Genomic DNA, 288,358 nt, shown 5'->3' with positions numbered 1-288,358 from the left:
GCTAGGAAATTTTGGAGTTGGTGAGGAAATTCTAGAGAATTCACTTTTTTTTATGACAGACATAGAGAGAGGCAGAGACACAGGCAGAGGGAGAAGCCTCCATACAGGGATCCCAACGTGGGGCCGGATCCTGGGTCTCCAGCATCACACCCTGGGCCGATGGTGGCACCAACCCTTGGTCCACCGGGGCTGCCCGAGAACTCACTTTTTAGATACCTTGAGTTTATTTCTACTGAAACAGATTAGATCACAGCTGCTCCACAAAGAATACTGAGAGCAAATGGAGTGCTAGACTTGGGATAAAACATAGCCACCATTCATCTTCCTCAAATCTATTGGACCTCAAAGATATATGTTGCTTCGATATTCATTATTCAAATGAGACTAATTTGAATATGGAAGCATGGGTGTTCTTTTTTTCAGATAGCTCATTTTGGGGGATGATAGCTGTTTCAAAGAAACCTTTTCAAGACTGACATAGTCTACCAAATCAAACTAATTTTGGAAAATAAAGAAATCATAGGGTCCATTCCTTAAATGCTAAAATTGTTACTATCAATAATATGACACTGATTTTGAAATACAAAAGATTTTTAGTATCTAAAAATTCGGTGGCAATTAAATTGATTTTTTTTTCAGTTTGGTAGTCATGGTTCCATATTGAAAGCTTATTATACATTATTTCTTAGATGTGTTTTATATACCTTCTTGCGTGCATGGGTCAAGAAATGTTAACATGGCTAAACTAGAGGATACAAGAAATGTAGGCATACCAGTGGCCCACATGGGTATAGACAAAAACGAATACTTTTATTGACTATTATCCTACAAGTATATCCAGGCTGATCAATTCATAACACTGTTTTTGGTGACAAATAAATTACGCATTCAATAAATTATGCATTCATCATAACTGCGTACTGCCTAAATTACGGGACAAATTGAAGAACATGGCAAATACTTGTAGTAGAATGGTATCGATGATTCTGCTGTACTGCAATCAGGATGTGCTGTTGCCTTCAGCTTTCACGTTTATCCTCTCAGAGTCCTCATTTGTTCCTCTGATTAAAGATTGCTTTTCTCCCCCATCAATCAGCATGTTCACGTTGGTATATGTGCAACATTTAGTGATTTCTGTTTTAGTTATTTCATTTGAAACATCATCTTACTTTTGGAATCCTAACTGCATGTTATGTTGAACATATATTTCTATTTTTTATAGTATTTATAATGGGTTCCTATTTCTGTCTTGTTGCTGTCTTAATCCACCTTCCTGTCTCTAGAATCAAGACCAAAGCCTAATGTAATCACTTTCAAAGCCAAGCATGAGGATTCAGCTTAATCCTAACTGCATGAATGTATAGTTGGCTTTCATATTTACGTATAATTAACTACATGTCCCTTTTGTGTTTTAGATTCTCCTGGAAAAGATCTTCTTCACTGGGAGGTAAAGCTTTTGTATTTTTATTTTGAATTTTTAACTACAGATTGTATGAAATGCACATTGTTTTAATCATATTGTTTCAATACCCATCCAGTCTACCACTAAAGTGAAAGATTCTGTTCCTAATGAAGCAGTCGCAACGAGTGATAAACAAACACCCAGATCAGGTAAATTTTACAGTACAAATATACCTGTGGAAAGATGTGCACTAAACTGTTGAAATGCCCATCGTCTTCTTATACCAAATTCTTCTTTGTGTGTGTGTGTGTGTGTGTGTGTGTGTGTGTATGTGAGACAAATTTAATCGAAGGATGTGACATAAATAAGGTAGATGTCATTGCTGATATCCACGTTTGAACAAAAGATATTTACAAGCATAAGAAAAAGAGATTTTAAAAATGTAAGCTTTAGTTCAGTTTCTACTTTTAAGTTTTGAAATCCTAATGTCCCTGGTTTGGAATTCCTTTACTTCTAAGGGGTTCCCAGAAGTTAATTATTAGACTCTAAGATTTTTCTGGTGTTCACCATACTTATTTGAATTCTGACTTTTACCCAGAGTAAAGCTTCACTTGCTAACATGTCAGTTGTGTTAAATGAAGTTAAAACTTCATTTCATCTTTGTGTTGTTATATTGATCATTTTAAGCCAAACACTTGTTCTGATTGTGTGTGTGTGTGTGTGGTGACTTTGATTATTAGAAATGTGGGACGGAATTAGTTGTATCTTAATATTTGGTAGACACAATCTTTTAAAAAAGTAATTCTGAACCCTTTCGGCCTAGGGTCCTTTTTACTATTTAAAAATTATTGAGCATTCCAAAGAACGTCTGCTTAAGTGGGTTATATCTGTTGATATTTACAATCTTAGAAATTAAAACATTTTTAGGCTAACAGACATCTGACCTTGAAACTGATCTGCTTCATCATGCACTGAAAAAAGGTTTAATGTCCGTCCCCATCTTCTTTTGTGAGATCATTGTTGAGTAGAATAGGCATGGTCACTAGTCCCACATGTTAGGATGACTTACTCTTTTCTTTTAGAATCATTTCCTCCAATGTCAACCCTTCATTCTATAATAACACTTGGTCATTCGTCATTTCCATTTTCAGGGGGTTGTTTTGGGGAAAATACCTCCATCTTTCATTACAATAATGGAAATCATAGGTCTTCCTTGTATTATCCATGTTTTCAATTGCTTTTTGTTCGCTTATCAAGAGGAGGGAATGAGATAATAATCTTTCTAAAACACTCCAGAATGAAACCCAATCGCACTGTAGCTACGGACAAATGACGACGCCATTCAATTATTAATAACACCATAATGGTGGTGGTAACAGAGCTCAGTTGCTGTTGTGACGCAGGAGAATGTAAGCTCAGGAAATATAAAGAACTGGCATAAGTGTTCAGAACAGATCAAGTTATAGTGACAACCTGTTATTAATCATTCTTTCTTTTTGGGTAAAAGTACGATTTGACTCATTCCGCCTTTAATACTGGTGATATTTTTTAGCTTCTAATGTCCTCTGCTGTCTCAATGATATGTCGGATTTGGACAAATTCGCTCATCCTGGTAGAGTGCTGTAGGTAGATGAGGAGTGTGAGCCCCCGAGCAGTAGACCCTCTTCCCCCTTTCCTGCCCACGCGCCCTCGGCGCAATTCATGACCTTTCTGATTCCTAGTTTTTTCTGTTTTTCTTTTCTAAATCCTACATGCAAATCTTTTTGATTGTTGACTTCCCAAACCTCTTGGTAATGGGCATTGTTTGATCCTTTTACCTTCTTGTCTAGTTCTCTTATCAATGTCATTAAGGATGCGGGGGGGTTCAATGATCTCTGATCTTAAAAGTGTATTGTGTTTAATGAGTATAATTATTATGTGTTTGGGTAAAACTTTTCTAAAATACCTTGTATTTATTTGAGAGAGATGAGCGAGAGAGAGAGAGAGCAAAGCCAGATGGGTGGGTGGACCAAAGGGGAAGAGGGACCATCAAACCCCTCACTGACGTGGAGCTCAACCAGGGCTTGATCTCATGACCTACTGAGAATCACGACCTGATCAGAAAACCAAGAGTCAGACATTAAACCAACAGAGCCACATGGGTGGCCCCATATTTTGGTGAATGTCCAAATTATGCTATTAAAATCGATGGCCATAACCGTTGTTACTTGAGCTCTTTGTTTTTTGTTCCTGTAGAATTAACTAATCGTTTTTGCAACTGTAGCTTTGAATATCTCTTGTTTTTTTTAGGCTCATTTAGTTTGAGTATTACTATGTTCTGGACACTAAACTTAGCCCTGGGGATGAACCAAAGTGACTTGTTTCTGCTCTCTCACCTTATAGCATGAAGCTATAGTCTCTTTTCAGCTGCCCTCTCACAATTCAGTTTGAAGTCTTTTGATAGGTCAGTGTTTCATTTGCAGGCACATTTCTTCTTGACCTCACCATATTGGCATAAATAGTATTGTTTTCTTTCCAAAAAATCTCCTTTTCTCTTCTTCCAGTATTAATAAACTGCAAACACCCGGGACTGGGGCCCCAGAACCAAAACCTGCTCTTCCTCCACATCCTCCCTGGAGCGGTCATTTATTCCTCAACTGCTTTGCTTTTGCTGAAGTTTACAGGCCTTTCACTGGTGGGACAATGAAATATGTTTCCCTGTGCCCGTTTTAGCGGTTCAATCACCATATCTTACCAGGATTTCACCTTCTCAAGTTCAGTGGGGCTTGATATTGGTTGGCCCTTCAGTCAGCTTATAACTTTAGTCGTGTCATCATCCCTTAGCAATGGACCAACCTGCACCGACCTTTAAGAAATCTCACACCTGAAAGACATTATTCCAAAAGCTTTACTTTTAGAGAAAACACACATTTTGTATACAACACACATCACTGGTCAGCCCTGAATCTTCATGTTCTTTCTTCCTTTTCCTCTTCTATTTATTGAATACCATTCTGTGTACCTTACTATGTAGTTCTTCCTAGTGAGTTTACTATGAAGTTTACTGACTGCTGGAAGAACAGTGGGAAGCCTGGTAAAAGTCTACCTTTCTTATCCTCCTATTGCTGCTGTAACACATTTTCAACATACTTAGGGACTTAAAATAATGCAGATTTCATTTCCTTAGGGTTCCATGGAGGTGAAAAGACTAAAATAAGTGTGTAGGGTTAAATCAAGGCGTTGGCATGGCTGTGTTCCTTCTGGGGGCTGAAGAAGATCCATTCCTGTCTTTCTCCACTTCCTCCTGGAGGCCACCTAACATCCATATAGCTTCTATCTGGCTCTGTGTTTACTCTGAACACTGTTTTCCAGTGTCACGTTGGCTTTCTCTGACTTGAACCCTCCTGCACATTTCAGAATAGTCTTTTCCCCTCATCTCAGCTCAAGATCCTTAACTTATCTCTGCTGGTCTCTCTTTTTGCCATGTAAATAAGGCTTTGTGGGCCTCGGGTGTTAGGAATTGGACATCCGTGGTCAAGCCACTAGTCCGCTCCATGACTCTATCTTTCTTCCTTTTCTAGTGAAATGCGTGCTGGTAGTACATCTGAATCTTAGTCTGTCAGGTTTACTTTGTCCTGATGCTGGCAATACACCACACTGTTTTATCTGCCTTCAATTTCACATATGTTAGATCTCAGGTCTTAAGAGGGAGAGCAGGTTTCCAGGGATATCCATATCTAGCTTAATAAAAACCTAGGTAAGCTTAGTTAATGTTGTACGTGGTAGAATCTATAGAAATATCACTGCCGTAAAACCATCTTACTATTTCTTAAATGCTGACCTACCAAAACATATTAAAATGGGCAGAAAGACAATCTAGAGACCCAAGAACTTTTCTATCAGAAAAGTGGCCGCTTTAGAAAAAACTCGGGCTTATGTATGCTAAAGGGGGAGTAACCAAATTAGGGGGTTTTGGAGTGGGACAACATCCACATAGGGAACCTAGTTTGTCTCCTCTCTCTCTTCTCTGTTTTTATAGCTTTTTGTTCCTAAACACAGAGTAGCCCAAGAAGATTTCTAACCCTAATTCTGTGGTGTAAAACTTTAAATAAAATACTTTAGACAATCCCCCCAAAACATGAATGGTCCTGTAGAACCAGTGTTTTTTTAAAGTTGTCCAACACAATTGTTAGAAAACAAAACCAAAAACTGTGATTGAGTTTCATCGTAAGTTTCAAGACTGGCGTAAAATGTTCTTCCTGGGTATACATGTGCTAACTATGGTTGCTAATAAGCCTGGACTTAGGATCTGAGTGTGGACCAAATGAGGAAAAGACATGAGCTCTTTTAACAAAATTACTTATATTTTTGGTTGTTTTATAATGAGCCAGAGGGATGATTTGCAAAATGTCTTATGTTTAACTTCACTAGCATCCAGGTAACCTTAAGATTTTATTTTTTATTTATCTATTTTTATTTCCTAGTGAAACAACATCAAGTCAGAAGAAGTTGTATAAGGATGGGCACCTTTGCTGTTTCTTCTCCTGTGCCATCCATTAAGATCAGAGCTTGGGGCAGCTGTCACGTTTTGCTGCTTATTGCTCAAAGACAGAAAGCTGAAGGAGCACAAAGGCTTGTTATCAAGGTGATGATTTATGCTCCAGTCTCTACTTGACTTTTAGAAACATAATCATGGGGGAAGGGGAGTTGCAGTCCTCTTGTAAAAAAGTTCCGTGACCTACAAGGAAAAGTCCTATGTTCGACTTGTAAAAATGTCATTCATTTTTCTTGGCTGAAGTCATGCTCATAATCAGTTTCTGCTACTTTAAACTGAAAGGCCTAATACTTTACGTCACTAGAAGCTTCTACTAATTCTAATTTTAGCATGTTGGTTTTAACGAGAGGCTCTCCTCACTTCTGGACAGCCAGAGGCCTGTATCCTCTAAGGTCTACACAGGATAGAAGAAGATTAGTGGGCCTGCACCAAACTCCACCCTCTACCCTCAGGCCTGCTGTGACGGATGCTCTCGGTTTCCTCTAAATGGTATGCAGCAAAGAGAGCCCATAGTATCTCACTTCACTTTCCATTGGTCTTCAGTAATGTTTCCTTGTAGTTGCTAGCTTTGTGGAGGTTTACATTCACGCAATGGGAACGTTTTCCTCTTTTTTTTTTTTTTTTCCATTAAGGAGGTAGATTTTCATTATTGGTCTAAGCATCTAACATGCGTAAAAGAATGTGCCAATTTCCCTGGAGCCATTTTTTTCCTTTCTGAATTTTTCTTATGAGTAGAAATACCCTAACAGTACATAATGGTGTCATATACATGTTTGCCTGTTTGGAATCATTGCTAAGAAGGACTCAAGCATGAGGTGTCCTGGTCTTGCCTCGAATCATTCTTTGCTGTGTCTACTCTATGACGTGGTGAAATGACCTTTAAAAAAATATCTTTAGGATGTAAATCTTATGAGATGTCTGGGTGTCTCACGGTTTAAGCGTCTGCCTTCGCCCAGGGTGTGATCTTGGAGACCCGGGATCAGAAGTCCACATCGGGCTCCTTGCCCTGCAGCCTCCTTCTGCCCTCTCCTCTGCCTGTGTCCGCCTCTCTCTCTCCCTATGACTCTAAATGAATGAGTACATAAATAAAAAATATTTTTTTAAACAAAGATGTGAACCTTAGGACAGCAGCCTTTTCTTATCTCTTCTACTCTTCATTATTAGGCTATCTATCTATCCTAGACCCTAGCTACCCTGCTGATGAGGAATGAAATCTTTATGATAAGTTGAATTCAAGAGGTTTGTAATAGCATTATTTTCAACTTAGATGCATGACCTTAATACATAGACTGTGCTGCATATATCTAGTGTTTTTTTGGCTAAATGTGTATTCCCCCTTTGTTTTGTTTGCTGCATTTTTGTGCCTTTCTGTAAGAGCTCTAGGTACAACCCTTAGTTTTGGGTCCAGATTCCATGGTGCCAGGGCAATTTGGGGGGCAGGTTTGTTCTTTCCCCAGAATTCATATAATACCTTTTTCCATGAGTCCATTAATTAGATGACTGCTGTAAAGGATGATTTGAGATGCTCAAAAGTAGATGATTCCCTAGATCCTTTTCCCCTCCCCCTCCCCTTTGTGTTTTTTTCTAAGAAATCCCCTAAGCCTTTTCTGCTTTTCCTGGGGCCAGAGTCCATCTTCTCCCCGGCAGAGTTAATAATGCCATCACTGTGCTTCTCTCATTCAATCAGGTGGGCTTGCTGAACTAGTCAATGGGCCTCCTTGTTCAAATACATATATATTTCACATCTTAATTTAAATTCCTCCTTTCCAAATAGGCTGTTGCCCTCTTCTTCCTCACTGCACTACATGGTTCTTTGGCTTTCACCAAATTCTTTTTAACCATCTCCAGAGTTTTAACCATCTCTAGATCTACTTTCACCCTTGGCAGGTCCTTGATCATGAATTAGTATTGTAGTTTTTTTCACTGTAAACTTTGGTTGTTTGTGAGTACTGGCCAATTTGTTTTTTCCAACTTGAACATAAAAAGGCATTGAAAATATAATCATTGGGATCCCTGGGTGGCGCAACGGTTTTAAGCAGGCCGCCTTTTGCCCGGGCGCGACCTGGAGACCCGGGATCGAATCCCACGTCGGGCTCCCGGTGCGTGTAGCCTGCTTCTTTCTCCCTCTGCTATGTCTCTTCTGCCTCTCTCCTCTCTCACTGTGTGTCCTATCATAAATACATAATCAATAAATTAATTAAATAAATAACTAAAAATAAATCTTAAAAAAAGAATATTTCTTAAAAAAAGAAAATATAACATTTTTGAGGGACTCCCTGGGTGGCGCAGCGGTTTGGCACCTGCTTTGGGCCCAGGCGGCGATCCTGGGACACAGGATCGAATCCCCGTCGGGCTCCCGGTGCATGGATCTGCTTCTTCCCTCTGCCTGTGTCTTTCTCTGCCTCTCTCATCTCTCTCTCTCTCTCTTTCATCATCCACTGTGTGCCTATCATAAATAAATTTAAAAACATTTAAAAAAAAGGAAAGAAAATATAGCACTTTGAACAGGTGAAAAGACGGTGGTAGATCTTTAGACCTGGAAAACCATGCTGTTTTGGAAAGAAAGCATTTGTTGAACACTAAGCCTCATGGTTACATACAATACACACACACACACGTACACACACCAGTTCTGTGATGATTCTTCTAGGAGACCCAGTATTTCTCTATCTTCAATCAATTCTGGATACACGAATATGAAGACCATGTGGACAAGCGCCCTACCGTCATTAAATTAAACAAAAGAAAAAAAAAAGAATGTCTTGTTTTCTTTGTCCTTTATTTAAAGATCTGATATAGAGAGCTGATACTGGCAGTACAAGGTAGAGAATCTCAAGGAGTACACAACGTTCCATAAATGCCAGTAGATCTGAGAAGTTGAGATAATTCAAATTTGGGTCCATGATAGCAAGCTTAATGAGGAAGCACTTTGGGTGGGCTTCAGAGGACTTTGTAGTCATTATTTTCTTACAACAGAAGACAAGAGAATCATTGTTTATTTTTTACTTGTTTGATCAGCTAACAGAGATCCTGAACAAAATCCTGGGTTTGGGGAATTCTAACACGTGAAAGACAAGACACATCCACAGTAAATATTCTTGATAAAAGTACCAAAGATGAAGATCCTGAGAGTGATATAAAGAGGAAGGTTGGCATGCTGCTTAAGCCAACTGGTCTGCACCTACTGAATCAGATTCTCAAAACGTATTTCATTGTGGTCTTTTAGAAAAAAGAAACCTCTAACAGTTAGATTAAAAAATGCTTTCAATTTTTTAAACATACACAAATTATAGGAGTTGTTATTGATTTAACAGTATTTTTAAGGTTATTGCAATGGATATTCTAATTCTAAATGTAAAGATTTACTGTTAGCTTTGCTCGAGCTTTCTTTCTTGCTCTTTTTTTTTTTAACATATTTTATAGTGTTATTTATTTAGGATAGTCACAGAGAGATAGAGAGAGAGGCAGAGGACAAACGGCAGAGGGATAAGCGGCCTCCATGCACCGGGAGCCCGACGTGGGATTCGATCCCCGTGGTCTCCAGGATCTGCTCCCTGTGCCAAAGGCAGGCGCCAAACCGCTGTGCCACCCAGGGATCCCTTGCTAGACTTTCTATGGGTTTTCCTCACCTGATTCTGAGGACAGACGTGACCTTGTTTATTTTCACTCAGTCCTCAGCCTTAACTAGATGGTTAAATAGTAATGCAATATCATGTAGAACCTTGTAAGGTTTTAAAACTTGTTCATTTTGTAGTTTTTTTCTAATATTATGCTATTACCACTAAAATGAAAATGAATTTTTAAACAGTTTATTTAATGTTGCTTACATATGAATCAATCACTGGTTTCTTGATTCTTGACATGTTGTAAAGGCTATAGACACCGCTAAAACTGCAACATTTTTGTATGTTGTATTTTTGACATACATTTTTAATTATAAAAGTGAATTCCCTCCTCCCACCCAGCCCGCCCCCGCCCCCTTGCTAAAATGGGTAATATTTCATCTGTTTTTCTGGAGATTCTCTTTTGAGTGTTTAAAATGCATTTCTTTATCATTCATTTCCGACAATCTGTTTTAAACCCAACAACTGTTTAAGAGCACGATATAGACTGCTGAAACATTTCTCAGGAAAATGAGAACAACTGTCTTGGAATCTATTGACTATACTTCACGGTTTCTATTATTCTCAGATTTGCTTTGTGTTATCGTAATAATTATTATTCGCAAATGCTCAATAGCTACATTAGATTGATAGTTGAAAAAAACTGTATCATATTATATTTCTTTTTAAGATCATATTTTATTTTTCAGAGCTCTTTTAATTGATCAATAATTTGTTTCAGAGTATGAATTTTTCAAATGGATTTGTAGCCCCACAACCTTGGAGACAAATTTATGAGACATTTGTTTTACGTGCTGATAAAACCCCAATGTGTTGAAACGCTGTGTGTTACATTGTAGTAAGAAGGAGTATTTTTAAATGGCGTAGTAATTTTTTAAGAACCATGTTGACTATTGGTGCTTGCTCCATCTCTGTAAATGCAGGCTGTCCCAGACTGAAATGCTGGATGGCCACATAAAAATGCGATTCTGTTCTGTTGGGTGAAAGCAAGATCCCTTTGCTCTGGTTTGCTGAGCAAACCAAAACCATTTCAGAATGAGCCTCGTGTGTCCCCATTGGCAGGTCATTAAATCCAGTCTATCTAAGAAATGACCGTCAAAGGAATCCCCCTCCACTTTTATAAAATGAAACCTCTGTAACGATCAGTTTCACTGATTGATATGAATAATTAATTAATAATTATAGCACGTAGTCGGGCAAATAAGAGGCGGCTGAGGTAACCAGAGCGTAAACTCATAGCATTTTGCCCTAAGCGTTGAGAAGACAAAGGGAAGGAATTAAAATGTGGGACTTGGAGGAAGCACCCACAAGAAGCTGTGACCAGTTGTCTGGGGAGGACACCACCATGCTGTGGCTTGGTTCCTTATGGTCCTCAGAAGATGTCCTTGCAGAGCTGGGATTTAGGACCCTCTGAGGAGGGACCCTGCTTACAGTGGTATGGTCCTTGGGAGTTCAGAGGGGGACTCCACAGAGCTGGGATCCGATATCTCTGCGGAATGGTCGCTCCAGCTAATGCGGGGCACAGGGGTCTCATGAACTGGCACCCTTGAAGGGAGCGCCGGAAAGCAATTCTTTGCCTAGGTATTACACTCCCAGTAGCTTTTACCGACATCAAGGAGCTACAGAGGAGAGGATCTTTGCAGAACCAGCAGCGCTGAGACCCTATACCTTGACGAGGGAGACCTGGTTGGGTTTTAATGGGATTCTAAGGAGTTTGTAATTAGCCAGGTTCTGGGCACATAGGGACTAAAACCCTGGAACTGGAACCACTGTTGTACTGGAACAGCTGCCACTGCCCAGGGTTCACTGCTGGGACAGGTACCAGGAGGGTGGGAGCAGTCCCTTGTCTCCTTCCTCCAGCTTTTAACAGTCTTTCCTTTTACTTGCTGCTAACTGAAGCTGACTGAAGCTGACAGGGAGAAACACAGCATTCCAGATTCCCACCCCTGAGCACTAAGCAGGTGGTGGCCTTCTAATCTTCCACATGAACCCTTTTATTTTTTGTCTCATACCTGTTCACTAACTTACTAGTGGTCAGCTTTCCCTTGGCAACCCTGCCTTGGTGTCTTCAATGTAAATGTGGGGCCTCACAGTGCACTATCTGCAGGGGAACCTAAATCCTTATGGGGTTCCTCATCACCGGGGACTGTGGGAGAATTGCTACCATTTGTTTGGATGGCTTCATCAAAAATGTCAGTGCCACTTTCTTGATGACCAGCAAGCATCTCATCTGACTTGCCTTATGGTGCCTTTCTTCTCAGCATTATCTTCTCGATTATAATCTGACACAGAGGGGGTAGATGACAAATATGACTTAGCCCTTTGGTTTGTTTTGATACTCTAAGAAAGTGAATTTCCATATCAGAAAATAAAGACTTGACCTCTAGAGTGGGGCAAGAACACTATTGTTTTCTATCAAGAGCTACTATCTCATATACCATTATTGATATGGAAATATCTAGTGTTCCTCTCAATTTCCAAGAATGAAGATAAGGAACATGATTCATAATTACGACAAAATGCATGGCAAGCGCCTGAGTTATAGGTTGTATATGATGTTTGTGTAGTGTGTTGGTTACGTATTATAAAAAGCACCTTATGGTTTTGAAGCTATACATTTGGTTAAGGAGAGCCAAATCTTTTCTATTATATAGGTGAGGAAAGGAAGAGACAAAAATAAAGAGGGTTTGGAGACAAAGGTTGGAGTGTCAATAGTGCTTACATGGGGTTGTAACTCTAGAAAATTTGTCCCATAGGCAACCTCTTTACACCCGAACAGAGAACAGAGTGTGACAAATGGAAACACGCTTTTCTAATGTGGCATTCTAATCTTTGGGACCTTTTATGACTTCACATCAGATTTCTCTTGAAGTCATAATGGTTTTTTTGTGTGTGTGATGTTTTGTTTTTTTTTTGGTCTTGAGGAGTGGTGCAGCTGGAAGAGCTCTCCATTCTATTGCTAACTAGCAAAATGCCCTACATCATATAGGAGGTCTCAGTAAAAGCATAATGGATGATGATGTATTGTGGATGAGTGGATGGCGGACAAATGGATAACTTTAAGAGAAGAATTCGGCCCATATTTTTGATGTATAAAAAACTGCCACATGGATCCTGAGAGAGAAAACAATTTTGGCCTTGGGTTGTGATGTATTGATCAGGTTCAAATGCTAAAACTACATTAATAATTTGCAGACACCAACTTTTTCTTCCAAATGGCAAACGAAGATGAGGGGGAAATTAATTATGAGAGGAAAAGTGAATGTATAAATACTTGCCACATTTTTTAATAGAAAAATCGGCAAAATTTTAGAAAATATTGTCTAAACAGGTAAGTTTACAAATCTTGAAATATCATAGCATAGTGTTACTTGACACCTGTTACCTTCTGTGAGAATAATTCTATTTTGGACCCTGTTTTATAATTTTTAGAGAGAGTTTTATCAACAATAATTACGTAAGAAATATTATAAGTGGAGTACTTCAAGGAAGTTTCTGAACCTCTTTAGGTAATAGGTGTAATATGTTCAGATTGCTTCTAAAAATCACTTTTCCATCTTTTCCTTTTTGAATTTATATGCTCAGAACAAAGCATTCATCCCTAGTTATGAAGCCCTAGATGTTTTGATTATTTTTAAATCTTTTCTGGCATCCCATGATTAACTACTAGTTGGATTGTCTCATAGTGTGTCAACTGCAATATGCATAAGAACTGTACTCTTCCTCTTGTCTTGCATGGTTTTTGAAAAGTTTTTGAGTGGACAAAGAATCAGTTAATACGTTATTAAATCTTGATGAGCTGATGTGGGTAAGAAGCAATATGCCAAGAAATACTAAAGTGATACACTTAATCCCCAGGCTTGATTCCACGATGATGTCAATGTCCACAAATCCCTCATCATACAAGTTTTCAGATCTGTTATTTTCCTCTTCTGCCTTCTGACACAAACTGCCACTGGTCCATAGTCACTCTATTTTCTTACTATTCTACGCTGCTCTTGTCCGGAACGTCTCCCTGTCCATCATCCTGTGAGTTTTTTTTCCCCCTGGTGTTTGATCACCTATTGTCTGGACCTAGTTTTTCCTTTGTTTGTTGTTATAAAATAAACCTGTACAAAACATAAAATTTTGTCATTTTAACTACTTCGTAGTGTATCACTCTGAGTGGCATTAATTATGGCAGTCCATTAACTACTGTCCATTTCCGTGTCCAAATCTTTTTCAACATCTCAAACTAAACTCTTCCCATTACGCATAACCTCCTCATGCCTACTTCCCCAGCTCCCTAGGCACCTCTATCTACTTTTTGGTTTCCTCTCGATTTCTAATCAAATATAAATTTGCCTTTCCTAGTATTTCAGAGAAGTGGAAATCCCGTAAATTTTGTACTTTGTGCGTGGCTTCTTAATTTTAGCATAATAGGGTTCAAGGGGTCCCTCCCATGTTGTAGTCATGTGTTCGGAACTTCATTCCTTTTTGTGGTGATAATATTCCATTCGTGTATATAACCACCTTTTGTTTATCAGTAACTCTATGGTTGGACACTTGGGTGTTTCCACTTTTTGATTAATGGGGGTGAACAATGCGATAATATTGGCTTACAAGTAACTGATCCCTGTTTTAATTTTGGCGGTTACCCTAGGATTGGAATTTCGTGTCCATAATGGCCTAATTCTGTGATTTAATTTTAGAGGAGTACCAACTGTACCTAGATTGAACCATTTTATGCTCCTGTCGAAGGATTTCCATCTTCTCCAATTACCACCAATATGTTATTTGCTGTCTTTGCTGTGATTGTGTGTTTTTTTTATGATAGATATCCTAGTAGTATGAAGTATTGTATTCCATATAGTTTGGATTGCCATTTCCCTAATAGTAAATGTTTAGCATATTTCCATATTAATTGGGATTTGGATATTTATTTTAAAAATGTCTATTCAGTCCTTTGCCCATTAAAAATGGGTAGTCTTTGTTGTTGAGTTGTAGAAATTCCTTTATATATTGGGTTGACTATTAATCCCTATATCAGATAGAATATTTGCAGATATTTTCTCACCCATTCTTTGGGTTGTCTTCACTCATCTTGAATGTTCTTTATGCCCAACATTTTTAATTTTTGATAAAGTCCCCAAATACATTTTTTTCCTCTTGGCCTATATTTTTGGTATACGAAACCATTGCCAAATCCAGGTAAGAAGATTTGTTCCTGTTTTCGATCTAATCACTGTCATGGTGTTAGCGCTGTAAGTCTTTGATTCATTCTTGAGTTAAGTTTTTGTATAGGTGTACGTAAAGTATGTGCAATTTATTTCTTTTTTGCATGTGGATTCCGTTTTCGGTCACCATTTGTTGAAGAGGATTTTTTGGGGGTTTTTTCTTTCCTTCCCCATTGAAAGTTCTTTGTATCCTTTTGAAAATCAATTTGCCATAGATTTAGAGGTTTTATTTTTATGGACCTTTATTATTTTTGTTCTGCCCTTATACAAGTTCCATACTAGTTTGGATTACCTATCTTTGTGGTCGTTTTTGACATTGAGAATATGACTCCTCAAACTTTGTTCTTGTTTTTTAAAGACATGCTTTAGCTATTTTAGGTTCCCTTGACTTTTAGGTTTGGTTTTACCATTTTTTTCAACCAAAAACAAGCATTATGCTTTTTGGCTTGGGATTAACAATGTGAATTTATAGATCTTTGTATAACAATTGTTGTCTTAACAATATTATTTTCTTTCTTCCAATCCATGAACATGGTGTGCTTTCTTTTCCATTTGTTTTTGTTTCCTCCTATTAACTTTTTTTAAATCAGCAGTGTTTTAATAGTTTCAGTGTCTTCTTTTGCCTCCAATTGGTTAAATTTAAATTTCTAAGCATTATATTCTTTTTGGATGCTATTGAATGGAATGGTTTTCCTTAATTTCCTTTTTGATTGTTCACTGCTAATGGGAGAAATGGAACATGTGTTTTTTTTTTTTTTAGTGTTGAAATCAGATCTGGCTTTTGAATGTGAAATTCAAAATCACTCCTGCAACTTTACTGAATTCATTATTACCTCATTTTTTTTTAAATCTTTAGGTCTTTCTACATAAAGGGAATCATGTCATCTCTGCAAGGTGGGTTTTACTCTTTTCAATTTGTGTGTTTTTAATTTCTTTTCTTTTCTTTTTTTAAGATTTTATTTATTTAACAGAGAGAGAGAAAGACGAGCGAGCAGAAGCAGGGGGCGTGCAGGCAGAGGGAGAGGGAGAGGCAGGCTTTCCTAGCCTGCCTGGTGCCGCTTAGATTTCTTTTTCTTGTCTATTACTACTGGCTAGACCTTTTAGGTTTTGCACGAATAGAAGCAGTAACACATATCTCCATATGTAGTTCTGATATTGGGGAAAGCTTTCAGTCTTTCCACTGAATGTTGATATTTGCTGTAGCTTTTCATATATGGTTCTTTATTATGTGAAGTTCCCTTCCCATTTAGTTTTCCCCTTTTGTTGGTATAATCCCATCATTTTGGTTGGAAGCTCCTGAGTAAAGAGGCATATAACAGGGAAAAACTTGAGGGTTAGCATATGACAATACATCTTTATTTTTCTCTCTGTTTATTGTTTCTATAATGATATTCAAAAACGAATTTTACTTAGAATTTTTAGAGGCATTTTTTTTCCTATGTGGCCTGTTTTGCACTTTTCCCATCTAACACGGCCTTTAGGATCTCTTTGTATTCCAGATGTTCTGTAATTTTTTAATATGATATGGTTGGGCTGGTTTTGGTGTTGTTTTTTCATTAATGATGACAAAAATGTCCTTCAAAACTAGAAAAGAATACTTTTTTTGGTATCACATCTTTAATCATTCCTTCTTCTCTGTTCTCTTATAAACTTACTAGTTGGGTGTTGGGCTTCTGAGATTGATCCTCTGAATTTTCTTTGCATGTCACCCCCATGCAAATATTCTTTTATATTTTCAAAACATTGTACATATTCTTTAAAATTTTAAGGTCTCATATTTTTAAAACGTTTTATTTCCAGTGGTATATCATCCACCGATCTTGCTTTCATTGTCTCTTGTGGGGGGGTAAAATCTCGGAATAAACAGCAGATCCTATGGTGCAATGGCCTATGGTTTTTTTTTTCTATTCCTTTTTTAATATTCCTCTAGCTATTTGGGGTCTTTTCTGATTCCACCAGGATCACGATGATTTGTTCCAACTTCTGAAGAAAGTCCATAGTCTGTTAATAGGGATTGCATTAGGTGTGTAAATTGCCCTGGGTACCATTGCATTTTCCCAATATTCATTCATGCTATCCATGAGCATGGTATATTTTTCCATCTCTTGTGTCTTCTCAATTTCCTTCAAAGTGTTCGGGAGTTTTTGATGGGAAACCCTTTACCTCTTTGGGTTATGTAATTCCTTTGTTCCCTTATGCTTTTGGTGCATTGTAAATTGGACAATGACTCCTTCATTTCTCTTTCTTCAGTCTCATTTGTTAGTGTATAGAATGCCACTGTTTTCTGGGCATTGAGTTTGTATCCTCCACACGCCAAATGCTGTGAGTTCTAGCAGTCTTGGGGTTGGATTCTCTTGGGTTTTCTTCTAGCTGCATTATGATGTCATCTGCAAAGAGGGAAGTTTGACTTCCTCTTTGCCAGTTTGATGTCTTTATTTCTTTTTGTTGCCTGATTGCCGAGGCTAGACTTCTGGTACTGATGTTGCAATAGCAATGGTGAGAGTGGACCATCCCTGTCTTTTCCTGATCTAGGGAGCGCCGTCCCAGTGTTTCCCCATTGAGAACGATATTTTTTCGTGATGGCTTTTAAAGATGCTGAGGAATGTTCCCTCTATCCCTACACTCGAAGATTTTTAAGAATCAGGAATGGATGTTGTATTTTGTTCAAGCTTTCTCGCATCTAATTGGTGAGGATCATGTGGTTTCTTGGTTCTTTCTCTTGCTGATTAGGAATCACATTGATTTGCTTTAACAACGTGTTGAAGCAAGCCTTGCCTCCCGGGATAAATCCCACTGGGTCTGGTGAAAATCAGTCTTCTTAATGTATTGTCGGATCCTGTTGGCTAGTATCTTGTTGAGAATTTTTTTTTTTGTGTCCGTTTCATCAGGGTATTGGTCTATAAATTCTCCTTTTTGGTGGGTCTGTGTCCTGGTTTTGCAATTAAGTATGCTGGCCCTCATATAATGACTTTGGAAGTACTCCATCCCTTTCTATCGTTCATAACAGCTTTAGTGGAATAGGTATGGTTTGTTCTTTAAAAAACGTTTGATAGCATTCCCCTGGAAGCCATCTGGCCCCGGACTTTTGTGTCTTGGTAGGTTTTGATGACTGCTTCATGTTTTCGTCCCGGGTTATTGGCCGGTTCCAGGTTTTCTCTATGTCTTCCTGTTTGCGTTTTGTAGTTTGTGGTTTTCCGGAATGCACCCCTTTCTTCTTCGATTGCCTAATTTTATTGCGGAAGCTGCTCATAGCTAAGTGTTCACACAAATCGTTTGTTAATTCCTTGGTGTTGGTGGTGATCCCTCCTCTCTCTTTCATGATTTTCATTTGATTTTATTTTATGTTTTTTTTTAATTTATTTATTTACTTTGATAGAGAAGAGAGAGAGAGAGGAGAGAGAGAGAAGGAGGCAGAGACACAGGCAGAGGGAAAGCAGGCTCCATGACCTGGAGCCGGGGTGGGATTTATCAGTAAAGAACAGAGAAAGCTCTTAGGAGATGGGAGGGGTCCCAGCAGGGTTGCCCCTCAATGAATGTTCTTATTCTCCCTTCTGAAAGCTTACATACTTTTGAAGCATGTCATACCTATTCTCAAATCTTTTTGCTTTAATTTAACATAATTTCAGAAACGTTTTATCTAACCTACTCCTACTTTGGCATTTCATTCCAAACCATTTTTTCCTTTACCAATGAAATTTCCTCCAAGCGTTTGTTATCTAAATGAAGCAGCAGCTACCACAGTGTTCTTTTATACTCAACATGATACCTTCCCCCGAAGTTTCTATCATGCCAAGTATCTTATTTTAAGTCTAAAAAACTTCTCTGCCATTAGTGACGTTTAATTATAGCAAATGTAACTTATTAAAGATTTGATTTCATAGTATTACTGTCCTTTTAATCCTGGTTGGAACTACAAAGTAGCTAGTTTTAGGTGTCTTGTTATCTTCCTCTTGTTGAAATGTACATTATAAGTCAGCTCTTCCTTGTCTGTGCAAAATATATTACTCCTGGTCCTTTCCATGTTCAGTAGAGTTATGGCCAAAATGATTGAGATGCAAAAGTGCGACAATTTAATGAGAAGCACTAGATGAGTTTTTCAAATGTGTTGGTTATTCAATACAGGCTTTTCATTATTTGTATGTCTGATTGTGATTAAAGTAGAGCATTTAGATATATTTTCTTGAGAAAAGGCTTTGGAAAATCTCTATATGCAACTCATTGATTATGTTAATTTTAACAGAGTATTTCTCAAGTGCCTTCCAAAAGAAATGCTGTTGATTGTTTACCTGGAGCTGCATGATCTAACAGTGCAAGATATCAGTGAACAAGTAAGAAGTTGTAAGATTGTATTTTATAAAAGTCATTTGACAGAATGGTTGATGGCTTTTTAAAACAGGCATAATCTCATCGTATCCCTAATTTCCAAAGAAAGTCACCTATTTAAGCGTGCTATAGCAGGAGAAGATGAGAAACGGAAGAACGGGAGTTCTATATTTTATCAGGTGTCCAGCTGCAGATTAATTGAGAGTACGGCTAAAGGAGCTAAATTACTGGTTCCATTTCCAGGTTTCCAAGACCTAAGGAATGGCAGCTGGAAATAGTTGGAAACGAAGCCAAAGTAAAAGGGATATGATGAAATGAACTGTAGAGTACCGGGAGTAATGGAGGAAAATATGTGCAATGCTTTATAGTGAAAGGTGGCAAATGCAGAATTCTTTTTTAGGAGGAAGAGCAGGGTATCCCTGGGTAGTTATAGCTGGTTGGTGCCTGCCCTCATCCCCCTGGCATGATCCTGGAGTCCACGGGGATCAAGTCCACATCAGGTTCCCTGCATGGAGCCTCTTCTTCGTGTCTCCCTCTGCCTGTGTCTCTGCCTCTCTCTTTCTCTCTCTGTCTCTCTCCTCTCTCTTTGTGTCTCTCTGTGTCTCTCATGAATACATCAATAAAATCTTTAAAAAAATAAGATGGCAAATATTTGAAATGTGGGGGAATAATCAGGTGAGCTTCCAGTACTCAAACTATTGTCAGAGTAGTATAGAAACAACATTTTCACTCTTAGCAGTTTTTCTCGCTGTTGGGAAGACCTTATGGATTGACCAAAGCTTATTATGCCAGAGGCTATGTCCTAGTCACATAAATGTATGTATGTTAGGGGTGGCCTGGGTGGCTCAGTGGATTGAAGTCTGCTGTTACCTTGGGGCCAGAATCCCCGGGTCACCTGGGATTGAGCCGTGCTGAGCTGGGGATCCTGCCTTTTCGGCCTCGCCCTTTGTCCTGCTTGCTACTGCCTGCTTGTTGCACGCTCTCCTGGTGTCAAATAAATGAAACATTTCTTAAATAAATACTGTGTACCTCAATGTCAGACTAGAAATGGTGGTCTGTGGATCATATAAGTTAGTATTATTTCGTGCAAAAAAAAACAAGAATTGGAAGTAAAAGAGTGAGCAGGTCCGTTAGGTGGAGATCAAGGAAGCTTTATCCTGATAAAAAGTCCGTTAGAACTTTATGACTTTTTAATTGTCCTTCACTTTCAGAATTGATAGTGATGACTTGAGGCTTGAATCCTATAAGGTTAAGGTAAAGTATACAGCGGCAGCGTTTCAGTATGCACCCAGGTTTCTTCAAACTTGTAGGGAATCACACCCGAGACCTCAATTGTTAACAATGCAGGTCTGGAATCATCAGGTCTGGAATCTGCATTTTGACCTCTCATGTGATGCCAGTGTCTGTGTCCCTTGGGTCATGTGCTCATTAGCATGGTATCGACTTTCCGTAGAGGAACTCTGGAAGATCTGTTGGATGTAGTTCAAGACATAACAAGGTCAAGAAAAAGCATTATTTTGTTTTTATTTCTAACATGTTTATACCAGAGGGGAGCAGGAGGTCATGAAATAGAAGGGCATAGATTTGTAAAGATACTATTGCTAACCAAAGAGGAAAGAAGTGGTGGAGAAAATCCATAAACGGTTGTAAAAGCACAAAAATCAGACATAGATCTGATTAACTTTTTTAAAATATTATTTCTTTTATGTTGAGAGTGAGCGAGCAGGGAGGGGGCAAGGGAGAGGAGAGAGGTCCTTAAGCGGACTCCCGAGAGAGGGAAGATGAGCAGGGGCAGGGGCAGAGGGAGAAGCAGACTCCTGGCTGGGTAGGGAGCCAGCCAGACACTGAGCTCTATCCCAGGACCCTGAGATCATGACTTGAGCCAAAGGCAGACCCTTAACCGACTGAGCCACCCAGGCGCCCCTAATTATTTCTTTCTTTCTTTCTTTCTATCTATCTATCTATCTATCTATCTATCTATCTATCTATCTATCTATCTAGATTTTATTTATTCATGAGAGACACAGAGAGAGAGGCAGAGATACAGGCAGAGGGAGAAGCAGGCTCCCTACAGAGAGCCTGCTGTGAGACTCAATCCCAGGACCCTGGGATCATGACCTGAGCTGAAGGCAGATGCTCAACCACTGAGCCACCCCGGTGCCCTGGCACTCCTAATTTTTAAATTTTGATTTGAATTTCTTTTGATAGGGGATGCATTCTTGAGTTCACCACACTCCAACAATTGTTGTTGCTTTATGTTTGGGCTTTCCACTCATCTATACAACCCTACAGGTGTCAGTAGGCATTGGTTTTGTGACCTCTGCTATAGGCAAAATCCCTTCTGGTATTAAAATCTATTAATTCCTGGGGAGTGGTAAATTTCCCTCAATATATGGGAGAGGCTAATTAGCAATTAGCATTGTCCTGAAATGAGAACCTTCCAAATCTGAGATTTAAGAAAAACCTACCTCTACCTCAAACAGGGAGCTGTCAACTTAGCTCTAGAGAGCTTAGATAAAAATATATATGTATTTATATAAATGTAATCATAATTATATAGGAGTAATTGACATTTGCATATGTAAATCTTTTTTGTTGTTTTGGTCAGCTTCAGTTTATTTTCCACTTTCAGGCATCGGGATCCTCTTTTCTGCCACCGTGTTCCTCCTTAATTTTGCATATGAACTTTTAAAGTGTGACATTATCAAAGACAGGTCACTAATCAGTCAAATCTTCTTATAGATGCCTTTTCCACTTTTTCCCTTTGGGATTATTTGTGAGAATAAACTCTGAATTTCATTTTTAGTACTGAAAAACCTTTTTTGAACTGTATTTCAGGAGTGTTTGGTTCTGTTGTCATGCTCTACCTTCTCTCTGAATTTCCTGAAGCCTTTTTCTAAAATTGTATTTTATTTCTAACTCTGCCTATGGTCACTTCCTCCCAAAGTGCTTGTCATTATTCATTGCTCCCACTTAAGTTCAGTGTAGTGTCACATGTTGTTTTTTCTAACCTTTGAAAGATGAACTCATCTGCAAAACCATATAGTTCAAAAACATATGAACTACTTAGTACAGAGATGGATTTAAAGCAGATGTCATAAGAGTATCAAGAGCGTCATTGTATCTTACCTCTATTTATTTTGTGTTCCAAGGACAAACATGACCACATCTGCAACCTACTTAGGTGGGCTGTTACACATACCTCAATCATATCACTGTTTCTCTTTCTTTATCCTTATCCAATTGCTTTTTGCTCTATTTCCATTCTTATACCTCTGTATACAGTCTTTTTTTTTTTTCATACAGTCTTTATGCATAGAGGTCCCTCTTAAGCAGGAAGTCTCAACATTTTGGCACATATATGTTTTGAACCAACTACCTCTTGATTGTCTTCCTTCTGTCAAATTTACTGGACACCTTTTCCTTGGGCCAGTTTTTCTATCCATTATTCTTATTTCTGACTTTTATTGGTGATATCTTTGATGTCGGAAGGGAAAAGAGGGTCTGAAAGTAGCATTTGTTGTAGTTGAAGGAAACCATGCCATTGTGGCTGGATGAAAACCAGGTGGGTACTGATAGTCCTGAAGAAGGCAAAGGATACAGCTGAGATTTTGGTAGTTATGGAAAATTCTAAATGTTTACACATCCAAGTCTTGACCACTCCCCTTGCTCTACCCCCCACCCCCCCCCAAACCAAAGAACTGTCAGCAACCCATAGCCACTTGGTATGCTGTGTCCACCAACATAACAAAAGTGATATAGACCAGAGATGCCCTCAATGGCTGGAAGAACGTACCATTAAAAGAGTCCCGGCTACCTCATTCTTTGCCCTTTTGTACACATGCACTGTTCTTGCTTAGGCTGCTGGCCCTTAGGACACCTTTTATTCATTTATTTAAAGGGTGGAGGGTCAACTGCTGTCCTTTCAGATAGGATTCAGCTCTGTAAGTCCACATAAATATGGATACCTAAGTCATCATAAAGGCTTTGAGTTTGGAGCCTCTGGATGCATTTCTACCAAACCACAATATTATTGGATGTTTTAGGATATTTCTTCTTCCTCTTGGGACTATATGTTCTCTCAGCCTTTTGTTCCAAAACAAGTCAGTTTTATTTACATGGAAAGTCTGTTGAAGTAAGTAAGCTACCCTCTTTTGTTGATCTCTTTTATATTCGCACTTGAGGCCTCATTTCTCATTTGATGTTGCACATCTCCAAATGTACTCTTTGCGGCAGTCCTTAAAAAATTGATCAGCCTTCTTCTGAATTAGGCTAACAGACATCTGACATTGAAACTGATCTGCTCATCATGTCGTCACCCATCTTCTTTTGTGCAGATCATTGTTGAGTAGATAGGCATGGCACTGTCCACATGTTAGATGACTTACTCTTTTCTTTTAGAATCATTTCCAATGTACAACCCTTCATTCTATAATAACACTGGTCATCGTCTTTCCATGTTCATTGTTTTGGGGAAAATAACTCCACTTTCATTCTAATGGAAATCATAGGTCTCCTTGTATTACCATTTTCAATTGCTTTTGTTCTTATCAGACAGAATGAGATAACTAATCTTTCTAAAACACTCCAGAATGAAACCCAAGTCCACTGTAAGCTAAGGACAAATGACACCCTTCAATGATTAACACCATATGGTGGTGGTATACAGAGCTCAGTTGCTTTGACTCATTAGAATGTAGCTCAGGAAATATAAAGACTGGATAAGTGTTCAGAATCACTTAGTGACAATGTTATTATCAGTTCTTTTCTTTTTTGGTAAAATTACGATTTTGACTCATGTCAGCTTTAATACTGTGATATTTTAGCTTCTAATGTCTCTCTGCTGTCTCAATGATATGTCTGAGTTGGGACAAAATTCTCTCCTGGTAGGAGTGCTGTGTAGATGAGGAGTTGAGCCCCGAGCAGTGACCCTCTTCCCCCTGTCCTGCCCACCGCCCTCACAATTCATACCTTTCTGATTCCTAGTTTTCTTTTTTCTTTTGTAAATCTCTACAGGCATCTTTTTTATTGTTGACTTCCCAATACTCCTTGGTAATGGGCATTGTTTGATCCTTTTACCTTCTTGTTCTAGTTCTCTTATCAATGTCATGAAGGATCAGTTACATGATCTCTGATCTTAAAATTGTATTGTTTTATGAGATGATAATTATTATGTTTTGGTAAAACTTTTCTAAAAGATTTTATTTATTTGAGAGAGAGAGAGAAGAGAGAGAGCAAGCAGATGGGGGGGTGGAACAAAGGGAGAGGGACAAGCAGACGCCTCACTGACTGTGGAGCTCAACCAGGGCTTGATCTCATGACCCTGAGATCACGACCTGATCAGAAACCAAGAGTCAGACACTTAACCAACAGAGCCACATGGGTGCCCCATATTTTGGTGAAATGTCCAAGTTATGCTATTAAAATCGATGGCCATAACGTTTGTTACTTGAGCTCTTTGTTTTTTGTTCCTGAGAATTACTAACTAGTTTTGCAACTGTAGCTTTATATCTCTTGTTATTTTTTAGGCTCATTTATTGAGTAATTACTATGTTCTGGACACTAAACTAGACACTGGGGATGAAATAAATGTGACATTTTTCTGCTCTCTCACCTTATAGCATAAAGCTATAGTATTTTCAGCTGCCCTCCACAATTACAGTTTGAAAGTCTTTTGATCAGGTCAGTGGATTTCATTTGCAGCACATTTATCTTGACCTCACAAGATGGGCATAGTATTTTTTCTTTCCAAAATCTCTTTCTTCCAGTATTAGAAACTGCAAACCCCGAAACAAACCTGCTCTTCCACATCCTCCCTGGAGCTGGCATTTAGTTCCTACTGCTTTGCTGAGTTACAGGCTTCAACTGGTGGGAGCAATGAAATATGTGTCCTGTGCCCTTGACTTCTCCCATATCTTACCAGGAGTTTCACCTTCTCAAGTTCAGTGGCTTGATATTGTTGGCATTCAGTCAGCTTATAACTTAGTCTTGTCATCATCCACTTAGCACATGTGACCAACCTGGCACAGACCTTTAAGAAATCTCAAACCTGAAGACATTATTCCAAAAGCTTTATTTTAGAGAAAACACACATTTTGTATACAACACACATCACTGGTCAGCCTAGAAATCTTCTGTTCGTTTATTCCTCTTCTATTTATTGAGTACCTTCTGTGTACAATTACTATGTAAGTTACTTCCTATGTGAGTATTACTATGAAATTACTGCTGGAAGAACAGTGGGAAAGCCTGGTAAAAGTCCTGTATTAGCCTCCTATTGCTGCTGTAACAAAATTTCACATACTTAGTGACTTAAAATAATGCAGATTTAATTTCTTAGGGTTTCTGGAGGTGAAAAGACTAAAATAAGTGTGTAGGGTTAAAATCACAGGCGTTGGCAGGGCTGTGTTCCCTTCTGGGGGCTGAAGGAAGATCCATTCTTGTCTTCTCCAGCTTCTGGAGGCCACCTACATTCCATAGCTTCTGGCTCTGTGTTACTCTGAACCCTGTTTCCATGTCACGTTGGCTTTTCTGACTTGACCCTCCTGCACATTTCAGAATAGTCTTCCCATCTCAAGATCCTTAACTTAATCCATCTGCATGGTCTCTCTGCCATGTAAGATAAGGCATTTGTGGGCCTCGGGTGTTTAGGATGTGGACAATCCGTGGCAAGCCACTAGTCTGCTTCCATGATCTCTATCTTCTTCCTTTTCTAGTGAAATCGTGCTGGTAGTACATCTGAATCTGAGGTCTGTCAGGTTTACTTTTTCTGATGAACTGGCAATACACCACATCTGTTTATCTGCCTTACAATTTAAAATATGTTAGATCAGGTCTTAAGAGGAGAGCAGTTTTTCCAGGGATATCCATATCTAATAAAAACCTAGGTAGCTTAGTTAATGTTGTACGTGGTAGAAATCTATAGAAATATCACTGCCGTAAAACATCTTAATATTTCTTAAATGCTGACCTAAAAAAAATAATTAAAATGGGCAGAAAGACAAATCTAGGAGACCCAGAAATTTTCTGATCAGGAAAAGTCCATTTAGAAAAACTGCTTATTATCCTAAAGTAAACCAAATTAGGGGGTTTGGAGTGGGAAAACATCCACAGAGGGAACCTAGTTTGTCTCTCTCTCTTTCTCTTTTTTATAGCTTTTTGTTCATAAACACAGAGTAGCCAAGAAGATTTCTAACAACTAATTACTGTGGTGTAAACTTTATAAATAAAATAACTTTAGAAATCCCCAAAACATGAATGGTCCTGTAAACCAGTGATTTTTTTAAAGTTGTCCAACACATTGTTAGAAAAAACAAAACCAAAAACTGTGATTGAGTTCATGTAAGTATTCAAGACATGGCTTAAAATGTTCTTCCTGGGTATATTCATGTTGCTAACTATGGTTGCTAATAAGCCTGGGAACTTAGGGATCTGAGTGTGGACAAATGAGGAAAAGACATGAGCTTTTAACAAGAAGTACTTATATTTTGTGTTTTTATAATGAGCCAGAGGGATGATTTGTCAAAATGTCTTATGTTTTAACTTCACTAGCATCCAGGTAACCTTAAGATTTTATTTATTTATTTATTTATTTTTATTTCCTAGTGAAACAACAGTCAAGTCAGAAGAAGTTGATAAAGATGGGCAGCCTTTGCTGTTTCTCTCTGTGCCACCATTAAGATCAGGAGCTTGGGGCAGCTGTCACGTTTGCTGCTTATTGCCAAAGACAAGAAAGCTGAAGGAAGCACAGGCTTGTATCAAAGGTGATATTTATGCTCCAGTCTATGACTTGAACTTTTAGAAACATAATCATGGGGGAGGGGGAGTTGCAGTCTCTTGAAAAAAGTTCCGTGACCTAAAAGGCAAAAAGTCCTATGTTCGACTTTGTAAAAAATGTCATTCATTTTTCTTGGCTGAATGTCATGCTCATATCAAGTTTCCTACTTTAAACTGAAGGCCTAATACTTTACCACTAGCAAGCTTCTAGATTTCTAATTTTAGCATGTGGTTTAAAGAGAGGCTTCCTCACTTCTGGAAAGACCAGAGGCCTGTATCCTCTAAGGTCTACACAGGAGAGAAGACAGATTAGTGGGGCCTGCACCAAACTCCACCCTCTACCCTCAGGCCTGCTGTGACGGATGATGCTCGGTTTCCTCTAAAATGTATGCAGCAAAGATAGCCCAGAGTAATCTCACTTTCCATTGGTCTCAGTAATGTTCCTTTGTAGGTTGCATAGCTTTGTGGAGGGTAGTTACATTCACTCAATGGGAAACGTTTTCCTCTTCATTAAGGATGTAGATTTTCATTATTGTCTAAGCATCTAACATGGCGTAAAAGAATGTGACCAATTGCCTGGAGCAATTGTTTTCTGAATTTTTCTTATGAGTAGAAATACCTAACAGTACATATGGTGTCATATACAGGTTTTGCCTGTTGGAATCATGTGACTAGAAGGACTCAAGCATGAGGTGCCTGGTCTTGCCTCTAAATCATTCTTTGCTGTGTCTACTGCTATGACGTGGGAAGATGAACCTTTAAAAAAAATATTCTTTAGGATGTAAATCTTATGAGATGTCTGGGTGTCTCAGCGGTTAAGCGTCTGCCTTCAGCCCAGGGTGTGATCTTGGAGACCCGGGATCAGAGTCCCACATCGGGCTCCTTGCCTGCAGCCTCCTTCTCCCTCTGCCTCTGCCTGTGTCTCTGCCTCTCTCCCTATGACTCTAATGAATGAGTAAATAATAAAATATTTTTTAAAAAAAGATGTGAACCTTAGGACAGCAGCCTTTTCTTATCTCTTGCCTACTCTTCATTATTAGGCTATCTATCTATCTATACCTCATAGCTACCCTGCTGAGGAGGAATGAAATCTTAAGAGTAAAGTTGAATTCAAGGAGGTTGGTAATAGCATTAATTTCAACTTAGTGCATGAACTTAATACATAGACTGGCTGCTATATATCTAGGTTGGCTAAATGTGTATCCTTTGCTGCATTTTGTCCTTTCTGTAAGAGCTCTAGGTACAACTCTTAGTTTTGGGTCCAGATTCCATGGTGCAGGGCAATTTGGGGGGCAGGTTTGTGTCTTTCCCCAGAATTCATATATACCTTTTTCCATGAGTCTTAATGAGATGACTGCTGTAAGGATGATTGAGATGCTCAAAAAGTAGATGATTCCTAGATCTCTTTTCCCTGCCCCTCCCCTTGTGTGTTTTTTTCTAAGAAGCCCTAAGCCTTTTCTGCTATTTCCTGGTGCCAGAGTCCATCTCCCACTGCAGAGTTAATGCCATCACTGTGCTTCTCTCATTTCAATCAGGTGGAGCTTTCTGAACTAGTCCCATGGGCCTCCTTGTTCAAATACATATATATTTCATCTTATTTAAATTCCTCCTTTCCAAATATGGCTTTGCCCTCTTCTTCCTCACTTGCAACTACATGGTTCTTTGGCTTTCACCAAATTCTTTTAACCATCTCTAGAGTTTTAACCATCTCTAGAGTCTACTTTCACACCTATGTCAGCCTTGATCATGAATTAGTATTGGAGTTTTTCACTGTAACTTTGGTATGTGTGTGAGTACTGGCCAGATTTGTTTTTCCAACTTGAACATAAAAAGGCATTGAAAATATAAGCATTGGGATCCCTGGGTGGCGCAACGGTTTAGCGCCTGCCTTTGGCCCAGGGCGCGATCCTGGAGACCCGGGATCGAATCCCACGTCGGGCTCCCGGTGCGTGGAGCCTGCTTCTCCCTCTGCCTATGTCTCTGCCTCTCTCTCTCTCACTGTGTGTCTATCATAAATAAATAAATAAATAAATTAATTAAATAAATAAATAAATAAATATTAAAAAAAAGAATATTTCTTAAAAAAAGAAAATATAAGCATTTTGAGGGATCCCTGGGTGGCGCAGCGGTTTGGCACCTGCCTTTGGCCCAGGGCGCGATCCTGGAGACACAGGATCGAATCCCACGTCGGGCTCCCGGTGCATGGAGCCTGCTTCTCCCTCTGCCTGTGTCTCTGCCTCTCTCTCTCTCTCTCTCTCTCTCTTTCACTGTGTGCCTATCATAAATAAATTTAAAAAAATTTAAAAAAAGGAAAGAAAATATAAGCACTTTGAACAGGTGGAAAAGACTGGTGGTAGATCTTTAGACTGAGAAAACCATGCTGTTTTGGAAAGAAAGCATTTGTGAACACTAAGCCTCAGTGGTTACATACACACACACACACGTACACACACACAGTTCTAGTGATGATTCTTCTAAGGAGACCAGTATTTCTCTATCTTCAAATCAATTCTGGATACACTAATTGAATGACCATGCTGGACAATGCCCTACAGTCAATTAAAAAAAAAGAAAAAAAAAAAGAATGTCTTGTTCTTTGTCTTATTAGAGATATGATATAGATAGATGATACTGCAGTACAAGGTAGAGAATCTCAAGGAGTACAAGAAAGTTCCTAAATGCAGTAGAATCTGAGAAGTTGAGATTAATTCAAATTGGGTCCATGAGAGAAAGCTTAATGAAGGAAGCACATTTGGGTGGGCTTCAGAGGACTTGTTAGTCATTATTTTTCTTACAACAGAAGACAAGAGAATCATTTTTATTTATTTACTTGTTTGATCAGCTAACAGAGATCCTGTAACAAAAATCCTGGGTTTGGATTATAACACGGTGAAAGAAGACACATCCACAGTAAATATTCTTGATAAAATTACCAAAGATGAAGATCCTGAGAGTGAGATAAAGATGAAGGTTGGCATGCTGCTTAAGCAACTGGATCTGCACCTACTGAATCATTCTCTAAAACGTATTTCATTGTGAGTCTTTTAGAAAAAAGAAACCTCTAAAAGTTAGTTACAAAAAATGCTTTCAGAATTTTTTTAAACATACACAAATTATAGGAGTTGTTATTGATTTAACAGTAGATTTTAGGGTATTGCATGGATATTTCTAATTCTAAAATGTAAAGATTTACTGTTAGCTTTGCTAGAGCTTTCTTTCTTCTTTTTTTTTTTAAATATTTTATTTATTTATTTAGGATAGTCACAGAGAGAGAGAGAGAGAGGCAGAGACACAGGCAGAGGGAGAAGCAGGCTCCATGCACCGGGAGCCCGACGTGGGATTCGATCCCGGGTCTCCAGGATCGCGCCCTGGGCCAAAGGCAGGCGCCAAACCGCTGTGCCACCCAGGGATCCCTTGCTAGAGCTTTCTATGGGGTTTCACCTGATTCTGAGGACATGAAGTGACCTTGTTATTTTCACTCTCCTCAGACAATTAAATAGATGGTTAAATAGTAATGCAAATATCATGTAGACTTTGTAAGGTTTAAAACTTGTTCATTTTTGTAGTTTTTTTTCTAATATTATGCTATTACCACTAAGAAATGAAATGAATTTTTAAACGAGTTTATTTAATGTTGCATTAAATATGAATCACTGGTTTCTTGATGTCTTGACAGTGTTGTAAGGCTATAACACAGCTAAAACTGCAACATTTTTGTTGTTGTATAATTTGACTACAATTTTAATTATAAAAAGTGATATTCCTCCTCCCACCAGCCCCCCCCCCTTGCTAAAATGGTATATTTTCATCTGTTTTCTGGAGATTCTCTTTTAGAGTGTTAAAATGCATTTCTTATCATTCATTTCAGACAAATCTGTTTAAACCCAACAACTGTTAAGAACGATATAGAACTGCTGAAACATTTCTCAGGAAAAGGAGAACAAACTGTCTTGGAATCTATTGACTATACTTCAGGTTTCTATTATTCTCAGATTTGCTTTGTGTTATGTAAAATAATTATTATTTCCAAATGCTTCAATAGCTACATTAGGATTGAGTATTTGAAAAAAACTGTAATCATATTTATTTCTTTTTAAAGATAACATATTTTATTTTTCAGAGCTCCTTTTAATTGATCAATAATTGGTTTCAGATTATGAATTTTCAAATGGATGTCGAGCCCCACCTTGGAGACAAATTTATGGAGAAATTTGTTACGTGCTGATAAAACCCCATGATGTTGAAACTCTGTGTGTTACTTGTAGTACAGAAGGAGTATTTTTAAATGGCGTAAGTAATTTTTTAAGAACCATGTTGACTTTGGTGCTTGGCTCCATCTCTGTAAATGCAGGCATGTCTCCAGGACTGAATGCTGATGGCCACAGAAAATGCGATTCTGTTCTGTTGGGTTGAAGCAGATCCCTTTGCTATGTGTTTGCTGAGCAAATCCAAAACCATTTCAGAATGAGCCTCGGTGTTCCCCATTGCAGGTCATTAAATCAGTCTTCTAAGAAATGACCGTCAAAGGAACCCACGCCACTTTATAAAATGAAAACCTCTGTAACGATCAGTTCACTGATTGATTAATTAATTAATTAATTAATTAATTATACAAGTATTCGGGCAAATAAGAGGCGGCTGAGGTAACACAGAAGCAGTAACTATAGCTTTTGCCCTAAGCGTTGAGAGGACAAAGGGAAGGAATTAAAATGTGGGAGCTTGGAGGAAGCACCCCCAAGAAGCTGGGACCCATGTGTCTGGGGAGGGAGCACCACCAGGCTGTGCTGGTTCCTTAGGGTCTCAGAAGATGTCCTTGCAGAGCTGGGATTTAGACCTCTGAGGAGGGGACCCTGCTTACATTGGTTATGGTCCCTTGGGAGTTCAGAGGGGGGACTCCCACAGAGCTGGGATCCATATCTCTGAGGAATGGTCGCTTCCAGGCTATGCTGGAGCACAGGGGGTCTCATGAAACTGGCACCCAGATGTCAGAGGAGTACAATGCCCAGGAGCTGGTACCTCAGGAGCTCAGAGGAGAGGATCTTTGCAGAACCAGCAGAGCTGAGACCCAGACCTTGGAAGAGGGAGACCTGGTTGGTTTGTAATGGGATTCTAAGGAGTTGTAATGAGCCAGGTTCTGGGAACATAGGGAAAAAACCCTGGGAACTGGAACCAACTGTTGCTACTGGAAGCAGCTGCCACTGCCAGGGTTCACTGCTGGGGACAGGGGACCAGGAGCTGGGAGCAGTCCCTTTCTCCCTCCTCCAGCTTTACAGTCTTCCTTTTACTTGCTGCTAACTGAAGCTGACTGAAGCTGACAAGGGAGAAACACAGCATTCCAGATTCCCACCCCTGAGCACTAAGCAGGGTGGTGGCCTTCTGAATCTTCCACATGAACACATTTTATTTTTTGTCTCATACCTGTTCACTGAACTTACTAGGTGGTCAGCTTTCCCCTTGGCAACCCTGCCCTTGGTGTCTTCAATGTAATGTGGGGCCTCACAGGCAATATCTGCAGGGAGAACCTAAATCCTTAGTGGGGATTCCTCATCACAGGGGACTGTTGGGAGAATTGCTACCTCTTGGTTTGGATTGGCTTCAAAATGTAAGTGCCACTTTCTTGATGACCAGCAAGCATCTCATCTGACTTGCCTTATGGTGCATTTCTTCTCAGCATGATCTTCTCAGATTATATCTGCACAGAGGGGGGAGATGAGCTAAATATGACTTAGCCTTTGGTTTGTTTTGATACTCTAAGAAAGTGAAATTTCCAATCAGAAAATAAGAGACTTTGACCTTCTAGAGTGGGGCAAGGACACTTTGTTTCTATCAAGAGCTACTAATCTACATATACCTTTATTTGATATGGAAATATCTAAGTGTTCCTCTCAATTTCAAGAATGAAAGATAAGGAACATGATTCAATAATTACGACAAAATGCATGGCACGCCTGAGTTATATGGGTGTATATGATGTTTTGTGTATGTGTGTGGTTACGTATATATAAAAAGCACACTATGGGTTTTTATATATACATTTGGTTAAGGCAGAGCCAAATCTTTTCTATTAGGATAGGTGAGGAAAGGAAAGAGACAAAAAGAAAGAGGTATGGAGACAAAGGTTGGAGTGTCAGGTGCTTACATGGAGGTTGTAACTCTAGAAAATAATCCCATAGCAACCTCTTTACACACAGAACAAGAACAGAGTGTGACAAATGGAAACAAGCTTTTCTATGGTGGCATTCTAATCTTGGGACCTTTTATGACTTCATCAGATTCTCTTGAAGTCATAATGTTTTTTTGTGTGTGTGTGTTTTGTTTTTTTTGCATTAGAGGAGTGCAGAGGGAAGGAAGCTCTCCATTCTTTGCTAACTAGCAAAATGCCCTACATGCATATAGGAGGTACTCAGTAAAAGCATAATGGATGGATGATGGATGGGTGGATGAGTGGATGGACGGACAAATGGATAACTTTAAGAAGGAAGAATTCTGCCCATATTTTTGATGTATAAAAACTGCCACATGGATCCTCGAGAGAAGAAAACAATATGTGGCCTTGGGTTGTGATGTATTGATCAGGTTCAAATGCTACTACATTAATAATTGCACCAAACTTTTTCTTCCAAAGGGCAAAACAGAAGATGAGGGGGAAATTAATTATGAGAGAAAAAGTGAAATGTATAAAGACCTTGTCACATTTTTAAAAGAAAAATCGGCAAAATTTTCAGAAAATATGTCTAAACAGGTAAGTTTACAGAATCTTGAAATATCATAGCATAGTGTTACTTGACATGTTACCTTCTGTTGAGAATAATTCTATTTTTGGACCCTGTTTATAATTTTTAGAGAGTTTTTCACAATATATTACGTAAGAAATATTATAAGTGGAGTACTTCAAGGAAGTTTCTGAACCTCTTTAGGTAATAGGTGTAAAATATGTCAGATTGCTTTCTAAAAAAGCACTTTTCATCTTTCCTTTTGAATTTATAATGCTAAGAACAAAGCAGTCATCCCTGTTAATGAAGCCTAGATGTTTTGATTATTTTTATCTTTTCTGGGCATCCCATGATTACTAACTAGTTGGATTGTCTCAGTAAGTGTGTCAACTGCATATGCATAAGAACTGTACTTCCTCTGTGTCTTGCATGGTTTTTGAAATAGTTTTTGAGGTGGACAAAGGAATCAGTTAATACAGTTATTAAATCTTGATTGAAGCTGATGTGGGTAAGAAGCAATATGCAAGAAATACTAAAGTGATACACTTAAGCCCCAGGCTGATTCTCAAGATGATGTCAATTCCACAAATCCTACATCAGACAGTTTATCAGATCTGTTATTTTCCTTCTGACACTGCCACTTCCAGAGCACTCTATTTTCTTACTATTCTACTGCTGCTCTTGTCCTGAAACGTCTCTCTGTCATCATCCTGTGAGTTTTTTTCCCCTGGTGTTTGATCACCTATTTCCTGGACTCTAGTTTTTCCTTTGTTGTTGTTATAAAATACCTGTACAAAACATAAAATTTGTCATTTTAACTACTTCGAGTGTATCACTGAGTGGCATTAATTATGTGCAGCCATTACTACTGTCCATTTCCAAATCTTTTTCATCATCTCAAACTAAAACTCTTCCCATTAAGCAGTAACCTCCTCATGCCTACTTCCCCAGCTCCTAGGAACCTCTAATCTACTTTTTGGTTTCTCGATTTCTAATCAAATATAAATTTGCCTTTCCTAGGTATTTCAGAGAAGTGGAATCGTAAATTTGTACTTTGGTGCGTGGCTTATTACATTTAGCATAATATGTTCAAGGTCCATCCATGTTGTAGCATGTGTCGGAACTTCATTCCTTTTTGTGGCTGAATAATATTCCATTCGTGTATATAACCACATTTTGTTTATCAGTAAATCTATTGTTGGACACTTGGGTTGTTTCCACTTTTTGATTATGGTGAAAAATGCTATAAATATTGGCTTACAAGTAACTGAGTCCCTGTTTTAATTTTGGAGGTTACCTAGGAGTGGAATTTCTGTGTCATATGCTAATTCTGTATTTAACTTTTAGAGGAAGTACCAAACTGTACCTAGATTGAACCATTTTATGCTCCTGTAGAAGGATTCCAGCTTCTCCACATTACCACCAATACTTGTTATTTTCTGTGTGTGATTGTGTGTTTTTTTATGATAGATATCCTAGTAAGTATGAAGTATGGTATTCCATTATAGTTTGGATTTCCATTTCCCTAATAGTAATGTTTAGCATATTTCCATATTATTGGGAATTTGTATATTTATTTTAAGAAATGTCTATTCAAGTCCTTTGCCCATTAAAAAATGGGTAGTCTTTTGTTGTTGAGTTGTAGGAATTCTTTATATATTGTGACTATTAATCCCTTATCAGATAGAATATTTGCAGATATTTTCTCCCATTCTGTGGGTTGTCTTCACTCATCTTGATAGTGTTCTTTAATGCACAAACATTTTTAATTTTGATAAAGTCCAACAAATACATTTTTTCTTGCCTATATTTTTGGTATAAGAAACCATTGCCAAAGCCAAGGTAATGAAGATTTGTCCTGTTTTCATCTAATAATGTCATGGTGTTATCTCTGTAAGTCTTTGATTCATTTTGAGTTAAGTTTTGTATAGGGTGTAAGTAAAGTAATGTGCAATTTAATTCTTTTTGCATGTGGATATCCGGTTTTCCGGGCACCATTTGTTGAAGAGATTGTTCTTTCCCCATTGAAAGTTCTTGGTATCCTTGTTGAAAATCAATTTGCCATAGATGTAGAGGTTTATTTTTTGGACTCTTTATTATTTTTTGTCTGCCCTTATACAAGTTCCATACTATTTTGATTACTCTATCTTTGTGGTAGTTTTGAAATTGAGAAGTATGACTCCTCAAACTTTGTTCTTGTTTTTTAAAGACTGCTTTAGCTATTTAGGTTCCCTTGACTTTTAGGTTTGGTTTTACCATTTTTGCAAAAAAACAGCATTAGGCTTTTGATTGGGATTACATTGAATTTATAGATTGCTTTGTATAACATTGTTGTCTTAACAATATTATTTCTTCCAATCCATGAACATGGGGTGTCTTTCCATTTGTTTTTGTTTCCTTTAACTTTTTTTATCAGCAGTGTTTTAATAGTTTTCAGTGTCTTCTTTTGCCTCCTTGGTTAAATTTATTTCTAAGCATTATATTCTTTTGGATGCTATTGAATGGAATTGTTTCCTTAATTTCCTTTTTGATTGTTCACTGCTAATGAGGAGAAATGGAACTGTTTTTTTTTTTTTAGTGTTGAAATCAGATCTGGCTTTTGAATGTGAAATTCAAAATCACATCCTGCAACTTTACTGAATTCATTTATTAACTCATTTTTTTTTAATCTTTAGGTCTTTCTACATAAAAGATCATGTCATCTGCAAATAGTTTTACTTCTTTTCAATTTGTGTGTTTTTAAATTTCTTTTTCTTTTCTTTTTTTAAGATTTTATTTATTTAACAGAGAGAGAGAAAGAGCGAGCGAGCAGAAGCAGGGGGAGTAGCAGGCAGAGGGAGAGGGAGAGGCAGGCTTCCTAGCCTGCCTGGTGCCGCTTAGATTTCTTTTTCTTGTCTAATTACTATGGCTAGACCTTTTAGGATTTTGCACTGAATAGAAGCAGTGAACACTATCTCCATATTTATTCCTGATATTGGGGGAAAGCTTTCAGGCTTTCACCACTGAATGTGATATTTGCTGTAGGCTTTTCATATATGGTCTTTATTATGTTGAAGTTCCCTTCCATTTAGTTTTCCTTTTGTTGGTATATCCCATCATTTTGGTGGAGCTTCCTGAGTAAAAGAGGCATATAACAGGGAAAAAATTGAGGGTTAGCATATGAAAATATCTTTATTTTTCTCTCTGTTATTGTTTCTATAATGATAGTTCAAAAACAATTTTTACTTAGAATTTTAGAGGCATTTTTTTCCTATGTGGCCTGTTTTGACTTTTCCCATCTAACAAAGCCTTTAGGATCTCTTATTCCAGATGTTCTGTAATTTTAATGATGATATGGTTGGTGCTGGTTTTGTTTGTTTTTCATTAATGATGACATATGTCCTTCAAAACTAGAAAAATACTTTTTTTGGTATCACATCTTTAATCATTCCTTCTTCTCTGTTCTCTTTAGAAACTTACTAGTTGGGTGTTGGGCTTCTGAGATTGATCCTCTGATTTTCTTTTCTGTCACCCACCTGCAAATATTCTTTTATTTTCAAAACATTGTACATATCTTTAAAATTTAAGGTCTCATATTTTTAACGTTTTATTTCCAGGTGTATATCTCCACCGATCATATGCTTTCATTTCTCTTGGGGTAAAATCTAGGAATAAACAGCAAGATCATATGGTTGCATGGCTATGGTTTTCTTTTTTAATATTCCTCTAGCTATTTGGGGTCTTTTCTGATTCCACAGAGATCTTAAGATGATTTGTTCCAACTTTCTGAAGAAAGTCCATAGTATGTTGATAGGGATTGCATTAAGTGTGTAAATTGCCCTGGGTACCATTGACATTTTCCCAATATTCATTCTGCTAATCCATGAGCATGGTATATGTTTCCATCTCTTTGTGTCTTCCTCAATTTCCTTCAGAAGTGTTCTGTAGTTTTGAGGGTGGAAACCCTTTACCTCTTTGGTTATGTATATTCCTTGTTACCTTATGCTTTTGGGTGCAATTGTAATTGGGATTGACTCCTTCATTTCTCTTTCTTCAGTCTCATTGTTAGTGTATAGAAATGCCACTGTTTTCTGGGCATTGATTTTGTATCCTGCCACACTGCCAAATGGCTGTGAGTTCTAGCAGTCTTGGGGTGGAGTCTCTTGGGTTTTCTAGCTGCATTATGATGTCATCTGCAAAGAGGGAGAGTTTGACTTCCTCTTTGCCAGTTTGAATGTCTTTTATTTCTTTTTGTTGCCTGATTGCCGAGGCTAGGACTTCTGGTACTATGTTGAATAGCAATGGTGAGAGTGGACATCCCTGTCTTGTTCCTGATCTTAGGGGATAGGCTCCCAGTGTTTCCCCATTGAGAACGATATTTTCGTAGATGGCTTTTAAGATGCTGAGGAATGTTCCCTCTATCCCTACACTCTGAAGAGTTTTGATCAGGAATGGATGTTGTATTTTGTCAAATGCTTTCTCTGCATCTATTGGGAGGATCATGTGGTTCTTGGTTCTTTCTCTTGCTGATATGATGAATCACATTGATTGCTTTACAAGTGTTGAAGCAGCCTTGCATCCCGGGGATAAATCCCACTGGGTCATGGTGAATCATCTTCTTAATGTATTGTCGGATCCTGTTGGCTAGTATCTTGTTGAGAATTTTTGTGTCCGTGTTCATCAGGGTATTGGTCTATAATTCTCCTTTTTGGTGGGGTCTGTGTCTGGTTTTGCAATTAAGGTGATGCTGGCCTCATAGAATGACTTTGGAAGTACTCCATCCCTTTCTATCTTTCATAACAGCTTTAGTGGAATAGGTATGGTTTGTTCTTTAAACGTTTGATAGAATTCCCCTGGGAAGCCATCTGGCCCCGGACTTTTGTGTCTTGGTAGGTTTTTGATGACTGCTTCAGTTTCGTCCCTGGTTATTGGCCTGTTCAGGTTTTCTATGTCTTCCTGTTGCAGTTTTGTAGTTTGTGGTTTTCCAGGAATGCACCCATTTCTTCTCGATTGCCTAATTTATTGGCGTAAAGCTGCTCATACTAAGTTTTCAAAATCGTTTGTATTTCCTTGGTGTTGGTGGTGATCCCTCCTCTCTCTTTCATGATTTCATTTTATTTTATTTTATTTTATTTTTTAATTTTTATTTATTTACTTATGATAGAGAGAGAGAGAGAGAGAGAGAGAGAGAGAGAGAGAGGCAGAGACACAGGCAGAGGGAGAAGCAGGCTCCATGCACCTGGAGCCGGAGGTGGGATTTATTCAGTAAAGATACAGAGAAAGCTCTTAGGAGTGGGAGGGGTCCCAGCAGGGTTGCCCTCAATGAATGTTCTTATTCTTCCCTTCTGAAAGCTTACTATACTTTTTGAAGCATTTCATACCTATATCTAAAATCTTTTGCTATTATTTAAACATAATTTCAAGAAAAGTTTTTCTACCTACTTTGCCATTTCATTCAACCATTTTTTCCTACCAATGAAATTTCCAAGCGTTTGTTATCTAAATGAAGCAGCAGCTACCACAGTGTTCTGTTTATACTCAACATGATGTACCCCGAAGTTTCTTATCATGCCAAGTATCTTATTTTAAGTCTAAAAAACTTTCTGCCATTAGTTACAGTTTAAATGTATAGCAAATGTACTTATTAAAGAATTTGTTTCAATAGTTTTACTGTCCTTTTATCCTGGTGGAAATACAAAGTAGAGTTAGGTGTTTTGTTATTTCCTTGTTGAAATGTACTTATAAGTCAGTCTTCTTGTCTGTGAAAATATTTACTCTGGCCTTCCATGTTCAGTTAGAGTTAATGGCCAAATGAAGATGAAAAGGTGCACTTAATTGAGATAGCATAGATGAGGTTTTTAAATGTGTTGGTTTTCAATACAGGCTTTTCTTATTTGTATGTCTGATTGTGATTAAAGTAGAGCATTTGAATATTTTCTTAGAAAAGGATTTGGAAATCTTTATGCAACTCATTATTATGTTAATTTTAACAGAGTATTTCTGCAAGACTTCCAAAGAAATCTGTTGATTGTTTACCTGGAGCTGCAGATCAACAAGGGCAAAGTATATTCAGTGAACAAGTAGAAGGTAAGAATTGTATTTTATAAAAAGTCATTTGACAGAATGTTGATTTAAAACAGAAATTCTCATGTATCCTAATTTCCAAAGAAAATCACCTATTACATGCATAGAAAGGAGAAAGATGAGAAAAGGAGGGGAGTTCTATATTTTATCAGGTGTCAGCTGCAGATTAAATTGAGAGTACGGCTAAAGGAGCTAAATTACTGGTTCCATTTCCAGGTATTCCAAGACCTAAGGAATGCCTGGAAATAGTTGGAAAAGAGCAAAGAGGGAATGATGAGAATGACTGAGAGTACAGGGAGTAAATGGAGGAAAATAAGCAATGCTTTATAGTGGAAGGTGGTCAAATGAAAGAATTTTTTTAGGAGGAAGAGCAGGGTATCCCTGGGTAGTTTAGTGGTTTGGTGCCTGCCTTCATCCCAGGGCATGATCCTGGAGTCCCGGGATCAAGTCCCACATCAGGTTCCCTGCATGGAGCCTGCTTCTCCCTCTGCCTGTGTCTCTGCCTCTCTCTGTCTCTCTCTGTCTCTCTCTCTCTCTCTGTGTGTCTCTCTGTGTCTCTCATGAATAAATAAATAAAATCTTTAAAAAAATAAGAGGAGCAAATTATTTGAAATGTGGGGATATCAGGTGAGCTTCCAGTACCAAAACTTGTCAGAGTAGTATACCAAAATTTTCCCACTCTTAACAGTTTTTCTCGCTGTTGGGAAGACATTATGGATTGACCAAGCTGATTATGCAGAGCTATGTCCTAGTCAGCTATAAATGTATGTATGTTAGGGGTGCCTGGGTGGCTCAGTGAATTGAAGGTCTGCTTTTACCTTGGGCCATGATCCCCGGGACCTGGGATGGAGCTGTGCTGAGCTGGGAGCCTGCTTTTCCCTCTCCCTTTGTCTGCTGCTCTGCCTGCTTGTGCACGCTCTCTCTGTGTCAAATAAATGAAAACATCTTTTAAATAAATAAATGTGTACCTCAATGTCATATAAAATGGTGGTACTTCATAAGTTAGTATTATTTCGTGCAAAAAAAAAAAAGAATTGGAAGGAAAAAGAGAGCAGGGTCAGTTAGGTGGAGATCAAGGAAGCTTTATCCCTGATAAAAAGTCCGTTAGAACATTTATGACTTTTAATATGTCTTCACTTTCAGAATTGATAGTGATGAACTTGAGGCTTGATCCTAGAAGGTTAAGGTAAAGTAATACAGCGGCAGCGTTCAGTATGACCCAGGATTTCTCAAATTGTAGGGAATCACCCGAGACCTTGTTAAAAATGCAAGGTCTGGAACATCAGGTCTGGAATCTGCATTTTGACCTCTCAGGTGATGCCAGTGTCTGTGGTCCTTGGGTCATGTGCTCAGTAGCATGGGTATAGACTTTCCTGTAGAGAAATCTGGAAGAGCTGTTGGATAGTAGTTCAAGACATAACAAGGTCAAGAAAAAGCATTATTTTGTTTTTATTTCTGAACATGTTTATAACCAGAGGGGAGCAGGAGGTACAGAAATAGAAGGCATAGATGTAAGATACTATTGCTAAACAAAGAGGAAAGAAGTGGTGGAGAAAATCCATAAAACGGTTGTAAAAGCAAAAAAAAATCAAGACCATAGATCATGAATTACTTTTTAAAAAGATTTATTTATTTATGTTAGAGAGTGAGCGAGCAGGGAGGGGGCAAAGGGAGAGGGAGAGAGAGTCCTTAAGCAGACTCCCTGCTGAGTGAGGAGCCCACCATGGGACTTAATCCCAGGACACTGAGATCATAACCTGAGCTGAAATCAAGAGCTAGACTCACAACTGACTGCGGCCACCCAGGTGCCCCCAGAAATTACTTTTGAAGACAGGGGATAGTGAAGGGAAAGAGGGAAAAATGAAAGAAGTCTTAGCTAGGAAATTTTGGAGTTGGTGAGGAAATTCTAGAGAATTCACTTTTTTTTATGACAGACATAGAGAGAGGCAGAGACACAGGCAGAGGGAGAAGCAGGCTCCATACAGGGATCCCAACGTGGGGCCGGATCCTGGGTCTCCAGCATCACACCCTGGGCCGATGGTGGCACCAACCCTTGGTCCACCGGGGCTGCCCGAGAACTCACTTTTTAGATACCTTGAGTTTATTTCTACTGAAACAGATTAGATCACAGCTGCTCCACAAAGAATACTGAGAGCAAATGGAGTGCTAGACTTGGGATAAAACATAGCCACCATTCATCTTCCTCAAATCTATTGGACCTCAAAGATATATGTTGCTTCGATATTCATTATTCAAATGAGACTAATTTGAATATGGAAGCATGGGTGTTCTTTTTTTCAGATAGCTCATTTTGGGGGATGATAGCTGTTTGAAAGAAACCTTTTCAAGACTGACATAGTCTACCAAATCAAACTAATTTTGGAAAATAAAGAAATCATAGGGTCCATTCCTTAAATGCTAAAATTGTTACTATCAATAAATATGACACTGATTTTGAAATACAAAAGATTTTTAGTATCTAAAAATTCGGTGGCAATTAAATTGATTTTTTTTTTCAGTTTGGTAGTCATGGTTCCATATTGAAAGCTTATTATACATTATTTCTTAGATGTGTTTTATATACCTTCTTGCGTGCATGGGTCAAGAAATGTTAACATGGCTAAACTAGAGGATACAAGAAATGTAGGCATACCAGTGGCCCACATGGGTATAGACAAAAACGAATACTTTTATTGACTATTATCCTACAAGTATATCCAGGCTGATCAATTCATAACACTGTTTTTGGTGACAAATAAATTACGCATTCAATAAATTATGCATTCATCATAACTGCGTACTGCCTAAATTACGGGACAAATTGAAGAACATGGCAAATACTTGTAGTAGAATGGTATCGATGATTCTGCTGTGCTGCAATCAGGATGTGCTGTTGCCTTCAGCTTTCACGTTTATCCTCTCAGAGTCCTCATTTGTTCCTCTGATTAAAGATTGCTTTTCTCCCCCATCAATCAGCATGTTCACGTTGGTATATGTGCAACATTTAGTGATTTCTGTTTTAGTTATTTCATTTGAAACATCATCTTACTTTTGGAATCCTAACTGCATGTTATGTTGAACATATATTTCTATTTTTTATAGTATTTATAATGGGTTCCTATTTCTGTCTTGTTGCTGTCTTAATCCACCTTCCTGTCTCTAGAATCAAGACCAAAGCCTAATGTAATCACTTTCAAAGCCAAGCATGAGGATTCAGCTTAATCCTAACTGCATGAATGTATAGTTGGCTTTCATATTTACGTATAATTAACTACATGTCCCTTTTGTGTTTTAGATTCTCCTGGAAAAGATCTTCTTCACTGGGAGGTATAGCTTTTGTATTTTTATTTTGAATTTTTAACTACAGATTGTATGAAATGCACATTGTTTTAATCATATTGTTTCAATACCCATCCAGTCTACCACTAAAGTGAAAGATTCTGTTCCTAATGAAGCAGTCACAACGAGTGATAAACAAACACCCAGATCAGGTAAATTTTACAGTACAAATATACCTGTGGAAAGATGTGCACTAAACTGTTGAAATGCCCATCGTCTTCTTATACCAAATTCTTCTTTGTGTGTGTGTGTGTGTGTGTGTGTGTGTGTGTGTATGTGAGACAAATTTAATCGAAGGATGTGACATAAATAAGGTAGATGTCATTGCTGATATCCACGTTTGAACAAAAGATATTTACAAGCATAAGAAAAAGAGATTTTAAAAATGTAAGCTTTAGTTCAGGTTTCTACTTTTAAGTTTTGAAATCCTAATGTCCCTGGTTTGGAATTCCTTTACTTGTAAGGGGTTCCCAGAAGTTAATTATTAGACTCTAAGATTTTTCTGGTGTTCACCATACTTATTTGAATTCTGACTTTTACCCAGAGTAAAGCTTCACTTGCTAACATGTCAGTTGTGTTAAATGAAGTTAAAACTTCATTTCATCTTTGTGTTGTTATATTGATCATTTTAAGCCAAACACTTGTTCTGATTGTGTGTGTGTGTGTGTGGTGACTTTGATTATTAGAAATGTGGGACGGAATTAGTTGTATCTTAATATTTGGTAGACACAATCTTTTAAAAAAGTAATTCTGAACCCTTTCGGCCTAGGGTCCTTTTTTACTATTTAAAAATTATTGAGCATTCCAAAGAACGTCTGCTTAAGTGGGTTATATCTGTTGATATTTACAATCTTAGAAATTAAAACATTTAAAACACAAGGATACACAATCTCATGTTGTTAGCCATTAGAGCTGTGATCCACTGATCATGCGAGTTGCGATGCTATCACATATTTTATCTTTAGAAAACTTTATTGTACACTTAATAAGAAAATGAGAGTGAAAATGTCAAATAGCATTTAGTATGCTTGTGAAGATAGTTTTCACCTCTTGGATTTCGTGAATCGATGGATCTTGGGACTCTGGGGATTCTCAGATGACATGGGAGAACTGATTTAAACCATGTACAGGGTTCATGGATGCAAAATGATAAAGGGGCCCTTGTGATGAAATGGGCATTAAAGTTTCATTTCTGCATTTCTTGCTTTTTTGTTTCCCTTGTCTTAAAAGGTTTAAATCAGACCAATCTTGTTTACAAAGGGACAATAGTTTTGTTATATATTCATTTTCTGTTTCATGGCTGTTTCATGGCATTTTCTGTTTCTGTTTTTGGATCTCAGTGTGGACTGAGACTTATTTTGTTTTTACATGGAAAGGATTATATTACCCAAGTCTTTGATTTCTCATATAAATATGATATTTGTCCAAAAATTAAATTCTGAGGATGTTGGTGCATTGAGGAGAGACCATCTCATTATTATTAAAGTAGTACCATTCATCACAAGTTTTTTAAATCTCACGTCTTTAGAACACAAAATGCATATTTAAACATAAAATAAATGATTAGACATCAGTTTTGTTACTAAAAACATTCAGACCTTGAAGACTCTTAATTATTAATGGACAGAGCTTTTATGGAATATAGAATATGTAATAGAGCTTGGTGAGTGAATTAAACTGTGTAATAACAGAGAATAAAAAAGAAAATGAGAGAGAGTTAAATTCATCTGTGTGAATGCCAAGTATAGGACATATAAAATATAATTAGCTACGAATGAGTAGTAAGTAGTGTGTCTGGGAGAAGAGCAGGCCTTGTGGCTGTTTCTCTAACAAAAGAATTTGTACAGATTTGTTAAGTTTGTATTGTTGTTTACATTCTAATAAAGGAAACTTTGTTTTCAGATTTTTCTGATTGTGATTCTAGTTTGTCCCTCAGTAATGAGACTTGTCAAAGAACTGGGGATTTGAAAGTTGATAATAAATGCCCATTTGTATCACAACCAATGATCAAAAATGAGTCAGCATCCACAGAATTTGGACAGATGACCTTAATAGATAAAATATTAATATTGGAGCTATGTTTCAGTTAGAGAATTCTATGCTCCATGGCCTGTGTGAATCACTGCTACTAGAAAACAGAGCAAAAAAGGTAAAGAATCAGAGAGAGTTCAGTGTCCTCATGATTTCACCATAGTTCTGATTTTTCAAAAATAATTTTGTGGTAAAATTTACTTTGTGTTTACTCCTTTCATGCAACCTACCACCAAACAGAGCATCTTTCAGCAAGACATTTTTGCATTCTTCCTCTAACCAAAGCCACATATAAATAAGAAAGAGAATTAGGAGGAAATAATTTCTTTTAGGCTCGTATTCAGCTTTCACTTGAGAGTGGGTAGCGGGATTAGATTTAGAATTTGGGGACCAGTTGGGAAAACTAGGTAGAGATGTAAAGATTGTTTACTCACGACGTAGTTTCTTAGCTTTATTTTTATAGCTCTAAATTCATAAGTATTGGTCACACTATATTCACTGTAACAAACAAAAGCACCTTCCCAAACAGAATATTAAGATATTTCCTATATTCTCTATGACTTTATTTTGGAGTTGACTTTCCCAGCAGTAATTGGAATCATTGAGAATTTACTACATAGTGTCCTCTTCTCAGCTGTGTAGGCATAGTCCATCTCCTTGTTTGATTATTTTTATTTTACTTTTTTAGAGAGTGTCAGAAAGTAAGGAGGGAGGGATGGGCAGAAGGAGAAAGAGAATCCCAAGCAGGATCCACACTCAGCACGGAGCCCACTGCGGGACTCAGTCTCTCACAACCCTGAGATCATGACCCAAGCTGAAATCAAGAGTTGGATACTTAACTGGCTGAACAACCCAGGTGCTGTTTTATTATTTTAAATGAGTAAAGAGTTCCCAAGGAATATTGGTTTTAAGTATCAAATATCATTTAAAAAGAATATATGGAAAGTCAGTTCTAATTCTACTAAGATTTTCAGTTGATTAACCACATCTAACATGTGTTCTACTTAATGTATCAGTTAATCCAGTGTCCTTTATCAGTCATATGATCACGTCTGTACTAACATATCGTATAATATTTTTTCACCCCTGTAGTTTTGTTATTTTCTTTCTTCTAGAATTAACTCATTTTCTAAAGATTTTCAGTTATCTCCAGGAGTAGTGAGTATAGGCTGTAAATCCAAGTGTATTGATCTATACAAGTGATTTGTTTGCTGTTACTTCTTTGTGAGCTTGGTAGATCCAAGAAACAGGACTTTAAAAAGAAAACGCCTATAGGCTCCTGTACCGCAGGAAAATGTGAAACAAAAACGATTACAAAATACATGCAAGCAACATAAAACAGTTCATGTAAAATATATCTCTTTTCCCTTGATGCCAAGATTGTTGTTGATTCACTTAATACAGATTTATTCTGTACTGAGCCCTGATGATTTTATATTCTGAATATTTCTGGAACCATTCTGTCAGTTCAGGTGTGTATCATCTTTGTTTTGCATTACACTTTCTAATTCATCTCCTGTCTTTGATCACAGTACCCCTCACACTCATCCCTCCCCACAGTTTTTAGAGTGATCTGTCTCAAATGCATATACGACTGTGAACCACTGTTGAAAACATATTTATGTCCAGGCATCTTAAAATTACATACAAAGCTTTCATAATCTTGACTTCTGCCTAAGTCTTCATCTTTAGCCCTTTATACCGTCTGCCCTTATCTCTGGTATCCTGAACTGCTAGTGATGTCTTCCTCTGTAATCTCTCTATTTTAGACAAATATTTACCCTGTTGTGTGCTTCTCTCCCTTGTCTTACTACAGCCTTGCATGCTCTCCCCATTTTCTGTAGATACGTGCTTCTTTAAACCCGGTCCCGTATCTATCACTTAGTGGGAACTCAGTAAGTAGTACTAAGTAACATAAAGACTGTTTACTTTTATAAGTAACATGAAGTTACTTTTATAAGTAACATGAAGACTGAAAGATGATTTAAGAGATTGTCCCCTACAGGGATGCCTGGGCGGTTCATTCGGTTGAGTCTCCAACTCTTGATTTCAGTTCCAGTCATATCTCAGACTTGTGAGATGGAGCCCCAGGTGGAGCTCAGCACTGGGGGTGGAGCCCGCTCAAGATTCTCTCTCTCTCTCTCTCTCTCTCTCTCTCTCTCTCTCTCATCGAGATTGTCCCCTACAGTGTAGGAGCAAAAGAACTAGACACATAAAGAAGTAGTTTACAGTTCAGGTGGTGAAGGTGCACTAGAAAAAGCTGTAAGGTATTAAGGTAACCCCAAAGAAAGAGATGCATTTTTATCTGAGAAAGGATAGCCATAATCAAGGATGACTTTACACAGCAGTCTGAGTCCTAAAAGATGCAAGGAAATTTGTCAAGTAGTAGAGGAAAATAATTTCAGAAACGTTTACTTATTGGGCACATACACCCATAGGATGTATGTCCAGTGTATCCCAGAGGATATACACTGATAAAGACATGAAAAGTACTAATAATTTTGGAAATGATGAATAACGTTGTGGTTGAAGCTTCAGGTGTTGTTTAAGAGGTACTGTTACAAAGTAGAGAATAATCTCTTGTGATTTTATATGTTTCTACTGGATTTTAAACTTTTGTTTCTGATTGTTTTGTTCATGGATGTTAGTGGATGAATTTGTGAATGAATCTTGGAGATGTTTGTGTGCCTTTAACCTGGTGACGTTTAGTATTTCTCAAATGGTTTGTTGAAATTTTAGATAATTAGAAGTATTTCTTAAATATTCAGCTAAAGATGAATTTAAACTCTTCAGTGATAAATGATATTTTCTATTTTTATAGAGGTAATAGCTTTTATCTAACCATTCTAAGTAGTCCATTTTAACTAAATATATAGATTTGTCATCAGAACCAGACTTAGAAGTGGCATCACAGCAAAAGCAAGAGCAAGAAAGGCCTGATAAAAGTGAAAATAACCACCCCCAGGTATGTAAAGCTTTAAATTTAAATTTCTGGTTTTATATTGTTTTCCCTGCTTTTCTAATATTACATGTTTCAAGTGAAACTCTTTGAGTCGATATATTGAAGTCAATAGAGTGTAATTTAATATTTAGTTTTTATAAAATTTTACGAGTTACAAAACTTAAAATGCTATGATTTCTAGTAACTAAGTTTAGCTAAACTTCATCCTTGGAATTTAGGCAAAAAAAAATCTTTTGAGACAAAAATAATTCTAAATATTCTTTGCTTCTTCTATTTTTGTAACTTCTTTACATGATAAAGAAGGTAGCATCAAATATTGAGTCATGTTTAAGCAGTTGAGATTATGAGCAGTATAACAATGATGACTACTGACTTAGACTCATGTACAAGGAGTGATTATTCTCAGTGGTTCAAAGTGTCTAGTTCTCTATTTCCAGTTACAAATGCCAAGATTAAAGATTTATTCTGCTTTGTGATCTCTGTGTAGTTGACTTGAGAGAATGGGGTCGTGAAATCAGCACGATCGCCTATGTAGAATCACACCTTCCAGGATGGGACCTTTGTAGCTGGATTATAAACAATAACTCTTTCAGTTATTTCAGCACAGGAAATCCATATTATTAATATTTTTCTTATCCACTCTCAGTGGACATTACCATATATTAGAGCTGGATACAAGCAGATAATCTATAGCGATGTCTAACACTATCATAGTATATAATTTAAATTAAAATATAGGAATTTATTTTTCTTTGATGTTAATTGATATTTGCCCCCCAAAAATGTAGTTTGCCTATTATCTAGGTTTCAAACTTGTAAAAACTCCTGAAATGCATTGTCGGGGCTCACTCTTTAAGATACAAGGGAATAAAGTGTTTTTAAGTTTGTAACATTAAAAATCATCTGATTCATTTTTTGGTAGATGTAACTGTATTGAATTGTTTAGTTAAGAAAAACCTGACAAAATATAAGTGAATGGATTTATGCTTTTCTTCTGTCCTCACTTCTTAGTTATAATCCAGTGACTTAGGAACAGCTAATAACTAAATTTTAATTATTTTCTATTTTTCTTTGTCCGTATTTGATTACCTAAGGATAAAGTTATTTTACAAACATGTATCCTGGCTGAAAAGACATCTGAAAGCCAAACCAATCAAATTAACATTCCACTTGTGCAACTGCAAAATATGGCTCGAGAACCAGAAATGAATATGGAATGTGATAGACAGGGTGATAGATCTGTACATTCAGAACATCCTCGTGTGCACAAGAAGTATGAGGAGATACAGATGAAACAAGGCAAATTAGATTGGAAAAATAATGTGAAACGCATGAGCAGAGAGTTAAAGAAGAAGATTGGTAAAACTTGTGAAAAGTACCAAATTATTACTCATCCTAAGTTAGAACCACTACGTGGTAATTCTAAAGAAGCAGACGTAAAGGAAATACCTCCTAATGTGACAAAAGTTACACTTGATTGTGAGGAAAAGGATGAATTGGGAGTGTCTGTCTCTGTAGTACCTCAGGCCTTTCCTGAACAAAAAGAGCCTAGTCTCGAAAATGCTATTCTCTCTCATTCATACTCTGGGTCCCCAGACTATGCTTGCCAGTCATCTTCTAAGCTTTCTTCCCATGAAAATGATAACAAACCAGGTGAGCATGTTTTTAACAAAAATGAGAGTCTTGATAGCGATCCAGAAAATAAAAAAGTAAGGAACCCACTAGTTACATTTGAAGTGAAAGAAGACCAAGAGTTTGACATGCAGATGGCCAAAAGTTTGAACCAAAATACCACCAATAGTAAATTAGACACTGGATATATCCCTCCGTATAGTGACCCAGAAAGCCTTTTTGATTTGCGGCTTGCCCACTCCAATGTGGCGAAACAAATGATTCAGAAGAAAAGGCATGATACTTCTGCTATTACGAACACTTACAAGAAAACAAAACCAATACAAGACTCTTTCCAGAAGCCATTAGATGCAGATAATGACAGTACTAATAACTATAAAAGTACGGAACCTGCATTAGAAAATGTGAGTTCTTCACCACGTCCTTTCAGAACATCAAAAGTATATCAAAAAGAAGAATTACAGCAAGATATGCAAAATCTGCAAAGGTTTAAGAATGAGAAAGGCATGTTACAAGTAGAACTCCTGGCTTTGGAAAAAGAGAAAGTTGAACTTCAAAAAGAGGTAGAGAGATTCACTTTGCTGCTGCTCTTTTGATTTTTTTGTCTTTGTCATATCTGAGCCATTTTGATTTTCCACTTAAGAAAAAAGCTCATGTATAAAATGGGGTCATCTGAATATATAATTGTGTTCAGAAATAATATTATTTCTGCTATCTAAATGATAGGAATGCAGGAAAACATAAGATTTGTGTTCCTTAAGTTTCTTTCAGTTTCCCAAGTGGCGTGTGAACTGGGAAGCTCTTTTCGCTATGACCCTGTGACCTCATGAACCAGAGTAACCGTAGAGAAAATTGCTTTAAAAATGCGATTATCTTGGGGTGCCTGGGGGGCACGGTCAGTTGAGAGTCCTAGTCTTGTTTTGGGCTTGGGTTGTGATGTCAGGGTTGTGAAGAGGAGCCCCACGTCAGGCTCTGTGCTCAGCATGGAGTCTGCTTGAGTTTCTCTCTCCCGCTGTGCCTCTCTCATGCTATCAGTCTTGTTCTCTAAAATACATAGATCTTTAAAAAATATATCATAATATCTAGGATTTTTATCTATTGGCTTAAATATAAGTTGCACTTCTATAAACAATAAAATGGAAAAGAAGTTGGGATGCCTGGGTGGGTGGCTCACCTGTTGAGTGTCTGCCTTTGGCTCAGGGTATGATCCCGGGATCTGGGATTGAGTCCCACATCGGGTTCCCTGCATGGAGCCTGCTTCCCCCTCTGCCCGTGTCTCTGCTTCTCTGTGTGTGTGTCCCTGATGAATAAATAAATAAAATCTTTAAAATAAATGAATACATAACATGGAAAAGAAGCAATAGCTAAGGGAAGGGATATAAACAAACATTTCATCTAAACCAATCTATTTATTGCTTCTGTTTATTGCTTCAGTATGTATAGTCTTCTCTGCTTTCCTCAAACTCTTGGAACTTCAAATTCCAACACGACCACTTTTTGAGATATTTTTAAGAACAAATATTTGCATTATCACCAGTTTTTTTCTCCCATGTTTTTAAAAACAGACTCCTTTTTTCTTTTAGGATTTATTTATTTACTTACTTACTTATTTATTTACTTATTTATTTGAGTGTGTGAGCAGGGTGAAGGGGGTAGAGGGAGAGAGAAAGGGAGAGAAGCAAACTCCCCAATGAGCGTGGAGCCTGAAGCGGAGCTCAATCCCATGACCAGGAGATCATGACCTGAACTGCAATCAAGAGCTGGAGGCCCAACTAACTGTGCCACTCAGGCATCTCCTCTACATTAAAAAAAAAAAAAAATTTTTTTTTTTTTTTTTTTTTTTTTTTTAGATTTTATTTGACACTGAGAGAGAGAACACAAATGGGAGCAGGTGTAGGAGGGAAAGGGAGAAGCACGCTCCTGGCGGAGCAGGAAGCCTGATGCACGGGTCTTGATCCTAGATCCCGGGGATCATGACCTGAGCCAAAGGCAGATGTTTAACTGACTGAGCCACCCAGGTGTCCACGTGTGTGTGTGTGTGTGTGTGTATACACATATATGTGTTTGTTTAATCATCATTCTCAGGTGTTTTTGTTGAATCAAACCTTTACATTTTGTTTAATAAAGTATGATATATTTTGACACATACGACTTTTATCATGTAGGTAGCATAGATTTTCAGCAAACCTTCAGTATTTGACTCTAAGGGAGAAAACTGATGTTTGAGGTGAAAAATAAAATCTAGAGATATCCTCCTTTAAAATAAAAATTAGCTAAGTGCCTCATCCCCAATTAAGGTATTAAATTACTGTGCCAAAGTCACACTTTTAGCATAGCTGATTAATAAACTTGTTGGGTCATTTATTTGATTCAGCATCAAGGAATTGTATCATCTCTTTGATGCTAGGTAATGCCACTTTAGGAACTTTGGACAAATCATGTAACCTTTTTTGGTTTTATTCCCATTATCAATAGAAAATGGGATTAAAGTTGATAATTATTTTTATACCCTCTAGCTATAAAATTTTATGGTTATGGAATGTGAAATTTGGGGAGCATTACTCATTTCCCAAAATTCGACACTAATATCAGTTTTGCACCTTTTATGTTGTGGTGAACTTTGGTTCACATATTTTAATGAACACAGTGACTTTTTTGATAGCTCTGGGATCCAAATGAAAAAAGAATTATAAAAGGCAGTTGGGGAAAGAATAGCTCAGTGCAGAAATGGAAAGCTTCCTCTTTGTTCCTGGAGCATCACAATGTCACATCCTTTGAATCTGTCGGTGTAAGCAAAATCCAGATGGTAAAGACGGAAGAGGACAGATTTTTGTGTCTTTTTATTTCTTTGTATCTGCTGGTCAGATGGGGTGAAGTTGGGAATGTTAGGTAACAAAGTGTAGATATGAACACAAAATTAAGAAAGTCCTTTTTGGAATTCTGGAAAATTATGTTCTATTCCAACAGAAATGAAGCAGAATTTCCAAAAATTACAATTACAGGTAATGATAAAGTTCAGTGCAAGATAGTTTTATTGATTAAAATTACATTAAAGAGTCAAATGATACAATTAATGAAAAAAGTTCTTTTTAATGAATGAAGTTGTAACTATCAAATTTCCATTCAAGACTGGAAAAGAAAGGAAGCAGCACACGAGTAATAAAATGGAAGGAGCAGAAAACATATATGATGATGCTGCTGCTGCTGCTGCTGCTCCTGCTCTTGGTACTGCTCTTGCTGTTGCTGCTGCTGCTGCTGCTGCTGCTGCTCCTGCTCCTGCTGCTGGACTAATTCAACAAAGAAAGACTGGAAAAACTGATAACCACCTGTTTCCTACTACGCAGAATGAAGATTCTGATAGGTAAGCCTATAGCAATATTTAAACAGTAGATAATTATTATTTTTCTATAAAACAAATTCTGTTTGGAGCTAATGTTCATGTTTAACACATTTTATATTTTTAGTAGAGATATTCCACCCAGGGTGCTAAACAGAAAAAGGCAAAGACCGGTAAGGTATCAAATTGTTTTGCAGGCATAGTGATAAATATTTAACTAAAAAAAAATAACCTAGGTTAGCAAATGTAAGGAAAAAGTCATTCTCATACACTGTTGTTAGGTGAAAATTGTCAGATCCGTTGCACCTGAATGGCTAAGTGGTTGAACGTCTGCCTTTGGCTCAGGTTGTGATCTCGGGGTCGTGGGATCGAGTCCTGCATCAGGCTTCCCATGAGGAGCCTGCTTCTCCATCTGCCCATGTCTCTGCCTCACTCTGTGTCTCTCCTGAATAAATAAATAAAAATCTTTAAAAGCGAGAGAGAGGAAGAAAATTGACAAATCCTTTCTGAAGAGTGATGTAGCAGTGCATTTCAAATTTCATATATGCTGTCCCTATATCCCAACGGCTTCATTGCCAGGAGTAGATCCTATAGGAAAACATGACTTGTGTCAACACTTAGACACACATATTCTAAGAACATTTATTATATATTATTATATTTATAAAATATGACAGATATATTAAGAATACTTACATAAACATGTTACATATATATGTTAAGATGATCTATCAAAAACTTGGAGGGAGTCTAACTCTCCATCCATAAGGAAGTAAGTTTTCACACCTATAAAATAATGCAGCATGTAACTATCTGAGAAAATGAATTTAGGTCTGCAGGGTTTTGATTGTTTAACAAATTTAAAATTTTTAATTTTATTTTTATTTATTCATGAGAGACAGAGAGAGAGAGAGAGAGAGAGAGAGAGACAGGCAGAGACACAGGCAGAGGGAGAAGCAGGCTCCATGCAGGGAGCCTGATGTGGGACTCGATCCCGGGACTCCAGGATCACACCCTGGGCTGGAGGCGGGCGCTAAACTGCTGAGCCACCCAGGGATCCCCCAAAGTATATTTAAAGTGTTTGGTTTGATGTCTTACAATAACTTTAGAATACTTTTAATATCTGCTGAGTTGCAAAGGGAAGTTACCTGCTACACTGGCACTCTACCTTATTACCAACAAAACTGCTAATTATTAGGTTTTTGGTTTTGGTTCCCAATGCACGAGTGCTCAAATGTTGGACTCTCAAATTGATCTGAATATTATTACGAAGAGATTTCACATGGCAACTTGTCCCATATTCTGTATAAACATTTGATCCCTATGCTATAAACCAAGAGGTTGTTAATGCAGTGAATCTTCTTTTTCAGGCACTTTGCATACAGGCTATTATTTTTCCTTTAAAAATGTTTTTAAGATTATTTATTTGAGAGAGAGAGTGTGTGAGTGCAGGGAGCGGCAGAGGCAGAGGGAGAAGCGGGGAGCCTGAAGTGGGGCTGATCCCGGGACTCCAGGGTCATGATCTGAGCCGAAGGCAGACGCTTTACCGACTGAGCCAACCAGGCGCCCCTTATTCTTCCATTTTAAAGAGCATATATTTCAACATGCACCACATCAAATTTTTCAATAGTGACTTCATATTATATAATCTTTGAAAATTCACTTTCCATTAATTCTAAACACAGTGGATCTATTAAAACATAAGTCAGATTATGTCCTCCTCTGCTCAAAACCTAATGGCCTCCCATTCACTCAAGTTCTTTCTAATAGCTACAAGGCCTTATGTGACTTGTTCATCTCGGGTCCCTCCCTATCCTTTCCTCCCTCTGTCTCTCTGATTTGAACTACTTTCTATCCCTTTCCTTCTGTTCAGCCACACTTGAATTTCTCACTATTCTTACCCCCCACCCTCATTATAAACACTTCAGGCATACCTCTGTACTTGCTATAAACTCTCTGGGGAGTGCTTTTCTCTCAGGTATCCTCATGGCTTACTCCTTGCTCCCTCTTTTTCTCCCTGGTTTTTGCTTCAAGGTCACTTTCTCAGCAAGGCCCTTCTTGGTTTATCCTGACTAGTATTTCGACCACCCCTTTTGCTACAACACATTGAAATTTGATTTCTCTGCTTTAGTTTTTCTCCTCTCATACTGTGTAGTTTATTGTTACTATGTTTACTATCCTCGTGAGTAGGGTTTTTTCTGTTTATGGCCGTGTCCTCAGTGCTTAGAGAACATTCTAGCATATATAGTGCTATTCAATAAATGTTTGTTGAGTGAATGGAGTTTAACTAAACCATGTGTATTGTTTTTAACATAATACCAATTCTCACTTAAACAGAAAGAACGGTTGGCATGGGTCCATTTTGACAATTTAACCTGTCCGTTATCTGCATTTTGTGGATTATTTGGGCCTAATCTTGTGGTTACTTGCTACTTATTCTTTTACTGGTATTTATGTTAGTTTTAATTATAGTAGAATGGAACAAAGGAAGAGCAAACTTCATTTATGTTTCATTAAGGAAAATGAAATATGGTGGTAAATTATTATAGGACTTTAAACATTTTTGCCAGAGGATATGAGCCCTCAATATCTGAAATATAAAGGTGAAGTCGGAATTTACTGCTGACTAATAAGAGGGAGCTATGCTGGCCACTTACAGTCTTTTCTGACAGAGTAGTCTTCGCTTTCTATATACAGTTTCAGGAAAAGTGGAGTTTAAGACTTGGGAGACTTTCAGAGAATTAAGTGGTTTGTCATCATCTGAAGCCACCATGGTAATTTGGGTAAGACTGTTGTTGATTGGTTGGCACTCAAGGCATGCGTATTGGAGTGATTTTGTCCCACATTGGCTATACTTCATGAGGGAGAAGCTGACATTGGTTGGCTAGTGAGTGAGGACAGATGGCATTGATCATTACAAACATTTAAAACTGGTTCTGATGGGTTCTCGTTACCATGGCTGCATGTTAGCATTCCCCCGCCAACATAACTTTGAGGTGTCTTTAACCAGTTGTTTTCTATTTAAAAGTTGCTTCTATTAACTGTTTTCAAAATGAAAGCTATTTCGTATCCATAATTACAGATTTACTTCTGAAATTTGGGTCGAGAAGAATTGTTTAATAATTGCTTTCAGGAAGATCCATCTTTTTTGGATGTTTAATTTAACTAGAAGAGTTATCTGTATGGCAGTTTTAAAACAGTAATTGCTGGTTTTGTTTTTGTTTTCAGTGCCCTAAAGTTATTCAACCGATAATCTCCTATGGGAAAATTCAGTCTTTTTGTAAATTTACATAGCTATATGCTCATAATATTTTCTTGCATGCATTTAGTCCATGAAAAAATATATATAATTTTCTGTTGGTAAATCTAGCTTTTTGTATTAGGATTAGATACTAGGCTAAAAGTATGCACAAGTTACCAAAACATTTTCTTTTTCTTTGTCCCTTTAAAATTATTTTTAAAAATGTATTTATTTGAGAGAGAGAGAGAGAGAGAAAGAAAGAAAAAGAAAGAAAGAAAGAAAGAAAGAGCGAGCAAGTGGGGAGAGAGAGAAAGAGATGGAGAGAGGATCTCAAGCAGACCTGGGGGTGATTCCACGACCTTGAGATCATGACCTGAGCCAAAACCAAGTCAGACACTTAAACTGACTAAGCCCTTCCAGCTATTCATTAAACTTCTCATTTTGTTTATGTAGTGTATTCCTCATTTTATTGAATTAACTGTTTTTTAAAGATTTTATTCATTTATTTTAGCGAGAGAAAGTGTGTGAGCTAGGGGGGAATAGCAGAGGGAGAGGGACACTGTGCTGAGTGTAAGCCTGATGCAGGGCTCAATCTCATGACCCTGAGATCATAGCCTGAGATGAAATCAAGCGTCAGACACTTAATTGCCTGACCCACCCAGGCACCCCTGAATTGGCTTTTTGTGTTTTCTGGTAGCTCCTTGAATTTCCTTAAGACTGAGATTTTGAAATCTTTCTTGGATAAATTACAGATCTCCACGTGTCTGAGATTGATTACAGGAAGATTATTGTAATCCTTTGTTGGTGTCATATTTCCTTGATTTTGTCATATCCTTTTGCATTGCTGTCTTTGCCTTTGAAGTAGCAGTCACCTCCTCCAGTCTTTAATGACTACCGCTCCCATGTGTCCAAACCTGATTGTTTTGCTCTGGTGATGTGCTAGAACTTCTCTACAGGAAAGCTGGTTTTCCACGAAGACTCTCTACCCCCATGGGTGATTATCTAAGTGTTTTCCAGGGGCTCCCAGATGGTGGCTGTGAGGGTGAGGGTGGCGCCAATTTATGGGCTTTTGCCGGATCCACAGCTGGGTGTGTAGTGCGTATGCCTGTTACCCGATGCATGGGCAGATGAGACTTTTCCCCCGTGCCTTGGTGAATGGCACTTGATTCCACAGGTCCTACACAGGCAGTTTTGTCCCCACAAATGACATTGTATCATAATTGTATATGTGTATTTCCTTGCATATGGTTGCACTTCATAACTGTTCTATGAATTAATAAATGAATTCAGATGGGTAACAGATGTTTACAAAAATTTTTTTTTATTCCTTACCAGTAAAATTATTAGAAAATATTGGCTTTCTAATGGATATTTTAACTGGATTTTTGTTTTAAGTAATGATCCTGGTTTGTCTATCATGGAAATAAAGAAAGATAAAAATGTAAAGTGGGCATCAAAAGCATCTGTGATTACACCAGGCTTTGAGGAGGCCGATTCCCTAACTGGTAGTCTACTACGAGTGAGTAATGACAACAGTCTAAGTAAAATGGATCAGGATGAAAGAAGGTAAAATCCCATAAATTCTTTATTTCCCTCTGAAGGAACGTTAACTATGATTATTATATAAGTAAAACACTGTAATATAGTGTCGTACAGGCTGAGGGAAGAAATACTCAAGTATATCAAAAACACCACTTGAAAGGTTAGGATGAGGAGGAGTGACTTTTTTTTTTAAGATTTCATGTATTTATTTGTGAGAGACAGAGAGAGAGAGAGAGGCAGAGACATAGGCAGAGGGAGAAGCAGGTTCCCTGTGGGGAGCCCAAAGCAGAACTCGATCCCAGGACCCCCAGATTAGGATATGAGTTTTGTGGTAAGAGGTTGTTTATTTAGAATCAGTTCCACCGTGCAGTATTCTCATATAATTGAATATTCAGATACTATCCTTCATCGATTGAAAAAAAAATATATATATATATATAATAGTAAATATACAGACACATAGGCGATTCTGAATAGAACTAATCATTTCTTGATAGGTTTTAAGGTATTCAGTACCTTTGACAGTATCATGAATAGCTATGATTTTGTGAGGGGCTTTGGAGTATCTGATTATATTAAGTTAATATTTGTTTAGGTTCTGGGGAAAGGGGAATGGTTTTGTTTATTTACAATATGTTTATTTACGGGATCCCTGGGTGGCGCAGCAGTTTGGCGCCTGCCTTTGGCCCAGGGCGCGATCCTGGAGACCCTGGATCGAATCCCACATCAGGCTCCCGGTGCATGGAGCCTGCTTCTCCCTCTGCCTATGTCTCTGCCTCTCTCTCTTTCTATGTGACTATCATAAATAAATAAAATTAAAAAAAAAAACAATATGTTTATTTACAATTGAAAAACTATTCATCTATCATAGATTATTACTTTTGGATTATAAAGTTCTAAATTACAAGAGCCACGGTTACTGTACCAGCAGCGTCATTGACACATATTGTGTGCTTCATGAGTAATTGTTGAATCCATGAATGAACATTTGAATGAGTAAAGGAATGCCCATTAATGAACTTCTTTAGACGAATTAAATCTTTAGTTTATTGAAAGTAGATTTTCAATACTGCCTAGGTATGAAGTGTTTTAATTAAAAAAATGTGTGTGGGATGCCGGGGTCGCACAGCAGTTGAGTGTCTTGCCTTGGGCTCAGGGCGTGATCCTGGGGTCCGACACCAGGCTCCTTGTGGGGGAGCCTGTTTCTCCCTCTGTATGTCTCTGCCTGTCTCTCTCTGTGTGTCACTCTAGTGAAGGAATAAATAAATAAAATCTTTTAAAAAAATAAAAAATTAAAAAGGTATGTAAGATTCAGAAATTATTTCTAGAATAATTATAGCTAGAAATGGAATAATACTATAGATTCAATTGGTATCACATTACTTAGAAATACTTAACTTACTTTTACCACATATTTTAAAACACATGTTTGGAAGGGACATTTCCTGGACTTGAGTTCTGGGTGGTCTGCTCCTACCAGGTGTATGGGCTTGGGGAGGTTCCTTAGAATTTCTGTGCCTCATTTGCTTCCTGTGAAAAGATACCCAGTATAATTGCCTGCTTCATACGGTTTGTGTAAGGCCTAAAAACCCTTTAGGATATGTAAACTGTCCCAAATAATGCATAGTAGTTGCACAGTAAAACTTCAAAACACTAATATCACGATTATTTAAAAAGGGCTTATGTCATTAAAAAAACAGTTTGCACTTTCCAAATTGATTTAGTGAAAACTTGTTTTTATTGAAAATGACAACAAAAAATGTGGTATATTTACCCCTATCAAATAATGTAAGTAACATTATGATTTTCCTTTACTTTTGCAATTTTGATCTAAATTTAATACTTTGTTAATATTGCTATTAATATTGCTTAGATATGCTTTAAATATTCTTTGTATTTTAAGTATTTAATATTTTCCTGAAAAGAATCCTTCCTCTTTTTAGACCTGCAAAGAAAACATCTAAGGAAAAGAACAAGGTAGACAAACAAACAAAATATATAATTCTATTTCATTTATGATATATTTTTATTATATTATAATTCTATTTCATTCATGATATATTTTTATTATATTATTTTGATATTTCATATTTATCAGAAACATTATTCCGTGGTAAAAAAAATTACTTTATGAAACGCATAGTGAAAAAATGAAAATTTTCCTTTGTTGTATAGACATCTGCTGTGAAAAAATTATTCAGAAACACCAATTATTGATAAAGGTCTTTTTGATAAAAATCAGTTCTTTTAAAAAGTACCTATTTTTTTGCTTTTATAAAAAGATGGATATTTATCATCTTTCTACACTTAGTATATTTTATAAATATTTGGATGACATTTTGAAATAGTATTATTTATTTGTAGGTCAAAAAGCAAGTGAATTCTGCGGAGCATCTTGATGACGAGCATCTTGATGACTTAACTCAGTCATCTGAAGCAGCTTCAGAGGATTGCAAGTTGCAATACTCTGATTATAAGAGTTCCCTGTTGCTCATTGAACTTGGCATGGATTGTAAAGGTAGGGCCGTCGTATAAATATAAAGCCTTTTTCTGTATATATGGTTGTAGTAATATGTGCACATCTCGTCTAGTGCTGCGCCACACAACACTGAGGAGTTATAGAGCTACTCATCTCAGAAGTATGTTTTATATTAAAATAGAGAACTATTGAATACTCTCAGCCAAAGAACTATAATTTCCATTGTGGTTGTCCACGTGGGAATGGCACACTTGATGTGTTTGTGAACTCTGCTTCTCTTCTGTGTCTTCACCCAAGGTCAGGTTACCATTATTTTTCTCCTAGATTACTGAGCTAACCTCAGGACTGTTTTCCCTGCCATTCCACCTCTCGGGATCTTGGTGTACACTGCAACCATAATTACTATACATTTTTAAAAATTTACATTTCATCACGTTACCCCCTTGCTTAAAGCTTAGCTATTACTACTTAATGCTATGAGGTGAAAGACCATAGGCCACTAGCTTCATCTTGTATGGTTTCATATCCATCTTTCCATCCATGTCTCAGCCACTGTCTTAGATGATTTTTCATATAATAGAGGCTTTCTTTCTCCAACAGCCCTAGTTAGGTAAACTGCACGTGTATGAAGTATACAATTTGATAGTTTTGTCATATATATACACATGTGAAACCATAACTGTAATTTAGACAGTTAACATATCCATCACTCTTAAGTCTCCTGTCTCTTCATATTGCCTTATTATGAAACTGCCAAATTGTTTTCTAAAGTCATTGTACTATTTTCTAAACCCACCAGCAGTGTGTGAGGGTTTCTAACTCCTCCATCTATATTTATCAGTACTTAGTATGATCAGTTTTTTAATCGTAGCCATGGATGGGTATGGTGTATATATGTATACACACACACACACACACACACATAAATACATATATATGTGTATAAATATATACATTTATGGTTGTAATATACATTTCCCTAATAACTGATAATGTTGAGCTTATTTAACATCTGTATATCTTCATTGAGCTGTCAAAATTTTTGTCATTTAAAAAGTTAGGTTTATTTCTCATTTGTCAAGTGTTGATAAATCTTTGTTTTTGTTTTTGATATCTTATTATTTTTTAAATTGGAGTTCAATTTGCCAACAGATAGCATAACACCCAGTGCTCATCCCATCAAGTGCCCCCCCTCAGTGCCCATCACCCAGTCACCCCAACCCCTCGCCCACCTCCCTTTCCACCATGCCGTGTTTGTTTCCGAGAATTAGGAGTCTCTCGTGTTCTGTCACCGTCCCTGATATTTTCACTCATTTTCTCTCCTTTCCACTTTATTCCCTTTCACTATTTTTTATATTCCCCAAATGAATAAGACCATATAATGTTTGTCCTTCTCCGATTGACTTACTTCACTCAGCATAATACCCTGCAGTTCCATCCATGTCGAAGTAAATGGTAGGTATTTGTCATTTCTAGTGGCTGAGTAATAATCCATCATATACATAGACCACATCTTCTTTATCCTTTCATCTTTCGAAGGACACCAAGGCTCTTTCCACAGTTTGGCTACTATACATTGCTGCTATAAACATTGGGGTACAGGTGTCCCGGCGTTTCACTGCATCTGTATCTTTGGGGTAAATCCCCAGCAGTGCAACTGCTGGGTCATAGGGTAGATCTATTTTTAAGTCTTAGAGGAATCTTCACACAGTTCTCCAGAGTGGCTGCACCAGTTCACATTCCCACCAACAGTGTAAGAGGGTTCCCTTTTCTCCGCATCCTCTCCAACATTTGTTGTTTCCTGCCTTGTTAATTTTCCCCATTCTTACTGGTGTGAGGTGGTATCTCATTGTGGTTGTTGTTTCTTTTTCCCTGATGGCCAGTGATTCGGAGCATTTCCTCATGTGCTTGTTGGCCGTGTCTATGTCTTCCTCTGTGAAAATTCTGTTCATGTCTTTTGCCCATTTCATGATTGGATTGTTTGTTTCTTTGCTGTTGAATTTACTAAGTTCTTTATAGATCTTGGATACTAGCCCTTTATCTGATAGGTCATTTGCCAATATCTTCTCCATTCTGGAGGCTGTCTTTTAGTTTTGTTGACTGTTTATTTTGCTGTTCATTTTTGCTTTGGTTTCTCTTGCCTTCATGGATGTATCTTGCAAGAAGTTGCTGTGGCCAAGTTCAAAAAGGGTGTTGCCTGTGTTCTCCTCTAGGATTCTGATGGATTCCTGTCTCACATTTAGATCTTTCATCCATTTTGAGTTTTTCTTTGTGTATAGTTTAAGAGAATGGTCTAGTTTCATTGTTATGCACGTGACTGTCCAGTTTTCCCAGCACCATTTATTGAAGAGACTGTCTTTTTTTCCAGTGGATAGTCTTTCCTGCTTTGTCGAATATAACTTGACCATAGAGTCGAGGGCCCATTTCTGGATTCTATTCTATTCATCTCTATTCTTTTTCATTTTCCTAGGTGTCTGTTTTTGTGCCAGTACCACACTGTCTTGATGATCACAGCTTTGTGGTACACCCTGAAATCTGGCACTTTGATGCCCCCAGCTCTGGTTTTCTTTTTTAATATTCCCCTGGCTATTCGGTGTCTTTTCTGATTCCATACAACTCTTCCGATGATTTGTTCCAACTCTCTGAAGAAAGTCCATGGTATTTTGATAGGGATTGCATTAAATGTATAAATTTCCCTGGGTACCATTGACATTTTCCCAATATTCATTCTTCCAATCCATGAGCATGGCATATTTTTCCATCTCTTTGTGTCTTCCTCAATTTCCTTCAGAAGTGTTCTATACTTTTGAGGGTAGAGATCCTTTACCTCTTTGGTTAGGTTTATTCCTAGGCATCTCATGGTTTTGGGTGCAGTTGTCAATTGGATTGACCCCTTAATTTCTTTCTTCAGTCTCATTGTTAGTGTATAGAAATGCCCCTGATTTCTGGACATTGATTTGGTATCCTGCCACACTGCTGAATTGCTGTATGAGTTCTAGCAGTCTTGGGGTGGAGTCTTTTGGGTTTTCTATGTACAGTATCATGTCAACCACAAAGAGGGAGCATTTGACTTCTTTGCCAGTGTGAATGCATTTTATTTCTTTTTGTTTTCTGATTGCTGAGGCTAGGACTTCTAGTACTCTGTTGAATAGCAGTGGTGAGAGTGGATATCCGTGTCTTGTTCCTGATCTTAGGGGTAAGGCTCCCAGTGCTTCCCCATTGAGAATAATATTTGCTGTGGGCTTTTCATAGATGGCTTTTAAGATGCTGAGGAATGTTCCCTCTATCCCTACACCCTGAAGAGGTTTGATCAGGAATGGATGCTGTAGTTTGTCAAATGCGTTCTCTGCCTCTATTGAGAGGGTCGTATGGTTCTTGTTTTTTCTCTTCTTGATATGATCAATCACATTGATTGCTTTACGAGTGGTGAACCAGCCTTGCATCCCGGGGATAAATCCTACTGGGTTATGGTGAATAATCTTCCTAATGTATTTTTGGATCCTATTGGCTACTATCTTGTTGAGCATTTTTGCATCTGTGTTCATCAGGCTTATTCTCTCTACCTCTCCTTTTTGGTGGGGTCTTGGGTTTTGGAATTAAGGGGATGCTGGCCTCATAGAATGAGTTTGGAAGTACTCCATCTCTTTCTATCTTTTGGAGCAGCTTTAGTAGACTAGGTATTGTTTCTTCTACAAATGTTTGATAGAATTCCCCTGGGAAGCCATCTGGCCCTGGACTTTTGTGTCTTGGGAGGTTTTTGATGATATCTTCAATTTCCTCCCTGGTGTTTGGCCTTTTTGGACTTTCTATTTCTTCTTGTTCCAGTTTTGCTAGTTTGTGGTTTTCCAGAAATGAGTCCCATTTCTTCTAGATTGCCTAATTTATTCGTGTATAGCTGCTCATACTAAGTGTTTAAAATCGTTTGTATTTCCGTGGTATTGGTGGTGATCTCTCCATTTTTATTTGTGACTAATTTGAGTCTTTTCTCTCTTGTTTTTAATAAGGCTGGCTAATGGGGATCCCTGGGTGGTGCAGTGGTTTAGCGCCTGCCTTTGGCCCAGGGCGCGATCCTGGAGACCCGGGATCGAATCCCAAGTCGCGCTCCTGGTGCATGGAGCCTGCTTCTCCCTCTGCCTATGTCTCTGCCTGTGTGTGTGTGTGTGTGTGTGTTTGTGTGTGTGTGTGTGTGTGTGACTATCATAAATAAATAAAAAATTTTTAAAAAATAAGGCTGGCTAATGGTTCGTGCATCTTATTCTTTCAAAGAACCAACTCCTGGTTTTGTTGATCTGTTTCACAGTTCTTCGACTCTCTATTTCATTGAGTTCTGCTCAAATCTTTATTAATTGTCTTTTTCTGCTGGGTGTAGGTTTTATTTGCTGTTCTTTCTCCAGCAACTTTAGATACAAGATTAGCTTTTACATATGGGTTCTTTCCAGTTTTTTGAGGGATGCTTATATTGCGATATATTTCCCCCTCAGGAGTGCTATTGCTGTATCCCAAGATTTTGAACAGTCGTATCTTCATTCTCATTAGTTTCCATGACTCTTTTTAATTCTTCCTGAATTTCCTGGTTGACCCTTTCATCTTTTACCAGGATGGTAGTTAACCTCCACATGTTTCCATTTCTTCTAATATTCTTCTTGTGATTTAGTCCTGTTTCAAAGCATTATGGTCTGAAAATATGCTGGGGACAATCTCAGATTTTTGTTATCAGTTGAGACCTGATTTGTGACCCAGTATGTGGTCTATTTTGGATAAAGTTCCTTGTGCACTTGAGAAGAACGTGTATTCAGTTGCATTTGTCTGTAAAGTTCTGTAAATATCTGTGAAATCCATCTGGTGCAGTGCATCATTGAAAGCTCTTGTTTCTTTGGAGATATTGGGCTTAGAAGATGTGTCATTTACAGAAAGCGACATGTTAAAATCTCCCCGTTTTAGTGTACTATTAGCTAAGTATGTCTTAATTTTGGTTACTAATTGACTGTTATACTTGGCAGCTCCCGCATTCGGGGCATAAATACTCATGATTGTTAGGTCCTCTTGTTGGAGAGATCCTTTAAGTATGATATAGTGTCCCTCTTCATCTCTCACTACAGTCTTTGGGATAAACTTTAATTTAGATGATATAAGGATAGGTATCCCTGGTTTCTTTTGAGGACCATTTGAATGGTAAAGGGTTCTCCAACCTTTTATTTTCAGGCTGTAGGTGTTCTTAGGTCTAAAATGAGTCTCTTATAGACAGCAAATAGATGGGTGTTGCTCTTTTTATCCAGTCTGAAACCCTGCGCCTTTTGATGGGGTCAATAAGCCCATTCATGTTCAGAGTTACTCTTGAAAGTTATGAATTTAGTGCCATCATGATACCTATTCAGTCCCTGTTTTTGTGGATTGTTTCCTTGGACTTCCTCTTTCTTTTACAGAGTCCCCCTTTATATTTCTTTCAGAACTGGTTTGGTGGTCACATATTCTTTCAGTTCCTGCCTGTCTTGGAAGTTCTTTCTCTCTCCTTTTATCGTGATTGAGAGCCTTGCTGGATAAAGTATTCTTGGCTGCAGGTTCTTCTCATTTAGGACCCTGACTATATCCTGCCAGCCCTTTCTGGCCTGCTAGGTCTCTGTGGAGAGGTCTGCTGTTATCCTAATACTTCTCTCCATAAAGGTTAGGAATCTCTTGTCTCTTGCTGCTTTAAGGATCTTTTCTTTATCTTTGGAATTTGCAAGTTTCACTGTTAACTATCAAGGTGTTGAGTGGTTTTTATTGATTTCAGGGGGCGATCTCTCTATCTCCTGGATCTGGTTGCCTGTTTCCCTTCCCACATTAGAGAGGTTCCCAGCTATGATTTGTTCAAATATGCTTTCTGGTCCTCTGTCTCTTTCGGTGGCCTCTGGAACCCCTATTAACCCTAAGTTAAACTAGATTTTTCCTTCTGAGGCTGTCATTTGTTTCCCTTAACCTTTCCTCATGACCCTTTAATTGTTTTTCTCTTTTTTTCCTCAGCTTCCTTCCTTGCCATCAACTTGTCTTCTATGTCACTCACTGGTTCTTCTACCTCTTTAACCCTCATTGTTAGGACCTCCAGTTTGGATTGCATCTTATTTAATTGATTTTTAATTTCTGCCTGAGGAGATCTAAATTCTGCAGTCATAAAGTCTCTTGAGTCCTTTATGCTTTTTTCTAGAGCCACCAGTAGCTTTGTAATTGTGTTTCTGAATTCGCTTTCTGACATTGAATTGTAATCCAGATTTTGTAACTCTGTGGGAGAGAGGACTGTTTCTGATTCTTTCTTTTGAGGTGAGTTTTTCCTTCTAGTCATTTTGTTCAATGCAGAGTGGCCAAAAAGAAGTTGTACTGGAAAAAGGAGAAAAAGAGAGGAAAGGGGGGCAAGGGGGAGGACAAACAGAAAACAAAAAGCAAGAGGAGGTATCCTCTGATTCTATATACTGTAAATCCCTTGACTTCCCCTGGGACTTTCCAGTGCTGCTTGGTCAATGCTTTTTCCCCTGTCCTTCCAGCTGGTTTTCTGGGGGAGGGGCCCGCTGTGGTGATTCTCAGGTGTGTGCACCTGGGGGAGCTGCCCAGCCCCTTGCCAGGTGCAGGGCTCAGTGCAAGCTGTTTATCCTGTGAAGCTCCTGTTCAGTCCCAGGTACAAGGTGACAGCAGGAGGAACAACAAGAGTGGCGGCAGCCAGCTCTCCATCTCTTGAGTCAGCTCCCGCAGTAACTACCACAGCTCCCAGTCCGCAGGGGCCTGGGTGGTCCGGGGGCAGGGGGCGTAGATTTGCACAGCTTGGGGCCGCGTGGCAGCAGGAGCGTCCTTGCTGCCCTGTGCCCTCCCAGCCTCTACCTGCCCCGGGGGGAGTGCCGGATCCTGGGCTGTGTCCCCGGTGCCCTGGGCTCTGGGGTCTGCACCGCTGGAATCACATTCCCGGGGCCGCACAGTGGCCACCACCTGAGCTGCTCCCGGGGCCCCACTGGGCGCGGCGTCCAGCCCTTTAGGGAGCTCAGCCCGTAGTGTGTGGAGGGATCTCCCCCAGAGTGCAGTTGCTCTTTTAGTGCCCCTGGAGCCTGAGGGCATCTGTACCCCTTCTGGGATCCTGCCCGAGCTCCCTGCAAGCGCCTTTCCTTCCAGGAAGATTGGTAAAGTTTCTGCTTCTCCAGGACTGGGCTTTCCTGTCCTGGGGGCACTAGCTGCGTGGCCTTTGCCTGGCTCCTCATGGGGGCTCCTCCCCCTTGGATGCTTTTTTATTTCTTTATGTTTTTCCGTCTTCCTACCTTGATAGAAGCGCGAACTCTTCTGACTGTAGCATTCCAGCTCTTCTCTCTTTAAATCTCAGGCCGAATTCATAGGTTTTCAGGATGATTTGAAAGTTATCTAGGTAAGTTGGTGGGGACTGGTGACTTCGGGACCCTACTTTTCTGCCATCTTGCCCCGCCTCCTTCTCTTTTTAATATATACCTCGGTGCTATAAATGGTGAGATGAGTGCTATTCTTGGAGGATTCCAGAAATTTTTAACATATTATGTTTTTATTTTCATTCAATATGTGACACTTTGTAATTTCTTTTTTCATTACTTCTTTATTCCAAGGGTTTTTAAAAGATTTCTATGTATTTGAAAGAGAAGGAGAGAGAGAGAAAGAGAGCGCATAGGCGAAGGGAGGTCCAGAGGGGTAAGCGTCCTTCCCTCTGAGTGGGAAGCCCAGCATGGGGCTCAATCCCAGGACCCGGAGATCATGACCTGAGCTAAAGGCAGACACTTAATCAATTGAGCCACCTAGGCACCCAGACCCAGGGGTTATTTAGATGTGCATTATTAATCAGTTTGCAAGTATTTGAGTATTTTCCAGAGGTAGGTTTGTTCTTCATTTCTAATTTGATCACTTTGTGGTCACAGAACACACTTTCATGACTTCAATCCTTTTGACTTAGCTCCCTTTATTAAGGTTTATTTTATGACCCAGAATATAATCTCTTTGGTAAATGCTCCATGGATACTTGAGAAAGATGGTGGTGGTCAAGTCTTCTATATCCTTGATGATTTTCTGCCTATTAAAATCTCAGACTAAAATTGTAAATTTGCCTGTTTCTCTTTGCAGTTCTGTTGATTTTTGCCTTAGGTATTTTGATGTTATTAATAGATTCATAAGCATTTAGGTTTGTTATGCTTATTTGTCGACCCTTTCATCATTAACAAATGACCTTATACATCACGAGAATATATATTGCTTTGAAATCTATTTTGCCTGGCATTAATATTGCTACTCAAGCTCAGCCTTCTTTTGTCAAGTGTGAGTGTGGTATATCCTTATTTTTGTCCTTTTCACAAATTTGTGTCTTTACATTTATTTATTTATTTATTTATTTATTTATTTATTTATTTTTATTTATTTGTGTGTGTGTGTCTTTACATATAAATTGAATTTTTTATAGGCAGCCTATGGTTGTCTCTTACATTTTTATCCATTCTGACAGTCTGCCTTTTAATCGAGGCTTTTAGACCATTTTCTTTCTTTCTTTTATTTTTTGACAATTTTCATTTACTCTGATTATTGATACAGTTGATATAAATCTCTCATCCTGTTTGCTTTCCGTTTGACCTGCTTTGTTCCCATTTTCTTTGCTTTCTGCTTTCTTTTAGATTAATAAACTAATTTTTACGAGTTCAATTTATACATATATATAAATATACACATATGTGTATGTATGGGCTTTGTTTATTACTATAACTCTTAAGATTTGCTATTTTAGTGATTGCTTTAGGGTTTAATGCATATGACTCAAGCATCACAGTCCACCTTCTTGTAGTGTTATACCACATTATATGTAGTTTAAGAAAATTCCAATAGGGAACACGTGAGTAGCTTAGTGGTTGAGCATCTACCTTTGGCTCAGGGTGTGATCCCCGGGTCCTTGTATCAAGTCCCACATCAGGCTATCTCAGGGAACCTGCTTCTCCCTCTGCCTGTGTCTCTGCCTCTCTCTCTCTCCATGTCTCTCATGAATAAATAAAATCTTTTTTTAAAATTACAATAGTTTACTTCCATTGCTTCTCTCCTAGCCAGATCCTTTGTGGGTCTGTGGGATTATAGTTTTCATTCAGTTTAGAAAGGTTTCAGTCATGTTTTCTTTTCTTTTTAAAAGATTTTAAAGTTCTATTGATAATAAGATTTTATTCATTTATTTGAGAGAGAGAACATGAGCAGGGAGAGAGGCAGAGGAAGAGGGAGAAGCAGACTCCCTACTAAGCAGGGAGCCCACCATGTGGCTTGATCCCAGGACACCAAGATCATGACCTGAGCCGAAGGCAGACACCCACCGATTGAGCCACCCAGGCACCTGGTATAATCTCTTTACATTGAAGTTACTCAATATTTGTTTCATGTATGAATGAGTTAATGTGAACATGCTCGGTCCCTTATATGCAAAAAATACTCATATTGTTTTATTTTACTTTTTAAAAGAACAAATTTGTGAGAGAGCATGAGCAGGAGATGGGGAGAGGAACAGAGAGGGAGGGAACGAGGGGGTAAAGAACCTTAAGCAGACTCTGTGCTGAGTGCAGCACCCAGTGCCAGGTTCAATCCCACAACTGTGAGGTCATGACCTCAGCCAAAACCAATAATTGGATGCTTTACCACCTGACCCACCCTGATGCCTCCTGTATTTTATTTCTGTTTTTGTTTTTCCTCTGGTGTAGATTCTGTTAGCGTATTGACAATCCAGAATGCAATTCTTAAATACAAAAGATCAATAGAATTAAAAAGAAAAGACTGTGAACAACTTACAAGAAAAATTTTACAAGTGGAATATAAGGTCAATGGACTAGAACAGTTGCTATCAGAAACAAAAGAAATGAAATCTCAGTTAGAGCATCAAAAAGTGGAATGGGAACGAGAACTCTACAGTTTAAGGTATGACATCTTGGTTTTAAGGAAATATTACAACTATTTACTTTTTTTTTTTTAATAGACTCCACACTCAGCGTGGGGCTTGAACTCACAACTATGAGATCAAGAGTCACATGCTCTGTCAACTGAGCCAGCCAGGAACCCCTTGAAATACTTACTTTTATGCTGCAGATGTGTAGGAGAAGTTTTGTAATTGCTAATTTGCCTTCTGGGATTTTATAGGGAAGGAAACTCCATTAGAAATGTGAAGTATCAGAAGACGAATGGGTAAAGAAGCAGTGGTCTATGTATATACAATGGAATATTCCTCAGCCATTAGAAACGACAGATACCCACCATTTGCTTCCACGTGGGTGGAACTGGAGGGTATTATGCTGAGTGAAATAAGTCCATCGGAGAAGGACAAACATTATATGGTCTCATTCATTTGGGGAATATAAAAATTAATGAAAGGGAATAAAGGGGAAAGGAGAGAAAATGAGAGGGAAATATCAGTGAGGGTGACAGAACATGAGAGACACGTAACTCTGGGAAACGAACAAGGTGTAGTGGAAAGGGAGGTGAGTGGAGGCTGGGGTGACTGGCTGATGGGCACTAACGGGGGGCACTTGACGGGGTGAGCACTGGGTGATATGCTGTATGTTGGCAAATTGAACTCCAATTTTTTTTTAAAAAAAAGTTGTAAAGTGTGAGATTCTTTGAAATAATACTGCAAGGTTTTAACAGTGAATACTTCTAATAATTTAATGTATATTCTAAAGCATAATTTTAATGACCATGTAGAAGTCCATCATATGTAAACCTCATTATTTAACAAATTGAATTTTGGTTGTTTTCCATTTTCCTATAGTTTAATTAATGCTATAAGGAATGTCTTTTATTTAATTCTGTTTCTACAGTCTTGGTTAATTGGAATAAATTCTTTAATATAGTATTGTGTTAATGTATAAAAATATTTAGTAGAGGTCTCTGATCCACATTTTTAAATTGTTCTCAGGAAATTTTATATTATATGCCCCCCAACAGAGTGTGAAATGGCCAATTTTTCTCAAGACAGAAAAATTGGTTTATTCTTAACATATGCAGGGGTTAAAAAGTAAAATGGAAAAATGATTAATGGTTAAGTTTTTTTTAACATTTCTCACATATATAAAGAAAATTAATTCAAAAGTCTATGCTGAAAGCACATCTTACTCTATTCTTTACTTAATTAATATGGACCCTGTGATGTTTTCAAAGGAGTTTTCAAATGATTTATAAAATACATAATGATCAACAAGGTTGAGAATATTACAGAATAAGAAACATAAAAAGCATGGGCAATAGATTTTAGGCTCCCTAGTCTAGTGCTGGATCAGAGTCATCTGCAGGTGTATGGTGTGTAAACGACATCTGCTGATGCTGTCTTACACTGAAGATCATTTTTAGAGGTACCTGTGATGTTTTGTGAAATAAAAATGTATTTCTAGTGAATTTATAAAGTTGTTGATAAACAGCAACTGCTCTTTTTAATTAGTAATGAAATGATTTGCCTTAATTGAAGTGTAATTATGACTTTGTGGAGAAAAATGACAATTTTGAACCCTTTCTTAAATAATTTCAGAATTCCTTTGCTTACAACATCTCCCAGAGTTATTACTGACTAAAACTTACTAAGTTGCAAAATGCTTTCTCATTGCTTCTTTTAAACTATATATCTTTTTGAAGATATTGAAGTGATAAATTGAAAAACATGAGCCCTAGAAAGGGAAAAAAATTGAGAACAGAAAAATTTCCTTTGGATAATGAACCAACATATGTGGAACCAGATCATAAAATAAAAGTTCTATTGCTAACAAAACAAATTTTAAAATGAACACATGCATTTGCAGATTGACCTTAAAACAAGAAAAAGAAAAAAGAAGAAGTGCTGAAATTTTATATATAAATATTAAGGAGCAATTAAGAAGTAAAGAAGAGCTGAGTGAAGTAAGTCAATCATAGACAGACAAACATCATATGGTTTCACTCTATGGGGACTATAAAAATACTGAAAAGGATTATAGGGGAAAGGAGAGAAAATCAGTGGGAAAAAGTAGAGAGGGTGACAACACATTAGAGACTCCTAACTCTGAGAAATGAACAACGGATAGTGGAAGGGGAGGTGGGCGGGGGGTGGGGAGACTGGGTGACGGGCACTGAGGGGGCATTTGACAGGTGAGCACTGGGTGTTATGCTGTATGTTGGCAAATCGAACTCCAATAACAAATATACAAAAAAAATAGTATTCCATCATGTAATACTCTGGGCATTCTGTTCTCACGAAAGCTGCCTCTGAACATCATTTTGCTCTTCTATAACCTAGAGACACATTTTCATTAGGATTTTGGATCTTATCATTAAAAAAAAAAAGTCAAAAGGCTTAAGAGAGCTTAAAAAAAAATGTTCAAGAGTGGCCTTTTTTATAACAAGGCTTTTCATCCTCAATGAATAATTCAAATTTTAAATTAAATGACAGCAAAATGTGCCATAGAGTAAAAATACAAGTAGACATAGTATTGTGAAATAAAATTTCTGTGTAAAACATTTAACTAGCTTCATCAGCATCTCAAGGAAATCTAGCTCATATTTCAACATTAAAAAATTCAAAACTGGGACACCTGGGGGCTCAGTGGGTTAAGTGTCCAACTCTTTTTATGGCTCAGGTCATGATCTCACGATCACGAGACTCCGAACCAGGTGAGGCTGGAGACTCAGATCATGAGACTCAGAACCAGAGTCTGCTGGAGATTCATTTCCCTCCCTCTCCCTCTACTCCTTTCCCCCCAACCCATGCTCTGTGTAAAAATAAATACAATTCCATAAATCAATAAATCAATATAACATTTATCTCATTTTACCTTCCATCCCTTCATTCAAAATATATACATAGGGCATATGTGAGAGGCCAAGAATTCCAATAAGGTAGTAATTGTGGCTACAAAGATCATGGTTGCTATTAGGTTAAAATGAAATGTTTAATCTATTTGAAGCCTAACAATATGTATTATATCAAAGGGATACTATAAATAATATTGATGGAAATATACAATTACTGCCAAAAATTTACCTGATTCAAATTATTTTTTACACCCTTCAATTCCAAGTTTCGTCTTCTAAGATTAAGTTGAAGTTGTTTGATTTCAACTTCTTTACTATATTGCTCTTCTTTACTTCTTGTTTTTTATAATAAATTTATTTTTTATTGGTGTTCAATTTACCAACATACAGACTAACACCCAGTGCTCATCCCGTCAAGTGCCCCCCTCAGTGCCCGTCACCCATTCACCCCCACCCCCTGCCCTCCTCCCCTTCCACCACCCCTAGTTTGTTCCATGCACATTGAAGTTCCGTGCACATTGAAGCAAATGCTGGTTATTTGTCATTTCTAGGGACTGAGTAATATTCCATTTTATATATAGACCACATCTTCTATATCCATTCATCATTTGATGGATACTCAGGCTGCATCCACCGTCTGGCTATTCTGGAAAATGCTGCTATAAACATTGGGGTGCAGGTGTCGCGGTTTTTCACTGCATCTCTATCTTTGGGGTAAATCCCGAGTGGTGCTATTGCTGGGTCATAGGGTAGCTCTATTTTTAACTCTTTGAGGAACCTCCACACAGTTTTCCATAGTGGCTGTACCAGTTCACATTCCCACCAACAGTACAAGAGGGTTCCCCTTTCTCCACCTCCTCTGCAACATTTGTTGTTTCCTGTCTTGTTAATTTTCCCCATTCTCACTGGTGTGACGTGGTATCTCATTGTGTTTTGATTTGTATTTGCCTGATGGCAACTGATGTGGAGTGTTTTCTCATGTGCTCGTTGGCCATTTGTATGTCTTTTTTGGTGAAATTTCTGCTCATGTCTTTTGCCCATTTCATGATTGGATTGTTTCTTTGCTGTTGAGTTTACTAAGTTCTTTATAGATCTTGGATACTAGCCCTTTACCTGATAGGTCATTTGCAAATAACTTCTCCCATTCTGTAGGTTATCTTTTAGTTTTGTTGACTGTTTCTTTTGCTGTGCAGAAGATTTTTATCTTGATGAGGTCCCAATGGTTTATTTTTGCTATTGTTTCCCTTTGCCTTCATAGATCTATCTTGCAAGAAGCTGCAGTGGCCGAGTTTACAAAGGCTGTTGCCTGTGTTCTCCTCTAGGATTCTTTTTTTTTCTTTTTTAATTTTTATTTATTTGTGATACTCACAGAGAGAGAGAGAGAGAATGAGGCAGAGACACAGGCAGAGGGAGAAGCAGGCTCCATGCACTGGGAGCCCGACGTGGGATTCGATCCTGGGTCTCCAGGATCGCGCCCTAGGCCAAAGGCAGGCAGCCAAACCACTGCGCCACCCAGGGATCCCTCCTCTAGGATTCTGATGGATTCCTGTCTCACGTTTAGATCTTTCCTCCATTTTGAGTTTATCTTTGCGTGTGGTGCAAGAGAGTGGTCTAGTCTCATTCTTCTGCACGTGGCTGTCCAGTTTTCCCAGCACCATTTATTTTATTTATTTATTTTATTATTATTATTATTTATTTATTTATGATAGTCACAGAGAGAGAGAGAGGGAGGCAAAGACATAGGCAGAGGGAGAAGCAGGCTCCACGCACCAGGGAGCCTGATGTGGGATTCAATCCCGGGTCTCCAGGATCATGCCCTCGGCCAAAGGCAGGCGCCAAACCACTGCGCCACCCAGGGATCCCCCCAGCACCATTTATTGAAGAGAGTGTCCTTTTTCCAGTGGATAGTCTTTGCTGCTTTGTCAAATATAACTTGACCATGGATTCGAGGGCCCATTTCTGGATTCTCTCTTCTGTTCTATTGATCTATTTGTCTGGTTTTGTGCCAGTACCACACTGTCTTGATGATCAAAGCTTTGTAAGACAACTTGAAATCCGGCATTGTGATGTCCCCAGCTCTGGTTTTCTTTTTCAATATTCCCCTAGCTGTTCGGGGTTTTTTCTGATTCCACACAAATCTTAAGATTATTTATTCCAGCTTTCTGAAGAAAGTGAAGAAAGTCCATGGTATGTGGATAGGAAAGCATTGAATGTAAATCGCCCTGGGTTAGCATAGACATTTTGACAATATTAATTCTTCCAATCCATGAGCATGGAATATTTTTCCATCTCTTTGTGTCTTCCTGGATTTCTTTCAGAAGTGTTCTGTAGTTGTTAGGGTATAAATCCTTTATCTCTTTGGTTAGGTTTTCCTTGGTATTGGTGGTGATCTCTCCTTTTTCATTCGTGATTTTATTAATTAGAGTCTTTTCTCCTTTGTTTTTTAAAAGGCTGGCTAATGGTTTACGTATCTTATTCTTCCTTTCAAAGAACCAACTCCTGGTTTTGTTGATCTGTTCCACAGTTCTTCTGGTCTCTATTTCATTGAGTTCTGCTCAAATCTTCACTCTCTCTGTTCTGCTTGGTGTAGGTTTTATTTACTGTTCTTTCTCCAATTCCTTTAGGTGCAAGGTTAGCTTGTGTCTTTGAGGTTTTTTTCCAATCTTTTGAGGGATGCTTGTATTGCAATGCATTTCCCGCTTAGGATTGCTTTGGCTGTATCCCAAGGATTTTGAATGGTTGTATCTTCATTTTCATTAGTTTCCATGAATCTTTTTATTTCTTCTCTAATTTTCTGGTTGACCCATTCATCTTTCAGCAGGATGGTCTTTCTCCTCCCTGTGTTTGAGTTTCTTCCAGATTTCTTCTTGTGATTGAGTTCTAGTTTCAAAGCATTGTGGTCTGAAAATATGCAGGGGACAGTCCCAATGTTTTGGTATCGGGTGGCCTATTCTGAGAAAGTTCCATGAGAAGACTGTGTATTCAGTTGCTTTTGGATGTAAAGTTCTGTAAATATCTGTGAAATCCATGTGGTGTAGTGTATCATTTAAAGCTCTTGTTTCTTTGGAGATGTTGTGCTTAGAAGATCTGTCATTTGCAGAATGTGCCGTGTTTAAGTCTCCTACTACTAGTGTATTATTATCTAAGTATGCCCCTACTTTGGTTATTAATTCATTGATAGACTTGGAAGCTCCCACATTAGAAGCATAAATATTCATGATTGTTAGATCTTCTTGTTGGATAGACCCTTCAAGTATGATATAGTGTCCCTCTTCATCTCTTAACTGCAGTCTTTGGGATAAACTTTAATTTATCTGATATAAGGATGGCTACCCCTGCTTTCTTTTGAAGACTGTGTGAGTGGTAAATGGTTCTCCAACTTTTTATTTTCATGCTGTAGGTGTCCTTATATCTAAAATGAGTCTCTTGTAGACAGCAAATAGATGGGTCTTGATTTTTTTATCCAGTCTGAAACCCTGCGTTTTTTGATGGGATCATTTAGCCCATTCACATTCAGAGTACCTATTGAAAGATGTTGATTTACTGTCATTGTAATGTCTATTCAGTCCCTGCTTTTGTGGATTATTTCTTTGGGCTTCCTCTTTCTTTTACAGGGTCCCCATTAATATTACTTGCAGAGCTGGTTTGGTGGTCACATATTCTTTCAGCTTCTGCCTATCTTAGAAGCTCTTTATCCTATTCTGAACCAAAGGCTCACTGGATAGAGTATTCTTGGCTGCATGTTCTTGTCATGTAGAACCCTGAATATTTCCTGCCAGCTGTTTCTGGCCTGCCAGATCTCTGTGGAGAGGTCTGCTGTTAATCTAATATTTCTCCCCATATAAGTTAGAAATCTGTTTCTTGCTGTTTTAAGGACTTTCTTTTTCTTTGGAATTTGCTTGTTTCATCATTAAATGTCGAGTTCTGCTTTTTTTCCCTTCCCCTTGGTGGGGGACCTCTCTATCTCCTGGACCTGAATGCCTTTTTCCCTCCCCAAAATTAGGGAAGTTCACAGGTATGATTTGTTCAAATATCCTTTCTGGCCCTCTGGCCCTCCTGTGGAACCCCAATTATGCGTATATTTTTTCCTTCTGAGGCTCTCGATTATTTCCCTTAACCTTTCCTCATGGTCTTTTAATTGTTTTTCTCTTTTCTCTTAAGCTTTCCTCTTTGCCATCAACTTGTCTTCTGTGGCACTCACTCTTTCCTCTAACTCATTAACCCTCATTGTTAGGACCTTCAGTTTGGATTGCATCTCATTTAATTAATTTTTAATTTTGGACTAAGTAGATCAAAATTCTGCAGTCATGAAGTTTCTTTAATACTCTCTGCTTTTTTACAGAGCCACCACTAGCTTTATAATTGTGCTTTTGAATTGGCTTTCTGACATCGAATTGTAATTCAAATTCTATAAGTCTGTGGAAGAGAGTACTGTTTCTGATTCTTTTGTGGTGAGATCTTCCTTCTAGTCATTTTGCTCACTGCAGAGTGGCTGTATGAACGGGCTGAGTCAAGAATATCAACCACAATCTAAGTCAATTTCACCTTAGATGATTGTTTTTAAACATTTCATTTATGTATTCATGAGAGACACCGAGAGAGGGGCAGAGACACAGGCAGAGGGAGAAGCAGGCTCCATGCAGGGAGCCTGATGTGGCACTTGATCCTGGGACTCCAGGATCATGCCTTGAGCTGAAGGCAGGCACTAAACCACTGAGCCACCCAAGGTTTCTTATCCTTCGATGATTCTGACAAGGTCCATGACATGAAATTGAAAACGAAGAGAAGAACAAAATAACACAAAATGACCACTAAAGTGAAAAACAAATTTTAAAACAAAGTAGTAGAAAATAAAAGGCCAAGAATGCCAAGGAAGAAAAAAAGAGAAAAAAAAGCAAGGGTAAAGAGGGGAAATAGAAAAAAAGAAGTAGAAAAATAAAATGTTGGGGGGGACTGGGACATGGTGGTGGTGATGAAGTTGTAGTGGAGGGAGAATGTAGTCTACCTGAGGGGTCCTAGGGGGTGATCCTCTTGGTCCTGGGTGTATTAAGTTCTGTATGTTAGAAGATACTGAGTCCCAAATTTCTATAAACCAGAAATACTTGTAGAGAGACCCAACATTGTTCCCCAAAACATAAATGAGATAAAAAGGGGGGCAGAATGGGAACGAAGAGAGAATAGAGTCTCACAGAATGAACCAGCACGGTATACCACTTGGTTCTGGGTGCATGCTCGTCCTGTTTTAGAAGGTATTGTGCCATTGTAGAACAAAATGAGGTAGAGAAAACAAAAAAGCACACAACACACACAAAACATATCTCGTCTAGCTCCCAAAATTAAGTTGAGTATGTTGAAGGGAATCTAGAAGTGGAAAATCTATCTAAGACGTGTAATTGTAAAAATATGAGTCAAAAAGGAAGAAACCTGAAAATGAAAAGGTGGCAAAATATTGTAGTTAAGGTGGGAAAAGAGAAAGAAAATTGGAAACTTACAGTCTGATATAAAAATGAGTTGTACTGGAACATGGGGGGGGGCGGGGAAGAGGGGTACCCTCTAGTTCTATATACTGTAGATCCCTCGACTTCCCCTGGAGCTTTCCAGCGCTGCTGGGTGGGGAACTTGCTCTTCCCCTGTCCTTCCAGCTGGTCTTCTGGGGGAGGGGCGGGCTGTGCCGATTCTCAGGTGTGTGCACCTTGGGGAGCTGCCCCGCCCCCTGCTGGGTGCAGGGTCACGGGGAGCCGACCTGACCTCCCGTGAGGCCCGTGTCCCCTGGCGGCCACGCCTCTCCCAGGCACCGGGTGACACCAGGAGGGACAACCACACCGGCGGCGGCCAGGTCTCCCTGGCCCTGGAGGGCGCCCCCTGCAGTGACTCCCGCCATCTCCCAGTCCACAGGGGCCTGGATGCTCCCGGGGCAGGAGGGGCAGGAGTGTCCTCGCTGTCCTGGGCCCTCTCCGCCTCGGCCTGTCCCGGGGGGAGCAGGATCCCGGCTGTGTCCCCTGGGGTCCGGGGCCTGCGCTGCTGGAGTCTGGCTCCCGGAGCCCCTCCCGACACACCGGCTTCTCCCCGAGGCCCCACGCAGCGCGCTCCAGCCCTTTACGGAGCTGGGCCGGTGTGGGGGGCACTCGACCCTGCACACTTCCTCTGTCAGTGACCCCGGAGACTGGAGGTCCCCACCCCCCACGTCCTGGCGGAGTTCCCAGCTGAGTGCCTTTCCATCCCGGAGGAATCCGGGGCGGATTTTAAAGCTCCCACTTGTCCGCTTCTCCGGGGCTGTGCTTTCCCGCCTGGGAGGCTTTCCCCGCTGCAGGCCTCAGCCCGGCTCCTCCGGTGCCCCTCCCCACCTGATTCTTTTTTATTTTTTTCCACCTCCCTACCTTGTTAGGAGCGAAAACCCTTCTCTCTGTAGCGTTCTGACTGTTCTCTCTTTAAATCTCAGTTTGGGGGGATCCCTGGGTGGCTCAGCGGTTTGGCGCCTGCCTTTGACCCAGGGCTGACCAGGGCTGAGTCCCGGGATCAAGTCCCACGTGGGGCTCCCAGCATGGAGCCTGCTTCTCCCTCCTCCTGTGTCTCTGCCTCTCTCTCTCTCTTTCTCTATCATAAATAAATAAATAAATCTTTAAAAAAAAAAATCTCAGGTCGGACACTTGCCGGGGGAGGGGGGGCACTTGACGGGATGAGCACTGGGTGTTATACTATATGTTGGCAAATCGAGCTCCAGTAAAAAAGTAAATAAAAATCAATCATCAATCAATCTCAGGTCGAATTCGTAGGTGTTCAGGATGATTTGAAAGTTATCAAGGGGGAACCCTGGGTGGCGCAGCGGTTTGGCGCCTGCCTTTTGCCCAGGGCGCGATCCTGGAGACCCGGGGCCGAATCCCATGTCGGGCTCCTGGTGCATGGAGCCTGCTTCTCCCTCTGCCTGTGTCTCTGCCTCTCTCTCTCTCTCCTCTGTGACTATCATGAATAAATAAATAAAATCTTAAAAAAAAAAAAAGTTATCAAGGTAAGTTGGTGGGGCCAGGTGCTTGAGGATCCCTACTCCTCCCTCACCTTGCCCCCATCCCACCCAAGATGGAATTCTAAACAATCACCTTTGCAAACGAAATGAGACAGAAATGTCTCATACTAAAATGAATTCTGAGGTATTTTCTTTAGTTATTTTGAAGTACGTGTGTATGTATTTGTACGTATGTATATTTTATTTTTTGGAATTATTATTTTTCTCCATGCATGTGTATATTTCTAAAAAACCAACCCTGTACATTATGGTAAGTACAGAGGATTTTAAAAGAATACATATATATTTGTGGGTGAGTGTGTGTGTATATATATACATATATACATACGTACATACATACACATACGGGTCTATATAGGGAGGAGTGAAGTTTGTAGTCCATTAATTAATTAATTAATTAATTAATTTATTTTTTTATTTTTTAAGTTTTAATTTAAATTCCAATTAGTTAACACAGTGTAATGTTAGTTTCAGGTGTACAATATAGTGGTTCAACAGTTCCATACAACACCAGGTGCTCGTCACAATAAGTGCACGCCTTAATCCCCATCATCTTTCACCCATCCCCCTATCTATTCCCCCCACCAAACCATTAGTTTCTTCTCTATAGTTGAGTCTGTTTCTTAATCTGCCTCTCTTTTCCCCTTTTGCTCATTTGTTTTGTTTCTTAAATTACACATGAGTGAAATCATATGGTATTTGTCCTTCTCTGATTTATTTCTCTTAGCATAATATTTCCTAGCTCCATCCATGTTGTCACAAATGGCAATATTTTATTCTTTTTGATGGCTGAGTAATTTTTTTTAATTTATTTTTTATTGGTGTTCAATTTACTAACATACAGAATAACCCCCAGTGCCCGTCACCCATTCACTCCCACCCCCCACCCTCCTCCCCTTCTACCACCCCTAGTTCGTTTCCCAGAGTTAGCAGTCTTTACGTTCTGTCTCCCTTTCTGATATTTCCCACACATTTCTTCTCCCTTCCCTTATATTCCCTTTCACTATTATTTATATTCCCCAAATGAATGAGAACATATAATGTTAGTCCTTCTCCGACTGACTTACTTCACTCAGCATAATACCCTCAAGTTCCATCCACATTGAAGCAAATGGTGGGTATTTGTCATTTCTAATAGCTGAGTAATATTCCATTGTATACATAAACCACATCTTCTTTATCCACTCATCTTTCGATGGACACCGAGGCTCCTTCCACAGTTTGGCTATCGTGGCCATTGCTGCTATAAACATCGGGGTGCAGGTGTCCCGGCGTTTCATTGCATTTGTATCTTTGGGGTAAATCCCCAGCAGTGCAATTGCTGGGTCGTAGGGCAGGTCTATTTTTAACTCTTTGAGGAACCTCCACACAGTTTTCCAGAGTGGCTGCACCACTTCACATTCCCACCAACAGTGTATGAGGGTTCCCTTTTCTCCGCATCCTCTCCAACATTTGTTGTTTTCTGCCTTGTTAATTTTCCCCATTCTCACTGGTGTGAGGTGGTATCTCCTTGTGGTTTTGATTTGTATTTCCCTGATGGCAAGTGATGCAGAGCATTTTCTCATGTGCATGTTGGCCATGTCTATGTCTTCCTCTGTGAGATTTCTGTTCATGTCTTTTGCCCATTTCATGATTGGATTGTTTGTTTCTTTGGTGTTGAGTTTAATAAGTTCTTTATAGATCTTGGAAACTAGCCCTTTATCTGATATGTCATTTGCAAATATCTTCTCCCATTCTGTAGGTTGTCTTTGAGTTTTGTTGACTGTATCCTTTGCTGTGCAAAAGCTTCTTATCTTGATGAAGTCCCAATAGTTCATTTTTGCTTTTGTTTCTTTTGCCTTCGTGGATGTATCTTGCAAGAAGTTACTATGGCCGAGTTCAAAAAGGGTGTTGCCTGTGGTCTTCTCCAGGATTTTGATGGACTCTTGTCTCACATTTAGATCTTTCATCCATTTTGAGTTTATCTTTGTGTATGGTGCAAGAGAGTGGTCTAGTTTCATTCTTCTGCATGTGGATGTCCAATTTTCCCAGCACCATTTATTGAAGAGACTGTCTTTCTTCCAATGGATAGTCTTTCCTCCTTTATCAAATATTAGTTGCCCATAAAGTTCAGGGTCCACTTCTGGATTCTCTATTCTGTTCCCCTGATCTATGTGTCTGTTTTTGTGCCAGTACCACACTGTCTTGATGACCACAGCTTTGTAGTACAAACTGAAATCTGGCATTGTGATGCCCCAGCTATGGTTTTCTTTTTTAAAATTCCCCTGGCTATTCGGGGTCTTTTCTGATTCCACACAAATCTTAAAATAATTTGTTCTAACTCTCTGAAGAAAGTCCATGGTATTTTGATAGGGATTGCATTAAACGTGTATATTGCCCTGGGTAACATTGACATTTTCACTATATTAATTCTGCCAATCCATGAGCATGGAATATTTTTCCATCTCTTTGTGTCTTCCTCAATTTCTTTCAGAAGTGTTCTATAGTTTTGAGGGTATAGATCCTTTACATCTTTGGTTAGGTTTATTCCTAGGTATCTTATGCTTTTGGGTGCAATTGTAAATGGGATTGACTCCTTAATTTCTCTTTCTTCAGTCTCATTGTTAGTGTATAGAAATGCCACTGACTTCCGGGCATTGATTTTGTATCCTGCCACGCTACCGAATTGCTGTATGAGTTCTAGCAATCTTGGGGTGGAGACTTTTGGGTTTTCTATGTAGAGTATCATGTCATCGGCGAAGAGGGAGAGTTTGACTTCTTTGCCAATTTGAATGCCTTTAATGTCTTTTTGTTGTCTGATTGCTGAGGCTAGGACTTCCAGTACTATGTTGAACAGCAGTGGTGAGAGTGGACATCCCTGTCTTGTTCCTGATCTTAGGGGAAAGGCTCCCAGTGCTTCCCCATTGAGAATGGTATTTGCTGTGGGCTTTTCATAGATGGCTTTTAAGATGTCGCATTCATTAATTTAAATGCATTTGTCTGCAGGTGTCAAATAGTGACATTCATAATGCCCTTATCTGAAGTAGAAGTTTTTATTATTTTGGAAAATAGTATGGAATTTATGAGCTTTCCATAAGCACAAAACTCTTGCTACTAACAACATATGTTTTAGTTTTTGGCAATTCCTTCACCACCTCTGTATTCATAGAGGGGTTAGTTTCACACTTCCACTGATGAACAGGAGGAAAAGTGTAGCCCGTTTTAAGACCTTACTTCAGATGTTAGTCTCCTACTTTTGAGATGAGTAACAATTTGCTCCAAGTAGTATCTGATTTCATTACAAGGAGCTTTTTTTTTTAAATTTTTTTATTTATTTATGATAGTCACAGAGAGAGAGAGGCAGAGACATAGGCAGAGGGAGAAGCAGGCTCCATGCACCAGGAGCCCGATGTGGGATTCGATCCCGGGTCTCGAGGATCGCGCCCTGGGCCAAAGGCAGGCGCCAAACCGCTGCGCCACCCAGGGTTCCCTACAAGGAGCTTTTGAAATAATCATATGCTGTAATATATACTTACTGATAATTTATTGATAAGTTCCTAGTAAAATAGCTCAGTGTTATTTTCCCCTCTTCTGCATTTATTGCCATTTTAAACATCTGAAGAGGAAATAAAATTAGTTGCAGCCACAAATAATCTCATGATTTTTCTAGGAGCTACATAAATTTTACCTTAGTTAGTATTGGTATTTTGAAATATAAGGCTTTTTTTTTTCTTTTTAAAAGACTTTATGGATTCATTTGACAGAGCACAAGCAGGGGGAGTGGAGGCAGAGGGAGAGAGAAAAGCAGGCTTTCTGTGGAGCAGGGAGCCTGACACGGGACTTGCTCTCAGGATCCGGGGACCATGACCTCAGCCGAAGGCAGAGGCTTAACTGACTGAGCCACCCAGCCACTCCTGAAATACAAGGCTTCTTTTGTATTTAAGATTCACACTAGAGAAGTAGCTGCAGTTTGGTGCCAGAATAGTGGTAGTGGGTACAAAGACCTGGGGAATGTCCTGCAGCTCACTTAGTATTTTTAACCTCTCCATTCTGGAATTGTGATAACTAAAAGAGATAATTAATGTGTGCAGACATGTTTGTAGTACAATGCCTAGATTTATTAGTTATCAGTAGATAAAATTCTTATAACTGAGTATAGAAATGTTAGAAAAGTCGAATACGTATGGAATATTCTCAGGACAAAGTGAGGTTAGGAAATTGAATCTGTCCAAATATATGCAGAGCTAAGGGTTTTCCTGTGGACTGTGTTAGACATGAGACTATAAACTCAATTTTAGTGTAGTCAGATGTATTAGTTTTTTTCTTTCAAGCCTTCTGAGTTTGTTGTAAACCAGAGAAAGACCTTTCCAATTCTGAGATTCTTAGGATTTTGTCATGATTTCTTTTTCCTTTCATGCATTCATTGCTTTCAATTAAACTTTTGAACTTTGGGGAATTTATGCTTGTATAAAAGTTTGAGCTTGGATCCAACTTTGTGTTTTTCCAGTTGGATATCCACTTAACTGCAACCCATTCCTTGTATAAACATAGGATATTCTTTGATTTCAGAGAAAATCATGATAATGTCATTTTATTGAGTTCCAGCTAAAAGACTCTTGTTTTACTTAGGTTTCTCCTCCTCATGAAAAAGAAAAAGGTCTGTTACATGAAAACCGCATGTTGCAAGATGAACTTGCCATGCTAAGACTGGAAATAGACACAATAAGGAATCAGAAGCAGGAAAAGAGGTATTGTGAAGACACTGAAACTGAAAAAGAAAAGAATGACAGTCTTCAAAACGCCATAAAACTGAATGAGGTAACATTAACAAATACAGTATTCCAATCTAGTGGGCAGCTGAATGTTGTGACAACTGAGAATACCATGCTGAACTCTAAATTGCAGGATGAAAAGCTAAACAGAGAAAGACTGGAAGCAAAACTTCAATCATACCGAGCTAGACTCGCTACAGCTATACAGGATCGTGATCAAAGTCAGGCATCAAAAAGAGACCTAGAACTTGCTTTCCAGAGAGCCAAAGATGAGTGGTGTCATTTACAGGACAAAATGAACTTTGAGATGTCTAACCTAAAAGATAACAATGAGGTGCTTTCTCAGCAACTTTCTGAAGTCGAAAGTAAATTTAATGCCCTAGAAATTGAGCTCCAGTATACAAGAGATGCTCTCAGAGAAAAGACGTTGGCTTTAGAACATTTACAAAGAAACCCAAAACAAACACAGGGTCAGAAGAAGGAAATTGAGCAGAAATCTCAAAACGAACAAGGAAGTGAATAAATACATGGGAAAGCATGAATCCTTAGAAGAGAAATTATCCAACTAAAAAGTGAAAATATGTTGCTCCGAGAGCAACTAGATGATGCCTACAGCAGAGTGGAATGTAAAGAAAAGACTATAATTGATCTCAAAGACCAGGTTCAGGTTATTGTAAGAATGGTTCGAGTTGCAGGTGAAAAACGAGCTCTTCTACTGCGAGAAAAAAATAAGGAGTTAATCAATAAATGTAAACAGATAATGGAAAGAGCATTTAGATATGAAGATGAGAAAGAAGAAAGAGAAGTAAGTATTCAGAAAGACAAATATTTTTCAAGCTTCCTATTAGAAAGTTCAAAGTAATGTTTGGTTATGGCTTATTAGTACTATTTTTTTTTTTTTGGAGAGAAATAGTGCACCTGCACCTAAATGGGAGTGGGGCAGATGGAGAGGGAGAGAGAATCCAAAGTGGGCTCTATGCCCAGTGCAGAGCTCCACTTCATGACCCCGAGATCACGACCTGAATGATTATGGGTCAGTTTTGAATCTGCATAACTTGTATCCAGCAAATAAAAATTAGACCTGAAAGGTGCTTTAATTTGAATAAAAATGCACGTCATCTATGAGAAACTTCAAGAGGTTAAGTTATACATTGTTAAAGAAAGGAGTCTGATATTAATAATTTATTGTTAGTACTACTAAAATAGTTTTAATTCTTGTCACCACGTTTTAATACCATGATGAACAGATAAGTGGAAATGCTCATACCTGAGTGTTTTGACCTTGAGGTTCAAATAAGTGGATTACCTTGACAACTAACTCCAGATTTGTCACATGAACTGAAGTGTAGGTGCTGTATCTCAGTACTTTTTTTTGATAGCTTTTTAAGCATTTTCAGTTAGCATACTTTTATTTTTATTTATGTAAATTTAAATGTTTAGTCTCAAATCATTTATTCTTGTGACCTTTTCACTCTTTGAAGGCATCTACTTTTCACTAAATCATAATTTGGGATAACTGGTGACTTAGCAAAGCTGTATTTGATTTCATCTTCCCACCACGGTTTATAATTTAAGCATTTTTCAAATAATTTGCTCATTTCAAAACTCCATTGGTAACTACCATTTGGGCTTAAAATTTTCCAATAGAATTGTATCTTTGTGATTTATTAATTTGGCACTGGATCTCCATTTTCAGGCTACTGAGGGAGGGATGGCAGGATTCTTGTATAGCAGGAGTGGAGTGAGCATGAACAGGGGAGGGATCTCTAGGAGCTGAGGCCAGGAGGAAGGCAGAAGCCAGGTTATGTAGGGGGCTTGAGGGCCATTAGTATGACTTCACATTTGTTCTGAGATAGTAACCTATTGGAAGGATTTGAGCAGAGGATTGAGTATGTGAAGAACTTGGAAGTTAATTTTAGCCTCTAATAAAAAAGAGAGAAAATATTTGATTAATGTAGAATTTACCACTGCTAGTCTCACCTATACAATACCCATTTCTTTTTGAGACTTCAGCAGGCTGGGAAGCTTTGCAAATTCATCAACAAGGAATGGAGAGTGGGGCTGAAATAATTATCTGTGTAACATAAAAAGGCTCCCTGCATGGAGCCTGCTTCTCCCTCTACCTGTGTCTCTGTCTCTGTCTCTCTCTCTCTCTCTCTCTCTCTCTCTCTCTGTGTGTGTCTAATGAATTAAATAAATAAAAAATCTTAAAAAAAAGTTGGTAGTATTTTGATAGAGATTGCATTGAATGTAGAGATTGCTCGAGCTTACATAGACATTTTAACAATATTTGTTCTTCCAATCCATGAACATGGAATGATTTCAGTTCTTTATGATTTCTCAATTTCTTTCCAGAATGTCCTGTCGTCTTCAGAGTACAGATCCTTGTCTCTTTGGGTGGGTTTATTCCGAGGTATCTTATGGTGTTTAGTGCAATGGTAAATGGAATTGACTCCTCAGTTTCTCTTTCTTCCATCTCATTGTTAGTGTATAGAAATGCAACTGATTTCTGTGCATGGATTTCCTATCCTGCTGCTTTGCTGAATTCAGGAAAAGGTCCTAACAATGTTGGCGTAGAGTCTTTTGGGTTTTCCACATAGGATATCATGTCCTCTGAGAAAAGTGAGAGTTTGAGTTCTTTTCTGATTCAGACGCCTTTTTATTTCTTTTTGTTGTCTAAATGCTGAGGCTATGTCGAACAACACTGGTTGTCCAGAGAGTGGACCTCCCTGTTGTGTTCCTGACCTCAGTGGCAAAGCTCTCAGTTTTTCCCCATTAAGAATGGCATCGGGTGTGGGCTTTTCATAGATGGCTTTTATGATATTGAGATATGCTCCCCTCCTCCCTGCACTGTGAAGAGTATTGATCCGGAAAGGGTGCTGCACTTTGTCAACTGCTTTTTCTGCATCTCTTGAGAGGATCCTATGGTTCTTATCCTTTCTTTTATTTCTGTAGTGTATCACATTGATTCATCTGCAGATGTCGAATCACCCTTGCAGCCCAGGCATAAAACCCACTTGGACATGGTGAATCATCCTTTAATGTACTGTTGAATCCTCCCAGCCAGTGTCTTGGTGCGAATTTTGTTTGTTTGTTTTTATTTTTTTAATTTTTATTTATTTATTTATGACAGTCACAGAGAGAGAGAGAGAGGCAGAGACACAGGCAGAGGGAGAAGCAGGCTCCATGCACCGGGAGCCCGACGTGGGATTCGATCCCGGGTCTCCAGGATCGCGCCCTGGGCCAAAGGCAGGCGCCAAACCGCTGCGCCACCCAGGGATCCCTTGGTGCGAATTTTGGCATCCGTGTTCATCAGGGATATTGGAGTGTAATTCTCCTTTTGGGTGGGGTCTTGCTCTGGTTTTGCGATCAGAGTAATGTTGGCCTCACAGAGAACACTGGAAGGTTTCCCTTCCATTACTAATTTTTATAAACAGCTCCGAAGAATAGATTAATTCTTCCTGGAATGTGTGGTAGAATTATCCTGGGAAGCCATGTGGTCCTGGACTCTTGGTTGTTGGCAGATATTTGATGACTGCTCCCATTTCCTTGCTGGTTATGGGTCTGTTCAGGTTTCCTGTGTCTTCCTGTTTTCAATTTTGATAGGAAGGGATCCATTTCTTCCAGATTGCTTACTTTGTTGGCATATAGTTGCTCAGAATGTGTTCTTATAGTTGTCTGTATTTCTCTGGTGCTGGTCGTGATCTGTCTTCTTTCATTCACGATCTTATTTCTTTGGGTCCGTTCTCTTTTTGATATGTCTGTCCAGGGGTTTATTGATCTTATTCTGTCAAAGAACCAGCTCCTGATTTCATTGATGTGTTCTACTGTTCCTTTGGTTTCTATTTCATTGATTTCTGCTCTGATCTTTATGAATTCTCTTCTCCTGCTGGTTTTAGGTTTTAATCTTCTGTTCTTTTCCAGCTCCTTTAGGTGTAAGGTTAGCTTGTGTACTTAGGACCTTTCTCATTTCTTGAGAAAGACTTGTATTGCTATATACTTCCTTCTTAGGATGACCTTTGCTACATCCCAGATGTTTTGAGCAGTTGTGTTTCCATTTTCGTTTGTTTCTATGAGGTTTTTAAAACTGTGCTTTTATTCCCTGGCTTGATTCTTTAACCTCCGTGTATTTGAATTCTTTCCAAATTTCCTCTTGTGATCAAGTTTCAGTTTCAAAGCATTGTGGTCTGAAAGTATGCAGGGAATGATCCCAATCTTTTGGTATCAGTTGAGACCTCATTTATGACCCAGTACGTGATCTAGTATGGAACATGTTCCATGTGCACCCGAGAAGAATGTGTATTCTGTTGCTGTAGGATGGAATGCTCTGAAGTTATCTGTGAAGTCCATTTTGTGCAGTGTGTCATTCAAAGCCCTTGTGCCCTTGTGGATCTTCTGCTTAGATGATCTGGCCGTTACAGTGAGTGGTGTGTTAAAGTGCCTATTATTATTGTATGACTATCAATGTGTTCCTTTAATTTTGATATTAATTGGTTCATAAGGGGGCCTGGGTGGCTCAGTCGGTTAAGCCCTTGCCTTTGGTCAGGTCATGTTCTCAGGGTCCTGGGATCAAGCCCTCATCAGGCTCCCTGTTCAGTGGGGAGTCTGCTTCTCCCTCTCCTGCTGCCCTTGCTTCTGTTCTCTCTCTGTGTCAAATAAATAAATAAATGAAATCTTAACAGAAAATCGGTTTATATAGTTGTCTGCTCCTACTTTAGAGGCATTAAAACTTATAATTGTTCAATTTTCTCTTTGGATAGACCCTTTAATTATGGCATAGTGTCTTTCTTCATCTCTTAATGCAGTCTTTGGTTTAAAATACAACTTGTCTGATATCAAGATTGCCACCTCAGTTTTTTTTTAATGTCCTTTAATATGATAAAATGGTTTTCCACCCCCTCACCTTCAATCTGGGGTTGTCTTTGTGTCTAAAAATGAGTCTCTTACAGATAGCATATCGATGGGTCTTGCTTTTTTTTTTTTTTTTTAATCGACTGGGATACCCTGTGTGTTTTGGTTGGGGCATTTGGCTTGTTTACATTCAGAGTAACGATTGAAAGATATGGATGTAGTGCCATTGTATTACGTGTCAAGTCCGTGTTTTGGTGTACTGTGTCTGTTCCTTTCTGGTCTGTGTTACTTTTGGGCTCTCTGTTTGCTTAAAGGTTCCCCTTTACCACTTCTTGCAGGGCTGTTTTAGGGATCACAAATTCTTTTAGTTTCTGTTTGTGCTGGAAGCTTTTTATCTCCCCTTGTATTTTGAATGAGAGCCTTGCTGGATAAAATTCTTAGCTGTAGATTCTTCTCATTGAGCACCCTGAGTATATCATGCCAGCTCTCTCTGGCCTGCTATCTCTTTGGATAGATCCGCTGCCAGTTGAATATTTCTCTCCTTCTTGGTTCAGGGCCTCGTGTTCCAAGCTGCTTTCAGGATTTTCTCTTTGTGTCTGAAATTTGCAAGCTTTGCTTGGAGATATTGACCTATTTTTTATTGATTTTGAGGAAGGTTCTCTGTGCCTCCTGGCACTTGAGTGCCTGTTTCTTTCCCCAGATGAGGGAAGATCTCTGCTATAATTTGCTCAAATATGCCTTCTGCCCCCTCCTTCCCCTCTTTTTCTGGGATCCCCATTATTCTAACATTGTTTTGCTGTGTGGTACGACTCATCTCTCAAATTCTCCTGTCATAGTCCAGTGGTTGTTTCTCTTGCTTTTCCTCAGCTTCTTTATTCTCCATTGTTTTGTCTTCTATATCACTACTTCTCTGTGAAGCCTCATTTATCCTAGCAGTTAGAACCTTCATTTTTTATTGCATCTCACTAAGATTAGCCTTTTTTATCTCAACTTGATTAGATATCAGTTGTTTTATTTCTCCAGAAAGGCATTCTCTAGTGTCCTCTGTGTGTCTTTTAAGCCCAGCTATTATCTTGATGGTCATTATTCTGAACTCTCGCTCCAGCCTCTTCCTTCTATCCATGCTGCTTAGGTTCTGGGCAGTCAGTACTACCTCTTGTTTTCTTTGTGGCGGTGAGTTTTTCCATCTTGTCATTCTGTCCAGAGAAGAAGAGATGAGTGAGAGAACAGAATAGAAAAATATCAAGAATGACCCCAGATAAATACATGCTAAACAAATCAGAAGAGACCCGAAGCCAATTTAAAGGTTAACAAAGGAGATAATAGAATTAGAGAGATCAAGAGAGCAGAGCAGTACACCGATACTATGTGAATTTTGGTCTTTTTGTTAGGAAATTGCATCCCCAAATGGTTAAGAGGAAACCTTGTATATATACAAAAATAAAATTAAATACAAGGAAAGTCTAGAATGTAAGTGTAAAAATGGAAATTAAAAGTCAAAATAAAAAGGATATTATCGGAGATCCCTGGGTGGCGCAGTGGTTTAGCGCCTGCCTTTGGCCCAGGGCGTGATCCTGGAGACCTGGGATCGAATCCCACGTCGGGCTCCCGGTGCATGGAGCCTGCTTCTCCCTCTGCCTATGTCTCTGCCTCTCTCTCTCTCTCTCTTTTTTCTCTCTCTCTCTGTGACTATCACGAATAAATTGTAAAAAAAGATATTATCACCCAGTTGAACAGAACTGAGCAATATACCATATCCTATGTCTTTTTGTTAGAGAAATATATCCCAAAGGAAAAACAAGCAGGACTTACATGTATATAGAAATAAAGTTAAGTACGGTGAAAGAATAGAATGTAACTCTGAAGGTGAAAGTTAACCAAGACTTGCAGAAAGTGGTCACTTTTCTATTTGTAGAAATGCTGCAATTCTTTCCTTAGATCTCTGGTTGATTTCACAGGTGTTCAGAATGATTTGAAAGCTCTCTGGCTGAATTTCTGGGATCAGACAAAACTATGTTCTCCTCTTGCTCTGCCATCTCTGACTCAAGTGGCTTACATTTTCTTCCTGCATTTTCTAGTTATAAAATATATCATTCATACAAAAATATATGTCTGACTTCATGAAGAATAAAATGAGCAATTTCACTACTCAGATTTTTAAAAAAGTCTTTCCGATGTCTCTGAAGCTCCCACCTGGCTTCCTTTCTGCTTATTTGCTGAGTATTTAAGTTTTGCTCTGATCCGCCAAAACTTTTCTGTCATTTAACTTTGTTTCTCTGAATTGTTTGGCATCCTTCACTTTCCTAAGAGTGTACTAGCCAAGGTATTAGATTTTTGTTTAAAACAGTCTCATAGGCCATCATCATACATTCCCTCTCTGCTGATTTCCTTTCTTCTACAGCTCTGCCTCTTCCTTCTTCCTCTGAATTCAAACTTTATAAATATTTTTCTTTCCTGTTTCTCTTTCTGTTTTGAATGATCTCCTTTGATGTTTTTTGTCTGTATTTTCTTTCCTTCTTTTAGACTGTGGTAGGTGGGTACCAAAATGTATTTTTGTGTCTTTATGAAACATTAATAGATGAGGATGCTTTTCTTCCTCACCGTGGATTACTAGCCTCTACTACCTAATAATAGATTAATTTTTATATTCACATACTGGAAATAGATATTAATAATAACTTACAAGAACTCTTAATATAGTTACCCTGTTAACTCTTTAACTGCCATATGTGTCATAAAGATCTTTTCCATATTTTTTTACTTAGCAATGTAAGTTAGTTGGTATTCTCTCAAACAATGAGAGATTGGAACAAATGAGATATCATAAGTATAGATTTGTTTATGTGATAGAACATATTATCTATTTAAATAAGTATTAAATATTTCTTCTTAAAGGACCTGACTTACTCATTCTATACCTTCTGCAGGCTTAAGAACCACTTAAACATGTTAAGAAGGATGTTAAGTAAATATGAAAATGGAGAGCTTCCTTTCTATGGGGATTTAAAAACCAGTCAAACGGAAATGGAAATTCAGATTAATATGCTAAGACAGAAGGTAATTTTTAATTAGTTTTGGGACTCTAAAATTATTGGGAAATAAATCCCTCTGTGCTTTGAGCAGTAAAATACAGATTTTCCTATTAATCTTACATACTTGATATATATTTTTGGTAATAACTTTATTGAGATATAATGAACATAAGATGCATATTCAAAGACTACCACAATCCATTTTAGAACATTTTGTCACCGTAAAAATAAACCCTATGCCCTTTAACTGGCACCTCATGCTAGTTTCCCCCTCCCTATTCTTCTTAGCCATAGGTAGTCACCGTTCTAGTCTCTGTCTCTATCGATTTGCTGCTGATTTTGGACAGGTCATCTCAATGGAATCACCAAATATTTGATCCTTTGTGACTGCCTTCTTTGGTTTAGCATGTTTTTAGATTTATTTTGTGCCATGTGTCAGAACTTTATTATTTTTTTATTTCTGAATACTATCCCACCATATGGACAGCCCACATTTTATTTATGTATTTATCATTTGGTGGACGTTTGAGCTGTTACACTTTTTGGCTGTTGTTAATAATGCTGTTGTGAATACGCATGTACAAGCTTTTGCGTGAACATTTCACTTCTCTTGGGAATATACTTATAAATGGAATTGTTAGTTCATATGTTAAAGGACCTTTAACATTTTTGGTTTAAACCTTTTGAGGAACTGCCAGACTATTTTCCAAACTGGCTGCACCATTTTACATTTATGTCACCAGTGTTTGAGGATTCTCATTTTCCCTGATTCTTGTCAATGTTTGTCATTATCTGTTGTTTTTGTTATAGCTATCCTATTGGGTGTAAAATGACACGTTGTAGGGGTATTTTCATTTGTTTCAAATTTTTATTTGAATTCTCGTTAGTTGACATATCATGTAATATTGGTGTCAGGAGTAGAATTTAGTGATTCCTCACTTAAATACCCAGGGCTCATCAGTACAAGTGCCTTCCTTAATACCCATCACTCATCTAGCCCCCCCTGCCCACTTCGACAGCAACACTTAGTTTATTCTCTATGGTTGAGAGTCTCTTATGGTTTGCCTCTCTTTCTCTCCTTTTTTTCCACCTTCCCCTATGTTCATCTGTTGTTGGTTTTTTTTTCTCTTAATTCCACATAGGAGTGAAATCATATGGTATTTGTCTTTCTCTGACTTATTTCACTTAGCATAATACACTTGTTGAGTTCCATCTGTCTTGCGGTTTTAATTTGCATATTTCTTAGAACTAGTGATGTTGAGCATCTCACCTTTATATGTGGTCATTATTCATTTCTATATCTTGCTTAAAGAACTAATCATTTATTTTGCCCATTTTTATATTGGACTGTCTTTTCATTATTGTAAGAGTTCTATCTATATCCTAACTACAGACCCCTTATCAGGGATATGATTTTCAAATATTTTATTCATCACCTTGCCTTTTCACTTTTGCTTGATGGTTACATTTGAAGCATAGAAGCTTTTATTTTTTAGATTTTGATGAAATCCTTAATCTGTTTCTGTCTTTTGATGCCATATTTAAGAAACTGTTGCCAAATGCAATCACGAACATACACACCTGTTTTTTCTATGAGTTTTATAATTTTAGCTCTTAATATTTCATGTTAAGTTTGTACATATGTTGTGAGGTAGAGGTCTAATTTTATTACTTTGTGGATATCCATTTGTCTCAGTACCATTTGTTAAAAAGACTATTCTTATTCCATTTTAGTGTCTCGACACCCTTGTTGAAAATCAATCCACCATAATTTGAGAGTTTATTTTTAGATTCTCAATTCTAATACATTGACCTATATGTCTATCCTTAGGCCACTACCAAATCAAATTTTATGAGAATTCTTTCCTAGTCCTCTTGCAAATTACCACTCATTTATATTACAATTATGTAATAAGTCAATGTAGTAGAACCTAACTTTACTCCTGTAGAGACTTATACTTTTTGAAGGAGCCTTTTGCCAGCTTATGTCTTGCTGACTACCTGACACAATGAGAAGCCAGGCTCAAAAAGATAGAGTCCCGTTTCTCTTCTCCAGTAATACCTGTAGTTTCTCACTCAGTGCCTCCCGCATCCATTTCCATCGTCTTGGTTGTAGGATCCACTGTCTACTATGTACTTCGTTGTGTTTTATTAACTTGTTATAATGCATAGACTCACCCATAGATTTCACCATCTAGGATATAAAGGATTAACTCTGGGTTATCAGCCTTCCTGTTTGGAAGTCTTGCTAATCCATCATCTTAAAGTTCACAATTAGATACTCTTTTGACCTGGTTCTTGTGCATACAAGACTGGCGCCGATCCCGTTCTTGGCACAGATCCTACATTCTTGGAAAACAGAGTTGCCTGTATCCATCTTCTTTTACTGAAATAGAAAGATATGCATAGCTGTACTTTGATAGGTCAATACATAATTAATAGAATAAACATTTCATTACATTATGTCAAGAATACACCTGTAAAATATCTTGTTGCATTTAATTGAATTATCAGGGAAGCCCGGGTCCTCAGTGGTTTAGCACTGCCTTCAGCCCAGGGCGTGATCCTGGAGACCCAGGATTGAGTCCCACGTCAGGCTCCTTTCATGGAGCCTACCTCTCTCGCTGCCTGTGTCTCTGCCTCTGTCTCTCTGTGTGTGTCTCTCATGAATAAATAAATTAAATATTTTTAAAAATAATCAAATTATCAGAGACAAATAGTAGGCGAGCAATTTGAATCACAAAAAAATTTCAAAGTGAACCTATATGATATGGAGAAGCATTCTAGTACATATAAAGATGAGATAGTCTTACTACCTCCCCTGAAAAATAAGCTTGCAGTAAGATAAAGGAGAAATTATATTTAATTTAAGTGTGCCAAAGACAATACATTTGTTTCGCTAATGAAAAGATTAGAAATTATTCCATAACGTTCTCCTTATTTCATCACTGATGAAGGGAGAATGAAGATTATTGATTTAAAAGCACTCAGTGCTGCCTCTTTCTTTTAGAATTGCAGTTACTTGAATTCAGATAAAAGGTTCCGTTTTGCTTATTAAACTTTTACTAGTTGTTCAGCTGTTATACTTCAAATCACATGTCTCTCTGCTTGCCAGTCGTTTTTCTCCCCTAACATGAGGGGAAATTTAAAAGAGGAGTTCTTGTCTAGTTTTAATAATTTGTAATTGAAGGGATTCTTTAGAAAAAATGTCTTAGAGAAAGGAAGATGGTGGCAGGGTAGGAGGAGCCTAGACTCACCTCATCCCACTAATACAACTAGATACCTATCAACTCATCCTACATACCCCAGAAATCTACCTGAATACTGACAGAACAAAGGTCACAACTAAAGAGAGAGGATAGGCCACTTTAAAGAAAGTCGGAAGTACAGAGATATAGTTTAGAAGAGAAAGAGATCCTATCTGCAGCAGATGGGAGGGAGTAGTGGTCCCAGCGAAGGGCAGGAGAGAACACCTGGGAATGCACGTAGCCACTGGCTTGGAAAAGGAGAGTGGCTGAATTTCCTGAGTTCTTGCAACTATGGAGGTCTTAAAGCCTGGAATTTTAAAGGTTATTGGGCTTGGCTACGGTAGAATGTGTAGGGCACTATACTTGGAGAGAGGCACACAGAACGGAACCAGCTGGCTGGTGCCATTTCCCTCCCCTGGCCCTGAGCACAAACACAGAGCCACCTGTGGGAATCAGTGCCACTCTGACACCAGCTGCCTAACTTGCTTACACCAGCCACCACCCGTTTGCACTCCAGGGGAACTGCCCTTTTCAATCATGCTTGCCTCAGTTCCAGCACAGCAAGCCCTTCCCCCAGAAGACCAGTACAAACCCCTGTGGACACCATGTGTCCCGACCAGAGTTTTGCAGGGTCTCAGTTCCAGTGGAGTGTGACAGGTCTCATTTCACAAGCTAGTTCAAACCTGCTAGATTCAGGCCAAGTACCAAACACTGCCCACAGCAGATACTGAGAGCCTATCTCTCAGATGACTGGCCTGAGGGATAGAGGAGCCAGAACCCAGTAGCAGAGTGCATGCCACACACCCTGGAGACCCTCCCTCAAGCACCAGGCCCTGGGCACTACGGGACCATTTTCAGTGGTCCATTACTTTCAGGAACAAGTGACATAACTGGCTTTTCTAACCCAGAGAAACTGTCAGAGACCTAGACAAAATGAGAAGACAGAGGAATTTATCTCAAATGAAAGAACAGGATAATGCCACAGGGCCAGAGATCTAAGTGAGAGAGAGAGAAATAACGTGCCTGGTGGAGGATTTAAAGCAGTGACCATAAGGATGTTCAGTGGACTTGAGTAAAGAATGGAAGACATCAAAAAAAAAAAAAAAAAAAAAAAAAAAAGAATGGAAGACATCAGTGAGACCCTTACAACAGAGATAGAAGAGTTTAAAAAGAATCTGAGATGAAGAGTGCAATAAATGAAATTAGAATACAGATATGGAATATTCTCTAGACTAGATCATACATTAGGCCACAAAACAGGCCTTAGGAAGTACAAAAAGATTGAAGTCCTACCATGCACCTTTCCTGACCACAATACTATGAAACTAGAAGTGGACTACAAAAAACTGTCTGAAAAGACCACAAATACATGGAGGTGAAATAACATCGTACTATCAATGTGTGGGCCAACCAGGAAATAAATGAAGAAATTTCAAAATACATGGAAACAAATGAAAATGAAAACACAATTGTCCAAAACCTTTGAGATGCAGCCAAAGTGATTCTAAGAGGGAAGTATATATAGCAATACAGGCCTACCTCAAGAAGCAAAAAAAAAAAAAAAAAAAATCTCAACACAAACTAACCTTACACCTAAAGAAGCTAGAAAAAGAACAACAAATGAAACCTAAAGCCAGCAGAAGGAAGGAGATAATAAAAATTAGAGGAAAAATGGGGGTCCTGGGTGGCTGAGTTGGTTAACTGACCAACTCTTTGATTTTGGCTAAGGTCACGTTCTCAGGGTCCTGGGATTGAAGCCTGCTTCAGCCTCCAACCTCAGTCTACTGGTGGATTCTCTCTCTCCCTTTTCCTCTGCCCCTCCCCCCGCCCCAATAAATAAATCTTTAAAAAAACATTAGAGTGGAAATAAATGATATAGAAACTAAACACAAATAAAAATAGAACAGATCAACAGTAGCTGGTTCTTTGAAAAATTTAATAAAATTGATAAGGCTCTAGCCATAGTTCTCAAAAAGAAAAGGGAAAGGACCCAAATAAAATCACACATGACAGAGGAGAATAACCAACACTGCAGAAATCCAAACAATTATAAGAGAATATTATGAAAAATATATGTCAACAAATTGGACAACCTAGAAGAAATGGATAAGTTCCGAGAAACATATAAATTGCCAAAACTGAAGCAGGAAGAAAGTAGAACAGAATGCTAACCAGCCAAGAAATTGAATCACTCATCCAAAAACTTGGAACAAACACAAGTCCAGGACCAGATGGCTTCAGAGGCAAATTCTACCAAGCATTTAAAGAAAGAGTTAGTATGCGTTCTTCTCAAACCGTCCCATAAAACAGAAGAGGAAGGAAAACTTCCAAATTCATTTGATGAGGCCAGCATTACCCTGACACCAAGACCAGATAAAGACACCACAAAGAGAATTACAGGCCAATTTTCTAGTGCAAAAATCCTTAACAAAATAGTAGCAAACTGAATCTAACAATACATTAAGAAAATCACCGCCATGATCAAATGGGATTTATTCCTGGGTTACACGGGTGATTCAGTATCTGCAAATCAATCAGTGTGATGCACCATATTAATAAAAGAAAGAAGAATCATCATCATTTCCATAGATGTAGGAAAAGCGTTTGATGAAGTACAATATCCATGCATGATAAAAACCCTCCACAAAGTAGGTTTAAGAGGGAACATACCTCAACATAATAAAGGGAATATATGAAAAAATGCACAGATAATGTCTTCCTAAATGGGGAAAAACCAAGAGAAAAAGTTCATGTCTGGTGTTGTTGATGCTGGCTGTTGCCTAGATTTATAGTTAGGGCAGGCAGCCAAAATGCTTACACTGGCACACCTGGACTCTCTTTGTGGCCTGAGCCTCCTCACAAGAGGAGGGGCTAAATTCCGAGTAAGCAGGCTGAGATACAGAACAGGGCAGAAGCTGTGTTGCCTTTTGTAGCCTAGCCTTGGAATACACACAACATCACATTGACCATATTCTGTTCGTTAGTAGCAAGTCACTAAGGTTAGCCCACAGTCTTTTTGTTTTGTTTAGTTTTAATGGAATACTGGAACACCTATGAACACATGAAGAACGCAATTTTTAGTGTAATTTACCCACTGGCCACAGTGTTCGATATTCCTTTCACATGAAAAATGCACTCACCTCCTCCCAGTACCTCCGACAAATCTCAGTTATCATGGCATCGGGTTCAGGATGGAGTCCAAGATCTTGCCATCTTAAACAGATGCAGCGGGGATAAGGTGCCAGGGTTTTGTTGTCTAAATTTTAGTCCCTGGAGTGCAGGTTCTCTCAATAGGAATGAAGACTTGAGAACTAAAGAGAACAGTTCTCTACTATTGAAAACACAACATTCTGGTTACTTGCTAAAGACTCTTCCATTCAGAAAGAAGATGGAAGTCACACTAGACCATACCAGGTTTGAAATGCAGCCTGATGCATGCTGTCCATTTTTCAGTCAGACTTAGTCTGAAACCATGGAAATTTTTCTCCATGGCTCTTTGCTGTCTATCCTCTCTGAGCTCTTGGTTCTGTCCAATGACCTGTGTTTGCAGTTGTGTTTTCAGCCTGCTGCCTCCCTGTGGGGACTTCTAAGACCCAAAGGCCTATTTTCAGTCCGTGCTATCTAGGTCTCTTTTAGTCCAAGCTCGCAAACAGTGGTTTTGATGCTATAATTTTCTTAACTTCTTGAGTTTTTCTGTGAGAATCAATGGATTGATTTTATGTCAGTAGAAAAGCCAGTCTCCCGGATCTTTTTGAGATAAACTTTTCAACTGGGCTCTCCTGTGAAGCTCATACTCTTAAGATCCTTAAAGAAATTTGAGGCATACCTGAAATCCTTCTGAGGTCTTAACAAAAGGTTTTATAATCTTGGCTTCATCCATAGGCCATGTTTTCCTGGATTTGCTCTTGACCCAGGATGCATTTCTTTATTTTAGCATTATTTGACATTTCAGCATATGGAAAGGCTATAAATGTGGAGAAAAGATTTGCACCCAGTTTGTCTGGGTCTTTCATACTGCATAGACCTTGTTTAGTTTATCTTTTGTGTCCCGTTTTACTTTCAAGTGGTTTGTGGCACGAGTTCCTTTTCCTCTAGTGTCATTTTCTTCACTTGCCTGGAACCTTTACTGTCAGCCTCTTCAAGGGCCATCAGGTTTCCATTAACAGTCTGTTGGAAGCCCTTTTGGTTTTCATTCTTACTCTTCCCTACATCCTTTCAGTTTCTACCTCCCTCTCGGTTCAAAGGAGGTTCAGGTTTAAATATTTTAATGTCAGCACCCCATGTTTAATATCAGTTTCTGTGCCAGTTATTTATTGCGGCATCATAAACCACCTGAAAACCTAGTTGCTCAAAACAGCATTTATTTGGTTCACAAGTATTTAGTTTAGGCAAAGCCGAGTAAGGCCAACTCATTTCTTCTTCATTTGGTGTCAGCTGAGATGACTGGAAGCTGGGGACTAGAATCATCTAAAATCATGTTCATGCAAATGTTTAGCTGTTGAGGCTGGCTTTTGGCAAGGACGTTAGCTGGGTCAGTCTCAGCTGAAATGTCTACATGAAGACACACCAGGTGGTCTGGGCTTCCCACAGCAGCTAGATTCTAAGGGTTAGTTTCCCTAGAAGAAGAATGTCAATGGAAGCTATATCACATTTTTTAACCTAGCCTTAAAAAAATCACACAGCAGTTCTGCCGAATTCTATTCACTGGAAACCAATTACTAAGGTCAGCACATTTTAAGGGGTGGGATTATCATGGGAGAAGTGTCAAAAAATTTATAAAACCACCACATCCACTTACCCTGTCTTATCAATCATATCCAGAAGAAAGAAGTTCTTCCCAACTCAGAATCACTGAAACCCTGTCAGGTTTTTCAGTGGTGGTTTTTGGTGCTTAGTATGTTCCCTTGTTTTGTGGGAGTAACAGAGGATTATAAGATAATACTATTCAATTAGGTGGTTTTTTTTTTGTCCGAAAGTATATGTTTCATCTCACTAAATTTTTATACTGAGAGGTGTGGTTTCTTAATCCTGAGAATCATTTCTCCTGGGAATGCAATTCAAATTAATGTAAGTCATTTGTAATTCAGAAAAAGGCTTGTGGCTTAGAATCAGTATTTATAGATTCAATAATTAGAGTCTTATTTTCAAGGTCTTCTCTTAGGAAGCATTTATTGGTTCAGACCTACATAAGTCAATATGATATTACTAAAACTTTTTAAAAATTAATGGGAGTATTCATTGGGACACTCGAGTGGCTCAGTGGTTTGTGTATCTGTCTTTGGTTCAGGGCATGATCCTAGGGCCTTGGGATCGAGTCCTTCATCGGGCTCCCTGTGGAGCTTGTCCCTCTGCCTATATCTCTGCCTCTCTCTATGTGTCTCATGAATAAATAATTTTTAAAAATTATGGTGTGTTAGGATGGGGGAAGGGGCCAGAGACTTTCTTTTCTTTTTTAAAATTTTATTTGAATTCAATTTGCCTATATAAGAGACTTTATACTAAGAGGTGACTGACAGTTATTTTATGGAGGAAATATCTGAAGCAGTCATAGAAAAATAAAAGCATAAAATGAAGTACAAATGTTGTGTGGCAAAGACAATGATAGCAGAGATCTTTTTTAATAACTCCTAGTGGTTTTAACACTGTTCTTAATTTTCTAAATGCTTCAGGGTTCCACATTCTAAGACTCTGCTACAATATAGATTATATTTTATTGCAAATGAATTTATTTTAAAATGGGAGCACCTGGCTGACTCAGTCAGTAGAGCATATGACTCTTGATCTTGACGTTATGAATTCGAGCCTACGGTTCAGTACAGAGACTTAAACATAAAATGTTTTTTAAAATGTTGGTTATAGTTTTGAGTTAAACTAATTTCATTCCATTTCCAAACTGTATTGTTCTATTCATGCAGATTGGTGATCTTAGAGCAAGATTGGAAACTGAATCTTCAAGATGTATAGACCTGGATGCAAAAAATCAAGTTCTTCAACAGGAGTTATTATCTATGAAAGCAACAGAGAGGGAATGTGAAAAACTAAAACAGATTAAAAAGAACTTGGAAGAAAAAGTAGTAAACCTCAGAAGTCATGCAGAAGTCAATGTGGTACAAGGCATTCAAGTAGAAAAGTATTATAAATGGGAGATTGACCAGAGAGTAAGATTGATTGTAGAAGAAAGATTAAAAGAAGTCAATCTATTTTTACAGATTAGTTTATTGGTCTGTGATACGCTTTCATTTATTTCATTACAAATTACACTTTGGTTATATGCATTGTGTAGGTTTCCTCTGCTTCCTTTACAGCAATCTGTTTGGTATATTTCTGGAGGCATTCGTTCCTCCCTGTAAAGATTTCAGTTTTCATCATTATTCTCACTAAATTGATCTTTCAGAATGATTTATGACCAGTATGTGTGAAACAAGACTATTTTTTTGAGATTTTATTTATGTGTTCAGGAGACACACAGAGAGAGGAAGAGAGAAGCAGAGACACAGGCAGAAGGAGAAGCAGGCTCCATGCCAGGATCACACCCTGGGCCGCAGGCAGGTGGTAAACCGCTGAGCCACCCAGGGATCCCCTGAAACAAGACTATTAAGAGGAAAAGAAAAAATTGTGATTTAAAACTTTTACCATGGGGAAAAAAATAAAATAAAATAAAACTTTTACCATGGAGATTCCTGGGTGGCCCAGTGGTTTTAGCACCTGCATTTGACCCAGGGCGTGATCCTAGAGTCCCAGGATCGAGTCCCACATCGGGCTCCCAGGGTGGAGCCTCCTTCTCAGCCCGTGTCTCTGCCCCCCTCTCTCTCTCTGGCTTTCATGAATAAATAAAATAAAATCTTTAAAAATAAATAAATTTAAAAAAATAAAACTTTTACCATGGAGTATCTGGGTGGCTCAGTTGGTTAAGCAGCAGACTCTTGATCTCAGCTCAGGTCTTGGTCTCAGGTTTGTGAAATCAAGCCCTGCATTGGGCTCCATGTTCCATTCCTAGGTTATTCTTCCTTTTTGAAGATTTCATTTATTTATTTATTTATTTCCTTATTTATTTATTGAACATGAGCAGGGGGATTGGCAGAGGGGGAGAGACAGAGAGACAGAATGAATCCTGGGTAGACTCCATACTGGGTGCGACACAGGGCTTGGCCTCAGGACCTCTGACTGAGAACATGCTCTGAGCAGAAATCAAGAAACAGGTTATTCTCAAGTTGTATTATGCACTTTTTAAAATTTTTAATTGATTCTCTTGTTCTTTGAAGTATCAGATTGCATGAGTACTAATATAAGAATGATTAAACTTTATTTTTATCATTCAGATTCAATTCAGGTGACATTGGTGATAAATATTTTACACTTCAGCTTTTTTTACACATTTAAAATTTCTCTCTGAATCATTGAGTCCCAACTGAAGGAAAGAAATATACTATAATTACTCAAGTTTTAGCTGTTTTAAAACTGTGCTTTTAATTTGCTTTAGAGACAAGCAGCATCTCAAGAAAACTTAGAGCAGTTAAGAGCAAGTCATGATGCTTCAATAAGAAGTCAAGTGGCACTCAGAATTAAAGAGCTGGAATCTGAACTTCAATCCCAAATAAGAAATTCTCAGGAACTTAAAATAGAATTGGAAAAGTACAGGCAACTCTACCTAGAAGAATCAGAAATGCGAATGTCATTGACAAAAAAAACTGAGCAAGTAAGTTAAAACAGAATCAATGAAAATAGATTTAGCTTATTGATTTGCCTCTAAAGCATAATTTTTATGGAGATGGGTTCATGAGATTAGTAGGAAGTGAAAGCCAACTGGATAGTATAATTTTGGAAAATAACGTTTGTAAATAAACTTACCATTTTATGTTCATCCAGGATAGTTTGCCTCTCTCCTCTTTCTGTGTGTGTGTGTGTGGGGGGGGTATATGATTTTACTTTTTCCCGTTAATATTTTCAGTTACTCTATCTTGTTGTCTTTACAAACTAATTGTTTAAAACTTTATAATTTAGACAGCATATTATTTTTTTAAAGTTGATATATTTTATTTAACACAATGCGTCAAAAAATATCCTTTCAACTTGTGATCAATATAAAATTATTACTGAGATATTTCATATTTTTTTCATTCGAAGTCTTAAAAATCCAGCATGTATTTTACAATTATGGTATATTTCAATTAGAACACTAAATTTTCATTGGGAATACGTGTCTATATTTAAACTTCATAAAATTTATAGTGGAAAGAGCAGATTCACATACCTGCATCTTTACAACCCTACTTAAAAGGTGTTTTGTTTTGTTTTGTTTTGTTTTTTTTGGAGTTCAATTTGCCAACATGTTGCATAACAATTTGCCAACATATGACATAACAACCAGTGCTCATCCCATCCAAGTGTCCCCCTCAGTACCCATCACCCAGTCACCCCAACCCCCTGCTCACCTCCCTTTCCACCATCCCTTGTTTGTTTCCCAGAGTTAGGTGTGTCTCGTGTTTTGTCACCGTCACTGATATTTTCACTCATTTTCTCTCCTTTCCCTTTATTCCCTTTCACTAATTTTTATATTCCCTAAATGAATGAGACCATATAATATTTGTCCTTTTCCGATTGATTTATTTCACTCAGCATAATACCCTCCCCTCCAGTTCCATCCACGTCGAAGCAAATAGTGGGTATTTAGACAGCATATTACTATAAAATTTTTTGTCAGAATTACGCTAAATAGAAATATTAATGAGTTCATTTTTGGAAGATTACCTTTAACCCAAAAGATCAGGTGCCAATACTATACATCCTGGCAGGTTGGTAAATTAACTTTCTTGATTGTGTCTTTGGTATTATTACTAGAGAGCCTGAGGGTGGGGGAAACCTTTGTAGGTTTTCTACTTTATATAAAAGTATACATGTGAAACAGAGAAAGATTCACACTGGGGTGAAAGGCAGTATAAATCCCAACATGGCTAAAAATAGCATCATGGTGGGCATGAGGGGGTGTGTGGAAGACAAAAAGGGCAGATTCTACTTCCAGGGCCTTGGTAAGTGTGTTATCAGCTAATTGCCTCTGGAGCTGTTTCGGTCCTTCTGATCACTGCTCTGCCGTCTACTTGGCCCCTAGAGGTTGTTGGTCTGAGGTATTCCTCGGTGCAAAACCCTCAATTTCTCTGAGGCAATGAGTAAAATGTACAAGAGTGGTGAAAGCACATCCTTGAAAATGTCTTTGAGGGATGGTTTATTTTTATGTTCTGAACTGGTTTACTAAATACAAATATGTGTAATGGCATTCTCCAGAATCTTGTAATTACAGCCATTCCAGAAGGTAGCAAGTATTACCTGTCAATCCATGTACATCACTGTCAGCCATTTCTTTCCCTCCCCTAATTTGAATTTCTTGTTAGTTAGTTATCCCTGGAATCATATATACTCCTTTGGAATAATTTTAAACCTATAAATATATATAGTAGCTCTGCTCTGTCACATTTTCAGTGTTAAAACACTGTTTACTGGCACATTCTGTTTGCTATTATGGAAACTTAAAAAAATGCAGGTCATGCAGGAATGATTTGGGTAGAAATAAAATACTAAGCACTTGTGTTGTGTAATCTTCACAGGACTAATGAGAGGCTGGCAGGTATCACTACCAAATATCTGGTGGAGAGACAGCAGAACAGACCTTTCCACAGCACTCTTACTATAGGACCAGTCTTGGAAGGGCCTTATGTTGGAAATTTGACTAGTAGTTTACTGCTGGATAGAAATGTTACTCCAAGAGAAAATGTAATGATTCCTACCTCAAGGCCGCAGACTTCAGTTAGCAGCATTGAAACTCACTTGATCAAGGTTAGTTATATTATCTTTCTTTTCTTGAGTTTCAGATTTCCAATAAAATTTTTGTTTTTAATTTGGTGAAATTCTGAGTTAACTGAATAATACTCACTAAGTAAAAGTTATACTGGTTTGTGCTAATAAGGAAATGGGACAGAAATTTTATGGTATTTTTTTTAAGCTCCTGGAGCTCTTATTGTCAAGAGATACCTATTATTAACTTTATTCAATAAATACAACTAAACTGACACATTTTATCTTCTTATTTTTTAAAGATTTTATGTATCTGAGAAAGAAGAGAGTGTGCCCACGAGTGGGGAGAGAGGTAGAGGGAGGGGGAGAATCTCAAGCAGGCTCCCCACTGAGTGTGGGGCCTGACTCAGGGCTTGATCCCATGACTCCGAGATGATGATCTGAGCTGGAATCAAGAGTTGGATGCTTAACCAACTGAGTTCCCAAGGCACCCCCAAACAGACCCATTTCCTTGAAAAGCTATGTTAAATTGGATTTTGGAAAGTAAATATTATTACCTACTAACCCAAAATACACTTAGATGCTTTGACTTATTCTCTGATTAGCAATAGTTTATAATATGTTTAAAGTTTGCTGTAAAAAAAATAAAATAAAATAAAATAAAGTTTGCTGTAACCCAATTTTCCACCCCTATGCATAAGTGAACGATTAGAATCCAAACACTTAACCATGTAGAGATATTTATTATTTTAACGATTCCACGGTAAGTCCTTTTTATGAATTAAATAAACTTGTAACACTAAATTGATAGTTCTATGTTTTGGGGGCACCCGTATGACTGAGTGGTTTAGCATGTATCTGCCTTTGGCTCAGGTCATGATCCAAGGGGTCCTGGGATTGAGTCACGCAACAGGATCCCCACAGGGAGCCTGCTTCTTCCTCTGCCTATGTCTGTGCTTCTCTCCCTGTACTTTTTATGAATGAATAAATAAAACAGTTTTAAAAATGTTGTAAGTTTTGGCATTTTCTTACATGAGAGCACATCCCTAATTGCTTTCTTATAACACCTTTTTTAACTTATATTACTTCTATTTCAATTTTTATAAAATGGCTTGCTGAGCAACTGTAGAGATTTTCTAAATAAGTAAGTCAAAGAAATATTTGATTTTTTTCTTTTTTTTTTTTTTTGAGAGAGAGAGAGAGAGAAAATGAAGGAAAGCAAGCAGGTGGTAAAGGGCAATGGGAAAGAGAGAAGAGAGACTCTTAGGCAGGCTCCATGCTCAAAGTGGAGCCGGATCTCATGACCCTAAGATCATGACCTGGGCCAAAATCAAGATTCTGACACTTAACTGACTGAGCCACCCAGGCACCCCACAAATAATTGGATATTTCAAATGAAATTCACATATATTTACCTTGATGCCATCACTTGAATGATTGATGACTAAGATGGCAGTGATAGGGAGCCTTTAATAACAACCCATTTCCATTGTGTATCATTGTTGTTAAAATACCCATTTCAATCAATGCACATAGGCTTATGATTTTGATAGTATATTCATGGTTTTATTAATGTAGAAAAATGTAGCATAGACTCATGTTAAATGAAGCCTTAGTCTTGTTCTTTCATTTGACTTCCTTGTTTTCTTGCTCTATTCTCTTCTGATTCGATGACTTTTAGTATTATGTTTGGATGCTTTTCTTCCTTTTGTGTATCTGTTATAAATATTTGGTTTGTGATTACCATGAAGTTCATATATAACATCCTGTGTATGTATAGCAATCTCTTTTAAGTTGATGGTTACTTCAGTTCAAACAGATTTTAAAAACACTGCATTTTTACACCCTGCCTTGTTTTATAAATTTTTTTAAATTTATTTTTTATTGGTGTTCAATTTACTAACATACAGAATAACCCCCAGTGCCCGTTACCCATTCACTCCCACCCCCCGCCCTCCTCCCCTTCTACCACCCCTAGTTCGTTTCCCAGAGTTAGCAGTCTTTACGTTCTGTCTCCCTTTCTGATATTTCCCACACATTTCTTCTCCCTTCCCTTATATTCCCTTTCACTATTATTTATATTCCCCAAATGAATGAGAACATATAATGTTTGTCCTTCTCCGACTGACTTACTTCACTCACCATAATACCCTCCAGTTCCATCCACCTGGAAGCAAATGGTGGGTATTTGTCATTTCTAATAGCTGAGTAATATTCCATTGTATACATAAACCACATCTTCTTTATCCATTCATCTTTCGTTGGACACCGAGGCTCCTTCCACGGTTTGGCTATCGTGGCCATTGCTGCTATAAACATCGGGGTGCAGGTGTCCCGGCGTTTCATTGCATTTGTATCTTTGGGGTAAATCCCCAACAGTGCAATTGCTGGGTCGTAGGGCAGGTCTATTTTTAACTCTTTGAGGAACCTCCACACAGTTTTCCAGAGTGGCTGCACCACTTCACATTCCCACCAACAGTGTAAGAGGGTTCCCTTTTCTCCACATCCTCTCCAACATTTGTTGTTTCCTGCCTTGTTAATTTGCCCCATTATCACTGGTGTGAGGTGGTATCTCATTGTGGTTTTGATTTGTATTTCCCTGATGGCAAGTGATGCGGAGCATTTTCTCATGTGCATGTTGGCCATGTCTATGTCTTCCTTCATCTTATAACCTTGAGATCATCCTGAGCCAAAACCAAAAGTTAGACATTAAACCAGCTGAGGCACCCAGGTGCCCCTAAGATAAGAAATTTAAAATTGAAGTATTAGGACTTAATCTCAACTGAAGCTTTTCCTTGGAACTTCCTGTCAAATGAAAACATTTCTGAAGATAGGAAATTGTAGAAGATAACCTTTACCTGCCTTTTTGAAATTTATAATAGTATTAAATATGAATATTTATAATTGGAAATACTTGATTTCTATAAATCTAAATATTTTCCATTAATTTAAATGTTTAATAAAATGAGCTGTCCCTGGTCATGAATCCTCAGTTTCTTTTGGCTTAAAGTTCTTTGAAAATCAAAATAAGAATTACTTTAAAAAAATTCTTTTGTTATTTTAGTCCTCTTTTCCCATTAAGCTTTCAAGAACTAGAACTTTTTTTAGTTCTTGAAAAATAAAATGCTGACCATATGACTAGAAGTGCAATAGACCTGTTGTATATGCCATTATTTCATTTAAGGCACCATAGATTGTATGATGCCCCACTACATTATGTACCAAGGAGAAATTTTTTAAAATACTGCCATTTATAGTTGTAAGACATTTTGAATTATAAATTGCATTGCAATGTCAGAGATATTAAAAGGTGACAAAATGAGCATCTTGGAATCATTGAAATATAGTATTCTTGCTCATCCTTAAAACACAGCTGCAAAGAAGGCATAATTGGATCACTTTACCTAATTGAATGTTGTCTTTGTAAGTTGTAGTAGTAGTTATAATATTTCTCCTAGGAAGTATTCTAAACGCTGTGCATAGTTCCCCATTTAAGGATCATGATGAGGTCTTGTGAGATAACTATGCTTTATTTTATTTATTATTATTGTTTAATAATGTCTATAACCAACATGGGGCTCGAACCCTCTGGCCCCTGAGATTGAGTCACATGCTCTTCATAGTGAGCCAAACAGGAGACTCAACATAAGTATTTCTATGCCCATTTTGTGGATGAGGAAATTGTGAAAAAGCTAAGTGATAACTATTAAGTGACAGAGTTCAAGTAGGAATCAAACCCAGGTTGAGCTGCCTCCTGAGGTCATGCTCTTCCTAATCAGATAGGCTGCTTTTTTAATAGAGTGGTGAATAATCACTAATAAATATTGTACTTTCTTCAAAAGAAAACTAAATCTTTGTTTTGAAGTCATAAGAAAAACATGCTATTTAACATTTACAATTACATTAATTAATTGCATGTTTTGAAATAGTACACTGTAATTTCCTGACAAGCCCTTTCACTTTCACAGGACTGCTCTCCACTTGGCCTGTGCCAATGGCCATGTAGATGTGGTGACTATCCTGGTAGAGAGGAAATGCCAGCTCAACCTCCGTGATGATGAAAGTAGGACAGCTCTAATGAAGGTATGTGGTCACAGCTAAGTCTGCCTGAGATAGATTAGATTTAATTACTTGGAATGAACATTTGTTGCATTTAAACATAAGTTGTTGGTAAACCTGTGGCATGTTTAATTTAAATTCCCCCAAATTATATTCTGTTTCTTGGTGTAATACTGACAGGCTGTACAATGCCAAGAAGAGGCATGTGCAACTATTCTGCTGGAACACGGTGCTGATCCAAATCTTAAGGACAACAAGGGTAACACCGCTCTCCATTATGCAGCCTTTGGTGACAATGTATCAATAGCAGAGAAGCTGCTTTTACAGAATGCAGATATAGAGGCAAAAAACAAGGTACAGATCAACTTTATTTACAAAGTATTTGACGCTATGAATATATTATATATTTAGCTGTAAAAGATTTTATTTTATATACACACACACACACACAAACATACACACACACATACACATATATATATGTACACACAGATGCTGAATTTAATACATCAGGTCCTGTCATCATGGAAACAACTCCAAAACCAAGGCAGGGAGGCCTAGAAAAAAGTGATGCATATGTAAAAGGCAAAGTTCCATCTCCCAGCCCCCCTTCTACCCCAGGAAGGAAATCTTCCCGTTAGGGCCTGGGAGTAGATGGTGCCCTCAGAGCCCAGGATTGAAGGCCTAGAGGGGAGTGAGGTGATGATGGAGGCTGAGTACTGTGCAGAGGCTTAGGAAATGGGTGCTTCTGGGGATGAGTAGGAGACCGTGACCCAGAGGAGTAGCTTGGGTGAGTGTAAATGCGAGGAGAAAGCAGCAGGTTGTAATAGGCCGTGGGCACTCTAGGCCCTGAGGTTCAGAAGATGAGAGCAAGGGAATCAGGTCATGACATCCTACAGGTGGTATCTACTTGTGCTGGTAGCCACTCTGCCAGCCATGTACCACGGTGAGGCCTCCCATTCCAGAGAGTAGCTCCTGCTCAGCCTATGTAGTTCCTCAGTTGGGTGGTAGGTGGCCATGGGGAGCTGGTGATGACCACACTTGCTAGTCTCCCTGTGTTTTCATTGACGTGCATTGCCTTCAGTGGCTGCCCTTGCGGAAACACTGTTGTGTGCCATAGATAGGGTCAATTTCTCATATTTGGAAGCTCAAGCATTTACTGAATGATAATATTTGGAAATAACTGTCTAGGGTTTCACTTTAAATAATGATACTTTTTATTTTAAAATATTTTATTTGAGAGAAAGAGAGCATGAGAGAGAGCAAACATGAGTAAGGAGGAAAGGCAGATGGAGGGAAGAAGAGGCCTTCCCACTGAGCAGGTAGCCTGAAGCACCGGGCTTGATCCCAGGATTAGGATTATGACCTAAGCCAAAGGTAGATGCTTAACCCTCTGAGCCACCCAGGCTCACAATGATCCTCATCCTTCCTTTTTTTTTCTTTTTAAAGATTTTATTTGTTTTAGAGGGAGTGAGTGGGGATATGCAAGCAGGAGGTGGTGAGGGAGAATCTGAAGTAGACTCTGCACTGAGCCTGACTCAGGGCTGGATCTTATGACTCAGATCATCACCTGAATCAAGACCAAGAATCATATACTTTTGGGTGCAATTGTAAATGGGACTGACTCCTTAGATTCTCTTTCTTCAGTCTCATTGTTAGTGTGTAAGAAATGCCACTGACTTCTGTGCATTGATTTTGTATCCTGCCACACTGCCAAATTGCTGTGTGAGTTCTAGCAATCTTGGGGTGGAGTCTTCTGGGTTTTCTATGTAGAGTATCATGTCATCAGTGAAGAGGGAGAGTTTGACTTCTTTGCCAATTTGAATGCCTTTTATTTCTTTTTGTTGCCTGATTGCTGAGGCTAGGACTTCTAGTACTATGTTGAACAGCAGTGGTGAGAGTGGACATCCCTGTCTTGTTCCTGATCTTAGGGGAAAGGCTTCCAGTGCTTCCCCATTGAGAATGATATTTGCTGTGGGCTTTTCATAGATGGCTTTTAAGATACATAGGAATAAACCTAACCAAAGAGGTAAAGGATCTATACCCTAAAAACTACAGAACACTTCTGTAGTTCTCATCCCGTTCTGTAGTGCTCATCCTGTCAAGTGCCCCCCTCGGTGCCTGTCACCCATTCACCCCCACCCCCCGCCCTCCTCCCCTTCCACCACCCCTAGTTCGTGTCCCAGAGTTAGGAGTCTTTATGTTCTGTCTCCCTTTCTGATATTTCCCACACATTTCTTCTCCTTTCCCTTATATTCCCTTTCACTATTATTTATATTCCCCAAATGAATGAGAACATACAATGTTTGTCCTTCTCTGATTGACTTACTTCATTCAGCATAATACCCTCCAGTTCCATCCACCTGGAAGCAAATGGTGGGTATTTGTCGTTTCTAATGGCTGAGTAATATTCCATTGGATACATAAACCACGTCTTCTTTATCCATTCATCTTTCGATGGACGCCGAAGCTCCTTCCACAGTTTGGCTATTGTGGACATTGTTGCTATAAACATCGGGGTGCAGGTGTCCCGGCGTTTTGTTGCATCTGTATCTTTGGGGTAAATCCCCAGCAGTGCAATTGCTGGGTCGTAGGGCAGGTCTATTTTTAACTCTTTGAGGAACCTCCACACAGTTTTCCAGAGTGGCTGCACCACTTCACATTCCCACCAACAGTGTAAGAGGGTTCCCTTTTCTCCACATCCTCTCCAACATTTCTGGTTTCCTGCCTTGTTACTTTTCCCCATTCTCACTGGTGTGAGGTGGTATCTCATTGTGGTTTTGATTTGTATTTCCCTGATGGCAAGTGATGCAGAGCATTTTCTCATGTGCATGTTGGCCATGTGTATGTCTTCCTCTGTGAGATTTCTGTTTATGTCTTTTGCCCATTTCATGATTGGATTGTTTGTTTCTTTGGTGTTGAGCTTAATAAGTTCTTTATAGATCTTGGAAACTAGCCCTTTATCTGATACGTCATTTGCCAATATCTTCTCCCATTCTGTAGGTTGTCTTTTAGTTTTGTTGACTGTATCCTTTGCTGTGCAAAAGCTTCTTATCTTGATGAAGTCCCAATAGTTCATTTTTGCTTTTGTTTCTCTTGTCTTCATGGATGTATCTTGCAAGAAGTTACTGTGGCCAAGTTCAAAAAGGGTGTTGCCTGTGTTCTCCTCTAGGATTTTGATGGAATCTTGTCTCACATTTAGATCTTTCATCCATTTTGAGTTTATCTTTGTGAATGGTGAAAGAGAGTGGTCTAGTTTCATTCTTCTGCATGTGGATGTGCCAATTTTCCCAGCACCATTTATTGAAGAGACTGTCTTCCAATGGATAGTCTTTCCTCCTTTATCAAATATTAGCTGACCATAAAGTTCAGGGTCTACTTCTGGGTTCTCTATTCTGTTCCATTGATCTATGTGTCTGTTTTTGTGCCAGTACCACACTGTCTTGATGACCACAGCTTTGTAGTACAACCTGAACTCTGGCATTGTGATGCCCCCAGATATGGTTTTCTTTTTTAAAATTCCCCTGGCTATTCGGGGTCTTTTATGATTCCACACAAATCTTAAAATAATTTGTTCTAACTCTCTGAAGAAAGTATTTTGATAGGGATTTCATTAAACGTGTAAATTGCCCTGGGTAACATTGACATTTTCACAATATTCATTCTTGCAATCCATGAGCATGGAATATTTTTCCATCTCTTTGTGTCTTCCTCAATTTCTTTCAGAAGTGTTCTATAGTGTTTAGGGTATAGATCCTTTACCTCTTTGGTTAGGTTTATTCCTAGGTATCTTATGCTTTTGGGTGCAATTGTAAATGGGATTGACTCCTTAATTTCTCTTTCTTCAGTCTCATTGTTCGTGTATAGAAATGCCATTGATTTCTGGGCATTGATTTTGTATCCTGCCATGCTACCAAATTGCTGTATGAGTTCTAGCAGTCTTGGGGTGGAGGCTTTTGGGTTTTCTATGTAGAGTATCATGTCATCGGCGAAGAGGGAGAGTTTGACTTCTTCTTTGCCAATTTGAATGCCTTTAATGTCTTTTTGTTGTCTGATTGCTGAGGCTAGGACTTCCAGTACTATGTTGAATAGCAGTGGTGAGAGTGGACATCCCTGTCTTGTTCCTGATCTTAGGGGAAAGGCTTCCAGTGCTTCCCCATTGAGAATGATATTTGCTGTGGGCTTTTCGTAGATGGCTTTTAAGATGTTGAGGAATATTCCCTCTATCCCTACACTCTGAAGAGTTTTGATCAGGAATGGATGCTGTATTTTGTCAAATGCTTTCTCTGCATCTAATGAGAGGATCATATGTTCTTGGTTTTTCTCTTGCTGATATGATGAATCACATTGATTGTTTTACAAGTGTTTGTTTATGGTATATGTTGATAAAGATTTCAAGATTTTCAGGATAATCCATATTAATTTATAATATATATTATGTATTTATGTTAATTTCTTAGAAATAGAATTTTCTTTTTCTTTTTCTTTTTTATTTCAATACTTTATTTATTTATTCATGAGCGACACAGAGAGAGGCAGAGACCTAGACAGGGAGGGGAAGCAGGCTCTCTGTGGGGACCCTGATGCAGGACTTGATCCCAAGACCCCAGGATCATGATATTCGACCACTGAGCCACCCAGGTCCCTCAGGAATGAATTTTCCAAATTAGACTTTATAAGTTGTTTTTTATATTCCTTTTGGAATATCTGCAAGCCATTTGTGGTTAATCCTGGTTCTAGTTGGCTAGATTATGCATATTGCAGATAGTATTATCTTCCTCCTTGGTATTATTCCCCCAAAATGCAAATAATTTAGTAGCTTTGATTATGCTAAAAATAATCTGTATAAATCAGTATTAGAATTTTTTGCTTTATTAAAATATTTTATTTAAATTCAATTTGCCAGTATATAAACACCCAGTGCTCATCCAGTATTAGAATTTTTATTGATTAAAAAAAAAGGAATTTTTATTGATAAGCCATTATATTTTTATTTCTGATTTACATTTTGCCTATAATATAAAATAATTATAAATAGCAATCATAGTGGAAACTAGAATACAAACAGGTTTTTTTTAGAAGTAGATATGCATTAGCGTCCCAGAATTATTATAATTGAGAATAAAATCTCATATCGACTTATTTTCCTTAGCGTAATATCCTAAGTCAGTCATAGAAAGACAATTATATAATCTCATTCACATGTGGAATTTAAGAAACAAAACAGGATCATAGAGGAAGAGATGAAAAAATAAAAAAGATGGAGTGAGGGACAAAGCATAAGAGACTCTTAATTATAGGAACCAAACTGAGGGTCACTGGAGGGAGTAGGGTGGGAAAATGGGTTAACCGGGTGATGGACATTCGGAGGACACATGATGGAAGGAGCACTGGGTGTTACATAAGACTGATGAATCACTGACCTCTACCTCTGAAACTAATAATACACTATATGTTATTAACTGAATTTAAATTAAAAAGGTAAAATTTTAAAATCTCATATTGAGCTTTATAACAGCTAAGATAAAAATTAATCATTTTATAATAGAAATTTCAGGGACTACTTATTTATGGATCTATTGATTTATTTTTAAAATTTTATTTAAATTCAATTTGCCAGGGGATCCCTGGATGGCTCAGCAGTTTAGTGCCTGCCTTTGGCCCAGGGCGCGATCGTGGAGTCCCTGGATCAAGTCCCACGTCAGGCTCCCAGCAAGGAGCCTGCTTCTCCCTCCTCCTGTGTCTCTGCGTCTCTCTGTCACTCTCTCTATGTCTATCATAAATAAATAAATAAATCTTTAAAAAAATAAATAATTTCAATTTGCCAACATAAAGTATAAAACCCAGTGCTCATCTCATCATGTGCCTTCCTTAACCAAGGATTATTTTATTTAGTATTAAGCAATCAAAGTTCATTTGAATCTTGTTTCTTTTATTTTTATTTATTTTTATTTTTAATTTTTACAAAGATTTATGTATTTCAGAGAGAGAGCGCACACATGCACAGTCTTGTGGGGGTGGAGGAGGGGCAGAGGGAGAGAGTATCTTAAACAAACCTGGTGCTGAGCACCCAGGGGAGCCCAGAACCCAATGCAGGGTTTGATCCCACGATCCTGAGATCACCACCTGAAACAAAACCAAGAGTCCCTCAATTAGCTGCGCCAACCAGGTGCCCTGAAACCTCTCTCTTTTCATTCAGAGTCCATCTCCTTAGTGACTTATTTGGAGCAGAAGTGATTTATGTTGACATCTGAGCTCCCCATACCACTGATAGAACAGAATCAAGCAAGTTTGTACAACCTGGAGAAAACCTTCACTTTTATTGGAAAGTTCTTAAAACTATACCCCTGGGAACTCAATATTTCTCAAATATTAAGGTTTGCTACAAAAAGGTATTGTCAAATGGGGATAAGCAAATTTAGGACTTCTTTTCTGCTAGATATATAGTGCAGTTTTGTAATATTTCTCAAACACAAATGATCACTGAATCTTTCTTTTGGGGCACAGTATGTACCTTCTTGCAAGTATATATTCTTTGGAATATAAGAAACACAACTCCAGAGATATTCATTAAAATCAATAAAATACTTTAAGTATTTACTACTATGTTTTAGAGATTGGGGATACAGAGATAAAAAAAAAATAACCCCTTCCTTTGAGAAGCTCTTGGTTAAATGGGGTGAAATAAAATAACTAGAGTATACCATGATCTATATTGTGATAGAAGCAAAGATTCTTGGAACCAGGCAACGTTTGAAGTGAGTTTGTAGAATGACTGCCGTTCATCTGTTGAAGAGGTAGAGGTCTATTTTATTTTTTTAATTTTACTTTTTAAAATTTTTATTTTTTTGAGAGAAAACGAGCGAGCAGAAGAGAGAGCACAAGTGGAGGGGAGGGACAGAGGGAGAGGGAGAAGCTGGCTCCTTGCTGCAGAGGGAGTCCAAGGTGGGGCTCCATCCTGAGACCCTGGGATCATGACCTGAGCTCATGAGCTGAAGGCAGACACTTGACCAACTGAGCCACCCAGGCTCCCTGAGAAAGGAGTGTTCTAAAAAGAAGGAGAAGCTAGCAAAATCACAGAGGGATGAGAAGGAAGGGGCTATTTTTATTTCTTTCTATATGTTTAAGTTTAGAGGATCATTTAGAAGTTTTACAATTCAGTATGCAAATATGTAATTTTGTAAATTATAAGTTGTTTTTGCACTTTTACAGGATGACCTGACACCACTTTTAGTTGCTGTAAATGAAAACAAAGAGCAAATGGTGAAATTTTTAGTAGGAAAAGGAGCAAATATACTTGCAGTTGATAAGGTTAAAAGGTACAGTATTTTTTGTTATGTTTTTTTCTTTAAACCTTAACAATTTCTCAAGTTGGAAAGGTTAGCTTGGTAGCAAGAGGATTAATTTATAATTATGTGGTAAAAATGTCGGCATGAGATCAGTTAGGTAGAAAGCAATTATTCTGACAGGCCAACATGAAGAACAGTGTATAGCAGAATTCAGAATCCTTTGTAAAATTGATCGATGTCATTTGCAGTAGTTTTTTTGCCCTATGATTTTATATTAGCTAAAAGGGTTTCATATTAATATTAGTTTTATAGTGTAGACTCCCAACTTTTAGTTATTTTATAACACAATTTTGGACCTCTTAACCCTTTTATTAATGTTAGGTTTCTACTTCGTACTTTTCCTTAAAAGATGCATATTAAGCATTAATAGGAGTTGTTTTGTTTCTTGGATGACTCTTTGCATTATTACTTTTTGTGGAAGAATACTGATGTTGTTAGATGATCCTGAAGTGGTTAATTACCATTACCAGCTACTATGGGTTCATCAGTTTTTATTTTTCATGTCCTGTATGTTTTATTATTTTCATTTTTAATTGGTATCAGTAGAAGGATGAAAGAGAACTTTATTTGAATAGACTTTTACTTTAATGAGGAGAAATCATAGTTGGGTGATAAAGAGAAAAGAGATGGGCTTTAGATTCACAGAAGACTAGGTTTAATTCCTAGCTTGCCTCCTTGCTGGATATGTGACCTTGGAAACATTATTTACCATCACCAGATGCATTCATTTCCAGATATGAAGAAGAGGATAATAATATATTCTTCAAGGCTGGTTGTGTATAAACAATATTTTATATATATAGCATTTAATTTAGTGCCTACTACATGCTTAACTTAGCATCATTAACTGCAACTATGACTGTTTTATTAGTAGTAGTATTAATATTATTGTTTTAAACCTGTAAATAGCTTTTACACTGACCTGGCCTCCAGGTGGCTTGGAGGTACACTGTATCAGTTTAAGGAAGAAATGGGGAATATTTTTAAAATGACTTTATTTATTTATTCATGAGAGACACACAGAGAGAGCTAGAGACACAGGCAGAGAGGGAGAAGCAGGCTCCATGCAGGGAGCTCGATGTGGGACTCAGGCCCTGAGCCAAAGGCAGAGACGCTCAACCTTTGAGCCACCTAGGTGTTGCAAAATGGAGAATTCTTTTTAAAAACCCTCACCTATTGAGACAAGTGATCTCAGCATAGTTTCTTGTTCATCAAAGGATTTTAAATTAGCAACTTCTAATATAATACTCATGTGGAACAATAGGCTTCTTTATTGTTCCTTCATCTTAGCCATGGGGGTAATTTTCAAAGATGAACACTTGAACATGTTAGTGGTCAATTCTGTAGCAACAAGTGAGATGTTACCCTGATAAAATATATCAAATTAGGTGCTTAAATACTCTGAGTTCTTAAGGATGAAGTTATCTTTCTGTTATTTTAGAACGGTCCTCAAGCTTGCTATAAAATATGATGTAAAAGATGAACCATGAAATATACTCAGGCTTCTCTTTAGAAAGGTTTCCTTAAGATGTATATGGATGGACTGCAGAAGAATATGCTATTATTAATAGTTTTAATATATAAGTGTTTACATTAAATGCTAGTCATTACTGTGCTACCTGCGTGGCTCAGCTGTTGAGCATCTGACTTGGACTCGGGGCGTGATCCCGGGGTCTGAGGATTGAGTCCCACATCTGGCTCCCTGCAAGGAGCCTGGTTCTCCCTCTGCCGATGTCTCTGCCTCCTCTCTCTCTGTAAGTCTGTCATGATTCAGTAAATAAAATTTTAAAATAAAGTGAAAATGACTTAAAAATGCTAGTTATTACTATACCAGGGTTTAAAATATGGTAAAATACTGTTACTTTCTATGTAACAGCTGAGAAGTTATAATTTGATTCAGGTAGTTTGGGGATGGCAGTGAGTTAGAGCCTATCATCACCCAGAAACAAAGCAAAAGGCTAGACTAGTTAGGAGTAGCAATGGGTGCAGGATTCTTTATGTCAGGACTCTTGAGACCTTTATCCTTAGGGATCCTCACTGTATCTGTTTCATTCCAACTATAACCCTTCTGCGTGGGGTACACATAATGTTACATCTGGGTGCTTTTAAAAAAGATTTTATTTATTTATTTGAGAGAGAGCACAAGTGAGGAGGTGCAGCGGAGAGAGAGGGAGAAGCCAACACTGCTGAGCTGGGAGCCTGACACAGGGCTAGATCCTGAGACCATGACCTGAGCCAAAGGCAGATGCTTAATCTACTGAGCCACCCAGGCACCTCATTATCTGTTTTTTCTAACTAGTTACCTGTGTCTTAAGATGTTCAGTTCAGTAGAAAACTCTATACTTTTCCTTGAGGGTTATGGCCTATACTTCCCCCCTTGAATTTTCCAAGAACATAAGGGCTTCCCTAATACCAGAGAGACATTCCTCCTTCATAAGCCATTTGGATGGAAAAAAGGACATGCTCATCATTCTGTGGTTTCCTTTGATTCTGTTCCTGCAGCATCACTATTGAAACTGGTTCTGCACTCTGATCATGATTGACTTTTACTCCCAGGATGCCCTTGCTGATCTTCATTCCTCAGTCCTCATGGTGATCCACACTTAGACTTCAAACTTACAACCTTTTTTAGTTTATTACATATGATTATGTGCTCCGCTGCTATTCCAAAGCACCGGCGTGCTGTTCTGGCAGCTGGGACTCCTGGCTTTAGCCCCATACACCCTTTCCTTCACACTCAAAAACCTTATGTGGAAACCATATGTTAGCCCAGACCTTCATGATGAATTATCCTTTGAGGATTTTGTTCGTCTTTTCTGCTAGCAGATTTTAGTTGTGACCATTCTAAGCTGTTAAAGACATTCAAATAATGCTACAGGAAGAGACTGGACTTTGCTTTCCCCCTTGTTCCTAGATCTATACCCCAAGCCTGCTTTAAATCCTGTGGAGTGCCTTTTCTTATTAGGTCATGGAAGGTCTCATATTGCCCTTCCCAGAGTAGTGGGCATCACCTTTCCTGAGAGGCCATGTTTTGGGTATAATATCTCATTAAATCCTCCTCTAACAACCTTGTAAACTAAGACAATAAGATTCCTATTTTAGAGGAAGACTTTGACTGGAAGAGAAGTGCCTGGTCCAAGAACAAATAGCTGTTGGTTATAGAGCTAGGACTTCAGGGTTTGAGACACTTTCCATTATGGCAAGCTCTTAGTTTACTGAGCTATAATGCCCTCAATTCATGACTAGTTGATCTTACTTTTGATTCTCCTTTAATTATAATTACATACTTAATAAAAGTTTTTAGAACTTATAAATTTTAAGTATCTATTGGGTAATTTAAGTTTTGATGTTAACTCTGATATTGTTTGAAATACTCAAGAATTTGGTACATTTGGTAAATGTCTTTCATATCAGTATTAAAAGAGTAACATTGTTTATCACTCTTTGTTATATGTAGCAGTCACCAACTAATTTCTGAACATAAAGAAGAAATGAAACCTGAAAATTCTTCACAAAGTCACAATCTAGGTATGACTTTTTAGAGTGAATTACATATGGTGGTCCTAACATAGATGAAGTCAGAGTAAGGAAGTTTTGATAATGAAAGAGCAATGAAAAAAAGAAAAGAAATCCAATGTGTAAATTGCATGGGTATTTTTTTCTTAATTTCTTTCTTAATAGTCTAGGATTCAGAATTATTTAAGAAGTTAATTGTAGGAAATATAAGATATGAGGCAATATTGTCTGAAAAAAATTCATTATTTTAGTTTTTTTAAAGATTTTATTGATTTATGCATAAGAGACACACAAAAAGAGGCAGAGACATAGGCAGAGGGAGAAGCAGGCTCCGTGCAGAAGCCCGATGTGGTACTCAATCCCAGAACCTTGGATCACAACTTGAGCCAAAGGCAGTTGCTCAACCACTGACCCACCCAGGTCCCTTATTATTAGTTTTGATACCTAAAATCCCACATAGTATCTTTGTGTAAATAAGGAAAAAAAGATTTTTAAGTTAGTATGTTTTATGTTTCCTCTATAAACATTATAAAAAATTATACTTCTTATAAAAATGGATCTTTTAATTTTTACAAGTAGATTTCACTTCGCAAATATTATTACATAGTGATTTGTCTCATTAAAAAGGAACTATCCTTAAAACTGGAACTCTGCAATACCCTGCTGGTACTTTATAGAAATGGCAAACAATAAGAACTGCAAAACTTAGTGTGCAGCAGTACCAATGAGGTTGTTTTTTTAAAATGTAACTATAGTACGGAAGCCTGTTGAGAAGTGAGAAGAGTACATTATTTTACATGTTATATCAACACAATCTCACTATTAGTAACTTCATTTCTCTTAAGTCAAAATGTGAATTGTTGACTTAATAAAGACAATGTTTTCTCCTGTTTGTTGAATAATACCATAATTTTGTAGGAATAAGATACTCTACTGCCATTAGTTAAAAGATTATCATCATAAATATTCAAATAGGGCAACTTGGGCTCAACAAATTATAATCAAAGCACAAAAATGGTTCCCAGTAACAAAGATGTTAACATTGCTTCCTAGATGTGGGGCCTAGTACATTGAATGGTTTGAAATGTGGGAAGAAACCTTTAAGTTAGTGGATCTCTATCACAGAAATTCTGTAGGTTGGCTTTGGTTTTGCGTGTTATAGGAAACAAAGATGAAATAGAGTTTTGGTCTTTAAAGGTGCTCATAATAGAATAGAGCTATCTTTGTGTTGTTGTTGGTTTTTTTTGTAAGATTTTTATTTATTTATTCATGAGGGAGAGAGAGAAAGAGGTAGAGACACAGGCAGAGGGAGAAGCAGGCTCCCGCAGGGACCCTGATGTGGGACTCAATCCCAGGATTATAGGATCATGCCCTAGGCCGAAGGCAGGTGCTAAACTGCTGAGCCACCCAGGGATCCCCTAGCAGGTGACTTCTAATAGTGACTATAATGGCGATACCTGGGTGGCTTAGTCAGTTAGGCATCAACCCTTGGTGGGTCAGGTATGATCTCATGAGATGAAGACACACATTGTGTTGGGCATTGGATTCTGTGCTCACTGGGGAGTTGGCTTGAAGATTCTCTTTCTTTGCCCCTCCCCTCCACTCTTATACCCTCACTTGCATGCATGCTATCACTAAAATAAATAAATAAATCTTTTTAAAAAAACCAAATAGGCACTAAAACAATAGGGACCAGAATTGTTTTGATGGTTCAGTGATGTCATCAGTATTCCAGTTGTATCCTTTTCAGCTTTCGGTTGGCAGTATTTTTTCTCTCCTTTCCTTTCCTTTTTTTTTTTTTTTTTGTTTTTTGTTTTTTGTTTTTTGTTTTTAGATTTTATTTATTTATTCATGAGGGACACAGAGAGAGAGAGGTAGAGACACAGGCAGAGGGAGAAGCAGGCTCCATGCAGGGAGCCTGATGTGGGACTCAATCCCGGGACTATAGGATCACGCCCTAGGCGGAAGGCAGGTGCTGAACCGCTGAGCCACCCAGGGATCCCCAAGAAAATATTTTAAAAATAGTTTTTTTATTTATTTGAGAGAGAGATAGACAGACAGCAGAAGTGAGGTGGGAGGGCAGAGGGAGAGAGAAAAGCAGACTCCCTGAGGGTCTCCACCCAGGACCCCAGGAGCATGGCCTCAGCTGAGCTGAACTTTGTGATGAGGTGTTTCATCCTGAACTTAACAGTCTCTACTGAAAAGCTGGAGAAGTTCCGCTGTGTTCCAGCCAAATATGTATAGTCTGTTTTAACTGCTCCTAGTAGTGGAAGTCCAGAAAACTCATACTGTTTAAGTTTGCCATTGTCACTTTATGATAATGACTCTGCTAATGATACCATTTCCTGTCAGTCTCATGGGGTTTGGTTACAATAATGGTCATTAGAAACATTCACTTGTAGGTATCACATTCTGATAACTAGAATTCTTTTCTTGAATTTGGTAAATATAGAGGAGAAAATGAGATTTCTTAATGCATTAACTGCCTACCAATAGTACAATTAATATCCACTGTGGTGTGGTTTCCAGGTATGGTCCAAAGGAATACTTTTCAACAAGTCATCATCGGTCTTACACTTTTAATATTCTGTATTTTTCTACTGTTGATTTAAAATGTTTTTTGCTGCTTTCTTTACTAGTGGATAAGAATTCTGAAGAAGACTCTTTAAGCAGGTAGGATTTTTATGGATTTTTTAAAATTATGTGTTAACTAAGGGAGTGCAGAGAAAAGCATTTGTTGAGTGTTCTCTTCTGGGCTAGACACTATATTATGTGCTTAATATGTGTTATATAGTCATTGCAATAGTTTCACCAAGTAGCTGTGCTGTTATAGCCTACTTTTTATTAACTAGTCAGCTGTGGTTCAGGGAGGTGGATTAATTGACCCAGGATTCCATAGTTAATGAGTAGCAGACCCATGATTTGACTGTTAGCCTGTGTGGCTCCCACATCCATTCCTTTGTCCTCAGCAGCACTGGAATTAGGATACAGATCTTAGATCAACTCAGAAAGTCGAATTTCACTATGTGTTAACTCTGATTTAGAGTTTTCCTAAGAACCAGGCTAGTCCAAGCATTTTCCTAATATATTGGACACAACTAGTAATAACTAGAGGTAATTATTGCAGTGGTAACTAGTTTCTTGTTTTTACTGTCAAAGATTTTGGAGTGGATCTCAGTTACCTATGGCCACAGTAAGCAAGCCCTTTTACATAAGCAAGCCCTAGTGTGGCGAGTTCTTAGATTTAGTGCCGTCTGCTCCCCTTGAGATGAATGATTTTTCTGAGAGTGAAGGATACGTAATCTAGGTATAGACCATGTTACATTAATTAAATGTATCATCTATTTAGCAGATATTTCTAAGCAATTGTCTATTTACTGACTTCTCAGTCTAATTTCCCCCTTTAGGCTGGCACATTTGATAAATTCTGTGAAGCTTTTTCTTTCTTTCTTTCTTTCTTTCTTTCTTTCTTTCTTTCTTTCTTTCTTTCTTTCTTTCTTTCTTTCTTTCTTTCTTTCTTTTTTTTGTAGAATTTTTTCTTTTTCTCCATGACTTTTCTATAGGCTTTACTTGATTTTTTTGTTAATTTTCTTCTCCAATTTTCTTGGTGTTTATTTTATTCCATTACTTTTTTCCATTTCTGCCAGCTAAGTATTCTGCATTTTTCTACAGACAAAAAGAAAAGCAGATAGAATTTCAGGGTTTTAAAGAATTTAGAGATGCGTTAATCAAAATACCCCCTGGCACAGTAACCCATGTTTAACATCCTTACCAAGTGGTTGTTGGAGTGGAAAATTTGAAACTCAAAAGGGATTAAAGTGACTTGCTTGGATTTGATACCGTGACAGAAATGAGGTTTAAGTTTAGATTTTTCCCCCTCTTTTTCTCATCTTGTAGGTGAATGTTTTAACCATAGAAAGATAGGGAGTGGGTCTACTGGGAATTAGCAGGGGAGGGCACGTTTCAAGAAGAACCACACTGGTTGAATAGGAATAAGAGTGTTAGAAAAGATGTCAGAATATTGGGGTTTATGACAAGATAGATACAGATGAATTACAAGAACGAAGGACACAAGATATTGGGTGTTGTTTAGAAAGGTATATTAAAATAGAGGGTTCCAGAGAGTCCTGAGCAGCTTTTTTATTTGTTGGTTTAATTGAAGGAACTAGCATACTTCAGGGTTTCTGTTGAGAAACATTAAAATCATTTGAGCCACTGGCAAGAGTGTTTACAGCAAATAGGAATGGGATATCACCGACTTCTACCCCAACTTACAGAAGGTGGCTTAGATCGTCTCAAATAATAGGGGAAAGGGAGATTCTGAAGTATATAGATGAATGGCCCAAGATAGTGGTCTTGTCATCGCTCCACCTCTTTTCCTAATTCTTGGTTGCCCATCCCATGTATGTGTAGGGTTTGGTGGAGTAGGACTGGCTGTCAGATCAATAACAGAGCTTCATCTGGGTAGTTGGTAAGATGCCTGCATTGAGATGACTGCTTGGATGACTCAGACTCCATTTAGCTGGTTCTCCAGGGGCAGGAGATAGCTCCTATTCTTGGTCATTTAGGCCTTTCCTTGTTTTGGGAGTCTGTGCCTTGGCAGGCTAAAGACTTAAACGTTGGAGAGTGCCACGGAGCCCTGCAGAGGAGTGTCCAGGAGTGGGAGCTCACAAAAAGAAAATATTAGGCATTGTGTAGCGAAATAGAGGCACAGCTATCAGGACTGTTTTTATAGCAGTTTCTCTTCCTGGGTATCTGAGTGCCCTTGACGATTTTTAACGTCTTGCTAGTTTATGTAAATAAACTATGTAAATAAAGCAGGACTTGTGGAGGGGAAAAAGTTGAATTTTATAATTTTTAATCTTTCAATCGCTCCGGGAGTAATATTCCCACTAATAACATATACATTTGTTCTTTAACATTTGTTTGTTTGTTTATTTAAAATTTAAGTATAGTTGACACAATGTTATGTTAGTTTCAGGTGTACAGCATAGTGATTCAGCAGGTCCATATTGTTACCCCATGCTTACCACAAGTGCAGTTACTATGTGTTACTGCATAATGCTATTACAATACTATTGACTATATTCCCTATGCTGTACTTTTATCCCTGTGACTTACTATAACTGGAATTCTGAACCTCCCACTTCCCTTCACCCATTTTGTCAGTCTCCCACCCACTTCCTTTCTGGCAATACAGAATTCTCTGTATTTATGGGTCTGTTTTTGCTTTTTGTTTGTTCATTTGTTCTGCTTTTTTGATTCTACATATAAGTGAAATCATATAGTATTGGTCTACTTCTGTCTGACTTATTTCATTTACCCTCCAGGTAATCCACATTGTTGCAAATGGCAAGATTTAATTCTTTTTATCACTTAGTAATACTCCTCTGTGTGTGTGTGTGTGTGTGTATGTGTGTGTGTGTTATACATCTGTTGATGGACACAGGTTGCTTTCGTATCTTGGCTGTTGTAAATAATGCTGCAATAAACATTGGGGTACATATATCTTTTCAAATTAGTGTTCTCTTTTTCCTTGGGTAAGTAAGTACCCAGCAGTAGAATTACTGGATCATGTGGTATTCCTATTTGTACTTCTTCAGGGAACTCCATGCCGTTTTTCACAGTGGCTTCACCAATTTCTATCCGCATCCCCAGCGCACGAGGGTTCCTTTTTCTCTGCATCTTCACCAACACTTGTTTTTTTGTGTTTTTGATTCTAGCCATTCTGACAGGTTTAAGGTGATAATTCACAGTGGTTAACTTTTGTATAATTAGCTTTCAAACATTTCAGAGAATTCTTTACCTGTCACACTTAGTTATGGGAACTAAGATATGGGGCCTTTACTGGATATTTCACAGGATAGGAGAGGTGAAAGCAAAATAGATAACTAAAACTTTTTTAAAAACAGAGGCCAAGGGGCACCTGGCTGGCTCAGCGGTTGAGCATCTGACTTTGGCTCAGGGCATGGTCCCGGGGTCCCAGGATCGAGTTCCACATTGGGCTCCCTCCATGGAGCCTGCTTCTCCCTCTATCTGTGTCTCTGTCTCTTTCTCTGTGTCTCTAATGAATACACAAGTAAAACCTAAAAAAACAAAAAACAAAAAACACTGAGGCCAAAGGGCGCCTGGCTGGCTCAGTCAGTTAAGTATCTGCCTTTGGCTTGGGTCATGATCTCAGGGTCCTGGGATGGAGCCCCACATCATGTGGCTCTCTGCTCAGTGGGGCACCTGCTTCTTTTTCTCCCTCTGCCTGCCTCTCTGCCTACTTGCACACTCTTTCTCTCTCTCTCTCCAATAAATAAATAAATAAATAAATAAAATCTTTTAAAAAATAACAAGCCAAATTTTGAGAGACCTGTACTCTGACAAACTATAAAACTTTGGTGAAAGAAATTGAAGATGACACAAAGAAGGGGAACGACATTCTATGCTCATGGATTGGAAGAACACCTATTGTTAAAATGTGTATAGTACCCACAGCAATCTACAAATTTAGTGCAATGCCTATTAAAATCCAACAACATGTTTCACATAACTAGGGCAAACAAGCCTAAAATTTCTATGGAACTAATGAATACCTTGAAGTAAAGCAAATAAAAATTTAAAGTTTTACTCATAAGGTCTGCACACTTACACTGCAGTGCTCATTTCCCAGGTCTCTGAGTGCATGATTAGAACTAATATGCATGGCAGTGGGAGTGACCCCCACATTACATATTTGACCTGTGTCATCAGAGCTATCATAGTATAAAAGTTTAAGCAGAGGGGCACCTGAGTAGCTCATTGACTGAGCGTCTGCCTTTGGCTCAGGGCATGATCCCAGAGCCAGGATTGAACCCTACATCAGGTTCCCCACAGGGTCCCTGCTTCTCCCCCTGCCTGTGTCTCTGCCTTTCTCTCTGTGTATGTCATGAATAAGGAAATAAAATATTTTTTCAAAAATTTAAAAAGTTCAAACAGAAACCTCTGAAACTGTCTCCAACCCTTCATTTGAAAGAGTAAACCAAAACAACCCTGAATGCTGGGAGAGATTCAAAGTGATAGTGCTAGGAGAGATGCAGTGGAATAGTGATAAAGGATGAAAGGCTGGTGAGCTCTATCACATTTCTGCTTGATTCACTAGTCTGGCCCATTCAGAGACTAGAGAGATTGTGGCAAGTATCTGTAGTTACTATAAACTTAATCAAATAGAAGTTCCAGTCATAGTTATCGTGCACCTCTTATCGCCACCAGAAAAGATTAATAAGACATCAGGTACATGGTATCTCACCATGGCAAATGCATTCTTTTCTATTCCGCTAGTGAATCAGAAATAGTTCATATTTTTGTAGAATAGACAGTGTCCGGTCATTTCATTTGTCTCAGGGCTATATTAACTCCTATAACTAGACCATTTGAACATCCCCAGAATATCTCATTGGCCTATCATATTGACACCATGCTAATTTGACATGATAAGTAGTAAGTAGCTATAATGCTTTGTGCTCTTGGCAAGACCACATGAATTGACATTTCAGGGAGGTTTTGAGGCATCTAGTGGGCATGCCAGGATATTCACACAGGAGTGAAAGAAAAATGGCCACATTTTGAATACCTTTTCACAAAGGCAGAAACTGGAAGACCTCTTTTGGTTCAGGAGGTAGCATATTTTACACCACTAATTTTCAATGAGTTGGGGGTGGGGTGGTGGTAGAATAATTCTACACCTCAGCGGGCATTTGGCAGTGTCTGGAGACGTTTTTTTGACATGTAGAAAACTGTACATATGTAATGTATAGAATTCAGTGAGTTTGTGGATAAGTATATACCTGTGTGAAACGACCACTACCTTAAGGCCATAGACCTACCCATCACCTCCCAAAGTTTCCTCCCACCCTTATTAATTAATTAATTGGTAATAACAATTAACATAAAGTCTACTAAGCAAATTTGAAGTATACAATGCATTATTATTAGCTATAGACACTATGCTAACAATAGATTCATCTGGAGACATTTTTGATCCTCACAACTGAGGATATTGCTGGCATCTAGTGGGTCAGTGTCAGGAGTGCTGCTAAATATACCCAAGAGAGGCCTCCACAACAATCCACCATGTCCATGGTACAAGGGTTTTTAACCTTGTCCTACACTGAGTACTCCTTTCATCCATACACCTTGGTGAAACTAAAGAATGCAAGACTTCAGTGGTCTCAGAGCAGATGAATTGTGCAGCAGGTGCAGGCTGTGCTTAAGGAGCGCCACTGTTTTGTCATAGGTTGCAGTAGACCCTATGATATCCATGGTGTCAGTGGTGGAGAAAAGTTTTACTGTGGATCTTAGGGCAAGTCCCTGTTGTAGAATCAGAGTGCAGGCCCTTGGAGTTTTCTGATATTGAGTCTCCATCAGAAACTTTCTTGTAGAGAAGCCCTATAGGAGACAGAAATGACTTGGTTTTAGTAAACCTTCTGTGCTCAGTCACTGGCTGGACACAGCCTAGCAGAGACACAAGGCCTTGGTGTGAGTGCTACAGTGAATATGAAAATGTAGCAGCTGTCTACTTTTTGACCTACAACTCAACTGTGCTCAGTATGTTAGATGCTCTTGAAGACAAATCTGAATAGTGCGACTCCCTGGCCTCTATATTAGTCTGGGTGCAATCAGAAGACAGATATAACATAGTATTTTAAACAGTAAAAGTTTTATACAAAAAATTAATAAATTATGATGAGATAGTAATTAAAAGATGGAAAGAGAAGTCTGAAGAGTGTACCACAAAAGTACTAACTGGAAGGAGGGTTCAAGTTGCTAAAGAAGTGATTATAGCAAAGCAAATGGCAGAGAATTTTGAGTCCTGCCTCTGTGCATCCAATTACCAACCTCAACTCATTTGTGTCCCAGAGGGTTGTTCCTGTTTGCCTGGAGATTGAGCACTGGCCCTGGCCCATGTTCTGGTTTGTTTCCCTTCTTCTTCATCTTTGTCTTCATCTTCATCTTTGTCTTCTTTGTCTTTCCTTCTCTTCCTCCTTTCCTTCTTCCCTTCTTCTCTTTCTCCTTCCCTTCTCCTCCTTCTTTTCCTCCTCCTCCTCCTCCTTCACCAGCATCAGAAGTACTCTTCCCAGCTGTGCACTCCAGAGCATGCAGTCCCTACTCCAGACAATGGCCCTCCTAAGAAGGATACCATGCCCCCAGCAAATGCTCTTGACACCCTACTCTCTCTCTGTGCCTCCAGTCCTTAGCCTTCACTCTGCTGTATCCCTAAGGGGTTTGTTGCATCCTTCTGCATGTGCATATGATACACTGGAGGCCTTGCACTGCTCTGGCGGTTGGTGGGATCATTGTGCCCTGACACTCTCTACACATCCATTTATCAGACGGGGCTCCCTGCACTCCTGAAGGATATTTTCTGCTTGCATGATGAGTAGCGTGGACCAGCTTTGGCCAAGGCAACTCAGTGGTTGCAGTTCAGACATCTCCTTCAAGGAGCTCTAAATCCCAGTCTTGGGAATCTCTCTTTTGGGTAATCTTTCTTGGGTAATCTTGCACCCTAGGATATTTGGATTTCTTTTCTCACCTTTATAGTTGATCCTGTTAAAGTTCATCATTTTTTGTGTTAAAGATTCCCTGTTCAAATTACTAAGTGGTTTGTCTCTTATTTGGACCCTCACTGATACACTATCCCTTCTTTTTGGAATGTGCTTCTCTCCCTCCCACTGGCTAACCCCTATTCATTCTTTAAGTTTTAGCTTTGATATTGCTTCTTCCTGTGCATCCATCCTTGACTCACTACCCTCATTTTTACATTACTCCATAGGCCCTTTGTGCTCACCTTAATGTGGCACTAAATCTCACCTCACTCCGTGAATACCGCAATGTCATGTTTGTTGTTCCCTCACTGACTCTCACAATGCCAGAATAAAGGTTTTCATTATGTGTTTCTGATTTAACTTTACAGACCCTTTGAGGTGGTTCACCCAGGTCAGGGATCTCCAGTATACAGTGGTCCAGGTCACCATCAGCACACTGGAGCCCTCATATTCACATCAAGGTTTAACTATGATATAGTTTCAGTTTTCCTAAGTAGATACAGTGGACTGCAAGGGAAGAGATGTCCAAAAGAATGAATAACCAGTTATGAAAAAGTGGGGTTTTTTTGTTTAAATATTTTCATTTATTTGAGAGTGAGGAACACAAGTGGGTGTGGGGACAGAGGGAGGGGGAGGAGTAGACTCCCCGCTGAGCAGGGAGCTCAAGGCAGGCAACCCCAAGGCCCCTGAGTCCTGACCTGAGCTAAAGAAGCCTTTTAACTGACTGAGCCATCCAGGTGCCCCTATGCAAAGTGTGTGGTGAATTTCTTGGCAACACTTAAAAGGAGAAAACATTCGTGACAGTCCTGAATTTGAATTGGAAAACCTGAGCTAAGGGATTTGTTAAGGCATTCATATCTCAGTTGTTTTGTCATAAAACAAATATTACTCTAACACTTTGTTATTTTCATTGGTATAACTACCAAATCAGTATGCAGCAAAGTTGAACCAGGGCATACATGAGACTTGGATGGGGATGGGAGTTCTAATCAAGAACTTTCCAGAGGATGTCTGTTCTAGATCTAAAATTATTTTCCACAGAAGTCTGGGAATGGATATCTTAGATTTCAGGTGATTGTGAGAAAGTCTTTGGGAGATCCACATAGCATTTGACCAAGGAGCACAGAATCTCAGAGTTGGACTACCATATTCCCTTTGAGTATCTCTGATCTATACAAAAACACTACAGTCAACCAAATTCTTCAACATACCTGGAGTCCTGGTGTGGAGTTCTTATCTCCTTATAGCCTGGTAATGTTGTTGCCTCTCATTGCAGGCTGCATTAGGAAATGTCAGAGTCTTCTATTCAATTGTCACTGCAGAGAGCCTTTACTGGTCTCATAAGTCACCCTGGGGAATTCTAAGGACAAAAAGATAATTTTCTAGCTGGCATCTGTAGGAGACCAATGCTTGATGATCATAGTTGAAATCACTCACACACACCAAAACCATTTGTTCCGGCTAAGCTGAATAGGTCCAAGAAATGTTGTTTCTTTGTTTTTGTTCATTGTTCTTCCACCAATGAAGACAACTGTCCTGGAACTAGCCACCTCCTAACCGGGACCCTAGTGCTCTCCAGAGTTCTGTAGGTCATTCCAGCAGCAATTTCTGAAGATGCCTACCCCCTTAGTTTCTAGGTTGCTCATTCCAAACAACTTATTGTCAAATCATGCAACCTATACACACAAAATGACATTAAATGGCCTCTAAAATAAGTGCCTACATTTATATCTATGCATTTGTCTTTCTGTAAAAATAGACAGTTCCCAATTTTGCTGGTGCATCTTATGCAACAGTAGTTGCCATTAGGTTTTTTGGTTAATTCCTTTAAAAAAAGAGTTTATTTATCTATTTGGGAGAGGAGAGAGAGAGAGAGAACAAGCATAGGGAGCAGCAATGGGAGAGGGAGAAGCAGGCTCCCACTGACCACTGACCACATAGCCTGACAAGGGGCTTGATCTCAGGAACGCTCAGATCATGATGTGAGCTGAAGGCAGATGCATAACCAACTGAGCCCCCACTTTCTCCCTTTTAAAAGTAGGCTCCCCACCCAACATGAGCCTTAAAATCACAACCCAAAGATCCAGAGTTGCATATTCTACTAACTGAGCCAGTCAGGGGCTCCTACTTTGGTTAATTCTTAAAGTCATTAAAAAATGTAGTAGGAATCTTGTGAGTTTGGAGGTAGGTTTTTTATTAACTGTTGTCATGGGTGTGCTCCTGCTTTTTTTCTATCTGTGTCACCCACAATGTCACCTATAGTCCCATTGTAATTAGAGGATCAATTACCAAATTAAAAGGAGATTCTGTAGACAGTCAGTATACAGCATATAAGTATACATGTATGCCACATACACGTATATATGAACAACCCATCCTGTTTGCATTTTACTTGATTTTGTGTCAACTGCATCATATGATTCTTCAATACTAGATCTTTCTGGTGAAATCTTTACCGTCCAATTTGTGCCTTCCTTAAGTACCTACCAAAATCTGCCAAATTCTATTAACAAATATGTAGCTTAAAAGTTCTTCACTTTTCGCCAAATAATTACACAGACATAAAAAGAATTACATTTACAAGTTATAATTGAAAAATATATCATTGCAGTAGAAAAATGAAAAAGCCCAGATATAAATACATCAAGAAGTATTCAGGATTTACATAGGGGAAAAACCTTCTGGAAGCTAAGGAGGGATGTCAAATAAGACTTGAACTCAAAGACACGACATGCATCTAAATACACTGATTCAAGGAGATTGATTCTGTTAATATTAATTCTTTTAATGTAGTTACAAATTCTCACCATGAATTCTTTAAATTTGGCATAGTGATTAAAAATTCATTTCAAATAACGTAGAGGTAAATATCGCCACGAGAATACAGGAAAAGAAGATTAAGAAGGGAACTATGCACCTGTAATGGATACTAAAACATATTCTATAAAGAAGTTAAAATAGTAGAGTACTGAGACAAGACGACTGGTCAATTGAACCCGATGTAAAACACAGAATCAGAAAAACATAGCAGAATTTATGATAAAGTGGCATTTTAAGCTAGGTGAGAAAAGATGTATTATTTAGAAGAAGCAAATAACTATTTTTTAAAAACAGTTCTTAAATGTTGGGGCACCTGTGTGTCTCAGTTGGTTAAGCCTCTGTTTATTTTTATTTTTTCAGCTCATATTCCTCTGTCTCTCTCTCTCTCTCTCCCACTCTCTCTCTCTCAAAAAGAAAAAAAAAAATCTTAAATGTTGCACCACACTCCAAACTAAAACTTGGATTGAAGTTAAAGATTAAATTGGCGAATTACAGCAAAAAAATAAAAATAAAATGTAAACGTAAAGCTGGGCCAAAAGGGCCAAATGGGAGGGTTATGAGGCATGCAGAAACGGGTTTTCATTTCATCTAGGGAATGTGAATTGTTCTCCCCTTGTGAGCTTGCGCTTGATGATACACATTGCCAAGTCTGACCATGAGAACAGTTTTCTGTTGGCTGCATCCGCTGCATTCCATGGAGACTGACAGGGGTCCCGAGGGATGTGGAAGAGGAATAAACTGAGGGAGAGCATTCGTTAGGGAAGTATTCTGGGGGAACGTGCTTTCATGCACTCTAGCCCTAGTCGTATATAAAGACTCCTTTTTTAAAAAAAAGATTTTATTTTATTTCCGTATTCACGAGAGAGACAGAGGCAGAAACACAAGCAGAGGGAGAAGCAGGCTCCCTGCAGGGAGCCTGAGGTGGGACTTGATCCCAGAATCCGGGCTCAGGGCACTCAAACCCCGAGCCACTCAGGGCCCGGAAGACTACTTTTCCACACCCCAGAGTCTTTTGTAAATGTCCCATAACGCTCAGCCGCCCTGGCAACGTCTGAAGGGAAGCCAGCTCAGCCCACGAGGAATCCGGGGATTTGAGAGCTTGGGCTTTGCACATGCGCTTTGGGCACCCTTGGCCACCGGCCCTCTGTGCGCAGGCGCAGTGACGCAGTTTCTGAGGCGCGCAGGCGCATTTGTGTTTAGTAGCGTTGCTGGGTTACATTTGTTCTGTGTAGGAAGATTCTAAATCCTTGAGCTCAGTTGTTGGGACGTTGCCGCGAGGCCGGCTTGCCTTATTTCTAGCGCTAAGTGTTGAGCTGTAGAAGCGGCTAAAACCTGTGTCTGTGAAGCCTGAAAGCTTTGCGATGAAGAAAATGTTTAGCTTCAGGGGTAAGAGGGGCGAGCTGCCCTTGGGCTTCAACATCAGCCCGCGGAGGGCCGGCTCGCGGCGCCTGAATGGTACCAAACTCGCCAACCCGGGCCCCGGGTACCACATCCGAGTCGGAGATCTCAGAAAGATCCACAAAGCTGCCAGTGGGGGCAACGCAGCGAAAGTGCAGCGGATTCTGTTGCTGGGGATAAATGACTTGAATGATAGAGACAAGATGAACAGGTAATAGGGACTTCGCAGCTGGCGGGGAGGAGGCAGGGCGGACGGGGAGAGGCGCTCACCTTGCTGGCCTGAGTCTGGAGAGCTGAGCCCTGGGTGACCACCCAGGGCGCTTGGCCGTCTTTCTTCTGGTGGCCCCGCAGCACGTACCTAGGTCGTGGAACCTTACCTGGGGTCTACTCCGGCCCACGGAGCAACAAAACGTCTTCAGCTGCCTTCGGACCCGTTCATAACTATTAAGTTATGATAACTATTAAGTGACAGAGTTCAAGTAGGAATCAAACCCAGGTTGAGCTGCCTCCGTAGGGAGCACGTTACAGACAGTTTTGCCATGATTTAACGGATTTTCATAGTAGTAGAAACAAAATTAAGGGGACACCTGGGTGGCTGTGTGGGTGAGCATCTGCCTTTGGTTCAGGTCGTGATCCTGGGTCCTGAGAACCCCAGTCGGGTTCCTAGCCTGCGTCTCCCTCTGCCTATGTCTCTGCCTCTCTCTCTCTGTCTCTCATGAATAAATAAAATCCTAAAAGAGAAAAGAAATGAAATTAACTGTATATAGTAATTTATTTTTAATGGACATCTTCTTATACCAATGTTATTAAAAAGTGCATGTTGAGAGAAGTAATTCCCAGAATTGCTCAACATATAGACTGAGAATTATTTGAATACAGGGCAATATCTGACTTATATCTGTATACAGTTCATACCTATATTATTTTATGAGAGACCTTGGAAGGAGATTTTGAATTGGGAAGATGGTTCTGTCCGTGAATAGGAAGACTCATTTTTCTGAAAATGTGTACTTTTCCCGTGTTTATCAGTATTCCACAATGCAATAAAAACGTTATGGTTTTAAATTTTGAGCTTATACATGCTGTCTCTCTTTTTTCATTGTGATCAAATTAAAAAATTTTGGAATTATTCACTGTATTGTACACCTGAACCTAATGTAACACAATATGTCAACGAACTGGAACTAAAAGAAAAACTTAAAAAGAGAAAAATTTTATAGAATAGACAGATTTTCCCTTCTAGATATTAAAAATGTAGCTTAAATTTCCACAAATTATTCGTTTACTAATAGCTGAAAAGCCGGATGAATGAATGGAACAGAATAGAAAATGCCAAACATCTAAATATATGTTAAGACTTTATAACTTGATGCTGGTGAAAAGGTGAATCATTCATAGTGTTGATGATATATCTGCTATTTGAAGAAAACTAGCTAGAATTTTATCTCATAAAAATAAGTTCCAGATGGAATGCAGATTAAAAATGTTAAATATGCAAAATAAAGTACAAAAGAAGAAAACACAAATTCTTATATGCCCATTTCTTATGTTGGTGAAGACCATCCTAAGAATGACTTTAAAAGCAAGAATTCTGGAGGTTGATTTAGCCACATAAAAAATTAAAACCCTCTGTATATCATAAAATAATACTAACAAAATAAATGTGAATGTACTTGCAAAATATTTACGACATATGTGTATCAGATAAAAAAATATATCTTCAGGGATGCCTGGGTGGTTCAGCGATTGAGCATCTGCCTACGGACCAGGGCGTGAACCTGAGGTCCTGGGATCAAGTCCCACATTGGGCTCCCTGCATGGAGCCTTCTTCCCTCTCTGCCTGTGTCTCTGCCTCTCTCTCTGTGTCTCTCATGAATAAATAAAACTATTAAAATACATATATATTTATATATATTCATTTTACAGGGAATATTAAAGGAATGAAATAGGGGCCCCTGGATGGCTCAGTCAGTTGGCTTCTTTTGACTTCTTATCAGGTCATGATTTCTGGGTCCTGGAATTTAGCCCTGGGTCAGGCTTCCTGCCCAGTGGGTGTCTGCTTTTCCCTCAGCCTCTCCCCTCTGCTGGTGTGCTCTCGCTCTCTCTCTCTTTCTCAAATAAATAAATAAAATCTAAAAAAAAAAAAAAAAAAAAGGAATAAAGTCCCATTTTCCATCTACAAGCTTTGTGAAGATAAAGAATGATGGTACTTATACTACTGTTTAAAGTTAAGTTGCCTTAACTTAAGCCATGACTTGAACCAATGGCAGATGCCTAACTGAGCCACTCAGGTGTCCCTCTTTCTAGTTAAAATTATTTGAGAGGTGGGGGAATGGTATTTTCTGACAACTTTTAGCCTCTTCGGGAGTAAGGGGAATGTTTTTATCTGTACCTGTAGATTTTATTATGCATACATTAAATATATCCACATGGTTTTTGTTATGTGCAGCTTTATAACATGTAATAAGTAAATGATAATTTTATTTTAGTTAAATCCTTATGCAAATAAAAACTAGTAAATATAAATGATATTGCAAAAGCTTATAGAATTTTAGTAGTATCCGTCTTCTGAAAAAATAAAAAATAGCAAATATAAATGATTATTCCTATTTCAAAATATTACTTTACTTTTAAAAGTTTTCTTTAAAAATATTGAACTCTCCTAGTGCCTGGTTGGCTCAATCAGTTGAACATCAATCAGACTCTTGATTTTGACTCTGGTCATGATCTCAGGTTTGTGGGGTTGAATCCCCTGTTGGGCTCCATGTTCAGTGGGAGACTGCTTGAGATTGTCTCCCTCTACCTCTGCCCTTCACCCCACTCATGCATTCTCTCTTTCTCAAATAGATAAATCTTTTAAAAATATTGAACTCCCCAAATGTTTGTATCTACCCTTTTAGTCCATCTATTTATCAAACAGAACCTAAACACAGGTTATGTAGCAGACATAATCTACTCAGATCTTTTCATTCTTAAAAAGACTTCATGTTGCCCAGTATGAGCAAGATGAGAAATTTTTTTTTTATTTTTTAAAAACTTTTATTTTTAAGTAATCTTTGTATAGAGAAATTAAGGACACATGCTCTACTGACTGAGACAGCCAGGCACTGCTAAGAGAAATTTTACTTTATTTTGTAACGTTTAAAGATTTATTTATTTTAAAAAGAGAGAGAGGGTCGTGGGAGAGTGGAGGGACAGAGAAGAGAGAGGATCTCAAGCAAACTCCACACTGAGCATGGAGCCTAATGTGGGACTCCATCTTATAACCTTGAGATCATCCTGAGCCAAAACCAAAGTTAGACATTAAACCAGCTGAGGCACCCAGGTGCCCCTAAGATAAGAAATTTAAAATTGAAGTATTAGGACTTAATCTCAACTGAAGCTTTTCCTTGGAACTTCCTGTCAAATGAAAACATTTCTGAAGATAGGAAATTGTAGAAGATAACCTTTACCTGCCTTTTTGAAATTTATAATAGTATTAAATATGAATATTTATAATTGGAAATACTTGATTTCTATAAATCTAAATATTTTCCATTAATTTAAATGTTTAATAAAATGAGCTGTCCCTGGTCATGAATCCTCAGTTTCTTTTGGCTTAAAGTTCTTTGAAAATCAAAATAAGAATTACTTTAAAAAAATTCTTAAAAAAAAAAAAATTCTTTTGTTATTTTAGTCCTCTTTTCCCATTAAGCTTTCAAGAACTAGAACTTTTTTTAGTTCTTGAAAAATAAAATGCTGACCATATGACTAGAAGTGCAATAGACCTGTTGTATATGCCATTATTTCATTTAAGGCACCATAGATTGTATGATGCCCCACTACATTATGTACCAAGGAGAAATTTTTTAAAATACTGCCATTTATAGTTGTAAGACATTTTGAATTATAAATTGCATTGCAACGTCAGAGATATTAAAAGGTGACAAAATGAGCATCTTGGAATCATTGAAATATAGTATTCTTGCTCATCCTTAAAACACAGCTGCAAAGAAGGCATAATTGGATCACTTTACCTAATTGAATGTTGTCTTTGTAAGTTGTAGTAGTAGTTATAATATTTCTCCTAGGAAGTATTCTAAACGCTGTGCATAGTTCCCCATTTAAGGATCATGATGAGGTCTTGTGAGATAACTATGCTTTATTTTATTTATTATTATTGTTTAATAATGTCTATAACCAACATGGGGCTCGAACCCCTGGCCCCTGAGATTGAGTCACATGCTCTTCATAGTGAGCCAAACAGGAGACTCAACATAAGTATTTCTATGCCCATTTTGTGGATGAGGAAATTGTGAAAAAGCTAAGTGATAACTATTAAGTGACAGAGTTCAAGTAGGAATCAAACCCAGGTTGAGCTGCCTCCTGAGGTCATGCTCTTCCTAATCAGATAGGCTGCTCTTTTAATAGAGTGGTGAATAATCACTAATAAATATTGTACTTTCTTCAAAAGAAAACTAAATCTTTGTTTTGAAGTCATAAGAAAAACATGCTATTTAACATTTACAATTACATTAATTAATTGCATGTTTTGAAATAGTACACTGTAATTTCCTGACAAGCCCTTTCACTTTCACAGGACTGCTCTCCACTTGGCCTGTGCCAATGGCCATGTTGATGTGGTGACTATCCTGGTAGAGAGGAAATGCCAGCTCAACCTCCGTGATGATGAAAGTAGGACAGCTCTAATGAAGGTATGTGGTCACAGCTAAGTCTGCCTGAGATAGATTAGATTTAATTACTTGGAATGAACATTTGTTGCATTTAAACATAAGTTGTTGGTAAACCTGTGGCATGTTTAATTTAAATTCCCCCAAATTATATTCTGTTTCTTGGTGTAATACTGACAGGCTGTACAATGCCAAGAAGAGGCATGTGCAACTATTCTGCTGGAACACGGTGCTGATCCAAATCTTAAGGACAACAAGGGTAACACCGCTCTCCATTATGCAGCCTTTGGTGACAATGTATCAATAGCAGAGAAGCTGCTTTTACAGAATGCAGATATAGAGGCAAAAAACAAGGTACAGATCAACTTTATTTACAAAGTATTTGACACTATGAATATATTATATATTTAGCTGTAAAAGATTTTATTTTATATACACACACACACACAAACATACACACACACATACACATATATATATGTACACACAGATGCTGAATTTAATACATCAGGTCCTGTCATCATGGAAACAACTCCAAAACCAAGGCAGGGAGGCCTAGAAAAAAGTGATGCATATGTAAAAGGCAAAGTTCCATCTCCCAGCCCCCCTTCTACCCCAGGAAGGAAATCTTCCCGTTAGGGCCTGGGAGTAGATGGTGCCCTCAGAGCCCAGGATTGAAGGCCTAGAGGGGAGTGAGGTGATGATGGAGGCTGAGTACTGTGCAGAGGCTTAGGAAATGGGTGCTTCTGGGGATGAGTAGGAGACCGTGACCCAGAGGAGTAGCTTGGGTGAGTGTAAATGCGAGGAGAAAGCAGCAGGTTGTAATAGGCCGTGGGCACTCTAGGCCCTGAGGTTCAGAAGATGAGAGCAAGGGAATCAGGTCATGACATCCTACAGGTGGTATCTACTTGTGCTGGTAGCCACTCTGCCAGCCATGTACCACGGTGAGGCCTCCCATTCCAGAGAGTAGCTCCTGCTCAGCCTATGTAGTTCCTCAGTTGGGTGGTAGGTGGCCATGGGGAGCTGGTGATGACCACACTTGCTAGTCTCCCTGTGTTTTCATTGACGTGCATTGCCTTCAGTGGCTGCCCTTGCGGAAACACTGTTGTGTGCCATAGATAGGGTCAATTTCTCATATTTGGAAGCTCAAGCATTTACTGAATGATAATATTTGGAAATAACTGTCTAGGGTTTCACTTTAAATAATGATACTTTTTATTTTAAAATATTTTATTTATTTGAGAGAAAGAGAGCATGAGAGAGAGCAAACATGAGTAAGGAGGAAAGGCAGATGGAGGGAAGAAGAGGCCTTCCCACTGAGCAGGTAGCCTGAAGCACCGGGCTTGATCCCAGGATTAGGATCATGACCTAAGCCAAAGGTAGATGCTTAACCCTCTGAGCCACCCAGGCTCACAATGATCCTCATCCTTCCTTTTTTTTTCTTTTTAAAGATTTTATTTGTTTTAGAGGGAGTGAGTGGGGATATGCAAGCAGGAGGTGGTGAGGGAGAATCTGAAGTAGACTCTGCACTGAGCCTGACTCAGGGCTGGATCTTATGACTCAGATCATCACCTGAATCAAGACCAAGAATCATATACTTTTGGGTGCAATTGTAAATGGGACTGACTCCTTAGATTCTCTTTCTTCAGTCTCATTGTTAGTGTGTAAGAAATGCCACTGACTTCTGTGCATTGATTTTGTATCCTGCCACACTGCCAAATTGCTGTGTGAGTTCTAGCAATCTTGGGGTGGAGTCTTCTGGGTTTTCTATGTAGAGTATCATGTCATCAGTGAAGAGGGAGAGTTTGACTTCTTTGCCAATTTGAATGCCTTTTATTTCTTTTTGTTGCCTGATTGCTGAGGCTAGGACTTCTAGTACTATGTTGAACAGCAGTGGTGAGAGTGGACATCCCTGTCTTGTTCCTGATCTTAGGGGAAAGGCTTCCAGTGCTTCCCCATTGAGAATGATATTTGCTGTGGGCTTTTCATAGATGGCTTTTAAGATACATAGGAATAAACCTAACCAAAGAGGTAAAGGATCTATACCCTAAAAACTACAGAACACTTCTGTAGTTCTCATCCCGTTCTGTAGTGCTCATCCTGTCAAGTGCCCCCCTCGGTGCCTGTCACCCATTCACCCCCACCCCCCGCCCTCCTCCCCTTCCACCACCCCTAGTTCGTGTCCCAGAGTTAGGAGTCTTTATGTTCTGTCTCCCTTTCTGATATTTCCCACACATTTCTTCTCCTTTCCCTTATATTCCCTTTCACTATTATTTATATTCCCCAAATGAATGAGAACATACAATGTTTGTCCTTCTCTGATTGACTTACTTCATTCAGCATAATACCCTCCAGTTCCATCCACCTGGAAGCAAATGGTGGGTATTTGTCGTTTCTAATGGCTGAGTAATATTCCATTGGATACATAAACCACGTCTTCTTTATCCATTCATCTTTCGATGGACGCCGAAGCTCCTTCCACAGTTTGGCTATTGTGGACATTGTTGCTATAAACATCGGGGTGCAGGTGTCCCGGCGTTTTGTTGCATCTGTATCTTTGGGGTAAATCCCCAGCAGTGCAATTGCTGGGTCGTAGGGCAGGTCTATTTTTAACTCTTTGAGGAACCTCCACACAGTTTTCCAGAGTGGCTGCACCACTTCACATTCCCACCAACAGTGTAAGAGGGTTCCCTTTTCTCCACATCCTCTCCAACATTTCTGGTTTCCTGCCTTGTTACTTTTCCCCATTCTCACTGGTGTGAGGTGGTATCTCATTGTGGTTTTGATTTGTATTTCCCTGATGGCAAGTGATGCAGAGCATTTTCTCATGTGCATGTTGGCCATGTGTATGTCTTCCTCTGTGAGATTTCTGTTTATGTCTTTTGCCCATTTCATGATTGGATTGTTTGTTTCTTTGGTGTTGAGCTTAATAAGTTCTTTATAGATCTTGGAAACTAGCCCTTTATCTGATACGTCATTTGCCAATATCTTCTCCCATTCTGTAGGTTGTCTTTTAGTTTTGTTGACTGTATCCTTTGCTGTGCAAAAGCTTCTTATCTTGATGAAGTCCCAATAGTTCATTTTTGCTTTTGTTTCTCTTGTCTTCATGGATGTATCTTGCAAGAAGTTACTGTGGCCAAGTTCAAAAAGGGTGTTGCCTGTGTTCTCCTCTAGGATTTTGATGGAATCTTGTCTCACATTTAGATCTTTCATCCATTTTGAGTTTATCTTTGTGAATGGTGAAAGAGAGTGGTCTAGTTTCATTCTTCTGCATGTGGATGTGCAATTTTCCCAGCACCATTTATTGAAGAGACTGTCTTCCAATGGATAGTCTTTCCTCCTTTATCAAATATTAGCTGACCATAAAGTTCAGGGTCTACTTCTGGGTTCTCTATTCTGTTCCATTGATCTATGTGTCTGTTTTTGTGCCAGTACCACACTGTCTTGATGACCACAGCTTTGTAGTACAACCTGAACTCTGGCATTGTGATGCCCCCAGATATGGTTTTCTTTTTTAAAATTCCCCTGGCTATTCGGGGTCTTTTATGATTCCACACAAATCTTAAAATAATTTGTTCTAACTCTCTGAAGAAAGTATTTTGATAGGGATTTCATTAAACGTGTAAATTGCCCTGGGTAACATTGACATTTTCACAATATTCATTCTTGCAATCCATGAGCATGGAATATTTTTCCATCTCTTTGTGTCTTCCTCAATTTCTTTCAGAAGTGTTCTATAGTGTTTAGGGTATAGATCCTTTACCTCTTTGGTTAGGTTTATTCCTAGGTATCTTATGCTTTTGGGTGCAATTGTAAATGGGATTGACTCCTTAATTTCTCTTTCTTCAGTCTCATTGTTCGTGTATAGAAATGCCATTGATTTCTGGGCATTGATTTTGTATCCTGCCATGCTACCAAATTGCTGTATGAGTTCTAGCAGTCTTGGGGTGGAGGCTTTTGGGTTTTCTATGTAGAGTATCATGTCATCGGCGAAGAGGGAGAGTTTGACTTCTTCTTTGCCAATTTGAATGCCTTTAATGTCTTTTTGTTGTCTGATTGCTGAGGCTAGGACTTCCAGTACTATGTTGAATAGCAGTGGTGAGAGTGGACATCCCTGTCTTGTTCCTGATCTTAGGGGAAAGGCTTCCAGTGCTTCCCCATTGAGAATGATATTTGCTGTGGGCTTTTCGTAGATGGCTTTTAAGATGTTGAGGAATATTCCCTCTATCCCTACACTCTGAAGAGTTTTGATCAGGAATGGATGCTGTATTTTGTCAAATGCTTTCTCTGCATCTAATGAGAGGATCATATGTTCTTGGTTTTTCTCTTGCTGATATGATGAATCACATTGATTGTTTTACAAGTGTTTGTTTATGGTATATGTTGATAAAGATTTCAAGATTTTCAGGATAATCCATATTAATTTATAATATATATTATGTATTTATGTTAATTTCTTAGAAATAGAATTTTCTTTTTCTTTTTTATTTCAATACTTTATTTATTTATTCATGAGTGACACAGAGAGAGGCAGAGACCTAGACAGGGAGGGGAAGCAGGCTCTCTGTGGGGACCCTGATGCAGGACTTGATCCCAAGACCCCAGGATCATGATATTCGACCACTGAGCCACCCAGGTCCCTCAGGAATGAATTTTCCAAATTAGACTTTATAAGTTGTTTTTTATATTCCTTTTGGAATATCTGCAAGCCATTTGTGGTTAATCCTGGTTCTAGTTGGCTAGATTATGCATATTGCAGATAGTATTATCTTCCTCCTTGGTATTATTCCCCCAAAATGCAAATAATTTAGTAGCTTTGATTATGCTAAAAATAATCTGTATAAATCAGTATTAGAATTTTTTGCTTTATTAAAATATTTTATTTAAATTCAATTTGCCAGTATATAAACACCCAGTGCTCATCCAGTATTAGAATTTTTATTGATTAAAAAAAAAGGAATTTTTATTGATAAGCCATTATATTTTTATTTCTGATTTACATTTTGCCTATAATATAAAATAATTATAAATAGCAATCATAGTGGAAACTAGAATACAAACAGGTTTTTTTTAGAAGTAGATATGCATTAGCGTCCCAGAATTATTATAATTGAGAATAAAATCTCATATCGACTTATTTTCCTTAGCGTAATATCCTAAGTCAGTCATAGAAAGACAATTATATAATCTCATTCACATGTGGAATTTAAGAAACAAAACAGGATCATAGAGGAAGAGATGAAAAAATAAAAAAAGATGGAGTGAGGGACAAAGCATAAGAGACTCTTAATTATAGGAACCAAACTGAGGGTCACTGGAGGGAGTAGGGTGGGAAAATGGGTTAACCGGGTGATGGACATTCGGAGGACACATGATGGAAGGAGCACTGGGTGTTACATAAGACTGATGAATCACTGACCTCTACCTCTGAAACTAATAATACACTATATGTTATTAACTGAATTTAAATTAAAAAGGTAAAATTTTAAAATCTCATATTGAGCTTTATAACAGCTAAGATAAAAATTAATCATTTTATAATAGAAATTTCAGGGACTACTTATTTATGGATCTATTGATTTATTTTTAAAATTTTATTTAAATTCAATTTGCCAGGGGATCCCTGGATGGCTCAGCAGTTTAGTGCCTGCCTTTGGCCCAGGGCGCGATCGTGGAGTCCCTGGATCAAGTCCCACGTCAGGCTCCCAGCAAGGAGCCTGCTTCTCCCTCCTCCTGTGTCTCTGCGTCTCTCTGTCACTCTCTCTATGTCTATCATAAATAAATAAATAAATCTTTAAAAAAATAAATAATTTCAATTTGCCAACATAAAGTATAAAACCCAGTGCTCATCTCATCATGTGCCTTCCTTAACCAAGGATTATTTTATTTAGTATTAAGCAATCAAAGTTCATTTGAATCTTGTTTCTTTTATTTTTATTTATTTTTATTTTTAATTTTTACAAAGATTTATGTATTTCAGAGAGAGAGCGCACACATGCACAGTCTTGTGGGGGTGGAGGAGGGGCAGAGGGAGAGAGTATCTTAAACAAACCTGGTGCTGAGCACCCAGGGGAGCCCAGAACCCAATGCAGGGTTTGATCCCACGATCCTGAGATCACCACCTGAAACAAAACCAAGAGTCCCTCAATTAGCTGCGCCAACCAGGTGCCCTGAAACCTCTCTCTTTTCATTCAGAGTCCATCTCCTTAGTGACTTATTTGGAGCAGAAGTGATTTATGTTGACATCTGAGCTCCCCATACCACTGATAGAACAGAATCAAGCAAGTTTGTACAACCTGGAGAAAACCTTCACTTTTATTGGAAAGTTCTTAAAACTATACCCCTGGGAACTCTTATTTCTCAAATATTAAGGTTTGCTACAAAAAGGTATTGTCAAATGGGGATAAGCAAATTTAGGACTTCTTTTCTGCTAGATATATAGTGCAGTTTTGTAATATTTCTCAAACACAAATGATCACTGAATCTTTCTTTTGGGGCACAGTATGTACCTTCTTGCAAGTATATATTCTTTGGAATATAAGAAACACAACTCCAGAGATATTCATTAAAATCAATAAAATACTTTAAGTATTTACTACTATGTTTTAGAGATTGGGGATACAGAGATAAAAAAAAAATAACCCCTTCCTTTGAGAAGCTCTTGGTTAAATGGGGTGAAATAAAATAACTAGAGTATACCATGATCTATATTGTGATAGAAGCAAAGATTCTTGGAACCAGGCAACGTTTGAAGTGAGTTTGTAGAATGACTGCCGTTCATCTGTTGAAGAGGTAGAGGTCTATTTTATTTTTTTAATTTTACTTTTTAAAATTTTTATTTTTTTGAGAGAAAACGAGCGAGCAGAAGAGAGAGCACAAGTGGAGGGGAGGGACAGAGGGAGAGGGAGAAGCTGGCTCCTTGCTGCAGAGGGAGTCCAAGGTGGGGCTCCATCCTGAGACCCTGGGATCATGACCTGAGCTCATGAGCTGAAGGCAGACACTTGACCAACTGAGCCACCCAGGCTCCCTGAGAAAGGAGTGTTCTAAAAAGAAGGAGAAGCTAGCAAAATCACAGAGGGATGAGAAGGAAGGGGCTATTTTTATTTCTTTCTATATGTTTAAGTTTAGAGGATCATTTAGAAGTTTTACAATTCAGTATGCAAATATGTAATTTTGTAAATTATAAGTTGTTTTTGCACTTTTACAGGATGACCTGACACCACTTTTAGTTGCTGTAAATGAAAACAAAGAGCAAATGGTGAAATTTTTAGTAGGAAAAGGAGCAAATATACTTGCAGTTGATAAGGTTAAAAGGTACAGTATTTTTTGTTATGTTTTTTTCTTTAAACCTTAACAATTTCTCAAGTTGGAAAGGTTAGCTTGGTAGCAAGAGGATTAATTTATAATTATGTGGTAAAAATGTCGGCATGAGATCAGTTAGGTAGAAAGCAATTATTCTGACAGGCCAACATGAAGAACAGTGTATAGCAGAATTCAGAATCCTTTGTAAAATTGATCGATGTCATTTGCAGTAGTTTTTTTGCCCTATGATTTTATATTAGCTAAAAGGGTTTCATATTAATATTAGTTTTATAGTGTAGACTCCCAACTTTTAGTTATTTTATAACACAATTTTGGACCTCTTAACCCTTTTATTAATGTTTTTTAAGTTCCTACTTCGTACTTTTCCTTAAAAGATGCATATTAAGCATTAATAGGAGTTGTTTTGTTTCTTGGATGACTCTTTGCATTATTACTTTTTGTGGAAGAATACTGATGTTGTTAGATGATCCTGAAGTGGTTAATTACCATTACCAGCTACTATGGGTTCATCAGTTTTTATTTTTCATGTCCTGTATGTTTTATTATTTTCATTTTTAATTGGTATCAGTAGAAGGATGAAAGAGAACTTTATTTGAATAGACTTTTACTTTAATGAGGAGAAATCATAGTTGGGTGATAAAGAGAAAAGAGATGGGCTTTAGATTCACAGAAGACTAGGTTTAATTCCTAGCTTGCCTCCTTGCTGGATATGTGACCTTGGAAACATTATTTACCATCACCAGATGCATTCATTTCCAGATATGAAGAAGAGGATAATAATATATTCTTCAAGGCTGGTTGTGTATAAATAATATTTTATATATATAGCATTTAATTTAGTGCCTACTACATGCTTAACTTAGCATCATTAACTGCAACTATGTCTGTTTTATTAGTAGTAGTATTAATATTATTGTTTTAAACCTGTAAATAGCTTTTACACTGACCTGGCCTCCAGGTGGCTTGGAGGTACACTGTATCAGTTTAAGGAAGAAATGGGGAATATTTTTAAAATGACTTTATTTATTTATTCATGAGAGACACACAGAGAGAGCTAGAGACACAGGCAGAGAGGGAGAAGCAGGCTCCATGCAGGGAGCTCGATGTGGGACTCAGGCCCTGAGCCAAAGGCAGAGATGCTCAACCTTTGAGCCACCTAGGTGTTGCAAAATGGAGAATTCTTTTTAAAAACCCTCACCTATTGAGACAAGTGATCTCAGCATAGTTTCTTGTTCATCAAAGGATTTTAAATTAGCAACTTCTAATATAATACTCATGTGGAACAATAGGCTTCTTTATTGTTCCTTCATTTTAGCCATGGGGGTAATTTTCAAAGATGAACACTTGAACATGTTAGTGGTCAATTCTGTAGCAACAAGTGAGATGTTACCCTGATAAAATATATCAAATTAGGTGCTTAAATACTCTGAGTTCTTAAGGATGAAGTTATCTTTCTGTTATTTTAGAACGGTCCTCAAGCTTGCTATAAAATATGATGTAAAAGATGAACCATGAAATATACTCAGGCTTCTCTTTAGAAAGGTTTCCTTAAGATGTATATGGATGGACTGCAGAAGAATATGCTATTATTAATAGTTTTAATATATAAGTGTTTTCATTAAATGCTAGTCATTACTGTGCTACCTGCGTGGCTCAGCTGTTGAGCATCTGACTTGGACTCGGGGTGTGATCCCGGGGTCTGAGGATTGAGTCCCACATCTGGCTCCCTGCAAGGAGCCTGGTTCTCCCTCTGCCGATGTCTCTGCCTCCTCTCTCTCTGTAAGTCTGTCATGATTCAGTAAATAAAATTTTAAAATAAAGTGAAAATGACTTAAAAATGCTAGTTATTACTATACCAGGGTTTAAAATATGGTAAAATACTGTTACTTTCTATGTAACAGCTGAGAAGTTATAATTTGATTCAGGTAGTTTGGGGATGGCAGTGAGTTAGAGCCTATCATCACCCAGAAACAAAGCAAAAGGCTAGACTAGTTAGGAGTAGCAATGGGTGCAGGATTCTTTATGTCAGGACTCTTGAGACCTTTATCCTTAGGGATCCTCACTGTATCTGTTTCATTCCAACTATAACCCTTCTGCGTGGGGTACACATAATGTTACATCTGGGTGCTTTTAAAAAAGATTTTATTTATTTATTTGAGAGAGAGCACAAGTGAGGAGGTGCAGCGGAGAGAGAGGGAGAAGCCAACACTGCTGAGCTGGGAGCCTGACACAGGGCTAGATCCTGAGACCATGACCTGAGCCAAAGGCAGATGCTTAATCTACTGAGCCACCCAGGCACCTCATTATCTGTTTTTTCTAACTAGTTACCTGTGTCTTAAGATGTTCAGTTCAGTAGAAAACTCTATACTTTTCCTTGAGGGTTATGGCCTATACTTCCCCCCTTGAATTTTCCAAGAACATAAGGGCTTCCCTAATACCAGAGAGACATTCCTCCTTCATAAGCCATTTGGATGGAAAAAAGGACATGCTCATCATTCTGTGGTTTCCTTTGATTCTGTTCCTGCAGCATCACTATTGAAACTGGTTCTGCACTCTGATCATGATTGACTTTTACTCCCAGGATGCCCTTGCTGATCTTCATTCCTCAGTCCTCATGGTGATCCACACTTAGACTTCAAACTTACAACCTTTTTTAGTTTATTACATATGATTATGTGCTCCGCTGCTATTCCAAAGCACCGGCGTGCTGTTCTGGCAGCTGGGACTCCTGGCTTTAGCCCCATACACCCTTTCCTTCACACTCAAAAACCTTATGTGGAAACCATATGTTAGCCCAGACCTTCATGATGAATTATCCTTTGAGGATTTTGTTCGTCTTTTCTGCTAGCAGATTTTAGTTGTGACCATTCTAAGCTGTTAAAGACATTCAAATAATGCTACAGGAAGAGACTGGACTTTGCTTTCCCCCTTGTTCCTAGATCTATACCCCAAGCCTGCTTTAAATCCTGTGGAGTGCCTTTTCTTATTAGGTCATGGAAGGTCTCATATTGCCCTTCCCAGAGTAGTGGGCATCACCTTTCCTGAGAGGCCATGTTTTGGGTATAATATCTCATTAAATCCTCCTCTAACAACCTTGTAAACTAAGACAATAAGATTCCTATTTTAGAGGAAGACTTTGACTGGAAGAGAAGTGCCTGGTCCAAGAACAAATAGCTGTTGGTTATAGAGCTAGGACTTCAGGGTTTGAGACACTTTCCATTATGGCAAGCTCTTAGTTTACTGAGCTATAATGCCCTCAATTCATGACTAGTTGATCTTACTTTTGATTCTCCTTTAATTATAATTACATACTTAATAAAAGTTTTTAGAACTTATAAATTTTAAGTATCTATTGGGTAATTTAAGTTTTGATGTTAACTCTGATATTGTTTGAAATACTCAAGAATTTGGTACATTTGGTAAATGTCTTTCATATCAGTATTAAAAGAGTAACATTGTTTATCACTCTTTGTTATATGTAGCAGTCACCAACTAATTTCTGAACATAAAGAAGAAATGAAACCTGAAAATTCTTCACAAAGTCACAATCTAGGTATGACTTTTTAGAGTGAATTACATATGGTGGTCCTAACATAGATGAAGTCAGAGTAAGGAAGTTTTGATAATGAAAGAGCAATGAAAAAAAGAAAAGAAATCCAATGTGTAAATTGCATGGGTATTTTTTTCTTAATTTCTTTCTTAATAGTCTAGGATTCAGAATTATTTAAGAAGTTAATTGTAGGAAATATAAGATATGAGGCAATATTGTCTGAAAAAAATTCATTATTTTAGTTTTTTTAAAGATTTTATTGATTTATGCATAAGAGACACACAAAAAGAGGCAGAGACATAGGCAGAGGGAGAAGCAGGCTCCGTGCAGAAGCCCGATGTGGTACTCAATCCCAGAACCTTGGATCACAACTTGAGCCAAAGGCAGTTGCTCAACCACTGACCCACCCAGGTCCCTTATTATTAGTTTTGATACCTAAAATCCCACATAGTATCTTTGTGTAAATAAGGAAAAAAAGATTTTTAAGTTAGTATGTTTTATGTTTCCTCTATAAACATTATAAAAAATTATACTTCTTATAAAAATGGATCTTTTAATTTTTACAAGTAGATTTCACTTCGCAAATATTATTACATAGTGATTTGTCTCATTAAAAAGGAACTATCCTTAAAACTGGAACTCTGCAATACCCTGCTGGTACTTTATAGAAATGGCAAACAATAAGAACTGCAAAACTTAGTGTGCAGCAGTACCAATGAGGTTGTTTTTTTAAAATGTAACTATAGTACGGAAGCCTGTTGAGAAGTGAGAAGAGTACATTATTTTACATGTTATATCAACACAATCTCACTATTAGTAACTTCATTTCTCTTAAGTCAAAATGTGAATTGTTGACTTAATAAAGACAATGTTTTCTCCTGTTTGTTGAATAATACCATAATTTTGTAGGAATAAGATACTCTACTGCCATTAGTTAAAAGATTATCATCATAAATATTCAAATAGGGCAACTTGGGCTCAACAAATTATAATCAAAGCACAAAAATGGTTCCCAGTAACAAAGATGTTAACATTGCTTCCTAGATGTGGGGCCTAGTACATTGAATGGTTTGAAATGTGGGAAGAAACCTTTAAGTTAGTGGATCTCTATCACAGAAATTCTGTAGGTTGGCTTTGGTTTTGCGTGTTATAGGAAACAAAGATGAAATAGAGTTTTGGTCTTTAAAGGTGCTCATAATAGAATAGAGCTATCTTTGTGTTGTTGTTGGTTTTTTTTGTAAGATTTTTATTTATTTATTCATGAGGGAGAGAGAGAAAGAGGTAGAGACACAGGCAGAGGGAGAAGCAGGCTCCCGCAGGGACCCTGATGTGGGACTCAATCCCAGGATTATAGGATCATGCCCTAGGCCGAAGGCAGGTGCTAAACTGCTGAGCCACCCAGGGATCCCCTAGCAGGTGACTTCTAATAGTGACTATAATGGCGATACCTGGGTGGCTTAGTCAGTTAGGCATCAACCCTTGGTGGGTCAGGTATGATCTCATGAGATGAAGACACACATTGTGTTGGGCATTGGATTCTGTGCTCACTGGGGAGTTGGCTTGAAGATTCTCTTTCTTTGCCCCTCCCCTCCACTCTTATACCCTCACTTGCATGCATGCTATCACTAAAATAAATAAATAAATCTTTTTAAAAAAACCAAATAGGCACTAAAACAATAGGGACCAGAATTGTTTTGATGGTTCAGTGATGTCATCAGTATTCCAGTTGTATCCTTTTCAGCTTTCGGTTGGCAGTATTTTTTCTCTCCTTTCCTTTCCTTTTTTTTTTTTTTTGTTTTTTGTTTTTTGTTTTTTGTTTTTAGATTTTATTTATTTATTCATGAGGGACACAGAGAGAGAGAGGTAGAGACACAGGCAGAGGGAGAAGCAGGCTCCATGCAGGGAGACTGATGTGGGACTCAATCCCGGGACTATAGGATCATGCCCTAGGCGGAAGGCAGGTGCTGAACCGCTGAGCCACCCAAGGATCCCCAAGAAAATATTTTAAAAATAGTTTTTTTATTTATTTGAGAGAGAGATAGACAGCAGAAGTGAGGTGGGAGGGCAGAGGGAGAGAGAAAAGCAGACTCCCTGAGGGTCTCCACCCAGGACCCCAGGAGCATGGCCTCAGCTGAGCTGAACTTTGTGATGAGGTGTTTCATCCTGAACTTAACAGTCTCTACTGAAAAGCTGGAGAAGTTCCGCTGTGTTCCAGCCAAATATGTATAGTCTGTTTTAACTGCTCCTAGTAGTGGAAGTCCAGAAAACTCATACTGTTTAAGTTTGCCATTGTCACTTTATGATAATGACTCTGCTAATGATACCATTTCCTGTCAGTCTCATGGGGTTTGGTTACAATAATGGTCATTAGAAACATTCACTTGTAGGTATCACATTCTGATAACTAGAATTCTTTTCTTGAATTTGGTAAATATAGAGGAGAAAATGAGATTTCTTAATGCATTAACTGCCTACCAATAGTACAATTAATATCCACTGTGGTGTGGTTTCCAGGTATGGTCCAAAGGAATACTTTTCAACAAGTCATCATCGGTCTTACACTTTTAATATTCTGTATTTTTCTACTGTTGATTTAAAATGTTTTTTGCTGCTTTCTTTACTAGTGGATAAGAATTCTGAAGAAGACTCTTTAAGCAGGTAGGATTTTTATGGATTTTTTAAAATTATGTGTTAACTAAGGGAGTGCAGAGAAAAGCATTTGTTGAGTGTTCTCTTCTGGGCTAGACACTATATTATGTGCTTAATATGTGTTATATAGTCATTGCAATAGTTTCACCAAGTAGCTGTGCTGTTATAGCCTACTTTTTATTAACTAGTCAGCTGTGGTTCAGGGAGGTGGATTAATTGACCCAGGATTCCATAGTTAATGAGTAGCAGACCCATGATTTGACTGTTAGCCTGTGTGGCTCCCACATCCATTCCTTTGTCCTCAGCAGCACTGGAATTAGGATACAGATCTTAGATCAACTCAGAAAGTCGAATTTCACTATGTGTTAACTCTGATTTAGAGTTTTCCTAAGAACCAGGCTAGTCCAAGCATTTTCCTAATATATTGGACACAACTAGTAATAACTAGAGGTAATTATTGCAGTGGTAACTAGTTTCTTGTTTTTACTGTCAAAGATTTTGGAGTGGATCTCAGTTACCTATGGCCACAGTAAGCAAGCCCTTTTACATAAGCAAGCCCTAGTGTGGCGAGTTCTTAGATTTAGTGCCGTCTGCTCCCCTTGAGATGAATGATTTTTCTGAGAGTGAAGGATACGTAATCTAGGTATAGACCATGTTACATTAATTAAATGTATCATCTATTTAGCAGATATTTCTAAGCAATTGTCTATTTACTGACTTCTCAGTCTAATTTCCCCCTTTAGGCTGGCACATTTGATAAATTCTGTGAAGCTTTTCTTTCTTTCTTTCTTTCTTTCTTTCTTTCTTTCTTTCTTTCTTTCTTTCTTCTTTCTTTCTTTCTTTCTTTCTTCTTTTTTTTTTTGTAGAATTTTTTCTTTTTCTCCATGACTTTTCTATAGGCTTTACTTGATTTTTTTGTTAATTTTCTTCTCCAATTTTCTTGGTGTTTATTTTATTCCATTACTTTTTTCCATTTCTGCCAGCTAAGTATTCTGCATTTTTCTACAGACAAAAAGAAAAGCAGATAGAATTTCAGGGTTTTAAAGAATTTAGAGATGCGTTAATCAAAATACCCCCTGGCACAGTAACCCATGTTTAACATCCTTACCAAGTGGTTGTTGGAGTGGAAAATTTGAAACTCAAAAGGGATTAAAGTGACTTGCTTGGATTTGATACCGTGACAGAAATGAGGTTTAAGTTTAGATTTTTCCCCCTCTTTTTCTCATCTTGTAGGTGAATGTTTTAACCATAGAAAGATAGGGAGTGGGTCTACTGGGAATTAGCAGGGGAGGGCACGTTTCAAGAAGAACCACACTGGTTGAATAGGAATAAGAGTGTTAGAAAAGATGTCAGAATATTGGGGTTTATGACAAGATAGATACAGATGAATTACAAGAACGAAGGACACAAGATATTGGGTGTTGTTTAGAAAGGTATATTAAAATAGAGGGTTCCAGAGAGTCCTGAGCAGCTTTTTTATTTGTTGGTTTAATTGAAGGAACTAGCATACTTCAGGGTTTCTGTTGAGAAACATTAAAATCATTTGAGCCACTGGCAAGAGTGTTTACAGCAAATAGGAATGGGATATCACCGACTTCTACCCCAACTTACAGAAGGTGGCTTAGATCCTCTCAAATAATAGGGGAAAGGGAGATTCTGAAGTATATAGATGAATGGCCCAAGATAGTGGTCTTGTCATCGCTCCACCTCTTTTCCTAATTCTTGGTTGCCCATCCCATGTATGTGTAGGGTTTGGTGGAGTAGGACTGGCTGTCAGATCAATAACAGAGCTTCATCTGGGTAGTTGGTAAGATGCCTGCATTGAGATGACTGCTTGGATGACTCAGACTCCATTTAGCTGGTTCTCCAGGGGCAGGAGATAGCTCCTATTCTTGGTCATTTAGGCCTTTCCTTGTTTTGGGAGTCTGTGCCTTGGCAGGCTAAAGACTTAAACGTTGGAGAGTGCCACGGAGCCCTGCAGAGGAGTGTCCAGGAGTGGGAGCTCACAAAAAAAAATATTAGGCATTGTGTAGCGAAATAGAGGCACAGCTATCAGGACTGTTTTTATAGCAGTTTCTCTTCCTGGGTATCTGAGTGCCCTTGACGATTTTTAACGTCTTGCTAGTTTATGTAAATAAACTATGTAAATAAAGCAGGACTTGTGGAGGGGAAAAAGTTGAATTTTATAATTTTTAATCTTTCAATCGCTCCGGGAGTAATATTCCCACTAATAACATATACATTTGTTCTTTAACATTTGTTTGTTTGTTTATTTAAAATTTAAGTATAGTTGACACAATGTTATGTTAGTTTCAGGTGTACAGCATAGTGATTCAGCAGGTCCATATTGTTACCCCATGCTTACCACAAGTGCAGTTACTATGTGTTACTGCATAATGCTATTACAATACTATTGACTATATTCCCTATGCTGTACTTTTATCCCTGTGACTTACTATAACTGGAATTCTGAACCTCCCACTTCCCTTCACCCATTTTGTCAGTCTCCCACCCACTTCCTTTCTGGCAATACAGAATTCTCTGTATTTATGGGTCTGTTTTTGCTTTTTGTTTGTTCATTTGTTCTGCTTTTTTGATTCTACATATAAGTGAAATCATATAGTATTGGTCTACTTCTGTCTGACTTATTTCATTTACCCTCCAGGTAATCCACATTGTTGCAAATGGCAAGATTTAATTCTTTTTATCACTTAGTAATACTCCTCTGTGTGTGTGTGTGTGTGTATGTGTGTGTGTGTTATACATCTGTTGATGGACACAGGTTGCTTTCGTATCTTGGCTGTTGTAAATAATGCTGCAATAAACATTGGGGTACATATATCTTTTCAAATTAGTGTTCTCTTTTTCCTTGGGTAAGTAAGTACCCAGCAGTAGAATTACTGGATCATGTGGTATTCCTATTTGTACTTCTTCAGGGAACTCCATGCCGTTTTTCACAGTGGCTGCACCAATTTCTATCCGCATCCCCAGCACACGAGGGTTCCTTTTTCTCTGCATCTTCACCAACACTTGTTTTTTTGTGTTTTTGATTCTAGCCATTCTGACAGGTTTAAGGTGATAATTCACAGTGGTTAACTTTTGTATAATTAGCTTTCAAACATTTCAGAGAATTCTTTACCTGTCACACTTAGTTATGGGAACTAAGATATGGGGCCTTTACTGGATATTTCACAGGATAGGAGAGGTGAAAGCAAAATAGATAACTAAAACTTTTTTAAAAACAGAGGCCAAGGGGCACCTGGCTGGCTCAGCGGTTGAACATCTGACTTTGGCTCAGGGCATGGTCCCGGGGTCCCAGGATCGAGTTCCACATTGAATGGCTCCCTCCATGGAGCCTGCTTCTCCCTCTATCTGTGTCTCTGTCTCTTTCTCTGTGTCTCTAATGAATACACAAGTAAAACCTAAAAAAAAACAAAAAACAAAAAACACTGAGGCCAAAGGGCGCCTGGCTGGCTCAGTCAGTTAAGTATCTGCCTTTGGCTTGGGTCATGATCTCAGGGTCCTGGGATGGAGCCCCACATCATGTGGCTCTCTGCTCAGTGGGGCACCTGCTTCTTTTTCTCCCTCTGCCTGCCTCTCTGCCTACTTGCACACTCTTTCTCTCTCTCTCTCCAATAAATAAATAAATAAATAAAATCTTTTAAAAAATAACAAGCCAAATTTTGAGAGACCTGTACTCTGACAAACTATAAAACTTTGGTGAAAGAAATTGAAGATGACACAAAGAAGGGGAACGACATTCTATGCTCATGGATTGGAAGAACACCTATTGTTAAAATGTGTATAGTACCCACAGCAATCTACAAATTTAGTGCAATGCCTATTAAAATCCAACAACATGTTTCACATAACTAGGGCAAACAAGCCTAAAATTTCTATGGAACCACTGAACACCTCAAATACCCAAAGCTATTTTGGAAAAAGAAAAAGATAACTGGAGGTCTCACTATGCTAGATTTCAAGTTATATTACAAACCTGTGGTAATATAAACACTATTGTATTGGCATAAAAATAGATGCAAAAATCAGTATAATAGTATAGAAAATCCAGAAATAAGCCCATAACTATGTCGTTAATCTTTGACAAAGCAGGAAAGAATATCCAGTGGTTTGAAGAGGCTGTGTCTTCAATAAATGATGCTGGGAAAACTGAATAGGTGTATGAAAAGAATGAAACAGGATCATTTTCTTTCACCATTTACAAAAATAAACTCACAATGGTTTAAAGATATAAATATGTCACATGAAACCATTTTATCCTTGAAGAGAGCACAGAGAATGATCTCTCTGGTATTAGCTTTAACAACATTTTTTTTGCTAAAAAAAATTTTTTTTTGGGGGGAGTTATGTCTCCTGAAGCAAGAGCAATAAAAGCAAAATAACTTTTGGGACCACATCAAAATCAAAAGCTTTTGCAGAGTGAAGGAATCAATCCACAAAACTAAAGGCAACCTACAGAATGGGAGAAGAAATTTGCATATGACATATCTGATAAAGGGTTAGTATAAGAATATAAAGAACTGATACATCTCAACACCCAAAACACAACCCAGATAATAAATGACCAGAAGACATTATACGTTTCCAAAGAAGATGTACAGTTGGCCAACAGACATATAAAAAGATCATCAGCATCACACATCATCAGGGAAATGCAAATTAAAACTACAGTGAGAGAGCACTGCACACCTGTCAGAATGGCTAAAATAAAAAACACAAGAAGTGTAGATGAGTATGTGGAGGAAAAAGGAACCCTGTTGCACTGTTGGTGGGAGTGCAAACTTGTACAGCCACTGTGGGAAACCATATGGAGGTTCCTCAAAAAGTTAAAAACAGAACTATCCTACAATCCAGTAATTGCACTACTGCATATTTACCCAAATGTGACAAACACACCAATTCAAAGGGATACATGCACCCCATGTTTTTACTACAGCATTATTTGCAATAAACCACCCAAGTGTGTGTGTTGATAGATTAGTGGATAAAGAAGTGGTATATATATACACAATGGAATATTGTTCAGCCATAGAAAAGAATGAAATCTTGTCATTTGTAATGACATGGTGGAGCTAGAGCGTATTATACTAAGTGAAATAAGTCAGAGAAAGACAAATAACATATGATTTCACTCCTAAGTAAAATGTAAGAAACAAAATTAAAATGAGTGAAGGAGAAAAAAACGACAGACAAGCCAAGAAGCAGACTACTGTAGAGAAGAAACTGATGGTTACCAGGGGGGGTTGGTAGGGGAATGGGTGAAATAGGAGATGGGAATTAAGGAATGCACTTGTCATGATGAGCACTGGGTGATATATGGAATTACTGAATCCTTATATTGTATATATGAAACTAATGTAACACTATATGTTAAGGATACTGGAATTAAAATAAAAGCTTAACAAAAGTGAGGCAAAATTTTAATTATATCAAGAAACTTCATTTAATTAACAGCTGAACTTTTACTTAATTTTTTTAAAAAAGAAATGAACTTGTATTTGTTTTATATTTTTGCTCTAAAGTCTTTCCAGTAAACCAGATACTGATGATTCGTGGCCTTCATCAGATGGAGACTTAAGTTTTGGTACCAAGGTAAAGTACTCTCTTGTAAAATTAATTTTGCTGCTCTGAATTTAGTGTTGCATATTATTTACTCTTAAAATATAACAGTGGCTTGCCTCTTGTCATTTTATGTTTGTAATGGAAGGTTGTTCAGAACATTTTAGAGAAATCTGGCAAGCTGAAAATTTTTCTTTTTTTTATTTTTGTAAATCGGTGAAAAAATATATGCTCGAAATGTATAATGACAGCAAACTATTATTGGGAAAAGCTTTCCCATAATGGCGGAAAAATGACATTTGGTCAAGGATCAGAATTCTTACTGTTGTGAGTTTTAAATTATACTAATATTTGTTTGTTTATTTATTTATTTATTTCTAACATTACTTTTATAATACTCATGCCTAACTGAAATCTTTAGTGGATCCAATTATTGTAGTTTTTTTTCTTGGATACCTTTTTTGTTGGATATTTTTTATCTTAGTAGCATATAATTTTACCAAAGAGGACTGATTTCTCTATTTCTATCCTTTGTGTTACATTTAGACTAAAATAATAGAAATTGTGGAAATTCAGAGATTGTTTCTCACTATTTATATTGCAAAAGTATTCCACTGTGTTTTTGAAATAATTCCATTAAGGGTGTTGTTAACACTCTTTATCTAAGTGAAGAGTACAAGTTTTGCCTAAAATAATAATCGGCTCTACAAGCAGAGGCTTTTTATAACCACATGTAAAATGTCCATTTTCAGAAATCTTTTATATTACAGTGTTAAAAATATCTACTCATAGTCCTTGTGTCAGATTTTAAAATTTCAGATGCTTTATACTTATTTACATATTCTAAAATGAATAAGCTCCTGCATCATTTTACAGTAATAGATTATATTAGGAAACATAATTGTGCATCTCCTGAAATACCTAGAATAAGATCTTGCTTGGAAGAAGCAATTTAATAATTTTTTAATGTGAGTAAGTTTGCAGACAGATGGAATTCTGCATAATAGGATGTTATAAGTATTATGCATACTAAGTCATAAATATATAAATTTAAAAATTGTAGCTCAAATTTATATTTCCTTTTCACATTTAGGATTTACAAGCTAAATGAATTATGTTGAGGAAATAAATAAATAATTAAGAAAGAAAGTTATGTATTTTAGTACCCTCCAATTGTCAGCTTGGAATTTTAGATAAAACTTCCTTACCTTTTTGTTTTTTTAACCCCATCTATATTCCATTAGATATAGGCTTTCAAGGTATACATTTCTTCTTAGAATTCTCACTACCAATTCTTTTTCCATGTGGAAAGTTGATGTGTTAGAAACATTTCTTTTTCAATTTTTTTTCTCTCTCTAGTGATAATTTGTAGCTTCCAGGTTGTGCTAGATGACCACTAATTGAAAAATTTACTCTATAGTTAAAAAACTAAGGTTTTTTTTTTTTTTAAGATTTTATTTTTTATTTGTGAAAGATACACACACACAGAAGCATAGACATAGGCAGAGAGAGAATCAGGCTCCATGCAGGGAGCCCGATGTGGCATTCTATCCTGGAACTCCAGGATCACACCCTGGGCTGAAGGCAGATGCACAACCACTGAGCCATCCAGGCATCCCAAAACTAAATTCTTTATTACAATATTTATAAACAAATAACTGTAGAGTGAGACAAGTCAGTATTATTAGGGATATAGTATATAGTATAAACAAAAGTCTCAAACTTTTTTCAATTACATGTTATAAATATGTATATTATATGTATGTTATATATAGAGGCTTTTCTTTATATTGTATATTTCTATATAGTGTATCCATTCATCTGTATTGTATATGTGTGTATATATATATACTGAAAAATACCTACATTTTTTCCACAGCCTTTTTTTTTTTCCCACAGGCCTTTTATTACTTATATTTTTCCTTGCCTTAAGCTCATGTTTGATTGAATGGTCGTGTCTTATGTTTTTCCTTTTTTCTTCTTCTCCCTCCACGTTTTTTTTTTTAATGATTTTCCCCTACCCTAATTTTTCCTTACAGAAAAAAATACCATTTCTTTAGTCTGTTCTTTCTGTCCATCTCTTTCTATGTCCATTGTCAATATTTTTGGTTATGGCTTTCTCTTGTCTGTGTGTGTCTGTGGTTTTCATTCCTGAATCATTACCCCACAAGGCTTATTTTTTTTTCTCTTTCCTGAAGGAGCTGACTTTAAACAGTCATTTTCCCTTAGCATTTTGACAAACAAAAGCAACGTAAACTGTTTGTAATTCCAACTTGCCTAAATAAAATAAAACTAAATTTTAATATTTTCTAAGAGATAGTCATGCAACTATAAATCATGTATTTTTAAAATATAATAAAATAATTAATTTAAAAAAAAAGATTTTATTTATCTATCCATGAGAGAGACAGAAAGAGACAGAGACAGAGGCAGAGGGAGGAGAAGCAAGCTCCATGCAGGGAGCCTGATGTGGGACTCTGGGATCACACCCTGAGCCAAAGGCAGATGTTCAACCACTGAGCCATACAGGCATCCCAATAATGACATTTCTTAATGTTAGTTTTTTTGAATTTCAATTACCTAGGGATAAATTTTTATTTTAGGTTATTTTTGTAAAGAAATTATTTTTAAAAATTTTAAATTCATTTTAATTAATAAATGGTGTATTATTAGTTTCAGAGGTAGAATTCAGTGATCCATCAGTTGCATACAACACCCAGTGCTTACTATTTCAAGTGCCCTGCTTAATGCCCATCACTTAATTACCCAATTGCTCCAACCCTCTCCCCTCCAAAACCCTCAGTTTATTTCCTATGATTAAGAGTCTCTTATGGTTTGTCTCTCTCTCTGATTTTTATCTTATTTTTCCTCCCTTCCCCTATGCACCTCTGTTTTGTTTCTTAAATTCCACATAGGATTGAAATCATATGGTATTTGTCTTTCTCTAACTAACATTTCACTTAGTATAATACTCTTTAGTCCCATCCATGTTGTTGCAAATGGCAAGATTTCATTCTTTTTGATGGCTGAGTAATATTCCATTGTATTTATACACACCGTATCTTCTTTATCCATTCATCTGTCAATGGGCATCTGGGCTTTTTTTGTAGTTTAGCTATTGTGGTCATTGCTGCTTTAAATGTTGGGGTGCTGGTGTCCTTTCAAATCACTATGTTTGTATCCTTTAGATAAATACTCAGTACTGCAATTGCTGGGTCATAGGATGGCTCTATTTTTAACTTTTTGAGGAAGACTTTGTATAATAATCAGTTGGGGTAAGAAAAGTAACATTTTGGGACTATTAAATCTCTTATAATCTTCACCCCATGAGAAAATGTAGGTTAGTAAATGGCACAACTGAGATTTGAATCTGTATTTGAATGATCTCCAAAACCTGTGTTCTTTTTGTAATGGTGTTCATTTGGTAATGGTGAATATTACAGTTATTTTTATGAAATGTGATACTTGTAATCCTGAAAACTATCAATTTTTTTCTAGGCTGTCCCGAAACCAAACTTAAGAGAGCTAATGGCTGCTTTTCTGCGAGCCAAGAGTAAGCTATTTGAAGATTTGTGTTATTCACTGAGTTTTGTCCATTTTTGTGTTATTTAGTAATTTGAAGTTACAGATACCTTCATGTACTCTTTACTTTGTTTTTCACTAAATAGGGGCAAAATGTGGCATTGTGAGCCTAGAAGATAGACCTTTATTTGCTGAGAACAATTTTGCAAGTGAAGATAAGACTGAAACTCTTTGGAAACCATCAGTCAATGTCTCTGACTATTCTCCTCTTGCTTTTGTATCACCTGGAACTCCTCAAACGTCTTTAGCAATGCTTGGTGTTACAAAGGTAAGTTGTTTTGAATTTTTCCCCCATGTTTTTTCACATACCATCCTCTTGATATCCTTATAATGAAAAGAATCTTAGGAAGAAATGGAAGCCCTCAAGAATATAAGAGAAAACAGTGTAATAACAACAGAGAAGTAAGTACTGGGTTGAGATTTGTAACAGTTGGTGGGAATAAACAAATCTTAGGTATGCCATTATGGAAAGAAAGAAAGAATTAGAAAGCAACTGGAAAGAATAGCTAGATGGATGTGAAGATGAAGGAGGGAGTGTGGGGGAAGAATTCATTTAAGAAGGACAAGATGAATGTAAAGATAGAATAATTTAGAGAGATTATTATAAAAAAAAAAAAACCAGCAGTAGTGAGGCTAAGGGAGAACAGATACTGTATATTATAAAATATGATAGAAACTATTTTAAATGCAAATTAAGAAAAGAAAGTCAGATAAAAAAAATGCTCAGACTCTTCTGAATGACAGCTGGTTTTTATGAAGAACTGAAAGGAAATTTTATCCTTTTAAGTTTAATAAAGTATGATAGCCTGTATTTAATTTAGCAAAACTTGAGTTTATAGATAATGCATAGTGAAATCTGTTTTAAGCTGTAATCAGATTTATTATGAATTTTGAGTTTTGGCCAGTGTCTTTCTTGTGGTTTCTAATGAAACTTACTGTGTAGTATAATCTTGGCTGATTTTAGATCTTTTGAGAATAAAGAGAGGACATAAATAAGCATTTTATTTAGTCTTTTTATTAATTAAAACTGAAATTTTTTCTTAGCTAAGTTAGGTTCTTAATCTCTATCCATTAAATGAAAAAAAAAATTTTAAGCTTCAAGACTCTTAAAACAAAACTAAAAGACAACCTACAGAATGGGAGAAGATATTTGCAAATGACGTATCAGATAAAGGGCTAGTTTCCAAGATCTATAAAGAACTTATTAAACTCAACACCAAAGAAACAAACAATCCAATCATGAAATGGGCAAGGACATGAACAGAAATCTCACAGAGGAAGACATACACATGACCAACACGCACATGAGAAAATGCTTCGCATCACTTGCCATCAGGGAAATACAAATCAAAACCACAATGAGATAGCACCTCACGCCAGTGAGAATGGGGCAAATTAAGGCAGGAAACCACAAATGTTGGAGAGGATGTGGATAAAGGGGAACCCTCCTGCACTGTTGGTGGGAATGTGAACTGGTGCAGCCACTCTGGAAAACTGTGTGGAGGTTCCTCAGAGTTAAAAATAGACCTGCCCTATGACCCAGCAATTGCACTGTTGGGGATTTACCCCAAAGATACAGATGCAGTGAAACGATGGGACACCTGCACACCGATGTTTATAGCAGCAATGTCGACAATAGCCAAACTGTGGAAGGAGGCTCTGTGTCCATCGAAAGATGAATGGATAAAGAAGATGTGGTTTATGTATCCAATGGAATATTAACTCAGCCATTAGAAACGACAAATACCCACCATTTGCTTTGATGTGGATGGAACTGGAGGGTGTTATGCTGTGGGAAATAAGTCAATCGGAGAAGGACAAACATTATATGTTCTCGTTCATTTGGGGAATATAAATAATAGTGAAAGGGAATAGAATGGAAGGGAGAAGAAATGGGTAGGAAATATCAGAAAGGGAGACAGAATATAAACACTCCTAACTCTGGGAAACGAACTAGGGGTGGTGGAAGGGGAGGAGGGTGGGGGGTGGGGATGAATGGGTGACAGGCTCTGAGGGGAGCACTTGATGGGATGAGCACTGGGTGTTATTCTGTATGTTGGCAAGTTGAACACCAATAAAAAAGAAATTTATTATTTAAAAAATGGTATTCGTTACAGAAATGAATACTTGTTCATATGTATATATACATATATATGTATATATGCATTTTTCTAAAGATTTATTTATTTAAGAAAGGGGAGAAGGGCAGAGAGAAGGAGAGAAGCAGACATCCTTCTCAGCGTGGAGCCTGATGTAAATAAAGCTCAGTGTCACAACCCTGACATCATAACCTAAGCTGAAATCAAGAGTTGAATGTTTAGCTAACTGAGCCATCCAGGTGCTCATTACTTGCCTATATTAATAAAAGTGTATTTTCTGTCCTAGAAAGTAATGTTGAAGTATATAATTGAAATATTGAATCCCATGGTTTTTCCCCCCTTCCTTTATTTTTATTTTGAAAATTTCAGAGTTTTGTGTAGGTTGACATTAATTATATCAGGTTAGTATATTTTATAGATAACTATCTTTTTAACATCATGTGGTTTTCCTTAGTATTGTCATTTTTTTCCTACTCCAAATGTATTTATCTAAAACTTACTTTGTAAGTCCCCTGGGTGCTTCAAATTTGGTGAAGTCCCAGACTGAAGATATTATTTCTGACCCTTTCCTTTTCCTGACTTTGTAATCTGCTTGTCCTTTGTTTTCGCCATCCTAGTATATAGCACCATTGGAATACTGAAGCAAAAAAAATCCTGCACTCCAAGCTTCCCTAAAATTAGGTGACATCACATCCAGGTGACTGGAGTGGCTCACTTGGTTAAGCATCTGACTCTTAATGGTGGCTCAGGTCATGATCTCAGGATCCTGGCATTGAGCCCTGTGTTGGGCTCTGTACTGAGTGGGGAGGCTGAATGGGAAGAGGATTTTCTCTCTTCCTCTTCCTCTGCCTCTCCCCCTGCATGGACACACACTCTCTCTTTCTCTCAAAAAATAAATAAATGAATAAATCTTTTTAAAAAATCACCACATCCAGTCACCCCACCACATTCAGTATCTTGTACCTGCTTATAATTTTTCACATCTTATTACTGTAATTCACTTTCTCACCTATAATTTTGAAATACTCTTCTCTTTTGGTTCCTTTATGTTCATCTTTACATTGATACTGGAGTTATATTTCTAAAATATATTTGTGATGATGTAACTCCTCTGCTTATTTAGTGGATTCCCCATTACCTGAAGGAGAAAGTTCATATCCTAACATGACCCCTGTCTTTTTTGGTTCAATCCTGATTTTCCAATTATATCTCTTTACCCCATTCCCAATAATTGTGTCCTAGTTTTGCCACATTCTGAGCTATTGTCACTTACTATGTTATTTCCTGCTTCTCCTTTTGATCATTCTACCTTTGCTAGAATGCCCTTCACACACTCCTTTATACTTTGTCTTTCAAGATACAGCCTTATCTTCGCAGCATTTCTTGATTTCCCATATGCATTTTTTTTCTCCTTGTGCCTTCACTGTACTTTATTCACTTCACTTGTAGAACTAGTGAATGATCCTCTTCTGTTCTTATTTGTTTTCATCCATCTGTACCCCTACTAGCCTATAGGGCAGACTCCATGATAGTGCCTATGACTTGACAGATATGGTATGTATTTGTCTTTCTGAGGAGTGAGTAAGTGAATTAATGTGATGTTTTTTGATGTTGGAGTGGTTTTTTTTGTTTTTTGTTTTGTTTTGTTTTGTTTTTGGTGGTGTTCATATAGGAAGGAGCAACGAAGCCAGCAATTGAAAAAAAGGACAATGGTATTGATATTATTGAAAGTGCTCCACAAAAGCAAACAGTTAATGACAATTTGACTTCTGCTGATAGAGCACACAAAAATAATACAAGTGGTAAGTCAGTGAAAATCTATGAGTTTTTTTCTATGCTTACATGCTTGTATAAAACAATATGAAAGTATGTAGATCCAAATATGTTATCCATTTCATTTCATTAAGTGAATTTTCTTTTGCTATCTTTCTAAGTATCCCAACTACTACCAACTTTTTCTTCCTGAAAATGCTTCCACCCTCTGAAAAATCTTATCTCCTAATACTTTTATTTTATTAAAATATTTGTGAATGGGGATAGGCTTGTATATGTGTTTAGAATTCATAGTAATACATGTTCTCATTAATGTATTTGTGACTATATTTTACAGATAGGATGTCAGCTTTAGAGCGAGAAGATAGTTCACCTTGGGATTCTGAGGTACTGTCTTCTTATTATTTTAAAATATAAGCATTGAGTGATGTTATAAAACCAATGCTTAGACTTTACACTCTCATCTCTGCATTTGCCAATAAAAACTAATTCCTTATACTTTTTACCTGTATTTGATAATTATGTGCTAAATATAATACTACAGTTCTGCTAATTTGCAAGCTTAACTTAGTGAAAGGTGTGTAGTAGTATTGCAGAAAACTGAGCTTAGAAGTGTTAAGGAATCGGGATGCCTGGGTGGCTCAGTGATTGAGCATCTGCCTTATGCTCTGGGCATGGTCCTGGAGTCCAGGGATTGAGTCCCACATCAGGGTCTCTGTGGTGAGCCTGCTTCTCCCTCCGCCTGTGTCTCTGCCTCTCTCTGTGTCTCTCATGAATAAATAAAATCTTTTTTAAAAATGTGTTAAGGAATCCTTTCTAAAAATATTCCATCCAGTTACTCATGAGAGACACACACACAGAGAGGTAGAGACACAGGCAGAGGGAGAAGCAATCTCCCCACAGGGAGCCCCATGGAGAACCCAATCCGGGGACTCTGGGATCACACCCCAAACTGAAGGGAGATGCTCAATCCCTGAGCCACCCAAGCATCCCAAGTTTGGGTTTTGAAGTTATCTAAAAAGCTAAAGAATTACTCTAGGTCAACCTATGGTGAAATGTATGATTCTGTGGTGTATATGGATGTGCAAAACTTCTAATGAGATCTAGAGAGAGTTTGGATTATAGTTTTATATAAATATATAAAAATATATATAATATACATTATGTTTATATATTAAATATATTATATTAATATATTTTTATATTTTATATAATTTCTATATCCTTTTATATAAGGCATATATATTTATATATAGTTTGTGTATTATGTGTAATATATATTATATCACATTTTATTTATCAAATATATATTTAAAGATTTATTTAAAGATTTATTTAAAGATTTTATGTATTTATTTATTTATTGAGAGAGAGTGAGCAAGTGGGAGGGAGAAGGAGACACAATCTGAAGCAGACACCACTCTGAGCACAGAGCCCATCACAGGGCTTGATTCCATGACCATGAGATTATGACCTGAGCTGATACCAAGGGTTGGATGCTCAACCAACTAAGCCATCCAGGCACCCTAAAAGTATTATATTTGGATTGTCAGGTAGATCTACAAGGAGCATTGGGAGTATAATAACAATGTGGTTTAGTGGTGCTTTATTCATTTATTTTTGTAAAGATTTTATTTATTTATTTATTTATTTGAGGGGGGGGTGAGCATGAGTGGGAAAAGGGGTAAAGGGAAAGGGAGAAGCAGGCTCCCCACTGAGCAGTGAGGCTGATGACTTGGGGCTTGATCCCAGAACTGACTCAGCCATCAAGCCCTCCCTGGTTTAGTGGTATTTTAAAAGGTAAAAACATTTTGGATAGTTAAAATAGCATGCACTTCATATCTTTGTGGCAGCCCTACTTAGAGTAACATAACTATAAAGTAATGATGACCTATTCTAAGGTGACAACTATGGAAGAAGGTAAAAAGGGCCTATCTATGTCTTAGTAGAGGCAGCTGCTCTACAGTGGCATGAGCACTGTATTTGAAGTCAAAAGATGTGCTACCATCTTGGTTCTGTTACTTATTAGCTGTAGGATCTCAGAAAAACTTGTTTAACCTGTTTGAATGTCAGTGACCTCATTCATAAAAATGGTACTAATACCTACCTCTCAGGTATGTGTCATAACCAAATGTGGTAACAAAGGTGAAAGCACTTTGTAAAGCTGTAAAGAATGCTCTAGAAATATAAGGCAAAAGTGATCACAGCAGTATTTTAGTGACTTACTAAATATAGAGGGCATGTTTTATAAATGTGAAATTTCTGAGGACAGTAAAATGGCAAGTGTTAAGAAAAGAATGGGAAAGTTAGAGTGGACAGGTGGATTTGTAATTTGGGGTATGTTAAGTTTCAATAGCCTGTGATTAGAGACGTTGAGTTGGCCCTTGAGCAAGATGGGCTTGAACTGTCTGTCCACTTACAGATGCTTTTCGATACAGTACTTTCTTAATGTAGCTTCCCTTCCTTATGATTTTCTTAATAACCTGTTCTTTAGTTTATATTTAAGAATACATTGTATAATACCTATCATATACAAAGTTTGTTCATTGACTTCATGTTATTGGTAAGGTCAACATTAATTTATAATTTACTTGACTTCCATGCTCAGTTTACAGTCAGTGGCCAAATGAGGGTTAAAAAGTAACTTAGATCTAGAGAACATATATATGAGTCTTTTATTTAAATGTTTTGGTTTTTCATATATACGTTTCCTATTTTTAAGTCTAATTGCTCTTAAAGTAGGAAATTCAATAGGAGATGAGTAGTTAAGTTTTTGGGGAATCAAGTCATTTGTGAATATTTGACTGTGTGGCCTTCAACACCCTCAGCCCTTGCATTCTTCAAGCATAGTGATTTGGTACTTAGACCTTCTCAGTGAGATGAGGATGATGATTATTTTTTAGAGAGAGAGAGAGAGCACATGTGTGAGCAGGTGGGGAGGGGGAGCAGAGGCAGAGGGAGAGGGAGAGAGAGAATCCTATGTTGGCTTCAAGCTCAACACAGAGCCCCAATGTGGGATTTGATCTCATGACCCTGAGACCATGACCTGAGTTGAAATCAAGATTTGGATGCTCAACTGACTGGCCACCCTGGCACCCCCTCAGTGACATGATTTTCACTGTTTCACAAATACATTTCTGTTACTGAATACTAACTATGACCAGGCTGTACAGGGTGTAGTGGTAGGAGCAGAAAAATTAGGAAACAATGATCCATTTTAAGTCACTATCAGTGTTTCATATAAAAAAATGGAAACGTTAGTTTAGGAATTTTGGAGGCGTTTGTATTTAGGATGGGGATGAGAATGGGAGTGGAATCTTGGTAGTCAGAAAAAAATCTCTCTGAGTATGGCCAGAGCTGCCAAGTGAAGGATGGGAAGGACCAGTCGCAAGAATGTCTTGGAGAAGGACATTCTGGACAGAGAGAACCATGGAGCACATCTGTTCATCATTTCACTCTAATGTCTTAGAATAACCAGGAAGCAGGAAGACCCACCCCGTTGTTATAACAATTGATATTTTTGAGTGTAGAAAAGAAAATGTGCATACTAAAACAAATGCCTGGTACCTTTTAGGTGATTAATCAATAAATGTTCTTTTTCTGTGTGTGAGTAAAATGAAAGAAGTTTATTAAGTAAAGATATAGAGAAAGCTCTTAGGAGTGAGAGGGGTCCCAACAGGTTTGGCCTCAATAAATGTTCTTATTCTTCCCTTCTGAAAGCTTACTATACTTTTTGAAACATTTCATACCTATATCTAAAATTTTTTGCTACTATTTAAACATAATTTCAAGAAAAGTTTTTCTTCCTACTTTGCCATTTCATTCAACCATTTTTCCTACCAATAAAAATTCCAAGCCTTTGTTTATCTAAATGAAGCACCAGCTTCCACAGTGTTCTATTTCTACTCAACATGGTGTACTCCAAGGTTTATTATCATGCCAAGTATCTTATTTTAACACTAAAAAACTTTCTGCCATTAGGAACAGTTTAGATTTATAGCAAATATACTTATTAAAGAATTTGTTTCAATACATAGTTTTACTGTCCTTTTGTTCTGGTGGAGAATGCAAAGTAGAGTCAGGTGTTTTGTTATTTCCTTGTTGAAATGTACGTATAAGTCAGTCTTCTTGTCTGTGAAAGTATTTACTCTGGCCTTCCATGTTCATTTTAGAGTTAATGGCCAAATGAAAACTAAAAGGCACACTTAATCTAGAGAGCATAGATGAGGTTTTTAAATGTGTTGGTTTTCAATACATGCTTTTCCTATTTGTAAGTCTGATTGCTATTAAAGCAGAGCATTCAAATATTTTCTTAGAAAAGGACTAGGAAATTTTTATGCAACTCATTATTGATGTTAATTTTAACAGAGTATTTCTGCAAGTCTTCCAAAGAAATCTGTTGATTGTTTACCTGGAGGTGCAGATCAACAAGGGCAAAGTATATTAAATGAACAAGTAGAAGGTAAGAATTGTATTTTATAAAAAGTCATTTGATAGAATGTTGATTCAAAACAGAAATTCTGATGTATCCTAATATCCAAAGAAAATCACCTATTAAATGTGTAGAAAGGAGAAAGATGTGAAAAGGAGGTAAGTTCTATATTTTATCAGGTGTCAGCTACAGATTAAATTGAGAGTACCACTAAAGGAGCTAAATTACTGGTTCCATTTCCAGGTATTCCAAGACCTAAGGAATGTCTGGAAATAGTTGGAAAAGAGCAAAGAGGGAATGATGAGAAAGGCTGAGTGTACAGGGAGTAAATGGATGAAAATAAGTAACACTTTATAATGGAAGGTGGTAAAATAAAAGAATTCTTTTAAAAGGAGAAGCAAACTATTTGAAATGTGGGGATAATATCAAGTGAGTTTCCAGTACCAAAACTTGTCAGAGTAGTAAACCAAAATTTTCCCACCCTTAACAGTTTTTCTCACTGTTGGGAAGACATTAAGGATTGACTTAGCTGATTATGCAGAGCTATGTCCTAGTCAACTATAAATGTATATATGTTAGGGGTGCCTGGGTGGCTTAGTCAGTTGAAGGTCTGCTTTTGGCTTGGGCCATGATCCCCGGGACCTGGGATGGAGCCGTGCTGAGCTGGGAGCCTGCTTTTCCCTCTCCCTTTGTCTGCTGCTCTGCCTGCTTGTGCATGCTCTCTCTGTGTCAAATAAATGAACACACCTTTCAAATAAATAATTATGTGTACCTTAATGTCATATAAAATGGTGGTACTTCATAAGTTAGTATCATTTAGTGCAAAAAAAGAGAATTGGAAGGAAAAAGAGAGCAGGGTCAATTAGGGGGAGATCAAGGAAGCTTTAGCCCTGATAAAAAGTCCATTAGAACATTTGTGACTTTTAATACATTTTCAGTTTTGGAGAATTGTTAGTGACGAACTTGAGGCTTGATATTTGAAGGTTAAGGTAAAGGAATGCGGCAGCAGATTCAGTGTGGACCAGAATTTTGCAAATTGTAGTGAATCACCTGAGACCTTGTTAAAAATGCACACCATGAACAGCAGGTCTGGAATTCTGTGTTTTGACCTCTCAGATGATGCCAGTGTCGGTGGTCCTTGGGTCATGTGCTCAGTAGCATGGAAGTAGACTTCCCTGTAGAGAAATCTGGAAAGGCTCTTGGATATTTCAAGACATAACAGGATCAAGGAAAAGCATTATTTTCTTTTTATTTCTCAACATGGAGATACAGAAATAGAAGGTATAAATGCAAGGTATTATTGCTAAACAAAGAGGAAAGAAGTGGTGGAGAATATCCATAAAAAGATAGTAAAAGCAAAAAGAATCAAGACCATAGACCAGAAATTACCTTTTAAAAAGATTTATTTATTTATGTTAGAGAGAGTCAACGAGCAGGGAGGGGGCAAAGGGAGATGGGGAGAGAGAGAGAGAGAGAATCCTTAAGCAGACCCCTGATGAGTGAGGAGCCTACCATGGGACTAAATCCCAGAACCCTGAGATCATGACCTGAGCTGAAATCAAGAGCTGGACACCCAACTGACTGGGCCACACAGGTGCCCCCAGAAATTACTTTTGAAGACAGGGGATAGTGAAGGGAAAGAGAGGAAAAAAGAAAGTTATGTTAGTTAGGGAGTTTTGAAGTTGGTGAGGAAACTCTAGAGCATTCATTTTAGATAGCTTGAGTTTATTTGTACTGAAACAGGTTAGATCACAGCTGCTCAACAAAGAATACTGAGAGCAAATGGAGCTAGACTTGGGATAAACATAGCCACCATTCATCTTTCTCAAATCTACTGGATCTCAAAGATATATGTTACATTGATAATCATTATTCAAGTGAGATTAATTTGAATATGGAAGCATGGGTGTTTTTTTAAGATAGCTAATTTTGGGGGGTGACAGCTGTTTCAAACAAACCTCTTCAAGACTGACATGGTCTACCAAATCAGACTGATTTTGGAAACACAAGAAATGATAGAGTCCATTCATTAAATGCTAAAATTGTTACTATCAGTAAATATGACACTGATTTTGAAATACAGATTTCTAGTATCTAAAAATTTGGTGGCAATTAAATTGATTTTTCTCATTTTGGTAGTCATAGTTCCATATTGAAAGCTTATTATACATTATTTCTTAATGTGTTTTATATACCTTCTTGCGTGCATGGGTCAAGAAACTTTAAGATGGCTAAATTAGAGGATACAAGAAATGTAGGCATACCAGTGGCCCACATGGGTATAGACAAAAATGAATACTTTTATTAACTATTATCCTACAAGTATATCCAGGCTGATCAATTCATAACACTTTCTCCAATGAAAAATAAATTATGCATTCAATTGAACTGTCATCATAACTGTGTACTGCTTAAATTATGGGACAAATTGAAGAACATGGCAAATACTTGTAGTAGAATGGTATCAATGATTCTGCCATACTGCAATCAGGATGTACTGTTGCATTCTACCATCAGCTTTCACATTTATCCTCTCAGTCATCATTTGTTCCTCTGATTAAAGATTGCTTTTCTCCCCCATCAATCAGCATGTTCACGTTGGTATATGTGCAACATTTAGTGATTTCATTTGAAACATCATCTTACTTTTGAAATCCTAACTGCATGTTATGTTGAACATATATTTCTGTTTTTTCCAATATTTATAATGGGTTCTTATTTCTTTCTTGTGCTGTCTTAACCCACTTTCCTATCTCTAGAAACAAAAGATCAAAACCAAATGTAATCACTTTCAAAGCCAAGCATGAGGATTCATTCACCTTAATATTAACTGCAGGAATGTATAGTTGCCTTTCATATTTACGTATAAACTACATGTCCCTTTTGCATTTTAGAATCTCCTGGAAAAGATCTTCATTGGAAGGTAAAGCTTATGTATTTTTATTTTGAATTTCTAACTACAGATTGTATGAAATATACATTGTCTTAATCATATTGTTTCAATACCCTTCCAGTCTACCACTGAAGTGAAAGATTCTGTTACTAATGAAGCAGTAGCAGGGAAAGATCAACAAATGTCCAGATCAGGTAAATTTTACAGTACAAATTTAACTGTGGGAAGAAGTACACTAAAATATTTGGAATGCCCATAATCTTCTTATACCAAATTCTTGTGTGTGTGTGTGTGGCAAATTTAATTGAAGGATTTGACATAAATAAGGTAGGTGTCATTGCTGATATCCATGTTTGAACAAAAGATATTTACAAACATAAGAGAAAGAGATTTTAAAAATGTAAGCTTTAGCTCAAGTTTCTACTTTTAAGTTTTGAAATCCTAATGTTCCCAGTTTGGAATTCCTTTACTTCTTTGGGATTCCCAGAAGTTAATTATTAGACTCTAAGACTTTTCCACTGTTCACCATACTTATTTGAATTCTATTACCTAAAGCAAAGCTTCACTTGCTAACATGTCAGTTGTGTTTGAACTTCATTTCATCTTTGTATTATATTAATCATTTTAAGTGAAACACTTGTTCTGATTAGCAGACTCTGTGTGTGTGTGTGCATGCACGTGCAGGTATGTATGCTGACTTTGATTATTAAAAATGTGGGAAAGAATTAGTTGTATCTTAATATTTGGTAGACACAATCTTAAAACAGTAATTCTGAACCTTTTTGGCCTAGAGTCCTTTTGTACTATTTAAAAATTATTGGGAGGGCAGCCTGGGTGGCTCAGTGGTGTAGCACCGCCTTCAGCTCAGGATGTGATCCTGGAGTCCCAAGATTGGGCTCCCTGCATGGAGCCTGCTTCTACCTCTGCCTGGGTCTCTGACTCTCTCTCTCTCTCTCTCTCTCTCTGTCTGTCATGAATAAATAAAAATCTTTAAAAAAATTATTGGGAATTCCAAAGAATGTCTGTTTAAGTGGATTGTATCTGTTGATATTTACAATCTTAGAAGTTAGACATTTAAAACACAAGCATGCACAATCTCATGTTGTTAGCCATTAGAGCTGTGATCCACTAATCATGCGAGTTGTGATGCTATCACACATTTTATCTTCAGAAAACTTTACTGTAAATAAGAGAATGAGAGTGAAAATGTCAAATAACATTTGGTATTATTATGAAGATAGTTTTGACCTCTTGGATTTTGTGAATTGATGGATCTTGGGACTTTGGGGATTTTCAGATGACATGGGAGAACTGATTTGGGAGAACCATGTACAGGGTTCATGGACCTAAAATGATAAAGGGGTCTTTGTGATGAAATGGGCATTAAAGTTTCATTTCTGCATTTCTTGATTTTTTCTTTCCCTTAAGAGGTTTAATTGTGTTTTTTTTTTAAATTTTATTTATTTATGATAGTCACAGAGAGAGAGAGAGAGAGAGAGAGAGGCAGAGACATAGGCAGAGGGAGAAGCAGGCTCCATGCACCGGGAGCCCGACGTGGGATTCGATCCCGGGTCTCCAGGATCGCGCCCTGGGCCAAAGGCAGGCGCCAAACCGCTGCATCACCCAGGGATCCCCTCCCTTAAGAGGTTTAAATCAGACCAATCTTGTTTAAAACAAGGACAGTAGTTTTGTTATATATTCATTTTCTGTTTCATGGCACTGTAGTTTTTGGATCTCAGTGTGGATTGAGACTTATTTTGTTTTTACATGGAAATGATTATATTACCCAAGACTTTCATTTCTCATATAAATATATTTGTCCAAAAATTAAATTCTGAGAATTTTGGTTCATCGAGGAAAGACCATCTCATTATAATTAAAGTAGTACCTTTCATTAAAAGTTTTTTAAAACTCATGTCTTGGGCAGCCCTGGTGGCTTGGCAGTTTAGCGCCACCTTCAGTCCAGGGCATGATCCTGGAGACCCAGGATCGAGTCCTGTGTGGGTCTCCCTGCATGGAGCCTGCTTCTCCCTTCTCCTATGTCTCTGCCTCTCTCTCTCTCTCTCTCTCTCTGTCTGTCTGTCATGGGTAAATAAATAAAATCTTTAAAAATAAATAAATAGAATAAATAAATAAATAAAACTGATAAATAAATAAATAAATAAATAAATAAATAAATAAATAAAACTCATGTCTTTAGAATGCAAAATGCCATACTTAAACATAAAATAAATGGTTAGACATCAGTTTGGAACTAAAAACATTCAGACCTTGAAGAATCCTAATTATCAATGCACAGAGCTTTTATGGAATATAGAGTATGTAATAGAGCTTGGTGAGTGAATTAAACTATGTAATACTAGAGAATAAAAAAGAAAAAATGAGAGTTAAATTCATCTGTGTGAATGCCAAGTATAGGACATGTAAAATATAATTAGCTGCGAATGAGTGGTAAGCAGTGTGTCTGGGAGAAGAGCAGGACTTGGGACTGTTTCTCTAAGAAAAGAATTTATACAAATTAGTTAAGTTTGTATTGTTATTTACATTCTAATAAATGAAACTTTGTTTTCAGATTTTTCCGATTGGGATTCTAGTTTATCCCTCGGTAATGAGACTTGTCAAAGAACTGGGGATTTGAAAGTTGATGATAAATGCCCATTTGTATCACAACCAATGACAAAAATTGAGTCCACATCCGGAGAATTTGGACAGACGACCTTAATGGATAAAGAAAATATTAATATTGGAGCTGTGTTTCTGTTAGAGAATTCTACACTCCATGACCTGTGTGAATCAGAGCTACCAGAAAACAGAGAGAGCAAAAAAGGTAAAGAATCATAGAGAATTCAGACTCTTCATGACTTTACCATAGTTCTGATTTTTCAAAACTAATTTTGTGGCAAAATTTACTTTGTGTTGACTCCTTTCATGCAACATACTACCAAAGAGAGCATCTTTTAGCAAGACATTTTGCATTCTTCCTCTAACCGAAGATACATATAAATAAGAAAGAGAATTAGAAGAAAATAATTTCTTTTAGGCTCGTATTCAGCTTTCACTTGAGAGTGGGTAGCAGGATTATATTTAGAATTTGGGGACCAGTTGGGAAAACTAGATAGAGATGTAAAGATTGTTTATGCAAAACAGTTTCTTAGTTTAGTTTTTTAGCTCTAAATTCATAAGTATTGGTCATACTATATTCACTGTAACAACAACAAAAAAAAGCACCTTCTCAAACAGAATATTAAAATATTTCCTATATTCTCTATGACTTTATTTTGGAGTTGACTTTCCCAGCAGTAACGGGAATTGTTGAGAATTTACTACATAGTATTCTCTTCTCAGCTATGTTGGTATAGTCCATCTCTTTGTTTGATTATTTTTATTTTACTTTTTTGAAAAGAATGAGAAAGTGAGGAGGAAGGGAGAAGCAGAAGGAGAGAGAGAATCCTAAGTAGGCTCCACACTCAGCATGGAGCCCACTGCGGGACTCAGTCTCACAACCATGAGATTGTGACCTGAGCTGAAATCAAGAGTTGGATACTTAACTGGCTGAGCCACCCAGGTGCTGTTTTATTATTTTAAATGAGTAAAGAGTTCACAAGGAATATTGGTTTTAAGGCACTGTATCATTCAAAAATAATATATAGAAAGTCAATTGTAATTCTACTAAGATTCTCAGTTGATTAACCACATCTAACATGTGTTCTAATTCTAATTATTGTACCAGTTAATCCAGTGTCCTTTATCAGTCATATGATCATGTCTGTACTAATAAGTCATACAATATTTTTTCACTCTTATAGTTTTATGTTATTTTCTTTCTTCTAGAATTAACTTATTTTCTAAAGATTTTCAATTATCTCCTAGAGTAGTGAGTATATGCTGTAAATCCAAAGTTGTTGACCTATACAAGTGACTTGTTTGCTGTTACTTCTTCATGAGCTTGGTAGATCCAAGAAGCAGGACTTTAAAAACAAAACACCTATAGGCTCCTGTACCACAAGAAAATGTGAAATAGAAAAATCACAAAATAAATACAAGCAATTTAAAACAGCTCATGTAAATTATTTCTTTTCACTTGATGCCTTTTATAAAGTCATGAACACAATTCCCCAGGGACCCAGGATTGTTGTTGATTCACTTAATAGAGGTTTATTCTGTACTGAGCCCTGATAATTTTATATTCTGAATATTTCTGGAACCATTCTGTCAGTTCAGGTGTGTATCATCTTTGTTTTGCATTCCTGCCTTCTAATTCATCTCCTGTCTTTTATTACAGTGCCCCTCAAATTCATCCCTCCCCACCGCATTTACAGTGATCTGTCTCAAATGTATATATGACCATGAACCACTGTTGAAAACATATTTGTGTCCAGGCATCTTAAAATTACATACAAAGCTTTCATAATCTTGACTTCTGCCTAACTCTCCATCTTTTGCCCTTTATACTGTCTGCCCTTATCTCTGACATCCTGAACTGCTAGTGATGTTTTCCTCTTTGATCCCTGTATTTTAGGCAAATGTTTACCCTGTTGTGTGCTTCTCTCCCTTGTCTTACTACAGCCTTGCATGCTCTCCCCATTTTCTGCCCTCTAATCCCTTTGAATCTGTCTGATGTCACTGTTGCAGTCTCAGTTTAGGCATTATCTCTAAAAAAGCTATTCCTGACACCTTATATATACATGCTTTTTTAAATCTGGTACCCTAGCACTTAGTGGGAACTCCGTAAATAATTACTAAGTAACATAAAGACTGTTTACACAAAGATGATTTAAGAGAATGTCCCCTACAGGGACACCTGGTTGGTTCAGTTGGTTGAGCGTCCAGCTCTTGATTTCAGTTCAGGTCATATCTCAGACTTGTGAGATGGAGCCCTACGTGGGGCTCAGCACTGGGAGTGGAACCCACTCAAAATTCTCTCTATTCTTCTGCTCCTCCCCTTCTCTCAGAGAGGTTGAGATTGTCCCATACAGTGTAGGAGCAAAAGAACTAGATACATAAAGAAGTAGTTTACAGTTCAGGTGATAAAGGTACACTAGAAAAATCTGTACAGTACTAAGGTAACCCCAAAGAAACAGAATCATTTTTATCTGGGGAAGGATACTCATAATCAAGGATGACTTTACATAGCAGTCTTAGTCCTAAAAGATGCAAATAAATTTGCTAAGTAGTAGAGGAAAACATTTCATAATGTTTGCTCCTCAGGGACATACACCCATAGGGACGAGGTACACTAATAAAGGCATGAAAAGTACTAGTAATTTTGGAAATGATGAATAATGCTGTGGTTGAAGCTTAGGGTGTTAAGAGTTACTGTTACAAAGTAGAAAATAATCTCTTGTGATTTTATATGTTTCTACTGTATTTTAAATTTTTGTTTTCTTTCTGATTGTTTTATTCATTGATGTTAAGTGGATGAATTTCTGAATGAATCTTGGAGATGTTTGTGTGCCTTTAACCTGGTGACATTTAGTATTTCTCAAATGGTTTGTTGAAATTTTAGATAATTAGAAGTATTTCTTAAAGTAAACTTTCAACTAAAGATTAATTTAAACTCTTAATTGATAAAATATTATTTTCTATTTTTATAGAGGTAAAACTTTTATCTAACCATTCTAAGTAGCCTGTTTTAATTAAATCTATAGATTTGTCAGCAGAACTAGATTTAGAAGTGGCATCAGAGGAAGAGCAAGAAAGACCCGATGAAAGTGAAAATAACCACCCACAGGTATGTAAAAATTTAAATTTAAATTTCTGATTTTATATTGTTTTCCCTGCTTTACTAATGTAACATGGTTCAAGTGAAATTATCTTTGAGCAGACATATTGAAATCAACATATTATAATTTAATATTTAGTTTTAATAAAACTTTACAAGTTACAAAACTTAAAATATTGTTGTAATTTTTAGTAACGGTTACCTAAACTTCATCCTTGGAATTGAGGCAAAAACATTTTTTTTGAGGCAAAAAAATTTCTAAATATTCTTAGCCTCTCTCATTTTTGTAACTTCTTTACATGATAAAGAAGGTAGCTTCAAATATTGAATCATATGTTTAAGCAGTTGAAATTATGAGCAGTATAACAGTGATGACTACGGACTTAGATTCATGTACAAGGAGTAATTCTCAGTAGTTCAAAGTGTGTTAGTTCTCTATTGCCAGTTACAAATGCCAAGATTAAAGATTTATTCTGCCTTGTGATCTCTGTGTAGTTGACTTCAGAGAATGGAGTCACAAAATCAACACAATTGCCTATTGTAGAATCACACCTTCCTGGATGGGACCTTTATAGTTGGATTATACACAATAACTTTTTCAGTTATTTTATTTCAGCATAGGAAATCAGTAAGTATTATTAATATTTTTCTTATCCACTCTCAGTGGACATTACAAGATATTAGAGCTGGATACAAGCACATAATGTATAGCAATGTTTAACACTCTCATAGTACATAATTTGAATTAAAATGTAGAAATTTACTTTTCTTTGATTGATGTTAATTGATGTTGGCTCCTAATAATTTAGTTTGCCTATTCTCTAGTCATTAATCTTTTTAAAAACCCTAAAATTGGATCCCTGGCTGGTGCAGTGGTTTAGCGCCTGCCTTTGGCCTGGGGCACGATCCTGGAGACCCAGGATCGAAGCCCACGTCGGGCTCCCTGCATGGAGCCTGCTTCTCCCTCTGCCTGTGTTTCTGCCTCTGTCTCTCTGCGACTATCATGAATAAATAAATAAAATCTTTAAAAAAACAAAAACAAAAACCCTAAAATGCATTGTAGGAGCTCACTGTTTAAGATATGATGAGATAAAATGTTTTTAAGTTTGTAACATTAAAAATCATCTAATTCATTTCTTGGTGGATGTAACATGTAATGAATTATTTAGTTAAAAAAAAAAACCTGAGAAAATTTAAGTGTATGGATTTGTGGTTTTCTTCTGTCTTCACTTCTTAGTTATAATCCAGTGACTTGGGAGCAGCAAATAACAAAATTTTAATTATTTTCTAATTTTCCTTTGTCCATACTTGATTACTTAAGGATAAAGTTATTTTACAAACATATATCCTGGCAGAAGAGACATCTGAAAGTCAAACCAAGCAAATTAGGATTCCATTTTTGCAACTGCAAAAAATGGCTCAAGAACCAGAAATGAATAAGGAATGTGATAGAGAGGATGATAGATCTGTACACTCAGAACATCCTTGTGTGTAAAAGTATGAGGAAATGTGGATGAAACAAGGGTAATTAGATTGGAAAAATAATGTAAAACTCATTAGCAGAGAGTTAAAGCAGAAGTTTGGTTTAAATTTGTGAAAAATAACAAATTACTACTTATCCTGAGGAAGAGCCACTACATGCTGACTCTAAAGTAGGAGCAGACTTAAAGGCAATACCATCTAATTTGTCAAATATTACACTTGATTGTGAGGAAAAAGATGAATTTGGAGTGTCTGTCTCTGTAGTATCTCAGGCCTTCCCTGAATAAAAAGAGTCTAGTCTCAAAAATGTCATTCTCTCTCATTCACTTTGGGTCCCTGCACTGTGCTTGCCAGTCATCTAAGCTTTCTTTACATGAAAATAAATCAGACTTTAAAAATGATAACAAACCAATTGAGCATGTTTGTAACAAAAATAAGAGTTTTTATAATGATACTGAAAATAAAAAAATAAGGAACCCACTAGTTACATGTGAAATGAAAGAAGACCAAGAGTTTGACATGCAGATGGCCGAAAATATGAACCAAAATACTACTATTTGTAAATTAGACACTGGGTATATCCCTCTGTATAGTGACCCAGAAAGCCTTTTTGATTTGTGGCTTGCTCACTCCAATGTGATGAAACAAATGATTCAAATGAAAAGGCATGATACTTCTGCTATTACAAACACAAGAAAACAAAACCAATACAAGACTTGTTCTAGAAGCCATTATATGCAGGCTATAAAACTATAAAAGTATGGAACCTGAATTAGAAAACATGAGTTCTTTACCTCATAGTTTCAGAACATCAGAAGTATATCTAAAAGAAGAATGACAGCAAGATATGCAAAGGTTTAAGAATGAGAAAAGCATGTTACAAGTAGAACTCCTGAAAGTTCAACTTCCAAAAGAGCTGCTGCTCTTTTGTTTTTTCCTCTTTATCAATTATCTGAGCCAATTTGATTTTCCACTTATGAAGAAAGCTCATGTATAAAATGGGTTGTCTCAATATATAATTGTGTTTGGAAATAGATTATTTCTGCTATCTAAATGATAGGAATGCAAGAAAATATATTTGTTTTCCTTAAGTTTCTTTCAGTTTCCCAAGTGGTGTATGAACTGGGAAGCTGATTTAGCTATGCACCCTGTGACTTCATGAACCAAAATAACCATAGAGAATATTGCTGTAAAAAATGTGATTATCTTGGGGTGCCTGGGGGGCACAGTCAGTCGAGAGTCCAAGTCTTGTTTTTGGCTTGGGTTGTGATCTCAGGGTTGTGAAATAGAGCCCCACATTGGACTCTGTGCTCAGCATGGAGTCTGCTGGAGTTTCTCTCTCCCTCTGTGCCTTTCTCATGCTATTGTTTTTGTTCTCTAAAATACATATATCTTTAAAAAATATATCACAATGTCTAGGGTTTTTATCTATTGGCTTAAATATAAATTGCATTTCCATAAACAATACAATGGAAAAGAAGCAATAACTAAGAGAAGGGATATAAACAAATATTTCAGCTAAACCAGTCTATTTATTGCTTCAGTATGTGCAATCCTCTCTGCTTTCCTCAAATCCTTTGAACGTAGAATTCCAACATGACTACTTTGAGATATTTTTAGTAACAAATATTTGCATTATCAACAGTTTTTTCTACGTGTCTTTAAAAACAGACTTTTTTCCTTACAGAATTTAATCAATTAATTAATTAATTAATTTGTTTATTTATTTATTTATTTATTTATTTATTTATTTATTTATTTATTTATTTATTTAGAGTGTGAGCAGGGTGAGGGGCAGCCAGAGAGAGAGCTAAAGAGAGAAGCAGGCTCCCCAGTGAGTGAGGAGCCTGAGGCTGGGCTCGATCCTATGACCACAAGATCATGACCTCAGTCAGCTCTGAGTCATCAAGAACTGGAGGCCCAACAGACTGAGCCACCCAGGCATCTCCTCCACATTTAAAAATATTTTTTTAAGGTTCACTTATTTGACAAAGAGAGAGAGAGAGCACAACTGGGTGGGGGGGGGGCACCTGTAGAAGGGAAAGGGAGAAGCAGGCTCCCAGCAGAGCAGGAAACCTGATGCATGGGGCTTGATCCCAGGACCTGGGGATCATGACCTGAGCCAAAGGCAGATGCTTAACCAACTGAGCCACCCAGATGCCCATATATATATGTTTATTTAATCACCATTCTCAGGTATTTCTGTTGAGTCAAACCTTTACATTATGTTTAATAAAGTATGGTATATTTTGGCATATATGATTTTTATCATGTAGGTAGCATAGATTTACAGCAAACCTTCAGTATTTGACTCTAATGGAGACAACTGACTTTAGAGGTAAAAATAAACAAAAATCTAGAGATATCCTCCTTTAAAATAAAAATTAGCTAAGTGCCTCATCCTCAAATAAGGTATTTAATAACTGTGCCAAAGTCACACTTTTAGTGTAGCTAATTAATTTAATGAATTTGTTTGGTAATTTATTTCATTCAGCATTAAGGAATTGTTTCATCTCTTTTGATGCTAGGTAATGCCACTTTAGGAACTTTGGACAAATCATGTAACCTTTTTTGGTTTTACTCCCATTATCAGTAGGAAATGGAATTAAAGTTGATAATTACTTTTAATACCCTCTAGCTATAAAATTTTATGGTTATCAAATATGAAATTTGGGGAGCATTACTCATTTCCCAAAATTCTACACTAATATCAGTTTTGCTCTGCTTTGTTTTATGGTGAACTTTGCTTCACATATTTTAATGAACAGTGACTTTTGATAGCCCTAGGATCCAAATGAAAAAAAGAATTATAAGAAGCAGTTGGGGAAAGAACAGCTCAATGCAAAAATGGAAACCTTTCTATTTGTTCCTGGAGCACCACAATGTCACATCCTTTAAATCTGTCTGTTTAGGCAAACCCAGGTGGTAAAGACAGAAGAGGACAAATTTTTGTGTCTTTGTCTTTTTATTTCTTTGAAATTTGCTGATCAGATGTGGTGAAGTTGGGAATATTAGGTGGCAAAGTATAGATATGAATATAAAATTAAGAATGCCCTTTTTGAAATTTTAGAAAATTCTGTTTTTATTCAAACAGGAATGAAGCAGAATTTACAAAAATTGCAATCACATGTAATGATGAAGTGCAAAATATTTTTATTGATTAAAATTATGATGAACTGAGTCAAATGATATAATTAATGAAGAAAATTCTTTTTAATGAATAAAGTAGTAACAATTATCCTTAGTATCAAATTTCCATTGAAGATTGAAAAAAAAAGGAAGAAGCAGAAGAGTAGTAAAATGGAAGGAGCAGAAAACATATATGCTGCTGCTGCTGCTGGACTAATTCAACAAAGAAAGAATGGCAAAACTGATAACCACCTGTTTCCTACTATGAAGAATGAAGATTCTGATGCGTAAGCCTATAGCAATATTAAAACAGTAGATAATTATCATTTTTCTACAAAGCAAATTCTAGTTGGATCTAATGTTCATAATTAACACATTTTATATTTTTAGTAGAGATATTCCACTCTGGGTGTTAGAAAAATGCGAAGACCAACAAGATACCATTTTTTTTTGCAGGCATAGTGATCAATATTTAATTAAAAAAATAATAACCTAGGTTAGCAAATGTGAGGAAAAAGTCATTCTCATACACTGTTGTTAAATGAAATTGGCAAATCTGGGGCACCTAAGTGGTCCAGTGGTTGAATGTCTGCCTTTGGCTCGGGTTGTGATCCTGGGGTCATGGGATCGAGTCTTGCATTAGATTTCCCATGGGGAGCCTGCTCCTCCCTCAGCCCATGTCTCTGCCTCTCTGTGTGTCTCTTGTGAATAAATAAACAAAAATCTTTAAAAAAAAGAAAAGAAATTGACAAATCCTTTCTGAAGGGCAATGTAGCAGTGCATTTCAAAATTTCAAATATGCTGTCCCTTTATCCCAACAGTTTCATTGCCAGGAGTAGATCCTAGAGGAAAACATGACTTGTGTCAACACTTAGACACTCACATTTTAAGCAAATTTATTATATATTAGTATATATATATAAAATATGACAGATATGTTAAGAATACTTACATAAACATGTTATATATGTATATATACATATATGTTAAGATTATTTATTACAGCATTCACTTATCAAAAAGTGGGAAGTACTCCAACTATCCATCCATAAGGAAGTAAATTTTCACACCTATAAAACTGCAGTATGTGATGATTTGAAAAAATGAATTTAGGTCTACAGGGTTTTGATTGTTTAACAAAATATATTTAAAGTGTTTAGTTTGATATCTTAACAGAAACTTTAGGATACTGTTAATATCTGCTGAGTTGCAAAAGGAAATTGCCTGCTAGCACTCTACCTTATTACCAACAAAATTGCTAATTATTAGGTTTTTGGTTTTGGTTCCCAATGCATGAGTGCTCAAATGTTGGACTCTCAAATTGATCTGAACATTCCCAAGAGATTTCACCTGGCAACTTGTCCCATATTCTATATAAACATTTGTTCCCTGCGCTATAAACCAAGAGGTTGCTAATGCAGTGAGTCTTCTTTTTAAGGTACCTTGCATACATGCTATTATTTTTCCTTTGAAAAATTTTTTAGGATTATTTATTTGAGAGAGAGAGAGTATGAGTGCAGAGAGCAGCAGAGGCAGAGGGAGAAGCAGGCTCCCTGTTAAGCAGGGAGCCTGAAGCAGGGCTTGATTCTGGGACTTCAGGATCATGACCTAAGCTGAAGGCAGATGCTTAACAGACTGAGCCACCCAGGTGCCCCTTATCCATCCTTTTAAAACAGAATATATTTCAACATGCACCACACCAAATTTTTCAATAGTGACTACATATTATATAATTTATGAAAATTCAGTTTACAAAATAGCAATACTTTCTGCATTCCAAACCCCTTATACTTATAGAATTTTAATATGACTAATTATTTTAGATAGTATAAGATAATTTAGAGTTAAATAATTTTTATCAAATGTATAATACTGCTATTGAAACTTAGTTTTTCCATAGTCTTTCTAAGCATGAGAAAAATGATAATCAGGTTATATACTCTTATATATCTAGAAAAGTTTTGAGGAGTGTTTTGGTTGTATAATTTTGTGAATTATTTGATGTCTTGGTCTGGCTTTTTTTTTCAAGATTTTATTTATTTATGTTAGGGAGGCATGGGGGTAACAAGCAAACTTGGCACTGAGAGCAGAGCACAATGCAAGACTTGATCCCACAACTGTGAGATCATATCCTGAGCCAAAATCAAGAGTTGGAGGCTTAACTGACTGAGCCATCCAGTTGTCCCTTGGTCTGGCATTAAGAAAAAAAATTAGTGCTACATGTATATAATTTTAAAAACTCCAAAATATTACAAAAATTCTACATCATTGTATAAGGATTGAAAACTACAGCTAAACAAGATAATTAAATCACCCATGCTTGTTCCACTTAGCTATGAAATCCTTAAAAGAATCATGTACTCAGTGATCCTCATTTCCCTCCCATCCATTCTTGAATTCACTCTATTAATTTTCACTCCCACTACTCCAGAATTGATTTTTCAGATTACCATTTGATTTTCATTTTAATAAAAAGGTTACCATTTGATTTTCACTTTAATAAAAAGGTTACCATTTGATTTTCACTTTAATAACTCTAGACATAATTTCTTAGATCTCATTTTATTGAATCTATCAGCAATATTTGCCCCAATAGAAAACTCTCTTCTCCAAAATTCTGTCTTCATTTTGCTTTCAGGATATCATTCACTCACCTGGATTCCTCCTGCCTTTCTAGTCTGTATATCTCATCCTGATTTGCTTCTTTCACCTCATCCCTCACCTCTTACACCTTGAAGTCTTAGGAATCAATCCTTGATCTTCTTTCTCTTGTTTTTTACTATTTTGTATATTCTAATGCTCCTCAAGTTTATGTCTCTGGCCCAAATCTCTCTGCATAATTCCAGACCTTTGTATGAAACTGCCTACTTGATATCTCTTTGGGATAGCTATTGGGTATGGCAAACTTAACATGTCCAAAATTGAACTACTAATATTCTTTCTTATACTGCCCTTCCTGTCTTTCCTAATTGAGTTAATGACAGTTCTTCCAGTTGCTCGGCCAAAAAAATTGGTATCGTCTTTGACTCCTGTCTTTTTTCTTTTTCACACATGTCACATCTAATCTGTCAGCAAATCTTGTCAGGTCTTTTCTCAAAATATATCCAAAAGCCAAACACATCTTCCATGACCAAGCCACTATCATCTGTTGTCTATATTATTGTAACAACTAATTTGTCTTCTTGTTTTTTTCTTTTTTCTCTGCTTCCACTAATTCTAAACACAGTGGATCTATTAAAACATAAGTCAGATTATGTCCTCCTCTGCTCAAAACCTAATTGCTTCCCATTCCTCAGAGTACATGCTGAAGTTCTTTCTAATACCTACAAGGCCTTATATGACTTATTCATCTCAGGTCTCTCCCTATCCTTTCCTCCCTCTCTCTCTCTCTGATTTGAACTACTTTCTATCCCTTTCATTCTGTCCAGCCACACTTGAATTTCTCACTATTTCCCCCCCCCACCCACACCCCCTCTCCACCCTGCTTCAAATTATAAACACTTCAGGGATACCTCTGTACTTGCCAGTAATTCTCTCTGGAGTGCTTTTCTCTCAGGTATCCTCATGGCTTACTCCTTGCTCCCTCCTTTTCTCCCTGGTTTTTGCTTAAAGGTCACTTTCTCAGCAAGGCCCTTCTTGGTTTATCCTGACTAGTATTTCAACCACCCCTTTCCCTGCAACACATCGAAATTTGATTTCTCTGCTTTAGTTTTTCTCCTCTCATACTGTGTATTTTGCCTGGGTAGTCTATTGTTATTATGTTTACTTTACTCATGAGTAGGATTTTTCTGTTCATGGCTGTGTCTTCAGTGCTTAGAGAACATTTTAGCATATATAATGCTATTCAATAAATGTTGAGTGAATGGAGTTTAACCCGTGTGTCTTGTTTTTAACATAATACCAATTCTCACTTAAACAAAAAGAAAGTTTAACATGGGTCCATTCTGACAATTTAACCTGTCAGCTATCTGCATTTTTTGGATTTGGGGGGGTTTAATGTTATGGTTACTTGCTACTTATTCTTTTACTGGTATTTATGTTAGTCTTAATTATAGTAGAATTGAACAAAGGAAGAGCAAACTTCATTTATGTTTCATTAAGGAAAATGAAATATGGTGGTAAATTATTGTAGGACTTTTAAAAACTTTCCAAAGGATTCTGAGCCCTCAATATCTGAAATAAAAAGATGAAGTTGGAATTTATTGCTTAATAAGAGGGAACTATGCTGATCACTTACTGTCTTTTCTGACAGAGTAGTCTTCAATTCTTTTTTTTTTTTTTTTTTAGTCTTCAATTCTTATATAGGGTTTCAGGAAAAGTAGAGTTTAAGATTTGGGAGACTTTCAGAGAATTAAATGGTTTGTCATCATCTGAAGCAAATGATAATGTGAGTAAAACTGTTGTTGATTGGTTAGCACTCAAGGCATGTGTATCAGAGTGATTTTGTCCCATATTGGCTATCTTTCAGGAGGGAGAAGCTGACATTGTTTGGTTGGTGAGTGAGGCCAGATGGCATTGATCCATTACACATAGAGAAAGACAGAAACACAGACAGAGGGAGAAGCAGGTTCCTCTCAAGGAGCCTAACATGGGACTCAATCTGGGACCAGGCTCATGCCCTGAGCCAAAGACAGACGCTCAACCGCTGAGCCACCAAGGCATCTCTTAAATCTAGCTTTTTCGTATTAGGATTAGATACTAGGGTAAAAGTATGCAAAAGTTACCAAACCATTTTCTTTTCTTTTTTCCCTTTAAAATATTATTTAAATTATTTATTTATTTATTTATTTTGAAGAGAGAGGGAGAGATTGAGAACAAGGGTGCAGGAGCAGGAAGGAGGGGCAGAGGCAGAAGGAGAAGCCTACTTCCCACTCAGCTGGAAGCCTGATAGGGGGCTCAGTCCCAGGACCCTGAGATCATGACCTGAGCTGAAGGCAGTCACTTAACCGACTGAGCCACTTAGGTGCCCCCAAATCATTTTATTTTCAAACAAAATTAAAATAAAATAATCAGATTATTGCTATTTTCAAATGACATATAACTACATATGAGTATTTTTGAATTTTTCCAAATTGAATTATAAGTGACATAAAACAGTGTAGGTGTAAGGTATGCCTGTATTAATTTGATGCACTTTTATATTGTAAAATGATAATAGTGTTAATTCTGTCACTTCATATAGTTATCATTTCTTTTTTGTGATGACAACATTTAGATCTATTTTCTTAGCAACTTTCAAATATATGATATAGTTTTGTTAACTGTAATCACAGTCCTGTACTTTGGACCCTCAGAACTTAATAATCTTGTAAGGGGAAGTTTGTACTCTTTGCCAGTATCTACCTATTTCCCACAGCTTCCTACTCCTGGCAACCACCAGTCTGTTTCTGTGATTTTTTTTTTTTTTTTTTTTTTAAGATTCTGCATGCAAGTCTGATCATAGAGTATTTGTATTTCTGTGTGGCTTATTTCACTTAGCCTAATTCCTTCGAGGTTCATTTATGTCACAAATGGCTGAGTTTCCTTCTTTTTTGTGGATAAAAATATTCCTTTGTAAATATATATCACATTTTTTAAATCCATGGATCCACTGGTGGACACTTAGGTTGTTTCCATGTCTTGGGTATTGTAAAAAGTGCTGCAATAAACATAGGGTGCAGATATCTCTTTGAGATAATGATTTCATTTCCTTCAGCTATGTTCCTAGAAATGGGATTATTGGATCATAAGATAGTTCTATTTTTAGTTTCTGAGGAACCTCCACACTGCTTTGCATAGGGGCTATACCAATTTATACGAAAGTGTACCAACAACAGTACCATGGGCCATTTGAATATCTACTGAGGAAATGTCTATTAAGGTGCCTTCCCTAGTTTTTAATTGAAGTATTTGTTTTTTGCTATTGAATTGTATGAATTCCTTTTATATTTTAGATATTAACCGTTTTTTATATATGTGGTTTGCAAATATTTTCATCCATTCTGTAAGTTGCCTTTTAATTATGTTGCTTTTTTTTTCTTTTTTTCTTTTTTTTTTTTAGATTTTATTTTAATTCAAGTTAGTTAACATATATTGTTTTATCAGTTTCAGGGGTAGAATGTAGTGATTCATCACTTGCATATAAGCACACTAAGTGCTCATCACAACAGCTCTCCTTAATGTCCATCACCCATTTACCCCATCTTCTCTACCTGCCTCCCCTCCAGCAACCCTCAGTTTGTTTCCTATAGTTAAGTCTCTCTCTCTTTTTCTTTTTTAAGATTTTATTTATTTGACAGAGAGAGGGAGAGAGCCAGAGAGGATAAGCAGGGGGAGGTGCAGAGGGAGAGGGAGAAGCAGACTCCCTGCTAAGCAGGAAGCCCCTATGCAGGGCTAGTTCCCAAGACCGTGGGGTCATGACTGGAACCAAAGGCAGATGTAATTTTAACTGACTGAGTGACCCAGGTCATGACTGGAACCAAAGGCAGATGCAATTTTAACTGACTGAGTGACCCAGTTAATAAAAGTCTCTTACAGTCTGCTTCCCTCTCTGTTTTTATCTTATTTTTCCTGCCCTTCCCCTATGCTCAGTGTGAATGGAATTGGAGTGTTGCTTGTTTCTTTTGCTGTGCAGAAAGAAACATTGGTTGTTCCACGGTTTTTACTTTTGTTGCTTGTACTTTGGATGCCATTTCTGAAATCATTGCTAAGATCAATGTCAGAGAGCTTTTTCACTCTTTTCTTCTAGAAGCTTTATGGTTTAAAGCTGTACATTTAAAATCTTTAATCCAATTTGGGTTAATTTTTGTGAGTGGTGTAAGTTAGGAATTCAGGTTCATTCTTTTGCATGTGAATATCCAGTTTTCTTAGCATCATTTATTGAAGAGATTATCTTTTTGCCTTTGAATATTCTTGGCTCCCTTATCAACTTGTAGTTGACTATATGCATGGATTTATTTCTAGGTTCTTGATTCTGTTTCATTGGTCTTTTTTTTAAAGATTTTTTTTTATTCAGGAGAGATACAGAGAGAGGCAGAGACATTGGCAGAGGGAGAGGCAGGCTCCCTGTAGGGAGGCTGATGTGGGACTCAATCCCAGGGCCCTGGGATCATTACCTGAGCCGAAGGCAGACACTCAACCACTGAGCCACCCAGGCATCCTTATTTCATTGGTCTTTATGTTTGCTTTTATGCAAGTTCCATACTGTTTTGACTTACTATAGCTTTGTGACAGAAAAAAGGAAGTGTGGTGCTTCCAGTTTTGTTCTTCTTTCTCAGGAATACTTTGACTATTTGGGGTCTTTTTTGTCTCATACAAATTAAAGAATAGTTTTTCTATTTCTCTGAAAAAATTGTCACTAGAATTTTGACAGGGATTGCATTGAATCTGTAGATGGCTTTGAATGATGTGGGTATTTAAAAATATTAATTTTCCCAATCCATAAACAACAGGACCTCTTCCTATTTGTGTCTCTTTTATCAATGTCTTCTAGTTTTTAGTGTACAAATCTTTCACCTCCTTGGTTAAATTTATTCCTGAGTATTTTGGTTTTTTTGATGCTTTTGTGAATGGGATCTTTTTCTTTCTTTTCCAGATATTTTGTTCTTAGTGTATCGAAATATAACTGATTTGCGTATATTGATTTTATATCCTTCATCTTTAATAGTTCTAACAGCTTTTTGGTGATGTCTTCAGGATTTTCTACATATAGAATCATATCCTCTGCAAACAAAGACAGTTTTATTTCTTCTTTTTTGATATGAATGCCTTTTATTCCTTTTCTTGCCTGACTACTCTGGCTATGACTTCGAGGACCATGTTGAATCTAGGAGTGTTAAAGTGGGCAGCTTTGATTTGTTCTGAACTTAGAAGAAAAACCTTAAGTTTTTTTTAACCACTGAATATGGTGTTAGCTATGGCTTCTCATATATGTTCAGGTGTGACATTTTGGTACCCAATTTATTTGGAGTTTTTAATCATGAAAAGAAATTGAATTTGTCAAATGTTTTTTCTACACATATAATGATCATATAATTTTTTTCATTCTATTATTTATCAAATTAATCGATTTGATTTTATTGATTTCTGAATGATAATTTTGCTGAGTAAAGTATTCTTGGTGTGTGGTTCTCACTCTCAGCATTTTTTTTTTAAATTTTTCTTTATTGGAGTTCAATTTGCCAACATATAGCATAACACCCAGTGCTCATCCCGCCAAGTGCCCCCCTCAGTGCCCATCACCCAGTCACCCCAAAACCCACCCACCTCCCTTTCCACCAACCCTTGTTCATTTCCCAGAGTTAGGTGTCTCTCATGTTTTGCCACCCTCACTAATATTTCCCACTCATTTTCTCTCCTTTCCCCTTTATTCCCTTTCACTAATTTTGATATTCCCCAAATGAATGAGACCATATAATGTTTGTCCTTCTCCAATTGACTTATTTCACTCAGTGTAATACCCTCCAGTTCCATCCATGTCAAAGCAAATAGTGGGTATTTGTCGTTTCTAATGGCTGAGTAATATTCCATTGTATACATAGACCACATCTTCTTTATCCATTCACCTTTCGATGGACACCAAGGCTCCTTCCACAGTTTGGCTATTGTGGACATTGCTGCTAGAAACATCGGGGTGCAGGTGTCTCGGCGTTTCACTACATCTATATCTTTGGGGTAAATCCCCAGCAGTGTAATTGCTGGGTCATAGGGCAGGTCTATTTTTAACTCTTTGAGGAACCTCCACAGTTTTCCAGAGTGGCTGTAGCAGTTCACATTCCCACCAACAGTGCAAGAGGGTTCCCCTTTCTCCACATCCCCTCCAACATTTGTTGTTTCCTGCCTTGTTAATTTTCCCCATTCTCACTGGTGTGAGGTGGTATCTCATTGTGCTTTTGATTTGTATTTCCCTGATGGCCAGTGATGCGGAACATTTTCTCATGCACTTCTTGGCCATGTCTATGTCTTCCTCTGTGAAATTTCTGTTCATATCTTTTTCTCATTTCATGATTGGATTGTTTGTTTCTTTGCTGTTAAGTTTACTAAGTTCTTTATAGATCTTGGACACTAGCCCTTTATCTGATAGGTTATTTGCAAATACCTTCTCCCATTCTGTAGGTTGTCTTTTAGTTTTGTTGACTGTTTCTTTTGCTGTGCAGAAGCTTTTAATCTTGAGGAAGTTCCAATAATTCATTTTTGCTTTTGTTTCCCTTGCCTTCATGGATGTATCTTGCAAGAAGTTGCTGTGGCCAAGTTCAAAAAAGGTGTTGCCTGTGTTCTCCTCTAGGATTTTGATGGAATCTTGTCTCACATTTAGAACTTTCATCCATTTTGAGTTTATCTTTGTGTATGGTGCAAGAGAGTGGTCTAGTTTCATTCTTATGCATGAGGATGTCCAATTTTCCCAGCACCATTTATTGAAGAGACTGTCTTTCTTCCAATGGATAGTCTTTCCTCCCCTGTCGAATATTAGTTGACCATAAAGTTGAGGGTCCACTTCTGGATTCTCTATTCTGTTCCATTGATCTCTGTGTCTGTTTTTGTGCCAGTACCACACTGTCTTGATGACCACAGCTTTGTAGTGCAACCTGAAATCTGGCATTGTGATGCCCCCAGCTATGGTTTTCTTTTTTAAGATTCCCCTGGCTATTCACGGTCTTTTCTGATTCCACACAAATCTTAAGATAATTTGTTCCAACTCTCTGAAGAAAGTCCATGGTATTTTGATAAGGATTGCATTAAATGTGTAAATTGCCCTGGGTACCATTGACATTTTCACAATATTCATTCTTGCAATCCATGAGCATGGAATATTTTTGCATCTCTTTGTGACTTCCTCAATTTCTTTCAGAAGTGTTCTATAGTTTTTAGGGTATAGATCCTTTACCTCTTTGGTGAGGTTTATTCCTAGGTATCTTATGCTTTTGGGTGCAGTTGTCAATAGGATTGACTCCTTAATTTCTTTTTCTTCAGTCTCATTGTTAGTGTATAGAAATGCCCCTGATTTCTGGGCATTGATTTTGTATTCTGCCACACTACCGAATTGCTGTATGAGTTCTGGCAATCTTGGGGTGGAGTCTTTTGAATTTTCTATGTACAGTATCATGTCACCTGTGAATAGGGAGCGTTTGACTTCTTCTTTGCCAATTTGAATGTCTTTTATTTCGTTTTGTTTCCTGATTGCTGAGGCTTGGATTTCTAGTACTGTGGTGAATAGCAGTGGTGAGAGTGGACATCCCTGTCTTGTTCCTGATCTTAGGGGAAAGGCTCCCAGTGTTTCCCCATTGAGAATGATATTTACCTTGGGCCTTTTGTAGATGGCTTTTAAGATGCTGAGGAATGTTCCCTCTATCCCTACACTCTGAAGAGTTTTGATCAGGAATGGATGCTGTATTTTGTCAAATGCTTTCTTTCATCTATTGAGAGGATCATATGGTCCTTATTTTTTCTCTTGCTGATATGATCTATCACATTGTTTTATGAGTGTTGAACCAGCCTTGTATCCCGGAGATAAATCCCACTTGGTCATAGTGAATCATTGGTGTGATCTCTCCTTTCTCATTCATGATTTTATTAATTTGAGTCTTTTCTTCTTTTTAATAAGGCTGGCTAATGGTTTATCTATCTTATTAATTCTTTCAAAGAACCAACTCCTGGTTTTGTTGATCTGTTCCACAGTTATTCTGGTCTCTATTTCATTGAGTTCTGTTTGAATCTTTATTAACTCTCTTCTTCTGCTGGGTGAAGGTTTTATTTGCTGTTCCTTTTCCAGCTCCTTTAGGTGCAAGGTTAGCTTTTGTATTTGAGTTCTTTCCAGTTTTTGGATGGATGCTTATATTGCAATTTATTTCCCCCCTCAGGACCACTTTTGCTCTATCCCAAAGATTTTGAATGGTTGTGTCTTCATTCCCATTAGTTTCCATGAATCTTTTTAATTCTTCTCTAATTTCCTGGATGACCCTTTTCATCTTTTAGCAGGATGGTCTTTAACCTCCATGTGTTTGAATTTTTCCAAATTTCTTCTTGTGATTTAGTTCTAGTTTCAAAGCATCATGGTCTGAAAAATATGCAGGGGACAATCCCAATCTTTGGGTATCTGTTAAGACATTTCCTGCACTTGAGTTCTGGGTGGTTTGCTCCTGCCAGCTGTACGGGCTTGGGGAGGTTCTTTAGATTTTCTGTGCCTCATATTCTTCCTGTGTAAAATACCTCATATAATTACCTACTTCATAGGACTGGTGCAAGGCTTAAAATACCTTTAGGATATGTAAAGTGTTCAAAATAATGCATAGAAGTTACAGAATAAAACCTCAAAACACTAATATCATGATTATTTAAAAAGGGTTTCTTTCATAAAAAAAGTTAATTTGCACTTTTCAAATTGATTTAGTGCCAGTAAAAACTTTTTTATTGAAAATGACAACAAAAAATGTAATATATTTACCCCATCAAATAATGCAAGTAATATGATTTTCCTTTACTTTTTCCACCTTGATCTAAATTTAATACTTTGTTAATATTACCATTAATATTACTTAGATATGCTTTAAATATTTTTTGTATTTTAAATATTTAATATTTGCCTGAAAAGAATCATTTGTTTTTCTAGACCTGCAAAGAAAATGTCTAAGGAAAAGAACAAGGTAAAAAAAAATATATATGTATAATTTTATTTCATTTATGATATATTTTATTATTTGATATTTCATATTTATCAGAAATATTATTCCATGGCAAAAAGTTACTTTATGAAAGACATAGTGAAAAAAAATAGAAAATCTTCCTTTGTTGTATAGACATTTACTGTCAAAAAATTCAGAAACACTAATTATTGATAAATGTCTTTTTGATAAAAATCAGTTCACTTAAAAACTACCTATGCTTTTGTTTTTATAAAAAGATGGATATTTATCATCTCTGTACACTTAGTATATTTTATAAATATTTGGATGACATTTTGATATAGTATTATTTATTTATAGGTCAAAAAGCAAATGAATTCTGTGGAACACCTTGATGACTTAACTCAGTCATCTGAAGCACCTTCAGAGGATTGTAAGTTGCATTACTCTGATTTTAAGAGTTCCCTGTTGCTCATTGAACAACTTGGCATGGATTGTACAGGTAGGATTGTTGTATAAATATAAAGCCTTTTTCTGTGTATATGATTGTAGTAATATGTGCACATCTCATCTAGCGCTGTGCCACACAACACTGATGTGTTATAGAGCTACTCATCTCAGAAATATGTTTTTTATTAAAATAGAGACCTGTTGAATACTCTCAGCCAAAGAACTATAATTTCCACTGTAGTTGTCTATGTGGGAATGGCACACTTGATGTGTTAGTGAACTCTGCTTCTCTTCTGTGCCTTCACCCAAGGTCAGGTTACCATTATTTTTCTCCTAGTTTACTGAGCTAACCTCAGGACTGTTTTCCCTGCCATTCCACCTCTCAGGATCTTGGTGTACACTGCAACCATAATTACCATACATTTTTAAACATTTACATTTCATTGTGTTACTCCCTTGCTTAAAGCTTAGCTATTACTAATGCTATGAGGTGAAAGATCATAGTCTGCTAGCATCATCTTGTATTGGTTCCTATCTGTCTTTCCATTTCTGTCTCAGCTACTGTTTTAGATGTTTTTTCATATAATAGAGGTTTTCTTTTTCCAACAGCTTTAGTTAAATTGCACATGTATGAAGTGTACAATTTGATAGTTTTGACATGTATACACATAATCATAATTTAGACAGTTAACATATCCATCACTCTTTAGTCTCATGTCCCTTTATATTCCCTTATGAAACTGCCAAATTATTTACTAAAATAATTGTACTTTTTCTAAACCCACCAGCAGCGTATGAGGGCTTTTAATTCCTCCATATATATTCATGAGCACTTAGTCTTATCAGTTTTTTAAATCTTAGCCATTCTGATGGGTATGTTATATATATATATATATATATATAATATATAATTATGGTTGTAATATACATTTCCCTAATAACTGATAATGTGGAGCATACTTTCATGTGCTTATTTACCATCTGTATATCTTCTTTGAACTGTCCAAATCTTTTGTCATTTTAAAAATTAGGTTGCTTGTTTTCTTATTTGATGAGTTTTCAGAATTATTTGTGTATTCTACATACAGTTCCTTTATCACCTATATTGTTTTTGCAAAGATTTTTTTGCAGTCTGTAACTCTTCATTCTCTTCACAGTGTCTTTTGAAGAGCCGTTTTTCTTATTGATGAAGTTTGGTTAATCCATTTGTTGTTTTATGGATTTTTGCTTTCGATCTAAGAAATCTTTGCTTAGCACAACATCAAAGGTCTTATCTCATGCTTTATATTAGAATCTTTGCAGTTTAAAAACAAAGTTTTATAGTTTTAGGTCTTAAATTTAGATCTGTGATCTGTTTTGTATTCTTTTTTATTTATGATGCAAAGTATGGACCCAAGTTCATTCTTTTGTGAATATCCAGTTGTATTCATTGAAAAGGCTCTATTTTCTCCAATTCATGCCATTGCATCTTTGTCTGCATCAGTTGGCCATATATGTATGAGTTTATTTATGGACTTTGTTCTTTCCCATTGATCTCTCTGGCCCTATCTACACCAAAATCATGTTGTTTTAATTACTACCAGTTGGTAATAATTTTTGAAATCAGGTGGTGTTAGTCCTCCAGTTTTCTTTTCAGGGTTGTTTTGCTATTCTAGATCCTTTCATACTTTGTGTTTCCATATGAATTTTAGAATCAGCTTGTCATTCTCTAAGAAAAACAAAAACAGAAACAAAACCACTGGTGGTCTGGAAATCAGGTTTGGATTATGTTGAATCTACAGATTAATTGGAGAGAATTGGCTTTTTGACAATACTGAACTTTTCAACTCTTGAACAGAGTATATCTCTTCATTTATAGAAGTGTTCTTTAATTTTCTTGGCAATATTTTATAGTTTTTAGTGTGTATAAGCCTATCTTTTATGATATTACCTGTGATTATTTATTTTTCAAAGAAGTTGTAATAATATATTTTAAATTTTTTGGTTTTTTTGCTGGTATATTAGAAATATGGTTGATTTTTGTGTAATGATTTTATATCCTCCAACCTTGATGAGTTCATTTATTAGTTCTAGTAGTTTTTAAAAAAATTCTGTCAGATTTCTATATAACCATACGTTTCAAACTTTTTTTTTTTTTTAACTACTATTTTACTGGTTTCTTAAGGTGGAGCTAAAGGTCATTGATTTGAGAACTTAAAAAAAAGATTTTATTATTTGAGAGAGGGAAAACATGAGCAATAGGGAGGGGAAGAGCAGAGGGAGAAGGAAATGCAGAGTTCCTGCTGAGGAGGGAGCCTGATGTGGGACTCGATCTCAGGACTCCAGGACCATGACTGAGCCAAAGGCAGCCACTTCTGACTGAGTCACACAGGCACCTTCTTGTTTTTTAATAGATACATTCAGTGCTATAAATGTTGAGATAAGTGCTACTCTAGGAGGATTCCAGAAATTTGTAGCATATTGTGTTTTTATTTTCATTCAGTACAGAATACTAATTTCTTTTTTTCATTACTTCTTTGACCCAAGGGTTGTTTAAAGATTTTATTTGTTTGAGAGAGAGAGACAGAGAGACAGAGAGAGCATAGGTGGGCAAGAGTGGCAGTGGAAAGCCCTCTTCCCCTGAGCAGGAAGCCCAACATGGGGCTTGATTCCAGGACCCTGAGATCATGACCTGAGCTGAAGGCAGACACTTAACCAACTGAGCCACCTCAGTACCCCGATGCAGGGGTTATTTAGATGTGCATTAATTAGTTTGCAAATATTTGAGTGTTTTCCAGAGATATGTTTGTTCTTGATTTGTAATTTGATTACTTTGTGGTCACAGAACACACTTTCATGACTTCAGTCCTTTTGACTACCCTTTTATTAAGGTTTATTTTATGACCCAGAATATAATCTCTTTTGGGAAATGTTCCATGGGATACTTGAGAAAGATGGTGGTGGTCAAGTCTACTATATCCTTGCTGGTTTTCTGCCTGTTGAAATCCTAGACCATATTTGTGAATTTGCCTGTTTCTCTTTGTAGTTCTGTTGATATTTGCCTTATGTATTTTGACCTTATTAATAGATTAATAAACATTTAGGTTTGTTATGCTTATTTATTGATCCTTTATCATTAAAAAATGACCTTAAATATTACTGATAATATATATTGCTTTGAAACCTATTTTGTCTGGTATTAATATTGCTACTCAAGCTCAGCCTTCTTTTGTCAAGTGTGAATGTGGTATATCATATTTCTGTCCTTGTAACAAATTTGTGTCTTTACCTTTAAAGTGAGTTTTTTATAGGCAGCATATAGTTGGCTTTTACTGTTTTTATCCATTCTGACAGTCTGCCTTTTAATTGAGGCTTTTAGACCATTTTCTTTCTTTTTTTTGACCATTTTCATTTAATGTGATTATTGATACAGTTGATATGAATTTCTCATCCTGTTTGATTTCCATTTGCCTTATCTACTTTGTTCCCATTTTCTTCATTTTCTGCTTTCTTTTAGATTAATCAACTAATTTTTATGAGTTAATTTATACGTATACATACATACATACATATGGATGTGCTTTGCTTACATAACTATAATTCTTTAGTTTTGCTATTTTAGTGATTGCTTTAGAGTTTAAAGCATATGACTCCAGTATCACAGTCCACCTTCTTGTAATGTTATTTTAGTGATTGCTTTAGAGTTTAAAGCATATGACTCCAGTATCACAGTCCACCTTCTTGTAATGTTATACCACATCATATGTAGTTTAAGAAAATTACAATAGGGAACATGTGGGTGGCTCAGTGGTTGAGCCTTTACCTTAGGCTCAGGTTGTGATCCCAAGGTCCTGGGATCAAGTCCCACATCAGGCTACCTCGGGGAGCCTGCTTCTCCCTCTGCCTGTGTCTTTGCCTTTCTCCATGTCTCTCATGAATAAATTAAAAAAATCTTTTAAAAAATTACAATAGTTTAGTTCCATTTCTTCTCTCCTAGCCAGATCTTTTGTGGATCTGTGAGATTATAGTTTTCATTAAGTTTAGAAAGGTTTTGATTATGTTTTCTTTTCTTTAAGATTTTATTCATTTATTAGAGAGAGAGAGAGCATGAGCAGGGAGAGAGGCAGAGGGAGAGGGAGAAGTAGACTCCCTACTAAGCAGGGAGCCCAACATGGAGCTTAATCCCATGACACCCAGGTGCCCCTATAATATCTTTATGTTGAAGTTACTTAATATATATTTGTTTAATGTATGAATGAATGAATGTGAAAATACACAGTCCTTTATATGCAAAAAGTACTCATATATTTTATTTTATTAAATAATGAATTTGTGAGAGAGAATGAGCAGGGGGTGAGGGAGAGAAACAGAAGGGGAAGGAGAGAGGGAGTAAAGAATCTTAAGCAGACACTGTGCTGAATGCAGAGTCCAATGCTGGGCTCAATCCCAAAACCGTGAGATCATGACCTGAGCCAAAACCAAGAGTTGGATGCTTTAACAACTGACCCACCCAGATACCTCATATATTTTGTTTCTGGTTTTGTTTTCCCTCTGATGTAGATTCTGTTAGTCTATTGAAAATCCAGGATGCAATTCTTTCATATGAAAGATTAATAGAACTTAAAAAAAATGACTGTGAACAACTTATAAGAAGAATTAAAAAAATGGGATATAAGATTAATGGACTACAAAAGGAGCTATCAGAAACAAAAGAAATGAAATCACAGTTAGAGCATCAAAAAGTGGAATGGGAACAAGAACTCTGCAGTTTGAGGTATGACATCCTGGTTTTAAGGAAATATTGGAAATATTTCAACTATTTACTTTTTTTATATATATATAATAGGCTCCACAGTCAACATGGGGCTTAAACTCACAGCTATGAGATCAAGAGTCACATGCTCTACCAACTGAGCCAGCCAGGAACCCCTTAAAATATTTACTTTTATACTATAGTTGTGTAGGAGAAGTTTTGTAATTGTTAATTTGCCTTCTGGGATTTTATAGGGAAGAAAACTTCTTTAGTAATGTGAAGTATGAGTTTCTTTGAAATAATATAGCAAGTTCTTAACAGTGAATACTTCTAACAATTTAATGTATATTCCAAATCATAATTTTAATGACCATATAGAAATTCACCATATGGAGACCTCATTATTTAACAAATTGAATTTTGGTTGTTTTACATTTCTCTCTATTTTTTTTTCATTTCTCTATATTTTAATGCTATAAGGAATGTCTTATTTAATTCTGTTTCTACAGTTTTGGTTACTTGGAATAAGTTCTTTAATGTAGTATTGTTTGGTTAAAGTATAAATTTTTTAATGAAGGTCTCTGATCCATATTTTAAAATTGTTTTCAGGAAAGTTTATATTAATTTATATGCGATCCCTGGGTGGCGCAGCGGTTTAGCACCTGCCTTTGGCCCAGGGCGTGATCCTGGAGACTCAGGATTGAATCCCACATCGAGCTCCTGGTGCATGGAGCCTGCTTCTCCCTCTGCCTGTGTCTCTGCCTCTTTCTCTCTCTCTCTGTGACTATCATAAATAAATAAATTAAAAAAATAATAATTTATATGCCCACCAACAGTGTAAAATGGTCAATTTTTCTCAAGACAGAAAAAATTTTTAAACTTGGGTTTATTCTTAACATATTCAGGGGCTATTAAGTAAAATGGAAAATGATTAATGGTTAAGTGTTTTCAACATTTCTCTCATGTAAAGAAAATTATTTCAAAAGTCTATGCTGAAAGCACATATTACTCTTTATTCTTAATTAATATGGATCCTGTGTTCTAAAAGGAGTTTTCAAATGATTTATAAAATTTATAATAATCAATAAGGTTGAGAATATTGCAAAAGAAGAACCATAAAAAGTATGGGGCAATAAATATTAGACTCCCTAGTCTACTGCTGGATCACAGTAATCTGCAGGTGTATGTTGTGTAAACAACATGTGCAGATGCTGTCTTACACTGTAGATTATTTTTAGAGGTACCTTTGATGTTTTATGAAGTAAAAATTTATTTCTAGTGAATTTATAAAGTTGTTGATAAACAGTAACTTCTCTTTTTAGTTAGTAACTAAATTATCTATCCTATTTGAAGAGTAATTATGACTATGTGGGGAAAATGGTAATCTTCAACTCTAACTTTCCTGAATAATTTCAGAATTCCTTTCCTTACAACAACTACCAGAGTTATTACTGACTAAAAGTTACTAAATGGTATAATGCTTTCTCATTCTTTCTTTTCAACTGTATATATATCTATGTCTATCCTTTGGAAGAGATTGAAGTGAGAAATTAAAAACATGAGCCCTAGAAAGGAAAAAAATTGAGAACATAAAAATTTCATTTGGATAATGAAACAACATGTTTGGAACCAGATTATAAAATAAACTTTTTATTGCTAACAAAACACATTTTAAAATGAACACATTTATTTGCAGATTTACCTTAAAACAGGAAAAAGAAAAGAGAAAAAGTGCTGATATGTTATATGAAAAAATTAGGGAGCAATTAAGAAATAAAGAAGAGCAATATAGTAAAGAAGTCGAAATGAAACAACAACTTGAGCTTAATCTTAGAACACTAGACCTGGAATTGAAGAGTGTAAAAAACAATTTGAATCAGGTAAATTTTTGACAAGAATTTTATATTTCCATCAATATTTCTTATAATATCCTTTTGACTTAATATATATTATTAGGTTTGAAATAGATTAAAAATTTAATTTTATCCTAATAGGAACAACCATTATATTTATAGCTAAAATTATTACCTTATTGGAATTCTTGGTTTCTCATATATGTTGTATGTATATTTTCTCAATGAAGGGATTGAATGTAAATTGAGATAAAAGCCAATAAATATTGGCTTTCGTTTTCTTTGTTTTTAAAATGAATTTTATTTATTTTTAGACAGAGCATGGGCAGGGGGACAGAGTAGAGCAAGAGGGAGGGAAAAGAATCTCCAGCAGACTCTGGTCTGAGCACAGAGCCTCACTTGGGGCTGAATCTCACAACCCTGATATTATGAGATCATGACCGGAGCCAAAAAAAGAGTCGGATGTTTCACCCACTGAGCCCCACCAAGGTGCCCCAGTTTTGGATTTTTTTTATGTTAAAATAGAGGCTAAATTGCTTTGAGACCATGATGAAACTAGTTAAATGTTTTATAAAGAAATTTTATTTCACAATACTATGTCTACTTATATTTTTACTCTATGACACATTTAGCTGTCATTTCAATTAAAATTTGAATTATTCATGCAGGATAAAAATCCTTGTTTTAAAAGACTACTTTTGAAGACTTTTTTTAAGTTTTCTTAAGGCTTTTGACTTTATTTTAATCATATGATCCAAACTCCTAATGAAAATGTGTTTCTAGGTTATAGAAGAGCGAAATGACATTCAGAGGCAACTCTCTCAAGAACAGAATGCCAGAATATTACAAGATGGAATTCTAAACAATCACCTTTGCAAACGAAAGGAAATAGAAATATCTCATACAAAAATGAATTCTGAGGTATTTTCTTTAGTTATTTTGAAGTACATGTGTGTGTGTATTTGTATGTATATATCTGTATATTGGAATTATTATTTTTCTCCATATATGTATATTTATTTTAAAAAACAACACTGTACATCATGGGAAGTATAGAGGAAAATATAAAGTATGTGTATATATTTGTATATATATAATATATAAATATATTTCTAAAATATATTTTTAATTTATATTTAATATATATATATTTTTCTAATTTTTATTTATTTATGATAGTCACAGAGAGAGAGAGAGAGAGGCAGAGACACAGAGGGAGAAGCGGGCTCCATGCACCGGGAGCCCGACGTGGGATTCGACCCCAGGTCTCCAGGATCGCGCCCTGGGCCAAAGGCAGGCGCCAAACCGCTGCGCCACCCAGGGATCCCGATAAATATATATTAATACAATATTTAATAAATATATAATATTTTTTATACATATACAGTATATATAAAGTATATATATATTGGGGAGTGAAGTGAGGGGAGTTGCATTTTGATCCATTAGTTAATTACTTAATTAATTTTAAATTTTTATTTATTAGAGACACAGAGACAGAGACACAGGCAGAGGGAGAAGCAGGCTCCATGCTGGATGCCTGACTTGGGACTCCATCCCGGGTCTACAGGATCATGCCCTGGGCTGAAGGTGGCGCTAAACCGCTGAGCCACCCAAGGCTGCCCTTATTTTTCATTAGTTAATTTAAATGCATTTGTCTACAAGGGTCAAATAGTGACATTCATAATATCCTTATCTGAAGAAGAGGTTTTTATTATTTTCCATAGGAATTGATGAGCTTTCCATAAGCTCAAAACTCTTGCTATTAACAACATAGGTTTTAGTTTTGGCAATTACTTCACCACCTCTATATTCATAGAGAGGTTAGTTTCACACTTCCACTGATGAACAGGAGGAAAAGTATAGCCTGTTCAGAGACCTTACTTTGGATGTTAGGCTCATACTTTTGTGAAAAGTTAACAATTTGCTCCAAGTAGTATCCAATTTCATTACAAGGAGCTTTTGAAACAATCAAATGCTGTAATATATACTTAATGAAAATTTACTGATTAGTATTTTGTTCTTAATAAAATAGCTCAGTGTATTTTCCCCTATTTTGCATTTATTGCCAGTGTAAACATCTGAAGAGGAAATAAAATTTATTGCAGCCACAGATAATCTCGTGATATTTTAGGAGCTGTATAAATTTTACCTTGTTTGGCATTGGTATTTTGAAATATAAGGCTTCTTTTTAAAGGATTTTGTTTATTCATTTGACAGAGAGAGTACAAGCAGGGGAAGTGGCAGGCAGAGGGAAAGGGAAAAGGATGCTTTCTGCCAAGCAGGGAGCCTGACATGAAGCTCAATCTCAGGACCCCAAGACCTTTTCATGACCTGAGCTGAAGGAAGAGGCTTAACTGACTGAGCCACCCAGCCACTCCTGAAATATAAGGCTTCTTTTGTATTTATGTTTTACATTAGAGAAGTAGCTGCAGTTTGGTGCAAAACACTAGTAATGGAGTACGAAGACCTGGGGAAAGTCCTGCAGCTCACTTAGTATTTTTAACCTCCCCATTCTGGAATTATGATAACTAAAAGAGATCATTAATGTATGCAGAAGTGTTTATAGTATGATGCCTAGATTTGTCATTTATCAGTAGATATAATTCTTATAACTGACTATAGAAATGTTACAAAAGTAGAACATCTATGGAATATTCTCAGGAAAAAATAATTTTAGGAAATTAATCTGTCCAAATATATGCAGAGCTAAGTATTTTCCTGTGGACTGTGTTCGATATCAGAGAGTAAACTCAATTTTAGTGTAGTCAGATATATTAGTCTTTTTTTTTTTTTTTTTAGGCCTTCTGAGTTTGTTGTAAATCAGAGAAAGACCTTTCCAATTCTGAGATTCTTAGAATTTTGTCATGATTTCTTTTTTCCTTTCATGCATTCATTGTCTTCAATTACATTTTTGAACTTTGGGGAATTTATGCTTGTATAAAGGTTTGAGGCTTGAATCCAACTTTATGTTTTTCTAGTTGGATATCCACTTACTGCAACCTATTCATTGTATAAACAGAGATTATTTTTTAATTTCAGAGAAAATCATGATGTCATTTTATTGAGTTCCAACTAAAAGACTCTCATTTTACTTAGGCTTCTCCTACTCATGAAAAAGCAAAAGATCTGTTACATAAAAACCGCATGTTGCAGGATGAAATTGCCATGCTAAGACTGGAAATAGACACAATAAGGAACCAGAATCAGGAAAAGGAAAAGAAATATTGTGAAGACATTGAAATTGAAAAAGAAAAGAATGACAGTCTTCAAAAGACCATAAAACTGAATGAGGTAACATTAACAAATACAGTATTCCAATATACTGGACAGCTCAATGTTCTGACAACTGAGAATACAATGCTACACTCTCAACTGGACAATGAAAAGCAAAACAAAGAAAGACTAGAAGCAAAAATTCAATCATACCGAGCTAGACTTGCTACTGCTATACAAGATCATGATCAAAGTCAGGCATCAAAAAGAGACCTAGAACTTGCTTTCCAGAGAGCAAAAGATGAGTGGTTTCGTTTACAGGACAAAATGAACTTTGATGTGTCTAACCTAAAAGATAACAATGAGGTGCTTTCTCAGCAACTTTCTAAAGCTGAAAGTAAATTCAATACCCTAGAAATTGAGCTGCATCACACAAGAGATGCTCTCAGAGAAAAGACTTTGGCTTTAGAACATGTACAAAGAAACCTAAAACAAACCCAGTGTCAGAAGAAGGAAATTGAACAGAAGTATCAAAATGAGCAAAGTAAAGTGAATAAATACTTTGGAAAGCAGGGATCCTTAGAAGAGAGATTATCTCAACTACAAAGTGAAAATATGTTGCTCCGACAGCAAATAGATGATGCCTACAGCAAAGTTGACTGTAAAGAAAAGACTGTAATTGATATCCAAGACCAGTTTCAGGTTATTGTAAGAAATCTTCAAGCTGAAAGTGAAAAACAAAGTGTTATACTGCAAGAAAGAAATAAGGAGTTAATCACTGAATGTAACCATTTAAAAGAAAGAATATATAAGTATGAGAAGGAGAAAGAAGAAAGGGAAGTAAGTATTCAGAAAGACAAATATTTTTCAAGCTTCCTGAGAGAAAATTCAAAGTAATGCTTGATTATGGCTTCTTCTTCTTCTTCTTTTTTTTTTTTTTTTTTTTTTTTTGAAGATAAAGAATGTGCCTGCACCTAAGTGGGAGTGGGGAGAGAGAATCCAAAGTGGGCTCTATGCCCAGTGCAGAGCTCCAACTCATGACCCTGAGTTCATGACCTGATTGATTATGGCTCAATTTTGAATCTAGTTGAGCATAAAAAATATAGAGAGTGTAAGTCAGCGTACTTGTATCCAGCAAATAAAAATTAGACCTAAGAGGTGCTTTAATTTGATTAAAAATGCCATGTCATGTATGAAACTTCAAGAGGTTAAGTTATAAATTTTTTAAAAAAGTAGGCTGATATTAGTAATTGAGTGTTAAAAAAATAATTTAGTGTTAATACTACTAAAATAATTGTAGTTATTGTCACCACATTTTAATACCATGATGAACAGAAAACTGGAAAGGCTCATACCTAAATGAGTATTTTGAAATTGAAGTTCAATTAAGTGGATTAATTTGACAGCTAATTCCAGATTTGTCACATGAACTGAAGTGTAGATACTGTATCTCAGTACTTTTCTTTTGGTAGCCTTTTATACATTTTTGGTTAGCATACTTTTATCTTTATTTATATAAATTTAATTTTTTACTCTCAAATCATTTATTCTTATGACCTTTTGACTCTTTGAAGGCATCTATTTTTCATCAAATCATAATTTGGGATAACTGTGGTGAGTTTTAGCAAAACTCAAATAACTCAAATAATTTGCTCATTTCAAAACTCAATTAACTATCATTTGGGCATAAATTTTTCCAATACAAAGAAAATTATACTTTTGTGATTTATTGATTTGTCCCTGGATCTCCATTTCCAGCTACTGAGGGGTGGCAGGATTCTTGTGTAGCAGGAGTGGAATGAGCATGAGCAGGGAAGGGAGCCCTAGGAGCTGAGGTCAAGGAGGGAGGTAGAAGCCAGGTTATGTAGGGGGCTTGAAGGCCATTAGAATGACTTCACTTTTGTTCTGAGATAGTAACCTATTGGAAGGTTTTGAGCAAAGGGTTGACTATGTGAAGAACTTGGAAGTTAATTTAAGCCTCTAATAAAAAAGAGAGAAAACATTTCATTAATGTAGAATTTACCACTGCTAGTCTCACTTATATACTGATTTCTTTTTGAGACTTCAGCAGGCTGGGAAGCTTTGCAAATTCATCAACAAAGAATGGGTAGTGAGGTTGAAATAATTATCTAAGTAACATAACACTGACTAAGCAGGAGGGTAACACTTTTTGTATCTTTAGCCAAATTCAATAAACAGCAGTGTGTACATTTTAGGAAAAGAAGGTGAGTTGATGTATGTGGTGATAAAGTACATATGTTAGAATTACATATTATTAACATAATAATAAGATCATTTATAAAATCAGTAACAGAAGTGTCTTATTAGGTAGTTATGAGACAATTTCAACAAGAACTGGCTGATGCCCTGAAAAAACAATCTATGTCAGAGGCTTCATTGGAGGTTACATCGCATTATCGTATTAATTTAGAAGATGAGGTACAGGATTTAAAGAAGAAATTAGATCAAATCAAAAGTCAGGTATGTATTAAATATAACATGTCAACAGTTTGTCTGTAGCTGTTAAATAATATAAAGTGTTGTAGAATGCTAATTTCCATGGACCACTTTGTTTTGTATTTTCATTTTAATTTAGCATAATTTTAGTGTCTTCACCATGCACTTATTTATTAAATTCTGACTTTCCATTCTGCTATCTGTGTTATATGTTTTTGCTTATAGCATTTACTAGGAAAGTTGAGACTTATGCAATTATTATTCACACAAATTGAGGGACTTTTTTTCCTGCTAAACAAATTTTTTAAAAGATTTATTTATTTGAGAGAGAATGCACATACATGCACACTCATGTGTAGTGGGAAGGGGTCACAGGGAAAAGGAGAGACTCTCCAGCAGATTCCTTGCTGAGTACAGAGCCCCAGGCCAGCTTAATCCCACCACCAATGAGACAATGACCTGAGCTGAAATCATGAGGTGGATGCTTAACCAACTGAGCCACCCAGGTGCCCTAAACAATGCTTTTTAATAATATCTCTATTACCATGATGAGGCGAGCTAGCTAAAATCAGAAGATATTAATGGAATGTTTCGGAAAATCATCTTATTTCTCATCTTCACTTTTATGGATAGATATAGACTCTGTACTGATTTCAGGATAACTTTTACAGAAAGGTTACTTTATGACTAATGCAACTGAGGCATTTCCATCGTTTTCTTTTCCTTTTAGATATATTATAAATGCATGGAAAATTTCAGATGATGTATAGTATATACACCCAAAAGAGAGAATTAAGAAAATTATCTAGGTGGTGCCATTGGATTTTTTTAAAACTTTACTGAGATATAATACATCTACCATACACTTTACCAATTTAACATGTGTAGTTGTCTCTGAGTACATTTATAGAGTTGTGCGACTCTCACTGCCATCAGAGCATTTTCATCACCCTGAAAAGAAACACTTAGCTGAGGTGGGCACTTGACGGGATGAGCACTGGGTGTTATTCTATATGTTGGCAAATTGAACACCAATAAAACTATTCTTTTAAATAAAAAAAAAAGAAAGAAACCCTTAGCTGCTGCCCCTGACCTGCAGCAACCAAGAGTCTACTTCCTGTCTCTATAGAGTTGCCTATTGTGAATATTTCATATAAAGAGAGTCACACAATGTGTGGTCCTTTGTGACTTGCTTCTTTCACTTCCTGTTTTTGGGGTTCACCTGTGTTCTAGCATATGTCAGTGCTTCATCTTTTGATGGTCAGACAGTCCTCCATTGTAGGCTAAAGCCCTTGTTCATTCATCATTTGATGCACCTTTGGGTTATTTCCACTTTGTGGCCATTAATAATGCTGCAGTGAACATTGATTTAGTTGTTGTCTGGACATCTGTTTGTATTTCTCTGCCATCAGATTTTATCCTCTGAGTTAATTAGGTTGATTTTACCATCTCTTAGCCTTTTATTCATTTTACCCTTTCTGTTTTTTTAGTCTCCCTTTCTCTTGCCTAATCCTACACTATTGAGACCTGGCTCATTGTCTCTTATTCTCCAAGAGGCTTTCTTTAACTATTCTAACTCCCCTTGAACATACTTTTTTCACTCTTGTTATCCAGTCTGTACAGACCAGTTTAGTCCTTTATTTTACATTGTTTTTATTTTTTTCATGAATGACAATTTTGTCTATGTACAAACGTATCTAAGAGGGAAAATATTTTATATTTATATGTATGACACCTATCCTTGTATAAATTTAAGAATATTTTAACTTAGTTTTTAGGATAAAATTAAGTACTTTATACATAGCGTAATTTCTGATAGAAAAACATTGACATAACAAAGCTGTATCCTAAATGTATTTTAAGCAATTAAATGTAAAACTAAAAGCATTTAATCTGATAAGGCAATGTATTCAAACAGATGCTTGTTTTTCCCGCCTTCATTATGGAAAAACAGTCTAAATATGCCTTCCTTCATTATGCAGCCAGAACTGAGATTTACAGATTTACAGCACTTTACCAACTATAAAGTTCTGGGGACAGGTTTTCTTTTCTTTTAAGTTTATTTGTTTATGTAATTGCTACATCCACTGTGGGGCTTGAACAAGACCTGAATGTTAACAGTCAGGTGTTCTTTTAACTGAGCCAACCAGGTGCCTCTAGGGACAGTTTTTCTGATATGCCACACCACAGAGCCTAAACCTCTACTCATCAGAGTACTTGCTAAAGCCCTCTAACATAAACAGTTGCTAAGATAAACAATATGAACATGAAACAATTTGGGAACATTGGTTTAGCAAGAGTCCATTATTTCCATGTCAGTGGCTTTACCTTGCCTCTGATGGTCATGTAAGTTATTTAACAATCAGTCTAGGAGTTACTGTTTGCACCATAGTCCATGAGTATTGTTCATTGAGTAGTATAGAGAGGAAGTAAGTTAAAATTATTGTAAGTGGAAGAAAGTACCATTGGCTAGTGGAATTGGTAAAAGGTTTTTTTTTTTTTAAAGATTTTATTTGTGAGAGACAGTAAAGGTGCCTGAGTGCACAAGCAGGGGGAGGGGCAGAGAGAAAGGGAGAAGCAGGCTCCCTGCTGAGCAGGGAACCCAATGTGGGGGGGCTCAATCCCAGGACCTCGAAATCATGATCTGAGCCCAAGGCAGATGCCTGACTGAGCCACCTAAGCATCCCTAGTGAAATTTTTTTTGGAGTTCTGAGGCTACATCCTGGGCCTCATGCTCCCCATTTGCTACCACTTTCAGTAAGTAGTATGAAGAATGATTTCAATATAACTTGTGTAAGAGAGTACTTCCATTGGCCTGCTATCTGCCTAAAATATCAAGTATTGTTAAAACATAAAATACAGCAACAACAATAATGCTAATTGCAGACACTTAGAATTTGGTATGTGCCACATACTCTTCTAAGTAGTTCATGTATATTCCCTAATTTAATCTTACCAGCATCACAATGAGGTAGATACTATTATTATCTTCATTTTACAGATGAAGAAAGTGAGATGCAGAAATTTGAAATAATTTGTTTAAGGTCACACAGCTAATACCCAGAGGAGTTGGGAATTCAGATCCAGGCATATTCTGCTTCCTACTAAGATACTGCCTCTTATACTATTACTTGAAATATCTGATTGTCACTGAAAGTAGCATGTTAACTTTTATAATCACTGGGATAACCATGGTCATTTATAAATGTGAATATTTAAAATTATAATTGTGGTGCTGGGAATAGAAAATTAGAAATATTTACTATAAGGTAATTTCCTGTCTTTCCTCCTTTGAACAATATATAAATATGTATATCTACTGATAAAACATAATTTAAAAACATTAAAAATGTTATGTTTTAATACTAGAAGAGTGGTCAGTAAGCTTTTCTGTAAAGGGATTGTAAATATTTTGGGCTTTGTAGATATAGGTCTCTATTGTAGCAGTACAATTCTGCTGTAACCATAAATCAGTATGTAGAGTGTCTATGTCCAGTGAAATTTTGTTTAACAGGTTATGATTTATACTAGATTGTCAGTAGTTAAAAGTATTTCTTTTCTCTTTTAGTTACGTGAAGCACAGGATCGATATACAGAGGCTGTAGGATGTATTGAGAAGTCACAAGATCACATACAAAAGTATAATTTTTTTTAAAAAAAGATTATTTCTTTATTCATAAGAGACACACAGAGAGGCAGAGATAATTTAAAGCAGCACAGAAAATAACTTGAGTATTTATAAAGCAGATAAGTAGTATAGTATAAGAAATATATCCATTATGATAAATACATCATTGTTTAGCTGGGTAAAAATTTCAGCTTTGCGTGATATTGAAATGCATAATTTTTGCTTATGATCTTTAAATTTTGTACATTAATTATGAAATACATCCAGAAAAATGGCACAATTGCCAAATCTACTTTTTAAATTTTTAAGAAATTATGTAAGACCGGGATCCCTGGGTGGCGCAGCAGTTTGGTGCCTGCCTTTGGCCCAGGGTGCGATCCTGGAGACCCGGGATCGAATCCCATGTCAGGCTCCCAGTGCATGGAGCCTGCTTTTCCCTCTGCCTGTGTCTCTGCCTCTCCCTCTCTCTGTGTGACTATCATAAATAAATAAATAAATAAAAATTAAAAAATTTATGTAAGACCTTTAGATGTTTGTTTAGAAATTATGTGGTATGTTTAAAATTTGTGTCTGAGAATAAATATTTTAAAATATGCATTTTAGGCTTGAAGTTGAAAATGCCAAGTTAAAAGTTACAATCAAGAAGCAAGCAGGCCAAATTGAACAGCTTCAGGAAGACCTGTTAAGTCCAAGTTCGGTAAGTCAGTCTCTTAATTTCTGTCCTACTGAGAAGGAGTTTTATTTCTCTAGTAGTAGTGTATAAGAACATTTTGGATAATATGAACATTCTCACTCATAAAAATATTCATATTGTTGCTACTTAACTACTATTGGTATAATTCCTCTTTATAGATAAAGTTCACTGAATTCATAAATCAATAATTTTTGTAGTTAAGACTTTAATAAAATAGACTGTGATAGCCTAAACAAAGCAACATTTTATATATATCACATTTTGTTTACCTGTCAGTGTACATTTGGGTTTTTCTCCTCTTAGCTGTTGTTAGTAATGCTGCTGTGAATATTGGTATACTAATGTCTGCGTCCCTGTTAATATTTTTCAATATGTTTAAAAATTCCCCAAACTTTAAGTAAATAATTTGATCTTGAATTCTGAATTTCTCTTATAATCTAAACCCTTTACTGAGATTTTGAGAATGGATTACTTTACTAATAATTTGTAGTGATTTGTAATTACAAACTTGTAACTTGTCTTCATTAAGAATGACTACTAGGAAAAAAAAAAGAATGACTACTAGGTAATTATACAAACATTTTTCTCAAAGGAACGTAGTTTTGTCTTTGTTGGATTTTGAAAAGAAAAGAAATGCCAGTGAAAAAGTAGAAATGACTGCTCAGTCAGGACCTTACATAGTAACACAGTGCTCCTAGCATTCATTGCAACTAATTATTTTCTATTCCCTCGAGTTAATCTGGCTTTCAGAGATTTAACAATTCAATCTCAGAAAAGATTAATGTGCAATCCAGGATACCAGCTCATTGATAGGTAGTGAAAACTATATAACTATTTACCAAGCAGTACAGGATTATCATGCCATTCATACCCTCCTTTATAGGAGTGGTTACCAATGAGAAGATTGCATTGTGACTTCTAAGTTGGAACAGTGAGGTAGAAGGACCTACAACTAGTTTCTTTCAGTCACCAAGTTTATGTACATGCAAATTTCATTAGAATGAGCACATTCTATTGATTGGTCCTTTTTGTGGCCAAAGAAACATCGAAAGAAAAATTTTTTTCATGACTTCATATAAACTACTCAAATTGTTTTACTGTACTTTTCATGCAGTTAACATGACAAAATGTTGGTAAGGAGTCTTATCTCTGTGACTGAGAGTGCCATGAGTTGTCCCCCTACAATGTCATACAGGAATCTATTAGGGAAGCCATCACATGTTACAGACTTTGTAAGAATATCCATAGATATTCTGTAGATTCCTAGAGAAATGAATTAGAGTAATGGTATAAAATTATTAGCTGTCAGGTTTCATCCGATTGGTAGTGAAATGAAATAGAGTCCAGGCAAAAGTTGGTTGAGGCAGGCTTTTAATGGAACACGCTCTGGGGCAAGGTTCCATGGCCCCACAAGGGAGTGAAGCCAGGGAAGTCACACCCAAAAGGAGTACATGTGAGCTTTCTAAGGGAAGAGGTAAGGGGTTATGTCTGTATGGGGTGATAGGTATTAGGGCATATTACTGGTAGAATTGGTATGGGGCAATAACTGCTTATGCCCTTATATGGAGGTTGGGTAAGGTACGGTTCAGGTTTCCTACATAGGTCCTGTGTACCCCTGATGACGTGTGCTTGGGTGGTCTGCTGATGGCAGGAAAGTTCTGAGGCGGGGGTAACAAAATGGAAGGCCCACCACCATTTTATTGGTGCCTCCCAATTCCCCCTTGATCCTGCCAGCCCAACATTAGCCACTTTAAGCTTACCCTTTAAAACAGAAACTTAAATAGCTTTCCACCAACTTCATTCATAGCCCTAATTTCTGTAGAAGGTTCTTACCTCATAAATCCCCAGGACAGAGACTGCCTGTGTTAAGATATTTGATGGACACAATTTTGAGGTGAAGAAATCTGGATTGAGAAGAAGAGATAGCTCTAGCCGACTTAAGCTTCTGAACAATATAGTCAAGTGTGTATCTGAAAAGAATTTAGAAGAAAACTTCCTTAAGTCCAAATCTCTATGGAATAGGAAAGTATTCAAAAGGAAACAAAGACAAACCATTCATAATCTGACCCTTGGGAAGAACTTTTGCAATATAACAAAAAGGCAAGACAAAGTACAATGGTCAGCATCCTGAGGGTAAGGGTGCCCCCTGAGATTAAAAAATAATACACTCAGGATGCCTGGGTGGCTCAGTGGTTAAGCTTCTGCCTTCGGCTCAGGGCATGATCCTGGAGTCCTGGGATCGAGTCCCAAATGGGGCTCACTGCATGGAGCCTGCTTCTCCCTCTGCCTGTCTCTGCCTCTCTCTCTCTCTCTCTCTCTCTCTCTCTCTCTGTGTGTGTGTGTGTGTCTCTCATGAATAAATAAATAAAATCTTAAAAAAAATACACTCAAAGTAATATCAAAAAGGGTCAACACAAAATGTACAAGATTAGATGTGTTGAGGTGTCTGGGTGGCTCAGTGGGTTAAGTGTCTGCTGTGGCTCAGGTCATGATCTCAGGGTCCCAGAATTGAGTCCTGCATGAGGCTCCCTCCTCAGCGGGGAGTCTGCTTCTCCCTCTCTCTGCTCTTCTCCCCATTTGTGCTCTCTCTCTCAAGTACATAAATTTTAAAAATATAAAAATAACAGATTAGCTAACTACAAAGGTAATCCACATCAGGTAACAGCTTTTGAGTGAGTGGTTGAAAATAATGTCTATGAAGAACTAGAAGGAAGATTGAAAAGGACAGATGACCTCAGTAAATGGGTCAAGGCTGAAAATGTAGATTAGAGATTCTGATTTTGAAGCCTTGAGATTTGGAGAACTCTGAGAGCATGTCAAAAGAGGAATAGCAAGGGTCAGGGAGTAAATGTCAGCAGTTGGTGTCATTTAGAAATTAAATAGGATTAGAAGAGCAGAGGGAGGGTATGGTCATTGTTTTCAGCTGCTGCTGAGTAGTAAAGCAGGATAAGGACTTTCAACAAAAGATCCTTGGGATCCCTGGGTGGCGCAGCAGTTTGGCACCTGCCTTTGGCCCAGGGCTCGATCCTGGAGACCCGGGATTGAATCCCACGTCGGGTTCCCGGTGCATGGAGCCTGCTTCTCCCTCTGCCTCTCTCTCTCTCTCTCTCTCTGTGACTATCATAAATAAATAAATTTAAAAAAATTAAAAGAAGATCCTTGATGGCCCTCAAGATTTTTTAGTGGAATTCCAGGATTGAAAGCCAGATTTTAGTGTAAAAGAAGCAATGAAAAGATGAATCTGTGGCTGAGATGACACATTAAAGAATGTTCAAGTCCAGTGAAAGGGGAAAAGCAAGATGATAAAAAAATGCCACAAGAGTAAGAAAATGTTTTTATATAATATTGGGAAGACTTAAATTTTATTTAAAGAGAAAAGTGGTTAATGGAAAAAAAGAAATTGAAATTTTGCAGAGAATGTTTGAAATGCTTCCAGAGAATGAGAGTATCCTAAAGTTAGATGATCTTCAAAATTATAATGGGTACTGCATGGGAATTTTTCAGATATTATCTTAATAAGGTATGATCTCACAAAACCAAGAGTATCTTAAGATATTGATGAAAATGTTTCTAGGGCATCTTTAGAAACTAAAATATAAGTATAACCACTTTAATTTTTTTCATTAATACTTAGTATTAATATGGATAAAAACCTCTGTATTTCATGAGTAAATTTTGGCAATTTAAATTCTAGGAAAAAATGATGAAAATATAGAATCAGTTTAAGCTGTTTTAAGAAATGTCCTTATTTTTGAAATCTGTTTTTATTGACATTTGGTTCATAAACTATATTTTATATGTATTTTATAAACCTGTCTAAATACATATTACTCATGAATTCATGAGAAATAATATTTTATAAAAGGAGTCTCTAGATTTTTGAAACTAATTTTCTTGAAAAATTTTTTTCAAAGCCTATCGATGAAAAGGAAAGTCTAAAGAAATGTATGGAGTTAAAACAATCTCTGGAATTCAGTTTGGATCAAGAGGTGAAGAAAAATTATGAATTAGAAAAAGAGAATACTGGGTAAGACTATAATATTTCACACCACTTTAACCATTAATTAATTGATTTAATTGTAATTTTATTTTATAAATCAGAAATAGAAATTTTTGCAAAATACTAGATTTACTGTTCAGTGATTCCTTAAATAATAACAACAATGCCTTTAACATAGGTAGTCAACTGCACTTTTCATTGTCCACCTTGAATTATTTCTGCAAGATATCTTTGTTCTTAGATAATCTTTCCTTTTAGTAGTGTTCTTAAAACAGATATTCTAATATCTAAAAACCTACCTGTCATCATGTAACAATATCAAAAATTATCTTGGTTTGACTTCTATTTCTTTTTATTTTATAATTTGAATTTAAATTAATTAACTTACAGTGAATTATTAGTTTCAGAGGTAGAGTTCAGTGATTCATGCGTCTTATATAACACCAAGTACTCATTCCATCACGTGCCTTCCTTAATCCCCATCACCCACTTACCCCATTCCCCAATCACCTTCCCTTCCAGCAACCTGCAGTTTGTTTTCTATTAAGAGTGTCTTCCAGTTTGTTTCCCTTTCTGATTTCATCTTGTTTTACTTTTCCTTCCCTCCACCTATGCTACTCTGTTTTGTTTCTTTTCATTTTAAAGATTTTTTTTAAAATTTATTCATGAGAGACACAGAGGGAGAGAGAGAGAGAGAGAGAGAGAGGCAGAGGAAGAAGCAGGCTCCATGTAGGGAGCCAGACGTGGGACTCGATCCCGGGTCTCCAGGACCAGGCTCTGGAGAAGGCAGGCGCTAACCCGCTGAGCCACCCAGGCTGCCCTGTTTTGTTTCTTAAATTCCACATATGAGTGAAATCATATGATAATTGTCTTACTCTGATTGTCTTTCTGGTTCCATCACATCATTGCAAATGGCAAGATTTCATTTTTCTTTTTAGAATATTTTAAAGATTTTATTTATTTATTCACAAGACACACACACACACAGAGACGCAGAGACAGAGGCAAGAAGGAGGAGAAGCAGGCTCGATGCAGAGAGCCCGATATGGGACTCCATCCTGGATTCCGGGATCACGCCCTGAGCTACAGGCAGATGCTCAACCACTGAGGCCTCACTTATCCTAGCAGTTGGAGCCTACATTTTTTTATTGCATCTCACTAATAATAGCCTTTTTTATTTCAACTTGATTAGATACTAGTTGTTTTATTTCTCCAGAAAGGCATTCTCTAGCATCTTCTGTGTGTTTTTAAGCTCAGCTATTATCTTTATAGTCATTATTCTGAACACTAGCTCCAGCCTCTTACTTATGTCCATACTGATTAGGTTCCTGGCAGTCAGTACTGCCTCTTGTTCTCTTTGTTGCAGTGAGATTTTCCATCTTGTCATTCTGTCCAGAGAAGAATAGATGAATGAGAGAGCAAAATATAAAAATAGCAAAAATGACCCCAGAGAAATACACTAAACAAATCAGAAGAGACCCAAAAAAGATAAAAAGGTTAAAAAAGGAGATAATATAATTAGAGAGCTGAACAGAGCAGAGCAGTACACTGGATCTTATGTGTATTTTTGTCTGTTTGTTAGGAAATTGCATCCCAGAATGATAAGGAAAGGAAACCTTGTATATATACAAAAATAAAATTAGATACAACCGAAGGATAGAATGTAAGTGTAAAAATGGAAATTAAAAGACAAAATGAGAACAATATTATCAGCCAGTTGAACAGAAGAGAGCAATATTCTATATCCAAGGTACATTTTGGTCTGTTTTTAGAGTAATTTATCCAAAGGAAAGAGAAGATAGAATGACTTACATGTATACAGAATTAAAATTAGGTAAAATGAAAGAATAGAATGTAACTGTAAAAATGAAAGTTAAAAAAGATTTGCAGAAAGTGGACACTTTTCTATTTGTAGAAGTCCTGCAATTCTTCCCTTAGATCTCTGGTTGATTTCACAGGGTGTTCAGAATGATTTGATAGCTCTCTGGCTGAATTTCTGGGATCAGACAAAACTATGTTCTCCTCTTGCTCTGCCATCTCTGACTCAAGTGGCTTACATTTTCTTCCTGCATTTTTTAGTTATAAAATATATCATTCATACAAAAATATATGTCTGACTTAAGAATAAAATGAACAATTGCATTTTTACCACTCAGATAAAAAAAATGTCTTTCTGATGTTCTGAAGCTCCCACTTGGCTTCCTTTCTGTTTATTTGCTGAGTGCTTAACTTGTGCTCTGATTCGTCAATACTTTCTCATTTAACTGTGTTCTCTGCATTGTTTTGCATCCCCTCACTTTACTAAGAGTCTGCTAGCCAAGATATTAGATTTCTTTTTAAAACAGTCTCATAGACTATTACATTATCGTTCTGCTGATTTCTTTTCTTCTAAAGCTCTGCCTCTTTCTTCTTCCTCTGAACTCAGACTTTAAATATTTTTCTTTCCTATTTCTCTTTCTGTTGAATGATCTCCTTTGATGTTTTTTGTCTGTATTTTCTTTTCTTCTTGTAGACAGGTAGGTAGGTACCAAAATGTATTTTTTGTGTCTTTTTAAAACATTAATAGATGAGGATGCTTTTCCTCTTCACCGTGGATTGCTAGTCTCTGGTTGATAGCCACTTAATAATAGATCAGTTTTTATATTAAATACTGAAAATAGATATTAAAAATAACTTACAAGAACTCTTAATATAGTGACCCTATTAACTCTTTAACTGCCATATGTGTCGTAAAAATCTTTTTCATATTTTTTTTACCTAGGAATATAATTTAGTTGGTATTTTCTCAAACAACGTGAGATTAGAACAAATGAGATATCATAATTAATAGATTTGTTTATATGATAGAACATATTATCTATTTAAATAAATATTTAAATAAATAAATAAATATTAAATATTTTCTCTTAAAGGACCTGACTTACTCATTCTATACCTTCTGCAGATTTAAGAACCTCTTAAACATGACAAGAAGGATGTTAAGTAAATATGAAAATGGAGAGCTTCCTTTCTATGGAGAGTTAAAAACCAGTCAAACGGAAATGGATATTCAGATTAATATGCTAAAACATAAGGTAATTTTTAATTAGTTTTTGGACTCTAAAATCATTGAGAAATAAATCACTCCATGCTTTGAGCAGTGAAATACTGATTTGTATGTTAATTTTGCATACTTGATATATTTTTTTGGCAATAACTTTATCGAGATATAATGAACATAAGATTACCACAATCCATTTTAGAACATTTTGTCACCCTAAAAAGAAACCCTACACCCTTTAACTGTCACCTCATGCTAGTTTCCCCTTCCCTATTCTTCTTAGCCATAGGGAGTTGTTACTCTACTCTCTGTCTCTATAGATTTGTTGCTGATTTTGGACATTTCGTATCAATGGAATCACAAAATATTTTATCTTTTCTGACTGCCTTCTTTCCTTTAGCACATCTTTAGATTATTTTGTATGTGTCAGTGCTTTATTATTTTTATTGCTGGATAATATCCCACTGTATGGACAACCCACATTTTATTTATGTATTTATCATTTGGTGGATATTTGGATTGTTTTGCTTTTAGGCTGTCGTTAACAATGCTATTGTGAATACTCATGTACAAGTTTTTTTTTTTCATGTACAAGTTTTTGCATGAACATTTTATTTCTCTTCGGTATATACTTATAAATGGAATTGTTAGTTCATATGGTAACTGTCTTTAACATTTTTTTTAAACCTTTGAGGAACTGCCAGACTATTTTCCAAACTGGCTGCACCATTTTACATTTTTATCACCAGTGTTTGAGGGTTCTCATTTTTGCTGATTCTTGTCAATGTTTGTCGTTATCTGTTATTTTTTATTATAACTATCCTATTGGGTATAAAATGACATGTTGTGGGGGTATTTTCATTTGCTTCAATTTTTTATTTAAATTCTGGTTAGTTAACATATCATGTAATATTGATGTCAGGAGTAGAATTTAGTGATTACTCATTTAAATACCCAGTGCTGGGCAGCCCTGGTGGCTCAGCGGTTTAGCACCACCTTCAGCCTAGGGCATGATCCTGGAGGCCTAGGATCGAGTCCCATGTCAGGTTCCCTGCATGGAGCCTGCTTCTCCCTCTGCCTGTGTCTCTGCCCCACCCCCTCTCTCTGTGTCTCTCTTGAATAAAAAAAAAATACCCAGTGCTCATCAGAACAAGTGTCTTCCTTAATACCCATCACTCATCTAGCCCAAACTCCTCCCACCTCTACAGCAACACTAAATTTATTCTCTATAGTTGAGAGTCTTTTTTGGTTTGCCTCTTTCTTTTTCCCCTTCCCCTATGTTCATCTGTTTTTTTTTTTTAATTCCACATATGAGTGAAATTATATGGTATTTGTCTTTCTCTGACTTATTTCACTTAGCATAATACACTTGTTGAGTTTCATCTATCTTGTGGTTTTAATTTGCATTTTTCTTAGAATTGGTCATGTTGAGTATCGCATCTTTACATGTGGTCATTATTCATTTCTATATCTTCCTTAAAGAACTAATCATTTCTTTTGCCCATTTTTATATTGGATTGTTTTTTCATTATTGTAAGAGTTATTTATATATTCTAACTACTTATCCCTTATCAGATATAGGATTTTCAAATATTTTATTCGTTACCTTGCCTTTTCACTTTTTCTTGATGGTTACATTTAAAGCATAAAAGTTTTTATTTAAAAAAAAAAAGGTTTTATTTTTTAAATTTTGAGAAATATTTAATCTGTTTCTGTCTTTTGATGCCATATTTAAGAAACTGTTGCCAAATCCAATCACAAACATACACACCTATATTTTTTTCTGTTTTATAATTCTAGCTCTTAATATTTCGTGTTAATTTTGTATATATGTTATGAGGTAGAGGTCTGATTTTATTACTTTGTGTGTGGATATCCATTTGTCTCAGTACCATTTATATAAAAGGTTAACTCTGGGCTATCAGCCTTCCTGTTTGGAAGTCTTGCTGATCCATCCATCATCTTTAAAGTTCACAATTAGATACTCTTTTGACCTGGTTCTTGTGCATACAACACTGGTGCTGATCCTGTTCTTGGCACAGATCTTAAATTCTTGGAAAATGCAGTTGCCCACATCCATCTTATTTTACTGAAATAGAGAGATATGCATAGCGTAGTTTGATAGCTCAATGCATAATTAATGGAATAAACATTTCATTACATTATTTCAAGAATACACCTGTAAAATATCAGGTTGCATCTAATTGAATTATCAGAGACAAATATTAGGTTAGCAATTTGAATTACAAAAGAATTTCAAAGCCAATTTGTATGATATGGAGAAGCATTGTAGTACAATATAAAGATGAGACAGTCTTACCTCCCCACAAAAATAAGCTTGCAGTAAGATAAAGGAGAATTTGTATTTAACTTAAATGTGCCGGGATCCCTGGGTGGCGCAGCGGTTTAGCGCCTGCCTTTGGCCCAGGGCGCGATCCTGGAGACCCGGGATCGAATCCCACGTCGGGCTCCTGGTGCATGGAGCCTGCTTCTCCCTCTGCCTATGTCTCTGCCTCTCTCTCTCTCTCTGTGTGTGTGTGACTCTCATAAGTAAATAAAAATTAAAAAAAAAAAAAAAAAAAAAAAAAAAAAAAAAAAAATAACTTAAATGTGCCAAAGAACAATACATTTGTTTTGTTAATGAAAAGATTATAAATTATTCCCTAATGTTCTCTTTATTTCATCACTGATGAAGGTAGAATGAAGATTATTGATTTAGAAACCCTCAAAGCTGCCTATTTCTTTTAGAATTGCAGTTAATTGAAATCAGGTAAAAGGTTCCATTTTGCTTATTAAACTCTTTCTAGTTCAGTTGTTACACTTCAAATCATATGTCTCTCTGCTTGTCAGTCTTTGTTCTCCCTTAACTTAAAGGGAAATTCAAAAGAAATGTTCCTGCTTAGTTTTAATAATTTGTAATTTGAAGAGAATCTTAGAAAAATATCATAGAGAAAGGAAGATGGTGGCAGGGTAGGAGGAGCCTAGGCTCACCTTGTCCCACTAATACAACTAGATACCTATCAAGTCATACTAAATGCCTCAGAAACCTACCTGAAGACTGAAAAAACAAAGGCCATAACTAAAGAGAGAGAAGAGGCCACTTCAAAGAAAGTAGGAAGTATAGAGACATAGTTTAGGAGAGAAACAGATCCTATTTGCTGCCGATGGAAGGGAATAGTGGTCATAGTGAAGGGCAGGAGAGAGGAGCACCTGGGAATGCACATAGCCACTGACTTGGATCCTATTTGCTGCCAATGGGAGGGAGTAGTGGTCATGGTGAAGGGCAGGAGAGAGGAACACCTGGGAATGCACATAGCCACTGACTTGGATCCTATTTGCTGCCGATGGGAGGGAGTAGTGGTCATGGTGAAGGGCAGGAGAGAGGAACACCTGGGAATGCACATAGCCACTGCCTTGGAAAAGGAGAGCGGCTGAATTTTGGCAGTTCTTGCAACAAAGGGGGCTTAAAGCCTAGAATTTTAAAGGTTATTGGGCTTGGCTGGGATAGAATCTGTAGGGCACTATGCTTGGAGAGAGGCAGCAGGCAATCTACCTCGGAGCATACAGCATGGAAATAGTGATCTGAAGAGTACCAGGGGCACAGAGTGGAGAAGTTACTCACTCTTCTCAGACCATGTCCCTGAGAGGCAGTGTTCATGGAGACACGTCTCTGGGAACAAAGGAACCAGCTGGCTGGTGCCATTTCCCTCCCCTGACCCTGAGCACAAACACAGAGCCACCTGTGGGAATCAGTGCCACTCTGACACCAGCTGCCTAACTTGCTTACACCAGCCACCACCCGTTTGCACTCCAGGGGAACTGCCCTTTTCAATCATGCTTGCCTCAGTTCCAGCACAGCAAGCCCTTCCCCCAGAAGACCAGTACAAACCCCTGCGGACACCATGTGTCCCGACCAGAGTTTTGCAGGGTCTCAGTTCCAGTGGAGTGTGACAGGTCTCATTTCACAAGCTAGTTCAAACCTGCTAGATTCAGGCCAAGTACCAAACACTGCCCGCAGCAGATACTGAGAGCCTATCTCTCAGATGACTGGCCTGAGGGATAGAGGAGCCAGAACCCAGTAGCAGAGTGCATGCCGCACACCCTAGAGACCCTCCCTGAAGCACCAGGCCCTGGGCACTATGTGACCATTTTCAGTGGTCCATTACTTTAGGAACAGGTGACATAACTGGCTTTTCTAACCCAGAGGAACTGACAGAGACCTAGACAAAATGAGAAGACAGAGGAATTTATCTCAAATGAAAGAACACGATAAGGCCACAGTACCAGAGATTAAAGTGAGACTGATATAAATAACATGCCTGATGGAGGATTTAAAGCAGTGACCATAAGGATGTTCAGTGGACTTGAGTAAAGAATGGAAGATATCAGTGAGACCCTTACAACAGAGATAAAAGAGTTAAAAAAAAATCCGAGATGAAGAGTACAATAAATGCAATTAGAAACACACCTGATGCAGTGAACATCAGACTGGAGGAAGCAGAGGAACCAATTAATGACATAGAAGACAAAGTAATGGAAAGCGAGGAAGCTGAATAAGAGTGAGAAAGAATTATGCAAAATGAGATTTGACCTAGGGAAATCAGTGACTCCATCAAATGTAGTAATATTCATATTATAAGAGTCCCAGTAAAAGAAGAGAGAGAGAAAGGGTAAGAAAATTTATTTGAAGCAAGAATAGCTGAAAACTTCTCTAATCTGGGGATGGCAACAGATACCAAGATCTAAGAGGCACAGAAAAAAACTCCCATCAAAATCAACAAAAGCAGGCCCACATCAAAACACATTATAATTAAATTTGCAAAATACACCAATCAAGAAAACAAAAGCAGGAAAACAAATCAGAAGCTTCCATGGGTAATCTCTTAAGGTTAGTGGGAGTTTTTTCAACAGAAACTTTGTAAGCCAGAAGAGAGTGGCATGATATATTCAATGTGGTGGGAAAAATCTGCAGCCAAGAGTACTCTATTGAGCAAGCCTATTACCTAGAATAGAAGGACAGATGGAGTTTTCCAGACAAACAAAAACTAAAGGAGTTTGTGAAACTAGCCCTGCAAGAAATATTAAACACACACATACACACACACCCCAAAACCAAAGGCAAAACCACTAATAAACATGCAAAGAAGAGAACAAAATCCAAATATATCACTAAAGAAAATCAGCAAAACATCAAAGACACAAAAAAGAATCAGAGAAAATTTCCAGAAACAACCACAAAACAAGTTGCAAAATGACACATACATATCTATCAATAATTGCTTTGGATGTAAATGGACTAAATGCTCCAATCAAAAGACATAGGGTGTCAGAATGGATTAAAAAACAACTCTATATTCTGCCTATAAGAGACTCCTTTTAGACTTAAAGATACCTGCAGATTGAAAGTGAGATGAAGGGACCCCTGGGTGGCGCAGAGGTTTAGCGCCTGCCTTTGGCCCAGGGCACGATCCTGGAGACCCGGGATCGAATCCCACGTCGGGCTCCCAGTGCATGGAGCCTGCTTCTCCCTCTGCCTGTGTCTCTGCCTCTCTCTCTCTCTCTCTCTCTGTGACTATCATAAATAAATAAAAATTAAAAAAAAAAAAAAAAAAGAAAGTGAGATGAAGAAACATTTATCATGCCAATAGATGTCAAAAGAAAGAATAGCAATACTTATATCAGAGAAAATAGATTTCAAAACAAAGCTGTAACAAGAGATAAAGAAGGGCCAACAAAGTGGACAAACAGGAGATCTATCAATTGTAAATATTTATGTACCTAACATGGGAGCACCCAAATACATAAAACAATTAATGACAAACATGAAAGAACTAATTGGTAATAATACAAGAAAATTGTATGCATGTTATTTTTATTTTATATGTATATTTTAATTGGAATTAGTTGCTTTTATTCCTAATCACAAAAGTATCCATGAACACAGTGTACAATTTGGATATTTTAGGAAGGCATAGAAATCCCTAATTCAGTACTTTAACACCCCATTTATATGAATAGGCAGAAAGTCAACAAGGAAACAGTGGCTTTAAATGACACACTGGGCCATGGGTGATGGACTAAAGAGATATTCAGAATGTTCCATCCTTAAGCAGCAGAATACAGATCTGGAATATTCTCTAGAATAGATCATGTATTAGGCCACAAAACAGGCCTTAATAAGTGCAAGAAGATTGAAGTCCTACCATGCACCTTTCCTGACCACAATACTATGAAACTAGAAGTAAACTACAAAAAACAGTCTGGAAAGACCACAAAAACATGGAGGTGAAATAACATCCATCTATCAATGAGTGGGCCAACCAGGAAAAAAAAGAAGGAATTTCAAAATATATGGAAACAAGTGAAAATGAAAATTCAATTTTCCAAAACCTTTAAGATGCAGCCTAAGTGATTCTAAGATGGAACTATATAGCAATACAGGCCTACCTCAAGCCACAAGAGAAATCTCAAACCACCTGACCTTACACCTAAAGCAGCTAGAAAAAGAACAACGGCTAGAAAAAGAACAACAAACAAAGCCTAAAGCCAGCAGAGGAAGAAAATAATAAAAATTAGAGCAAAAATAGGGGTGTCTGGGTGCCTGAGTTAGTTAAGCAGCCAACTCTTGATTTTGGCTCAGGTCATATTCTCAGGGTCCTGGAGTTGAGCCCTGCTTCAGACTCCAACCTCAGCAAGGAATCTACTGGAGGATTCTCTCTCTCCCTTTTCCTTTGCCCGGTCCCCTCCCCCGCCCCCCGCCTTCTATCTTTAAAAAATATTAGGACAGAAATAAATTATATATAAACTATACAAAGATAAAAATAGAACAGATCAACGGTAGCTGGTTCTTTGAAAAGATTAATAAAATTGACAAGGCTCTACCATAGTTACCAAAAAGAAAAGGGAAAGACCCAATTAGAATCACAAATGACACAGGAGAAATACCAATAATGCAGAAATGCAAACAATTATAAGGGAATATTATGAAAAATATATGCCAACAAATTGGACAACCTAGAAGAAATGGAGAAATTCCTAGAAACATAAATTATGAAAACTGAAGCCGGAAGAAATTAGAGCAGACCAATAACCAGCAGACGACTTAAATCACTAATCCAAAAACTCAGAACAGTCCAGGACCAGATGGCTTCAGAGGCAAATTCTACCAAGTGTTTAAAGAAAGAGTTAGTACACATTCTTTTCAATCCATTCCAAAATACAGAAAAGGAAGGAAAATTTCCAAATTCATGTTATGAGGCCAGCATTACCCTGATACCAAGACCAGATAAAGACACCACAAAGAGAATTACAGGCCAATATTCTAGTGTAAAAATCCTTAACAAAATAGTAGCAAACTGAATCTAACAATACATTAAGAAAATCACCACCATGATCAAATGGGACTTATTCTGGGTTACACGGGTGATTCAATATCTGTAAATCAATCAGTGTAATGCACCATCTTAATTAAAGAAAGGAGAAGAATCATAATCATTTCAATAGATGTAGGAAAAGCATTTGATGAAATACAACATCCATTCATGATAAAAACCCTCCACAAAGTAGGTTTAGAGGGAACATACCTCAATAATAAAGGGAATATATGAAAAAATCACAGATAATATCATAAATGGGGAAAAACCAAGAGAAAAACTTCCTGTCTGGTATTGTTGATGCTGACTATTGCCTAGAATTTTAGTTAGGGCAAGCAAGCCAAAATGCTTACATTGGCTCACCTGGACTCTCTTTGTGGCCTGAGCTTTCTCACAAGAGGAGGGGCTAAATTCCAAGTAAGCAGCCTGAGATACAGAACAAGGCAGAAGCTGTGTTGCCTTTTGTAGTCTAGCACACAACATCACATTGACCATATTTGGTTCGTTAGTAGCCAGTCACTAAGGTTAGCCCACAGTCTTTTTTTTTTTTTTTTTTTTAATGGAGTATTTTAAAACCTATGGACACCTTTAAAGAACCAAATTTTTAGTGTAATTTACCCACCGGCCATAATTTTCATTATTCCTTTCACATGAAAAATACACTCATCTCCTCCTAGTACCTCCGACAAATCTCAGTTATCATGGCATCGGGTTCAGGATGGAGTCCAAGATCTTGCCATCTTAATCAGATGCAGCAGGGATAAGGTGCCGGGGTTGTGTAGTCCCTTGAGTGCAAGTCTTCTCAATAGGAATGAAGACTTGAGAATTAAAGAGACAGTTCTCTACTATTGAAAACACAACATTCTGGTAACTTGCTAAAGACTCTTACATTCAGAAAGAAGATGGAAGTCACACTAGACCATAGCAGGTTTGAAATGCAGCCTAATGCATGCTATCAGTTCTTCAGTTAGGACTTAGTCTTAACTATGGAAATATTTCTTCATGGCTCTTTGCTGTCTGTCCTTAAGAAATTACTTGTGTTTGCAGCTGTGTTTTCAGCCTGCTTCCTCCCTGTGGGACTTCTAAGACCCAAAGGCCTATTTTCAATCTGTGCTATCTAGGTCTCTTTTAGTCCAGACTCACAAACAGTGTTTTTGATGCTGTAATTTTCTTAACTTTTTGAGTTTTTCTGTGACTATCAATGGACTTTATGTCAGTAGAAAAGCCACTCTCCCAGGTCTTTTTGAGATAAACTTTTCACCTGAGGTCTCCTGTGAAGCTCATACTCTTAAGATCCTTAAAGAAATTTGAGGCATACCTTAAGTCCTTCTGAGGTCTTAACAAAACATTTTATAGTCTTGGCTTCATCCATAGGCCATGTTTTCCTGGATTTGTTCTTGACCTAGAATCCATTTCTTTATTTTAGCATTATTTGACAATTCAGCATATGGAAAGGCTATAAATGTGGAAAAAATATTTGAACCCAGTTAGTCCTGGTTCTTTCATACTGAATAGACCTTCTTTAGTTTATCTTTCATATCAATTTTACTTTCAAGTGGTTTGTGGCACGAGTTACTTTTCCTCTAGTGTCATTTTCTTCAATTACCTAGAACCCTTGCTGTCAGCCTCTTCAAGGGCCATCAGGTTTCCACTAACAGTCTCTTGGAAGCTCTTTTGGTTTTCATTCTTACTTTTCTCTACATCCTTTCAGGTTCCACCTACCTCTTGGTTCAAAGGAGGTTTAGGTTTAATTTTTTTTAATGGCAGCACCCTATTTTTAATATCAGTTATCTGTGCCAGTTATTTATTGCTGCATAATAAACCACCTCAAAACCTAGTTGCTCAAAACAGCATTTATTTGGTTCACAAGTGTTTAGTTTAGGCAAAGCTGAATAAGGCCAACTCATTTCTTCTTCATTTGGTATCACCTGAGATGATTGGAAGCTGGGGACTAGAATCATCTAAAACCATGTTCATATAAATGTTTGGCCGTTGAGGCTGGCTTTTGCTAGGATGTTAGCTGAGTCAGTCTCAGCTGAAATGTCTACATGAAGACACACCAGGTGGCCTGGGCTTCCCCACAGCAGCTAGATTCTAAGGGTTAGTTTCCCTAGAAAAAGAATGTCAATGGAAGCTATATCACACTTTTTAACCTAGTCTTAAAAATTACACAGCAGTTCTGCTGAATTCTATTCACTGGAAACCAGTTACTAAGGTCAGCACATTTTAAGGGGTGGGATTATCATGGGAGAAGTGTCAAAAAATTTATAAAACCGCCACATCCACTCACCTTGTCTTATCAATCATATCCAGAAGAAAGAAGTTCTTCCCAACTCAGCATCAGTGAAAATCTGTCAGGTTTTTGGTTGTTTTTGTTGCTTAGTATGTTCTCTTGTTTTGTGGGAAGTAACAGAGGATTATAAGATAACACTATTCAATTAGGTATTCTTTTTTTTTTTTTTTTTTTTTTGTCCAAAAGTATATGATTCATCTCACTAAATTTTTATACTGAGAGGTGTGATTTCTTAACCCTGAGAATCATTTCTCCTGGGAGTGCAATTCAAATTAGTGTAAATCATTTGTAATTCAGAAAAAAGCTTGTGGCATTAGAATCAGTAATTATAGATTCAATAATTAGAGTCTTATTTTCAAAGGCTTCTCTTAGGAAGCATTTATTTTCTCAGACCTACATAAGTCAATATGATATTACTAAAACTTCTTAAAAATTAATGGAGTATTGAGACAACCGAGTGGCTCAGTGGTTTGAATATCTGTCTTCGGTTCAGGGCATGATCCTGGGGTCTTGGGATCGAGTCCTTCATCGGGCTCCCTGTGGAGCTTGTATCTCTGCCTCTCTCTCTCTTTCTCTATGTCTCTCATGAATAAATAAATTTTTAAAAAGTATGGCATGTTAGGATGGGGGAAAGGGTAAGAGACTTTCTTTTCTTTTTTAAAATTTTATTTAAGGGATCCCTGGGTGGTGCAGCGGTTTAGTGCCTGCCTTTGGCCCAGGGCGCGATCCTGGAGACCCGGGATCAAATCCCACGTCGGGCTCCTGGTGCATGGAGCCTGCTTCTCCCTCTGCCTGTGTCTCTGCCTCTCTCTCTCTCTGTGTGACTATCATAAATAAATAAAAATTTAAAAAAAAATTTATTTAAATTAAATGCCTGTATAAGAGAGTTTCTACTAAGAGGTGACTTACAGGTATTTTATGGAGGAAATATCCAAAGCAGTCATAGAAAAATAAAAGCATAAAATGAAGTACAAATGTTGTGTGGCAAAGACAATGATAGCAGAAATCTATTTTAGTAACTCCTAGTGGTTTTAACTTTGTTCTTAATTTTCTAAGTTCTTCAAGGTTTCACATTTTAAGACTCTACTACAATATAGATTATATTTTATTGCAAATGAGTTTATTTTTAAAATGGGAGCACCTGGCTGACTTACACTTTAGAGCATGTGACTCTCTTTTTTTAAGATTTTATTTATTTGTTCATGGGAGGCACAGAGACACAGAGAGAGGCAGAGACACAGGCAGAGGGAGAAGTGGCCCCATGCAGGGAGCCTGATGTGGGACTCGATCACGGGTCTCCAGGATCATGCCCCAGGCTGATGGTGGCACTAAGCCACTGAGCCACCAGGGCTGCCTGAGCATGTGACTCTTGATCTCGGCATTATGAATTTGAGCCTACGGTTCAGTACAGAGACTTAAAAATAAAATGTTTAAAAATAATGTTGGTTATAGTTTTTAATTAAACTATTTTCACTCCACTTCCAAACTGTATTGTTTTATTCATGCAGATTGATGATCTTACAGCAAAACTGGAAACTGAATCTTCAAGGTGTCTACACCTGGACGCAAAAAATCAAGTTCTTCAACAAGAGTTATTATCTATGAAAGCAACAGAGAGGAAATGTGAAAAACTAGAAAAGAATAAAAAGAAGTTGGAACAAAAAGTAGTAAACCTCAGAAGTCATTTAGAAGTCAATGTGGTAGAACGCAGTCAAGTAGAAAAGTATAAACGGGAGATTGAAGAGAGAGCAAGATTGGTTATAGTAGAAAAATTAAAAGAAGTCAATCTATTTTTACAGGTTAATTTATTAATTTATTAATCTGTATGTGATATGCTTGCATTTATTTCACTACAAATTACACTTTGGTTATATGCATTGTGTATGCTGCCTCTGCTTCCTTTATAGCAATCTGTTTGGTAGATTTCTGGAGGCATTCGTTCCTCCCTGTAAAGATTTCTGTTTTCATCATTATTCTCACTAAATTGATCTCCTGAGAATCACTTTATTTTTAAGACCAGTTTGTATGAATCAAGACTATTAAGAGGAAAAGAAAAAAATTGTGATTTAAAACTTTTACCATGGAGTGTCTGGGTGGCTCAGTTGGTTAAGCAGCAGACTCTTGATCTCAGCTCAGGTCTTGGTCTCATGCTTGTGAAATCAAGCCCTGCACTGGGCTCCGTATTCCATTCCTGGGTTATTCTTCTTTTTTTAAGATTCTATTTATTTTTTTAATTTACTTATTTATTTATTGAGCATGAGCAGGGGGATTGGCAGAGGGAGAGAAAGAATCCTGGGCAGATTCCATACTGGTTGTGACATTGGGCTTGGCCTCAGGACCCCTGAGAACATGCTCTGAGAAGAAATCAAGAATCGGGTTATTCTTAGGTTGTATTATGCACTTTTTAAAATTTTTAATTGATTCTCTTGTTCTTTGAATTATCAGATCACACTAGTACTAATATAAGAATGATTGAACTTTATTTTTATCATTCAGATTTAATTCAGGTGACATTGATGATAAATATTTTACACTTAACTTTTTTTTTTTTTTTTCAAATTCCTCTCTGAATCATTGACTCACAGCTAAAGGAAAGAAATATACTATAATTTTCCAGGTTATAGCTGTTTTAAAACTGTGCTTTTAATTTGCTTTAGACACAAGCAGCATCTCAAGAAAACTTAGAACAGTTAAGAGAAAGTAATAATGCTTCAATAAGAGGTCAACTGGAACTCAGAATTAAAGAGCTAGAATCTGAAATATCCAAAATCAAAAATTCTCAAGAAGATAAAGCAGAATTGGAAAAATACAGGCAACTCTACCTAGAAGAATCAAAAATTCGAATGTCATTGACAAATAAACTGAGCAAGTAAGTTAAAACAGAATCATAGAAAATAGATTTAGCTTATTAATTTGTCTCTAAAGCATAATTTTTATGGAGATGGGTTTATGAGATGAGTAGGAAGTGAGGAAGTGAAAACCAACTGAATAGTATAATTTTGGAAAATAATGTTTGTAAATAAACTTACCTTTATATATTCATCCAGGACAGTTAGCCTCTCTCCTCCATTTTTTTTTTTTTTTTGGTTTTATATGACTTTATTTTTCCCCCTTAATATTCTCAGTTAATCTGGTCTCATCGTCTTTACAAACTAATTGTTTAAAGCTTTATAATTTAGACAGCATACTATTATAAAATTGTCAGAATTACCCTAAATAGAAATATTAGTGAGTTTATTTTTAGAAGATTACATCTTTAACCCAAAAGATCAAGTGCCAATACTGCACATCCTGGCAGATTGGTAAATTAACTTTCTTGATTGTATCTTTGGTATTATTACTAGAGAGCCTTGGGGGTGGGGGGAGGGAAACTATCCTTTGTAGCTTTTCTAATTTATATAAAGGTGTACATGTGAAATACAGAAAGATTCACATACGGGTGAAAGGCAGTATAAATCCCAAAGTGGTGATACCTGGGTGGCTCAGAGGTTGGGTGTCTGCCTTTGGCTTAGGGCGTGATCCTGGTCCAGGGATCAAGTCCCGCATCAGGCTCCCTGCAGGGAGCCTGCTTCTCCCTCTGCCTGTGTCTCTGCCTCTGTGTCTCATGAATAAATAAATAAAATGTTAAAAAATAAATAAATAAATAAATAAATAAATAAATAAATAAAAATAAATCCCAACGTGGATAAAAATAGCATCATGGTGGGCATGAGGGGGCGTGTGGAAGACAAAAAGGGCAGATTCTACCTCCAGGGTCTTGGTAACTATTATCAGCTAATTGCCTCTGGAGCTGTTTCAGTCCTTTCTGATCACAGCTCTGTGATCAACCTGGCCCCTAGAGATTATTGGTCTGAGGTATTCCTCGGTGCCAAATACTCAATTTCTCTGAGGTAATGAGTGAAATGTACAAGAGTGGTGAAAGCACAATCTTGAAAATGTCTTTGAGGGATGGTTTATTTTTATGTCTCTAAACTGGTTTACTAGATATAAATATGTGTAATGGCATCCTCCAGAATCTTGTAATTACAGCCATTCCAGAAGGTAGCAAGTATTACCTGTCAATCCATGTACATCACGGACAGCCATTTCTTTCCCTCCCCTAATTTGAATTTCTTGTTAGTTAGGAATCCCTAGAATCATATATACTCCTTTGGAACAGTTTTAAACCTATGGTTATATATAGTAGCTCTGCTCTGTCACATTTTCAGCATTAAAACACTGTTTAATGGCACATTCTGTTTACTATCTGGAAACTTAAAAAAATGCAGGTCATTTAGGAATGATTTGGAGAAAAATGAAACACTAAGCATTTGTGTTGTGTAATCTTCACAGGACTAGTGAGAGGCTGGCAGATATCACTACCAAATATCTGGTGGAGAAACAGCAGAACAGACCTTTCCACAGCACTCTTACTATGAGACCCGTCTTGGAACTGCCTTATGTTGGAAATCTGACTAGTAGTTTACTGCTGGATAGAAATGTTACTCCAAGAGAAAATGTAGTGATTCCTACCTCAAGCTCGCGCCCTTCAAATAACAGCATTGATACTTACTTGACCAAGGTCAGTTATATTATCTTTTCTTTTCTTGAGTTTCAGATTTCCAATAAAATTTTTGTTTTTACTTTGGTGAAATTCTGAGTTAACTGAATAATGCTCAGTAAGTAAAAGTGATACTTGTTTGTGCTAATAAGGAAATAGGACAGAAATTTTATGGTATTTTTTTAGTTCCTGGAGCTCTTATTTTCAAGAGATACCAATTATTAATTTTATTCAATAAATACAACTAAACTAACACAGTCTATCTTATTATTTTTAAAAGATTTTATGTATATGAGAGAGAAGAGACTGTGCTCACAGGCCAGGCAGGGAGAGAGGCAGAGAGAGGGGGAGAATCTCAAGCAGACTCCCCACTGAGCATGGAGCCTGACTCGGGGCTTGATCCCATGACTCCAAGATGATGATCTGAGCTGGAATCAAGAGTTGAATGCTTAACCAACTGAACCACCCAGGCACCTCCAAATGGACCCATTTTAAATTTCTTGAAATGCTATGTTAAATTGGATTTTGGAAAGTAAATATTATTACATACTAACCAGAAGTACACTTAGATGCTTTAACTTATTTTCTGATTAGCAATAGTTTATAAGAAGTTCAAAGCTTGTTGTAACCCAAATTTTCCACCCCTGTACATAGTGAATGATTAGAATCCAAATGCTTAACCATGTAGGGATGTTTATTATTTTAACAATTCCATGGTAAGTCCTTTTTATGAATTAAATAAACTTGTAACACTAAAAAGATTGATTTTTCTTTTTATGTTATATGTTTTGGGGGCACCTGTGTGACTCAGTGGTTGAGCATCTGCCTTTGACTCAGGTCGTGATCCAGGGATCCTGGGATTGAGTCCTGCATCAGGCTCCCTGTAGGGAACCTACTTCTCCCTCTGCCTATGTCTCTGCTTCTCTCTCTGTGTTTCTCATGAATAAATAAATAAAAGCATTTTCTTACATGAGAGTACATCCTTAATTGCTTTCTTATAACACTTTTTTTTTTAACTTATATTCTATTTCAATTTTTACAAAATGGCTTGTTGAGCAAATGTAGATATTTTCTAAATAAGTAAGTCAAGCAAATATTTTATTTTATTTATTTTATTTTATTTTATTTTATTTTATTTTATTTTATTTTATTATTTTATTGAGAGAGAGAAAGGGAACAGGTGGTAAAGGGAAAGAGAGAAGAGAGAATCTTAGGCAGGCTCCATGCTCAGAGTGGAGCCCGGTCTCATTGCCTGAGCCAAAATCAAGAGTCTGACACTTCACTGACTGAGCCACCCAGGCACCCCACAAATATTTGGATATTTAAAATGAAATTCACGTATATTTACCTTGATGCCATCACTTGAATGATTGATGACTAAGATGACAGTGATAGGGAGTCTTTAAATAGCAACTCATTTCCATGGTGTATCATTGTTATTAAAATACCCATTTCAATCAATGTACATAGGCTTATGATTTCGATAGTATATTCATAGTTTTATTAATGTAGAGAAAGGTAGCATAGGCTCATGTTAAATGAGGCCTCAGTCTTGATCTTTCATTCGGCTTCCTTGTCTTCTTGCTCTCTTCTCTTCTGATGACTTTTAGTATTATGTTTGGGTGCCTTTCTTCTTTATTGTGTATCTATTATAAATATTTGGTTTGTGATTACCATGAAGTTCATATAAAACATCCTATGTATGTATAGCAATCTCTTTTAAGTTGATGGTTACTTCAGCTCAAACAGATTTTGAAAACACTGAATTTTTACACCCTACCTTGTTTTATATATTTGATGTCATAGTTTACACCTTTGTATTTTGTGTATCCCTTAACTAGTTACTGTAGATGTAATTGATATTATTGCTTTTGTCTTGTAACCTTCATACTGGCTTTATAAAAATGATTGCTCTATTACCTTTACTCTATGTTTGCTTTTACTATAAAACTGTCTCTTATAATTTTCTTATTTCTGGTTATGGTGGTTTTTTTTTTCTTTCTTTCTTTCTTTCTTTCTTTCTTTCTTTCTTTCTTTCTTTCTTTCTTCTCTTTTATTTTATTTTATTTTTTTTTGAGAGCAGAGTGAGTGAGAGAACACAAGTAAAGGATGAGGGAGAGGGAGAAGCAGACTCCCCTCTGAGCAGGGAGTCCCTTGCAGAGCTTGATCCCAGGGTCCTGGGAGATTCTTCACTCACTGAGCCACCCAGGTACCCTGGCCTTTTGTTTTCTGATTAAAGGAGTCCTTTTAACATTTCTTATAAGGCCTATTTAGTTGTGATGAACTCCTTTAAGTTTTATTTGTCTGGGAAACTCTATCTTTCTTTCAGTTCTTGTTATAAACCTTGCCAAGAATATCCTAGGTTTTTTCCTCTTAGCACTTGGAAAATATCATGCCACAATTTCTGCTGAAAAATCAGCTGATATCCCTGTGGTGGTTCGCTTTTATATAACTAGTTGCTTTTCTTTTTTCTCTTTTTTCTGCTTTTAAGATTCTCCTTTTCTCTTTAATTATGTGTCTTGATGTGATCCTCTTTGAGTTCCTTTTATTTGGGACTGTCAATGCTTCCTGGGCCTGGAGGCCTGATTTCTCCCCCAGGTTAGGGAAGTTTTTAGCTATTATTTCTTCAAATAAGTTCTTCATCCTTTTCTCTCTTCTTTTTCTGGGACCTCTCTAATGTGAATATTATTACACTTGATGCTGTCCCAGAGGTTGCCTTATCTTAGTTCTTCAAATTCTTTTTTCTTTTTGCTTTTCAGCTTAGATGATTTTTACTACCTTATCTTGCAGATTGCTGATCTGTTCTTCACATCTTTTAATCTGCTGTATGTTGTGTCTGGTGTATTTTTCATTTCAGTTATTGTATTCTTTTCCTCTAATTGGTTCTCTTCTATATTTTCTCTTTGTTGAAGTTCTCACTGAATCCGTCCATTCTTCCAAGTTTGCTGAGCATCTTTATGACCATTACTTTGAACTCTTTATCAGGTAGACTATTTATCTCTGTTTCATTTAGTTATTTTTGTGAGGTTTTGTCTCGTGGCCTTATTTTTTCATTTGTAACATACTCCTCTGTCTCCTCATTTTGTCTGACTTTCTCTGTTTTATTCTAAAATTGTTCTTTCCAAATTTTCCCTCTTTAAAATACATTGCTTTCAACAATGAATGTTAGTTATAAAGTCAAGCAAGAAGAAAACTTTTTTTTTTTAGAAAACATTTTTATAAGTGTTGTGTGGTCATTTTTCTCATTGGAGCTGTGGTGGGGTAGGTGACAGATGACAGTGCTCTTCTTTTTCTGAGTTCAGAGCACAGGAGTCAGGCAGATGGAGTTAAACTTAGCTTTGTTACTAATACATACTAACAGATTGGAGAATGTGGTTTGGGTGGGTATGTAGCCACAGTGGGCTTCCCAATTCTTTATCCCAAATTAGGCACTTCCCCACACAGTCATTAATGGAGGAAACAAATGTTTGATGCCCATCCCACAAAGAAGAGAGCAGACCTGAATTCATGTTACCATGCGTGAGCACATCTTTTCCAAAAAGGGATTTGGAGTCTCATAAGTACTGCTTAGTGCCTTCTCCCCAATTCACCCATTAGGTAAATCTCCCTTCCTATTCTGAGGAAGGTAGAGATAAGTCCACTTGTGGGTCATGATGGTTTACCTGGATTTCTGACTGGATTTAAATTAAAGTTAGTCATGTCTTTTGTACATACCAAATCTCATAATGATGAGAAGTTGGACAGAGTATATTAGATGGTAAAGAGAAATCTGCTTTGTGTTTATTTATTTTTTTATTTATTTTGTATTTTATTTATGATAGTCATACAGAGAGAGAGAGAGAGAGGCAGAGACATAGGCAGAGGGAGAAGCAGGCTCCATGCACCAGGAGCCTGACGTGGGATTCGATCCTGGGTCTCCAGGATCGCACCCTGGGCCAAAGGCAGGCACCAAACTGCTGCACCACCCAGGGATCCCTGCTTTGTGTTTAATAATCCACAACATAGATAACTCATTTGTTGATTGATTTTGGTAAACCAAGTTTTATTTGGAGGAAATGAATAATTCTTTAAAGGAAGAATATTCTCCATTTCAGCTTCTTTGTTTCAACTAAAGATTTTCTCCTTCAGGTTCCCTGTCTTATGCTTTAAAAAATTTGTGCTTATAAATGGAGTATATTAACTGTTACTAATAGGAGTTAAGATCATTTCTATGGCTTTATTTTTATTCATGACTTTAAAATTTATAATTTAATTAGAAAGCTGTTTTGTGCCTCATGCCTAGACATTATTGACCCACATGCCAAACTTTTATGTGTTCATTTACTGTCAGTTATGGTTAAAAATGTAGGTATTTTTCCTGAAGGTGATGAAGTAACTGGCATAAAACTCTAGGCCCTGGGAAGACCGAAAGCACATTCCTGGCCTGCAGCTCTGCTTTTTTGACCTGAGGCAAACTGCAATCTCTATGAGGCCCTTTTTATCTCTTATGTAAAATTAGGGACTTTGACTAAATTAGTGTCTTTGATGCCTTTGGGAAAATTTTTTTTCCAAAGAATGGAACATAATTTTTTTTTTTGGCATTAAACTGTATTATATAAAGCAGAGACAAGTGGAGCTGTGTAGCTAAAAGAGAGATGAGACTATAGCTGTAGACTTTTTGTGCCTCAATCCTACAGTGTCCCCAATGGAACCTTAGATTTCTATGATTGGTAGTTTGAAAACTAACTGCTATGAGAAAATCCTTTTAATTAATAAATCTTTGAATTAAAATTTACTGGTATGTTGTTTTTATGTGTATAATTTTCTTACCCCCCTATGTTTTTGGCAAATGGAAAAATATAAATAAAATTGCAAATATGTTCTATTAGTGGATTTCAAGCTATTTCTACCATCTAACTCAATTCTCACTTGGAAATAAACAAAGGTCACAGAAGTAAATATTTAAGGCAGCCCCGGTGGTGCAGCAGTTTACCGCCGCCTGCGGTCTGGAGTGTGATCCTGGAGACCCGGGACAAGTCCCGTGTCGGGCTCCTGGTGTGGAACCTGCTTCTCCCTCTGCCTGTGTCTCTGCCTCTCTCTCTCTCTCTCTCTCTCTCTCTCTCTCTCTGTCTCTATGAATAAATAAATAAAATCTTTTAAAAAAAAGAAGTAAATATTTAGAAAAGGTGCTTTTGGGAAAAAGATAATTACATTACATTGGTAGTTCCTTAAGCAAATGAAGGCAGGCACTTTACTGATTGAGCCACCTAGGTACCACTTAGTACCGTATTTAGACACTATTTTGGGCATTCAATGACAGGATACCTTTTATAAGAAAAGTCTAAGCAAGAACATTCTAGACAGGAATATTTGTAATATACAGTTGATCTTTGGCCAACATGAAATTGAACTGTGCACGTCTAGTTTGCCTACACATGGACTTTCTTTGTGTATTGTATTGTATTTTCTCTTATGTTTTGCTCAACAACATTTTTTTGTCCAGATCATTTTATTTTAAGAATATATTGTAAAATACATGTAATGTACTCACCATGTGTTAATGAATGGTGTTATCAGTAAGGCTTCCCATCACCAGTAGGCTATTAGTAATTAAGTTTGGGAGAATCAGAAATCATACAGAGTTTTCACTGCAAAGGCGTAAGTGCCCCTAATCCCTGTGTTGTTCAAGGGTCAACAGTAGTTTTAAATATTCCCAATTATTTCATAATTAAGTAGATAATTATAAGTATAGTAAGTCAAATGTTTCAAGAATTGGTCCTAATTTATAGAAAGGAAACAAAGTTACAATTAAAATTTCTTTTCCTTTTTTCTAATTCTAGAAACTTATCAATGAGAAGCTAAGTTTGAAAACTGGTCCTAGCTTATATTCTTTCCTGTCCTCAAACAGATTTTCTGAAATCTGTGTCCACGTGAAATCTATCAGTCATCATATAGATAACAAAATATTTTTACTCAATATTGCCAGTATAATTTCCACATGATTTTATGATAGTACCACTTTCTTCATTTTATGTATTTAAGAGTCTGTGCTGGAAAATAGAGCATACAACATACCTTAAGATTTTATTTTTCTAGAAGTGGAAAGCTCATTCTGAGGAATAATTTATTAAAGCAAATAACTGATCAAACTTTCATAAAGGGCACTTATTCCTGAAAATCATAAAGTATTACATTAAGTGTAAAATGACTCTTGTTTAAACTTTTTGTCTTTGGCCAGGGCCTGATCCTGGAGACCCGGGATCGAATCCCACATCAGGCTCCCTGCATGGAGCCTTCTCCCTCTGCCTGTGCCTCTGCCTCTCTCTCTCTCTCTCTGTGTCTCTCATGAATAAATAAATGAAATCTTTTAAAAAATAAAAAGATAAACTTTTTGTAACAATAAGATCAAACAATATTCTTCAGAAGTTATGTCTATTATTTGACATTCCTAATTCCATTTGTTTATTTACTATTTTTATTTAAATTCAATTAATTAGCTTATAATATATTCTTAGTTTCAGAGGTAGAGTTCATTGATTTATCCGTCTTATACCCAGTGCTCATTCCATCACATGCCCTCCTTAATGCCCATCACCCACTTACCCACCCAACCCAACTCTTTCCCCTACAGCAACCTACAGTTTCCTATGATTAAGAGTGTCTTCTGATGGGTAGGAAATACCAGAAAAGGAGACAGAACATGGAAGATTCCTAACTCTGGGAAACGAACTAGGGGTGGTAGAAGGGGAGGAGGGTGGGGGTGGGGGTGACTGGGTGGCGGGCACTGAGGGGGGCACTTGATGCGATGAGCACTGGGTGTTATTCTGTATGTTGGCAAATTGAACACCAATAAAAAATAAATTTATTTAAAAAATAAAATAAAATGCTTCCATTAAAAAAAAAAAGAGTGTCTTCTGGTTTGTTTCCCTCTCTGCTGTCATCTGTTATTTTTCCATCTCTTCCCCTATGCTACTCTGTCTTGTTTTTAAAGTCTGCATATGATATGATAATGTGTCATGACAAAAAAACATGATGATTGTCTATGATTGACTTATTTTGCTTAGCATAATATCTTCTAGTTCCATCCACATTATTGTAAATGGCAAGATTTCATTCTATTTTTGCAGGAGAGTAATATTCCATTCTATGTATACCACATCTTCTTTATCAAGTCTTCTGTCGATGGGCATCTGGATCTCTTTCTATAGTTTGGCTATTGTCAATATTGCTGCTATAAACATAGGGGTGCATTTGCCCCTTTAGATCACTGACAAAGTGATCTTTGGGATAAATGCCTACTAGTGCTGGATCATACATAGGTAGCTCTGTTTTCAACTTTATGAGGAACATCTGGTACTGCTTTCCAAATGGCTGCACCAGCTTGCATTCCCACCATAGCAAAATAGGGTTCCCCTTTCTCTGCATCCCTGTCAACATCTGTCATTTCCAGACTTGTTCATTTTGGCCATTCTGAAGGGTGTGAGAGGATATCTCATTGTGATTTTAATTTGTATTTCTCTGATGCCAAGTGATGTTGAGCATGTTTTCATGTGTCTGTTGGCAATTTGTATATCGTATTTGGAGACATCTGTTCTACCCATTTCCTAATTGGATTATTTTTCTTTGAGTGTTGAGTTTGAGTAGTTCTTTATAAATTTTGTATATCAGCCCTTTATTTACTAAGGCATTTGCAAATATCTTCTCCCATTCTGTCAGTTGTCTTTTGGCTTTCTCAACTGTTTCCTTGCTGTGCAAAAGCTTTTTATCTTGATGAAGTCCCAGTAGGTCATTTTTGCATCTGGTGAAATGTCAAGTAAGTTGCTTCAGCCGCGGTCACAGAGGTTGCTGCCTGCATTCTCCTCTAGGATTTTGATGGATTCCTGTCTCACAATTGGAGGCTTCATCCATTTGAGTCTACTTTTGTGTACAGTGTAAGAAAATGTCCAGTTTCATTCTTCTACATGTGGCTGTCTGATTTTCACACACCATTTGCTGAAGGGATTGTCTTTTCTTCATTAGATCTTCTTTCCTGCTTCATTGAAGATGACCATAGAGTTGAGGGTCCATTTCTAGGTTTTCTCTTCTGGTCCATTGATCGACGTGTCTGCTTTTGTGCCAGGACCATCTCCTCTTGATCACAGCTTTGCAATAGAGCTTGAAGACCAGCTTATGATGCCACCAGCTTTGGCTTTCTTTTTCAACATTCCTTTAGGTATTTGGAGTCTTTTGGGTTCCAAACAAATACTAGTATTATTTACTCCAGCTCTATGAAAAAAAGTTGCTGGTATTTTGATAAGGATTGCATTGAATGTATGTATAGATTACTTGAGCTAGCATAGCATTTTAATAATAATTGTCCATCCAATCCATGAGCATGGAATGGTTTTCCAGTTTTTTACATCTTTCTCAATTTCTTTCCTAAATGTCCTATCGTCTTCAGAGTACAGATCCTTTGCATCTTTGGGTAGGTTTGTTCCTAAGTATCTTATGGTGTTTGGTGCAATGGTAAATGGAATTGACTCCTCAGATTCTCTTTCTTCCATCTCATTGTTACTGTATAGAAATGCAACTGATTTCTGTGCATGGATTTCATATCTGGCTGCTTTGCTGAATTCCTGTCTGAGTCCTAGCAATGTTGGGGTGGAATCTTTTGGGTTTTCCACATGGGATATCTAATGTCCTCTGTGAAGAGTGAGAGTTTGACTTCTTTTCTGATTCATATGCCTTTTTATTTCTTTTTGTTGTCTAATTGCTGAAGCTAGGACTTCTGGTAGTACTATGCTGAACAACACTGGTAAGAGTGGACCTCCCTGTCGTGTTTCTGACCTTAGCAGCAAAGCTCTTGGTTTTTCCCCATTAACAATGACATTGAGTGTGGGCTTTTTGTAGATGGCTTTTAAGATATTGAGATATGCTCCACCATCCCTGCACTGTGAAGAGTTTTGATCCAGAAAGAATGCTGTACTTTGGCAAATGTTTTTTTCTGCATCTTTTGAGAGGATCCTATGGTTCTTGTCCTTTCTTTTATTACTGTAGTGTATCACATTGATTGATATGTAGATGTTGAACCACCCTTACAGCCCAGGCATAAATCCCACTTGGATATGGTGAATAATCCTTTTCATGTACTGTTGAATCCTCCCAGCTAGCGTCTTGGTGAGAATTTTGGCATCCATGTTCATCAGGGATACTGGACTGTAATTCTCCTTTTGGGTGGGGTCTTGGTCTGGTTTTGCGATCAGAGTAATGCTGGCCTCACAGAGAGCATTGGAAGGTTTCCCTTCCATTACTATTTTTTATAAACAGCTTCCAAAGAATAGATTAATTCTTCCTGGAATGTGTGGTAGAATTCTCCTGGGAAGCCACCCGGTCTTGGACTCTTGTTTGTTGGAAGATTTTTGATGACTGCTTCCATTTCCTTGCTGGTTATGGGTCTGTTCAGGTTTTCTGTGTCTTCCTGTTTCAGTTTTGATAGGAAGGGATCCATTTCTTCTAGATTGCCTAGTTTGTTGGCATACAGTTGTTCAGAATGTGTTCTTATAGTTGTTTGTATTTCTCTGGTGTTGGTTGTGATCTGTCTTCTTTCATTCACAATCTTCTTTGGGTTCGTTCTCTTTTTGAGAAGTCTGGCCAGGGGTTTATCTATCTTATTAATTCTGTCAAAGAACCAGCTCCTGATTTCATTGATCTGTTCTACTGTTCCTTTCTTTTCTATTTCATTGATTTCTGCTCTGATCTTTATTCTCTTCTCCTACTGGATTTAAGCTTTATCTGCTGTTTTTTCTCCAGCTCCTTTAGGTGTAAGGTTAAGTTGTGTATTTAGGACCTTTCTTGTTTCTTAAGAAAAGCTTGTATTGCTATATACTTTCCTCTTAGGATGAACTTTGCTGCATCCCAAAAGTTTTGAGCAGTTATGTTTCCATTTTCATTTCTTTCTTTTTTTTTTATTTTTTATTTTATTTTTTTTTATTATTTATTTATGATAGGCACACAGTGAGAGAGAGAGGCAGAGACACAGGCAGAGGGAGAAGCAGGCTCCATGCACTGGGAGCCTGACGTGGGTTCGATCCCAGGTCTCCAGGATCTCTCCCTGGGCCAAAGGCAGGCGCCAAACTGCTGCGCCACCCAGGGATCCCCATTTTCATTTCTTTCTATGAGTTTTTAAAATTGTGCTTTAATTCCCTAGTTTGATTCTTTAACCTCTGTGTATTTGAATTCTTGCCAAATTTCCTGTTGTGATCAAGTTCCAGTTTCAAAGCATTATGGTCTGAAAGTATGCAGGGGACGATCCTAATCTTTTGGTACCAGTTGAGGCCTCATTTGTGATCCAGTATGTGATCTGCTGTGGAGAATGTTCCATGTGCACTCGAGAAGAATGTGTATTCTGTTGCTGTAGGATGGAATGCTCTGAAGATATCTGTGAAGTCCATTTTGTGCAGTGTGTCATTCAAAGCCCTTGTGTCCTTGTGGATCTTCTGCTTAGATGATCTGGCCATTGCAGTGAGTGGTGTGTTAAAGTTCCTACTATTATTGTATGACTATCAGTGTATTCCTTTAATTTTGTTATTAATTGGTCTATAAAATGGCCTGGGTGGCTCTGTCGGATGAGCGTCTGCCTTTGGCTCAGGTCATGATCCCAGGGTCCTCGGATTGAGCCCTGACTGGGCTCCCTGTTCAATGGGGAGTCTGCTTCTCCCTCTCCTGCTCCCCCTGCTTGTGTCCCCCACCTCTGTCTCTGTCTTTTAAATCTTAAAGGAAAATTTGTTTCTATAATTGGCTGCTCCCAGTTTAGAGGCATTAATATTTATAATTATTTTATTTCCTTGTTGAATAGGCCCTTTAATTATTTTATAGTGTCCTTCTTCATCTCTTATTGCAGTCTTTGGTTTAAAATCTAATTTATCTGATATAAAGATTGCCAGTCTTTGAGACTGGATATAATCTTTTTAATGTATTGTTGAATCCTCCCAACTAGCAGGGAGGATTCATTCCCATTCCCATTCATTCCCATTCATCCTCCCAAAATGGTAAAAAAAAAAAAAAAAAAAAAAAAGCAGAGCTTATATATACATTAGTATGAAAAGTGGTTTTCCACTCACTACTTTCAATCTGGTGTTGTCTTGTGTCTAAAATGAGTCCCTTGCAGATAACATATTGATGGCTCTTGCTTTTTTTCCACTCTGATACCATGTGACTTTTGGTTGGGATATCTGGCTTGTTTAGATTCAGAGTAACTTGAAAGATATGAATGTAGTGCCGTTGTATTACCTATAAAGTCCCTGTTTCACTGTATTGTCTCTGCTCCTTTCTAGTCTGTGTTACTTTTGGTCTCTCTGTTTGCTTAAAGTTCCCCCTTTACTACTGCTTGCAGGGCTGGTTTAGTGATAACAAATTATTTTAGTTTCTGTTTGTCCTGGAAGCTTTTTATCTCTCCTTCTATTTTGAATGAGAGCCTTGCTGGATAAAGAAAGTATTCTTGGCTGCATATTCTTCTCATTTAGCACCCTGAATATATCATGCCAGCTCTCTCTGGCCTGTTAGGTCTCTTTGGATACATCTGCTGCCAGTCTAATGTTTCTCTCCTTGTCAGTTCAGGTCCTCTTGTTCCAAGCCCTGTTTGGGATTTTCTCTTTGTCTCTGAAACGTGCAAGTTTTGCTATTACATGTTGAAGTATTGACCTGTTTTATATTGATTTTGAAGAAGGTTCTCTGTGCCTCCTGGCACTTGAATGCCTGTTTGTTTCCCCAAACTAGGGAAGGTCTCTCTGTTTTCATTTGTTCAAATATGCCTTCTGCCCCCTACTTCCTTTTTCTGGGATCCCAATTATCCTAATATTGTTTTTGCTTTATGGTACCACTCATCCCTCAATTTCTCCTGTCATGATCCGGTGGTTTCTTCTCTCTGTTTCTTAGCTTCTTTATTCTCCATTATTTTGTCTTCTATTTCCCTATTTTTATGTTCTGCCTCATTTATCCTAGCAGTTAGGGCCTTCATTTTTTATTGCATCTCACTAATAATAGCCTTTTTTATTTCAACTTGATCAGATGCTAGTTATTTTATTTCTCCAGAAGGCATTCTCTAGTGCCTTCTGTGTGTTTTTAAGCCCAGCTATTATCTTTATTGTCATTATTCTGAACTCTAGCTCCAGCCTCTTACTTATGTCCATACTGATTAGGTTCCTGGCAGTCAGTACTGCCTCTTGTTCCATTTGTTGCAGTGAGTTTTTCCATCTTATCTTTCTGTCCAGAGAAGAATAGATGAACAAGAGAACAAACTACTAAAATAGCAACAAGAACCCCAGAGAAATGTACACTAAACAACTCAGAAGAGACCCAAAACCGATAAAAAGATTTTAAAAGGAGATAATGTAATTAGATAGCTGAACAGAGCAGAACAGTACACTGGATCCTATGTATATTTTTGTCTGTTTGTTAGGAAATTGCATCCCAAAATGGTACAGAAAGAAAACCTTGTATATATACAAAAATAAAATTAGATACAACCAAAGGATAGAATGTAAGTGTAAAAATGGAAATTAAAAGACAAAATAAAAAGATATTATCTGCCAGTTGAACAGAACAGAGCAATATACTATATACTAGGTATATTTTGGTCTGTTTGTTAAAAGAAACTGCATCCCAAGATTGTAAAGCTTGAAAAACTTGTATATATGCAAAAATAAAATTAAATGCAATGAAAGGTTAGAATGTAACTGTAAATATGAAAATTAAGAATGATTTTAAAAAGAATATAATCAGACAGATAAGAATAGAGCACTATACTAGATTCTGGGTGTATTTTAGTGTATTTGGTTTTTTGGGGGTTTTTTTGTTTTTTTTTTAATAATAAATATATTTTTTATTGGTGTTCAATTTACCAACATACAGAATAACACCCAGTGCTCATCCCGTCAAGTGCCTCCCTCAGTGCCGGTCACCCATTCACCCCCACCCCCCGCCCTCCTCCCCTTCCACCACCCCTAGTTTCTTTCCCAGAGTTAGGAGTCTTTATGTTCTGTCTCCCTTTATGATATTTCCCTCACATTTCTTCTCCCTTCCCTTATATTCCCTTTCACTATTATTTATATTCCCCAAGTGAATGAGAACATACGATGTTTGTCCTTCTCCGATTGACTTACTTCACTCAGCATAATACCCTCCAGTTCCATCCATGTTGAAGCAAATGGTGGGTATTTGTCGTTTCTAATAGCTGAGTAATATTCCATTGTATACATAGACCACATCTTCTTTATCCATTCATCTTTCGATGGACACCGAGGCTCCTTCCACAGTTTGGCTATTGTTAGTCTATTTGTTAGAATGAAACTACTTCCCAAAATGGTACAGAAAAAAAAAATTCTGTATATTTAAGAATAATATTGAATGCAGTGAAAGGATCGAATGTAACCATAAGAAAGGTAAATTAAAAAATAAGTAAAAGAGTTGATAAATTAAAAAATTGGTTGAAAAGGAAAAAGAAAATTAAAATAGAAAGACTAAGGAGTCATGAGAAATAGCCATGAATTCTATATACTCTTTGCCCCTAGCACTGGAGTTCTGCAGCTCTCTATGATGAGTAAAGTTGGTCTTAGCTGGATGTTGTTGCTGACCTCCTGGGGGAGAGGCCTGTTGCACTGATTCTTAGGTGTCTTTGCTTAGGGTGGGATTGCACCACCCTTGCCTGGGGGCCAAGCCAGGTAAGCAGCTCCAGATTGCTCTCTGTGGCTTTTGTTCCCTGAAGGCTTTCTGGGCAGCTTTAGAGGATGAAAATGAAAATGGCAGCCTCCTAATCTCCAGCTCTGGAGTTGAAAGATCTCACTCCCTATTCTCCCTACTGTGTCTCCCTGGTTTCTGTCTGCACTCTGTATTCACCTAGCCTGTGCACCAGAATTTGTGTCTCAAGCACATGAGCCCTTTTCAATTTTCCAAACTTTGCAGACTCCTGTAGCCCCCATTCACACTTTTCCTCCAGTGGGGAGGAGGAGGTCTTCCCCCAGTTTTGCTGATTTCTGGACCCCTGCTTGGAAAGTGGTCACCTGACTCTTCCTCGGTTTGAGATTTATGGCAACACTGAGCTGAATGCCCACTCCTGAGCTCACTGATTGCAGCTGGCTTCCCCACTCAGATGCCTTGGAAACTGCCATACTCAGGTGCCCCCATTCTTTCTGTGACCCGGGGATCCTGAGACCACACTGTCTGTCCCACCTAGGATGCTGCCCCCTGTTGGCACCTGAGCACCTCTCAGACAGGGATGTCCTCACTGGAACAGACTTCTTAAAAGTTTTGATTGTGCACTCTGCTGCTATATCACTTTCTAGGACTTGGCTTCTGGCTTCCAAAGGCTCCCTGCCCACATGGTTTATCTTCTGATATATGCCTGGGATTCATTTCTCCACACCTCCTACCTTGCAGAAAGAAGTCACTGTTCTATTTGTAGAATTGCAATAATTCTTTTCTTGGTTCTCTGAGTTGACAGGTGTTCAGAATGATTTGATAGCTATGTAGCTGAATTCCAGGCACCAGACTAAACTAGAGTCTCCTACTCCTCCACCATCGTCCTCTTCTTCCAGAAATTTTGTATATTCAGTTTGATCAATATTAATTGTACTTTTTATTATTCCTCTAAATAGCATTACATGTCTCTTCTCAGTTATCCAGATTAAAATAAGTAGGGATTTATTTTATTTATGTGATTATCTTTCTATTTAAGCAATCTGTAACTTTTACTCTCTAAAAGTATTATTTCCAGACCACATTTCATAAGCAAAATATAATTCCTACAATAATATCTCTTGTTTAACTTGCACATTATAAGTAATATTTGACATTTCAGATGCAGCAGATGTTGGAAGAAAATATAACTAGAGAACTAAAAGAAGGTATGTTGCCAAATTTACGAATTTAGATAGTCATTAATTTCTGAAATAAACTACAAATAGTAAATGGCATCCCTTTCCATTATTTAGGTAATAGGTTCTATGTTAAAATTTTTGTATATATCTAATAAAAAATGTCAAACATGAACATAATGAATAACAGATTTATTCTTCATTTGGTCATCATGTTTCACACCTTTTTAAAAATCTGCAAAGTCTATGTGCCTGTTCTCACTTTTGGCTGTAATCTTCCTTCACTTGTGCCATCGCTATGGAACTGTCAATCTGAATGTGGGTGTTCTCAAATTCTTGTTTCTGCTAGTGGTAGAAGACCAAAAAGACCAGACTTGTCTTAGTAATACTTAATTAAGCAATTATATAGTTCATATAGCTGTCCCTTGACAGGTGACATTTCAATCTCCAGCCACTTGTTTTGCCATTGGGTAAAATTCCAAGTTCCTTAGCGTGGAATACAAACACCCAAATCAATTTGGTTCTTGCCACATTGTTGAGCCTTCTCTCGCTATTACCCTACTCTGCTGCTTTGCAGAGAGTAATCTTTCAGGTATCAGCTTACCTATTCCCTTCACTGAAAAGCAGACAACATTGATAGAAAACCAGGATGTCCCTTCTATGTGTTCTTATAATGTCTTGTTTTAAACCTGTCATGGTATATTTGACTCTAGAAATTGCCTGTTTGATTTTTCAGTTTATAGTATATGATTATTCAGGGGTGGACTGTGTCATCGTCTTGCAATTTCATCTTGTAATGAGAAAACCAGAAGCTCTAGTGTTTATCCACAGTAGTAATTAATTCAGTGGGCAATCGTGAGCAAACTATATTTAATAGTAATCTTGTATTTTATATTGTAGTTTATGTAGATATTTTTCATTTTTAACATTCATAAGATTCCAACTTTTTTATACTAACTTGTGGTTAACTACAAAGTATTTCAGATAAAGAATATAAATCTTCCTTTTTCTTTTCAGCTGCTGGTGAACTTGAATCAGGATCCTGTAGATCCTTTTCTTTAGGATCTACTGATGAATCAAATCTAAATCAACATCTAGTACTGCAAGCATCACAAGAATATGTAGAGATTTTAAAGAAAAATTATATGATCTGAAAGATCTATAATAAAAGTTTATTACCTAGATATTTAATATAATATTTTAATTGTTTCCCAGTAAATATCTGATGTACGAAAATCTTTATTAAAGGAAAATGTTTTTTGTATCGTGTGTAATAAAAGTTTATATACTATTTTAAGCTGTTTCTTGGCATCTAATTAACTTTTAAGCATATTTTGTACGTGGAAACTAGCATGCTTCAGTCTGCCCAAGTACCAGCCTTTTAAATAGCACCTAAACAACCAAGTTGTCAATATTTCAGTGGTGTTAACTGATAGCTTTTTTGTATTTTACAGTTTCTATTACTGTACCTATGGCTTTAGACAGACATCATTTTGATATATTGCTGCTAAGGCTATCACCAATGGTACATGTAATACAATTTTTATAATGCCATAAATCCTGTGTATAATTTTAATTTTAAATATTATTCATAGCTCTTTCCTCATGGTGAGATAAGATTTGCCTAAGGCTTTTTACCTTTTCTGTTTATTTTTTATTTACTTTTTGAGAACAGTCTTAAAATTAGAGAAAAGTAAAAATAAAGAAAAAGAACTTTTCCCCAAAAACCTTTGGAAGTAAATTGTTAAATTATGCCCAACTCCTGTAGCATTTTTATCCTGCAAGTCAGTACATTCCACATAGCTACCGTACAACCCTGCCAATCAGAAAATCAACACTAATAGAATTGACCCTTGAATAATGTGGAGCTTAGGGGCACTGATCCTCTGTAGTCAGAAATCTGTGAGCTTTTCACTCCCCAAGCACTTAACTACTAATAATCTGCTGTTGACCAGAAAACTTATCAGTACCAAAACAATCAATTAACCTATGTTTTGTGTGTTATATATATTCCATACTATATTCTTACAATAAAGTAAGCTAGAGAAAAGAAAATGTTATTTAGAAAAATCAGAAAGAAGATAAAATGCATTTACAGTACTGTATTTTTAAAAATCTGCATGTATGTACACCCATTCAAAGTATGTTAAGTATACATTCCTTTCTTATTTTTTTCATTTTTTTTTAATTTAAATTCAATTTGTCAACATTTAGAAGGGTCATTAGTTTCAGATGTAGTTTTCAATAACTCATCAGTTGTGTATAACACCCAGTGTTCATCAAGTCACGTGCCCTTCTCCATGCCATCACTGAGTTACCCCAGCCCCCCATTCACCTCCCCTTGAGCAACCTTCAATATATTTTCCAGACTTAAGTCTCTCATGGTTTGTCTTCCTTTCTGATTATTCCCCATTCAGTTTGCACTATTTCTTATATTCTGCCTATGAGTGAGACCATACAATAATTGTCTTTCTCCAATTGACTTGTTTCGCTCAGCATAATACCCTCCAGTTCCATCTACGTTGATGTAAATGGTAGGTATTCATCCCTTCTGGTGGCTAAGTAATATTCCATTGTGTATATATACCACATCTTCTTTATCCACTCCTCTGTTGAAAGACATCCTGACTCCTTCTACAGAATGGCTATTATGGACATTACTACTATAAACATTGGGGTGCAGGTGCCCCTTCATTTCACACATTTGTATCTTTGGGATAAATACCCAGTTGTGCAATTGCTATATGAACTATACCCTCTATCATTCAAACCTCATATTCTTTTAAAGCTTTGACATTTGTCTGTAGTATCCTTTATAGCAAGATTTTATTTATTTATTTATTCATGAGAGACAGAGAGAGAGAGAGAGGCAGAGACAGACAGAGGGAGAAGCAGGCTCCATACCTGATGTGGGACTCAATCCTTGGTCCCCAGGATTGTGCCCTGGGCCAAAGGCAGTGGTAAGCCACTGTAAGCCACTGAGCCACCCGGGCTGCCCTAGAATGTCTTTCAATGTGGGTTTTTCTTATATTTCCTTATGATAAAATTCAGATCATATATTTTAGCAAGAGCATGACTGAACTGGTCCTCTACTCTTCTCATTGCATTGTATCATGTGACCTACAATTTTGATTTGTCCCATTGTTGGTGATGTTGATTGCTGGAGTAGTATCTTCAGTTTTCTCCTCCATAATGTTAACGTTGTACTTTACAATTAATTAGCATTTTAGGGAGAAGTATTTTGAGGCATCTAAATACCTCCTTTCGAAGAAATGTGTAGGAAATATCAGAAAGGGAGACAGAACGTAAAGACTGCTAACTCTGGGAAATGAACTAGGGGTGGTAGAAGGGGAGAAGGGCGGGGGGTGGGAGTGAATGGGTGACAGGCACTGGGGGTTATTCTGTATGTTAGTAAATTGAACACCAATAAAAAATAAATTAAAAAAAATTAAAAATAAATACCTCCTTTCTGAGACACTCTGTGCCAGGCCACTTCTGCAGATGACATGCCACACTCACAGGCTCTGAAAACCCATGCTGGTCTGTTCTTTCCCTGTGCAGATGCCTCCTGACCCTGTGAAGTCTGTGATACCTCATTTGAAGTTACTCACCTTTCAGGGATGCTGTGTCTTGAGCTCTAACACTGTGTAGGGTGACCCTCCTACATTTATACTTTCCCCATTCTATGCCAGGCTCCAACACCTCACTCTGGGACACCACTGCTCCTTGTTTCTGTTTCTACGCTTTTGAACTGGAATCTTTGGGAAGAGAAAGAATAAAGGGGAAAGGGCTCCATGGGTCTTTTATAATCAACTTATCAAGCTTTACAACACAAAGATTTGGATTGGAATTGCATTGAATCTATAAATAGTTTGTAGGGAAGAGACATTTATAACACTGAGTTTTCCAAATGATATTTTAATTGATTAACTCAGTATTTTAAAAATTTTCCTATCAAGGTCCTACAAGATATATATTAGATTGATTTCCAGTTATTTGGTACTTTCTATCTATTTTAAATGTTATTTTTAAAAATCAATTTCATTTCCTGTTTATAGCTTATAGAAATAAAATTATATTGCATATTGAGCATAGCATCAGCTATCTTGATAAATTGTCTTACTATTTCTTATAGTTCTGGAGTCTGGGAAGTCCAAAATCAAGGCACTGGCAGATTCAGTGTCCAGTGAGGGCCTGCTTCCTGGTTCATGAGTGTTCGTCTTCCTCCTCTGTCTTCATAAGGCACAGGGCCAAGGGAGCTCCCTCCAACCTCCTTTATAAGGGCACTAATCTCCATCATGAGGGCTCCACCTTCATGACAATCACTTACCAAGGCCACCACCTCCAAATAGTATCACATTGAACACTAAGACTTAAGTCATGAGAATGGAGGCTGAGAAAATTAGGGCCATTCAAGTTTAACATTGGCACAACTATTGCCATTGTAGCTTTGGCAGCCATCTCAGGCCACTGTGACCAGGCCACTCTGACCAGGAACTGAACTCTACCCTACTCCGGCTACAGAAAAAACCACCTTATTGCTTATCGGAATAAGGAAGCAAGAGCTTGTGAGACCTCTTTACTGGAGATTCTCACACCCCCATCCTTACTGAAAAACCCCACCTTACCCCTAGACCAGTCCATAAAAACCCAGCTGTAACCCACCTCAGGGTCCAAGTCCCTGCTCTGCTGTGTCAGGTATACTTAGGCCAAAGGTCGAGCTTGTTATTAAACCCTCATGTACTTGCATCGGTGTCGGCTCCTTGGTGGTTTTCTCGGATTCACAGTCTTGGGCACAACAATGAGTTTGGGAGTGGGGACACAGAAATATTCAGTCTAGAGCAAGGCTGTTCCTTGTTCTTGGCCATGTAGGCTTCCTCACTATGACTGCTTGCTTCATGAAGCTAAAAAGGGAGAATTTCACTGCAGAGAAGCCTCAGTCCTCTTTTAAGGATTTCACCTGATTAAATCAGGCTTACTTAGAATAATTCCCTTTTGATTAACTCAAAATTAACTGAATTAATTATATCTGTAAAATTCCTTTACATTCGCCATGTTGTAATGGCTAGAATCAAATCATAGATCTTGCCTACGCTTAGAAAAGGTGAGAACACCAAAGGGCATTTATTATGGGGCCACCGAGGATCTTTATATTACAATTATATTGAAAAAATTTCCTTATAATACTAGTTTTCTAAGTTTTATCATGAGTGAATGTTGAATGATAATAGATGTTTATTTTGCATATATTGAGATAATTTTTTTTAAATGTGTCAATGTGGTGAATTATATTTGCTCATATTAAACCAAACTTGCATTCCTCAGGTAAACTGAATTTAGTTGTAATTTCATTTGTTTAATACAGTGTTACTCATGATCTGCTAATATCTTGGTGAGGATTTTTTTCCTCTCTATTCATGGATAATGATAATGCAAGGAATTTTGAATATTTTAACTCAACTTACATATCTCCAAACTTATGTGTATTGTTGCTTTGTGTTTTAACTCTGTCTTGTATCTCTAATAAAATACATTTTTGCAACCTTTTTCCCCCTAAGATTTTATTTATTCAGGAGGGACACACAGAGGGAGGCAGAGACATAAGCAGAGGAAGAAGCAGGCTCCCTACCAAAAGCTGGATATGGGATTTGATCCCATGGCAGAAGATGCTCATTCACTGAGCCACCCAGGTGTCCTGACATTTTTGTAATTTTTATAATGTATTGTCAATGTTTATTTAAAGTGATCTGCATGTTTAATTTTTTCCCCCTATTGCATCTCAGAACTTCTATCTGGGACTATTTTTCTTCTGTTTGCTTATGTACATGTTTTAAAATATTCATTAGTGAGATCTGCCTGGTAACCAATCTCTGTTTAAAAATGTTTTTATTTCCTCTTACTCTTGATGTACATTTTAACTGCATCTCGAGAGTCCTAGGTGAGTTTTTTTTTTTTTTTGATCATACAGAAAATGTCATTCCACTGCCCTTTGTCTTTCAGAATTACTATTTAAAAATTGGCTGTCTACCTTTTTCTCCTTTGAACATAATCTATTCCCCACCATGTTCCTTTCCTGCACAATCTTTGGTTACTTTTAAGATTTTACTCTTGGGGGTAAAAAAAGGAATTTACTCCTTGTTTTTATGCTATTCTGTGTCTAGATTTGGATGTCCTATTTATCTTAATAATGTTCCATAATTGGAATTCATTTGGCTTTTTGAATCTGTGATTTGATGTCTCAGATTAAACATATTTAGTTAGATCTTATGTAGACTCCATATTTCTTAACCTCTCTTTGCATGTTTCCATGGCTGTTTTTAGTCTCTTTCCTATATTCTCAATTATTTATTCATTTACCTAGCCTGCTATCCAGCCTGCTATCTGATCTTTCCTATATTCTCAATTATTTATTCATTTACCTAGCCTGCTATCCAGCCTGCTATCTGACCTATCCATAGAAATTTAAATCTGGGTTGTTGCATTTTGAAATAACTTTTCTTTGGGTCTTTAAAAAAAAATCTATTAAAATAATGTGTTTAGCTTTTTATTCTTTGAAGTATATGTTGTTGTTTTTTTAAAAATGATTAGCTGAGGACTACTTTTAATGAGAAATAAAGGATAAGGGTAAGGACCACTAATCAGAAAATGGGAATTAGGGACACCTGGGTGGTTTAGTGGTTGAACATATGCCTTCAGCTAAGGGTGTTATCCCAGGTCCAGGATTGAGTCCTACATTGGGCTCCCTGTGACAAGCCTACTTCTTCTTCTATGTCTCTGCCTCTCTCTCTTGTGTCTCTCATGAATGAATAAATAAAGTCTTTAAATAAAAGAAAATGGGGATGACTACACTTTTGTGTTTTTTTATTCTCTAACTTTAAAATGCATAATGTGAAAACCAGACAAAGACCCCCACTAAAAAGGACTACAGGCCAATATCTCTGATAAATATGGACGCAAAAAATTCTCAATAAGATACTAGCAAATCAAATCAAACAATACATTAAAAGAATCAAGTGGGATTTATTCCTGAGTTGCAGTGGTTCAGTATTCACAAATCAATCAATGTGATACACTACATTAATAAAAGAGAATAAGAGCCATGTGATCCTCTCAATGGATGCAGAAAAAGCACTTGACAAAATACAGCATCTGTTCTTGATAAAAACCCTCAACAAAGTAGGGATAGATGGAATGTACCTCTGTATCATAAAGGCCATATTGGAAAGACCCACAGCTGATATCCTCAGTGGGGAAAAACTGAGAGCTTTTTCCTACAGCCAGGAAGAAGACAGGGATGCTCACTCTCACTGTTACTATTTAACATAGCCCCGGAAGACCTAGCCTCAACAATCAGACAACGAAAAGAAGTAAAAGACATCCAAATCAGTGAGGAAGAAGTCAAAACTTTCACTATATGCAGAACAACATGATACTCTATGTAGAAAACCTGAAAGGCTCCACCAAAAAATTGCTAGAAATAATACATGAATTTAGCAGAGTTGTAGGATATAAAGTCAACATACAGAAATTTGTTGCATGTCTATACACCAATAATGAAGCAGCAGAAAAAGAAGGAATTGATGCCATTTGGTGCAACTGCACCAAAAATAATAAGATACTTAGGAATAAGCCTAACCAAAGAGGTAAAAGATCTGTATGCTGAAAACTACAGAACACTTATGAAAGAAATTGAAGATGACATAAAGAGATGGAAAAGCATTCCAGGCTTGTAGATTGGAACAAACTATAGAGAACTAAGTGGTGATGGAGGGAGGCGAGTGGGGGTTGGGCTAGATGGGTGATGGGTATTAAAGAGGGCACTTGTTGGGACACCTGGGTCGCTCAGCGGTTGAGCATCTGCCTCGGCTTGGGGAGTGATGCTGGGGTCCCGGGATTGAATCCCACATCGGGCTCCCTGCCTCTCCCTCTGCCTGTGTCTCTGCCTCTCTGTGTCTCTCATGAATAAATAAATCTTTAAAAAGATAGTAAAGAGGGCACTTGTTATGACAAGCACTGGGTGTTACACGTAAGTGATAAATCACTGAATTCTCCTGAAATCAATATTGCATTGTATGTTAACTAGAATTTAAATTAAAAATTAAAAAATAAAAAGTGCAGTGTGATGAGTTGATATATGTATACATTATGAAAGGATTCTCGCAATCTAGTTAAGTAATGCATTCAGTTCCCTACATATTTATTCGTTTTTGGTGAGAACAGTTGTTTTAGTTTCTTAGTAAATTTCAATCATACAACACAGAATTTTCAACTATAGCCACCATGTTTTGCATTAGATCTTCAAACCTCATTCGTGTTATAACTAAATGCTTGTATACTTCTATCCATCTCTACCCATTTTCCCCACTTTCCAGCCCCTGGCAACCACCACTTTACTGTTTGTTTATATAAGCTCAACTTCAAAATTTTTTTGAATTCCACATATATATGGTATCATGAAGTATTTTTTTCTCTTGCTTACTTAGCGTAATGCCTTTCAAGTCTATTCATGTTCTTGAAAATGGTAGGATTTCCTTCAAGTCTAATATTTGCACTTACTTTATTCATCCACTTACTTTATTCATCCATCAGTGGAAACATGCTTTTTCCCATACCTTTGCTGTTGTGAATACTGCTGTGAATAGATATCTTTTAGAGATATTTTAGTTTCCTTTGGATAAGTATACCCAGAAGTGGGACTGATAGATCATATGGTAGTTCTATTTTTAGCTTCTTGAGTAATCTCCATACTGTTTTCAGTGGTAGCTGTACCAATTTACATTCCAACCAACAGCGTGTGAAGGTTTCCTTTCGTCCACATTCTCAGCTACATGTGGTACCTCTTGTTTGTTTTGTTTTGTTTCTTTGATAATAGACATTCTACCAAGTATAAATTTATATCTCATTGTAATTTTGATTTGCATTTCTCCAGTGATTAGTGATGTTGAACAGTTTTTCATGTATGTGTTGGAATTTTTCTTTCTTGGAAAAATGTCTGTTCAGGTCTTTTGAACATATCTCAATTGGGTTATCTAGCTATTGCATTGGATGAATTCCTTGTATATTTTAGGTATTAACCATTTATTGGTTATGGTTTGGAAATAGTTTCTCTTCATTTCATAGGTTGCCTTTTTTAAAAAAAAGTTTTTATTTTAATCACCCAGTGCTTATAACAAGTGCTCTCTTTAATCCCTATCACTTATTCATTCACCCATCCCCCCAGCTTCCCTCTGGTAACTAACTAGCTTGTTTTCTGTAGTTAAGAATTTGTTTCTTGGTTTGTCTGTCTCTCTTTTTTTCCTCGTTGCTCATTTGTTTTGTTTCTTAGGTTCCAAATATGAATAAAATCATATGGCATTTGTCTTTCTCTGACTGACTTATTTCACTTAGCATTATACTCTCTGGTTTTATCCATTTTGCTGCAAATGGCAAGGTTTTGTTAAAAAAGAACAAATGATAGGATGAAATTGGTAAAAGCTTCTCCATTCCCATTCATGACTCAGTTTCAAGCCCCTCCACTTACATACTGCTGTCTTCAATCCATGAATATTATGTTCTTTTCACCTCCTCCCCATTTCTTTTTATGCTTCCTTACCTGTGTCATCTCTGAATTATAGCTTCCTTTTATATACCATCTCCCTTCTTATCCCTCTTTTTCAGTTCTTTGCTTTTGGAAAAGTCATCTCTGAATTATAGCTTCCTTTTATATACCATCTCCCTTCTTATCCCTCTTTTTCAGTTCTTTGCTTTTGGAAAAGGAAAAATACTAGGTAAAGGCAATTCCTCATCCACTCACTACCTACATTTGAATTTTAATTTAATGAAAAATAAACATCAACTCCAACTAATTTTATTTCATGTTCATGACCACCAACTTCAAGTGAGCCTTTGGAAATGCCTTTGCTGGTCATCTTGATTGCTTCCCCCCTGTATTTTATTTCTAGCCTTTATTTCCTTTAGGTTTCATTAGCTATTCCTTTTCTATATTTATATAATGTCTTTGATCATTGATTTTTAGCACTTATTCATTTTTAATGTATTCTTTTAAAGCTATAAGCTCTACTCATAAATGAGTTTAACTGTAATTCATAGGTTTTCTTATGTCCTATTATGTTTTGACCAGTTAGTCAAAATGTTCTAATTTTCATTGTGATTTCTTTTTTGACCTAAAAATTTTTAAAAGAATATCATATTTCAAACATTGAAGGTTGTGTTATTAGTTTTGAGGTCAATTCTGTGATGTTCAGAGAATATACTGAGATTTAAATCCTTTAAAATTTGCTGAAACTTTAAGGCCAGCCATTTAAAATAATTTAAAAAAAAATTCCATTTGAAATGACTGTAAACTATGTACTTATTTGATGTCAGGTTACATGTGTCAGTTACATTAAATTTATTAATTGGATTGTTCAAATATTCTGTAATAGTTCTATCAGTTACTAAAAGATGTTTGTTAAAATCTGAAAAAAAACAAAAAAAGGATGGATGTGGGAGGCCTTGAAGGGACCTCATAGGGGGAGAGGGGAGGGCAGGCAAAGGAGGGATGAGGTGGGGAGGGCATTCCTAGGGCCTGAAGGGACCTGTTTTGCTGTGGAAATCCACTGTCCCCTCCACATAGTTAAAAAACAAAACAACACATCAAATATATTTACCAGACCAGAAGCGCTGACGCCTTGTGTCTCCCTCACCCCTGGCTGAAAAATATTCCATTGCCATGTAATTTATCAGTGCACACTTATGATGCTTCCATATTTTGGCTATTGTAAATAATTCTGCAATAAATATAGGGGTGCATGTATCCTGTGGAATTTGTTTTTTTGTAATCTTTGGTTAAAAACCCAGTAGTGCCAATTACTAGATTGCATTACTAGATTTTTGAGGAACCTCCATAATTTTTTCCACAGTGGCTGTTCCAGTTTGTATTCCCAACAACAGTGCATAAGGGTTCCTTTTTCTCCACATCCTCACCAACTCCTATTATTTCTTGTGTTTTGATTTTAGCTACTCTGACGGGTGTGAGGTGGCATCTCTTTTTAGTTTTGATTTGCATTTCCCTGATGATACATAATAATGAGCATCTTTTCAAATATGTGTGATGGCCATCTGCATGTCTTCTTTAGAAAAATGTCTTTGTCTTCTGAACATTTTTAAATTGGATTATTTCTTTTTTGGTGTTGAGTTTTATACATTCTTTATAGATTCTGGATTCTAACCCTTATTGGGTATGTCAGCCCTTTATCGGGTATGTCTTTTGCAAATATTTTTTCCTATTCCATAGGTTGCCATTTAGTTTTGTTGATTGTTTTCTGCACTGCACAGAAGGTTTTTATTTTGAGGTAGTCCCCATAGTTTATTTTTGCTGTTGTTTCCCTTATTTCAGGGGACCTATGTAGAAAAACTGCTATAGCTCATGTCAGAGAAATTACTTTGCTGTTTTCTAGGATTTTTATGGTTTCAGGTCTTACATTTAGGTCTTTAATCCATTTTGAATTTATTTTTGTGTATGGTGAAAGAATGTAGTCTAGTTTCATTCTTTTTCATGTTGCTGTCCTGTTTTCCCAACACCATTTATTGAATAGACTGTCCTTTTCCCCATTGGATATTCTTTCCTACTTTGTCAAATATTAATTGACTATATAATTGTGGGTTTATTTCTGTGTTTTCTGTTCTGTTCCATTGATCTTTTTGTCTATTTTTGTGCCAGAACCATACTGTCTTGATCACTACAGCTTTGAAATATAGCTTGAGTTTCAGAATTGTGATGCCTCCAACTTTGCTTTTCTTTTTCAAGAGTGCTTTGACTATTTAGGGTCTTTAGTGTTCCATACACATTTTTAAATTGCTTTATTTCTGTGAAAAATTGTATTGATATTTTGATAGATTGTGTTAAATGTGTAGATTGCTTTGAGTCATTTAGGCATTTCAACAATATTTGTTCTTCTAATCCATGAGCATGGAATGTCTTTCTATTTCTTTACATCATCTGCAGTTTCTTTTGTCAATGTTTTATGGTTTTCAGAGTCCAGATCTTTCACCTCTTTTGTTAGATGTGTTTCTAGGTATCATATTATTTTTGATGCAATTGTAAATGGGATTGTCTTCTTAATTTCTCTCTCTGCTGCTTCATTCTTGGTGTATAGAAATGCAACAGATTTCTGTATATTGATTTTGTATCCTGAGACTTTACTGAACTTGTTCATCAGTTCTAGCAGTTTTGTGGGAAGTCTTTCAGGTTTTGTATCTACAGTATCTTGTCATCTCCAAATAATAAATATTTTACTTCTTCCTTACCAATTTTGATACCTTTTATTTCTTTTTGTTGTCTGATTGCTGTGGCTAGAAATTCCAGTATTATGTGGAATAAAAGTGGTGAGTGGACATCCTTGTCTTGTTTCATAAGTCGCCTTTTGATTTTGTTAGATGGTTTTCTCTGCTGCATAGAGCTTTAAAAAAAATTTTTTTTAAAGATTTTATTTTTAAGTAATCTCTATACCCAACATAGGACTTGAATCTACAACTCCGAGATCATGAGTTGCATACTCTACTGACCGAGCCAGCCAGGCACCTCTGCACAGAGCTTTTTAGTATGATGCAGTCCCATTTTTTTTTTCATTTGTTGCCTTCACTTTTGGTGTCAAAAATTAAATAAAATCATTGCCAAGACCAATGTTAAAGAGCTCACCTCTTATATTATCTCCTAAGAGTTTTGTCGTTTCATGTCTTACCTTCAAGGCTTTAATACATTTTGAGTTGATTTTTGTGTATAGTAAAAGGAGTCCAGTTTCATTCTTTTGCGTGTGGATATCTAGTTTTCCCAGTACCATTTATTGAAGACACTATTTTTTCCCATTGCATATTCCTGATGTTTTATCAAAAATCAATTGTAAGTATGTGGGTTTATTTCTGGGATATCTATTCTGTTCCATTTAAGTGCCTGTTTTTATAACAATACTATCCTGTTTGATTACTATAGCTCTATTATTACATATAGTTTGAAATAAGAAAGTATACCTCCAGCATTGTTCTTTTTCAGCTTTGGCTATTCACAATCTTTTCACTTGGTTAAATATATTTCTAAGTATTTTATTGTGTTTGATGCTCTTGTAAATGGGATTATTTTTTTTCTTTTTGAGATAATTTGTTGTTATTGAATAGAAACACTATTGATATTCGTATATTGATATTGTATCCTGCAACTTTTCTGAATTCATTAATTAGATGTAACAGTTTTTGGGTGGAATGTTTAAGATTTTCTACACATAAAGTCATGTCATCTGCAAATAGATAGAACTTAGTTTTTCCTTTCTGATTTAGATGACACTTAATATTTTTTTCTTGCCTAACTGCACTGAGTAGGTGTGGTGATAGTGGGCATCCTTGTCTAGTTTCTAATCTTAGAGTAAAAGCTTTCAAGCTTTCATCATTATGATATATGTGGGCTTGTCCTATATACCTTTTATTGTGTTGCAATATGTTTCTTTCTCTCCCTAATTTCTTGAGGTTCTAAGAATAAATGGATTTTGAATTCTGTCGGTTCCTTTTATGCATCCACTGAGGTTACCATATTATTTTAATCTATTATTCTATTAAAGATATTATCTATTATTATTGTTTTTTTGTTTATTTGCATATATTGAACCATGAACAAATAGTGTATGATACTTTTCTTGTGTTGTTGATTTTGGTTTGCTAATATTTATTGAGAATTTTTACATCTATTGATCGGTGGTTTTGGGTTTGTTTTTTTCCCCCTGTAATGTCCTTATCTGGCTTTGATATCAAGATAATGCTGGCCATGTAAAGTGAATTCAGGAGTGTTCCTTCCTCTCCATTTTGTTGGAAGAGTTTAATAAGGATTGTTGCTAATACTTCTTTCATGTTTGATAGAATTCAACAAATGTAACCATCTGATCCTAGTCTTTTCATTGTTGAGAGATTTTATTTTATTTATTTTATTTTATTTTATTTATTTATATCTATTCATGAGAGAGACAGAGACATAGGCAGAAGGAGAAGCAGGCTCCCTGCAGGGAGCCTGACGCAGAACTCGATCCCAGGACCCCAGGACCATGACCCAAGCCAAAGGCAGATGCGGAACAACTGAGCCACCCAGGCACCCCTGTTGAGAGGTTTTTGATTACTGATTCAATGTCTTGTCTCATTATTGGTCTGTTCATATTTTCTATTTCTTCATGATTCAGTGTTTATAGGTTATATGTTTCTATGAATCTATTTTTTTTAGGTTTCCAATTGTTGTCATATAATTGTTTACAGTAATCTCTTGTGATACTTGTATGCCTGTGGTGTCAGTTATAATATCTCTTTTTTTCATTTTTTATTTTATTGAGTTAAAAGATTTTTCTATTTGAGTATAGTTAACACATTACATTAATTTCAGGTACACAACATAGGCATTCAATTTCTCTATTCATTATACTATGCTCACCACAAATGTAACTACCATTTTTTTTTTTTTTGTAACTACCATTTTTTTAAAGCAACTTTAAAAGCAAAAGGATTTTACTTATTTAAGAGACCATGAGCTGAGCATGGAGCCTGATCCAGAATCTGATCCCATGACTCTGAGATCATGACCTGAGCCAATGACAGATGCTTAAGCAACTGAGCCACAGAGGCACCCCTGTGGCTACCACATTTCACTATACAATACAATTACAATAACACTGACTATATTCCCTATGCTGTGCCTTTTATTTCCATGACTTATTCTATAACTAGAAGTCTATATCTTCCACTCTCCATGTTTTTGCCAATCTCTTCACCCCTACTCCTCTCACAACCATCAGTTTATTCTCTGTATTTATAGGTCTGATTCTGCATTTTCTCTTTTTATTCATTTGAGGATTTTGGATTCCACATTTCTATTTCTCAGTATGACAATTCACTTAGCATAATACCCACTAGGTCCATCCATATTGTTGCAAATGACATGATCTCATTCTTCTTAAGGCTGAATAAAATTCCATTGCTTATTTCTTACTGATACATTTGGCTATTGATATACATGTAGGTTGCTTCCATATCTTGGCTATTGTCAATAGTGCTGCAATAAATATAGGGGTGTATATATCTTTTCAAATTAGTGTTTTCATTTTCTTGGGTAAATACTCAATAGTGGAATTACTGGGCCACGCGGTATTTCTACTTTTAATTGTTTGAGGAAACTTCATATTGTTTTTGACAGTGGCTGTAACAATGCACACTCTCAGCAACAGTACACAAGGGTTCCTTTTTCTTCTAGACCTTCTTGCCAACACTTGTTACGTCTGATGTTTTTTTATTGTAGCCATTCTCACAAGTATAAGGTGATATGTCATTATGGTTTTGATTTGCATTTCCCTGATGATAAGTGATCTTGGCTTCTTACATGGGTCTTTAGTCATCTGTATTCTTCCTTTACAGATCCTCTGCCCATTTTCTAATTGTATTTTTTTCTTTTGGAAGGGAGGTTGAGTTGTATAAATTCTATATAATTTTAGGTATTAAACAATTATTGGATATATCTCTTGGAAATATCTTCTCTTATTCCATAGGTTTTCTTTTTGTTTTGTTTATGATTTACTGTGCTGTGCAAAAGTTTTTCTTTTGATGTAGTCCCAATAGTTGATTTTTGCTTTTGTTTCCCTTGCCCTAGGAGATGTATCTTAAAAAATGTTGATATGACTGATATCAGAAATTATTGCCTATGTTTTTTTCTAGGATTTTTATGGTTTCAGTCCTCACATTTAGGTCTTTAACCCAATCTGAGTTTATTTTTGTATTTGGTTTTGGAAGTGGTCCAGTTTTTTTCTTTTACATATAGCTGTCCTGTTTTCCTAATACCATTTATTGAAGAGATTGTTCTCCATTTTGTACTCTTGCCTCTTTTACCATAGATTAGTTGACCTAATTAGCATAGGTTTTTTTTCTGAGCTCCCTTCTGTTCCATTGATCTATGTGTCTGTTTTTGTGCCAGTACCATAATGTTTTTATCACTACAGTTTTATAGTATATCTTGAAAACCGAACTTGTGATACCTCCAGCTTTGTTTGTCTTTCTCCAGGTTGCTTTGCCTATTTGAGGTATTTTGTGACCAAAAAAAAAAAAAAAAAGTACCCAAATAAATAAAATCAGAAATGGAGGAGAAAAAGTAGCATGTGGCACCACAGAAATACAAAATATTATAAGAGACTGCTGTGAACAATTATATGCCAACAAATGGGACAATCTAGAAGAAATGGATAACCCTAGAAACACAATCTTCCAAAACTGAATCAGGAAGAAATACAATATTATTTCTGATTTTATTTATTTGAGTTTTCTTCTATTTTCTTCTTAGTGTAGCCAAAGATTTGTTTAGTTTTGTTATTTCTTTCTATTATTTTTCTGGTCTCTGCTTTATTTATTTCTGTTCTGATCTTTATTATTTCCCTTTTCCCCCAACATTTACTTGTTGATTTTCTGTCTAGATGATCTATCCATTGTTGAAAGTAGGGTATCGAAGCCTTCCACTATTATAGTATTTTTGTTTTTTCTTCCTTCAGACCTTTACAAAAAATTATATATTTATTTTAGAGAGTCGGGGTGGGGAGTGGGGAGGGGCAAAGGCAAAGGGAAAGATTTAAGCAACTCTGGAGTTTAAGGAACTGTCATGGAGCAAGGAACTGTCATGGAGCTTGATCTCATGACCCTGATCATGACCTGAACTGAAATCAAGAGCTGGATGCTTTACCAACTGTGCCAGCCAGGTGCCCCTGATTCAGATCTATTAGTATTTGCTTAATATATTTAGGTGCTCTCATGTTAGGCACATAGATAGATAGATAGATAGATAGATAGATAGATAGATGATAGATAGATAGATGATTATTAGTTCTTCTTGATCAATTGACTCTTGTATCATTATATAATGAACTTCTTTGTCTTTTGTTACTATTTTTGGCTTAAAGTCTATTTTATCTAATGTAAGTATAGCTACCTCTGCTCTCTCTTGGTTTCAACTTGCATAGAATATCTTTTTCCATCTGTTCACTTTTAGCCTACGTATATTAAAGCTGAAGTGAGTCTCCAATAGGAAGCGTGTATTTGAGTCTTACATATTTTATCCATTCAGTCACTCTATGTCTTTCCACAGAAGAAATCAATGCATATTCATTTTGAGTAATTACTGATAGATAAGGACATATTTACACCATCTTATTGTTTCCTGGATGCTTTTTATAGTTCCCTTAAACCTTTCTTCCTCTTTTGCTGCATTCCTTTCTGAATAGGTGATTTTCTCTAGTTGTAGGCTTTGATTCTCTTTGGTTTATCATTCATGAATCTATTGTAGGTTTCTACTTTTTGGTTACCATGAGGCTTACATGAAGCATCTTATATGTATAACAGTCTGTTTCATACTCATAGCAACCTACAGTCACAAATTAAAACTCTATACTTTTCTCCCCTTTTATATTTTTGATATCACAGTATGCCTTTTTTTATATTGTGTATTCATTAATAAATCATTGTAGCTGTAACCATTTTTAAACAGTTTTCTCCTTTAACTGTTGAACTAGAGTTAAGTGGTTAACATAACACCATATTGGAGTGTGAGTATTCTGAATCTGAGCGTATGTTTATCTTTACCAATGTGTTGTATATTTTCAGGTGTTCTCATATGACTAATTATCAACCATTCAATTCAGCTGCAAGCACTCCTTTCAGCATTTCTTGTAAGGCAGCTTTAGTGATGGTAACTTCCCTCAGTTTTTGTTTGTTAGAAGAAGTCTTTATTTTGCCTTCATTTCTGAAGACAGCTTTGGCAAGTTAAGTATTCCTGGTTGGCAGTTTTTGGGGTTTTTTTTTTTTGCAGGATTTTGAATATATCATTCTATTATCTCCTGGGCTGCAAGATCTCTGCTCAGAAATCTGCTTTAGCCTTATGGAACTTACCTTGAATGAGAGATTTTTTTTTTCTTGTTGCTTTTGAAATTTGTTCCTTGTCTTTGATTTAGTCAGCTTCATTATAATATGTCTTGTTGAAGATCAGTTGGGGTTGAAATTTCGTGGTGACATCTTAGTTTCATGAACTTGGATGTCCAAATCTCTCCCCAGATTTGGGAAGTGCTCAGCCATTATTTCTTTAAAATAAACTCTTCACCCCCTTTTCTCTCCTCCTTCTGTGACTCCAGTGATACTTATATTGTTCTTTGTTTTGTTTATCATGGTGTCCCATAATTTTCATAGGTTTTCTTTATTCCTTTGCCTTCTTTTTCCTTTTGGCTCCCTTATTTGGATACTTTAAATTGATATATCTTTTACCTCACTTATTCTTTATTCTGCTTTGTCAAGTCTGATATTTAAGGTCTCTATTGAATTATTCAATAGCTGTATTCTTCACTATTTGCAGTATTCAATACTGTATTCTACAGTAATTATTCAATTACTGTATTCTTTAGGTCCAAAATTTCTGTTTAGTGTTTTTATTAAAAAAAAATGTTTTCTATCTCTTTGTTGAACTTCTCATTTTCTTCTTGTATTGTCTTCTTGGTATTGTTCAATTGTTTATATGTGTTTTCTTATACCTTCTTGAGCATCTTTAGAAGAACTGTTTTGAATTATTTGTTGAGCAATTCTTGGATCTCCATTTCTTTGGGGCCAGTTATGGGAGGTTTACTCTATTCCTTTGGTGGAGTTGTTTCCCTCATTTTTTGTGATTCCAATAGCCTTTGTTAGATCTGTGCATTTGAAGAAGTCACCTCTTTTGAACTTTATAACCTGACTTTGGTAAGGTAAGATTTTTACTTCAGAGTAGGGGCATGCTGATGCAGGGCACCAAATTTAGGGGTATGAGTGGCAATGGGTGTCTTTGGTTCTGGCCACTGGGGTCCACAGAATCGACATCTCTGTGATCTTTGATGAGCATTCAAAGGGTCCATAGTATCTTCAAGGGCAGTTGGGGGTCCTCAGTGGACCTCCAGGGTCAATGTCTAGGGACCAGGCAGGTAGTGGTGGTAGCCAGAGCTTGTAGTGACATATTTGGCTGCAGGGTCTAGCTGCAGGTACCTGTGTAGTGTCATGTGCGAGCTGGGCACATAGTGTTGTGGTGGAGTCCAGATAGCAGCAAAGCACAGGCCCAAACACAGGCTCACTGGCCTGCACTACTGTGGCTGCTGGGTTGCCATGGGTGCAAGGCAGTGTCGACTGTTGTCAGGAGTCAGACCTGGGGTGTGAGGGTATACACCTGGAGGAGCTAGTTCTGGCATAGGCCAGTGACAGAAAACAGGGCCTTATCTGGGCCCATAAACAATTGCAGAAGCCCTGGCTGTTGGTGCCCTCTCCTATGCTTTCACAATCTTACTCCAAGGCATGCACACTGCAGTGGAGCCCAGTTATAGGGGCTGGCAGTGGGCAAGTGCACAGCTAGATGGGTAAGCCCCAAGCAGACACATGGTGATGGGGTCAGCAGTAGGGTCTAGGCTGGCATTTTATACTTTACATCTGTGCACCTGCAGAGGCCTGGGCTGGCTGCTGGTGCAGTTTCCAGGCTCTTCTGAGAGCCAGAGAGGGGAAGTAGTGGGAAGAGTCAACTGACCAGCAGATATCAATACCTGTGAGGTACAAGCTAGTGAAAACTACAGAGGTTGCATGGAGGCTAAGTTGACCATTGATTTCTTCAGTGGCAAAACGTGCTGCATGTCGCTGAAACAGGTTGTGCTACATGGCTGCTCTTAGTGACTCTTGTGTTTCTCTTGTGCTTCTAACCATCTCTTTCTATCTCACCTTCGTTGGTCTCTGGGTGGGATGAAACTGGAGTGGGACCTTTGTGTGGTACTCTGAATGGCTGGGGAAGCTGGTCACTCATTCTGCTTTTCCTTTTCTGTTAAGTGGAATTCTTTCTGGCCTGGGAGTTCCCTCTTGGCACTGAGCGGTGCCAACTTGAGTGGTAAGATGCTGCAGGCAAAATGAAATATTCTTCTCTTCTTGTGCACTTATTCTCAATTTTTTTTGTTCCACTGTGTTGCTAAAATTTCTTAAGAAGACACCCAAGCTCTACCAGAGCTATTTTTGTTCATGGATGGCTGTCTAATTGTTCATTGTTGTGAAGAGATGGAGGTCTCCTACATCGCTATTTTGGTGATGTCACTCTCAACTTTCCCTGATTTTTAAATTCACTCCAAAATTTGTGAATCATTGTGCTAGCTAGTAAAGGAGGGAGAAGTCAAGAACCATGTTTTAGTGATCCTGAGTTAGCACAGTTACTTATATTGATAGTCATTAAAAACTTACATTATTTATCATCAATCACTGTTATCTTTACAATTAATTTTTAAAATAAAAGCTGAAATATTTTTATTACTTCTTTTATCAAGGACTAGAAAGGCCATACCACAGTCTGGGAGTCATTAATGCCATTGCTGTGAATCAAGATCACCTACTCTCATCACTAGACCATCTCAGAGGCAGCAGGAGAGGCTCCTACAGAGCATCTCTCTGAGTCATGTTGACCCATTAAGAGTGTAGTACATCAAGGCTCACAGCCTGAGAATGTCTGCTGGGGATGCCACTGAAGTGGAGATCTTGGCAAACACGACTGGAAGAAACAAGCAACAGGGGACTCCTGCTCTGAAGGTTGGTCAGTGAAAGGCAGCAGTGGCCCTCACTGAATCTCCAGTGGACAATGGCCTCATTAAGTTTCTTCTGATGATGTACCAAGTGAATATCCTTCCATCTTTGCGCTATTTAGACAGTGTAAATAGCATAAACACTAGGAGGTTGAATCTGTCCATTCCAGCAAGACTAGAGGCTTGGGAAGAATCCCAAGAATTTGGCAGAGAAGCTAGGGTAAGCAGTTTTGAATTTGGGTGGAACCAATTTGGGTGAACCAACGTTCATGTTGTCATTAGACAGTTGAAGCAGCTATCCCAGAAACATGGGAGGAATATGAAATATTTTTATAGCCTGCAGGTTCAGGAAATCCCTCCAGCTCGCAATGAAAGACATGACTCATTTTCTGGGCCAAAGTGTTTAAGTATCACTGCAGAATCTGGCCTTCATAGCATCTTGCAGAAGGAGCCATACAAGCTCCCTGTATAGGAAAACATTTGTAATCACATCCTCAGAGCACCTCAGGCAACAACTACAATCCACAGCCAAGGAGGGAACAGTTCAAACTTGGGGTCCCCCTCAGCTGATATTCGTGTTCTCTGGAAATGGACTCTATTACCAATGGATGGGTAAGGTCCTGCCCAACTGTGAGCCAGTGCTCAGGGAAAAATCCTCAGAAATTGCCAAGTTATTTCTCCTGTATGAGCCCATAAGTCTCCTTGAATTAATAGAGAATAGCCATGAGAATTCTTCAAATCCCGAAATAACCCATCCTCCTTTGTATGCTCCAAGTAGCTTTGACAACTCTCCTGAAATCCTGGGGCATTGCGCCTGATGCCATATTGGGTTCCTCAGTGGGAGATGTTGCTGCTATCCACGGCACAGGAGTCATTTCCCTTGAAGATGTTGTGAAGCTGATCCTCTGTCAGAGCAGGTTACAAGCAGAGGTGATTGGAGGGAAAATGGTGGTGGTTGGAAACATTCCTACAGAGGATATCTCAGAGGTGCTCGTCTGTCTTTCCATAAAGGTGTGCATTGTAGCCTTTAACAATTCTAGCTCCTGTATCGTCAGAAGCAAAACCTGTGGGCAAATGTTGTGAAAAGCTGGCTCAGCAGTTTGAGAAAAGGAACATATTTCTGCATATCTTATCAGTTCCAGCTACTTATCGCAGTTCTATGATGGATCTAATACTCAAAGATGTTGAAGAGTGTATTGGGCTTTGGTGATGAAGGAGTCAGAAATAGAACTGATTGCAACAGTCACAAGAAAAACAACTCCCGACTGACATTTTGCTACTGGCAAATATAGGTCCCGGACTGCTTGAGAGCGAATTGCTTTCACCCAGGCTATCGCAGCTGTAGCCAAAGGGAAAATGCTGTTTGTTGAAATAGCTCCTAGCAGAGGTCTCCAAAGAAATATCAGGGAAATCTTAGGCAATAATAATTAATAATAATAATAATAATAATAATGAATAATAATAATAATTTTTCCTTCACTACAACCAAATGAAGAGTATGAGACTCTGCTTTGGGGTAATCTCTGTTTGAAGTTGGTTACATCCTTAAATGGCCATGCTTTTATGAAAGTTTGAAAACACTCTAATAGTTTACCTAAAATATTGGTTGAATCACAAGAATCTTAAGACTTATTTAAAAAGTCTTCAGTTGTGGTAATGTCTGGGTGGCTCAGCAGTTGAGCGTCTGCCTTTGGCTCAGGGTGTGATTCCAGTCCAAGGATCGAGTCCCGCTTTGGGCACCCTGTGTGGAGCCTGCTTCTCCCTCTGCCTGTGTCTCTGCCTCTCTCTCTCTCTCTCTCTCTCTCTCTCTCTCTCTCTGTGACTATCATAAATAAATAAAAAAAATTAAAAAAATACTCTCTTACTAGTTGTGCCAATGACAACGTAGATTTTACCTGTTTCATAACTCAGGATAGAGCATTTTATATTTTTGAGCACAAAAACAATGGGATTCTGTTTTCCTGTTTGTTGGTTTGTGGAACCTGTTTGGCCTATGTGATGGACTGTGTAAATCTTCAAGCACCTCGGAGTAGGAGGGGCAGGGCTAGATGGTGGAAGAATAGGGTCCCCAAGTCACCTGGCCCCACCAACTTACCTAGATAACTTTCAAATCATCCTGAAAACCTATGAATTTAGCCTGAGATTTATTTTTTATTTTATTTATTTATGATAGTCACACAGAGAGAGAGAGAGAGAGGCAGAGACATAGAGGGAGAAGCAGGCGCCATGCCCCGGGAGCCCGACGTGGGATTCGATCCCGGGTCTCCAGGATCGCGCCCTGGGCCAAAGGCAGGCGCTAAACCGCTGCGCCACCCGGGGATCCCTAGCCTGAGATTTAAAGGGAGAACAGCTGGAATGCTACAGTGAGAAGAGTTCGCGCTTCTATCAAGGCAGGAAGACGGAAAAATGAATAAATAGAAAAGCTTCCAGGGGGAGGGGCCCCGCGAGGAGCCGGGCAAAGGCCTTGTGGCGAGCGCCCCCAGGACAGGAAGGCCCTGCCCCGGAGAGGAGAAGCGGGAGCTTCCCCAATCTTCCCGGAAGGAAAGGCGCTCTCGGGGAGCTCGGCAGGATCCCAGGAGGGCGGGGATGCCTCAGGCTCCCAGGGGCACTAACAGAGGAGGTGCGCCCCGGGGGCGAGGGCGCCACACACCGCCGCCAGCTCCCTAAAGGGCTGCAGCGCGCACGCGGGGCCCCGGGAGCAGCCCCCGGCGGTGGCTCCGCGCGGAGGAGGCTGCGCGGCCCCGGGAGCGATTCCAGCAGCACAGGCCCGGGGCCGGTGCGCCGGGGACACAGCCCAAGATCCGGCGCTCCCCCCGGGACAGGCGGAGGCCGGGAGGACTCAGGGCGGCGAGGACGCTCCTGCAGCCCCGCGGCCTCGAGCTGTGCAGGGCGGGGACCCCGGCCCCGGCCCCGGACTGGGAGACGGCGGGAGGCCCTGCGGGGAGCGCCCTCCAGGGCTGGAGAGCTGGCCGCCGCCAGGCTTGTTCCTCCTGTGCCACCTTGTGCCTGGGATGAAGTGGGGCCACCAGGGAGCAGGGGCCTCACAGGATAAACAGCTCACACTGAGCCGTGCACCTGGCAGCGGGCAGGCAGCCCCTCCAGGTGCACACACCTGAGAATCCACAGCAGGCCCCTCCCCCAGAAAGCCAGCTGGAAGGACAGAGAAGAGCAAGTTCTTGACCCAGCAGCGCTGGAAAGCTCCAGGGGGGAAGTCGAGGGACTTACAGTATATAGAATCAGAGGATACCCCTCCCTTTTTTTGTTTTTTGTTTTTCGGGTTTTTTGTTTTTTTTTTGTTTGCTTTGCTTTTTTTTGTTGTTGTTGTTCTTTCTTTGTTTTCCCCTTTCTCTCACTCTCTTTTTTTTCATTCCTTTTTCCAGTACAACTTGTTTTTAGCCACTCTGCACTAAGCAAAATGAGTAGAAGAAACAATTCACCACAAAAGGAAGAATCAGAAACAGTACTCTCTCCCACAGAGTTACAGAATTTGGATTACAATTTGACGTCAGAAAGCCCAATCAGAAGCACAATTAGAAAGCTACTGGTGGGGGATCCCTGGGTGGCTCAGAGGTTTGGCGACTGCCTTTGGCCCAGGGCGTGATCTTGGAGTCCCGGGATCGAGTCCCATGTCGGGCTCCCGGCGTGGAGCCTGCTTCTCCCTCCTTCTGTGTCTCTGCCTCTCTCCATCATGAATTTAAAAAAAAAAAAAAAAAAAAAAAAAAAAAAAAATATATATATATATATATATATATATATATATATATAAGCTACAGGGGGCTCTGGAAAAAAGCATAAAGGAATCAAGAGACTTCATGACTGTAGAATTTAGATCTAAGCAGGCAGAAATTAAAAATCAATTAAATGAGATGCAATCCAAACTGGAGGTCCTAACGACAAGGTTTAATGAGGTAGAAGAACAAGTGAGTGACATAGAAGACAAGTTGATGTCAAGGTAGGAAGCTGAGGAAAAAAAGAGAAAAACAAAAGGCCATGAGGCAAGGTTAAGGGAAATAAATGACAGCCTGAGAAGGAAAAATCTACATTTAATGGGGTGCCAAAGGGTGACAAAAAGGACAGAGTACCAGAAAGCGTATTTGAACAAATCATACCTGAGAACTTCCCTAACTTGGGGAGGGAAACAGGCATTCAGATCCAGGAGATAGAGAGATCCCCCGCTAAAATCAATAAAAACGTTCAACACCTCAGCATTTAAGAGTGAAACTTGCAAATTCCAAAGATAAAGAGAGGGGCAGAGAGGTAAGAAATCCCTAACCTTTATGGGGAGAAGTATTAGGTTAACAGCAGACCTTTCCACAGAGACCTGGCAGGCCAGAAAGGGCTGGCAGGATATAGTCAGGGTCCTAAATGAGAAGAACATGCAGCCAAGAATATACAGCAAGGCTCTCTAGCAGAAAGAAGGAGAGATAAAGAGCTTCCAAGATAGGCAGAAACTGAAAGAATATGTGACCTCCAAACCAGCTCTGCAGGAAATATGAAGGGGGACTCTGTAAAAGAAAGAGGAAGCCCAAAGAAACAATCCACAAAACAGGGACTGAATATGTATCATGATGACACTAAAGTCATATCTTTCAGTAGTAACTCTGAACGTGAATGGGCTTAATGATCCCATCAAAAGGCGCAGGGTGTCAGACTGGATAAAAAAGCAAGACCCATCTAGTTACTGTCTACAAGAGACTCATTCTAGACCAAAGGACACCTACAGCCTGAAAATGAAAGGTTGGAGAACCATTTACCATTACCATTCAAATGGTCCTCAAAAGAAAGGAGAGGTAGCCATCCTCATATCAGATAAATCAAGGTTTATCCCAAAGAGTGTAGTAAGAGGTGAAGAGGGACACTGTATCATACTTAAAGGATCTATCCAACCAGAGGACCTGCCTCAGAGTTCATGTCAGGTAAGATGGATTGCTTAGCTCCCTGTGTAGCAAACCAAAACTCCTTAGATATGAGGGTGCAGCTGGAATCAGAGAAACAGAAACAAAATTTAAAATAATCTCTTTGACATCAGCAGTTTATACAACAGAGGAAGGTTAAAAAAGTATATTCCTCTTAGGAGCCTTTCAAAAGTGTTAGTTGATTTTAATTTTATTAAATACTCCTCCATGTTGGTTTTCAATATGGTGCCATTTCCAATAGTTAAATACCATTTCATTAAATAGTTAATATGTAACTATTAAACAACACACTACTGCACAAGCCATGGGCCAAATAAGAAATCAAATGACAAATCAAAATATGTCTTGAAACAAAAGAAGAGGGAAACACAATATTCCAAAACCTTTGGGATGCAGCAGAAGCAGATGTTAGAGTGAAATTTATGCTGTAAATCTTTGTATTGAGAAAAAAAAAAAGCTCAAATATTACAAAACCCTAGAAAAAGAAGAAACTTAGCTGAACTTTAGTAGAGGAAGGAAATAACAGAAAAATCAGAAATAAGTCAGAGACCAGAACAAACAATAACATAACATTGAAAGTAATGACCAGTTAAAAAAAAAAATGGCAATGCTTTAACTACATTAATTAAAGAACAAAGACTCAAACACCAAAATGAGAAGTGGAAGAGAAAACAATACAACAGATAACCACAGAAATACATACTGTGATAAAAGATAAACAATTATATACTAACAATTCTTAGAAAACTTAGAAAAACATAGATAATTCTTTAAAATGTACAAGTTATCGGGATCCCTGGGTGGCGCCGCAGTTTGGCGCCTGCCTTTGGCCCAGGGCGCGATCCTGGAGACCCGGGATCAAATCCCACATCGGGCTCCCGGTGCATGGAGCCTGCTTCTCCCTCTGCCTTTGTCTCTGCCTCTCTCTCTCTCTCTCTGTCTCTCAGTCTTTCATGAATAAATAAATAAATAAATAAATAAAATCTTAAAAAAAATGTACAAGTTATCAATATTGAATCATGAATCTTGAATCCAATAAGTAGGAAATCTTAGGCCAATAACAGGAATGAAAGTTTAATTAGGAATTGAAAATTTCCCAGCACAGAAAAGCCCAAGACCATATGGTTTCATTGGTGAATTCTACCAAACGTTAAAAAAATGATGAATGGCAATCTTAATAAAAATCTTCCAAATAATGGAATAGAGGGAGCACATTCAAAATCAGTCCATTAGGACAGTACTACCCTGCTACCAAAGGAGGATAAAAAAATAACACAAGAACAAAAAAGTCTAGTTTGTCTTATATAAGTATTACTACTACTTGGACTTTCTTTTGACATCCATTCATGTGATAAATGTTTCTCAAACCCCTGTCTTTCAAGTGTCTTCAGGTTTAAAATGAGTCTCTTCTAGGCAGCATATAGATGGGTCTTCTGGTTGTCTTTTGATTAGAGCATTTAATCTATTTACATTCAAAGTAATTATTGATATATATGTATTTATTGCCATTTTATTGCTTGTTTTCATTGTTTCTGGAGATTTTCTCTGATCCTTTCTTGTCTTTGACACTTTCAGTTTCTCCTTTGCACTCAAAAAGTCCCCTTACTATTTCTTGTAGGGGTGGTTTAATGGTCGCAAACTGCTTTAGTTTTTGTTTGTTTGGGAAACCTTTGATCTCTCCTATTCTGAACGATAGCCTTGTTGGATAGAATATTCTTGGCTACAGATTTTTCCCATTCAGAACTTGGAATGTATCAGGCCACTTTCTCTGGCTTGCCAAGTTTCTGTTGAGAAATCTTCAGCTAGCTTTATGGGTTTTTCCTTGTAAGTTAAGGACTTTTGTTTTGCTGCTCCTAAGATGTTTTCTTTATCAGTATATTCTGCAAACTTAGTTACAATATGTCTTGATGCTGGCCTGCTTTTGTTGATTTGGATAGGTGTTCTATGTGCTTCCTAGATCTGGATGTCTGTGTCCTTCCCCAGATTAGGGAAGTTTTCTGCTACTCTTTCTTGAAATAAGCATTCTGCACCTTTTTCTTCTCTTCTTCTTCTGGGACTCCTATAATACAAATGTTATGATGTTTGATGCAGTCATTGAGTTCCCTAAGTCTATTCCCTGTTGCGTATTCTTCATTCTCTCTTTTGTTCTGCTCTACTATTGTCTATTATTTTAACTTCTAGGTCATTAATTCATTCTTCTGCTTTTTCCAGCCTGCTATTCATTGCATCAAGCTTATTTCCAGTCTCATTTATTGCATTCTTCTTCTCTGATAGATTCTTTTTAAAACTCTTTTATCTCTGTTATAAGGGCCTCACTGATGGATGCCTTCTCTTCTTAAGCTCAGTGAGTATCCTTATGATTATTGCTTTAAATTCTCCATCAGGCATGTAACATATATTTCACTTAGATCTCTGGCCATGGTCTTTATCTTGTCCTTTCATTTGGGATAAAATCCTCTCTCTTGGTATTTTGGCTAATTCTCTGCTTTATTCTGTGTGTTAGTGCCTCCCATTTTATTTTCTGATGAGATAAAGGCAGGCATCACAACCATCAAAATTGACAAAGGTCTGTAGAGAGAAATGTATGAATGTCATCATATCTATTCAATGCTGTTAGACTATTTCTTACAAATGACCATTGTCATGGCCACAGGAGGCAGAACAAATAGAGGAAAAGCTGGTGTTTCATCAAAGATAGGCAAACTGACAGTTTCCAAAAACCTGGAAGGAGACATGAGTATACATAAAGGTCATCAAAAGTAAAAAAAAAACCTACTTTGAAGTATGTGGGTTCCTTATGGATAAATATGGTTACCGCTTAACAAGAGTAGAAGATATTGGTTAGTGTATAGTAAACAATATTCTAATGATAATTTTCTTCTAGAACATATTAGAAGCACATATCAAACACTCAGATACTTTCCTATGCTGGTCAAGTGCCTCCATTACAAGTTCTAGTTGACACATTTGGAATAATTCAACAATTTAGAGAGTATTTACCTTAGGACTCCAAATATATTAGGCTTCAGAAATGGGAAACAAGCCAAGATCCTGAGATGAAAGTAGGTGATATGGTAAAAAACTGAAATCAGAGACTTCTGTCATCTTTTATTCACATGAGGAATTATACAACTAAATGAAGAGATCCTGGGCATATTTCTTCAGTACCTATCAAAGTGCTATGGGGCATGTCATCAAATTATTTTGGCCTTAAAAAAACAAAGTGCTGATTATTCTGTGATAGTACTCACTTAAGCAACAATAAGAAATGTGGGTCATATTAATCCAGGATTTGTTTTCTCTGGCATGACAGGAGTCTCTTCAAATGAAGTGACAAGCATCACAATTCAGATGATAGTAGTGACACAAGCCCAATGAAATAGCAAGCTTATCAGAAGCTATTATTAAATGTATGGGGAAAGATTGTCCCAAACTCCCTCTTGCTCAGGGGAGACTATCCATTCCTGAAGTCAGGTGTACTTTCTTTGAAAGGGTTTATGATAGCAAACCTCACAGACAACCAGAACTCCGGAATGTTTCCTCTCTACACCTCAGATCCCTACAATGTAGTAAAGGTGACAGCTGAGATAAAAAGACACAAACACACTGCTCAATGATCAGTTGCAGAAGCTGGGACTGATAAAATATGTGTCCACTCAGATTATTTGCCTTTCAAGGCCTCCAGGTCCCATTTTGTCCTCCAGGTGCCGTATCAAGCTGATGACACATAGAGAAACCTAAATTACTACCATTGAACTTCAGTGGTACAGAAACAGCTGTAGGCAAGGATGTTAAAGAAGTGAAGATTGGCGATCACATTGCCACCTGTTTTCCTGTTGTGGCATCATCAAAGGTCTTAATTCCTGACATCATGTGCTTTCACAGAAAGAAGTTTCTGGTGTTTAGAAATGTACCATGGACATCATGCTTTATAGTAGCTTGGAGAATTCTCACACAGATATTACCAAATGCCAAATGTCTTTCCATGCTTGCTGTTATCTCCCTACACCCAGGATCATTTCTAGCTGAGGTGCTGACCTTATCTTCTAAGGAAGTAGGCTGGGGGTGGGGCATTCCTCTCTCCCTCTTTGCTGCTCAATGGCAAAAGGTAGAATATTGCCAAGTACTTATTTTTGCAGCCACTTCTAGAGGAACTCTTCAAAGAAGTACTCACTGACTTTCCTCACCTCTGAGATGCCATATTCTTACATATACAATGCCAATCTTAATTTTTACAATTATTGCATAGTGGTCACAATCATGTCCATATCCACATTCTAAATCTTAGCCAGGTGTTACAGAAATCCTTCCAGATAGCACCCAACAGATCTGTCAAAGGTTAAAAGTAATGAATTTGAAAAATAATTTAAATTTAGCTTGCGGGCAGCCCCGGTGGCGCAGCAGTTTAGCGCCACCTGCAGCCCAGGGCATGATCCCGGAGACCCTGGATCGAATCCCACATCAGGCTGTCTGCATGGAGCCTGCTTCTCCCTCTGCCTGTGTCTCTGCCTCTCTCTCTCTCTCTCTCTCTCTCTCCCTGTGTGTGTCTCTATGAATAAATAAATAAAATCTTTAAAAAAATAAATGAAATCTAAAAAAAATAAATTTAGCTTGCTCTCTTTTTCAATAAAATAAATAAAATGCATTGGCAAGTCCTCCTCTCTCTTCATAGTTCACACATGTGGCCATCCCCCTTGCTGTGATAGAAGTAAGTCCATGTTCTAGAATGTCAGCTTTCACAAATATCTATGTGTAGAGCCAAGAGGAAACTCTTCAAAGCAAATGGGGTGCATGTTGTATCAAGGGGTCTCTCTGTCCTTCGATTTGAAACCATGAAATTTATTGTACAGAAAGGAAGTGGCTCTGTTGCAATTCTTTCATGGCAAAATCCAACTTCTGAGCAGTTGAAAGAAATGCAATTTCTGGAAAGTCAGAATGAAGCATTCAGGATTACCAGCCATGGGTATAATGTCAGTTTTCATTCTGAGATGGAAAAGGCAATAAATGTAATGGGAAATATCTTCTGAAAGAGTGAAATCAAAGGTGTATTCCATGGTGTTGTAGTCTTGGATGATAGACCCTTTGGGCTCTCAGTGTGTCTCAATTTGAGAAAGTGTTAAATCCCAAAGTATCTGGAAAGTAAAAGTTCACCTTGCTACCAAAGGGCAGGGACTTGATTATTTTGTGTACTATTCATCTGTTTCTACCTGACCAGGAAGGCAATGTTAGCCCACTTGACTGCTGCTAAATCTTTGCTAGTTGTGTTCTATCACCACCAGGGAACGGTGGTCTCAGTGGACAATTAACCTGGGGAGCTTTGACTCTTGGATTGCTGCCAAATGAACACCATTTTCAAAGTGTTTTAGCCACCAAAGGAGTACTTATTGTTCAATTTCAGAAATCCATGAGCACTTTAACAAATACTTAATATTGAGCAATTTTCAATAAGCTATAATCAAATTTAATTTCAGGCAATTACAGGAAAACTTTCCCCAAATTCCATCTCACAGAATTCATTTCCCAAAAGGTTTTCAAGATGAATTCAATTTTCTGGAAGATTCTTGCATGGCTTATCCTCAATTTCCATCTCAGATATCAACAGATGAGTATCTCACTTCTTTAGCTAGTGAATTCATGAATACAAACCTTGAAGACATTACAACAACCACCTTGTTTACATCATTAGGCATTGACTCATTACCAACTGTGACACTTCAAAGCAAGCTCTTGTATGATCTAAAGGTTCAAATTCCTTTAATCAAACTGCTTGATCCAAGTGCAACTCTGTAAACCTTAAAATTTTCTGGAAGAATAATCAAATAAGACTTGAAAGAGCAGAGACTACTGCAATCTGTAAGATTTTTTTTTTAATTCATGCAGCATGATGAATCAGAGTGAAAATAGAAGTACAAGATTATAAATAGGATCCGGTCAAATCTGTGTTAAATTTAACCAACATTTTGTACATTGTTTTCCTGAAAATTTCAGGCAGATTTTGTGAATATTAAATTGACATTTTAAACTAACTTAACATTTAAATTTGAATGCTAGTAAACATTCCCGATATTAACTCATTTAAGTAATGAAGGCTAAATCTAAAAATTTTAATTAAAGTAAAAAATTAGACTTTACTGATCAAAATATAAGGTTTATTAAACTTAGCACTTTTCCAATTAATTTAGTCATTGTTGATTCCTTATCTGGATAATCTGTACCAATTTCCACTAAAAATAAATTAGTAGTCAGAATTATTTTTAAATACCAAAAGATTATCTGAAGAATTTACTTAATTGGTTTCATGTACAAAGGAAAATAGTAGTTTAATTAGCAGAGATTCTCATCCCTATCTTTTCTTTAAAGATTTTATTTCTTTATTTTAGAAAGAGAGAGAGAGCATGAGTGGAAGGGGCAGAGGGAGAGGGAGAAAAAAATCTCAAGCAGACTCCACACTGAGCACAGAGCCCAAGGTGGGACTCTATCTTACAATCCTGAGATGACCTGAGCTGAAACCAAGAGTTTGTGCAACTGTGCCACCCAGGTGCCCCTCATCCTTATTGTTTTTATCGTTGAGCTAGTATTCTTAGATAAATTAGATGGCAAGTAATTACACAATTAAAATAAATATATCGATTTAAAAATTAGAGAAAACTAATGGCTCACGAGCAAGGCTTTTTAAAACACTACTACCTAGGGATGCCAGCTGGTTCAGTTGGTAGAGCATGCTATTCTTGATCTTGGAGTCCTAAGTTTAAGTCCCTCACTGGGCATAGAGCCTAGTTTAAAATATATATATATATGATTCTAATTTATATTTTGCCTAATTCTAATTTATATTCTGCCTAATTCTAAAGCACTTTACTACTATGTTAAACCACATTTAACACCAGTTAAGGGCTCACTCACTCTGTGTCAGCACTGCATTAAATTTTAGTAAATTTAACAAGAGCTATAAGCAATAACATGCTTCTATTTCCTAAGTTTGTGTACATTTACTAGCTTCAAATTTTCTAGGGAATACAAAGCCAGTATTAGTTCAGAGGCTCAAGGATATATTTAGGCTTCACAATAAAACTAAGAATATCTGTCCATTACATGGAGACTATGGTATAGCATGTATTTTTAATTTTTTTCCTTTGTGTTTTAATTTATGAGGTTTTCTATTTTTTATAAAAAGAAATATTTGGAATTCTTATGTGGATGAATTGATTTGTCTTTCCCTTTAACATTCTGCCTTTGGAGTCTTATTTTTCCCTATCCCTAACATTTTACAAATATTAACAATATTTTTATGCTATTTTTGAATTCATACTTTCAAAAAATTTTTATAACAAAAGTGATACTAATTGCAGAAATCTCTAAGAAAAGACTCAAGTTGTGTAAAATAAGATTTCATTATTTAATCCATGATTTATTGGCCATAGAAAAGACATTATTGTAGGAAAGATCTCAATGTATGTAAAATTGGATCCATTCCTTGATTCAATAGTCAAGACTTACTCTTCTTGCCTCAGATTAATTATAGCCTCAGCTAAATAAAGCAAAGCATATTCAATTCTTGTACTAGGATAACCTTAAATCTGAAGACAACACAGGCAGTACAATCTCCACTGATAACTAAAAGCACACCAATCCTTTTTTTCTGCTAATTGATTGGGTAATTATGAAATATTATTACTTTCTCATCATACTTCCATGCATTCTTCTAACACTTGCAACCTGGCAACTATATCACCTCATGATTGTGTTTCTATAGTTTATGAAGTATATAAGTCTAGAGCTTTGGTTTGAATACTCCCATACTAAATCTATATTGTTTATCTGTCTTATCTTCAAAATGAAAAGGGAGGTACAAGGCTAGTTTGGCCATAATTTTATTCTAGACATACATGTGAAGTCCACTCTCTTACCAGAGGTAAAATATACTCAAGTGGCCAAAATTATGCCTCTCTCTAAGGCATGCCAAATTATGTAAAGCTTTAGAGTGATTATATATACACTGATAGGCAATGTGTATTTGGGATAAATCAAGATGTGGAATTGGGAAATAAAAACGTCTTTATCCTTCTTTTGTACCCCTATGCAAATGATCGCTAAATATACAAGTTAGTGGATGCTTTCATTCTATCCAAAGAAATTACTGTCTGAAAGGTAGAAAGCCATGGCAAAAGAGAAACCGTAAAATGTAGAAGAAATACTTTAGAGATCCTCATGCTAAACAGGCTGTCCTGATAAAAGTCCGTATGCAAGGATTTCATAAGAAGAGAAAGAAAAGTCCATGAAAATCTTCAAGGATTCTATCATAAACACACAAAAAGTGGCCTTCAATTCTATACTGGGAAAATTAGATTATAGTATCGATGATTAGAAGTTCTGTGAAAGGCAGGTTGGCCACTTGGTAGGACCAGATAAGTGTAAATGGCTACTTGTCAGGATTTTCCATTACATAACCCATCATGGTAGGGAAAATAAGCCATGATATAAAATAAACATTGGTGAGGACACTTTTCTGGGAATACAGAGGATATGGACCACTCATGTCATACCTGTAAACTAATACAATCATGGAAAAACAGAAAATCATGAGTCGTGGATTAGAACCATGTCTATGAGGCCCCTTGCTCATCTCCAGATGAATTCCCTACAATTTCCTCCTTTCATGGGTTGTGAATATCTATTTGTAATACAATATACATTTGGGGTTGGGGAGGAATGGACTCAAACATTCTCAAGTCAAAAAGCCACAGAACTCACCTCTAATCTCATTTATCCAGTGATAGGGACACATTTACTCAGACAGTGAATTATGCAAGTTTTGCATCTTATTTAGAAACTTCACGTCCTTATCATCACTGACTGGAAAAGCAAAAGGAACAAATGGACACCTAAACTATCAGCCACATCCAGCCTCCTCCTCTCAGCAAGTCATGGATTGTTTCCCTATGAGATTTATAACATTTCTATTCATTCTTAATTTCAACCCTTCACAGGCTGAGATAGGTAAGTATTGTAAAGGACTATATACTCAGTCCTTTCATCAACCTTGACATATTTCTTTTCCTTGCCAATTATCTAATCAATTGTGCATGACCTAACATAGAGTGATTGGAGATTCTATAAAGACACCTGAGAAATACTGCCTTTGAACCCTGCTAAAATGGTTTCCAGATACTCTTGGCTTCCATTACAGAAATTAAATCACAATGAATCAGTCCTTGGAAACCTATTTCTCAACTAAAACAACATCATTGCCCATTCTCAAATAACAATAATTAAAGTTATATTCATTGTGAATCTTAAACTTAGATTTTTCAAAGAACCTCCAGAAGCAGTCCTTGGAAGCCAACTATGCAATAAAAATTCTTGGAAGTATATAGCTTCCATTCAAGATCATCTGAACAAGATTCTCCTAGATGAATGGAACCAAAGCTTTTCGCACTCACCTTTGCATATATTTGCTCTTTTCTTTGGCCATAGTTTTCCTCCTTAATAAATATGTGATTATCCATGTCTGTATTAGCTTATTTTTCTATTGCCAGTGACTAATAACTTACTTAGGTCTAGGCTTTACTAGAAGCAATCTCCAACATAATCTTATAATTTAGCTCTTCCAAAGCTATTGCTAGCACGGCCAATTTGAAGAATTGTTGGATATATCTCCCTATGCCAAGTTCTGGAAAACCCAAACAATGGCCAGATCTGGTACTAAAATGATTTTCAACAAAAATAACATATAATCTTAAGAAATGATAGACTTATCATTTATCATTTATCTTTTGATAAACATTAAAGACAGAGTTGCTACAATTATATATGCAAACACCAAGACTTAAATTGATAAAAATTGGTTTACTTTTGTTGGTGGTTTTCCTGGTAGTAATACCATAACTCAAATGTTTGAAACCATGAACTATTCAAATGAAATGACCACAAGTTAAACATATTCAGGCTTAGAACAAATTGAGCATGGTGTATTACATCAAAATGACCAACACCTAAGTGAAGAAAACTATTCTCACTCTGGAAGAAATATTAATATTCTTGGGATATAACCATGACTCTGGCACAACAACACTCACACAAAAGATCATCTACTCCCTAATGTGCTTCTAGGTTTTTTTCCCATGTGGAACCAGACTTGTCAATGCTAACCCAGGACCAAAACTAGTTGTTCTATATGGAGTTAATAGTTAGGCCATGCCAAGTGTATTATGCCCAACTTCCTCAGAAGACTGTATCTCCTCACAAAGAACTTAAAGGGACAAAACATTTCCTGGAAGTGTAGGTGAAAAAAGGAAAAACAGACTCTTGAGCTCACTGATTTTATTCATGATAGTTGGATAACTTGAGGTGGTCATCAAATATTTGTCCTTCTCTGTTGTGTCACATCGGTAGACATTATAGAGAATACACCTCATGCTTAGAGGCACATCAAATCTGTTATTGTCCTGAACTAAAGATATTATAGATAATAGCATAAGCTTTAGTATTCTTTTATTTATTTTTTAAAATATTTTATTTATTTATTCATGAGAGACACAGAGAGGCAGAGACATAGGCAGAGGGAGAAGCAGGCTCCACGCAGGAAGCCCATCCCAGAACTCTGGAATCATGCCTCCATCCAAAGGCAAACGTTCAACCGCATCCCTTTAACATTGTTTTAAACTGGGAGGTGACTTTACCATTGCTAACACACTTTATTGTACCTGGATTAACACTGCTGCAAAATGGAAACAATCTACATTTAAGCTGAAAAAAAAGGCAGCTCAGTACTAAGATATATTCCGGTAGTTATGGGATCTGTTTTATTGGCCAGTGCTGGAAAATATTGGGTTTGGTTTGGAGTACCTTTCAGGTACTTTTTTAATACTTAAAAAAGATTTTTTAACTTTTTTTTTTTTAATGTAGACTCCACGTTCAGCATGGACCCCAATGTGGGGTTTGAACTCACAACACTGATATCAAGACCAGAACTGAGATCAAGAGTCAGATGCTTAACTGACAGAGCCTTCCAGGTTCCCCATTTACTTTTTAAAAAAATTTTAGTCATTTTTAGGTATCTCATAATCCATGTCTGCACAGCCACTCTTCTGACAAATGATTCAACAAATGATACAAAGACAAAACCAGGATCAAATCACGTTGATCAATTTTCAAATTGAGAACCAGGCCTCTAAAAACAAGACCTACTTCAAGGGGAATCAACAATAGTGATGCAATGTGGACAATTCCCGTGGCTTTGGCTGAGAGAAGTCAGTGTTACTAAGGATGAAAAGCTTCTATTTTTCTTTGGCTATGGTAGAAAGTAGCTGCCAGAGCTGGTTTTAAACCTGTCCAATTGATTAATGACAAGCTTACATTAATAAACACACCACCTGAGAACTAGCCTGGCAGCCCCAGGCTTCTGTAAGTCATTAAACCAAAACAAATGCATTCCAGTAACTACACTTTTAGAGCTAAAGGTCAACCAATCTCTAAATGCTCACTTTGCTGTGAGTAGAACTCCACATATCTAAAAACTCCATTGAAAATAGCTTTCTGCTTTGCTCAGAGACCATTCCTATTTAGAATAGCTCTCTCCCTTGCTTTGCAAGGTTTACTCCTTTGACAGAGTGCTGGAGGCAATAGGAGTGAAACTTGAGTCAAAGGATCTTCAACCTTAATGCTGCTGTCTTGAAGAGTTGAGGACTATTTTGGGAGATGAAAATATAATGATTGACAGCTCTTCTTTGTCATCTTCCTTGTTCTCCTTTTCTTTAAAATTCTCTTGTATGTAAAAATTATACCTGCAATTAAAAAAACATAAATTGAGGAAAGCATAAAGAAGAAAACAATGATCAATTGCAAATCCCATGCCCATAAAGACCTACTATCAATGTTTTGACATTATTTACTCTTTTCTATACAACTGTATTTTTTTTAAAGACCTATTTGAGAGGGAGAGAGAAAGGTGGGGAGAGGTAAAGAGACAAGGAGAGAGAAACTCAAGCAGACTCCACACTGAGTGTCGAGCCTGACTTGGGCTCCATCTCCCAACCCTGAGATCATGACCTGAGCTGAAACCAAGAATCAAATAATCGACTGTGCACCGAGGCACCCCTATATGACTGCCTTTATATATTTATATTTTTCTAGCTATATTGAAGTATAATACACCAATTATTCACTTAGATGTTTTATTGTAATAATAACGTTTATTATTTTGTGAACTTCCTTTTTATTAGAAAATAATACTTATAAAAATAACTTGTAATCTTTTTTTCCATTTAACAAATATATATTGATGATTGAGTTTGTGTCTTGTTAGATTAGGTATTGGGAACAGAAGCATGAAGAAGATCAATAAGATAAAGGACCTTTTGCCCATTTCATGATTGGATTGTTTGTTTCTTTGCTGTTGAGTTTACTAAGTTCTTTATACATCTTGGATACTAGCCCTTTATCTGATAGGTCATTTGCAAATATCTTCTCCCATTCTGGAGGTTGTCTTTTAGTTCTGCTGACTGTTTCTTTGGCTATGAAGAAGCTTTTTATCTTGATGAAGTCCCAATAATTCATTTTGCTTTTGTTTCTCTTGCCTTCATGGATGTATCCTGCAAGAACTTGCTATGGCCAAGTTCAAAAAGGGTGTTGCCTGTGTTCTCCTCCAGGATTTTGATGGATCCTTGTCTCACATTTAGAGCTTTCCTCCATTTTGAGTTTATCTTTGTGTATGGTGTAAGAAATTTCACAGAGGAAGACATAGACATGGCCAGCAAGCACATGAGAAAATGCTCTGTATCACTGGCCATCAGGGAAATACAAATCAAAACCACAATGAGATACCACCTCACACCAGTGAGAATGAGGAAAATTAACAAGACAGGAAACAACAAGTGTTGGAGAGGATGTGGAGAAAGGGGAACCCTCTTGCACTGTTGGTGGGAATGTGAACTGCTACAGCCACTCTGGAAAACTGTGTGAAGGTTCCTCAAAGAGTTAAAAATAGACCTGCCCTATGACCCAGCAATTGCACTGCTGGGGATTTACCCCAAAGATACTGATGTAGTGAAACACTGGGACACCTGCACCCCAATGTGTATAGCAACAATGTCCACAATAGCCAAACTGTGGAAGGAGCCTCGGTGTCCATCGAAAGATGAATGGATAAAGAGGATGTGGTCTGTGTATCCAATGGAATATTACTCAGCCATTAGAAGACCTATCGAGTATAGAAAGCGCTAGATTGAAGTCACCAAGTATAAGTGTATTATTATCTAAGTATTTCTTCACTTTGGTTATTAATTGATTGATATATTTGGCAGCTCCCACATTCGGGGCATAAATATTGGGGATTGTTAAGTCCTCTTGTTGGATAGATCCTTTAAGTATGATATAGTGTCCCTCTTCATCTCTCACTACAGTCTTCGGGGTAAATTTTAGTTTATCTGATATAAGGATGGCTGCTCCTGCTTTCTTTTGAGGACCATTTGAATGCTAAATGGTTCTCCAACCTTTTATTTTCAGGCTGTAGGTGTCCTTCTGTCTAAAATGAGTCTCTTGTAGACAGCAAATAGATGGGTCCTGCTTTTTTATCCAGTCTGAAACCCTGCGCCTTTTGATGGGGTCATTAAGCCCGTTCATGTTCAGAGTTACTATCGAAAGATATGAGTTTAATGTCATCATGATATCTATTCAGTCCTTGTTTTTGTGGATTGTGCCACTAAACTTCTTCTTAAAGGGGAATTTTAAGAGTCCCCCTTAAAATTTCTTGCAGAGCTGGTTTGGAGGTCACATATTCTTTCAGTTCCTGCCTATCTTGGAAGCTCTTTATCTCTCCTTCTATTCTGAATGAGAGCCTTGCTGGATAAAGTATTCTTGGTTGCATGTTCTTCTCATTTAGGACCCTGACTATATCCTGCCAGCCCTTCCTGGCCTGCCAGGTCTCTGTGGAGAGATCTGCTGTTACCCTAATATTCCTCCCCATAAAGGTCAGGGATTTCTTGTCTCTTGCTGCTTTAATGAATTTCCCTTTATCTTTGGAATTTGCAAGCTTAACTATTAAATGTCGAGGTGTTGAACGGTTTTTATTGATTGGGGGGGGGGGCTATTTCCTGGATCTGAATGCTTGTTTCCCTTCCCAGATTAGGAAAGTTTTCAGCTATGATTTGTTCAAATACATATTCTGGCCCTCTATCCTTTTCGGCGCCCTCGGGAACCCCAATTAAATGTAGGTTTTTCTTCCGCAGGCTGTCGTTTATTTCCCTTAATCTATCTTCATGGTCTTTTAATTGTTTGTCTCTTTTTTCCTCAGTTTCCCTCTTTGCCATCAACTTGTCTTCTATGTCACTCACTCGTTCTTCCACCTCGTTAACCCTAGTCGTTAGGACTTCTAGTTTGGATTTCATCTCATTCAATTGATTTTTAATTTTTGCCTGATTGGATCTAAATTCTGCAGTCATGAAGTCTCTTGAGTCCTTTATGCTTTTTTCTAGAGCCACCAGTAGCTGTATAATAGTGCTTCTGAATTGGCTTTCTGACATTGAATTGTAATCCAGATTTTGTAACTCTGTGGGAGAGAGGACTGCTTCTGATTCTTTCTTTTGAGGTGAGGTTTTCCTTCTAGTCATTTTGCTCAGTGCAGAGTGGCCAAAAACAAGTTGTATTGGGAAAAGGAGAAAAAGAGAGGAGAGAAAGAAGGAAAGAAGAGAGAAAAAGAAAAAAGAAAAAAGGAAGAAAAAAAGAAAAAAAAGAGAAAAAAGAGAAAGAAAAAGAAAGAAAGGAAGAAAAAGGTGGGGAAAGCAAACAGAAATCAAAAAGAAAAAAAAAAAAAAAAAACCACGGGGGAGTATCTTCTGACTCTGTGTACTTTAAGTCCCTTGACTTCCCCTGGAACT

General features: G+C 37.3%; 3 protein-coding genes across 19 annotated transcripts in view; all 3 read left to right on the top strand.

Annotated features, from left to right (window-relative positions):
* LOC119869194 (coiled-coil domain-containing protein 144B-like) overlaps positions 1-102,089 on the top strand; it is a 155,104-nt gene extending 53,015 nt beyond the window's left edge. For 6 of the 12 annotated variants that reach the window (XM_038529935.1, XM_038529933.1, XM_038529934.1 and 3 more), the window contains 13 exons: positions 1,416-1,447; positions 1,539-1,611; positions 47,897-47,985; positions 49,077-50,177; positions 52,743-52,975; positions 57,588-57,758; positions 59,678-59,711; positions 60,099-60,252; positions 69,912-70,125; positions 71,994-72,090; positions 84,611-85,558; positions 92,532-92,661; positions 101,800-102,089. In XM_038529935.1, coding sequence (XP_038385863.1) covers positions 1,416-1,447; positions 1,539-1,611; positions 47,897-47,985; positions 49,077-50,177; positions 52,743-52,975; positions 57,588-57,758; positions 59,678-59,711; positions 60,099-60,252; positions 69,912-70,125; positions 71,994-72,090; positions 84,611-85,276 — 2,864 coding nt within the window. In that variant the 3' untranslated portion in view covers positions 85,277-85,558; positions 92,532-92,661; positions 101,800-102,089. Of the gene's footprint in view, positions 1-1,415; positions 1,448-1,538; positions 1,612-32,248; positions 32,477-33,499; positions 33,617-39,559; positions 39,654-42,945; positions 42,978-43,068; positions 43,142-47,896; positions 47,986-49,076; positions 50,178-52,742; positions 52,976-57,587; positions 57,759-59,677; positions 59,712-60,098; positions 60,253-69,911; positions 70,126-71,993; positions 72,091-84,610; positions 85,559-92,531; positions 92,662-101,799 lie in introns of those variants that run through there. The other 6 variants (XM_038529939.1, XM_038529936.1, XM_038529937.1 and 3 more) reach the window with 6 other exon arrangements.
* A 7,529-nt stretch (positions 102,090-109,618) lies between these two features.
* On the top strand, positions 109,619-123,255 carry LOC119876054 (ankyrin repeat domain-containing protein 7-like). The gene is made up of 5 exons (XM_038529959.1): positions 109,619-109,753; positions 109,910-110,083; positions 116,942-117,048; positions 120,536-120,606; positions 123,124-123,255. Exons 1-5 carry the CDS (start codon positions 109,748-109,750, stop codon positions 123,204-123,206), a joined length of 441 nt encoding a protein of 146 aa, XP_038385887.1. The 5' UTR covers positions 109,619-109,747; the 3' UTR covers positions 123,207-123,255.
* A 10,902-nt stretch (positions 123,256-134,157) lies between these two features.
* On the top strand, positions 134,158-268,854 carry ANKRD26 (ankyrin repeat domain 26). 6 transcript variants are annotated; one of them, XM_038529926.1, is made up of 33 exons: positions 134,170-134,592; positions 138,961-139,075; positions 139,232-139,405; positions 146,259-146,365; positions 149,857-149,927; positions 152,549-152,582; positions 158,117-158,186; positions 161,652-161,706; positions 161,822-162,003; positions 165,507-165,636; positions 165,945-165,994; positions 169,976-170,069; positions 172,934-172,962; positions 173,054-173,126; positions 175,505-175,759; positions 178,581-178,663; positions 183,401-183,552; positions 194,850-194,883; positions 195,223-195,364; positions 199,852-200,065; positions 201,741-201,924; positions 202,681-202,818; positions 204,997-205,953; positions 207,442-207,594; positions 211,139-211,209; positions 211,802-211,895; positions 215,807-215,919; positions 218,837-218,966; positions 230,107-230,397; positions 231,256-231,467; positions 232,931-233,159; positions 247,951-247,996; positions 248,984-249,263. In XM_038529926.1, exons 1-33 carry the CDS (start codon positions 134,345-134,347, stop codon positions 249,118-249,120), a joined length of 5,067 nt encoding a protein of 1,688 aa, XP_038385854.1. In that variant the 5' UTR covers positions 134,170-134,344; the 3' UTR covers positions 249,121-249,263. The 6 variants fall into 6 exon arrangements, 5 of the variants coding, with proteins under 5 accessions (XP_038385856.1, XP_038385855.1, XP_038385854.1 ...); XM_038529928.1 differs by lacking the exons at positions 247,951-247,996; positions 248,984-249,263 and adding an exon at positions 268,318-268,854 and having other exon boundaries at positions 134,169-134,592; XM_038529927.1 differs by lacking the exon at positions 247,951-247,996 and having other exon boundaries at positions 134,169-134,592.
* The last annotated feature ends 19,504 nt before the right edge of the window (positions 268,855-288,358 follow it).

This window comes from Canis lupus, chromosome 2 (genome assembly GCF_011100685.1).
Source record: "Canis lupus familiaris isolate Mischka breed German Shepherd chromosome 2, alternate assembly UU_Cfam_GSD_1.0, whole genome shotgun sequence".
Lineage (NCBI taxonomy): Eukaryota > Metazoa > Chordata > Mammalia > Carnivora > Canidae > Canis > Canis lupus.
The sequence above is the reverse complement of the archived record's forward strand: the minus strand, read 5'-3'. Positions and strand labels throughout refer to the sequence as shown.

What these genes read in the sequence shown, in the direction of transcription:
- ANKRD26 (XM_038529926.1), top strand. Translation starts at nt 134,345, where the DNA reads ATGAAGAAAATGTTTAGCTTCAGGGGTAAGAGGGGCGAGCTGCCCTTG. An exon ending in ACTTGGCATGGATTGTACAG is followed by an intron (nt 195,365 to 199,851) that starts GTAGGATTGTTG and finishes CCTCTGATGTAG; the next exon opens with ATTCTGTTAGTCTATTGAAA. An exon ending in AACTAGAGAACTAAAAGAAG is followed by an intron (nt 247,997 to 248,983) that starts GTATGTTGCCAA and finishes TTTTCTTTTCAG; the next exon opens with CTGCTGGTGAACTTGAATCA.
- LOC119876054 (XM_038529959.1), top strand. An exon ending in ATATAGAGGCAAAAAACAAG is followed by an intron (nt 110,084 to 116,941) that starts GTACAGATCAAC and finishes GCACTTTTACAG; the next exon opens with GATGACCTGACACCACTTTT. An exon ending in GCAGTTGATAAGGTTAAAAG is followed by an intron (nt 117,049 to 120,535) that starts GTACAGTATTTT and finishes TGTTATATGTAG; the next exon opens with CAGTCACCAACTAATTTCTG.